General features: G+C 34.7%; 1 protein-coding gene across 1 annotated transcript; it reads left to right on the forward strand.

Annotated features, from left to right (window-relative positions):
- Positions 1–101,318: 101,318 nt before the first annotated feature.
- LOC123661179 (visual system homeobox 2-like) lies at positions 101,319–234,414 on the forward strand. The gene is made up of 9 exons (XM_045596165.1): positions 101,319–101,619; positions 141,122–141,175; positions 155,691–155,711; positions 162,587–162,677; positions 163,994–164,120; positions 211,290–211,464; positions 230,477–230,607; positions 233,247–233,426; positions 234,301–234,414. The coding sequence occupies exons 1-9, from the start codon at positions 101,319–101,321 to the stop codon at positions 234,412–234,414; spliced, it is 1,194 nt and encodes a 397-aa protein (XP_045452121.1).
- Positions 234,415–234,731: the final 317 nt, after the last annotated feature.

The raw sequence follows: 234,731 nt of genomic DNA on the forward strand, positions 1-234,731 counted from the left end.
TTTCGAGCAGAAATTTTCATGCTGTGCCCTACCTCAGTTATGTTGGTTGCTGTTAAAGCTATTTGACATATTAAGATATACAAGAAATAAAAGTTTATATCATCATCATAACAACCTATACAGTCCACTGCTGGACATAGGCCTCCACAAGTTTACGCCAAAAATAACGTGAACTCATGTGTTTTGCCCATAGTCACCACGCTGGGCAGGCGGGTTGGTGACCGCAGTATTGGCTTTGTCGCACCGAAGACGCTGCTGCCCGTCTTCGGCCTGTGTATTTCAAAGCCAGCAGTTTGGATGGTTATCCCGCCATCGGTCGGCTTCTTAAGTTCCAAGATGGTTGTGGAACCTTGTAATCCCTTAGTCGCCTCTTACGACACCCACGGGAAGAGAGGGGGTGGCTAAATTCTTTAGTGCCGTAGCCACACAGCACAAAAAAAGTTTATAACACGTTTCAAAATTCCAATTTATTTATACGGGATATTTCTTTTCACAATAGTGAACTTAAAGTATGTTATAGTCCGTTTGTAGTAGGCGCAGTTTGTAGTAGCACTGTTTTCTGCTCCGCGGGTTGTGGCTTCGATTCCCGCCTGATTTTGGGTGTAATATTTGTCTAATATATAAAATTATTGTGTCGCGGTGTTTGTAGTTAAATTCCTCCAAAACGGCTTGACCGATTCTCATGAAATTTTGTGTGCATATTGGGTAGGTCTGGTCTCAGCAAACGTTCTCTTGCCGCTAAACGCTATTTAAAAATAGGGGTTGATGGTAGAAGGATGAAAATTTAGGATTGTATGTATTTTTCAACGCCAAATCATAATAAAATAAAAAATGAATAATTTATCTAAAAATTAAAAAAAAATTAGGGTGGGCTACCCTTAACATTTAGGGGGATGAAAAATAGATGTTCAATTCTCGAGAATCGGTCAAGCCGTTTCGGAGGAGTTTAACAACAAACGCCACGACACGAGAATTTTATATATGATATTTATTTATATCAGAGTTGTTACTTTATAAATTGAGGTAAAACAACCCTAATGATCTAACACGTGGTTCAATAAGTCCCGAGACTAAGTACTAAAAAAAGGTCTTTTTTATAAAATTAATTTTTATTCATCAACATAGTCTCCTCCAAGAGCGATACAGTCCCTCCAACGCTTTTCTAACTTTTCTATCCCATGTGTGTAGAACGATTTGTCTTTGGCTTCAAAATAAGCCTCCGTTGCTGCGATAACTTCACTATTTGAGTCAAATTTCTTACTCTGAAGCATTTTTTTGAGGTCTGCAAACAGCCAGTAATCGCTGGGGGCCAAGTCTGGCGAATAAGGGGGATGAGGAAGCAATTCGAAGCCCAATTCGTTAATTTTGGCCATCGTTCTCACGGACTTGTGACAAGGCGCGTTGTCCTGGTGAAACACCACTTTCTTTTTGTTCATGTGAGGCCGTTTATCCGCAATTTCGTACTTCAATCGCTCCAATAAGCACATGTAATAGTCACTATTTATATTTTGCCCCTTTTCAAGGTAGTCGATGAAAAGTATTCCATGCGCATCCCAAAATATAGACGCCATAACCTTACCGGCCGATTTCTGAGTCTTTGGACGCTTCGGGCGGCTTTCACCAGCCGCTCTCCACTCCGCTGCCTGCCGATTGGATTCCGGAGTGAAATGGTATATCCAGGTTTCGTCCATTGTTACATACCGACGTAAAAAATCCTTTTTATTATGATTCATCAGCGCCAAACATCGCTCTGAATCATTGTTACGTTGTTCCTTTTGATTAGTTGTAAGCAAACGCGGCACCCACTTAGAAAAAAGCTTTTTCATGGCCAAATTTTTATGTAAAATAGTGAAAACACTACCAGCTGAAATCTTCACTATCTCGGCTATCTCTCGCACTTTTACCTTCCGATCTTCCAATACGATTTTGAGGACTTTGTTAATATTTTGTTGAGTCACTGTTTCATTTGGACGACCTGAGCGTTCCCCATCATTGGTGTCCATGCGACCGCGTTTGAAGTCGGCATACCACCGACAAATGGTTGCTTTAGAGGGAGCTGATCTTGCATAACATTTTATAAGCCATTGCTGTGCTTCAACGGTATTTTTTTCCCATTAAAAAACAATGTTTTATCAACACGCGAAACTCGTTTTTTTCCATTGTATCGAAATTACAACCGTAGCGTCACTTAAATGTTTCAAAATCAATAATTTTATTGTTCCATTTTTAAAAATTTGACACATATTCTTGTATTGATAGCCAGTACTTTTTAAAAATCAAAAGAGTTTTTAATATATGCGCCATTTCCAGGTTAGTCTCGGGACTTATTGAACGATCTAGTATTTTACCTTTTGTGGTTAATCCCTGCCTTATGTCTGGGATATACTTTACTAACCACCCGTGAAACAGACTTCTAATCTCTTAGGATCAATTATGTTGCTGACGTTAGTATTTGTAACTCGTTTCAGTCTGTAATATCCTACTGTTGGGCATAGGCCTCTTTTCCCATGTAAGAGAAGGATCAGAGCTTAATCCACCACGCTTCTTTAATTGCATTTAATTTAATCAATCTGTAGCGTCCTTGATCGACTCTACACACTTTTTCTTGTTAATATGAAATAAACCCGAATCACTATTAATTAAATAAATTAATTTATTGATCCTTGATAATGATCAAATGACCCGGTGTGCGAGCACGCGCGATCGCCTTGATAGATCGAAACGTACTGAATAATTATTATATTGATAACCAATTTATTTAATAAATTCGCTGATTCGCAAATGTACGACTTGGTTCGTACATGCTCCCACACCGAAAAATAGAAAAGTTAGTAGTGATGAGATGATGATACAAGGTGATTTCAATTTGTTCTTAACCTACACTTGTTAGTAAGAAAATAAAAACTAATTATCTAAATAGAATTAAATTTAACACTGTCGTCACCGATTACATAAACCGAGCGGAAGGTCGGTGACGTAAATTTGTTTTTCTTATCTACGTTAGAATGTTTGCACGGAACGCACTTATTACTCGCACCACACACACACTGTTGGTCAATAACCGTTGTGGAGGAGGGCGGCCGCGGGGTGGCCAGCGTCGGCCGCTCCGTGCGCTCCGCCGCCGCCTGCGCCGACCGCCTGCGGAGGATCTTGCGCGATCCCCAAATAGCTATCCCGACGGTAGCCACGGCAACGATGATGTAGGTTACCGTATAATGATGAATGTCGTGGCTGCTAACGCTGTCATACAACGGAAGAGTCTGCTTCATCTCTTCGATCTGCTCCTGCAGCTGAATAAGCCGCTTCGAATGCTCGCTGACGTCGTCTTTGTCGCTTGCGTTAGTAGCGCCGAGGGTCGGAACCGATATATTAAAAAAGTAGTTTATCGGAGATAACTTTGGAGCAATAATATCGGCTTTGAAGTGCAAAGTACTCATTTCTTGTTTATGAGTATACACAGTGAAGTCCTTGAACTTCAGTATACATCCGTCATTTATTGTCAATAAGCCAGAATACAATAACGGTAACGATGAAACTTGATCGTCGCATAGTATTTTTACGTTCTGTTGTTTACAATAAAAATAAAAGTAAGTATTCACTTGATTTAATTCATGCCACTGTGATTGGCACGGTTCCTCATAAATTATGCATCTTCCGGTGGCTGCATCCCTTTCACAAAGACTTTCATCGTCCTTCAGGGTGTACACCGGAGACCCGGTCTTACATAAAAGAGTGCCTGACTCTTGCTGCAGACACGATTTTAACTCACTTTCAGTTATAGGCAACAGAGCCTCTTTCTGTAAATTAATAGCTAGGAAACTAGATACGGGTTTTATATGAATCATGATGTTATTATTTACTAAACGTGGTACGGCGATGATTTTATGAATTTCGTAGGTATCTCGGTGAACTAGAGGTATTTTAGTTTCAAATAATAGGTAGTTTGTTGACATTCTAGCTTTTACCTTTAATAAATTATAAATATTAGGTAAAGTTATGTTCTCAAAAGGTAGTGATAAGTCTTTCGATATTTTAGTTGAAATAGTGTTTAGTTCTTGGCGTAGTTGATCAGGTGTCAGGAGGTGTAAGCTGAGCTGGCCGTTATAAATGTTAGTCATAGTGTCTAATAGGATATTCTGTATGTCCTTGAGATGAGATAATATGTTGTTGGCTATTATTGCGGAGAGAATAAAGTCGTTATTTGTAAAGCTTTCCTTTTTGACGGCGTATAATTGTTGTTCTACTTGATTTAATCGTTGGTTGATGAGCTTGTGTTGCTTGTTCATAACGTTCTCAGTGCGTTTCAATACATTTAACTCGGCTTCGACAATTGAGGTCTGGTTCTTCCAGAGTGCGGCGAGATGCTCTTGATTGTGTTTGATGAGTTGAATGTCTTGCTCATATTTTTCAGCGAAATTACTATCCAAAATTCCGAATAAAGAGTTTGCTAAATTACCTACTCCGTTTATTATTCCTCGTCGCGTGCGCACAGTATGCTTATTCATCATAACATTATTATAATGATTTAATTGTTTATAACCGTGATGTAATTGTAACATGATCGCTGCACATTGTGAATGCTCTTGTTCACTATTACAAATGTTTTGTAAATAATCTAAGTACTTGCTTAATGTGAATGACCCTTCCCAGTAGGGATTCATGTCGTAGTAGACGACTAGGTGCCACTCGTCTTTGATTAGAGACATTTTTGTTATCTTGTCGAAGTACAAACTTTGATTATTTCTAAGCGGCGTAATATTAAACGAGCCTTCTGATCTTGATATAAATGTCATTATAAAAAATAAAATTGTAAGCACCAATTTCGAAAAGCTATAGGTATTCTTTTGGTTGTTTTAACGATGATATGTATTCGTTGTAAGTATCGGCATCTAGTTTTTGGCTTAAAATATGTACTAGTAAAGGGTCCCATGAACTTATGTCTACACCCAGGTTTTTTATCGCATTTAGCAACTCCAGTGACGTATCGTGGATTTTCTTGATATGTCCGAACGACGGTTGTTGCGACACTGAAATATTCATCAAAGTATTGATGTGTGACGTAAAAATAAGCTTTTTATTGTTATATCTATTATTGAGTATCTCCCAGCAGGTAACGTAATTGTCTGAGCTTATTTGTAAATGTTGAACTAACCGCTCGGCTTCTCCTCGGAGCTTACCCTTTAAAAACTGCATCTTTTGTGCGTATGATAGAGATGCGTTTGTGTGGATAGTTTCAGTGAAAAGATCCTTGAACGATGTCCACTGCTGGAAGCTTCCGCTAAAAATAGGCAATTCCATCTGCGGAGTTGATTTCTCCCTATGACACATAGACCTCATTTTTCTATTAATAGCCCTTTTCATGTCTTCGTACAATCTTTCATAATGATAGAAAGCCGCATCGTATTCCTGATTTTTCCCCTCTAGTTCACTATCTATTTCAAGATGTAAAGTATCTATAGCCAACCACCGGGATTGTAACGTTTTTAATAAATCGTCAAACTCCCATTTATCTAACTCCGTATCTAAGTTAATACTAGCTACCTTTCTCTGAAGCGTCCTGAAGTTGCTCGCTTGCTTTCTTAGCAACTCATCTGTCCTGCTATTGACGCCCTGTGCCCTGAAAGTTACCTGATGTGCTTCAGACTCGTGCGCGCTGTCCGTCCTCGCTGCCGTCGACGAGGCGCGAGTGGGCGGCTGCGGCGGCCCGGCGCCAGCCAGTGCAGTCGCTGGCCGCAGCAGCGGAGTGCCCGGTTTGGCGTCACGTGGTTGATAATTCACGATGACGGACCTGACATGCTCGTAGCGCTCCCTAGTTGTGTCCAATTGCTCGGTCACAAAATAATCATGTGACTTGTCACTATAACCACATAATTTAAGGTGGTTGTTTTGAAATTCCTCCCAATACTTATCTAGCGTTTCAAGTCTCTTCCTGATGTAATCACCGGTCTTGCGTTCCGGCCCGTCTTTCTTGAAATTGCTGTAGAGCTGCTCAATAGCTCCAACCAACTGCTGCTGTGTTGATAGAAGATCTTCCATGTTTACTTAAATTGATATACTAAAAATTCTTCGATAAAAAATAGTCTGTAATCTAATGTCCACAGTTCACTTCACGAAATGTCAGTTTTTTCTCGAAGGACCATAAAAGGATTTCGAAGGACCATAAAAGCTCGAAGGACCATAAAAGGATGTAGCGTCCTTGATCGACTCTACACACTTTTTCTTGTTAATATGAAATAAACCCGAATCACTATTAATTAAATAAATTAATTTATTGATCCTTGATAATGATCAAATGACCCGGTGTGCGAGCACGCGCGATCGCCTTGATAGATCGAAACGTACTGAATAATTATTATATTGATAACCAATTTATTTAATAAATTCGCTGATTCGCAAATGTACGACTTGGTTCGTACACAATCATACCTAGTTAAAAGTGAAGTTACCACCGATCCGGAGAGTGGAAGAGAAAGGAGAAATTACTGTGTAATTGTTATTTGTTTTTGTGCGAAGTGTTAGAATATAAATTGCGACGGAATTTAATTTTCAGTGGCTCGAGCTACAGAGAACATGTAATAATTCTCTTATGTCTAATGTATTTAGTTACTTATTTATATGCTTAGTGGGACAACTTATAAAACGTACACTATTATAGATTTTACAATGTTTACAATTAATTGCGACAAAGCCAGTACTGCGGTCACCAACCCGCCTGCCCAGCGTGGTGACTATGGGCAAAACACATGAGTTCACTTTATTTTTGGCGTAAACTTGTGGAGGCCTATGTCCAGCAGTGGACTGTATAGGCTGTATTGATTACAATTAATTGCTGAGTGTAGTTTTATTTACTATTGGCACGGCGTGGTAAAGGACACTTTTATATAGAAACATAGAATTGTATGGTTTCATGAAACGACGATGCAAGTGAAACTTTAGTGAATAAAAACATTTACATTAACACACAGATCAAAACACACAAATAACGCGGAACACTTGCGACGTGCGACATGCGACATGCGATAGATGAAAGAAAAAAACTCAAAGTTTCACTTTGGTAATTAGTTATTACCTATATAAATTATATAAATGTAGATAACAAAATTTGAAAAATTCATAACTAATTCTTGTACATATTACAAAGATTAAAAAAAAATAACAAAATAAAATAACAACAGTTGTTACTCAACGACAGTTCTACATTCTTCAAAAGAAAGATTACATACAATATATACACAGTCACATGTAAAAACTTATAGAACATGATTGATATTGAAGGACACAGTAATACACGTAGTGTTGAGATGGAGGAAAAATAAAGCTTGCGATAAATTTGCTTTTAAATTTTGGAATACTATCTGATTTTTTTTCTCTTATTTGCTATTTCGTCGCTACACTGCTGGCTTATTTATTTATTTAACACCAACAAGATATACACTGACAATAGAAACATATAACCATAAACAAAGTATCTTAAGCGTTATCTTAATTATAGGTGTTACACGCATTCTATTAATTTAAGCACGTATACATAAACATTATTACAACAAACAATATTAATTAAAATACATTAAAAAACAATTCCAACATAGTTCAATAAAGTTCCGATTAACTGACCATACAGTTGAAATGAAAAACAATTTGATATGATTTGATTATAAAATTAAATTAACATTAATGAATAAATCGCTGTTATTTAGCTTAGAAAAAAAAAAGTATCGGTTCATTTCTAAGATATCCAAAATATAACACTAGCCGCGCCTTGCGGTTTCACGCGCATTAATTTGAGGAAGGAAATAGCTTTTGGCTGTCCTCGGTAAGCTGACTATACAATACAAACATAATTTTTCATTTTGAACCAGAAGTTCCTAAGATTAGTGTGCTTAAACTAACAAGCAAACAAACTTTTTAGCTTTATACTTAATTAAGTACAGGTAGATTTATAGGCATTGAAAAAGTTTTAGTAACTGTTAAATGAAATAAAAATATTTATTTAAAAAAAAAGCTGAAAAAAAGCAGAGTCATGGTAGCAAAATTAATTAGCAATTTAAAAATTTCTTCGGGAACAACTGTGAGTTAATATTCTGTAAAAATATTTATTTTTATTGTTTTACCAACAACTGTCACACCAATTCAACATTATCATACACACTACAAACTAACGTACTCGTAATAAACAAGCGCACAAGTCCATCAAGATTTAAAATTACTAAAACTACAACAAATTCGTTGGATTCTAAATATTATTATTGTATTAGAGAGTTAGTCCATTAGCGTAGGTAGATTGCTAATAATGTTATTAAAAAATATGTATTCATATGCTATGAAAAGTAACTTAGAAGTTGAAAAGAAAGCATATAATGCTTCTATAATGCTTTGCTGTAATATCCCACTGATGGCTACAGGCGTCTTTCCCCATGTAGGAGAAGGGTTAAAGCTCAATTCACCACGCTGCTCTAACGCAGGTTGGCGGATAAAAGAAAGCATAAAACAGGTAGAGTTCACGATAAACTGTTATCAATTTAATATATCTATTTCAAACTTATGAAATAATCACACTTAAATTCAATAATGATGTAAACTGTATAGCGTTTAACTCGCTAACTGTCAAATCATATCTACAGAACATACATTATAAAGTTGAATGAACAAACTGACGTCAGAAACAATTGAGTAGCGACAGCTGCTATATATATATGTCTGTTTATATCGGTCACAAAGTAGACTTTTACATTGCGATAGCTTGACAAAGATTTAAGTTGAATCATATTTTTAGTTACGGAACACGTGCTTCGGCTTTTACGTCACTGTTCTGTTTCTTCCATATTGTTTTGACAATTTTGGTGCAAAAGCTGCGGGTTAAACTAAACGCTGATGCACATTAACGGCCAAGGTTTCTATTTCTGCTTGGAGCAGATTTTTGTATGTGTACTATTAATTCTGGCGTGTGGTGTGTCTTCTTGTGGGTGTCAACACCGTGCCTAGGTACAACACAGTATGTGAAGCTGTGCATCTCCTAAAACTTTATATAAGACACAATAAGCGCAGTCAATGTGTATTTAACTTTTTGGTTTATACCATGATTTGCTTAATTTTCAGTCTCATATATTAAAATTTTATTAAAATAGAGTATGTATTTGAAGAATACCTAGGTTCGGAACAACCTCGATAGGATAAGGTACTAATTAGGTCACGTAACAAGGTCCAATCATTTATTCAAAATATGACTCACATATCAGAATACACGGCTCTCTATAAAACAACAAGTTCCTAAGGTAAGTAAACTGAATGCTTGTGTTATATGGTAACAGTCGAATGATATTCGTAAACATACATACTAATAATACATAATAAATAAATATACATTTATTACACCTAGATTTGGAGCGGGACTCGAACCCACTACCCCCGGAGCAGAAAGCAGGACACTACAAACTGGGCCAATGAGCTAATTGCAAAATGCATACTTTCATTGACTATGTGACATTATAGTATTGTAGAGAGGACAGAAATAAGTTGATTGTTAGTAATGTCTCATCATGATGCATTACCTTGCACAGGTATATGCAGTGCTAGTGATCCTATGGAAAAAATCTTATAAACCTCATTAAAACATGGACATTTTGAGAGGCTATGGGCTATATATCAATTTCATAATTCGGTGTGAGATTTTTATCTGCATTTGTCTATTATATTGTTTATGGGATTTATCCGTATATCCGTTACTAAGATATATAAGATCGGTATTTTAGCCATAGAGCCGCCTCTTATAAAATTTTTCTTTATTATTGTATAACTATCGTCATGTAAATCGATATCCATGTATAATAAGGATTATTTCAAATGATTAAGTAATTGATTCTGCCTGTCACATCCTAATCGTGGGTATAGAGTTCTATTTCTCATGTAGGAGAAGCCTCGACGGTACGTTGAGCTGTCGGTCCCGTTCGTTATCATAAATACCTTATAGATTACCATTAGCTACTCACAGTAGTGAAATATCCACCGACCCGCGGTAGAGAAGAGTGGCGGATTAATCTTCCACTCTCCTCCACCATGGAAAAAAGGGTCCTATATGAAATAGATAAAATAAGTAAATAATAAATAATAGTTTTGTCCATTGCCGTTCAGTAGGAAGAAAATATTATTGTTAGTGTTCAAAAACAGGTAAAATAAAAACAATCATAAAAAAAGTATGATACAGTTCAATTTTTTATTTATTTTCATAAACAAAAATAAAGTAAATAACATAATTATTTTAGCTGTCTGTTTCATCTTCTCGTGTTAATTGTTTTATTAGTTTGAACGAAAAAAAAACCACTAATCTGGTCAACATTCGCGTTTGAGCTCTGGTCACCTCACTCACCACAGGAACACAACACTGCTTAAGAGCAGTGTTATTTAGTTGTGATTTTCTTTTAGCTGAGGTAGGGCACAGCAGGAATTTCCTTCTCAAAGTATGGAGCAGCCCGACTGGAGGAGGGCTCGACCTTACAGAAGATCACAGCTAAATAATACTGTTTTCAAGCAAAGCAAGTGTTTCTGTTGGTGAGTAAGGTGACCAGAGCTCCTGGGGGGATTGGGGATTGGGTCGGCAACGCGCTTGCGATGCTTCTGGTGTTGCAGGCGTCTATAAGCTACGGTAATCGCTTACCATCAGGTGAGCCGTACGCTTGTTTGCCGACCTAGTGATATAAAAAAAAGTAAGTTACGGTTGAGGTATTTTTCGAAGGACTGCTCCAGATTTTGAACAGAATATTTCCTACCGTACCCTGCCTCCATTAATATATTTAATTATTTTCTGATACTAGTGAAAAGGAGTATTTTGTCTTGGAATATGAGTTAAGAATTAAACAATAAGCTTATAACTAATCGGTTGTCCGATTTCGTCGTGAGTTTGATCCTTGTTCTTGGTTAGGGTATGCTGGTAGGCAAGAGCAATTACTCTCTTCGTAGGGCAATTGTACACCATCTTTAAAATAAGTTACAGCAGCTTGGTGTATCAGGCTCTTACCCTTCTCCGATAGAAAGGAATATGCATGTGCCCCGCAGAAGGGTATTTACAGATTTCAATTCAATTAAATGTACATGGCCATCTTTAACCTATTGAGACCCCGGATACTTAAGAATAATAGCGCACTGGGCACATTCTGACAATGGACCCCTATGTTTTAAATTTTTTTATACAAAATCGTTTGACTTAGGAAAAAGAACCATACCTCAGCAGTATTAGTTATCGAGTGTTGATCTGGGAAGTGCCTGCTTACATTTTATCTGGTATTATAAGAAAGTAGATGTTTTTTTTTTGATCACGCAAAGGAAAACGATTTTTATAAGCGTACAGTAAAATCATAATGGTATAACTAGTTTATAGTGACCCTGCTTCCTGCTTCGGGGGTTGTGGGTTCGATTCCCACCCCGAGTCTGGGTGTCATACATATATTTATTTATATATTTATATATGTATTATTTATAAGTATGTTTATCGAAAAAAAATATGTAGCTATACCAGTAGGTCGTCTGTTCCTAAATAAAGCATTTTAATGCTTGTGAAAAGTAACTGCAACTAACAGCCGACAAATAAAGGTAAATATTGTTTTTAGATAAAAATACTTAGAAATAATACATATCATCATACATTGATAAAAATGTAACGGATCGACAATCCTTATTGGAACCTTTATCAGCGCAAATAAAACCCAAAAAATTATTGTTAGAATTTTTGTCTGTTTGTCTGTGTGTTTGTGCATGCTAATTTCAGAAACGGCTTATGCGATTTAGATGTAGTTTTTATTGATATATTGTGGCAAGTTTAGCTTAACATTTAATGTTTGTTTCATGTAAATCGGTTCATAAATAAAAAAGTTATGCCAATTTAAAGAATACGTTGAACATGTAAATACCCAAAACGCGGACGAAGTCGCAGGCACAGCTAGTATAAAATAAATATAAATCTTCCACCCAGACTATGGCGCGAATTGAGAACCCACTCCCGGAGCATAAAGTAGGGCCACAAATCGCAACTACGGGTTGGTCTATACTGAAAACTCAAATTCGCATTGTGTATTATGGATACTTTGTTTAAAGACTAAGTCTTAAGTCTCAATCAAATTGAAATGGAACCATACGACAAGTACTAGCTTTGGAATAAAATAATTGTGTTTACAGGGAAACGAAGAAAATCCGACTTCAATTATATCGACAAGTAATACAACGTAGGTAGACGAAAAAATAGTCAAGTAAATACGCATTATCAAAGATTACTCCAAAAGTTGTCATCAGATCTCGATGAAATTAAAATGTGACCACATGATAAACATCGGCTTTCGATTAAATTAAAAATAATCAAAATCGGTACACCCCGTAAAAAGTAATTCGGATTTCGAGAGTTTCCTTCAATTTCTCTAAGATCCCATCATCAGATCCTGATTTCCTTATCATGGTACCAAACTAGGGATATCTTCTTTACAACAAAAAAATAATTATCAAAATCGGTTCATAAACGGCGGAGTTATCCCTGAACATACATAAAAAAATACATATATACGGTTGAGTAACCTCCTCCTTTTTTTGAAGTCGATTAAAAATCATCAAAATCGGTACACACAGTGAAAAGTTTGAAGTACCACACATAAAAAGATACAGACGAAATGAGAATATCTTTCATTTTTGAAGTCGATAAAAGATTAATTAGTAAAGTCAACCGGTTCGGGATCCTGAAATACATTCCCAAATTTTCGTCTTTCTGAAGACTGAATTTCGACGATAAATACTAAAAAAATACTGTTTCTAGATTGATTGATTTGATTGAATGGATGTCATTAGTCATCTCTAGGCTTTACCCCCTTTAGTACAGCACCACTCTTAGCTTTGTTTGGCAGATCGTATGTGTATGTTCAACATATTCAAATTTATATCTATGTTTATATTCAAGAACTGAAGGTTTATATCATAGATGCACTTTAACTATCATCAGTCTTGGAAAGAAAGTATCTGCCAATCGTCAGTGGAGTAGTGTGGTGGATTAATCTCCAGTCCTTCTATATGGAGAGCTGGTCCAGTTCCAGTGGACATTTAATTCGGCGTAGTTGAAGGTTTTACTTAAAATAAACCTTTATTGCAATGAATACATTTCATTTCTTTTTTAATAATATATTATAATGGTATACATCGAATTGCTTGAAAAACGCTGGGGGTTTCCGCAACAGTTGTATTCAGTAGGTTTCTGTCTGCTGTGACTTATAGTATACAGTTTAACAATTACATACAAATACAACTTGCAGGACACTTTCGAGTTTGTGAAATGATATCAAAATATTTAATTAAGTAACACAACAGTAGACGCCGCGTTGGCCCAACGGTTACAGCCATGGATTGTACCTGTTGCGTTCCCGTTTGCGGGTTCGATCCCCGCTCATGACAAACATTTGTATTGGCCATACAGGTGTTTGCCGTGGTCTGGGTGTTTGTGCAGTCCTTGTGGGTCTCCCCACCGTGCCTCGGAGAGCACGTTAAGCCGTCTTTCCCGGTTATTATCCTATACACCTGATAGCGATCGTTACTCCTAGTAGGGAATATATCCGCTAACTCGCATTGGAGCAGCGTGATGGATTGAGATCTGATCCTTCTCGTACATGGAGAAAGAGTCCTATTCCCAGCAGTGGAATATTACAGGCTGAAGCGTATTTAATTAAGTAAAAACAATCTCGAGAGCAGATAAAGCGAATCAACTTGACTTTTTTATGATTTTATACAGTATTACTTGATATCGTTGAGCGGCCGTCATCATAAGTTGTTGTCGACTACTTTTAGCTTATGCTTCGCTTCCTTTAGCTAATCCAGATATTTGCTCTGAGCTTTGTAACTCTGTGCTGTGTCTGATTCCGTACTGTACTTATACGTCAGACCCGTTAAATCCAAGGCGTTTATTGTTATTGGATGTTGTTAATTTATTTACATTTAGTTTTGCGATTGCTTCTTAAGAATCGGCATAAGGGTAGTATAAACAAAATATGGTTAGTGAAATCTCGTGAAACAGTAATGCTGAGACTTGACGTGAATACGAAGTTTTACCGCGCAACGTGTCTTGAAAACAATGATATATTTTAAAAGACCACGGTAATCTAGTTGGGTGTCAGGGTTGACACACATAACTTTTTTATTTCTCTCGACTATTTTTGCCTTTTTCTTAATATTTTAGGTCAAATCTCCAAATTTAATCAATTACTGTTTTAATATTATAAGTCATAGATCAGCGTTTGACCAACCCTGCCTTACACGAAACAAAGATATAACGCTTTTGTTAAAGAGTAAATTCTTGAATAATACATATCACTTTTTCTTTAAGTACAAAACCCTATGGGACAAGAATTACGGAAACTGGAATGGTGTTCCATACCTTAGCGAATAAAATAATTTACTGTCTTTTACTATATCGTGGGAGAATGGCAAAAGAAAAATAATTGTGTTTGCTCGCAAATGAAAAAAAGCCGACTTCAATTACATCGACAAGTAATACAACGTAAGTAGATGAAAAATCAAAGAGTTGTAATCAGATTTCGATGAAATTTAAATGTGACCATATGATAAGCTTTTGATTAAATTAAAAATCATCAAAATCGTACACCTAGTAAAAAGTTATTCGGGTTTAATACAACGCAAGTCGACGAAAATATAGTCACAAAACGCATTATCTATACTAATATTATAAAGCTGAAGAGTTTGTTTGTTTGTTTGAACGCGCTAATCTCAGAAACTACTGGTCCGATTTGAAAAATTATTTTTGTATTCGGTAGTTCATTTATCGATGAAGGTTATAGGCTATATATCATCACGCTAAAACCGAAAGGAGCGAAGCACCAATGAAGAATGTTTCAAAATCGGGGGCTCTGTTTTCCTTTTGAGAGCTTCCACTGCGTGCGCTGTGAAGTTTCGCAAAAATCATGTATGACAGAATTGATCATCTTTAAAAGTTCTAAAAAAAGTCCGCGACAGCATATATCCATCTTTTAAGGTTTGCTCACTATAACCTTTTTTATGCTAACCAAGTTCGTTATAAAATAATGCATTATTTGCGAAGATGTTTTTATAACCATGATATTAATCCTTATCTAAATAAATACGTTATTCATTACAACGATTTAATTTAAAACAAAATAGCCTTTTACATAATTCGATTTCAATGACTATCTCAGGAGATATCGCAGTTTTAAAATAACATCGCAGCAAAATAATGATCAAGTATTGCACGCGCCTCTGTTCCACGCGGACGAAGTCGCGCGAAAAAGCTATATCTAATAAAAAAATTAGACACAGGTGTTTAGAATTACTTAAAGAATACAGGTTTTTACTAGCTCCAGTATACGAACAAATTTCTTTGGGCACGCGTGGTGCTTGTATTTCCTGGTCATTAGATAGTAAATTCAAACTTGAAGTTCTAGCTTTAGATGAAAAATTGTGTGCACCGTCAAACCCTTTGATTTGTCAAGTCACACAGCCAGATATTATCTATTTCGAAATCTCGAGCTGTATTTAGGACCAAATCCTATTTATTGCACATGTCTTGAAATGCACGTTTTGCATGCCACACTGCGACACATTCTCTGACGATCCGTTCTTTTCATTTTCGTAGTTACTATTATTATTATAATCATCATTTCACGTACCGTACCGCAGTCTCTAATTTTTGTCTGTCTGTCTGTCTTTCTGTTGGCTTATCTTCGGAGCGGCTGAACCGATTTTTATGGGATAGTCATTAGAAGACAATAAAGGTTGGGGGGCAAAACATAGGCTCCTTTTTATCCCAAAATTTCCGCTAAATCGGGGTTTTACGCGGGAAAAACCATGTTTACCGTGTCAGAGTACCTAACGCCCCGATAGATATGAAATACCCAAACATTTTTTTTTATTAAATACGACGCTTTTTTGCGATCAAATTCTTTTTGTTTAGATAATTGTGTTGAATTTTTGTGGGACAATCATTAGAAGATATAGAGATATAGTGATGAAGGTTATAGGCAACTACTTTCCTCAAATTAACCCGGGTGAAACCGCGGTGCACAGCTAGTTAGATATAATTCGAAAAGTAGTTGTTAGATCTCAAACAAATTTTAATGCCAGGCCAAAAGACACACACCACCATTCGATTAAATTTTGTTTTGTCGATATCGGTCCACCCAGTCAAAAGTTCTGAAGTATATGTCCCACAAAAAATAAATATAAAAATAAATAAAAAAATACAGTCGAATTGAAAACCTCTTCCTTTTTTTGAAAGTCGGTTAAAAAAGAAAAAACAATTGATAGTAAAATTAAGTGTGAAGTAAATGAAAATAATCTATTAAGAAAAATGCGTTTTTACTTGACTATTTTTTCGTTGACCTACGGTGTATTATACCGCATAACTTTTTCCTGGGTGTACCGATTTTAATGATTTTAGTAGTTTGGTAGTCACATTTAAATTTCTTTGAGATCTGATAACAACATTTTGAGTAATCTTTGATAACGCGTATTTACTTGACTGTTTTTTCGTCTACCTACGTTGTACCCGACTAGAAAAAAGGTCAGGCTCAACCAGATCATGTATGTGGATCGGATCAGAATAGAATAAGGTATGCCTGATCCGGCAAGCTATATCAGGACCAGGTCTGGTCTAGACAAGGATAGTCTGATGTAAAATATAATCAAGTATGGTAAGGCATACTGGATCAGGACCCGGTCCGGTCAAGATAAGGACAGCCTGATGTAAAATATAATCGAGTATGATAAGGCATACTGCATCAGGATCCGGTCCGGTCCAGATCAGGACAGCCTGAAAAAAATTACGCGAACTGAGCCTGAATCGCGCTATTAATGTTTTTAAGTAAATAAGTTAATTAGTAGTTAATTATTAGAAGTTAATAAATAAAATTTAATTAATAATAATAATAATTAATTAATAACATAAAAATAAATAAAAATAATTAATATTTAAAGTAAAAACATAAATAATACATTGGAAAAATTAAACGGAAATAAATATCATAATAATTATGTTAAGTAACATATATATAATATCAATTCGCTTTTTGTTTGTTAAACAATTTTTTCAAGAATATACGTTCGTGTTTTTTAAAAGGACTGGACCGAACCGGCTGATCAGGATGAGATGAGATTTCCTGATCTGGACCCGATCAGGAAATCTAATCTAATCCTGATCAGGTCCAGACCAATCATCTGCGTTACATGCCTTATCTAGTCCTGATCAGGCATGCCTGGTCCGGTCCTTCTAAAGAAGACGAAAAAATTTCTACTCGGGTATTACTTGTCGATGTAATTGAAGTCGGTTTTTTTCGTTTGCGAGCAAATACAATTATTTAAGTTAATTAGATTAGTCTATTGCAGACTGCAATAGTGTCATTTTTATTTTTATTTTTAGGAGAATGTGCTTGTACTGATTTTATATTATATATCAATGTATAATTTGTTATACTGTTGATGTGTCAAATATAAATAAATAAATTATACCAATGCTGGTTTCGAGTTTGGTTCTTCCTTACCTCACTGCCGTATCTCGGAGAGTATATCTATTGGTTGATGATCGTTAATATTAGCAGGACTTTATGCGTCATTCAGAAGTGGAGCAGAATCATCAAATTATGTTGAGTGGAAAGGCCTTTACCCAGCCGTGAGACATTTATAAGCCCTTTCAGTTCAATTCCGTTCAGTTTTACAATTCAAGTTACTACAATAATGAGCTCGGTATAAAGCATTCTGTCGTTGTTAAATTTGGATTTTTACATTTAAAATATTTCGGCGACGAGCTCAATGCGTCGCAATTGCGAAATTGCAGCATTTAAAATGAAAAATATCAAATGACATGTAATGTAAATTATTTCGTACTTACTTTGTGCGATAATTTGTCTCGTCTTATCATTAAAATCCGCATTAAATCTGCGACAGATTATCTCCATACTGAGTGATTGACGACTGAATATTTATGTTGTTGAGGTTTTTATGTAATTTCCTGTAGTTTTTACCGAGTTTGAAATATGAGAAAGTCTATGAAGCGTATTTTGTTTGTAAGTAGGTATATTTTGTCCAACTAACCTCTTCAATAGCTAAAGTAATATGAGGTATTTATGTCAATGGTTTTCAACTATTGTTGATATATAATTTAATTTGTTACGTATAATAGATTGGGACATTTTTGATATGCAAGTTGGTAAAAAACCTTTAAAAATAGATGTAAAAAGTAAACACATCGTTGACTACTTTTGAACATAATTAATATTGAAAGAATGAATAGTATTGGTATGGCAACGATGTACGATTTGTTTTCCATGATTATAAACAAATTATAAAGTTTCAGACTGTCAATTTGATAAGTTATTTTAATGATATTCTTTATTACTAATTAAATATTCTTATCGTTTCTCAAGATATGTTTGTCATATCCTGTGGACAACATTATTTAGTATGATATTGTACCTTGTGTGAATATGATGAAGCGAAAGTACAGATTTACATAAAGTAAACAATTATAAAAATTGAAACATCTATGTGCGAATATGCTAGGCATATATTGATCTTATGAAACTGTAGTCACCGTCTCAATTTGGGCGATGGAAATTTTAATGACAACAAGACAGATAATTGTTTCTGCATAATGTATGGATGCGAGTACTTCGTGCTTGGGCCGCTCGCAAACAATCCGATTAAGCGCCTAACGGCTCTTCATAAAAATAATTACAAGGCGCGTGACGGCAGCGAGCCTTTGACGAGGATTTAATCATTATGTACCGCTAGCTTCATTTGCACTATGTATTGTACTCGAACACCGTCAGCGGCGTTAAATGCGCCCGAGAATAATTCGCGCTTTAGCGGAGCGCGAATATATCCCCAATGATTAAAGCGCGAGTCACTCCGTCCGCACTCCATTATGCGAAACTGTAATCGTGAAACTATCGGCTCGCGACTAAGCGCCCGCACCGCGTCGCGTCGGTTCGCAACGCATCGTATCGCGTGCGTCAGTTTGAACTTCGCTTACATAATTATTTAAGTTAATGATATACTACACCTTTCGTGGTATAAATGACTTCCTCGCAACGCATGAGCGAGACGGCTTATTATAATTCTAGTAAGTGCGAGCGAGAGATCGGAGGGTGGCGCCTCCCTCGGATTATTATATTGTAGGCACCCGCTCTCACTTTGAAATTACTGGACTGTTTTTAATCTTGCTTACTTATGTACTACGGCACCTAGGTCCTCGTATTTAATGTAGTGTTTCCTAAACAGGCGATCGTTTGAGGTTACATTTAATTTATTTTAATTAATTCCGATGTGATTCGTTTTTAATAACTAAGACGAATATTCATATATTTTTTTTTTGAAAATATTGCAAGAAATATTTACATTAATGATAAATAATTATTTAAATTTCGTTGTAAATAAAGGTATATTTTGTTGTTATCATGGAACGATCAGTTAATGGAGATGCTGTTTATTTTATATTACGTGATAAACGCAGTACCAGATGAGACAAATACAAGTACATCGATGATTATTAGAAAAAAGGAAGAGCGTGATAAGGATAGGACATTCAAAGACGACGTACCCCACACTCTTACTCATATTTTTTTTCGATTCACCAGTATTGCTTATCAATAACAACGCGTTCAATGACAAAACAAAATTGAGATGAGTGTTTTCAAAATTATTTTTAAAATTATTCATTCATTTTCTTGTCTGTTTTTGGAAGTGTTTTAAATAAGTGACATTTCATGTTTTAATATATATTTTAATTTTTTAAAATTACTTATTTAGTTTTTAAGTTGTAAATTGTAAATATCAAAATATGTAAATCTAATGCTTAGATTAAATAAATGACTAGAGCTTTATAGACATATTTTATATATGAATACAAATTTATAGCAAAATACATTAAATGAAATATTATACATAAAAATAATAATCATGATATACCTTTTTAAAATCCTTGTATTGTGCCCTTCAATTTGATACCCATATTGTAGTATTCGAAAAAAACATTTTTTTTTCATTAACTACAATGGCTTCGCGCAGCCGCCATGTTTGATTTTTTTTTTAATGTCACCTATTTAAGAACACTTGGGCAGCTAAGACGAACCTAACGATACCTCAATTATGTAAATCCGTTCAGTGGTTCTGGAAATATGAGGTAGTAAAGAATATGGGCAGGGCACATGAGTTCACGTTATTTTTGGCGTAAACTTGTGGAGGCCTATGTCCAGCAGTGGACTGTATAGGCTGTAATGATGAAAGAATATTACATACATACATACAAGATACGTGCGAAAAACATAACCGTTCCTTGGCAGTCGGGTAATTAGACAATTATGTGTTATATAAATATTTGGTTGTATGGGAAGGTAAATTACAGATTAAGTTAATCAAATTCAACTCTTGTTTTCAAATAATTCGACGCATTAATTATTAGTTAAAGGTTTACATTCAATTTAATCATCATCGTTGTCACCAAGTTATCAGATGTCTCTCCCATCGACCTTCAGAACGCCCGGTTCCAGTTTAAAGTTGCTAAGGGTATAATATCACTAGTGCCCAGTAACCACACACCTTGAAATCATTTAAATTGTGCTCGTGAGGCAGCAGTGTGACATCACGTACAATAAAACAATAAGCTCATTTACGATAGACGGTAAAAAGCCCGAGCGTCTCGAACTAGTATGTCATAACTGTACACATAAGCCCAAATATAATTATAACAAATAAGTTTATAACTCCATATGTTTTTGCACATGAACACATGAGTTCACGTTATTTTTGGCGTAAACTTGTGGAGGCCTATGTCCAGCAGTGGACTGTATAGGATGTAATGATGATAATGATGATATGTTTTTGGCAGTTCAAAATATTGATACAGAAAACTCTTCTCTATCACTTATCACACACTACTTGGTACCACATATGTTTATTTGTTGGATAAGCATCAAAATGTACGTTAATAGTAGTTTGATGCAAATGAGCTTACAATGTGTGTTGCCCATAGTCACCGCGCTGGGCAGGCGGGTTGGTGACCGCAGGGCTGGCTTTGTCGCACCGAAGACGCTGCTGCCGGTCTACGGCCTGTGTATTTCAAAGTCAGTAGTCGGATGATGACATGAGTTCACGTTATTTTTGGCGTAAACTTGTGGAGGCCTATGTCCAGCAGTGGACTGTATAGGCTGTAATGATGATGATGATGAGCTTACAATAGGATGTCAATGTTCGTTTGTTACAGGTTATTACAACATGTAATATCACGTCAAGTAACAAAATACGATAGAACATAATATAATAGAAGTTCGACAATTAGTAAACAAATAAGTTTATCAATAGGCAATTACTAATTTGAAATGAATAATATCGTTCATACGTATGAAGTGTGATGTGTTCAGTTTTCATTGTTAAATTAAATTCAACCACAGATTCTGTTATGTAGGACTGAAAGTGAAATATAAGCAAAATCAAAAAATGTTTTTATTCAAATAGGCTTTAAAAGCAAATTAAAATTTTAATTATTTTCAAAAGTAAAGCTACCACCGCTTCAAGCTGGTGATAACTCTGTTTTTAATGTGATTTTTATTTGCAGATACAAGTTAAAATAACTTATTTCGAAAAACAAGTCCAAGAAAAATTCAAGTCTCTAATAGTCGGGGTATAAAAAACAGTGTATAAATATATTACTTATTATTATATACAATGACATTGATGTACACACGTACTTACACACACACACACACACACGCACACACACACACACACACGCACACGCCCAAACGCACACGCACACACACACACACACACACACATACACACACACAAACACACACTCACCATTTGTTTACTTTAATTTTTTTTATTTTATTTTTTTAAATTATAAACTTTAAATGCATTGTTTTTATTTAAACTAACGGAATCGTATTAAGCTAATGGAAGGGACTGGACCCCACGACACAGAGAATCCTAGTGTGGGGACCTGAGACATACTGTTCTTCTTGTGACTAAATATAACTGATGTAATATGTGTTAATATTATGTACTAACGTTTGAAGAAATAAAGATTATTATTATTATATTTATTATTATTATTATTATTATTATTTTTAAGTAAATGATTGTATCAAAAATGATTTCACCGTTTCACCTCGATTTCACCGTTGTAAAGAAATTATATCATTCAAAAACCGTGCCGAAGTTAAATTGTCCAGATATAATCATACGATAAAACACCGTGAATGTATGTAGAATATATTATAACTTATGGAAATGAAACAGAACGCGTAACCGAAATCGTACCTAGCTTAAAATACGATTTGTATGTATATACCAAGTTTTAATTGTTTTCAGAATACAAGTGTGGTGACAAATTGTGGATGCATAAAAAGGTTGTTCAAGTTTAATTAACTTTAGAATTTACTGCGTCGAATCATTTGTTCTGAAAATGAAGAATTGTTTAGTGAGTGATGGAAAATTTCAGAATTATAGATGAGAAATTTCTACATTTTAAGCTAGTAGCGCTAAAAAAATATAGTAGGAAATAAAGTGCATGCGCGTGCAGCGGCTGTAGCTGCAGCTGAAATGAACGTTCTGTTTATATTAATATTCTTCAATTGTTTTTTCTTTAAATATAGTGCACCTGAAAGTACTTAACTGATGAAATATCTAATATATAAAATTCTCGTGTCGCGGTGTTTGTAGTTAAACTCCTCCGAAACGGATTGACCGATTCTCATGAAATTTTGTGTGCATATTGGGTGAGTCTGAGAATCGAACAACATCTATTTTTCATCCCTCTAAATATTAAGGGTAGTCCACCCCAATTTTTTTTTCATTTTTAGATAAATTATTTATTTTTTATTTTATTTCGATTTGGCGTTGAAAAATACATACAACCCTTAATTTTCAACCCATTTACCACCAACCCCTATTTTTAAATAGCGTTTAGAGGCAAGACAACGTTTGCCGAGTCAGCTAGTATTTATAAAAAAACTAAGTTTTCCTTAAGATCGTTTCGAAAATGAGAGATATTTACGATTCAGTTTGTGACATCCCACTGCTGGGCATAGGCCTCTTCTCCATGTAAACGAAAGGTCGGAGCTTAATCCACTACGCTGCTCCACTGCGGTTTGGCGGATGAGAGGCAGTTATTTATGTTTATTGTTCTCACAAAGTTTTATTGTAAAGTATAAAGTATATGTTGAAACAAAAAATGGAGGTACATTACTTCATGATGTTATTTTGAAACTTACCGTTTAAATCTGAAACTGAAGTTAAACCGATAACAGAAGTTCCATCCATTATTTGCTATGTCACATATAATATATATGGAGAACTACATAAAGTTTAGCATAGTTATATGTTGTAAGTCATATTAATGATAAAGATGTGTAGATGTATTGGCGCTGTATTTCATGCGAGGTATTATCAGTTTTACGAATATAATAAATATTTTAAATACTGTTTTTTAAATATTTGTTGTGGAGTGCTGATTATCATCTGCAGAATTTACATTTCGAATTAATAGTAGCGTCACTTAGCTATAATTAATTAAATAAGACAAACAATTTTAATTTGGAATATGACGATTCGATAGTGCTTTTGAAGCTTGTAGTCATTTTTGATTATGTTTTTGACTTTGAGTCATTATTCTTTTAAAAGTCCCTAATTTATTCATTAAATTGAGATAATAATTTATAGAATTTTAAGAATCGTTCTTATGTTTTAGAGACATCCTTGATCATATCCACTCCACTAGGATAAGCACCTGGAACATAGACAAATAATTCAAATAAGACTGTCAACGTTAAGCACGTTAAGCTGTCAACGCTAAGCACGTTAAACTGTCGGCCCTGGATGTTATATTTACCGGCTGTATCGTATCGGTCAACGATTAATAATTTTAAATATATTAATAACTAACTGCCCGGACAGACTTCGTTCTGTCAAAAGTTAATAGATGTAACGTTTTCCGAATAATCATCACTTTGTTTATATCTCATGTTTTTAATTTTTTTACCTTATGGTTTTTTTTATTATTTTTTTTATTAAAACCTTCCGTGGGCTATTAAAGAATACGCAAAAAATAAATTAGCCAAATTGGTCGAGCCACTCTTGAGTAACTTTAACTTTCATGAGTAACTTGAGTTTCTTAGCAACATTCATTTTTATTTATATTGTTTAGACTTCTAGAAGATGTATCAAGATGAAACCTACTCGAGATTTTACGTTAGACTTCTAGCATCAGAGATGTGAGGATCTCATCTCATTTTGGAAGATGTCGGATACACTGATACACAATAGTTTCACTGGTTTTTATTGTCTATTGATTTCGGATTATGCGGATTTTCGAGGGTTTCCCTCGATTTCTCTGGGATACCATCATTAGAGCCTGGTTTCCTTATCATGGTACCACACTTAGGATATCTCCTTTCTAACAAAAAAAGAATGATAAAAATCGGTTTCTAAAAGACGAACTTATCCCCAAACATACATAAATATATACCTATACGGTCGAATTGAGTAACCTCCTCCTTTGTAGAAGTCGGTTAAAAATACCCAATTATTCGTTTTACCTTACAATCTCTCATGTCTACACACGTGTCGGTGGTGTCTGTACATCGGTCGGTAACAATTTTATTATACGTATTTCATCTCGTGATGATGACCTCTACTGAACAAGATTATGTCGCAGTCTTGTGCTGATAAGTGATTGGTACTTTTATGTATGTCCTGGATTTCGATGTGGCATACTGTTAATGTCATTTCGATATCAAATTATGCCGTAACAATAATTTTGGGTATTATTTCAAGTCGTTATTTGTATATCAATTTCATTTGTAATATATCATTGCTGTAGGTTACTGGTACGACTAACTCGCTTACGATAGTAGTTATTAAGTAGCTATTTTAGCCAAGTTTTTTTATGACAGTACGAAGAAAAGTTGTAAGACGGTGATCCTCCTTACAATAAGATTAGTTCACTTAATTACGTTGGTATCCCTGGATTTTTGTTCATAAGCGGCGCCCACATATTAGTAGGTGCCACCGCGTTCTCCTTGACGAGACGACCCCGTGTTAACAAGGACTATGAATGATGTTAATGTTGTTCGTATATGTCAACAATATAATTTTATTTTAAAAATAAATCAATATATAATAGATTAATTATTATAACAAGCACACTGCTTTTTATTACTAATCATAGCTACCTTCCGTTCATTGAGGGTATAGCAGCAAATCGCTTGCTTCAGCTTGTCACTCACTGCTGGGCATAGGCTTTTTCCCCATGTACTGCAGACAGACAGCACAAACATCCAGACCACGGAAAACATCTGTATGGCTAATACAAATGTTTTTCGTGTTTGGGGATCGAATCCGCAACCGCCAGCGCAACAGCCACAAACCAGTTCTGTGGTTGCGTCAACACGGCGTCAAACACATACATTAGAGAATTACCATGAGACATCATTTAATCATTTGAGTTATTTAAAATATTGTTAGTACACACACAGGTGAAGGTAAATAGAGCTTGAAACTTCTTCAGTACAATTAAAAACAGGAGTAAATAAAGCTTAAATTTTGTTCATTCATTATCATAACAAATTATTGTCCCTGTCTCCGAACACAAAACTATCTGCATCACAAGGCAGTATATAATATAACACAAATTCCATTCTTATTCATAACTTTAAACCTTTGAAATCTGCTCTACATAGGCGTTTTAAATACTCGCCTATGTACTTGCAGGGTAAATAAGAGTCGTAACTGATTACATAGCACTGTACAGTCGAAGTAAATATAGGCGGCCGCACTGAGTGGGCGGGCTCTCTTAATGAGATCATTTCATCTTATAATGGCGGTACATCCGCGCCTCTATAGATCATTACGCGTCACTACTGTCGGCCCGCGGCTTTACTTGTTTATTTATTTCGTTGTGACTTATATTTAATTTTCTCTAGACTGTTAGATAAAATATTTGTATCAACTTTATTCTGTTCGATTTGCATAATTATTTAAAATTCAAATATTATTAGAATGTCACAGCAAGATGTATAGCATAATTGCATAATTGCAGTGTTGTGTTTCTGTGCTAAAGTAAGGTGACCGATGCTTCTGGTGTTGCAAGCGTGTGTAGGCTACGGCAATCGCTTACCATCAGATGGGCCACACGTTTGTTTACCGATCTAGTCTAGTATAAAAGTTACCAATATGATAAATTAAATAAATATAATTGATAATTTGAAGCTACTATAGATTTAAATATATATTCCACCGAGTAAAATCAGAAAGAATTCTGCAGTTGATCATTTAAAAAACTGTCAATCATAAAAATATAAGTCAGGTGCAGTGAAATGACGCATATATCAGCAGTGTATTTGCGGAGTGGCGGAGCAACAGGCGTCCGCCAGTGATAGCCTCGTCACGCACCGACGACTGGAGCCGTCACGAGCACTATCTCATAAAAGAGCAAATAGGAAATATTGAATTTTAACTTGAAAATAAACTGTATATATTTTATTATTTTATACATAAACTGGAGCGCGATTTCAGTATTGTGGGCAATCATTACGGTAATCCATTGACATTATCAATTGTTTGAATGGTTTAAGCAATCGTTAGCGTTCTTTTAATTACCTTGTTGTTAGAATGGGTTCGATCCCCGCACATGACAAACATTTGTATCGGCCATACAGATGTTTGCCGTGGTTTGGGTGCTTGTGCAGTTCTTGTGGGTCTCCCACCGTGCCTCGGAGAGCACGTTAAGTCAGTCCCGGTTGTTATCATGTACACCTGATAGCGATTGTTACTCATAGTAGGGAATATACCCGCCAACCCGCATTGGAGCAGCGTGGTGGATTAAGATCTGATCCTTCTCCTACATGGGTAAAGAGGCCTATGATCAGTAGTGGTATATTACAGGCTGAAGCGAAGCGATAGGATGGGCGTACCTACGATGAGGCAAGGTGGCGCATTTGCCCCGGCCTGACTCGAAGCTAATAAATGATATGGATTTTACACACACACATTTCCATATCAAGTTTAAGATTTAATTAAAAAAAAGTTATTAACATGTGACCAAATAAATAAAGGGTTAAATAAAATGTAATAAGTCTAAATTTCTCTGCTGTCGGTACTCGTCGCTGGAGGGGCGAGTCGCTCGCGTCAACTACTCGCTGTACATAAACACGCTATGAGCCTTTATTGCAAACTATCTTACATAAGTGGGGTATATAATACCTTTACGTGCTTCATATTACTGGTTATATTTTCCTAACCTTATTTTTATTGCTGTAAATTTATTGTTATTGTTATATGTTAATACGATTCATTGACGATTTCAGTACGGCGAAATATGTATTTTTATCAAATTTTAACTATATCAGCTTTAGTAGTCTAAGCATGTATTGACCATCCTAGCGATTCTATTGCTAGACAGCTTTAGAACTGCTGGTCTCTGAAGTTAAACTATTAAAAAAACGCACGATGACTCACGTCGATAATAAAACAAATATTTTATGTAGTACAAATGGCGTGGACAACTAAGATCCAGTGGAGGTTGTACATATAATTAAAAAAAATTATTCATGTTGAAATTTAGGAAGTGATCAAGGTTTACTAGCTTTGGTTCTTAAGTTTTAATTATTTACAACAATTATTTTTTCTTGAAAAATATTTCTATAATTGATTAATGAAACAGAATTTTATTTAAATCACTTACTTCAGTTTATCGCAATCCACTGCTGGACATACGCCTCCAAACTCTCCATGGCGTGAGCTCATGTGTGTTGCCCATAGTCACTACGCTGGGCAGGCGAGTTGGTGACCGCAGGACTGGCTTTGTCGCACCGAAAACGCTGCTGTTTGTCTTTGGCTTGTGTATTTCAAAGCCAGCAGTTGGATGGTTATCCCGCCATCGGCGGATTTTTAGGTTCCAAGTTTTTTTTTAAATATATAGACTAGCGCTTGACTCCGATCTTACCTGATGGTAAGCGAAGATGCAGCCTAAGATAGTGCGCGCTTGCCTTGAAGATGTGATGATTCACTCTAGATTTGAAGATACCCAAGTTATAATTATTTGGAAAAACGGAAGCCATTTTCAATTTTTGCGGCATTCCAAATTTTTGGCGTGTGTATTAAGAAAGAGGAAGCAAAACGCTTAGTGCGAGATCGTAGGATTTCAACCACGTAGCGGTGCACGTTCATGCGATGCCTTGCTGTTCGTTGGTAAAATGTTGATGGTGGAACCAAATTGTATTGTAAATAGGTAGTAGTGGACTTGTGTTATCCCTTCGTCGTCTCTTACGACACCCACAGGAAGAGAGGGGGTTGCTATATTCCTTACTGCCGTAACCACAAATCAGAAATCAAAAAAAAAAATATTTAAATACTTTGATGAAATGTGTGAAGAGAAAAAAGTTTTAAATAAAAGAGTATACCTAGAATTTTGATATAAATACTCGTGTACTTCGAAACTTACGTGTTTATATAGTAGTAAACAAGGATTGTTTACTACTATATATTTTATTTAAGTTATATATATTTACGCATATACCTAATAATTATTCTATGTAGCTTCTGAATATCAAACAATCAAAATAACTATTCAAATAGGCTTAAAAATCATTTTCGCCATTTTACAAATTAAAAGAGTGAAGCTACGATCGTCTGGACCCCTGGTAACCCTTAATGCTTTTGTTACAGGTAACAGCCGACTCTTATAGCTACATAATAGGGATTAAGAGAATAATAACTTTGAACAGTAAACAACGTCTGCTACAGAACGTCAGCGGTAATTCGCTGAATCTTTATTCTCTTAAACGTGTTTAGGCTCGTCGTAATTAGAGGAATCACATTAGTTTCACAATTTTATCTCTTCCATCGAATTATCTACGCAATCTCGTCACGCAATATTCGAGATTTACGAGATACAAAAATGTTTTAGCAGCCTAGACAATAATATACCCTAAAATAAGAAATTAAGGTTCAGAATACGTGGAGCTGTGTTTGACAGGGCCGTCAGTATTGAAAATTGCTTCCGATCTTCGTAGTGTCTTATTTCAGGGGTATCACTTAGTGAGGCGTATTTTTAGGAAATGCGTAAAAGAACTAAGAAGAACTTGCTGAGTTAGTTGGGTACGTTTTGAAGATAATTGATAATGAGCGGTGCATGTCCGCCAAAATGCAGTTGAGCAGCGCGTTGGATTAGGATTCGACTCTTCTCCTACGTGGAGAAAAAGGCTTATGTCCAGCAGCGTGACGTTACAGCACAGCGTAACAGGTTGAATCAGTCTTAGTTAGAGGAACTGAAGTGTCTTAATATTGAAGTGGTGATCATGCTTTCGGAACGTAGCGTGAGCCTACTCCCAATATTTTTAAAAACCGACAGATGGTGAGATAACCATCCAACTGCTGGCTTTGAAATACACAGGCCAAAGACGGACAGCAGCGTCTTCGGTGCGACAAAGCCAGCCCCGCGGTCACCAATTCACCTGCCCAGCGTGGTGACTATGGACAAAACACATGAGTTCAAGGCAATTTTGGCGTGAACTTGTGGAGGCCTATGTCCAGCAGTAGACTGTGATAGGCTGAAATGATGATGACGATGATGAAAGTGCTGATATTCGCTTATGGCTTGTGAAAAAAGATCGCAACTTTTGAAAGAAAAAAAGTCCACACCGGAGCTTGAGCGCTCAGTACAAAGTGTGTAATCAAGAATACAGCAATATGCTACTGACAGCTTTTGTTTTTGATACAAGGTCGACAAATAAGCGTACGGCCTATAGACGCCTGACACACCAGAAGCATTGCAAGCGCTTTTCCGACTCTACCCCTAACCTTCCCATACACTAGGTCACTTTGCTCACCACAGGAACACAACACTGTTTGGAAGAAGTATTATTTAGCTGTGACCGAGTAAACTCGAGGTACTTCCCCAGTCCGGTTGCTACATATTTTGAGCAATGTACTTCCTGCTGTGCCCTGCCTCAGTTCAATTTAATACATACATATGTTAGACGTTTCAACTAAGGATAAGTGATAGATACCTTTTATATACGTACTTGTTATCAGCAAAAGACAAATTTATTTTTCCAAAAATATGTAAATGTATGTGCATATTTAAATAAATACAAGATCTCAAAAAAATTTAAACTTGTCTAAGCTTTTAAATTACAAATTTAAAACTAAACATGACTTAATAAGAAAACACTTTGCAAAAGTTAAAATAGCTTACCTAATAAAAATATAACGAAATATTTTAATGTCACAACATGAAACGTTCTGACGTCACGGACAACCCTGCTCCGACCTGCCACTTACAGTATTAGGGCTCCTTGTTCGAGTATAATTCGATAACTACGTCGCCATTTTGCTCCGACCCCACCACGAATTATCCAATCAAGGGCCTGATGAAAATGTGCCCTGCGGCTCGTGGGCGCCGCTGATTCATCTCACCGACCTCGCTTCGAACATTTGACGAAAATATATTGAATTTATTTTGAAATAATACTCAATACTTATATTATAAAGATATCAGTTAGTTATTTAATTTAGCTTGTTAAGTAAAAAGTAATGTCCAGTATAAAAATATACGGAATGAACGAAATTGATAAAGAACATTTTTATTATCTTCATTTCCAACTAGTTTTAAGAAACTCTGTTACTTTTAAAAGCAAATAAGACAGTCACAACATGCACCAAACATTTAGTTAGCGATATATCTATAACAGTATGACAAATGTTCAATTAGATTTTTTTTATATTTCTGTATAAATAAAAAGACAGTTGAGATGCATGTCGATTACAGGCGTGTACCGTGTACCTACATTATTCTCCGATAATTTATATTCTTAAAAAAAAACAAAGCAAAGCGAAATAAGATATTTAACGTTACAGTTCCGTTAATAATCATATCTATTCTATAAAAACGTGTTAGTTAATTTTTTTTTGTCATGTTACATTTGTTATTTTATATTCGTCTCATTCGCCACGTTGGCGCAACGGTTACAGCCATGGATTGTATCTGTTGCGCTGGCGGTTGCGGGTTCGATCCCCGCACATGACAAACATTTGTATTGGCCATACAGGTGTTTGCCGTGGTCTGGGTGTTTGTGCAGTCCTTGTGGGTCTCCCCACCGAGCCTCGGAGAGCACGTTAAGCCGTCGGCCCCGGTTGTTATCATGTACACCTGATAGCGATCGTTACTCATAGTAGGGAATATATCCGCCAACCCGCATTGGAGCGGCGTGGTGGATTAAGCTCTGATCCTTCTCCTACGTGGGGAAAGAGGCCTATGCCCAGTAGTGGGATATTACAGGCTGAGGCGTATTCTTCTCATTCATATTTTTAATAAATCTTAAATTACTTAGGCTAGTAGTAGTCTCACAATAAGACTGATGAGGTCATATTCAATAGTGAATATCCCCAATTAATTTATATTTAATTTTTATCTCTAACTATAAGTCAAGAATTAACAAGATCTGCCTCCTTCATCATTACAAAATGAATTAGTCTAAGATCCGAACTAGACGTGATCTTCGCCCATCTGTTTTTCGCTTCAGCCTGTAATATCCCACTACTGGGCATAGGCCTCTTTCCCCATATAGGAGAAGGATCAGAGCTTAATCCATCTGCTTAATTGATAAAAATAAAATAATTATCTTCTTTGATATGTTAAAGATAAATCGTGAAAGGGTTAACTGATAAATTCTTGGCAAGGCTATATTATATTCAGCAACTGCCATTCAAACCAGACTTTTAGGAGGCATCCCTATGTCATCGTATCCACAATGAAACAGTGTTAATTGTCATGTAAGTTTTTTTTCAATAAAAATACATATAAATAATACATATATAAATAAATATATATATTACACCTAGACTCGGGGTGGGAATCGAACCCACAACCCTTGGAGCAGAAAACAGGGTCCCTACAAACTGCGCCAACGGGCTAGTCAAAAATATATATAATATACCTGTATCCAATAGTTATGCCAGGAAAGTAATTGACAGCCAAATGTTTGTATTTTCTACAGGCTTCATACTGTCGGTAGGTATTAAATTTATTTGCAATTTGAATGAAAAAAAATCCATTTCGAATTAAATATAGGCTAGAAAGTGATTTTTCGTCAACCCTTCCGATACTATTATTCAAATATACTAAAATAAATGTAAAATAATTTTTATCCATTAACCAGTCGGGCGAAGTTCGACTCCTGTTCAGATCTCCTACTAAATATAAAAAGTCATAAATAAGTCTCAGCGAAATTTCTATTTGATTTGTAAATGTCACTTTTCTGCATTTCATTTTCTATTTACGTTCCTTTTGCATAAAGACCACACTTAGCGAGTTGTTCCCTCGCGGCGCCCTCTGGCGGTCGTGAATTGTACGTAATTTCTTTCCCTCCGACCAATTTCATTTTAAACTTATTCAAAGGAGCGTCGTTTACCGAACAATGCTTTATTAGAGGTTTAGCAATTTTTCATATTGGATTATCATTTGTCAAATTTTTTTCTCAGAAGCCGACAGCAAAGGGCTGCAATAAATATGTATTCTATATAAGACTTTATGTAATGCTAAATTTAATTTATAATTACTTTAATACATCATCACATCAGTTTATAGCAGTCCACTGTTGGACGAGGGCCTTCCCAAGTTCCCGCCAAGCTTCCCGGTTCCCCGCTCTCCTCCCGACCTCTCTCGTCATACTCGTATTACAAATTATAAGTATAATTTTAATTATCGTTAAAAGTGAAGGTATCGCCGATTCGGAATACAATTCTGCAGAGAATCGGCAAGAAACTGCAGTTAATCTTTTAAAAAGAGAAACTGTTTCAATATGTGTTTTAACACTAAATTTCGCATCAAACTAGCATTTTTGCAGCGTCACTAAATCCACACATTTTTATCACTAGCTGTACCTACCTGCGACTTCGTCAGCGTTTTGGGTATTTACATGTTCAACGTATTCTTTAAATTGGCATAACTTTTTTATTTATGAACCGATTGACATGAAACAAACACTAAATTTTAAATGAAGCCTACCATAATATATAAGTGAAAACCACATCTAAATCAGATAAGCCGTTTCTGAGATTAGCGTGCACAAACTAACAGACAAACGGACAAAAATTTTAACAATCATTGTTTTGGGTGCTATTTGCGTTGATAAAGGTCCTAATAATATTTTTCTCATATATCTTCCATGTACAGACAGCAATCCGTTATATTTATATTGATATATATGTATTGATGATAATTTATACTTTTACAACATAATCAAATCCTTATAAGTTGTTCCCTATTTCATCCATATAAACCTTTGAAAGGATTTAAATAAATATTAATCTACAACTAAACGTAAGCCCAGACTCAAATTTATAACGTTTAACTGAAAATATTTCAATTTCAAATCGTCTTTGGTCAATCGTTTCTGTTCATAAGTCTGAGTCAGTTACTCAGAACTTATCTTCAAAGTTATTATTTAAGTTAGTTTTAATTCAGTCAAATAGTCAGCAGTAAATATGAATAAAACAGTATTAGAGTACCAACACCCTAGGGCTTGTGGTGTTCATTATCAAGCTTTAGTAAAGCTCTTTCGAAGAGAGAATATAATTTTTTAAATCCAATTTTTAGCTGATCCCTTAGCGAACGTAATATACTTAGTATGTATGTCGTCTGCGGGGTCTGTACGGCAATGATTTATAACTTCGAGAGTCAGTGAAATAGAAATGAACTATTCCAACGACTTCTTCTTAAGATGAGTTACATAATTATAATGACTACGGTCGACATCAAGAATGTGACGATTAAAAAGCAGTAGAGAATCCAACTTAAACAAAAACTTGACTACACTTTATGTATGCGCCAACTCGTAGTCTAACCTTTCACAACTAAGGATAGACATTTGCCCCTTAGTGAGCTGGCCTGATGCTATCATTGAGTTTAGCAACTGTCAGAGAAAATATATTGCTTAGATGTTTTACAGTAACTATTACTTTAAAGTTGTAATTTTTAAATCTATATTCATCAAAATACCTGGAATATTCAAGGTTTTTATAAACTTTACGTGTATAACAAATATATAATGAGTATATAATGAGTCTCAATTTGTCAGTAGTGAGTGTTACATAGACGGCACAGAGGGACAATGTACGAGGAGAGCTGTCGTACATAAGAGTCACATATAATGCGCATACGGTGCCTGATTGCGGCGCTCATTACGAAGATGTGATTACCGGGCGAAGCTCGCTTGAAAATATGTAGTTTTTTTTACTAAATTTCTACTCAAATTGGGTAGGTTTTAATTGAGTTTCATCTCGACTCTTGTTGATGGAACGTGCATTCGGAGCCAGACGTGGTTTAGCTCGATAAACTAATGACCATTTAGATATGCATCCACCATACCATACCACAGTGAAGTGTAGTTTGAGTTTCTGAGTTTCATAAATCTGAGTTATTCGAGCAGTTGGCATCTAATTTTCGCTCCAGGGCATTAGGTAACTTATCTTCCGGCCGAACGTATACTTAAAATATTATTAAACTGGCGATAATTTTTGAATTTTGGATAATTATTCGAGATTTATATAAACTTATTACTAAACGAACGTTTTAAAAACTGGATTATTGCACTTTTTGTTAACGGGAAACAGTATTGATCGGATCAGAATATTCAATTTCAATTGTTAATTTCAGACACATTTTTCAAATTCTAATATTTGTAAAACAATTATAGAAGTTATTAAAAGTATACAATAATAATATTAATTACACAACGCGTTGTATGCACGACATCTGTCGCCATTTTGATTATTTTTTCGCTAGAATAAGATCGCTAAAAGCGGAGGAGACGCTTCCGTTCGGCGCGCAACTCCCCGCATTACTTGATAGTGCATTTTATATATTTTTACATTTGCGCACAAAACGCTCATTACGGAATGCATTTACTAACGAACGAGATGAATCCGCGAGGCGACGCGCCGTAGATAGCGGGGATAGGCAGGGCGGCGGCGTCCCTCGTGTACTTCACTTCATTTCTTTAATTATAATACACACGGTGTGTACATAGACAATTATTTTTGTGGCTTTGCTGTAGGTGTTCATTTGTAGGTATTTTTCAGTATATTTTTAATGTTGAAGTGCTTGCGAAACAAAGCTAATGCTGCTGAAATATTTTGAAACAAAATTATTATGAACTTTCATAACGTAGGTTGCATTTGTAGTTGATACTCTGCCATAATAATGTCTATTACAATTAGTTGAAAAAGAAAATAATTTTTTTATTTAATTTGCTCTCTAGAAAACGTTATTTTTTTTGTTGTTTGTTTGTTGTTTGTGACATTAGGAAATAAAGCATCTCCTATGTACAACTACAAAACACAATTACAGTTCAAATGTGCTATACCTATTTAAGAATACAAATAGAAATTTGCATCCAGCTCCTGAGCTATCCAGCGCAAAAATGGCCAGGCATATGGCTAGAAGCTTTGTCTCTAGGTAACGACGCAGTTCCGCCCAGTAACGATGTCTTCCCGCTAATGACTCCCCGCTCCCCGCCCTCTCCCTAACCCCCGCCCCCCCATCATCATCTCAAAACAATGACATTATAGTGGGAGTAGTTCTCTGCAGCCGGAGGTGCAATATCCTTTATTGCGCGCCTGTGGGTGGTGGCTGCCATTATGTTTATTACGTAGGTGATAGTTCTGCTGACGGCTCGCTTCAAGAACACTGCTGTTATTGTATCATACTTATTGTTTGCGACAGCGCGACGTGTATTATAACTTTATCACGATCTTTCTACGTCTATCAACGTGCCTACGTATTATTTCCTTAGCTCTGTCTTTGATTAAAATAATTTGTATTTCTATTTTGGATCTTTGCATCTTTACTAAGACAGTAATCTAAATCAATAGTATTATTATATCATTTATATAAGAATATACATACATTAAATTACTTTTTTGTGCAGTTAAACACGTGTAGCCTTAGTTATTGTAAGTGTCCATAGTCATTACTTATCATAGTATCCTCTACATTCCCGATAACTATAAATAAATACAACTCATATTTTTATTACATATGTTTTGTATTTCTTCTTCATGTATAATAAATAATACTTAACAATATCACAAAAGTGATAAAAGTGCTCAGCATACGAAGCAAAGGTACTATTTGTATAATAACTTGATATTCAATCCGTGGAAAGTTTCACACGTAACCCCTTTACATATTTAGATTACATCAGACATGCCGGCGACGAGAGTGTAACTCAAATACATGGCGATAGAAAATATTAAACAGAACTTATAAGTGACAATTCCTACGAAAATACCTATCTGCAGATTTGAATAAGGAAATCAGGCGAAGTTATTCCATGTCGCCCTGAAGAGGTCGCGCCTCGTCCACATACATAATAAATTCACAACAAATCGACTCCCGAGCGGAGAGGCCTTCGCTCGATATCATATTATCAGAACTGATTTGAATATGACATACTAGTCTTGTTTTGCGGTTTTAGCTGTTTTTGAAGTAACGAGAGAATATTATAATTGTGTTTGCAGGCAATCGAAGAAAAACCGACTTCAGTTATATCGACAAGTAATACAACGCAGATGGACGAAAAAATAGTCAAGTAAATACTCATTATCAAAGATTACTCCAAAAGTTGTAATCAAATCTCGATGAAATTTACATGTGACCAAATGATAAACATCTGCTTTCGATTAAATTAAAAATCATTAAAATCGGTACACCCAGTAAAAAGGTATGCGGATTTTCGAGAGTTTCCCTCGATTTCTCTGAGATTCCATCATCAGATCCTGGTTTCCTTATCATGGTACCGAACTAGGAGTATCTCCTTTCCAACAAAAAAAGAATTATCAAAATCGGTTCATAAACGACGGAGTTATCCCCGAACATACATAATATATATATATATATACGGTCGAATTGAGCAACCTCCTCCTTTTTTGAAGTCGGTTAAAAAGAAGAATAAATCTAGAAAATATTAATATTAATATGAATAAATCTAATAATCTCTATCTATAATTGAGTTAATTAATAATTAATTCACATTAAACAGCTTTTGTTTGTTACGTTATGTAGTTAACTATTGTTTATGAAAATACTTAAACATTATCGTTTTATGTAGTTATGTTGCTGAAGTAAAACCTCATATTTTTAATATCACAAAAGTGAAAAGTTCTCAGCATAATCCGAAACGTCGGGCATCTAAAAGGCTTAGTGGACCGCGATAGAATACAAAGAGGTTGTTTCATTATAATGAGTGAAATCCGCGTAAACATTAGAAAACAGTAAAACATGTAAATCTGTAGCGCACTGAACGTATCAATACCAACAACGTAGAAAAGACATCAACGCAAACTACAATAAGCAAGTTATCGGGGCTTCATTGTTTACGGCAGTGTATACACCGAATTACTTTATTCTGCACAAACAAATACTATAGTACCTCAAGTAATGGTGAAAAATGGTCCGTAAGAGTAAAAATTAAGCTAACTTGAATAAAGAATTGATACATAACGTAGCAAAAATGAACTTGTAATTCTATATGAACTTATATCATACATTTTAAACAATTGACCAACTGGGGTAGTACCTCGACCTTACAGAAGATCACAGCTAAATAATACTGTTTTCAAGCAGTATTGTGTTCCTGTTGGTGAGTGCTCCAGGGGGGATTGGGGAATGGGTCGGCAACGCACTTGCGATGCTTCTGGTGTTGCAGGTGTCTATAAGCTACGGCAATCGCTTACCACCAGGTGAGCCGTACGCTTGTTTGCCGACCTAGTGACATAAAAAAAACAATTATTTAAAACATATAAGACAACTAGCTATGCCCGTGATTTCGTCCACGTAAAATTTAAAAAAAAAAGTTATTTTTCAGTTCGCAGAGTTATAAAATAAATAAATTACTAAAACAAATGTAGCCTAAGTTACTCCATATTACATCAGCTATCTGCAAGTGAAAGTCCCGTCAAAATTGGTCCAGCCGTATCAGAAATTAGCCGGAACAACCAAATAAAGAGACAGAAACACAAACAAAAATTGTAAAAAATGTATATGTATCGCGTACACAACCATATGCATTTAGAAAAAAGCGGTATTTTAATATTACAAACAGACACTTCAATTTTATTTACTTGTATAGATTGACATTCTTCTCAATAAAATATTTTGAAATATCTGTTTTTCCTTTAATTTTGTAATCTTTAAGACAAAGGCTATTTCTGTAATATCAAAGATCCTCTCGAGTTTTTTAAAAGTATCCGCAGTCGAAGCTCCGGGCGCTGCAAATGAAATACTACCTCCGAACAATAACAAGAACGCAAAAAAAAAATAACCTTACATAAAGAAAACGAAATAAGAAGCAGAAAGTAAATTATACATCAACGTAATGACGCCGGCCTCAAAGAGAAGGTTCTCATTTTCAAAGTTTTTTGTAGGGCTCTTCGTTAGCTGGGCACAAAGAATACGGCTCAAACAAAATAATATGGAAATGCGAAATGAAAACATCACAGAGCGATCCACTCCAATCAGTTGACAATACTTCTATTTCTAAACATCGGAAAAATATATCTTACAGCGTCGGCCGCGGGAAGGGCGCGCCGATTTAAGGTACAATCATTTATTTGGTATGAAAATTTATCGAACGTAACGAGGTAACTTACGAATTTTGTATCGTTAGATATAATTATATTGTATGGGTTTTTTTTAATATGGATAATTGTGGTATAAATCATGTAAAATGGTGCCAAGACTGCATTTCCCCTTTAAAACGCAATGTGGTCAAAAAATGTGACAGCGTTCCTGTCACCAGTAGTCGTGGACAAAATAATTGCACTGTTATTCCCAGGTTCCATTGTTTCGATAACAATTTGTATAAAAATTGATGTAACAATTTGTTCGATTGATTGATGTTCGATTATAAAAATGCCCAAAAAAGAATAATATATAAATCCTTTTTGGTGTATAGTAAACAGTATTATTTTATATATATATATATTTATCTACCCCTGCAACACCAGAAACATCGCAAGCGCGTTGTCGACCATTACCTTCTGTGATGCTAAGGCAACTTCTCCAGGCAGTTTGCTCCAGATTTTGAGCAGAATTTTTCGTGCTGCGCCTTACCTATAAAATGGTATAAGTAAATAATTAATATGTAAATGGCATTTTATTCATAGTGTGCAAGTAACCGTGGTACGCGGTGTACGACGCTCGGGGCGGTCACAAAGGCGGATTGTGCGCGTCCATCAGCGGAGTGGGCCTCAGCGAGGCTGTCTCCAATCAGAAAGATGATCCTTACCCGAATGACTTATAACTATAGGTATGACACTAGATGTCTCACGCAGTTTCACCCGCGCTCACTCAAGATTACAGTTCCGACTTTACATATGATTACAGTTTTGCTACGGCGAGCTGTAGCGTACACATACATACATCCATCGTCACAAACTTTTCGCATTTTTAACATTGGTAGGATCATCATCATCTATTCCAATTTAATTACTAACTTGAATAGTATTTAAAATAAAAGACTTTGTGGGCTGTTTATAAAGATATAATTTTGTATGAATACTAGTGTATGGGCCTAAACACTAACTTTCACAATGTAAACATTTCAAGCGACTGCTGGTTTCCGGCGCTTGTGCCCTGTACGTACGAAGTTTAAGAAGCATTTAAAATTAAATTTAGCAAGAGCAGAGGTAAAGAACGAAGAAAAAAGCTAAGGAAAAAATTAAGAGATCGATAAAATTGATTCGCTGTCACATTCAGTTGCTTCCATTCAGGGGTTTGACAATAGCTTTGTGATATGACGACATTCCGATCATTCACCTTCTTCTCAAGTTGATGCATTATCTAATTGATTGACACGGATTGTTAAATTTCGGTCAAACGGTTAACACGACATACGAGTTAAATTTAATCTATACAAATAAATAAAATTAGAGTGTCTGTTTGTAATATTTAAGTAACCACTTTTTACTAAACGCACATGAATGTATACACGGTACATATACCAAAATAACATTTTGTACAATTTTTGTCTGTCTGTTTGTTTTTTTCCGGCTAATCTCTGAAACGGCTGGACCGATTTTGACGGGACTTCCACTGACAGATAGCTGATGTAGTAAGGAAACTTAGGCTAAACTTAGGCTACATTATTTTAGAAATTTATTCATTTTATGACTCTGCGAACTGAACAATAACTTTTTTTTGTTAAATTTCACGCGAACGAAGTCGCGGACATAGCTAGTAAACAATATACTTGGTAGAAATAAAATTATATTGATAATTAGATATTATATAATTTAATCTTATTTATTTTTTAACAGTCAAATAATATTATAATATTATATAATATTTTAACACTTTAAATATATTCCGGTACGATAGGAATTAGAAAAATATTGACGTTTTACAATATATAATAACTATTATTCTTAATCGCGACCTTTGTTACGAGTTACAATCGATTTTGTAGATTTTCCATCCAATAATTTACAAATTTAATCACAAATAATATATTATTATATGTATTATATTATACCTTTTGTAGGTACACTCGAACGATATTCTTTTTATCAAAAATTAATATCTTTGACATGTTTTCTGACACATGAAATCATCTTAGGTTTTATGTAGTTTAAGCACATCTTTATAATATGAGTATGTAATCATCATCATCATCATCACTTCAGCCTATCGCAGTCAACTGCTGGACATAGGCCTGCAAAGTTCGCGCCGAAAATGGCGTGACTAATGTGTGTTGTAGTATGTAATATCTTGAGACATTTCTATCTACGGATAGCATCGAACAGACGTTTGTTTGAACCACGCCTTCTTGCATGTGCACGTCAAACAAAGGTGTCCTCTTTCAACAACATTGAACAACAACACTCGCGTTTGACAGTTTACTTGTTAACAAATCTCCGACGACTACGACATGACACGGATGTTTTGACAGTTGACGACACATACCGCGCATTGTGCCTTTGTCGAGTTGGATGTAGCAATGAAATATGAACCCATTTTTAAGATTAAATGTATAAGAAATATTTATTTTAGATGTATTGTCAAATGCGTAAACAGAACTTTAGCGTTTAATATGTTTTGGTTTTTTTTCTTTGCCTAAGTTATAATCCTTCATCTCAATGGCATTTTATTTATATAATGCACCCATATAGTCAAAGTCAAATTAAAAGGAATAATACTACATATATACTACACACATGGTCTCTAATCAATGTTTACGCGCCGAAAAATTTTCTAGTTCTTCAGAATAAAAATTTTACACATAGTTTTTTCTTTTAAATAAGATTTTTTATACTCATATATCATGATGAACCTGATGACTTGTATCTCAGATATTTCCATATCTATCGTAGACATCAGACTCATACAAATATTGACTTACCTAAGTTATAAGATGCACACCATTTCTGTGTATATCGTCAAGGCTGTGATGAGTGAATACATATTTATTTATTCCTTTTATTATTTTATTTGACTTATTTGTTTTGTTACAACAAGATTTTTTCGGTGTTTACTTTTCAGAGCGTGTCTGATAAACCGCTGATGTCCTCACCGGTAACAGCGGAAGTGTGGAAACCAATTTAAGCCTCTTGCACGCCATTGTTGTGAAACAAGGCCAACCGCAAGACAATAGAATAAAAACAAAAGGGGAAAGTGTCCAAAACGAGCAGTTTTCCTATTATTTTATTTTAGTTATGAAGTAATAAATTTGAAGCGGAAACAACTGGCTTGGTCTGACGTGTGATTTTGCGAAGAAAACTTTAAAATAACCCGGATAATAGACATACTACAATATGTAAAATTTTATGTAATAATATTCAATACCTACTATAAAAAATTACTGGGTTTATTGATTTTTGTAAATTAAGTTGGAACAATATAAAAAGTTAAAAGACATTATAAGACCCGATAAAGATCTAAAAGTCAACACCAGACACGCAGAGCACTCGTACGAACATCGCCGGCGTCGAGCTGCCGGACCGTAGCTACAATACATCACGTAGCATAGAATTTTTTGTCAAGGTGCCAAAATTCTAAAGACCAATCTGTGCAAAGCCGGCGTTTTAATTGACTTTACACTAGCGTCGAGTGAACGATGAGTGGTAAGGAAAAAGCCGGTTGGAAGGCAATGTGATAATTTGTGAGCGTTTCGCCTCTCGGGGCCTCTCGGTGCCTCTCGGGACGATCGTCTATCCGCAACCTAATGGCTCGCCTCGCTGTCGGCGCACTGGAGCTAAGAATACAGTTGACACGTGTAAAATAAAGACTGATAAAAATTTATTTACAACAAATAATACACGAACTTTGTTATAATTGACTAGCCCGTTGGCGCAGTTTGTAGTGACCCTGCTTTCTGCTCCGGGGGTTGTGGGTTCGATTCCCACCCTGAGTCTGGGTGTAATGTATATATTTATTTATATATGTATTATTTATATGTATGTTTATCAAAAAAAAATATGTAGCTATATCAGTCGGCTGTTACCTATATATAACACGAGCATTAAGTTGCTAACTTTAGGAACAGACGACCGTGTGTGTATTGTGTAGATATTTGTAGGTATTTATAATTCGTGGCAACCGACAGATATCACATGATTCGCTTTACATGAACTAAAATAATCGCAAAGACGATGGGAAAATGCTTAATATGTTTTTTAAAATGTATTTTTATGGTGATCAGATAATTCATAACTTTACCGTCAACATTTGATGACGTAAATTTATATTATACTTAAGCTTAATCTAATAAGCAGTTGTAAATAGAAAAAAAAGTTTTTTAGGTTAGCTAGTTTTTAGTCTAATTTTTATTATTATTTATTTATATATTAATCTATATGTTATAAGTACACTTATGCCTGTCTGTGTTCACTGGTCATAATTTCCTCCGCAACACGGTTGCCTGATAAAGATCCCTTTGAAGCGGTAAGGCCGGCTATTGTACAAAGCTAAGACTAATCTTAATACATTGTATTTTTCTTTGGTGTATAATATAGAATATTTATTATTATTATTAGTTGGTATAATTTGAACAAAACTGCAGTTACGTAAATTCAGATTAAAAATTTGAAACATTAAAGTTTTGATCGCGTTTCAACGTTTCGACGCCCATTGTTTCGTTTTATACTCCATACCTATTACTTTCTCCATAACTAGTAAAATGGTACATGAATGATAAGGATTACTTAAAAATAAAAAGAAGCGTTTTTCTAAAACAAATTTGGCCATGATTCAAGAACTGTGATCCTGTTTAGGTTTTAGATGACTCGTGTCGGTCGATGAAAACTATGCTAAAATAAACTAAAATTGAACAAAAAAGATGTTATATAAAGGTTAGAGCTAAGCCCGCCAAAAGGTTACTGACAGCTAAAATGAGACCTATCAATTGCTTCATATACTAATTTGTTTACTAAATTGCGTGATAATTTATTCCTGTTTTGTACAAGACCTCTATAACATACATATATTCTAACAAATATTATGTATTTTAAGATACATAATAGATTTAAGTAAATAAAACATTTAAAATGTCACAAAAATGTTACCAAATAGTTTCTTAGCTCCGTCAAACGCCAGCGCATCGCACTTGTCGCATCGGACGATTTGCGATTTCCTAAAGAGTGCTCGCGCCCTCGAGGGTCCTCCACGTAACCGTGCGCCCCCCTCCCACGTCACCCCTGAAACCTCTCGAAGAGTGTCGGAAAACGACATGGGTAAGTCTTTGACGCTCACACCGCCCGCAGCTATCGTGGAATTATTTCATTTCATCGCCCAATAGTTGCTTTCGATATTGAGCGGTTTTTTGATGTGTTGCAATTTTCAGATAAAGCAATTGAGACTCGATTTTGAATAAAAGAAACCCACAACAAAACCGGTTTTGTTTCTCTCTGTATTTATTTACAAACTTTAAAAAATTAAAAGAACTGCTAAGCAGTCTTCTAAGGGTACATCTTTTTAGAAGAAATATTTTAGTTTCAGATTTAGATAAACAATCTTTACGTATTGATTTGTTATTTTTCAAAAACTTTTTACTAGAAGCCAAAATATATATTAAGTCGTCTAACCATTCTCGCTTCAGCCTGCAAACACCCAAACCACGGCAAAGATCTGTATGGCCAATATAAATGTTCGTCATGTGCGGGCATCGAACCCGCAACCGCCGGCGCAACAGGTACAATCCATGGCTCTGACCGTTGCGCCAACGCGGCGTCTAACCATTCTCAAGTGTGTAAAAATGTTGACGTAAGAGAAACTGCGCAGCTCGGTGGTAAATATTTGAAAATTAACACGAAGTAAATTTCGTAAAACGATTCATTTGCACAATTTTCATGCGCACATGAACCGACGAGGAAAATGGGGAATACGATAAGCGACAATAGCTTATACACTAATTAGATATGATATATATAGACGTTTGGAATTTCTATCGAAATTGATTCTTGATGAAAACTAAGCACACGTGTCCTTTGCGTCCTTTTACGATTTTATATAGTTTGATATATATTATTTATATGTTATACCTAATACGTGAAACAAAAACTTTGTACCTCTTTTTACGAAAATTACGTGGATGTAGGAATATGAAATTTCGCACACTTATAGTTTATATAGAGAAGGAGTGCAAAATACGACTATTTTTTTAAAATTATGCACAAAAATAGATTAAATCAATAAATAAAAAAATTACACATACTACCATATATTTAATACACACATATATACTCTTTTTTTTATTATAATAGAACTATAGTCTTTGACAACAGAACCTTAAAAGAGTTCTAATTTATAATTTAAATTAATTATGGTCGAATTTCGACTCACGAGCCACTACACACACTAGTAATATTAATTTTTATACACTATATTTCTTATGCAATATAATAAAACGTTACGTACGTTATAATAAAACGTCGGTTAAATTTCAGTAATTTCCGGTTCATTATCACAAATTTTCTTTCATACAAAATCCATCCCGACGATTAGGGATAAATCGAAAGTAAATAAGCCAAATGCAGATGACATTTCAAATATGCGGCAAACGAGTTTTATTTACCGCGATTGCTGTACACGCGTTTTTACTGGAGCTGCCGCGTCAGCAGCGCCGCGAGGAGGGCTTGATATTCAAGAGGCGCTCACGGCTCGCTTCACGTCATCAAACTGTTTAACGTTCGCTTCGTTTTATACGAAAAGCGTATTCCTTTTTTATTTTTAGCTCTTACTATAGGCTGTCTACCTTTTTATCGCTACAGCCTGTAATATCCCACTACTGGGCATAGGCCTCTTTCCCCATGTAGGAGAAGGATACTACTACCTTTTTATAGGTTTCCATAAATATTTAGTTTAATAAGTTCGTGGGACAGTCCTGTAGCGTATTGTGGCGATGTGGTAAACTCATATTAGAAAGGTTTACATCAAAAAGGTCATATGAAAACTATTAATTCTTAGTAGTCTAATCCAATCATTGGCTACTAAGTCATCGTTTTTCCATGGATATAAACCTTGACGCTTGCTATTCGTATTAGTACAGTTAATATTGAAATACTATTATACTTATTAGGTGTATAACTTACATAAACAGTGTGAGAGTGACGCTACAACTCGCTTTTAGCGCAAAACATTTTCACAAAAAATGACTAAAGTAAAGCGTCCACTTATTTGATATTGCTATTAGATTTGATCTTCCCAGTTAATCTAAAGTGGGCGAACTATTTATCAATCTTTTTCACTCTGCAGGGCGGGTCGCTAGGGCAGTTTGGGGCGCAGTAACTCGATCAGCTCCGTTATTGGCAATCAGCAGCCGTCACGCGCCCTTTATCACGTTCGACGCGTCTGTGAGCCGAGTTTGTTGTAATTCCTTTACGTTCACACACTTAACACACGAACAGACGCAATACGCACGCCTCAAGATAATATCAGAATTGAAATTGATTTTGAGACAGACATCTGTTGATACATAACGCACACGCTAGCAATTTAAGGATATAATTTAATACGTCAAAAGAAGTAAGAAGCAAACAAATGATATTTATAAATCAAGTTACTGGAATTTCTTGTAAGAACTGTCATGCCTATAACGGAGGAATGTACGTAAATCTCTATAAAAATATAATGACATAAGTGTAATATGATTAATTGCATAACATGGACATAACAATAATTTGTTACATAATTTTTGACGACATTGCGTAATTTCTACTCAAGTTAGTTGCACCGTAGATCACTCGGAGTAGAGTATCGCTAATTACTTCCAGGTGTGCTTTCAAGTTTCTTACTTTTCTTGGTAATAAATATATATTTCAGACATGATGTTAATAGTAAGCTTTATATATTAATAATACTAAAATAAAGAAAAAATAATGTTTAAAATAATGTTTTAAATTATAGTAAGACCTCGAGATAAAACGATCTTAGATTGGTTTTAAAAGTCCCAAAAAAACCAATTGTGAACCTAATCGTATCTGCAACTGTCTGTATAGTCTAACTTTTTACATAATATAAAATCCCGAACCATAACATTTTGTCAATAGTTCAGCCTCTTATACAGAATATCGAAGCGTTTTATTCCACTAAGTTGTATTATAAAATTATATTTATATGGCACAAAGTATTATGAACATTTGTATAAAGCAGATGCATCGTTTGTCAGTGTTTTGTATTCATCTGATGGCGCCCATTAAACAAACAATCGAATTGAATATTCAACGCATTTTACACTTCAAATCTATTCAAATTACATGTTAAACTTAACTAATAATTTTGACACTGACGTATTGAGACGTCAGCGCAATTTAGATTTTAAGTTTTTACTCCTAAAGTATAATTTAGGATGTCTGACGAGTGTGGAGTATATAATGACAGAATGGCAAAGGGTTGTCGTCTGTCACGTACAGATTTAAAGTAGTTACCTACTTTGACATACTTTTCGTGAAGCCTTTGTGTGAGTTTATTTTGGTTGTATTATTAATACTTTTTTTGTTATTATTAGAAATATTTATGCAGAATTATGCAAAAAAATCTTATTTATTGATTCATAAGTCAACACCGATAAGCAGTACAACAACAAAGATAATATTAACAAGGTCAATATCAGTATTTAGGTAATTGCTTACTTTACACACACTTACAGAAGTTCTTAAATTACATAGAATATGGTCAGCATTAAAATAAACAAAAAAAATATAGTAAGAAAATAAATCAAAATAAGTAAAAAAAAATTAAGTCAAAAACATTTGTGCGTAAGCTTGTATTAATTTTTACCGTATTTTGCTCGTCGATATCAAGCTTGGTCTAAGTCTACTAGATCGTTCAATAAGTCCCGAGACTAACCTGGAAATGGCGCATATATTAAAAACTCTTTTGATTTTTAAAAAGTACTGGCTATCAATACAAGAATATGTGTCAAATTTTTAAAAATGGAACAATAAAATTATTGATTTTGAAACATTTAAGTGACGCTACGGTTGTAATTTCGATACAATGGAAAAAAACGAGTTTCGCGTGTTGATAAAACATTGTTTTTTAATGGGAAAAAATACCGTTGAAGCACAGCAATGGCTTATAAAATATTATGCAGGATCAGCTCCCTCTAAAGCAACCATTTGTCGGTGGTATGCCGACTTCAAACGCAGTCGCATGGACACCAATGATGGGGAACGCTCAGGTCGTCCAAATGAAGCAGTGACTCAACAAAATATTAACCAAGTCCTCAAAATCGTATTGGAAGATCGGAAGGTAAAAGTGCGAGAGATAGCCGAGATAGTGAAGATTTCAGCTGGTAGTGTTTTCACTATTTTACATAAAAATTTGGCCATGAAAAAGCTTTTTTCTAAGTGGGTGCCGCGTTTGCTTACAACTAATCAAAAGGAACAACGTATCAATGATTCAGAGCGATGTTTGGCGCTGATGAATCATAATAAAAAGGATTTTTTACGTCGGTATGTAACAATGGATGAAACCTGGTTATACCATTTCACTCCGGAATCCAATCGGCAGGCAGCGGTGTGAAGAGCGGCTGGTGAAAGCCGCCCGAAGCGTCCAAAGACTCAGAAATCGGCCGGTAAGGTTATGGCGTCTATATTTTGGGATGCGCATGGAATACTTTTCATCGACTACCTTGAAAAGGGGCAAAATATAAATAGTGACTATTACATGTGCTTATTGGAGCGATTGAAGTACGAAATTGCGGATAAACGGCCTCACATGAACAAAAAGAAAGTGGTGTTTCACCAGGACAACGCGCCTTGTCACAAGTCCGTGAGAACGATGGCCAAAATTAACGAATTGGGCTTCGAATTGCTTCCTCATCCCCCTTATTCGCCAGGCTTGGCCCCCAACGATTACTGGCTGTTTGCAGACCTCAAAAAAATGCTTCAGGGTAAGAAATTTGACTCAAATAGTGAAGTTATCGCAGCAACGGAGGCTTATTTTGAAGCCAAAGACTAATCGTTCTACACACATGGGATAGAAAAGTTAGAAAAGCGTTGGAGGGACTGTATCGCTCTTGGAGGAGACTATGTTGATGAATAAAAATTAATTTTATAAAAAAGACCTTTTTTTAGTACTTAGTCTCGGGACTTATTGAACCACGTGTTATATTCCCTTACGTCTTTCGTGTTTATATGTGGTTGGGGCATTTGTGCTAGTGTTGTGCATTTCCAGAGCCCTGATACAGTATTTTATCACACTAAAAGAAGACTGTCTGGTATTATTATTATTATATTATGAAAATCATTGAGAGCAAGTCGTTTTATTTCCGTAACTCTATTACTAAGATTGCGACGTCCTTTTTCTTCTTACATTGAATACACCTTATAGCTATTTTTATTGTCTGTACGACTAACTGACACGACATTAAAATTTCTTTGAAAACTCTTTTAGATATACAATATTATATAATTACTAGCTGACCCCCCATTGTCACTTAGAAGTATAAAAAATATATGTTGGTCGATGGAATCGATCCAGCCGTTTCGGAGAAGTATGTAAACTAACATTGTGACACGAGAATTGTATATATAAGACTAGCTGACTCGGCAAACGTCTTGCCGCTAAACGCTATTTAAAAATAGGGGTTGGTGGTAGAAGGGTGAAAATTTAGGGTTGTATGTATTTTTCAACGCCAGATCATAATAAAATAAAAAATATATGATTTATCTAAAAATTGAAAAATATATTTAGGGGTGGACTACCCTTAACATTTAGGAGGATGAAAAATAGATGTTGTTCGATTCTCAGACCTACCCAATATGCAGACAAAATTTCATGAGAATCGGTCAAGCCGTTTCAGAGGAGTTTAACTGCAAACACCGCGACACGAGAATTTTATATATTAGATTATATATTTTTGATATAATATCGATCTATGAAATAATGTTTTAAACATTGTTCACAGATTGGTATCTTTTTCCCCTTCACAAACGAGCCTTAAATCATACTCAGCGACTTTTTTTATCTGAAATATTTCAAACGTATACATAGTTATATAATAAAAGATAGCAATTGTCTGATTATAATTTTATTATTTGTGTGTAATTTTTTGATTGTCATCTTGTTGCGTGTGTCACACAAATGTGTGTCCACAGCGACGTGGTAAACAATGTTTTTTGTTTTCGTTTCGTGCGAGTAAATTGTCAATCACGTGTTTTATCGGCTCGATCTCTCGCTGACGAGGTGTTCGGTTGCGGGGACGTGCTAACAATGTTACTATAGAGTTTATTTATCACAGATGTGGTACGTCTTGTACATTTGAGTTTAATTTAATCATTGATTCAGCCTGGAACCTCTCACTGGTCGTATATACCTACTTCTTTTCCCAGTAGGAGAAGAAATTGATTTTAATGGATAGATAAAGTTAAATTACGTATATTTCAAAACTATTTTTAAGAGTGTATCTATTATTGTAAATAAAGCAAATGATTCAGTACAAGATTGTAATAATATAAAAATGCGAGGACTTGATAACGTCGGCTTTCGTACAGGTTGTACATGTGACTAGATTTATAATTATTAAATAATCTATTGTCAATATTTACAACAATGTTTTTTAATTTTTTTTTATGGTTCTTCTTACTACAAATATTATAAATATATTCCGAGTCCAGTAAGTTCATATTGGTTATTAAAAGGGTCAAAGTAGATTTAAATAACATGAATAAGAACAGATTTTGTATTACTTAGTACATAAATACATGTTTGAATATTTATTTCAATTCCCATTTTCCACAATAATAATTTGCGTCTACACCTCCTATAGCATTTCTAATAACATTATTCTGAGGTCACTCCCTCGCGGGCCAAATTACAATGTTTAGCTATTTACATAATGGGGTAGTCCCACAATACCCGTCACGACGTGTCACAGTGTATGTGTCGTAAATATGTGCGATGATAAGCAGCTGCGGGCATTGTGTAGCGGGGAAATAGGGAATTTGTTTATTATTAAATTATTTCTATTATTGGTCTCCGTTGTTATATAAAAATATGTCACACCTTTTTGTTAAATTATTATAGGTTTATTATATAAGTTTTATGTGAAATATTTTAGACATTATACGTTTTTTTTTCTGAAACGTCGTAAACACATCATATTTTTGTGACCCTAAATATATGATTTGTGTAAGTTCAATAAACAATACAAGATAATCTTGATATACTCAGCTTAATCAAACAATATTCCTTATATTGTTTTCTAATGTTTACGCGAATTTTATTCATTATAATGAAACAACTTCAGATTCTTTTTAGATTATTTTTCAGATTCTTTTTTTGATTCTTTTCAGATTTTATCTTATTCTTTTTCTAATTTTTATTATTTTACATGAGTTATCCGAAACGTCGGGCATCTAAAAGACACCGCATCTAAACCGACATCTAAATAAACCGCGATGAAATCCGAAAAAGTTGTTTCAATACTCATTACACACTAAATCATACAAAATATTGAAGTAAATGTTATTAAATTTTAGCTCAATGTTTCTTTCATAAATATGGAATATAAGTTCCTAAACTTTCACGGTCACTACAAACTATAACCATTTTTAGTTAGAATACTCTGTATGGTCACTGAAGTTGTTGTTTCATTCTACGTTAAACTCAAGTTATTTTTGTAAGTGCCGTGTACTTAAGACCGTAAAATATTTAGTCTCTATTTGTATTAATATTGTTATTAGAAATTAATTCGCCGAAGTATTTTAATAAAATCAATAAATATTATCGGGAGTTTTCAAAATGTCAATTTCGGTAAGTCACGTTTATGTAAAAGTGTAGTTAATGTATAAATATGTAATGCCTATTATAATTACTCGCTTAATACCCGGTTCTAAGCAGTTATTAATATCAGAAACCCATCTACGCAATAAGACGTCAATATCTGGGAACGAACATAGTGTTCCACGGCACGCTACGGTGTTGCTACGCGCCTACGAGAACTCCGAACTACTAAAATACTAAATTGTCGTAATCAAAGCATACTCTATTGAAAAGACCTTTTGCGTCTTATGTTCTAATGTCCTTCAAGTTAATGAAAGATCACAACTTCGGGATGTAGAATAGAGAAAGTTAACTGTTTACTGTCAGAATATTTTAAAGTTATAATAAATGTTAAATTTGAATTTCTATACGAACACCTCATACTTTATGTTATATATATAAATTAGGAATTGTTTGGCCTACAGACCATATATTTAAATACACAGGGACGCACTTACATACACACGTACATACATTTGAAACGTCTAGATTCAGTAATAGCCTCCATAAGACAATAGACTATTATTAGGCCAAAGTATTAATAAGGTCTACAAAAGAATTACAGCTGTAGTGTTACAATTACCGCTCTCCTACAACCCACTTCAAATATTGTAAATGAAATTCATTACACTTTCAGAGATAATTTTAAAACTGGCTGGAAAAAATAGAGCGCGTTGGTTTTTGGTATTAAATCTAATTTTAACATTTTATTCAGTACATAAAAATTACTAATCTAGTAGTTTAATAGTTTCTGGAACGAAGTTCCTTATGGGGCATTCCGCAGGGGTCCCACTAGCCGGCAAAAAACGTCGATAACGTTAAAAAAAGCGTAAATTTTTTTTTGTGTATACTGTCTAATGAAAGTCCATGATGCAAAGTCCAATGATGACTGTTATTATTATTGCAGTTTGCATTCGATAATTTTTATATATTTTTACAAATCAAAAGGTGTTAAGATAATTTTGTAAAGTATTTTTTTTTTGTGATTTTTATCGATGAAAAAATCATAATAAAAAAATGTATACCCGAATAATTATTTTCTTTATACCTCGAAAAGAACTTGAAATTAATATTTTATAACAAGGAACTTTGTTGCTATCTATTATCACTCGACACCACACGGTTTTATTTTGATAATTGAGTTAGTTGAAACTAAAATAACTTTAAACGAGGAGTCGAAAGCCTTCCTATAATATACTTGAAGTATATTTTAAATTTGAAATTAATCTACGTCATTCACACAGCCCATATTCCGTACATCAAGATCTTTATCTGCGAACGCTTTCTTTTTCAATAAACACAAATCTATAGAAACACGAAAACAAACAAAAACGCGTCGATAAGTGAAGTATTGAACCGCAACCCGACACTCGGCACGGTGGGCATCGATCGCTCGACAGCGGAAAACAACGCGTAACTCGAACTTTTTATTCTTTTTGTTTTTTTTTTGTCATTTTTAATTGAATACAAACTGTTTGCTAACATGTTTGAGATAATGAATGAATGAACGGGTAAGTGAATGAACGTCAATGAGTAATGGGTTGTTTGTATTGATTGTTGTTTCCTGTCGTACAGAGAATGGTAAAGGATGCGTTTTTTTTTGTTATTTTGCACTTAGGATACCTTTGTTGTAGGAATCTATTGATTGATTAATAATCGTATTGAGTATTCACAGTTGAATTGAACCACGATTGAGTTTTATGTGAGTTTGATTGGATTTATTTACATGACTATATTTTAAGTGGTATTATTATATATAGTCGAATATTTTCTATTTCGTCTTAGCGCCTTTATTTAAAAATTTACATTCTTATATTCTTTTAGAAACTTAATTAATATCAGTTTAAAATTACGTAACCATTCACAGAAGTGAAGCAGTCAATTGATTTTTTTTAAAAGCTCTACTCGAAACAAAACAATATCAAAGACTCAAAAACAAAAAAACAAAAAACGAAAAATGAAACAATTTATATGGAAAGATAAGGTCTTAAAAGTAGTTTGGTTAGTAATAAAAATAGAAATGGTGACACAACGATTACATATTAATTGAAAGTAAATAAAAATTATATAATATTTATACGTTTGGAACAGTATTAATATTATAACCATTAATATGTTTTCATTATCGTACACAATTACAAAACATTTCTGAAAAATATCAAAGTTTGGCTATATATTGAGATCCCACTCGTATTTGAGGCATAACGTAAATTATTACAATACAGTAGGTATCATACATTACATAGGTATCAAAATAATAAAAACTAGAATGGAATAGATTAAATGTACGTCGACATCTATATATTATAATACGAGAAGCAAAAATTTTATATCCTTGTTATCGTGGACGGAGGAGTATGAAATTTCGTACACTTATAGTTTATATAGAGAAGGAGTGCTGAATGCTAATATTCTTTTTTTTAATTATGCATAAAAATATATTAAATCAAAAAAAACATTACACACACTACCATGTATTTGACACACACACGCATATTATACTCTTTTGTTGATTGTCAAAGTTTGGAGTCAAATTGATTTTTTTTTAAAAGGTTCTTTATTCTCATACTTTTCTGGTTTTCTTTTATTAAAATCTTTAATTATAGTCAAATTTCAACCTCTGGGCAACCACTAGTTTTAATAAATCGACCAACAAAACCATCGAAATAATTTGATATATGGAAAGTCAAATCAACACCAATTCGAATCAACGCAGATGTCTTCAGGTGTCAATTAATGGACTGACACGAGTGTCGACGATGTCCGACAGCGGTGGTCGGCGGGGACAAAATATCAATTTTAAGGCGACTGTTCACTTAACGATGTTGCTTATACATAACATACCGCGTGTATGACTGGTATTCGGAATCAAGTAAGTAAATCGACTCATGTTTTGCGTCTAAAACCATTGAGTGTTAAAGTGCCGAAATAAATCTTTACGTTTCAGTAAGCAGTATAAGTCAGTTCTGAGCGGTGAATATCACTATTATCAGATAACCTGTAAATTTTGGAAGAAATGTATTGACATTGATTGTTCCGAACTTTTGCATGCTGTTGGTTTACGTGTTCCATATTCTTGTAGACGACCAGCCACACTTTATATACCCGAAGCTAAAACAAATTATAGGCAAAATAACTACCTGATGCGAGCGAGTGGATGTTTCAATGCCATTTCTACGCAGTTCGATGTTGACCTATTCTGTACATCACCTAGACAACTAAAACAAATTGTTACTAACGGGTTTTTTAATGAAGTTTAGTTTTTATATTCTTAGGTTAAATTTAATGTTAATATTTTTTTTTTCTGAAAAAGTCTATTAATATCTTGTTGTCTAATGTGAGTTTCATACTGTTGCAAATATTTTTACCAAATATTATTTACTTTGTGATAATGGATTTTATCGTTGTAGCGCAATATCTTTAAGTTTATACTTTATTTAATTTCTACCTAACTGTGAAAACTTGTAATTGGCCTTTTAGTAGTAATTCTAAAGCTATATAATAATTGTCTAGCTGTAAGTTTTCCTAAAAAATGATAAAATAAAAAAAAAAAAAAAAAATAGGTACATACACGTCAATCTGTAAGCTTAGTGAAATATAGCAGCTAAAGCAATAGTTAAAATAAAATACCTGCATCCCACCGTGCCTCGGAGAGCACGTTAAGCCGTCTGTCTCGGTTGTTATCATGTACATCTGATAGCGATCGTTACTCACAGTGGGAAATATATCCACCAACCCGCATTGGAGCAGCGTGGTGGATTAAACTCTGATCCTTATCCTACATGGGAAAGAGGCCTATGCCCAGCAGTGGGATATTACAGGCTGACGCGTAGGTATCTGAAGACAAAATCGAAGAATAAATTGTTTAAAGTGAATTGTACAGCAATTTATTTTTATCTCCGTTAAAACAATTTAAAAATTTAATTTAGGGTTGTTTTTAGAAACAATCATGTAGTCTTATTTTGAAAAATGTTTCAAATCTGATGAGTGTGTATTTTCCAATAGTTTTTAATTTGCAAGTGAACTTGCAGTTTTAACGCAGCATAATAAAGTTATCAGACACATAATCAGACGACGGATTGTGATGCTTTTTGTACTAAGAAATCGCTGTACTGAATTTCGTATTTCTATACATTTATAGTTAAATGTAAAATGGGTAATTTCTTCTTCTTATTGTTTTTCTTTGAACTATATTAATGAGATATGGTACTGAAGAAAATATTCCAGTCAAAATCTAGTGCAGTCCGACTACACACACTAACACGCTTGTTATTTCATTGCTGTGCATATTAGCTGAAAGTAATAGATTATTGCTTAATGTACAGATGTATTTGGTGTAAATACAGGTGTAATGGCCGTGTGGTATCGGCCGAGTAGAATAGCACCACCCCCTTTCTTCCCGTAGGGGTCGTAAAAGTCAAGGAATAAACCTGGCTCAAAATCATCAGGGTCCTAAAGAAGGAAAACTTCATTTGAAACCCGGAACGGGGTATCCGTCAAGCATTCGTGGCATAGCTCTAAAATGCTAAAGACTCCTGCAGCCGAACTGGCTCCACACGTATCGATTCGTCGTTCCTGTGGGCCTAGGCAGTGAGGTCGAGAGGGTGGCGCAGAGCTTAGGCAACTCTGCGATTTCCTGAAGTGTGTCCTAGGCGACACAGTGTCTGTCTGATACTAAGTCATCTGCGATAGACGGACTAAGGCCAATGATGATGACGACAGATGTAAAATGACTAAAAGATTATAAAACGTCAAAATTGAGGACAGAAAGTGTATTGATAACCAATCTACACTTTCAACCTCCTCCTCCTCATTCCTTTTCCAACTATACACTCTCTTGTACTTCCCGTTTTACAATTTCGATAAGAACGGAAAAGAGTTTTTATATATTCGTGCTTGTTGTAGGTTTATCACTTATGATTTTTTATTTAAAAACATAAAGTAAACAGTCCGGACTGCAGACGGTCGTATAAGTTGTGAACAAGCGAAACGTAAATACAAGTTTTTGTAATTTTTTTACAATTAAAAAATATCAACAATACAAAATATCAATTATTATTTCAAATATTTCTTTTCCAAATTTCTAATAGAGATCTCAATCGATATTTAAACACAATGCTATCAAAAGAACGTCAAATAGTGACCGGGCAGGTGAGCAAAGCCTCTGTCTGCCGAGTCATTGACATCTGTAACAGTTTCATTGTTTGTTATTGACCACAATGGGCGCGGACATGGCCCCTTTGTGGCCCATTGTGGGACACAAGGCGCGTCTCGAGTGGGCGGCGTGTGAACTGCAATAATCTTATTATGACGTTCAAAATGTGTCATTGAAGACCTGATACTTTTTTTTTTACCTTGTAGGTATTGACAAATATTCAAAAAGTTAAACGTTTTGTTTCACTACTCGAATGGTATCAACATTACGTTGAATAACTTTAAATATAGCTATATATTATATATAGATACAGCTATTTCTGAGCAAATAAAAACAACTATCTCGCTTACACCCCTATGTTTTTTGTAATCGTCTTGTGACCATACCGTCGATGCTAGTACAGTTAAATTAATAAAGGAAAAGCTATTTTTAATAAGTAGGGTAGACGCAAAACATTGTTTAACAAAACTTGTCTAAGCTTAGTATATATGTGTTTTTGTAACTATTGTAGTTGTAAATGTTATAGCAATATAATTATATAGGTGTTATATAAAATGTGTGAGAGTGTTACTTGCGGACAAGCCTAAAGGCTTTTGCAAGTAGATGTAACGTAATGCATGCTTTTCTTAATGTTGCAAATAAATTAAAAAAAAAATGTTCTGGAGCTGACCAAGTTTTTATTGTTTCGGAAATGTTTTGGACATAATTATTTTTAAATGATATCAATAATTTTAAACTGAAATACTTCATCTATAGATACGTAATTGTATAATTTTTTTTATAAATTATATGACGGTAATTTTATTTAATTGCCTGTGTGGTTACGGCAGTAAAGAATATAGTCACACCCTATATTTTCGCGGGAGTCGTAAGAGGCGACTAAGGTTCCATTACCACCTACGAACTTAAAAAGCCGACCGATGGCAGGATAACCATCCAACTGCTGGCTTTGAAATACACAGGCCGAAGACGGGCAGCAGCGTCTTCGGTGCGACAAAGCCAGCCCTGCGGTCACCATCCCGCCTGCCCAGTGTGGTGACTATGGGCAAAACACACAACTTGTGGAGGTCTATGTATAGCAGTGGACTGCGATAGGCTGAAGTGGTGAAATGGTCAATTTAATTTAAAAGCCTATGAGATATATACCTATTCAAAATTAAATAGTACAAACAAGATAACTGCTCTATATATGACATAAAATGCTCGACATTAATCATCTTACAATATTATTGCTGGCATATGCAATTCATACTCTCTTATCCTCTCAAATCTCAAATTGTCGTCACCAATATTTGAAAAGGTGTCAAAATATATTGACATCAATATTGAATTATTGAAAAAAGTCTTGTAATAAAGTGTCTTCATATTTAAGTGTGGTCATCGCCGCTGGCGGACAAAAGGACATAATAGGATTATAAGTTCGAATAGTTCGGTGAACACGGTTGCTTTGTAGTCTTTTGAAGGGATTTGTATCAATATAATAGATGTGGATGATAAAGACGCGCAAAAAGTGCAGTATGTCGTCTTTTTGTCTCTTTTGGTTCATAAATTGAGATTTATTATGACACAAAATTTAATTATTATGATTTATTTTGTTCAGATTTGGTCATTTTTTAACCGAAAAACTACGAAGTTCTCAATTATACTGTATTTGGTTATGTTTGTTACTTTTAGATAATTCTTTTTTTAATCTAAAGGTGGTGCTTGTCATGTGGTCTTTTTTGAGTACTTAATCTTAATCTTTTGCTTGTCGATGTAATTGAAGTCGGTTTTTTTCGTTTGCGAGTAAACAAAATTATTGCAGCGTTTATTTGGAGTGTGCAAGCGATTGTTACTGAGTAATTGAAAGACAAAAAAGGTTTTGAAACTGCCGTTTTATGAACTTTGCTAAGATTGTATATATGATAAAGATGTACGCGCTTAATAGTACTTATTAGCGTTCGTGTGGGATGGGATTATTAGAGGGGAGCGACGTATTGACAGCTTTAGAAAGAGTTACTGTTGAGTTTACGGTAGGTTATTTTTAGCGTGATCTGCATTAACAGTTGGCGATAGCTTAACATTTGGTCTGTATATTAATTACTTAAATAATAAGTGAAGCGACGACGTAAAATTTCTTTAAAAGCGTACTTCAACGAAGAAGTTTTGTTGTTATAGTTGGCGTAGTAGGCACAGCTACTGGATGTTATACAAACTGATGTAGTTTCGGTTTCCGATCACGGCAAATTTTGGTACGAGTCGCAGGTGTTTGTCGTTGTCTGGACATGTTTACGTTTGCATGTGAGTATTTTCACACCCTTAATACAAGACACTTGTCTTACTGCGCTAGTGAAAGGTATTTAAATATTTGTGTAGGTATTGAGTATATTTAAGACTTGAAATAATTTGTTTTCATCGTGATTTCATTAAAAGAATTTTCTTTTAAATCTAAAATGTTCTGTTTATTTAGTTCTTCATAACGAAATGAAATATTTTCAAGACAGCTTATTCCTGAAATAGTTCCACACTATTTTGACGATATTCTACTACTTTAAATGTTTTTAAAAATAGGCAAATGCCCTAGATCTCCACCGCAACTTACCCAATAAAAGTCTCTCAAGCAATCCTATCATTTGATTAACCGTGCGTATTTCGACGCCATTTGCAATCGCAATTACGATCATCGCCACCCTCCAGGAGTCCTCTCCTCGAGGCGCGCGTGTGGCCCTTATCCCGTCTAGGGACGGTTCAGATTAGTTCACAATGAGTGCAATCAGCCGCGGGCTGTAGTGAAAACATGCGATGAATTGAACCGCATAATTTTGAGGATCTTTTTCTGGAAAGCAGCTCCGCGATTGGTCCAGGCGGTGTGAGATGGAGATCGCTGATTGGTGGGCGCGGGGAAAAAAATGTTGGCTTTGTGCGGACTCAGGCGATTTATTCACGACTATTAGTTATGGTTGGATGAGCGGGCTAGGGATGGACGGCTCGCGTCGATACCGTGCTGTGAGGATTTATCGTTTTGTGTAGTCGACATAAAAATCTTTTACTTACTAGTTTTTTTTTACTTTTAAAGTGTGTGGTTTTATATCAGTAATTTATTTTTTAATATAGATAAAAAAGTTTGTATGTAAGAGATGATGATATCTAATGAATATCTTATCTACAAATTTTATAAGTATGCTAGCAACTAAGGTAAAATTATAATTATTTTTATTTATCAATAAAATTCATTTAATGGCATAAACAGAAAAAATGTCATCGCATTTATTAGTATCATGTTTCAATTTATTAAATAAAAAAAATTAGAGTCAATTAAAGTAGTTATTAGTATAAAAATACATAAGTAAAAAACACTGTTAATTTGCAGATAATAAATTGTCATCGATATATTTTTATCGACAGACTCAGCTCCGCGGCACATCACTAAACGTGTTTACTATTCTCGAGGTGTATAATGGGACCAGTGGCAGTTGGCAGTTACGTCTCAATCATCCCACCTTTTACTTACTGATAGAGCGAGACAGAATACAACTACTCGTACGTTAGAGCGAGACGGAAGACACGTATTCAGTCGCTCTGGGCCTGTAACTGCACGCACCGATTTAAAAAGTTTAATTGAACTTATACCTTATGGTGAAAGTACTATGGTTGATAGTTGTTTGATCGTGGGTTCGTAGTTTTGCTTGCGCAATATTTAGCATATATGCTTTCTTTAGATATGAATGCAAATAGTAATGGCGCATTTTTATTTGGAATGTTTACATAGAGGGTCTCGCGCCGAGGGCGAAATATGAAAACGGGTAAATATGTCCGCCATTTTGTGCAAGTACCGTCAGCAGAGCACAGGCGGGGGCCAGCGGGGGTCTGGAGACGCGAGGTAAATTGTATTTTAATTTTTTAGAGTCCTTTGTAAATGATTAAAGGTATGTAGCGCTTTGCTGTCCTACGTTACACATGTGAATTAAAAATGTTTATAAGACTCTCGAGTCAAGTGTTCTAGTGCAAGGGTGTGTGTAGGCGGCTTTTGTACCAGCGGTCGAGGTTTCAATTCCCGCTCGGGATCGATATTTGCATTTGTACAAATATTTATTTTCGGTCTGGGTATCTGTCACTGAGTCTCTATCATCCCTCAGGGAGCACGTAAAGCGGTCGGGCCTGGTTGTTATTGTAAATACCTGATATCACCAACCTGGAGTGGAGTAGCGCTGACGTTTCTCCTACGTGGAGAAAGAATCCTAAGCTCAGCATGGAGTGATAAACTTAATCAGTAAATGCGTCTCATGACTCTGTGGATGAAACATCTTGACACAATTGGAAAACTGAGATAGTTGTATTTTTCATATGCCAAATTTGTATGAAAGAGTATTTAAGAAAATTATGGTAAAGATGGTAAAAATAACGATTTTATGATTTGAAAAAAAAAACTGTAAGTGATGTCGTGGATTTAAAACAGACTGCGCTAGTGTCTTCGACAAGATTTTGACTCAGTTTTGTATTATGAAAAACATTGCGAGGGAACTATGACTGTCCACTAATTTAATGAAAATTCTCGCTTTCTACGGTGAAATTACTTTAGACCTAAAAGCTTAAGCAGTATTGTTTAAGAATTCGAATGTTTAAACATCTACTATCTCATTAAATGTTTATCAATACGAGTATAATATAGGTCACAGCAGGAAATATTCCCCCCAAAATTCTGGAGACGTACGTTTGGAGAAGTGCCTCGACCTTACAGAGGATCACAGCTAAATAATACTGCTTTCAAGCAGTGTTGTGTTCCTAGAAAGTTGGGGGTATGGTCGACAACGCGTTTGCGATGCTTCTGGTGTTGCAGACGTCTATAAGCTACGGTAATCGCATACCACCAGGTAAGCCGTACGCTTGTTTGCCAACCAATAAATAAAAACAACAATTATATAAAATATTATATATATTATCCACCAACCCGCATTGGAGCAGCGTGGCGGATTAAGCTCTGATCCTTCTCCTACATGGGGAAAGAGGCCTATGCCTGCTAGTGGGATATTAAAGGCTGAAGCGAGCGAACGTATAAAATATTTGTTTTGTTTTTTTGAACATATAAAGAAATGGACGACTTGGTATCAATTCTCGCAACAATATTAAGCACAGTAAAACCTGAATCCGATAGTTTTCAAAGGGTAAAAAAATTTAAAATGAGTTTCTGCAATATTCTGAAACATACAGTACGGAAAAAAATAATAATAAATAAATTTCCCTTAAAGTGAGTAAATAATTTCATTTGTTTCAACAACTACGTCAGCAGTGACTGATGATATAAGAATTATATCTAGGTATCACTTCAGCCTAAAACAGTCCACTGCCCTACGTAAGCCTCCACAAGTTCGCGCCAAAAATGGCGTGAATTCGTGTGTTTTGCCCATAGTCACCACGCTGGGCAGGCGGGTTGGTGACCGCAGGGCTGGCTTTGTCGCACCGAAGACGCTGCTGCCCGTCTTCGGCCTGTGTATTATATCTATATCAAATATTTATTTGTATATTTGTTTGGAAAACTTTTCATAGAGGTAGGGCATAGTAGCATATAGCATAGTAGGTGGTATTTTGCTTAAATCCGAGTAGTCTGATTGGAAAGGTACTTCAACCTCATAATCACAGCAAAACAATACTTCTCTGAAGTAGTGCTGGATTCCTGTGGCGAGAAAGATGGTCCGAGCTCCGAGGAATGGCTGTCTTTAAAGCGGAGTTAGAGTCCATAATGTACTTATGAAGCTTCTTTAATTGCAGGCTTCTATAGACTGATAGCCGCTTACCATCGGTTGGACCGTACGGTTATTTCCCACCATAGTAGTGAATAAATAATTCAGCGTGTACATAACAATAAAAATTCATTCTTTTCATGGTGGAAATGCGGTAAAAAACAACCTCAATTCTACCATATCACCAAGCACCAAGGAACCCAATGTTTTTGCGTACAGTGGTACAGACATAATCATCTTTAGCCTTGGCGAAGACACTACTAGATCTATGCAGTCATGCCTTCTCCAAAAGTCCTCAAACTCGTCCCCTTAGCGAACCGTAGGTACCTACCTCGATACTACAAAATTTTAATTTATACAATTACAAACTTATCTCTCTTATCTTATCTTAGTAGGTTCATCTTTATACTTGCTTATATCGAAACTGAATTTTTAAATTAAATACATTCAAAAATATAACTATTTAAGCACGTTGAATTCAAAATCACTCTAAATACAGTTTAATTGTAATTGAAAAGAAAGAGGTTTGTTGTCCGCCAATTTACAATGGTAGGTATAAAAGTACAAAATATTCACCAGAACACTCACGTGACGTAGATAATGATAAGATTTGGTTACGGTCGAAATTTTTTAGTTTCTTTGTATTTTCAGTAGGTAGGTATACCGATTGATAACTTTTTTTGATAAATGATAATTTGTATTGGCCATACAGATGTTTGCCGAGGTCTGGATGTTCGTGTAGTCCTTGTGAGTCGCCCCACCGTGCCTCGGATAGCACGTAAAGCTCGTTACTCATAGTAGAGAATACATCCATCAACTCCTTCTCCTACATGGGGTAATAGGCCTATGCCCAGGAGTGGGATATTACAGGCTGAAGCGATTTGTATGTCCTGAAACTATTTATTTCAAATGATCAAACAAATTCGGAAATAATACAACATTAGTGGGACAAATTACAAATAATGTAAGGCAGTCTGACTAATAGCTGATAATATAAACTTGTAGCTGAAACCACAAAACTACACAAGTTTCATTTTCTTGTATAAAAATCAAGATCGTAAACGTATGTAAAATTTATTAATTTCTTAAGAAGATAATATTCTATAAATTAGTTTGCATGTTCCTATCTACTGTAACATTGATAAGAATTACACTTTGGTTATTCTAAGTTGCGATAATTGACACAATTTTGGTGTTATCTTGACTTCATTGCTTCACTGTGATATCACCATGAGATTTAACTGAGGTAGGGCACAGCAGGAATTCCCTGCTCAAAATATGGAGCAGCCCGACCGGGTTAGTACCTCGACCTTACAGAAGATCACAGCTAAATACTGTTTTCAAACAGTATTGTGTTCCTGTTGGCGAGTAAGGTGACCAGAGCTCGCGGGAACGCGCTTGCGGTGCTTCTGGTGTTGCTGGCGTCTATAAGCTACGGTAATCGCTTACCATCAGGTGAGCCGTACGCTTGTTTCAAACTCGACGGATAGACGATCTACGTAAGATCGTGAAGGCTGGATGAGGATTGCGGAAAACCAGGATGTTTGGTGCGAGCATGGGAAGGCCTCTATCTGGCAATGGACTGCGATAGGCTGAAGCAAGCGAAGCGAATTGGTTTTATTGTTCAGGAATCAGACCTAATGACAACCAAGGGATTAGACTGAATGATATTGATGATTAGATGATTAATATGATAGAAACCCAATTAAAGGAAGGCTGTGGCCAAAGGCAGTTTTAAAAATTATTAAACAAATTAAAGTGTGTGAAGTGGCAGAAGTAAAACTTCTGACATTTATATGTTCGTTTCATGACGGTGACGCATTTTCTTTTCATCGAGTTTCAAACCACAATGATTCTAAAAAAGTTTCACTTCAAAAATATTTGTCGTACTTTGTCAAATACGTTTATTTAAATGAACATTTGTTTATGTTTTAAAGTTCCGTGTCATAATTATGTTAATTAAATATAAAACCTATCTACTATCCTATAAGGTTTATTTGAGCGCGTTTCTTTAAGAAAGCACATGGTTCATATCAAGCTTATCATTGTTTGACTGTGTAGGCTATATAACATCACACGACAGCTGTAACTGTGTTTCAGTTAAACCACAAACACAGCTACGGTCACGCGTTTCATCTCACAATAAAAATTTAAAATAACGTCATACAATCGTATCGAATCCGGAGTAACGAGATAAATCGGTAGGAGAGCCAATACCGACCGCCGTGACACCGTGACAGGGCGGTGTGGCCGCGCGTGACGCGCTGCACTCATTAGCGAGTTGTCCAAACTCGTTATAAGTTGACACCGCGCCATCAGATCCTGTCCGACGAATTCCTTGCGATAGGGCTGACAGTTGACGGTAGATTCTATTGCAACATTTTATTTTTGAATTAAAAACTCTTTACGCAAGCTTGACTTGGGAAGTAAGCTGGTGAATGCGTGACGAGAGCGTTACGAAAAGTTTGATCGGGTGAGGCGAACGGAAGTTGAAAGGGAGATGTAAGTTAGTGAAGATAGAAAGAGGGAAAGTTACGTTTCGTAAGATTTACTTCAGTTATGTAGTCTAAAGCACACTTGTTTTTTTTTCATGCGAATATTTACTGGTTTAAAAGTGATTGAAACAGAATTTTCGAAAGCTTTATCCAACAACAATGTACATCAGACATACCACATGCGTATTTAAGGATTGACGAGGTTTCACTACATCATTTTGAAACCCAACTTAAGGGTACACATTATTGACAGTTGTTAAATATGTAGAATGATGAGGAAGTCGCGATTATAGTTATAATCACAGAGAAAACAACTCTCGTCCCTTTTTACCATCTTTAATTTTTGTATTCTCTATTAAATGTATTAAAACTTTAAATGTATTAATGATTTGTTTTTTTTTCGAGTATTAACTAGCGATTGTGCTTACAGAGATTGTATGTCTGCGATTGTGTGGGCCACAGAGTACAGCAGGAAATATCCTGTTTAAAATCTGGTGTTGCCCGTCTGTGGAAGTATCTCGACCTTACAGAAGATCAGCAGCAGTGTTGTGTTCCTGTGGTGAGTAAAGATACTAGAGCTGGGGCGATTGGGGTTAAGGTCGGCTACACGCTTGAGATGCTTCTGGTGTTGCAGGCGTCTATATATGTAAATTACGGTAATCGCTTACCATTAGATGAGCCGGAGGTCAGAGTATAAAAAAATAATAATAAGTGATTTAAGGAATATTATTATGTTTTGAGCTCATAAGCGCGAGACATCAAGAAAATGTGTAGTAAATTATACTAAATGGTTTATGACGACACAAATCAGATCGTTACTAGTGTGTCAGTGTGCAGCCCTGGCGCGTGCGAGCGCCGCGGGCAGCGGTACGTGAGTTCGTGACTTTCGACCGCCGTGCGACGCGCCGCCGACCGGCGTGTATCGACGATCGCCTATACAGGCCGCTCCTGATACCAACTCATGCAGTACCCAATATAATTAATATTATATGTAAAGGAACATCTACGATCAACAGTGTTTTGTCCATCAACAAGAAACATCGACAAGTAATGCAACGTAGGTTGTAGGTAGGTAAAAATAATAATAATCAACTAAATATGCACTATTAAAAAACTATGAGGTAAAACACATGAAAAAAAGAAACAAAAAAGTCAGGCGTCTACGTCTAAAGCTCCTAAGGGGTGAGGGGAGGCAACTAGCCAGCATAGCGTGGACACATCTGTCACCAGGAAGAAAATCGAACAAAAGTCGTTGACGTATTTCGTCATTTTCTTCATCTAAAGCCACTAGTGGACGTGTAGACCGTCGAGACTTGTCGTGTCACATCGTCAAAATTTTTCATTTTTTCAGGTTATCTGATTTCTATGTCGATCTGGTTGATTATTTGCTATCGCTGTACTAATCAATAGACTTCAAACCTATATTTAGAGGTCAGAGATAGGAACCCATTGCAACAACCATAAGCAAATATTGAAAAAAGATGATAACTGGGATCTGTGTGATGTATATGATATAAATTAATGATAAGTAGCGGGAGGAGAAAAAATTGGGACACACTAATGTTGGACTTGGAAAGGTTCGGTCTGGATTGATAAGCCAGTAAAGTAATTGAGTATTAATATATTTTCTTATATAAGATGAGAGAATTTAGTAGACGTAATTTTTTGATTTTATTGGATTTTCATGTCGCTTTACATTGATTTTTAAGAAAATCTTTTGGGCCTTTACTAAATTTATTCTTTAATTTTCTTGAGTAGAGTAATTACCTTTAAATTACTAATAAAAATATACATTTTCTAAATATATATTTAATGTAAGATATCAATTAAGTTTACCATAATTTTGGTCGGTGGACTCACGTCTGCATTAGGGATAGATACTAAGATAGAATAATTAGTTCTCTTAATGTAAGCTGCAGTAGTGTAACAAACAAACGATCAGTAATAAAACTAAAAATCGGAATAACAAAAGCACGGGCACTATAAGCCTGTGGACATAACTTTATATATATATATATATATATTTAAAACGATTTCTATTCTTTGTATAATACCAACGGCAATACGATATTGAGCTATTTCAGCTTAATTCAGATATTCTATAACATCTACAACATCCATGGAAAGTAAATTTTCCAGGAAATAAACAAGAAATAAGGTGAGCCGTGACGGAAACAGCCTGTATCGGAGATTGGCGATATCGGTAGCGATTGTTACGGAATGAGCGCTCATTACGCCGCCCGCCCTCGTCCGCCCTGACGGTAATGAGCATTAGCGACGCAATTATTAAACTTATTTATAACGAGCGATGGAGTTACGTGTCACAACGCGCGGCCCGCGGCACCGCCCGCGGCCACAGAGGTCTGTGAAATATGTAATTGTATTGAAATGACAATTTTAATTACTATTATTTGAATTTTATAAATGTACCTATCGTATTTCATTTGTGATTTTTGTAGAACTTAGTATTTTTCTTCTTAAGCCTTGCAGTGAGTGTATTATGAAAGAATGTCTCCTTCTGGCACATGAGCTTATTGCCCTCAAATGAAGTCAACCTTAGTCAATTGTTTTTTTCAGATTTTTACAAATATTTGCAAATATTTTGGATTTTTTATTGGTAGGTAGACAAAACACGTAAACAAAATTGCAGTATTTCTTAAAATTGTATCAGTCCACATAACTATGTTCAATGCGATTCTCTTGGAAGAATGGATAAAAGACAACACGTGTGTGTGTGTGTGTGTGTGTGTGTGTGTGTGTGTGTGTGTAATCACGAGCAAATGCGCGAGCATATCTTGATAAAAATAACTGTACCAATATTTAGTTTAAAATTATTTTAAGATCTTTGCCAATTGATCAAGAGCATCTGTATCTAGTCGATAGAAGTAGCATAATTGAGTTCGGTGTTTGTTTATTGATAACATTTTTATTTAGAAAATAATTCGTTTTGGTGTAACTATTAATTATAATGAGACAAAAAGATTTAGAGAAGAAAAAGCAACTTTTCACAACGATAGTCTAATTTGGTGAACATTCGTCTTTTTTAGCCAGCAGCTGTGCCCGCGACTTCGTCCGCGTGGAATTTAAAAATAATAATTATTATTCAGTTCGCAGAGTTACAAAATAAATAAATTTCTAAAATAAAAGTAGTCTTTGTTACTCCTTAATAGATCAGCTATCTGCCAGTAAAAGTCCCGTCAAAATCGATCCAGCTGTTTCAGAGTTGAGTTACTTATATCTAATAACAGTTTGCGAGCAATCACAATGATTGATTTTTGTAATAAATTATGTTTTTTATTGTCGCTTTGAAATGTATAACCGGTAATAGCACTGTACTGTATAGCCAGTTAATTTTATTTCACCTTAGCCTATAGTAGTCCACTGCTGGCCATAGGCCTCCACAAGTCCGCGCCACAAATAGCGTGAACTCATGTGTGTTGCCCATAGTCACCATGCTGGCTTTGTCGCACGAAGACGCTGTTCTGTGGTTATCCCGCTATCAGTCGGCTTTTTAAGTTTCAAGATGGTAGTGGAACTGTATTATCCTTTAGTCGCCTCTTACGACACCCATGGGAAGAGAGGGGTGGCTATATTCTTTACTGCCGTATCCATGTAGCAGTAATATTATTTACTCAATAGAAAACACCTATAATATACAAACACATGTATAAATGTACGCCTGTTTACCTTCCATTATGCAAACAATATACAAAACGCGTGTATGCGTATGAGTGTGGCCATATTGATTATAACGTGACCCACATCTCCACATTAATATTTATTGCCTATTCAAACAATAACTATTGAACCGTAAGGCCACTGTTTTATTTACTGAGTCTCGCTCGTTATTTATTACATACTAGACGTAAGTTATCTGATCTTGTACGTCCTGAGGTTAGCTGGTAAGAGTTGAAGAAGTTTTTGTGTTTTAGATTCCTTTGTAACCTAAACCCCCCTCGTTTAAATGTGATTATAATTTAATCATAAATAAATACTTGTGCCTTTAATAAAATGTTCCGAATAACATATTCATACAACAACAGACATAATATAAGATTTTAGATTAACATGGTTACTTCTATTACGAAAATTATTGATCGAATGTCTTGATCACGAGACTGTGATCAAGACATTCGAAGTCAATGTCGAAATATCGAGCTCCGCAAAGCGACAATTATAAACATAGTAAATATCCCGTTTTCGAATAATTTTCGTAACAGACATAATATTTTTCTAACCCTTTTATCAAATCTCTACAGCACATAATTTATTATAAAGTTCATCCTACTCCATGTTGGGTAACAATAATAATGATCAGAAATTTTAATATATAATACAAATTAAAAGTTCTACAGCTCGGTTCCGATGTCTGGAATGTAATTTTATTCCCATTGAGGGAATTTTCTCTATCATCACTCTTCTTTATGTGTGTGTAAGTAAACAAACTAGTATTTGTAAAACGCACACACACGAACAGAGAGCGTCTCATAATCACCCTTATAATGAAGATGAGGAGTCATCAACAAAGGTGTTTTCCCTCAAGCCCTCCGATCGTCTGTGGAGTAATGAGCTCATGAATAAAGCCCTCTCGCTAGAACTACTTGCACCTGAATATTATGCACTATTGTTAGCTGACACCCGCAGTACAATGTCACCTAAACGCACCCCGACTGTATTAACACATATAAACGTCATAAAAAAGTGTATTTTACTTATCTCTACATTTCAGAATTTAAACACAAATAGTAATAATAATTATAGAGATTTAATTATGTATATTACGTGATGGTTCAAAATTATAAAAAGTATAGGTATGGCGAAAAAGCCTAGCCTTTCAGAATTATTGTTATAAAAATGTGTGATCTCTGTATAAAGTCATACTGTTCAAATAGAGGGTACCAACTTGTTCGCGCCACCCAGCACCCAGGTCCACTGGTGAGATAATAAGACTAACAGTTGCTGTTTGAAAATTATTAACAGTATAAATTATACGATAGTTGTGATGTCAATTTATAAAGAAAATACATTTTTTTTGTAATTTGAAATTGAAAACATTGCTCAATCGCATTGAAATAAACCTTGCCAACAAGCTATTACCAATAACTTTTTTTTTTCATACGGTTCAGATGCAGCTCCTATAAATGGTTTCTAAACAGAAATTTATAAAAGTAAAATTAAATATATTTGTTACTCATTCTAGTAATGATTTTAGTAGAGATTTTAGAGTTATCCTATCCGCTCGACAAAGCTATTATTTTAGGTAAACACATTAACAATACAAAATTTAGGTAAATCTTAAGAAACTGTATCTATGTAGAATATTACTTTTTAACTTTAAATTATTTATGCCAAGTTCTATAAGCCAAGTAAGATTTATAGAACCTAGCGATAAAGTAGCTTTAGCTCCTTAGAGCGCCATCTAGCGGTGTTTTATCTGAAGTTAATTTTAAATGATATAATAGGTGTTATTGTACTGAGACAGTTTTTATTCGTAATTAACGGAGCTTAAAATTACATTTCATTACTGCATAAACATAATTACAATCGATCAGTCGTATATTCTGTCTCCGACCTATCCTTGTGTTTTAGTTGATAATAAATGAGAGTGAAAGGACCGACAGAACGGCTTTAGAATAACTTGAAAAATTATTTTGTAGCAACAAATTTCGCAAAAATTTAAGTCGTCGGAAGACGTAATTGAAGTGTTATAAAAAATTAACTGTCTGAATTATTATTTCAATTTTTGAGCCACGTCTAAAACCGCTCAAACATATTCTACTTAAGTTACGTTAAAATTAATTTATAACTTGATTCAAGTTTTCATTATTCAAACATTGTAAACTATTGTTTAAAATATTGGATCAATTCGTAATTTTTTAAATTTATTTGTAAAGATATATTTATTTATAGCTGGATTATTTCATACAACTCATTATGTACGAGTGTGTTCTGTTATATACTATACGTATCAACGTATGTAATTTATTGTTATATGAATCAGTCATTTGTATCAACAAATTACTGTAAATTATTTATATTTTGTTACTTTTATTTTAGCATCTGTTAAAATTATAATATTATACTCAGATGCAATTGATTTTAATTCATTGAAAAAGCTAAATAATTAAATGTTAACACGATGTTTCGTCCTTGGTGCATTTAAAAATTAACCCACAAATAACAAATCGCATTAAATATATCTCTTTCAGACCGTAACTAAATAAAGTTTCATTAGAATGAGTATTCGTTTACCAGGAATAACGTTTACCCTTATTGTGTTAGCCGCTAATGTGTATTTATCGCTACATTCAGTCGCAGGCCGGCGCCGCGGAGTCCGAAGTTCCGCCTCCTAAACTATTGAATCATTATTTTTTTCATTCCATTTAAACTTGTAACAAAACTGTAGATAAATATGTTTTGGTATATTGACGTGACGTCTAATAAATCGATGAACGCCGGCGGCATTCAAGAAAAAGGATGACTCATTACGTTACGCTCCGCATTGTCCCGTTCCGCTCAATGATAGTATATGGAATATAGATAGATGCGGCGCAAGCCTTAAAGCCTCTTATTCCATATACTATCACTCGATTGGCCTATATGTCCGAGGAGATGTTTTGTTATGACGTTGTCACGTTAAACTATCGTCCGTAAGCCAACTTTACAAATGACCAATTTTTTTCTCGTAATAAACATTTCTCCATATTATTTAAGCATATTCGATATTGAAGCCAACGATACTATTTTCTTTACTATTATTTTATATTTTATTTTATGACAATAGCTTACAGCCTATTATAACTATAACTAACACAGAATATAAATAAAAATAGCTAATAACAAGCTACCACATATTGAAACTAAGCAAGACACAACAATGCTGGACATTCGTAGTTACATAGAATAATTTTGTTGTCTGTGTTCGAAAAAAACCGACTTCAATTACATCGACAAGTAAGTAATGCGGTATACATACAAGTAATATTATTTTTATGTATGTTCGGGGATAATTTGGTCATTTATGAACCGGTTTCGATAATATTTTTTTTGTTGGAAATGAGATATCTCAAGTGTAGTACCATGATAAGGAAACCAGGATCTGATGATGGGATCCCAGAGAAATCGAGGGAAACCCTCGAAAATCAGAGTGAAGACTAGTGCGTTTGTTAATTGTTTTTTTTTTTCGTCTACTTACGTTGTATTACTTATCGATGTAATTGAAGTCGTTTTTTTTTCGTTTGCCAACAAACACAATTAGTATTTGAAGTCGGTTAGCAACCGTAACAGGTCTATTTGTTGGTTGTAGATGTTTTGGATTTTATACGGAGTACTATAATCAAAACTGATATTCTTGTCTGTTTGTCTGTGTATAGTTTTGGTTCACTCACACTGAATAGTTTTGAATGAAACTAAGCATGATTTGAGTCCCTATTACTAGTTAGGATACCAGGCACATTTTATCTAGAAGAAAGATTGAAAATTGAATAAAATAATGTACCGTGTAATTTTGTTGCACACATACATTTAGGTACACGGTATTTGAATAAATAAAAATAAATATCGATTTAAATATTCGAAACACTCAAAAAGATCGCATTACGTTTTTACTTTTTACATTTACTTAATTGTACACTTCAAAAGTGTTGCAATTCTCGTTCAGGTCTGAGGTTTTAAGTTTGTTTAGTTCGGCGACCGGTGGCGGGAGTTTCGGGTACAACATAATTAAGATTTCAACTTTGAATTTATAATTTAAGTTGTGAAAGTACGTGATGGAGACGAAGTATTAAAGTTTAGTAAATTAAAATATATGTAAAACGTGCTTGTATAATAAAATAGAATATTTACTGTGCCTTTTTGCTCATTTTGAATTTCTCATATTGCAGCTCTATAGCAGGTGCCGAAACGGGTCTCATAAATCAGGTATTTAAAAAAGTGTTTCTTTTTAAACAGAACAATTTTGAAAAAAGTTGTGCTGAAGCCCGTAGATACAGATTTCAAATAACCACTTACTCATATGCCGATGAAGTCGAAGACGATGATGCCTTGAGCATTATTAAATTTAAAAAAAGCATAAATATTTAAAATTTAATTAGCGATTATTAATTTTAATAATTAATTTAGCATAATTACTCAATTATGCTTTATTACTTTTGTATGATTGTATCTGTGGTAAATATGTCTACCCCTTCATATAGAACTTGTGCCAAAATTATATACTGTACCATAGGAGAGATCGGCTGATCATCTTTAACACAGATTATATCTAAAATCCATATAGGATGATCAGTCTGCACTCAAATTCTTTTTGTGTAATTAACCCTTTGCATAAGTAAATTTTTGTAATTGATACCATTTGTTAAAAATGTTTATTTGAAATAAAGCTATTATTATTATTGTATTTCTATTTACGTACTTATTTTTATATAAATCGTGGGTCTTTCGATTTCTAGTCATTTTCGTACTTCATGTTATGTTATGTTTTAAAACTTATTTCGCGCCTGGTTGGGCAGCAAAAGGAAGATATTTTACCTGTAAGAAATGTAAACCTTCTTCTAAAAAAGCTAATTAAGTAGCAATGTACATCTATGTGGTTGAGATTGAACTGTGTCTTGTAGTCTCTTGAGTAAAAGAAAAGTTTGTTTATTTTTCGGTAAATAGAATCAAAATCAAAATCAAAAAACAGCTTTATTCAAATAGGCTCCAAGAGCACTTTCGAATCGTCATTTTACAAATTAAAACTTTAAAGATAAATTATTATATCGGGAATCGTTCGTAACTATTATATCGGAATCAATCGGAAAGATTCACCAAAAAACCTACGTGACAATTATTAAAATGTATCTAACATTTTGTATTTTTTTTAAATCTATAATAATAAGTGCCTCACACTCAATGACCCTACTATGATTAACTCCTGAGTCGAGGATCCGATAACACATAATACACAAGCACAAACACAAACGCTCAGACCACGGCTAACATCTGTATGACCAATACAAATGTATGCCACGTGTGGAGATCAAACGCGTGACCGTGAGCTCTAGAGCTGTGACTGCTGAGCCAACGCGTCGGCGTAACTTAAGATGTATGTAAAAGTTAGTTAGTTATTTAGATAATTTTTGTAATTTTCCTGTCATATAGGTACAACCCAAACGCGCCTTGTTAGTAACGATCATTATAGCTGAATTTTAGTTATAGACACAAATACTACTTCGGGAAAATAAACTCAGGAGAGTAATGTTACTATTTTGTTAATGTATTGTAGCTGTTACAGCAATATCATAAACGTTTCATAAATGAGAAAAGAAGATGAACTTATCCGCCACCTTGCTTATACCTATGTATTACTGGGACCTATTGTAGCTTGGTAAATAGACAAGTCTCTAGGTGTGATATCTAAATCATCTATACAAATTTACCTTTACTGCCTAGCACGAGATGAAATTTAAATCATGTTCGACACTTAAAGAATTCATTTGAACTTAAAATTGCAACTGATATAATTTTTTTTATACAACTAGGTCGGCAAAGAAGCGTATGGCTCACCTGATTATAGACATCTGCATCCCGACATCCGACCCTGCCTCCAACCTCCCAGGCGCTTTGGTCACCTTACTCACCACAGGAACACAACACTGTTTGAAACCAATATTATTTAGCTGTGATCTTCTGTAAGGTCGAGGAACTACTCCAGTCGGGCTGCTCCAGATTTTGAGCAGGAAATTTCCTGCTGTGTGCAGGGCTCAGTTAAAAATTCCGTCCTCAGGCAATAAATGACATCGACTCACATGTTCTAATAAGTAGAATATTAAGTTGATGTAACGCTAAATGTAAAAATAATTACAATATGTAAAAATAATTACAATTGTCTGGAAGAAATGGCTAATTAGCCATAAGTCCGCCCATTGTACTTCACTGTCTGTAACTATCTTTATGCTTTGTCTGTAATATATTTGTGGTGTACAATAAAGTATAAAATAATAATAATTACAATATACTATTTAATGTTAGTTTAATGTAGTTTTAGTATTATTACTTTAGAAACACAGTGCACTGTTAAACTATTCATTGTTTTTGCTGCACTGTTTATCACATAAACTGTATCTTTTTTTTTCTGTAAATAAATAAATAATAAATAAATAAATAATAATGTAATAATCAATCAATCAATCATTACAGCCTATACAGTCCACTGCTGGACATAGGCCTCCACAAGTTGACGCCAAAAATAACGTGAACTCATGTGTGTTGCCCATAGTCACCACGCTGGGCAGGCGGGTTGGTGACCGCAGTACTGGCTTTGTCGCACCGAAGACGCTGCTGCCCGTCTTCGGCCAGTGTATTTCAAAGCCAGCAGTTGGATGGTTATCCCGCCATCGGTCGGCTTCTTAAGTTCCAAGGTGGTTGTGGAACCTTGTTATCCCTTAGTCGCCTCTTACGACACCCACGGGAAGAGAGGGGGTGGCTAAATTCTTTAGTGCCGTAGCCACACAGCACATAATGTAATATGTGCAATAATGTAATAAAGTCATAAGATTTTTTTGCAGTAGGTATAGCCAATGAACAAAATTTTAAGTACGTATCTCTTGTTTTAAAGACTAAAAAAAGTATTTTGGAAATTATTATTGAATTAAAATTCTATTAGAACATAGGAAATTACATCAATACGAACACGAAGTGTTTAAATTTTTTAATAATTCTTAACATTACAACTCTTAAATTTACTCAAAAATAACACATAACTTTTATTGTAGGATTTAATTCATTCAACAGTTTCATTACTTTTGTTAAAAAGTGTTACAATTATATTTTGATGCTATTACTAGTTCAGAAATTTTCAAGAAAGTTCCTACGATGCTGCAAAGAATTAACAAATTGACAAGTACTCTCAACAACTATTAACTAGTTTATATAAATTTTTATAGGTACTTATCACTAGATTTGCAAAAAGCTTATAGTCCACCTGTTAGTAGGGGGTTACCATATACCAACACCAGATGCTTTGCAGCGCGTTGCCCACTTCCGCCTCTAATAAACCCCTGACATTTAATGATCCCCAGAAGGATTTACCCATGTGTCGCAGATTCAGAAACACACAACTCAAAGTCAAATATCCAGACCTCGACTAACATCTGTATGGACTAGGCAAATGTTTTTCATGAGCGATAATCAAACCTGTGCTATTCTAAAGACCTGCTGTACAAATAGGTAGTCTTTTATTATAGTGTAACATTTTTTCGGATTTTATCCAGGTTTATTAAGTTTTTTACACTCCCGAAGTTTCGGATACTTTACGGCAACCATGGTCGCGGGAGAACGCAATGTCAGGCATGTAAAAAAAAACTAATAAATCGTGATAAAATCTGAAATGTTATTTCATTATATGAGGCATTTGTTTAAAAATGTGTACGAAAACCTACTAAATTAATATCTCCCCAGCAATCACTATTCCGTTTGTTTTTACAGTTTCAGCTGAAGATCTCTTGTGCGATAAGATGATAAAAGTACACGTTTTTCATTACAGTAAAAGGACCCGAGGCGAGCAATGTTAGTGATTTTATTACAGCTAAGACTTTCCCCATGAACGCAAGCTGTGCTTCCATTATAAATCCTTTATCGAGCTTCATACCATCTGGCGCAGAGGACCCGCAAATTTAAGACATAATTGTTACTTCAAAATACGGGCTTCAGGTACGCAGGCTACGAAACTTGTGTTTATAGTTTGAAGCGAAGTAATGTTTGCGCTGGTTAAGCCAACTAAATAGTAAAGATTTAAATATAATATTAATTTTAGTTTCAAAATAGTCGGAAGAATACGCCGTTTCCATGTCGTTTATGTACCTATTCATGTTTTAATGTTTTTTATTAGTGATTGTGTATATTTTGATTTTTTTTAGTGTTGATTGATTTATTATAGCTTATCATTTCTTTAGAGTGCTTTTATGTAATAGCAATTGGTGGAAACTTTGCTGAGTTTTGTACCTACCTATTTATTTATGTTAATATATTTTATTATGTAGGTATATCTGTTTGTTTCCCAAATATAAATTAAATTAAATAACAGGCATTGGGTACTTCTCTGGGACATGATTCAAATCCTAACGATATCTTGGTTTAAAATTCTCGTAGGCTATTTTGAGTTATCAGTTAATATAACAAATAAATATTAACATATTTGAATCATTTTTTTCGCTTAAACCGAAAATAAAAATCATCATATCAAAAATTTCGCTCTAGCGGGTACATCGTTCCATAGCTTAATTGGCTAGAGCGCCGACACGGTCAGTCGGAGACGCGGGTTCGAACCCCGCTGGAGCGGTCAATTTTTGATATGATATAAAAAAATGTTTAGAATTCCTAATGTGTGGTTAACACAAAAATAAAATCGTACATATTTGAATCAACCAACGACGTGAAATATTTCTCCTATTACGAACAGAAGGAAATCTAAGACACAAAATAATAACAACATAGCAGGATTCATGTTACGTTTTGTTTAAATTGCAACTGATAAATAATACCTTTGTTTTTATGCAAATAACAACATGAGTTTATTTGTCTATTTCACACGAAATTATCTCGACTACTACGTAGATTAAAAATTTAGTTTTTAGACAATTTGCCACAAAAGTTTATCAAACAGAAATATTATTTATAAGTTCGAAACAACTCTTTTTAAAATACATGTAATAAATAATAATAACATACTGCCATACATCTGCAGCTCTTTCATCAATCATTAATCAACATCCTGACAATACCGTTAATTAATGATTTAAATCAGCCCGTCTCATTGGTCGCGGCGGCTAATAGAGCGCGGAGCTGATTGGCGGCGGCACCCCGTGACTAATTATTGGTTAAACAAAACAAAAAACGACCACTGCATTCGAACACGGCTAACATGGCTGCGTTTTATTGTTTTTAAAACTATTAACGAATCGAATTTTCGATCAGTTTTAATGGCGACGTGATTGTAGACGCTGGATTTTGTATGTTTAAACAAGTGATTATTGTGAAAACTTGTAACAAGATAAATGTTGCATTATTTTGATTTGAAACGAACTCCATAGTAGTCAATTAAATGAGTTAAATAGTGGTTGTGTGTGAGTGTATATGTTCATGTGTTATTACTATATAATTATTATAGTTACAATATAGGAAGATGACAATGTTTAGGGTGTTGGTAAGTTGAACACTCTTTCATCTACTCTGTGTCTATTCACTGATCGAATTAATGTAGTAAATTATAGACAATATGTATTTTAAATCTTAAAAGTAACTACTTAGGTATTCATTACTTTTTAAAATTAATTTATTGGTTTTAATATTTAGATACTTTTTACTTTTATAGTTTGAGTTTTTGAGGTGGGCGTGATTACTTTATCGATGTTTAAATCTATACAATACATTGTTTTTTCTAAACAGATATACTTCCAATTTTTTGACAACCAACAACCTTGATGCGAACGAAGTAGGAATTTTTCCAAATACGTACTTCAAGATATTTCAACAAGTTCTAATTATAAATGGCCTTTAATTCTTCTATATATTTGTGTCTCCTGTTTTTGTGTAATATGTAAACATGTATCAAGTAAAACTTATTTACGCACGCTTGACTTAGGAAGTAAGCTGGTGAATGCGTGACGAGAGCATTACGAAAAGTGTGATTGGGCAAGGCGAAATGAAGTTGACAGATCGTGTGGTAAAGCACACTCGTTTTATATGTTTTAGATACTATTTACACGACTAATTAATATTTTAAAGTTTAGGTTTAATTGAATTACTAGCGCAGTTGTCAGGGTTTCTACATTCAACTTTGACTATGGCTTACATTAATGTAATCCAGCGGCCTAATCTGTTCAGGCTCTAAGTGTTATATGTATACATTTATGTATTTTTAATCGTAAAATGTGTGTCAATTGTTTGTTAAAATGCAGGCTTAAGGTTATTTTACGTGCAGACAATCGTGTGTGTGCTTACGTGTTTTTGTTAGATGTGGCTGATTCACATTTTATGAATATTTTCAACATAAATAACTTTTTATATACCTACAGCATGAATTGCTATAAAATATGACATATCAATATTGATGGGAACGATATTTAGGAAATATCCGTAATGATGTGATAACTAAAGTATGATAATGTAATAACATATAATAACTTCTTACAAATCTTAAAAAATTAATGTATTACGTATCAATCACTTCTCAAGGTTGAAGTCGATTATTTATTTATGATAAAGAAGAAAAAAATCTCCCGTTTCTTTGCTTAGGTGCCTAAGTTCAATAAACATTCTACAAAAATATACTTTATAAGAATAAAACAGATTAAAAAATGTATTTCGTAAAAAAATATATAACGAACTTAATAAAAACAATATCTAGTTGGAATACACAGCAAATTTATTAAAAAAAAATAGAAAAAAATATTGACAGATATCAATTTAAAATTTTTAAATTACGCAAATACTGCTAGTACGCAACTGAGGTGGGTCAGGATATCCTGCTTAAAATATGGAGCAGTTCGACTGGAGAAGTACCTCGACCTTACAGAAGATTACAGCTAAATATTATTGCTTTTAAGTAATGTTGCGTTCTTGTGGTAAGGCAGCCAGAGCTCCTGGGGTTAGTACGAGTAGAGTCGGCGAGCTTACGATACTTCTGGTGTTGGAGGTCTTTAAGCTCCGGTAATCGCTTACCATCAGGTGAGCCGTACGCTATTGTTGCCGTACGTATATTAAAAAGCAGCATTTGTAGGCACGTGTATTTTTTACTTATTTTAATTTATTTATTGGATTACCAATATAAAATACGTCATATTAATATCAAAAAAATCAAAAATTTCTATTTATATTTTAACAGCAAATCGTCTTTATGAGCTAACATGACAAATATTTGAAACTTGTTTAGTAATCAAACATATCGTATTATATCAAGATGGATGTATACTAACTAGAAGGTACTACTACTACTACTACTACTACTAACTTACCAAAGTAATGACGTTATCCTGCTACCTCAAAGAAAATGGAAAACTGGGTTAAATAGGCCTAAGTCTACGTAGAGTTAGAAAACCAGCAAGGTTTTTTTTCGCTTTCACTTTTTTACTGGGCGAAATAGTTGTTATGTTTTATTTAGTTACATAAATGATATTATCAACTTATCGTGAAACTGATAAAATATTAACACGGAAAATAAAAATTGTGATCTTTAAAGAACAAAAAAATTCCTTAAAACACTACACAGGAATAGAAGTGAAACTAATAAATATAATTTTTTAAATAAAGAATCTTCTAGATAGAGTCCAAACGCAAATTGTAAACTCTACAATACACAAGTAAGTTTTCCGTTAATGGATATGTTCTCCCTTCTAACAACATTGCTTGTCGCTATCAATCACTTAGCTCCCTGATAAATCGTCTCCCCTCTAATCCGCTAGTATGAAGTCACCTCGGCTCTCCAGTAGAGCAGTCTCTTCGTTGCACGCCAGCCCTCGCACACGCTAATTGATTTGTCTTACACTTGCCACTGTTGAGTGAGAGCTTATTCGATCAATTGCACTTACACAGTTTCAATGAGTGTTGAGTATTCTTACATGTTGTCATTTTAAGCTTAAATAATCTTACTGAATTTTGCTTACAGTACTGGTACCAGTATAATTTGTAAATAAATATCCCATATACCTAAAAATTACAAGTTGTTTTAACAGTTTTTATATAATTGTGTGTATATATAGGTAGAGTTTGTAACTGTTTATATTTGAGTAAAGTTCCTGCCTATTTGATATATTATTAAGTATATAATTTGTTGTTTCAAATTACTTTTGTATTACCTAGTAACTACGTCATTATAGTCTGTGGTAACATTAACAGTTTACCAGTGACACTGATACGTTTACGCTCAAAGTCGTGGTAATGTATAAATAAATAAATGATCAAACATACAGTGCGATAATCGCTTGTGTGATCGATTTAGATATATTTTTTCTAGAAACAAACGCTTTTAACTTTTTAAAATAAAGACATTTGAGAATAAAAGAGAAATATTAAGTTTCTTGGCGAGTTGGTATACCAATCTATATACTTACAAAGAAATAACTAACGGTAATAATATTCAATTAAATGTATACCGTTTAGTTGAGTCGAAATAATACAAATTATTTTACCAGTGTCACATACTGTCAATTATTTGGTAATTATTTTTACTAACATAGCTTACCATAAGCTTAAATTAAAACAAAGAAATAACTAACGGTAATAATATTCAATTAAATGTATACCGTTTAGTTGAGTCGAAATAATACAAATTATTTTACCAGTGTCACATACTGTCAATTATTTGGTAATTATTTTTACTAACATAGCTTACCATAAGCTTAAATTTTTAACACAAGAATAACTACAATACAAATTACTAAACATACTCATCAGAGACTCAGTGTAAGTAAAGTTTAGTTTAACATATATCTAAGGAGTTGTGTAAAGTATTTTCATTAAAGTAGCTGAAGTTGGATGACGAAATTCAAATTTCAAATAATACAATGCTTAGATTGAGTCTAAAATAAGAAAAAAAAACCAAACATATTATTGGCTGATTTAAAATGACCAAATCACAAAACAAATAAAAAAATACTCTATTACATTTATAACAAATAGTAGTATTAAATTATTAACTACCATAAATATGATAAATAATTTCAATCACAAACAACAAACAATCGAACACAACAACGACTCTACATCGTATTGTAGAGTCGTCGTAGAGTCACATCGAAACGAACAGGCGAGAGTTATTAATTATAGAAATATAAAAAAAGTAAGTCATCAACGCGAGATGTCTATCTATCGCATTAATTACATCGATACTGTACGAATGTATGCATAATAGGTGGGCAACCCTCGGGCACCGCCCACAAGGAACTTAGGTTTTTTAATCAACGCCGCGGTAGTGTGCGGCGCGGTGTCGTGGAGCACGCACACAGCGCCGCCTGCTAGTAATGCTCTCACTGACTCTACAATACACTAGCATCTCGTATTAGCGTTTGTGGGGGATTTCTTTCTGTAATGTCGTGTTCTAATTTTATTTAAACATATTTTATTCTAAATTTAAATTATAGAAATATTAAAGATAAATAATAATTTCTGTACAAATTATTGTCAGATTTAATTTTACGTTAGTTACGATGTTACTAAATTACGTAAATAAAATGAAAAAAATAAGTTGGAGTAGGTTGTAACGTTGTAATGTAACATCATTATTTACAACTTGTGTGGCTATTTTTCTACTAATTATTTTCATTATTAATAAAATTTACTAAAAGTAATAGTGCAACACTTTATTTTCGACTTTTTTATTTTATTTATTTTTCTACAGATGTTGACCGTTGTATATAAATGTAAATATAATTTCTTATGGAATAGAATCAAGTTATACAATACTAGTTAATTTCATAAATCAAAATATGTTTCAAAATTTCACACTTAATATAAATTGTATAATTTTTTTTAAATTTAACTTAAGCTAAGTATGTAGATTTAATAATAACAGCACCTTTTCGTTGAAAGGACTATTATTAAAATACAACTTGCTAAAATTATTTATTCTTACATCAAAAAATGTTTATTTTCAGTTCCAAATTAAAAATGTATCTTTTCTCTTATAATGAGTACTTAATGGTAACTTAAATAGAATAATACATATTAATTCTGACTGATTATTTGTAATAGATACGACTGCAATAGTATTTACTAAATAAATTAACATAATGTAATAAATTTTATACTTCAGCATAGAATGAATATAACCGAAGCTTAGCAATTACACAGCCGTCTACCATACATTGTATACATACTAAAGAATATACGAACCACTTAGAAATATACTGTGGCAATCAAAACATACTTACACACACTTAAATTTTGTAATACTTTTAGTGATTCTAGATCAATTTGTTGATATAATACAAAGGTAATCACTAAATAACTACAATTAGGACACATTATTGGAAACTAGGAATAATTTTTTAAAGGCTATCGTTTTCATTACAGTATGTTGTTTCTTAGATGTAATTATTGTTTCATCGCGTACTCCCGTCTGTACATATTCTGCTAATTCAGCTGCATTACAATAAAAACACAAAAGTAATAAGAACACTAACAAACTTTAAGAAGGGTAGTGAGGTAAGATAGGTGAGTGACATATTCCGGTAACTCTAATTTGGTTAAATAATTTAAATAATAATTTATTACAATTCTTTGATACCTAATATCCTTTTTATGTCAGTACTGGATACCAATATTATCGAAGCTGAAAGAGTTATTTTTTTACACAATTTTTTAAAAAATAGACGGTACACACCCTTACGAGGTGACTTTTTTACCACATTTCAACCTATCGCGCCAAACATCCCGGTTTTCCGCAATTCCCATCCAGCCACCACCAGCCATCTTACGCAGGTCGTGGGTCCAGCGTGCCGGAGTATTAATTAATAAATAAAGTTTTTAATTATTTGTTAAATATGGTAAAATCGCACCCGATCAATAGTGACATTAGAATAACACGAAGGAAACACGAAACTCATTTCAAAAACCTTATTTCTATTTATTTTCAACATTGCATGAACGCGTCGTATTCTTGCAGTTCGAAAGATATAGCTCCAAACTAAGTTAAATGATGCATGCCGGAGTAATTTGCCTATAGTGGATAAACGAGAAACGCTCGCTTTTCAAAACCAAATTAAAATTAAAAATTCACCTTATTCAGGTTTCTCTTAGTCCTCCGTACTCTTCTTAAATATTATGTAGCATAGAATATTTTTTAATTTACTGTGCGACAAAATAATAATACAATTTTAAAACTGATTATCTGATAAACTATACTTACAGATTCCTATTTTAATATTTCGTTAAAAATTCTGCTGTTAATCGAATTGTTTTCTCGTTCCTATGTTGAGAATAGACGATTTATCATATTTTTTTTGTTTTTCACTTAACTATGTTGCGTGGTGTCGTAAGAGGCGACTAAGAGATAACAAGGTTCCACAACCACCTTGGAACTTAGGAGCCGATTGATGGCGGGATAACCATCCAACTGCTGGCTTTGAAATACACAGGCCGGAGACGGGCAGCAGCGTCTTCGGTGCGACAAAGCCAGTACTGCGGTCACCAACCCGCCTGCCCAGCGTGGTGACTATGGGCAAAACACATGAGTTCACGTTGTTTTTGGCGTAAACTTGTGGAGGCCTATGTCCAGCAGTGGACTGTATAGGCTGTAATGATGATGATGATGATATGTTGCGGCTACCGATTTGCAATTAATGTGAATCTTAGCCACATTTTAAACATGGTATGTTAATAATAACGAAGATACTAATAAAATCAGCTTATGGTTAAGCAGATTTGTTTATTATACACTTATAAGAAATACAGGAGTTGAATTAGATAATTGCCTATGTTTACGAGACCCCAGAAATTTATTTTCTTGTATATGACTGTTACTTCATTATTTAACTATCAAATAGTTGGAGAAACAATTCTTGCCTCTAGTTACTATAAGCCGTAACTAACTCGTTTTCACATTTAGCGCTGATTCTGATTTTTACTTCAGAGTTGTTGATTATAGATGTAATTTTAATATTAGGTATTATTTACAAATATAGAAAATAAGTATGGGTGTCTGCGTCACTCGACTGTTACCTAACACACAGGCAAACAAAGCAAGATAACTTAGACAAAGACAACGGTGTGTGTGTAAAGCATTATACAAATATATTTAAGCTTAATTATATTTACACATGTAGATCTTTTCGATCATGGATATATATATAGATAGATTTTAGATCATCCACTAATGTTAAGTTACAACGCCATCTATACATCAATACAGGATTTTTTAAGTAATCTCTTGTACTTACCTAAAGGTCAACGAAAAGACAAACATCCTGATATTAACCTATTTTCAGACTAACTTTTTCAAATCAAACGTAAATTTTTTTTCAATTTAAAAGTTTTTAAGAATTTCAATATGTCTCATGTAGGAAATAAATGAACCGGCGAAATGCTTACATAACGCATCAGTTCTGAACGACTGCATCAAATTGGATAATTCATTTTGCCTTCCCTATTGTCAGGACTAGTTTTATATAAAACAAAATTTAAAAAAAAAAATCACCCCTTACTTTGTGATCGTTAATAACTGCTATTACGATTCTTTATCGAATTTTTTAAATGTTTGATAAGTTTTCACAATAAATTGTATTTGGGCGTATATTTTCTTTCTATGAAATGTGTGTAGCAGTTATCATTGCGACAACATGTAGGCTTTATGACTTTTGTATAGAAACATTTACTTTTTCTCGATTTCATTAGTGTGTGTCTTGTTGGTGCTAACCATTACATAGTATAAAACAAAGTCCCTTCCCGCTGTATGTATGCTTAGATCTTTAAAATTACGCAACGAATTTTGATGCGGTTTTTTTTGATAATAGAAAGATTCCAGAAGAAGGTTTATATGTATAATACATGCATAATATAGTAGAGGAACACTGATAGTTTCTGCAACCGTGCGGCTTCGCACGGCGGGTCACTAATATCAAATAAAATAATAATCTTAATTTTAGAAGTTTGGTTATAAACGAAGCTTAATCGAACATTCGTTTCATTTAAATAGCCCGAGCGATATGAATATAAATTTTGACTTATGTTAAATTTCCCTTTATTAGCACTGTGTTACGCTTTATTTGACAGTGATCGTTATTTTATTTCTAATCGAATTTTACTAGAGATTAAATTAACTTTCGCGTTTATTACAGTACAAGTAAATTATTAATTGCCTTTATAGTTCAACAAAATTATAACTGCCGATTGGAAAAACAAATTGATTTACATTATTAAGAGTAAAATAATAGAAAAAAAGGTAACAATATATTAAATGACGTCTAATTAAGGAACAATTATAAAAATTACGTCACTACTTACTTTCGGACCACTGACCGAGACGCCATTTACATGACACATATTATTAGGAAAACCAACGAATTGTCTGGTACTATTCACGTTCTTCTATCTGCTATAGTTATTTATATATTTTTTTATTTTTGTTATTTATATATTCATAATATTTTTTTGCAAAATGATATGACTCTGGCAAAAAGTCTGTGAAAATAGATATTTGTCAAGTCGTACCACTTTGTCAGTAACGAATCACTGGAAGTATTCAAACACTATTTTTCGTGCTCTGTGATATACGTGCAATTGCATTGAATTTCAATATTAATTTTCCAGTAATTTTTCGTTAATGCTGATTAATCTAGATTTATACCCTTTTGGACCTAAATTTGGTAAAATTCGAGCAAATTATGCGAATAGGAGAGTAATAATAATAAAAAATTAAGTCTTAAGGATTTTTTTCTTTATCTTGTTTTGGGGGACGTTCCGTTAGGATCGTTATTCTAGAGTTTACTTAAAGACAAGTTATACGGCCCACGGAAGGTTTTGATACTTAAAATTTTTTTTTTTTTTAATTTTTACTATTAAGTTTTGACAAAACAGAGTCTGTGCTGGCAACTAATTTTTAATAGAAATAACATTAGATCACTGACAATAGTTGTTTAAAATGTCATACTTAAAGGTTTCTAACCGACGGTAAAAGTATTATTATTGGTACTACGGTAATGTAATGTGAACATTGTTTTATTATTATGTATTGTAATGTAAACAGTATAATTAGTAATATCTCTTTGTGTTGAAAATAGTCAACATAATTTAAAATTCTAACTAAATCTTACAAGTAATCTTTTAACTGAGGTAGGGCGCAGCAGGAATTTCCTGCTCAAAATATGGAGCGGCCCGACTGGGGTAGTACCTCGACCTTACAGAAGATCACAGCTAAATAATACTGTTTTCAAGCAGTATTGTGTTCCTGTTGGTGAGTAAGGTGACCAGAGCTCCTGGGGGGATTGGGGATTGGGTCGGCAACGCGCTTGCGATGCTTCTGGTATTGCAGGCGTCTATAAGCTACGGTAATCGCTTACCATCAGGTGAACCGTACGCTTGTTTGCCGACCTAGTGACATAAAAAAAAACAAGCAATTCTAATTTAAAATAAATAAGTTAATTTTTTTATTTAAACGCAAATTAATCTTTTCAATTAAATTACATTAAGTAACAAGTTTTTTAAATAATAGTTTATTTTTTTCTTGTCGCGATATGAAAACTATTTTTTGCTAGTTACAACACTTAAAGCAAAACAAGAAATTTATTTAAACAATTATATTTTGTCTAAAAAAACGCATGCTCAACCATAGATTACAATTTACTTTTCATTACAAAATGTGTTCGTTTCAAAGAGTTACTACAGCCATCGACAATCCATCTTTGAGTTACTAGTCTTTTGAAAAAAACTAGCCAGCGCGCCGCTCGGAGGCAAAAGGCAAAATGCCTAGACCGGGGACCGCAATTATGCACCCTCGGGGGAGGGGCCTCGCCGTGGCCATGACTGTAGGGCTGCGACACGGGCGCAGGAACGTGCAGCGGGCCTCTGTGAGTGAATTTAATATATTTTTACTTCTAGTTGGAAATATTTTTAATAAATATAATTGTGTAAAAATTACGCTAATAAATCATAAACATGTTTTCATAATAATATTTTTAAAAATAATAGATAAATAAGAAAATTTATCATTTGTAATTTATATTGACAGCTATTGATAATGTCTGCCATTTTAATTTCGTTTCGTAATGCAACGTTAGTAAGAAAAATTTATGATTAAATTTTTTCATTTATATTAGCTGTGCCTGCGACTTCGTCCGCGTCGCATTATTGTTCAGTTCACAGAGTTATAAAATAAATAATCATAATAATTTGTAAAATAAAAGTAGTTTATGTTACTCATTATATCAGCTATCTGCCAGTGAAAGTGCCGTTAAAATCGGTCCAACCGTGTCAGAGTTTAGCTGGAGCAAACAGATAGACAGACAGACAAAAATTGTAAAAAATGTTATTTTGGTATATTTATCGTGTATACATATATACGTATTTAGTAAAAAGCGGTTATTTTAATATTACAAACAGACAATTTTATTTATTTGTATAGATTATTATTTTTTGTTTGATTATTATTAATTTTAAAATTTCGGTTCTCAATATTTATTTAATTGGTATTATATTAAATGAACGCATCTATATTTATATTTGACTATTCAGTTGGGTACCTATATAAAACTTTAATAATATTTGAATTATAATTTCAAATCTTATTTATACTTATTAATATAAAACGGTTTAAAAATCAGTTTTTTTTTATTTGTCTAAATGCGTTTTATGTTATTATTCAAGTATGTTAAAAATAAAATTGTTTTGAAAGTGCGTTTATCCATTAAGGTTGTAGGATGATTCTAAAGAAAATTCATTTCAAAGAAATTCAAAAAGTATAATGTTACAAATCCAACATGAATAAATCGAGAAAGCATTTCAATACAGTATAAAAACCTCAGTAGGTACATTCAGTGTACTTTCATACAATAGTAAGAGTCATTTAATGTAACGAGCTACGAAATTCCCCGACAACAAGTCTATCTCAATGGCAGCCATCACGAGATTCGTACACACTCATACATCGGTACGTCTTACGAGACCGCTAAGAGGATTGCTCGGCCGGTCAGAAGATCGGAACGTAAGACATACCGTAGACTGTAGACTTCCTGCTTAGATTTGTTTACTATAACAACGCAACGCTATGATAGAGAAAAGTAAAACCCCTGGTATAGTGGTGCGTGTAGGCATCTAAGTACTAACGGTTTGCGGCTTCGGTTCTGATTCGGAATGGATATTTGTACTCGTACAATATTACTATTTAGTTTGGATGTTTGTCCTTGTTGGTCTCTCCATTATGCCTCGGAGTACACGTTAAGCTTTTTACTCACAGCAGGGAATATATCCGCCAATCCGCAGTGGAACAGCGTAGTGGATTAAGCTCCAATCCTTGTCCTACATTTAGTAAGAGGTCTATTGCCCAGTAATGGGATGTTATAAGCTGTATCGTGAGAAAGGTCCGGTTAACAGTCGCGAGTCTGATCCTCGTAAATTCACTTAACATTGTCGTATTATTAAAAATCCGGATAAAGATGCTCAAATACGTGCAGGTAGTGTAATCATCATCATCACTTCAGCCTATCGCAGTCCACTGCTGGACACAGGCCTCCACAAGTTCGAGCTAAACATGGCGAGAACTCATGTGTGTTGCTCATAGTCACCACGCTGGGCAGGAGGGTTGGTGACCGAGTGTGTGTAATATTAATCAATAATAACTATTACAGTAAAACCAAACATTCTAAGCAACAGCATTTGAAATAAAATCTCAGATGTGTATATTCTTCAAGACGCTGTGTTGTAGCGAGGGAGATGAGACCTATCCTTCTTTTTCATACAAACAATAATAAATTATAAACAAACGCGATTCTAGCAAGTAGCAATCTTTGTAGATGACTAAATTAGGCCTACTTTTAACAAGTAAAGAAGGATGTACAAATTGTCTAATCGCTAGAAGAACTATCTCTTCCAGACTTCCAACTTTTGAGTACAGGAAATGGAGAAGATTTTAATTAATTATTTTTACAGAACTAACGCTTAGGAAAACTCGATATTTACTCAGTCTTTACTTTTCAAACTCACGAAAGTAGAGAAAACAAAAACTAATGTGCTTTAGACCACACACCTGAAGTAATTCTTTAGCTCCACCTAACTTATATCTTCCTCTCAACTTCCATTCGCCTCGCCTGATCACACTTTTTGTAACGCTCCCGTCACGTATTCACCAGCTTGCTCTCCAAGTCAGGCATGCGCAAAGAAGTCTTACTTCATTAAGTCTGCAGTCTGCGGGGAGTCTAAATAAATCTAAGTATCCTTAGCTAATGGGATATTATCGGATACACGCTATTTGATTGAGCGACATTTACTTAACTACACAATTAAAGAGGCGAATGTTATTACATTTATTTTTCTGTCAATTTATTATTTTTATTGAGTCTTATCCTTAGTTTTTAGTAGACGATTCTTGTTCTGCAAAATGTCACGCGTCTGTTTATCTTCCCGTAGTAATCCTCTAACGTGGACTTACTTTTATTAAAATTATTAAATTGATAGTTGCTTGTAACATCTACGTTCAATAACATTTACTTTGAAACTAAATTGATTGAATTTCGAAAATATATAAAATGCATATGGTATAGACATACATATAACCTGCATATTTTTAAGCGTGTTTCAATACCTACTTGCACTATTTAAATTCAATTTAATGTCAAATTATTAAATATTAATGACTATTAGATTTATACACCATTACGAGCAATGATTTAAGGTGTTGATTACGCCTACTTGTAAAATTGTAATCCATTTTATGAATATTTTGTTAATATTATTAAGTTTTTATTATAATTTTTTATTCGTTATCTGTCGTTGTTCCTGCTGAGTTATAGTTGACAAAATAAAATTGATTAAGACTTACTTGAAGAAAGAAATTATTGTTTTAAATATTGTTATTCAAAATATTTCTGATGTAAACATTTAAGATCTATACATATAGGTTATTGAGGTTCCTATTTGTTACAAATACTGAATATAGAAACAAACTTTTATCGTGATAAACTTACGCGTCAGCCTGTAATAAGTATCCCACTGCAGGGCATAGGCCTCTTTCCCATGTAGGGGAAGGATCAGAGCTTAATCCACCACGCTGCTCGGATATATCCCCTACCATGAGTAACGATCGCTATCAGGTGTACATGATAACAACGACGGTCGTCTTAACGTGCTGTCACGGTGGGGAGACCCACAAGGACTATACAAACACCCAGACCACGGCAAAGATCTGTATGGCCAATACAAATGTTTGTCTTATGCGGGGATTGAACCTGCAAGCGCCAGCGCAATAGCCACAAACCAGTGCTGTGACCGTTGCGCCAACGTGTCGTCGACAAACAAGCAGAGAGGAAAAGTAAATTTAAAATGTCACGACTCTGAGTCTATTAGCACCGTTGAGTCGTAAAAGAAAGAAAAATTTAAAAAAAAATATTTTTTTAGAAAGCAGAAATATTTAATTAGCATGAGCAGTATGCTTGTTTGCCGACCTCGTAATATAAAATAAAAGAATAAAATTTCGGAGTAGTTTTCTATCTACAGTAAGTACAAATTATTCTATAGTATAACTCCGTCTGTAAATAGATAAATGGTAGACAGATGTCCGCGTGTGAACAGATAGCTCACATACCTATAATCTAGAAGCCTATGCGATGTATAAATAATAATAATAATAATAAAGCTTTTTATTTTCGAGAACAAAAAAAATAGTAACTTATTACATGTGTTTATAAATTATCCCTTATCTCGGTGTGCCTGGCATAGGCCTCCGCCAGTGATTTCCATTGAGGTCTGTCCAGCGCAGCTCTGGTCCACAGATATCCAGCTGTCATTCTGATATCGTCGTTCGACGTATAATTGTGTGCAAATTGTCGAACTAAAAAAGGAATGCTGCTCTGTATACAACTGTAATATTTGATCCGTACTAACTACATGCTGTTCGGGAGGTATACCTTTAACTTTCAAATACTTAAAAAGTATATATCATACTAGCTTTTATCTACGGCTTCGCACGAATTTTTTTTAAACAAAAAGTATCGTATGTTACTTCTAATACTTCGAATAATATGTGTACAAAGTTTCGCGATGATCGGTTAAGTAGTTTTCGCGTGAAAGCGTAACAAACAAACTTACACTCACATTTATAATATTAGTAGGGATTAGGGATGCTTCATTTCCAAATATAGTTCTTTATTATTTTATTACAGCGACTATAATGATACAATTCTGCAATTCACGTATGAACAGACGGACAGCGGGTTTAAGTAAATAGGGTTCAGACAGCTGTGGAGTATGGGTCATAAACAATTAATAAGAAACTTGTATTCATGTATCTACCTTTATTGAGATAATCTTGATAAGTAGCCATAATATCAACAGTCGTTTATTTAACTACACTTAAAGCTTTAATTTTTAACGCAATACTTAATGTCTTCGTTCAGTTTGAATTTAACTCAGTTTTGTTTTGTAACTTGGTGAGATTCGCTTTGTAACTGTTATTTGTAAATTATTTTAGTGTTGTACCATAGCAATAAGATATAGAATTCCACAATGTAGATTTATAGACTTACTAATAAGATAAGAGTATTTAATTAATGTATTTCATTGCATAACAGCGAGTTCAATAATTTCTTATTCCATGCAGTATAAGAAAACTTGTCTAAAAAATAAATAATAACTGTGATTACTTGCAAATGATGAAACTCGACTTCAATTACATCGACAAGTAATACAGCGTAGGTAGACGAAAAAATAGTCAAGTAAATACGCGTTATTAGATATAACTAAAAAAGTAATTGTCAGATTTCGGTTAACTTACAATCTGACCACATGAGACGCACCGCGCAGATAAAAAAAAATCATTGAAATTGGTCCACCTAGTTAAAAGATCTGAGTTCGAGGTTGACATAAAAAAAAATCGAATTGAGAAGCATTACCTTTTTTGGAAGTCAGTTAAAAAATAAAAATAAAATAACAAATATTAAATACAACAAAATTCTCTTTCTTCGTTTAATAAAAAGCTTAATTTTAGACGCAAACCCACGACGACTTTCCACCAAATCACTCGTTAACATTCTCTCCGCGCGGAGGGAACTCGATCGCCAACCGAACAAAGGCTAAAATTATCAATTCTTCTCCACTTTAATAGTTGATTACAACGTCAAAAAATTACTAATAACGCAGATGTCTATTGTATTCGATTCGATCCCATTGTTCGCGTGGGAAATGATTAATTTGACGGCGTCTGTCAAAGACTGGACGTCACAATAGTCTTCACCGTATCCACAAACAACTAAACAGGCGAGGTGTTTGTTAATTGTTAGCTTATAGTCGTTTGAGAGTCACTAGATAACTGTGTGTTTCACTCACATCATTAGAAAATGTGTTATCTGAAAGACGTGGAACATTCATTCAATTATTCATATGAAACTTATTTTTTTTTTTAAATAATTAATTGATTATTTTCAGCCTACAATAAAAACCGTTGTATACCGTTTTATACCATTACTTAACCTAATATATAAAATTCTCATGTCGCGGTGTTTGTAGTTAAACTCTTCCGAAATGGCTCGACCGATTCTCATGAAATTTTGTGTGCATATTGGGTAGGTCTGAGAATCGAACAACATCTATTTTTCATACCCCTGTGTTATAAGGGGGGTGGGAGGGTTAAGGGGCTTTATAAGATATATGGCAAAACAACGTTTGCTGGGGTCAGCTAGTTAAAATATAAGATTTCATTATTACCCCACTATGTGTAGCTACAGAAGGTACACAATATTTATCTAACAATAGTTTCAACTTTTTAGGATAATAATTAAACAGCTTAATTTGACGTTTTAGTATTTGTTTAATATTTTGTATTTATTTATTAATAATAGTTTTCAGATAAAAAAGGGACAGAACTATATAAAGGGTAACATTAAAACAGCAATATAGACCATTAGTTTTCTGAACTTTAAAAACTTTTGTACCTACAAACATGAATCATGAAAAGTAACGTAATTTTATCAATATCAACAAGTTTTTAATAAAATAATATAAATTAAAACACCTACTTGAATCTTTGTAACTAAGTCAACTTGACTCTTTATTTATTTTTTCAATGCCCGAGGCATTCAAAACGAATGTGTAATACTGTTTCGTACCGACGCCAATTTCCTTTCTTTTCTTCTACTGGGATGGTGAAATTCTGTCAAACAGACATTAGCGCTAGAACTGGCAGCTTCAGTATTAAGGATAATTGAAATTTTATTTTCATTACAGCCTATACAGTCCACTGCTGGACATAGGCCTCCACAAGTTTACGCCAAAAATAACGTGAACTTATGTGTTTTGCCCATAGTCACCACGCTGGGCAGGCGGGTTGGTGACCGCAGTACTGTCGTACCGAAGACGCTGCTGCCCGTTTTCGGCCTGTGTATTTCAAAGCCAGTAGTTGGATGGTTATCCCGCCACCGGTCGGCTTTTTAAGTTCCAAGGTGATAGTGAAACTGTGATATCCCTTAGTCGCCTCTTACGACACCCACGGGAAGAGAGGGGGTGGCTAAATTCTTTAGTACCGTAGCCACACAGTACAAAATTTTATTTTGTAAGATGATAATTCGAAGGTGCTTTTGAAGCCTATGAAGAAAGTTCTTTTTGATTTTAATTTTGAAATGTTGAGTGTCAGAGCGACGCGTAGACTTCCTTAGTTCAGCGGGAGCCAAATACGCTTCCAGTGCGACGATATCTTAGGATTACTTAACTACATATATTTAGCGATTTTTTTGTTATTATTTTTAAATTATTTATTAAAATGAACATAAATATACTACAGTATGTATCAGTCCGACGCCGCGTTGGAGCAACGGTCACAGCCATGGATTGTACCTGTTGCGCTGGCGGTTGCGGGTTCGATCCCCGCGCATGGCAAACATTTGTATTGGTCATACAGATCTTTGCCGTGGTCTGGGTGTTTGTGCAGTCCTTGTGGGTCTCCCCACCGTGCCTCGGAGAGCACGTTACGCCGTTGGTCCCGGTTGTTATCATGTACACCTGATAGCGATCGTTACTCATAGTAGGGAAGATATCCGCCAACCCGCATTGGTGCAGCGTGGTGGATTAAGCTCTGATCCTTCTCCTACACGGGAAAAGAGGCCTATGCCCAGCAGTTGGATATTATTGGATATTACAGGCTGAAGCGTATGTATCAATATCGAACTGAAACTAAAATAAGGGTAATGAGACAACACTGATGTGTGATGTGATATATGGCAGGCATAAAGATACGTAGAATTAAGGCTTTAGAATATTTTTCATTATTCTCATATACCTGTTGTTGATAATTTAAATATATCATAAACAACTCCTTATAATCCTCCTCTAGACTTGCAACCTACTAGGTATATAGGTATATATAATATTACTTCTTACTGTGATGCAGATATCTTTTACTTTACACCTTAATATTTATTTATTTTTTAAAATACACACACGACCGTCTGATCTTATGGCAGGCAACTTAATGAATGTTTTTTAGGTAACGGCCGATTAACGTAGCTTTTTTTTTAAATAAAAAACATTTAATTTACTTAAAAAACGTTTACACAACATTATTATGTGTTTTTATGTAATTATTATAACCGAGAACGTCTGTACAGTAATCGACACGCGCTCACCTTACAGTAAATAATTATATAAGCACAGCCTCCGTGTGTAACGGATTCTAATAAAACTTCACATAATGTGTTCTTTGTTGTAATATAAAGATAATTACAGCTTAACAGCGTAGTACTTTCATGCTGAAAAGAGGTTTGTAAAAAGAAGGTTGTTTGTATATCGCTTCATACTTTATTTGTTCATAAAAGTGGAAAAATTGATAGTTGCTTTTTAAATCTTAAGCGCTATATTTTTATGTTAAATCCAGACAAATTTTAAGAAACGTAAAATGACTTAAAAACATTCTTGTGTTATGTAAATTATTTCTCAAAAGCTTTTGATTTATCTTGATAGTATGGCTTCTGCCTCATTTTTCGTTTTCTTTAAAAAAAAATTGAACAGAACAGTACACGTTTTGACACAAACTAAAATATTGCCCAGATTTTGATATGAAAAAATCAGTTTAAATCAAGTTAAATACTTATTTAGGTCACTAGAAATCTTATTTTTAAAAAGTCAAATTGATTATCACATTTGTCAAACTGTAATATAAGCAAAACTTGGGTACTTGCTAATGTCAAACATTTATCTTGGTATGTCTTGAACTTGGGATTAATAGTTACATATTGCGTGTCACAACTATAAAACTGTGTTCACAGCAAAGTGGCCCTCAGCGAGAGACAACAAGCGACACTAAAAGAGCTCTCGTAGATAACTCTCCACATTTTGTTGTTTCTCGTCTTGGGCTGCCGCGGAGTGCGGTGCGCGCCGCTTACTGCTGAGTCTTTCATTACTTCTACGTAAAGAATCATGTGTTTCTAAAGTGTCTGTCATCTTTTAACGTAGGCTTAGTTATATAGTTATTTATTATATGTAGATTCGATTCCCGTTCGGAGTGGATATTTGTGTTTATAAAAATATTTATTTCCGGTCTAGTTGTTAGTTCTTGTGGGTCTCCCCTCCGTGCGTCGGAGAGCACGTTAAGCTGTCGGTCCTGGTTGTTATCATGTACATCTGATAGTGATCGTTACCCATAGTAGGGAATATATCCGCCAACCCGCATTGGAGCATCGTGATGGATTAAGCTCTGATCCTTCTCCTACATGAAGATAGAGGTCTATGCTCAGCAGTGGGATATAAAAAAAAATAGGTGTAAAGGACAAATATTGTTTGTCTGACTGTCGTAACTTTTATTTACTTTGTCATCGAAATTGATTTAAAACTCAAAGTTAACTTATTTATATAGAAATACTAGCTGTTGTCTTGCAATATATATTGCCCCTATGCATATTAACCCCCTTTATAACTTATGTGTATGAAAAATAGGTGTTGGCCGATTTTCAGACCTACCCGATTTGCACACAAAATTTCTTAAAAATTGGTCCAGCCGTTTCGGAGGAGTATGATAACTAACATTGTGTCACGAGAATTTTATATATAAGATTATTATAATGGATTTAAGTAATAACTTAATACCAATGTTTATATTTATATTAAGTTGTTTTATAACGATAAAATGACCTTTACGAACACTTCTTTAAAATAAAATTCTCCGCTAAGATTATCTCAAACTAAGACAAAAGCACGCTAGCTCGCGGTAAAAAACGCGCCAAATAAAAATGTTACATAGATACAAAAATTATTTAATTGTCGTGTCGTATCTGTTCGCTTTTATTCGTATCGTGTCGCATGCTATCGCACTTATCACTTTTTAGAAAAAAAAATATAATATCATATATCATATATATTAATTCCTTCATATATAGTCAACTTAACATTTCTAAAATATCAATGAGAATCCCCTATCCCTCTGTTAAAATATATCCACTAAATACAACTTAACATCTCTACAATGCTCGGTTTTTCAACTAAATCAACTAAATCTAGTTAAATAGTCCTCGATAAAAACTATAAGATATCGTATGGCGATCACAATATTGACGGTGAGCTGGCGGCTCGGGTTACCGCCACAATGGCGGCTCTACAATACTGACTGAATGTAGAGGTAGAGTTCGCACGATGCTTTTTTTGATCTCGACGGTACCTGTCTGTGTTTATATAAATATAATTACAGGTACGTATAGAGCTGGAGACCTGCGTTGAATGCTAAAATTGTGTTACTACCTAAGTAAATATAAAAATAAGCGCTCGATATATACGCGCATAGTTTTCGAACTACTGCACTTCTTACCCACGCTTGACTTGGAGAGTAATGGTGAATGCGTGACGAGAGCGTTACAAAAAGTGTGATCGGGCGAGGCGAACGGAAGTTGAGAGGCAGATAGAAGTTAGTGAAGATATAAAGAGAGGAAGTTACGTTTCGTAAGTTTTACTTCAGTCGTGTGGTCTAAAGCACACTCGTTATTTTTTTGGCGTTTGTTATTGAAATAAAAATATTTGTTCATGATGTAATGTGCTGGAGCGAAGTTTGCCAGGTCAACACATGTTCTGTCTAGCCCGTTGGTGCAATTTGCAGTCACCCTACCTTCAGTTCCGTGGGATGTGGGTTTGATTCTTGCCGCTGAGTTTACCTTAAGAACAGACAACTGCGTGTGTTTATTAATATTAATAGTAATTGTTTAAATATTTTTATTTCATTTACTAAATATCTACATAAAAATATGTTAGAGTTATTTAATACAAATGGCAAAGTTAAACTGCAGCTGAATATTTTTTTGAAATCGCTATGAAAAACTTAAGTGAAATTGCAGATATAATACTAATCTTTTTATCAATCTTTAGTTAATTCTTTTACTACTTTGTACCAAAAACTTATTTTCAAATAAAACGAAATCTTTTTTTCAATATCACATACCTACGTCAAATGATTCTAAAACACAATAAAAATGAATTACTATTAATCTTATATGCAATAAACTGACCTCGATAAGAATTGACTTTATTTTTTTATCCTCGTTAATGATTTCTGCCACTACATAATCAAACAGTCACCGATGTCGCCTCGTATCATTATATAAGTATGTACCGCTCGAGAGCTTCAAGAGCACGACACCTATACATTTACATAATCCGATCTTATGTTCGTTAGAGCGGCGAGAGGGAGAGGCCCTCCGGATTGATTGGCGTCTCGTCGTTACGATCAAAGGTGTCTGCGGGCGCCTCTACTAATTAATTTTTAACTATCTGCCCGCCCTACCGTCCTGCCGTCCGTCTGTCAATCGTAATACGTTTGTTTCGACTTATTTGTATCGATTGAGCTTCGTAACAAAACTAATTTGTATGTATTTTTTGATGTTGTATGATGGTGGATAATGTTGTTGACATTTTAATAATTATGATTATACTTATTGTTTTTTTTCGTTCTAGATTTGAAATAGTGAAAAAAAATGTGGCTATAAACGTTTTTCAAAAATAATTAAGTTATTAGTTTTGTAAAAAAAATGTAATGTTACAGGTAAATCTATTTATACCACTTTCGTTTCATTTCATATATTAATTTTAAAAAAATATATTTAAAAAATATGTACATTTGTTAGAAGAATAAAAACAGCTTAGACATTTTACTGGATGAAATTCATTTTGAGGTCACAGCAGGAAATATCCTGCTCAAAATCTGGAGCGGCCCGACTGGGGAAGTACCTCGACCTTATTCAACTAGAAAAAAGATCACAACTTAATAATGTGTTGTGTTTCTGTCGTGAGTAATGTGACCAGAACCCGTGGAGAGATTGTGGGTTCGGTCAGAAACGCGCTTGCGATGCTTCTGGTGTTGCAGGCGTCTATAAGCTACGGTAATCGCTTACCATCAAGTGAGCCGTACGCTTATTTACCAACGTAGTTACATAGAAACAAACAAAACAAGAAATTTTAACAACCCTGTTTTAAGTTACAATTTCATGTAAATACTAATTGGATAGTTATTAAATTTCTATAAGATTTTAAATATTATAGTTGTATATTAAATATTATTTAAAAGTATCACCAGTGTGTATCCCGCCGGGACTTTTTTTTTTGTTATAACGCATTGTTTTCCACACAAATCTTTTAACAGTTAAATACCTACACAGTTGTTTTAAATAAATACAAGTTTTGTTACTTATTAACTGAATGTGCTTGAGTCTGTTCCTGTCTCTATTTTCAATTTTTTATTGTATTCCTTACATTGCATTGATATTGCTTCTAAATAAAAAATAACACTTCTAGGTAAGTGTTAATAAAAAGAAAATCGACTTGTACCATTTAAATCAGTATTTTACAAGTATTCTGATACATTTATACACATCTATGCCAGAGGTGCTAGAATTAGTTATTTTAAATCCAATTTTTATTGTTTTTTTTTTGTTTTAGTTGGAATAGAAATCAAAACAAAAAGGAACTATCATGTTTTTTTTTTGTAAAATAAATTATGATAACCCTAACTAATATTAACGAAGTAATTAATTTCTAGAAGTTACAATTAAAGTAAAATTGTATTTTATTTATTTTAGTTTTTTTTTTCAACAATTAAGACAAAAGGTTTTGTTTTGTTACGTGACTTTAGGAAGATAAAATTAGTTTCCAACATTTTCGACCATGCTTCCACTTCTACCACATCGTGTTTTAATCAGGAGTATCTGTATAGTTTTAGTCTCACGTGTCTAGGACCCGTAAAATTAAATGTTTGCCGTGTGAAGGCGACGTAAAAAACAATCTGTGAAATATGTTATCCATTGTTATAAATGCTATGAACTATGTTTGAGGTCTCTCTCAAAGATAAGGTTAGAAATACCTATCTGCTATCCGAGAGAAAACGAAAGTAACCAAAATAGTCCACAGAATTGGCAAGTAGCAGTGGGCTGATCACCTGTGTCGCAGGACCGATGGCCATTAGAGCAGACGTGTCCTGGAGTGGAGGTTGTTAGTGTGGGACGTCCTCCAGCCCGCTGGAACGAAGATCTTCATAAAATCACAGCTGTAGGCTAGATGAGGATTGCAGAAAACTGGAATGTCGGGTGCGCATTTGGGAAGGCCTATGTTTGAACTGAGTGACTGTTATACACATTGAATGTTTTCAGAATTAAGACCAATTAAAAAAAATAGTAGATACCGTTTTGTTACAACATTTGCTTTTTATAATTAAACGCAGGGTGGATGAAAAAAAATTATAACAAAATCCTACTGCCTTTTACCTACTTTAATTTTTTTTTAAATATCTTTGCCATTTTTATTTGTGACCCAATATGCGTTTTAATCAAAAGTAAAATTACAATATGGGCATGTTGTTTTGACCATAATTTCGTTCAGTCATCCGATTTGGCCGTCTCGTTCCCTAGCATTCGGTGTACAACAAGAGCAAGCCCTCACACAACCCCGGCCTGGCCTCGTCAAAGGCCGGGACAGGTTCGCTACAGGCGAGCACATACTCATTGTCAGTCATACATGGCGGCAGGTAGGCAATGATCGATAATGGGACATTATACCCTCGTGTGAAACGACGGACGAACGTAAATTAATACTCCCTCTGGGCCATTGAGACTAACTAAATAAGGCGGAGGACACACGGCTGGGAAATTACGCGCCTATCCACCTGCCGCGGATAATACGCGCGACGGCCGGGCGCCCCCGCCCGCCCCCGCCCGCGCCTGTTCATTTCTACAATTAATCAAAATTAAATCAAACCACTCGCCCAATTTTGATACTGAAGCTTATCTCTGGGGTCTAGAGCTCAGATTCGGGTGGCAAATCGTCGAGTAGGCGTGTCCTCCGCGAAGAAATCTGGCCAATAGAGTGCGGTAACAAAATATCCGTATTGGCTATTAGTAGGCTCCGCCCGCCCGCGCTGGGGGGTTACGGCGTCAGCACCGAAACGGCGTATGGTTCCCGCTCGTCGCGAGGCGTTGTGCCGTTTTTGACACTGCACTGCGGTTCGCGTCTCAGTTCCAAAAGGTTGTGCGTCGTATCGCGAGGGTTGTGAATTAAGATTTTTCGATAGCGAGCGGTCGCAGCCGGCGTTTCGAGGGGGGTTTTCTCGTTTTTACAAAGCGCCGGGCGGCGCCGTGGGCAGAAGCGCTCCGGACGCCGCGGCGAGCGCTCGTGTCGTGCTTCGTGCAAAACACGCGAACTATATCTAGATCATTTTCGCGATTTTCCACCGTTTCGGAAAATTTTCATTTTTTCAACTTTCAAACAACGAAGATAAAATTTCGAAAGCGTAAACTTTTAAAACGACTAAAGTAGACTTGACCGACTAGTGTACCTAGTTTAGAACTTTTAAACAAAGTGTGCTTAGAAGAAAAATAAATTAGAAAATTCCCAACCAAATTTAAATTGTGATAAGCTATCAACAAATATTGAATACGAAGAGAATTCAACATGAGACGAAGCAGACGATGAGTTCCTGAGCTGAGAGTACACGCGCTACGATGCAAGCGATGAGCGCAAACGCAAGCGCGCCGAGAGCGCCGCAACGGTCGCCCTTCGCGATACAAGAACTGCTGGGCCTCTCCGACAACCGGGACAGCCGCGACCGGTATTTCGAGAGCCGCGACGGCGATAGAGTTCTGAACTTATCGGAGAGCAGGGAGCCCCGGTCGGCGTACACGCCTCAGTTCCCGCTGCCGGCCTCTGTGGCGAGTAGAGTCGCGTACGCGGCCGCGTTCAACGCACAGGCGGCCGTTGCCGCTGCCTTCCTGCCCGGACCTCCGCTCTTACACCCACCGCCTGGTGAGTACCCACTGGTTACATCTCGTCTTCTACGCCTGAGACGACCATTGAAACTTCTTTATGATCAAAGTAACGTTAATTTGCCTATTTTATGTGATAGTAAATGTCCCTGTGGCTGGTGGGCCGTACAGCGTACAGAGGCCGTGACTCGCGTCAGCTAACTCATATCCTAATGGATATGTTTGCAGTTCTGTTCATTCTGTTCATTCATATGTGTGGTGATACAAACAGATTACGTGTTTCATTTATTTTGTTATCGAAACTACTTAATCTTCTTGATACGATCACTTAAAACATAATAAGCTGAGCTTTAAATGAAGTAGGAAACATCTCGATAGAAGCTTTCAAACGATAGATGTGTACAATTATCAACTGTAGCGTAGTAAAGTTGAACTCGATCTCGACGCGAAGCTAAAACTTTTCAATCACAAAGTGCGGTATTAAATCGCACGCACGATTTTATTTCGTGTTCAAACAAAAGCGGCGCCGAATCGTTCGGCGGCTGGCGTGTTTAATTAGCGTTTTTTCTTTATTATAATTAGCTCTTTAGTTCGAGACAATGCGCTTTGTGCGCGGCTCGGGTTACGCGCGGGAGTGCCGCTAGTGAGGAGCCCGCTTAACTTATTGATTACTTATAGCTACAATGACGCTGAACACTTTTAAATGATATATTGTCGATTAGAAATTTTAACAAATCCATGAATCTGTTTCTAAGCTCTTAGTTTAAATTTGTTGAAAGCTGAGTTGAAGTTTAGATTTTATAGATTAGAGTTATTGTTTGGGTGTGATTTGAAAGTAATAGATATCAAATATGGAGGTGGATCGCGAGTTTTACTATACTAAGCAGTATTTTTTTTTAAATATGTCCATAAATACACATCAATCAGATAAAGATTTGTGTTAAGTAAAAATATAGCATGTGTTATATAAAAATAATTAAATGATTTAAAATAAAATATTAAAAAATTAGGTAAATTATAGTATGAAAATTATTTTTTTTTGTAAGCGAACGTTATCGAAACTCGGATAATTAAGAATTGATTTAGTTTTAAGAATGAAAGAGTTTTAAGATTGAAAGATTTACAATATAAATTAAAATTACTACACAACTTTGTATATTATTTTTCTTATCAATTACAAAAATGACAAGAAAAATACTTTACAATGATACTTACCTAGAAGGTAAGTAACGCGTTCACATTGATTTTTTAAAAATTGTAATAAAAAATTATTAATAAAACTGTTATCAAGATTGATAATTGAAATTTGAATATGATTTTGTAAAAAGCAAGGCTTGATTTTAAAATGCAGTAATCGCCCAGCCCCGACGGCTCTTACCCGGCGTATGCACGGTATCTATTATTCTTATTAATAAGTAAAAGCATAGTAAACTTAATAAATATCCCTCGACTTATAATTTTTTAAGTTATTTATAAATTTTTCTATTTATAACACAGTTCAACATAAACTAAAATGTTAATTTAACATAGAATAAGAAAATGTTATCGATAAAAGAATGCCATTTTGAATTGATACCTAACAGACATTCAATAATGTTAATTTATATTAAAATAATATATTATAATGATAAATACAGTAGATACCTATATCTTATATATAAAATTCTCATGTCACAATCTAGTTAAAATACTTCTCCGAAACGCCTGGACCGATTTTTATGAAATGTTTTTGTGCAGATCGGGTAGGTCTGAGAATCGACCAACATCTATTTTTCATACCCCTAAGCTATAAGGGGATTTTGGGGGTTGATAACATATATGGCAAAACAACGTTTGCGGGGTCAACTAGTAATAATATAATTATGAAAAATATTTATAATAAAGAACATTTAATAGATGGAGAAAATAAAACTTTTTACATTAATTGTAATATTATTTTACATAAATATGTATGTACTGAAAACATACAAGAAACATTTTTGAAAAAACTATGAGTCACTGTTATCTATACAAATAAATAAAATTTGAGTGTCTGTTTGTAATATTAAAATAATCTCGTTTTACTAAATTCATATTCACGCGGTACATATACCAAAATAACGTTTTTTATAATTTTTGTCCGTCTGTCTGTTTGTTCCGGCTAATATCTGAAACGGCTGAACCGTTTTACGGGACTTTTACTGCCAAATAGCTGATGTAATAAAGAGTAACTTAGGCTACTTTTATTTTAATTTTTTATTTATTTTATAACTCTGCGAACTGAAGTAATTAATTAATTAACAACTATTTTGTTAAATTCCACGCGGACGAAGTCGCGGGCACAGCTAGTCTATACTAATATCATAAAGCTGAAAAGTTTGTATGTTTGTTAAAACGTGCTAGTTTCAGGAATTACTGGTTCGATATAAAAATAGTTGATAGTAGCGTGATTTATAAAAATGATATTAAAACGTGATTATAATAATATATTTATAAAAATGATATTAAAACGTGATTATAAAAAATAAAAGGCAGGAGTATAAGTACTTCAATGGATATCACAAAACTTCGTTTCTGCAAATATGGTCAAATAATAACCTGTCTGACGGTTGTACGATTTGTAAATTCACATATATCTGCCTACGTTCATATTCTTAAAAACATAATTGTTATAATCGCGTTGTAAAATGAAATAAATATAGTTACGTTAGTGTAATATAACTTATTTTTAGCTTTATATACAAAACATTGTTGAAACAATCACATTACAATAATTAAACTATTATTACCGTACTATTAGTTATGGATTTAGAGTTATTAGTTATAAGATAATATTTATAAGTAAAAATTTAGCACGAAATCGTGTTCAGCCAATCAATACACGAAAGAGCTTTGTTCAGCGACGGCTAGCGGGCAGCGGGTAGCGGGTAGCGGGATCCTAAATCACAAAGAACCCTCACAATGCGCGTACGCACCGTCTGCCTCGCAAACTTCATTATATAACCACTGACGCTTAATTAAATCAAACTTTGTATTGATTAATTCTGTACATCATTTTAAAGGTATTATTTTAAACTATTAAATAAACCGGGTTGATAAGAATTCCTACTACAATATAATTATATTTGTGTGTTTAATTTGTCATTATTACAAGTTGTTAGATGAAAAATATCTCTACTTATATGATTTCACAAAATAGACATTGCAAATACTGATGATACAATGATAGCGAGCAAAGTCGGTCTAAATGCTATACCTTTTCTCGCATACATATATATAGTTATATATTAGCGTCAAGTTTATAATAAAAGATGGATATAATACATAATATTTGCTGATTAATTTGCAGACGTCAGTATATTCATGTTATCAGAATCAAGCAATAAGATATTTTTTTTTTATTATTGATAGTCAATACTTACATAATTATTACTTAATTCGGGTGGTAACGCTAATTGAAACTTAACATCAGATAAATAAAAAGTGAATAAGCTGACTGATCTGTTGGCACGGTTAGTAATTACTCTGCTTGCCCCTTAAAGAGATTGTAGGTTTGATACCCAGCCTGAGTCTAGCTGTAATATTCATATTTGTCTGTTTATTATGTTCCTATGTCTAAATACGTTTACCAAGACCATAATGTATGTCAGTCAGCTGTTATGTAATGATTTTTTTTTTAATTTATTCAACCATGCGTGCCACTATAAGCAGACACATTGCCTGTACATTCTTAACGCAAATATTACATTTATCATATCACATATTCCTGTACTATCCTGTACTATCCCACTGCTGGGCATAGGCCTCTTTCTCCATATAAGAGAAGGATCGGAATTTAATATCTACTACATTCATCAACAACAGATTTACTATCTACTATCCTCGATATATTAATCTAGTATACTCAAATTATTTTTATTGAATATAAGATTCTTATCCAAAGCTGTAAATAACAAACGCTTCACACTCAAAAACTGCATCGAAAAAAAAAATTTTTTTTTCCTAGATCATAAAAAAAATCGCGTAAAGCACAAAAGTCGAGACCCTTCCAACGCTGGCAGCGTACACTTCCAGCTAGCCAAACAACGACCTAACAACATCCATCAATGGAGAACATAAAGGAACAGATCGCGACGCTCAGCTCACAAAGCGTCTAAACCGTGACCACTAATCTATTGAGGCGTGTAAGTAGGATATCAACTGACCCATTATCTGACGAATCTGCTCGAGCTTTATACCAGTTCCATTGTGGGGCACAATGAGTGTCGTCAGAGGTGTGAGCCCTCAATGTCTTGTCTTTGTGCTCGTTCAAAGGGAGTTTTTGCTCCGGTTCGAAGGTGACGCTGTATTGTGACGCGAACGAACGCGCTGCGCACTCGATGCTTTATTAATAGATTCATCCTGAACGGGTTATAGGATATTCGGATTGTGACCATATTGTAGTTTGGCAGGGGATTGTTTCGACGAATTGTTGTGTTGTTCCTGACAGCGAATAGTTGTCTGGACGCAAATTGAAATGTAAACATCACATTTGATCCAGCCTATAACATCCCGCTGGTGAGCAGAAAGTCTCTTTACCCGTGTAGGAGAATCAAGGGATTCAATCACAAATCAAAATATTTAATAGGAGTGTAGGCTTTGAGGCTACTGTACTTTACTATACTGTTCTGTGCTGTACTGTACACGTACTTATACTGTATTACACTCATTTAAACTAAATTTAATTAAATTCAACTTCACACAAGTAAGCTTTTAATCGCTGCTTTCTAACCTTTGAATCAGATTTATAAAAAATAATGCCATTAAAGAAAAAAAGAATTTAAGTAGGTACATTTGTCAAAATAAGTGGCAAGAAAGTATATTGTCCTAAAAGAACGATTTTCAGAATCCTCCGGCATATAAGTTAGTTTAACTTATCAAATATTTGATTCGCGTTACTAGTCTTACATGGATTTAATTTTATTTATCAAAGAAGGTTTCTATTTAAACTTTGACTCCCATCATAAACAATTGGGAGTTGAGTTTATGAAAAAAATGACATTGTTTTTTTTTTTATATCACTAGGTCGGCAAACAAGCGTACGGCTCACCTGATGGTAAGCGATTACCGTAGCTTATAGACGCCTGCAACACCAGAAGCATCGCAAGCGCGTTGCCGACCAAATCCCCAATCCCCCCAGGAGTTCTGGTCACCTTACTCACCAACAGGAACACAATACTGTTCGTGATAAACGAAAAAGTGAAACAGTATTATTTAGCTGTGATCTTCTGTAAGGTCGAGGTATTACCCCAGTCGGGCTGCTCCATATTTTGAGCAGGGAATTCCTGCTGTGCCCTACCTCAGATAAACCGATGTCTTTGAAAACATGGATCAAGATCTATTTATCCTTGCGTTAAGCCTACAATATTTGTCAATTCAAACAATCATTGTTTTTTTGTTAACGCAATAAAAATTGATGTAAGTAAAACAGAAACAGTTTATTTGTCGCAATATAATAAACTAGCTTTTACCCACGGCTTTGCTCGCATTGAAATTTTTTTTGATAAGAAGTATTCTATGTTACTTATAATAACTCCAAGAATATATGTACAAAGTTTCATGATGATCGGTCAAGTAGTTTTTGCGTGAAAGCGTAACAAACAAACTTTCATTCACATTTATAATTTTAGTAGGCAAGTAGGGATAACATAAGCACTATTAGTGCTGCACTTTTTTTATCAAACCCTAAGGACTAAGGAAAAGAAACTATGGAAATAATTAAATACCTTTATCCTGGCGTAACACTTAGCAGTGGTCAGTTGACAAACTTTTCTAACCGCGAACACAGCGCGGTAGTCTCCTACTAAAGTGCGACAAATGTATTGACGAATTACTTAAAAGTGTTGTAAAATCACTACTTTTGTAAGCTAACGCAAAGGTTCTCGTAGCACTTGAAACAATCTTTTTCTACTTCCGAATTAAGTCGATTCGGAATGTAGATTCCGCAGAGAAGAATCGGGAAGAAACTCCGCAGTTAGTCTGTTAAAAAAATAAACTGTGATTTAGCCCAAAAGTGGTATTATCTTATTTCCCACACATTTTTGTGTATTTCTGTACTGAATAGTAAGTTTTATCTATTCATTTATCAGACAGGAGACGTTTACTTTGCGCATTGGGAAACTTAAATCAAGCCCCAAGCACCTGTTTTATCTCTCCCTAATAAACCTATCAGTAGCCTATCTACGAGATAAACTTTATCGATAACTAGTGAAACAAGCAGTAAAAAGTTACAGTCAATTATTCGGTGTTTTGTATGTATTTGAGCTTAAATATTTATACTATTTATTAAGTTCTTTATAACTATTCAGTATTCTGTCTGTCTTTTGATATATGTGAGCGTCATGACTATGCGATCCGACACGATACGACACGATGATATAATGATCAAAACGACGCGTGCACGTTGGAGCAGTGATTAGAGCATATTAATGATAACCTGACGATAGTGGGTTCGGTTCTCGTACTTGACAAATATTTACATAGGCAATAAAGATGTTTATTGTAGTCGGGGTGTTGACACTGGATTCAGTTCCAAGTTTTGTCTGTTGGGTGAGCAGGGTTAATTTATATATATTATGTTCCTATGTTGTTTGCTCTGTTTAATGCCATGTGACTTAGTTTTTTGTGAGTGGGGATAGTGACATGTTAGGCGAAGCGATGCGAAAATATCACACCTATTATGCTATGTTTGCACCAGCATACGTCACTTCCAATGACTATCAAAATGGAATCGCTTCAATGAAATTTAAATATTTTTTTTTATTTTAAGATCCTTAAATTTAAAAATAAATAAAATAACCCACAGGTTTAGTTAATTTAATGAAATAACCTAAAACGTTAAGTTATCCTGTCTTTAGTTTCTTAATTTTTTTTTGCAAAAAAAAGTACAATACAATAGTCATAACGATATTCATTCACCCATACTGATATTTAAAAGTATTTATTTAAAAAACCTTTTATTCCTTTGATAAGTTCATATTATTTTTTAAAATTTATATACAAAATCGATTTTAAAAAGACCCCATGTTTTACATATGGTATGGTCGTTTGATCCTAAAGTAGACAGCGCTTAACTTAGCGCTTGTGTTTTATGAGTATGTCTCAAGCAACTAATACACGTATAATTTATTTTTCACGTGTAAAAAACTCAGGCTCAGAACGGTAATTAAAACATTTTTGCGTTAAAGTATGACAAAGCGAAAAATATCCTGCTCAAAATCTGGAATAGTCCGACTGGGGCTATACCTCAAGCCTACAATACTGACCCTATACTACTGGCTATCAAGTAGTGTTGTGTATCTGTGACGAGTAAGGTGACTAGAGCTAATTAGAAGCATCGGGGTCGGCAGCGCACATGTTGCAGGCGTCTACAGAAACCCCTTACCGTCAGGTGTACCGTATGCTTGTTTACCACAAACGTCTATATATTTCACTCACTCGTACAGAGGCTAAGGATTCGATTTCCAAAATATGAAATGTTTGTATAGGCCACGGAGGTTTTTGTGGTCTGGCCGAATATATTTATTTTATGGATGTTTTCAGATTTGCCTAGGAATTCTATCCTACTAGAGGTCATTGAAGGCAAAGGATTTATTTATTATTAATCAAGGATTACTTTATGACCTGAAATGCTGAGAAAACATACATCAAATATTTGAAATGTAAGCTGAACTGAATCTGTCGTTAAGCCCACTGCTGAACAAAAGCCCATTCTCTATCTAGGAAATATTTGAAGTTTAGCGTATTACCCTACTATGAAAAACGATTCCTATCAAGTGTCTGTGAAAACAACCTGCATCGACATCTTTGTGTGCTTTCTGAGTCACAATACACAAACATACCCTACACGCAGACACGCACGACTTCGCGACAGAAAGGGTTAAAAAAAATAATCACACAACTACAACTAAAAATCTATATATAATATATCGATATATATAATATATCGATATATGTATAATATATAAGTAAATCACGTAAGATATATATAATATATAAGTTGCTTACTTTAGGAACAGACAACCGTGTGTGTATTGTGTAGATATTTATTTATTTAAAAAAATAAATAAAAAAAGAAAAAAACGTAAAGTATATCTACGCTTCTAACTTCTGAACGACTGTATCAAACTGGATAATTATTTTCTTTATATTTGTTGTTGTCAAGGCAAGATTGGTACAAAAAGAAATGGCGGTACCTACTAAGTCTGCCGCATCTAGTCGTGGATAAATTACAAATAATGTTTCATAAACTTGTTAATTTAAGCTGTAGCAAGTGAGCGCCGAATTTCGGGTTCAGTATCGATCGACTCGGAACAAATTAGACAAACACATTAGCACATCATTAACACACGAACCCACGCACACACGCGGCACACACACACCGACATCGACGATTAGTTTCAGTTAGATCTGTTAATTGCGTTTGTTTGTGATTTATGTAGCTTTACTTTTATATGTAAATTTATATTACTCGAATATGTTATATATTACAAATTAATTAAAATTATATAAATAACCCAACAGCTTAAAATTAATGTCGACGTAGAGTCAATTAAGTCTTCATGAAAAATAATTAAGATTTGACTCAACTGAACTGTAGAGTCATTTTAACTGAGGTACGGTTCAGCAGGAAATATTCTGCTCAAAATGTGGAGCAGGCCGATTGGAGTACTTCGACCTTACAGAAGATCACAGCTAAATATTACTCTTTTCAAGCAGTGTTGTGTTCCTGTTGGAGAGTAAGGTGACCAGTGCTTCTGGGAGAAATAGGGGACAGGGTCGGCAACGCGCTTGTGATAGGTCTGGTGTTGTAGACGTCTATAAGCTACGGTAATCGCTTACCACCAGGTGAGCCGTACGCTTGTTTGCCGACCTAGTTATTTTTAAAAAAAGTCAATTTTTATTTTAAAAATTAATTTATGTATTTAGTTGTTTAGTTTCAAAAGTTATGTTTCAAGTAAATAAGCGTACTTATATATAAATTGTAAACTTGCAACAAATAAATTGTAGGTGGTTCTAGAACAAATTAGTAAGTAACAAAAAATATATTTTTAAATTATTTGTCTCAGAAGGTGTTTGGAGTATGGCGACTGCTGTTACAACAGATACTAAAGACTTGTACATCACATTTATACGTATTTTAAATAAACCATCTATCTCTCATCATATAATCATCTCTTTTCTAATGTTTACGCGTATTTCACTCATTATAATGTAACAACAGGACAGGCCTCCCGTGACCATGGTTGCTGTAAAGTATCCGAAACGTTGGGCACCTTAAAAACAATACAACCGCAACCAAACTGCGATAAAATCCGAAAAAGTTGTCTCATTGTAATAAACCATCTACGTCACACTGAGATATGCAAATGATGGATTATCTCTTATCAAAATAAAGGTTCTACACCTGGAAATCCAAGGACACATATTGAAAGTGAATCTTTGAAATCACATGTCTTATCTTGGAGACAAAGATGATATATCAAGAACACCAATCCTGACTTGAGTAGTTACAGTTACAGTAAATCTGTTGTTTTTGAAGTTGTACGATTAAACACATATTAAATCTATGCAGAGAATCAAAAGAGGAGAGTATTTAAACAAAATACGGAAAACAACGAAACTAAAGACAAAAAAATGCTTATTCATTGAAGCGTAGAGATCAGAGGAATCCCACACTGTAGTCATCGGTAATTACAAATATTAGAATAGCGCGCAAACATCTTGAGCCCCGGCGTCACTCGTGGGGTCGCACACACATACACACACATACACGCACACAACACGTGTGCGCGTGTAACTCGTGCAGTCAACCCTTCGTTGTGGAACCAGTTTGCTCGGTCGTGGTGCGATTTGTAAGCGATTTGACTATTTAACTGTATTAAAAATAAAGTTTTTGTTAATTTATTTTATGTGTTGGGTATATAGATATTTGAAGTTGTAGATATAATAAATAATTTGTTAGTAATATTTATTTCTTATAGACTTTTCAGTATCACCAATTTATATCATCAATAGTGTAATTGAAATTTTTTTTTAGTGTTCATGCTGATAATTTATATCTGTCACCCTTTATTAGAATTAAAAAAGATTTCTATAAAAAATATTCTTAAAAGTATCTAAAACTATTTTTAAGATACTTTTTTTAATTTACAAGAAATATAAAAGAAAACACTATCGATTACCTACAATAGATAAGTCAATCATAGGATCAAACTGTTTTCGAATTAAAATTATAAAATTAGATTAAAATAATAAACCCGCGTCCGCTCGTGGCGCGCGCCCGCGGACGAGAGATCCGCGCGGAGGTGTGAAACGAGAGCTATTCGCGGATATTAGCCGCGCCCGCACCCGGTAGCGACAGCACGCACGCTCGTACACCGCTGCACTTAATGTTACGATACATATTAGCTATTATAAGGTTTCATTGCCACGCAAACATTTCTAAGTTTAAACATGGATTTTTGATTGTGATTTGAAACTCGATGAAACGAAAATCCGTCACAATAAAGAAACAAACGTGTAAATGTATAGGAGAGAATGAGACACGATGAACATCATGATCACGATGACACAGCCTTTCAATCTTAATCTTAAACAGAGTCGTGTCGTGTTGCTGTAACGGGTAAGATAGCCCCACCAGCCCCTACTCTTGAGGATGCGCTGTGTAGACAGTTCATAGTCGATAAAGTGCTTGTGATGCACCTAATGTTACTGGTATCCACAGACTAAGGTAACCGCTTACCATCAGTTAAACTATTGTACTGACTCTTATTTGCCACACAAATAGTAGGGTTTCCTAGCAACAAATAGAACAATAATTGTGCCTGCTAGCAAACGAAAAAAAAAAACCAATTCATTTAGAACATAAATAGAAGAAAAATTAGTCAAGTAAACACATCTTGTCAGAGATTTCTCAAAAAGTATATCGGATCTCGATCAAATTTAAATGGAACTGCAAAACATCAGCTTTTGATTAAAATAAGTATCATCAAAATCAGTATGTCCAGTGAAAAGCAATTTGGTACAATACAACGTAGGTCAACGAAAAAATAGTCAAACAAATATTCATTATTAAATATAGCTCGAAAAGCATAACACGTACAACCTTTCGATTAAAAAGGAATCATCACAATCGGTCCACCCAGTAAAAAGTTTTAAAAGGTAACAAACACAAAAGAAATACAATCAAATTAAAAATGGCGTCCATTTTTTGGAAGTCGACTAAAAAGTAGAAATCAAGTAAATTTTTTTTAATCATCATCATTACAGCCTATACAGTCCACTGCTGGACATAGGCCTCCACAAGTTTACGCCAAAAATAACGTGAACTCATGTGTTTTGCCCATAGTCACCACGCTGGGCAGGCGGGTTGGTGACCGCAATACTGGCTTTGTCGCACCGAAGACGCTGCTGCCCGTCTTCGGCCTGTGTATTTCAAAGCCAGCAGTTTGATGGTTATCCCGCCATCGGTCGGCTTCTTAAGTTCCAAGGTGGTTGTGGAACCTTGTTATCCCTTAGTCGCCTCTTACGACACCCACGAGAAGAAAGGGGGTGGGGCACACAGCACATTTTTTTGTATAGATCTGAAAATAACACTGTAACTTATATAATAACATAAACTAAAATATATAACCATTATATTGTTATAAAAGTTTCATTACTTTTTCTTGTTTCTTTTTGAGGTTGAACTGCTTTTTATATACAACAAGATCGGTAAACAAGGGTACGGCTCCTCTGATGGTAAGCGATTACCGTGGACACCTGCAATACCAGAAGCATCATTAGCGCGTTGTTGATCTTGTCCCCAATTCTCCCCAGGAGCTCTGGTCCCTTTACTCAACAACAGGAACACAACACTGCTTGAAAGCAGCATTATTTGGCTGCGATCTTCTGTAAGGTCGAGGTACTTTCGTGCCTTGCCCTAAAACAGAAAATATTGATTTATATTTTGTACATAACTAGATATGAACATCTTACTAATTATATTATTTTATCACTCACTCACTACAGCCTATCGCGGTCCACTGCTGGATATAGGCCTTACAAGTTCGCACAAAAAATGGCGTAAACTCATGCGTTTTGCCCATAGCCACAACGCTGGGTGGTGGCCACAAGGTGGGTTGGTGACCGCAGGGCTGGCTTTGTTGCACCGAAGACGCTGCTTGTCTTATCACCCGTCTTCGACCTGTGTCTTTGGAAGCCAGCAGTTGGATGGCTATCCCGCCATCGACCGGCTATTTAAGTTCCAGGGTGGTAGTGGAACTGTGCTATCCCTTAGTCGCCTCTTACAACACTCACGGAAAGAGAGGGGGTGGCTATATTCTTAAATGCTGTAACCACGCAGCAGATTTATTATTTAATCATAAAATATAATAATTATGTTTGCTCGCAAACGAAAAAAAAAACTGGCTTCTATTACATCGACAAGTAAGTAATACAACGTAGGTTGACGAGAAAATAGTCAAGTAAATACGCGTTATCAAAGATTACTCAAAAAAGTTGTAATCAAGTCTCGATGAAATTTAAATGTGACTATGCGATAAACATCAGCTTTTGATTAAATTAAAAATCATCAAAATTGGTACAGCCAGTAAAAAGTTATGCGGTATAATACAACGTAGGTCGACGAAAAAATCAGATGTTAGATCTCAAATAAAATGGGAGCAAACGACACGCACCACCTTTCGATTAAAATATTTTTTATCAAAATCGGTCCATCTAGTCAAAAGTTCTGAATACATAAAAAAATACAGTCGAATTGAGCACCTCCTCTATTTTTGGAAGTCGGCTAAAAAGAGTTTGTAAGGTTATCAAATTAAATTATAAAAAACATAATATTTTTAACATTCTTATTAAATTTCATTTCATTATTAATAACGAAATCAACAATTAAATATATTTCTAGTTGTTTTCGCCGTGTTTCCGCTGACGCTACAGCGAGGCAAGGAGGCATCTCTCGCTACCAGCCGAAGTTTTTCTAGGCGTATGAATATACAGTTTAGGCATTGTCGGACCGGCTCCGGGGCCCATCGCTAAAAGCGTGAAACTTATTAAGCCATATGTGCCCTCGTAACTCATAATTATGCAAATCGCTGTATGTGACACTTTCTAATCACCGTTCCCTTTAGTGTAGGCACCGACGATTGTAATGTCAAGTAAGCGGCCGCGCACTTGTCGACACCTCGGAAGTTTGTTGACAATGTAGGAACTATGACTTGGTAATTTTTTTCAATATAAAATTTTTGAAGATTTTTTGTTTGTACTGTGAAACATATCAGATTTGAAACATTTTTGAATATCATATCAAAAATTGACCGCTCCAGCGGGATTCGAACCCGCGTCTTCGACATACCGTGTCGACGCTCTAGCCAATTAAGCTATGGAACGATATACTCGCTAGAGCGAAACTTTTGATATGATGATTTTTACTTTCGGTTTAAGCGAACCGTGGCGCCTTTTTGATATGATATTCAAAAATGTTTAGAATTCCTAATTGTGGGTAACACAAAAATAAAAATCGTACATATCAGATTTGATTAAGATTTGAATTTACTTGAAAAACGTCTGGATTTGTATCTGAAATCCTGTCGTCTAACCACTAGGCTATTTCATCTTACCAATACGAAATGTTAATTATTCGTTACAATTATAATTTATGTAAATGAAAAAATATATTTCATTTCATTGACTTAGTAATTATTTAAGTAGTTCATATGGGGCAAATTAAAATTCACTATTTAATTGACAGTCAACTTAAAAAAATTTAAGTGAAAATGGAAAAAAACGATTTTAATTTACTTAATAAAATATATAAATTAAATACTATCAGCATATTCAAAATACTTTCACCTAATACATAATTTTATGTTATTTTAATGAATCAATACGATTAATACAATTTTTTCATAGCCTTCCCAAATACATTCCTTAATTCCCTAACACACATGTATGATGTATGTAACAATATTGTAGGCAAGCATAAGCAAAACTCGAACTCCGTACGTGATCACGAGTCTGTCTTGAATATTAAGCATCTCGAACACCGAAGGCTGTGGATTGCTTTATATTTAACCGTTTTTATGCTAAGCCACTGCACTCCTTATAAAGCTACGTCGCCTAGCTCGGCTGAGTACTTATGCAACGAACGACTTGATTTGCCAATTAGTTCAATACAGTTATTTAACTTTTTTCATTTATATTTTGAGTTCTCTTTGTTTATAAAAAAAGTTTTTATATTTATCGATAATCATTTCCAATAAATATCGCTACTAAGATACCTAAATATCCGAAAAAATTTAAACTATGTAATTTTAAATACATGTCACTTGTATAAAATATATAAAAAATCATTTCGGGCAAATATACACAATTATTTCATGATAAAAGGAATAAAAACAATAAACTTTCAATCCAAAAATCACACACGGTATACGCATATTTATATCATAGTAATTTTGGGTGCAAACGTTAATATTTGTTCTGCGATTTCTCGGTTGCTCATGCGATACGCGCGAGAACTGAGCGCTGAGGCAGGCGGTAGGTGGTGGTAGGTGGTAGGAGTAATAATACGAGGGCCCGAGCGCGCCTCGACACCTCTGCACAAAGCCGCCGCCCGCTAATAGCTAGTTTCACACTACTAGCGCGACGCCCGGCACCGGCTGGAACACTTTTCCTTTGATTAAAATATTCCTAGATTTTTTTCTTATGGTCTTGCGATCTTTAAACATTCGCGTCGTAAAGCTTTCACATTATGTTTTATTAATCTTACGTTTTTTCATTGAAAGTATGTATTTACTTTTTAATCATAAAATGGCGTCAGACAAAGTTTAATATTTCTCATAGTTGTGTTAGTCTGATGATAAAGTAATGTTACAATGCTATAATATACAACAAAAGCTTCAACACTACATTATGTAATACTGTCGCGTAGATATAACGCGTTCGATTTGTCTTCAAAGAAACATTCTGCCTTTACTTTTGTTCAGTGATAAAATTTTATATTAAAAAATTAAAAGATCATTAGTTCGTCTGGGACTTTTATTAATATAGTTGTCACTTGAATTTAATTAATAAAAACAGGAAGACAAACAAACTAATCAGACTATTTTAAACATCAACAACTGATACTTCACGGCATATTGTTTTAAATTGAGTTTTAACCTCACAGCATAAGGTCGACATTTATTTACAGAAACGGAATACCTCCCTCGCCTCTAATTAGCCTGAAAACGAAACTATCTCGCTGACACTTAAAATACCACTCTATTCTATTGGCGTTTAGATTTAGTTTCGAATGTTTTGACTCTAACAATAATAGAGGACACTCGACCTCTCAGCGTCGCGAGATTTCCCGCGAAATTTTACTTTTTTTCCCCGAAGTGCCGAGATCTGTTTGTATACTTACGAATACTTAAAAGGCGTCCAAACTATGCTTGCTCCAGTCGAGTGTCTAACACTTAGATTTAAGCATCGGAACCGGTATCCAAAACCAGCCGGATTTTGTATTTTTGTCACTCTTTTAGCTAATTATACAAAATTTTACGTGGCCGTGAGATAGGCGTTAATTTGACCTGCGTTTGTTTTTGTTATTAAATTTCGTTTTAAATGTTTTTTTAATGCGGAGCTTCTTGCCGATTCTTCTCTGCAGAATCTACATTCCGAATCGGTGGTAGCTTTACTTTTACAAAAATAATAATTTATTTTTAAAGTTTTAATTTGTAAAATGACGATTCGAAAGTGCTCTTGGAGCCTATTTGAATAAAGCTGTTTTTGATTTTAATTTTGAATTGCTTTTTAATACATAAATGAAAAGATTGTATTACAAACTATTTGAGTATGATTGAAATTATAAATAAAAAGTACTTAAGCAGATATTTTTTCTATCTCTTAAATCTTCAATTAATAAGGAGGACTTACTTCATATTTTGTTTTATACCTCTACGCTGCTTATTATATTATTCTAACCAAAAATACTCAGTGGTATGACTGACAGACTGATTTTTTTTTAATGTTTGCAATATTTTAAACGTCACTTAGAAAAATAAAACATATATTTACTACAGATGTATTTGTCTATTTAAATTGTGAGTACTCAAATTGACTTCCTTGTGATGCGGTAGATATAGAACAAGTTCAAATCTGAGTGAGCACTTTAAACTGTCAAGATTCTTAATTGTCTGTTGGCTTATGAATTGATTTATTGTACTTTTCAAGGTTAACAATATTTTTTACCAAATATCCAACCCGTATTAGTGTTTTCACAGCGGGTTAGAGTCTAGGGCTCTAGGTCCTGTGACAGAAATCTGTACATACATGTTCATGTATGTATATAGAAGTACGGCATAAATTGGCTTTTGTGTGCCAAAAAAAATGTATCCAAGAAACAATATCGATTTTATATTTCTGAATCATAGCAGCCTTATTATATAAGAGGGTTCCAATGAAACTCAACTTTTGGCAAGCATTTTGAAGAGTCAGCATACAAAGGTGCGCCGTCCTTATCTAGCGTGTGTATTTTTCGCATTTCCCGTCCCGCTCGGTCTCGGAAAAGTCGGAAGAGACGATTATGATAATACTCCCCCGGGCTGAATATAAATTGGGCTCTTATTTACAATGAGTTATTTAATTCGAGCGCCGTATGATCTTATTATGGAAATTTTATTAACGTTTATGGATTATTATGTAGTTATTTCAGCGTTTCGCGATCGTTTGAGCACTTAATGACTCGCTCGCGACGAAATTGTGACTTTATGACTTTTGACGGGACTCGGGAGTTTGTGGATTGGTTGACTTTTTTATTAAATTATTTCTTGATTACTTATTCAATATGTATGTATTAAAAAAACCTCTTTTACTCTCTTAACATGATTTTATTGTTTTTTTTCTTAGTTTTCTTTCGTAAATTAATAATTTAAACAGTTGTTATAACGTTTTGTGAGCAATGTAAACGAACCGCAGATGACACGCCAACATCCCGTTGCCCTGTCTGTTTGTCGCAGCGGCCGGTATCAGAGCACTTCCCCCGAAAAATCTATACGCCACCCACGGGGAGGCTCCCGTCCCTCCGTTTTGGACTTTTTAAGCCAAGATGGCTTAATTTTCTTCAGCCGGCGTTATTTCTTAAAAAGTCCATTAATATCGCGTCCGGGTCGCCGGGGCCGGTTTACGCGGATTAGCGTTCCAGATACCCGATTTCTATACGAGATTTTTTTTTATTTTTCACGAGGGGACTTCCTTTAGAGGTTTGTTTAGAGTGCCTGTTACAAGTACTTAATTACGTGCCAAATTTGAAGTTCTTAATTGCTTCCATGTTTCATTGCGATTTTAATTTCTAACGAGTCGCCTAAAATGCTTGCGAATTCAGTGTCTGGATTAATTACTAGGTTGTGTTGAAGTCGTTTTGTTTTTCTATTTCTGTCGGGGTACGCGTCTGTCTAATGTCACTTCAGAAGAGTTTTGTCAACGGTAAGTAAAAATTTGTCACAATCTAATTAAACTTTTTGTCTTCCTAAAAACATTTCTACCCTCTCTTCGAACAAAATCCATTGTAATTTCCGTAACTATCTCAAACTAAATTAATCCATAATTTTCCTTGTGAAATGGATAAAAGTCAGCATTTTAAAAATGTTGGAATATTTAAGGTTTAGTGTAGAACTTCAATTGGGTTAGTTCGTGGCGCGGAACGGCCGTGGGCGACGTCATTGTCAATTAACCTGCCTCCGACTGCGCTGACAATCCCAAATTAAATATACTAGGGACCGCTTCACAAAACGTACATTTTAATAGTAAGTGCCATTTTGTTTTCAGATACTATTTTCTGTTACATACCGTAACGTATAGTCAGTTATATTATAATGAATATTTATTTACTAACAAATAATTGCAGACATAAAAATTAAAAGTTAGAATCATTACAAATATACTTGTAATTGTATATATTATATATTTAACAATAATATACTAAAAATTAAAAAAAATTTAATATCAGCTTAGGGAGTTCGAATTTCAAAAAGAGAAGCAAAAGATTTTTACTTAATAGTAATATTTATTTTAGAAATATTTATATTTATATACTTATATATAAAAGTTTCCAGTTGCGTAACATAGAGAATCGTGTGTGTCATGTCATCGCATTTATGGGGCTTTTTATAATAACTTTTAACGTACGCAAAAATAGAGCAAATTCTCTTCCGGAGCTGAACCGATTTTTGTGACACATTGTTGTGTGTAAGATGTATATTGATGAATGTTACGTCACAAATTATGATCAACAATGGGGCTGACATATCGCTAACCAACCAAAGCCTCTTCTACAAATAAAGACAAAAAAACGAATTATGTTCACGATATAGGTTTTCTGAGACTTTATCTCGAACACTTTGCTGGCTTTCCTATCACTGAATACTAATTGTTTTATTACTTAGCTAATGAGACGAAGCGCTTTTTCCATGAAACATGTTAAATTCTGATATGTTCAAAGTATTTTAAATACTTGCTGAATTGAACTCTACATAAGGCACTTTTTAAAACCAAATTAAAAATGTAGAAATAGGGTCTCATCCAAGTTTTCTGTGAAAAGACATTTTGTAACTTCTGTTCAAATTGTAATGCATAATGTGCAAAAATGACGAAACAAAAGATATATCTTCAAACACAGAGCAAGAAGGTATCTAAATATAGGTACATAATTTATATGTAACATACTTGTCTATATTAAGTAGTTAACTATTATTTACATCGTAATTTATTCGACAAAATATCGTACATTTTTTTTCCTAATTTACAGTTGTTTTTCTTAGGTAGAGACAAGAATAATCATAAATTTTTACAAAACTCTTTTCAACTCTACATTGTTAGATGATTGTTGAATACTTAGAGTTGTACTTAGATATTATCGTCATTCTACATCTTGTTAGATGCTACAGTGATATTCACAACAATTATTTTATGACTATGTTTTCAATAGAAACTAAATGTAATACTACAATTCTTTAAGTTATATATGTCTGCCATATTAGTCTCCAGTTGTGCCCCGAGCCTAGATAGTCACCCGCATCGTACCATCTCCGTATGAAGTCGCTATTTTCTTATTAAGCGCGAAACTGAGGCAATCACAGACTTAATGAGCGCTTCCCAGATACAAAGCTGCTGAGCCCCGTTCATCCACTGATAGAATTATTCGCTACTGGAGAACTATCGCGTGGTTAATGTATTGTGATCGAGTTTAGCGTGTCAGTGCCATCTAGCGGTATGTGACCGGAAACTGGATATGCCTTCTGGGTCTTTGTATTATAGGCTCTGTAATTTAGTGCTAATCAATAACTTTAAAGTAATCATCTCATTCAGTGTTGTATAGTGCAACATTGTATCAAAACTGTTTGGTGGTGAACGCCATCTAGTGACATTTAGAGACAATTAAATAGATTAGTATGTTTTTTTTTTATTATTTAAATGCGATATGCATTTGCGAATTAGTTTAATGGAATGTTTAAGTTCTAAAATTTAGTTAACACTTGTATCTGTTCAATTAAAGAAAATTTTAATTACAACACCAGATACCTACTTAGGCACCATAACCTGTCAAATATATTGTATATACGTTCACGTCCGTCCTAATATATAATATTGATGTTTTTTACAGCTATTTGTTTTAATAATTATTATTACACTTAATTAATTAATGTGAGTTTATATACTTACAGGTATATAACATAGAAATGCCGTAACATTTCTATGCTATTTATAGCGCCGTCATCGCGATACCACTGCAACATGAACCTAAACTTTTTGTGCTGTGTTTAGAGCTCAGACACAGCTCTCAGTAATTAAGCGCTAATGCATTAGCTCAGACCCGGTCAAGGTCTCAGAACTTATTGAGAACTAGGAACCCTAGGATGATTGAAGTTTTCGTTCTTTTTGACTTCCTTTTATTATAATTTAATTTAATTACATACCTTCGGAATTTGTTCATGTTTTTTTTTTCAGTAAATAGTAATAGTCGTTTAATTACAAAAATATTTTAACCCAGAGCTGATTATAATTAATTTTTTATTTTTTACAAAATTTTGCCTAAAAACAACGATTACATATAATCTTTATTTTATTACTTACACAAAAAACGTATACAGATTTATTTTCTCTATATATTTTTGTAAGTATTCTAATTTCCACAGCGGTGAAACCCAATTAGAGTAAATGTTAATAATTATTTACCACAAATTGGCTATTAGGCAGAGTTAAAGTCACCGGTTATAATACCTAAAGGTTTAGGTCGTAGATGTAAGTCACGCTTTTAATAGTAGATACATAACATACAACTAGGTCGGCAAACAAGCGTACAGCTTTCCTGATAGTAAGCAATTACCGTAGCCTATAGATGTCTGCAGCACCAGAGCATTGCAAGTGCTTTTTCGACCCTACCCCAAATCCCCCAGAAACTCTGGTCACTTTACTCACCACAGGAACACAATACTTCTTGAAGGCAGTATTATTAAACTGTGATCTTCTGTAAGGTCGAGGTGCCCCAGTCGGGCTGCTCCAGATTTTGAGCAAGGTATGTCCTGCTGTACCCTACCTCAATTAACTTGTAACATAGCACAGAGTTTTAAATTCTTAACATTTTTTTTTTTGTATAAAAGAGTATACTACCGTTCTTGAATCTCAAGGGTCACATAATTATCCTAAAGATTATACCTTGAAATCTGATGGAGATCATCTAATATGGCGATGTTTTATTCGTTAACCACAGCTCATGATACAGAGCTGTGAGAATACATATTTGTTAGGACACTATCTGGCTGATGAACATTTCAGTAATGGGAGTGAGTCTGTACACAATATATTTGGTTTAATCACTTCACTCACTTCACTTTGATTTAATAAATTATTTTAAATAATTTGATAATAATTTTTACCTAGAATGAAAAAATATACAATTAGTTTGTCTATAAATATTATGTGTAGTTTAGTATTAATATGAGTTAATTTATGAATCCCATCATTCAGAATACTCTCGCCACGAGACATACACATTTGTATATCTTTGTATTATCAATCACAAATACATCCTGTAGTTTGTTCAGTACATGTTAAATAATACGGTAGGTATTAACCGATACTTCGAGATGTACAACAAAAGAATTCCGCCTTCAAAGTAATTCGTTCAAATCGCTCGCTTGTTTGCGGACGCCGTCGACAGCTAAATCATAGAGCGTGGAAAGTCTATGGGGTCTGTTAACGAACTTATTTACGCACTTAAACCAATTTTCCGCATCAGAAACAATAGTGGAAATTCAAATATTGATTGCTGAAGAACTCGGCGCTCCCGCTCTGGCGTGCTCTGTGTCAAGCAGTACAAAGCAAAGACATGTTAATTGTTTATCTTTTGTACTTACAGACGGACGAATATTAACTGTATACACGATGAAATAGAGTCGATTCTCGTGTGTGTGTTCGTGGGCGGTGGATCGCGGTGTCGAGGCACATCAAAGGCGGAATGCCAATCGGTTGTTTTTATCGTTTCTCGAGACTCTCCGCGCCCTTCATCACGTGTAATGAACAAACCGTACTTGCTTATGTTTGATTATTTTTTAATAGACTTTATGGATTTTAGGCTACCGATAACTTCGACTTGAAAAAAGTTTCATTTGCACAAACAACTGTCACGTTTGTATGTGTGGCATTTGTTTTTGTGTTTACTCGTGATTTATATGTTATTAAAGGCTTTGTCCTTTATTGTTAAAGTTCGTTTGATGCGTTTTTCAAACTTAGTACTTTTCTTTAATCTGAGAACAAGCCCGCAGTTAAAGAAAGACTAAGATCTATTTATTCAATGTGTCTGAATCTCAGCGACAAGTAAAACTGAGTGACGTGAGCTATAAAAATTGATACTCAAACAAATATCTTACAGAAAAGTTAATGAGGCGAGACTTGTGTAATAAATAAACTGTACTAAACACTCGCATCAAATTAAAGATTTGTAAAGATAAACTCTACTTATTGTTGCTTTCCTATTCGAACAGATCGCGTCAACGAATAACGTAAAAACCAAGAAGAATTGGTCTGACAATACACTCTGCCAGCGCCGCTCCCGGCTGCCGCGCAGCCTTACCGCACCTATGCAATAACTGTACGGAAATCACCGCAAGATTCTACTATAACCGCAAAAATTTTAACCGAATTTAGCTATTATTTCATAAAAGACAGAGACCATATTCGCGAACACGAATTTTCAAAATGTGGCGTCTTACACGTTCACCGGGGCAGGAAACGTGGTAGGTCGCGATAAACAGGTTTCATACTTTATCAATCCATAATATCTTGACCCCTCGCTGTGACAACGTTTTCCCTTACGGGTTCCGGGTTTCCAGGCGCCGGGAGGAGGTGCGCGCGTCAAGTTCCGCCGGTCAGGAGCACAGGGCTCGTATCCCCAGTGCTCACTTCACACGTTCGACAAAGGGCCCTAACTGCCTGCTATTAACACTGCTCAGCCCCCTGTGTTGGTTAGTGATGTAAACACCTAGCGAATATACACCGGTCCGTCTGTATTTCCGAAATCAATATCATATTTGACCTTCATTAAAAACCACGGTACTCATTTGTAGGTACAATAATATGAAATTTTAATATGACAGCTAATGAATGAATGGAAACACACATTACGTTCTCAACTGTCCAATCATTCATTCAATTATTCGACAACTGCTACGATATTGCTTAATTTTCATCATTAGTATAGTATGTCGAACGCCTTGAGAAGCATTAAAATCTAATGTGGAATTTTTGAACATAATCATTTCATATGAAAACCAAAATGGCCCAATTTTAATTAAGCGATTATGTCCATATCGTTAAATGAAGTACTCATAAAAGTGTCAAATTTGCTCAAAAAGTGGATATAAGTTGTCTGTGCTTTAGTGTAACGAATGCAGAGAATTAAAAAAAAACCAAAAAATATAAATATTTTAATAATTACGTCTCTCCATCACTAGGCGCCCGCAGCCTGCGGCCCTTTAACCACGCTAATTATTCGAATTAAAACCCAAAAACGTTCGTGATAAGATTTAAAATTGCTCAAGACTTATGTTTACTATTCTGTTCTATCGTGGACAGGAATGTAATCCTAATTATGACAGTGATAAGACGTAATATCGTTTGCAGCGTTCGTGACAATGATTTCGATAGAAGCGAGCCGTGAACAGCTCAAAGCAGTCGCAATACGACGATATAATACGCCAGTCGACAGTTTGTTTGTTCGGAGGCATCAGATAGAGTAATCAGATATTATTAACAATATAACGGTTGCACACAGCGGAAGGAAATGTCTGCCTATGTAACTAAACGTCTCTCAGTTCCGCGCATTTACATAAATAATATAACAACAGACTTAATACTATGATTTAGACCTAATTTGACTACGGGTTTGCAGATCCTGTTTGTTTCTGGATGTATATAACTTGCTTGCGATCAAATAATTAATCAAAATTAGTATCAATAACAATTAAAGACAAAGGATAAATCCTCAAATCAACAAACCTCCTGCTACATCAGATCAGACCCCGAGTAGAAATTTTTTCGTCTTCCTTAGAAGGACCGGACCAGGCATGCCTGATCAGGACTAGATAAGGCATGTAACGCAGATGATTGGTCTGGACCTGATCAGGATGAGATGAGATTTCCTGATCGGGTCCAGATCAGAAAATCTCATCTCGTCCTGATCAGCCGGTTCGGTCCGGTCCTTTTAAAAAACACAAATGTAATTCTTGAAAAAATTGTTTAACAAAAAAAAAAAATAAAGCGAATTAATATTATAAATTAATATGTTACTTAACATAATTATTATGATATTTATTTCCGTTTATTTTTTCCAATGTATTATTTATTTATGTTTTTACTTTAAATATTAATTATTTTTATTTATTTTCGTTATTAATTAATTATTATTATTAATTAAATTTTATTTATTAACTTCTAATTTTTAATTCTTTTTTTATGATAAAACTGCTAAACTAATGACTATGTTGGATTGCTAACGGTTTTCATACAAGACATATTACTAAGGGTTTGTTGCACCAGTTGTAGATAACGCTATTTGACGGATGACGATACAAACAGACTTTGACAGCGGGAGGTAGAATGAGCCAGTAGGACCTGTTTCTCATCAATTCATAAACTTTAAACTTTAACATTACGCATATGCAAATGAAAATATTTCTTAAATATAGTGGAATTTGATGGTAAAAAGAATAATTAATCAAAAACCTTTTACTGTCGGATACCGACATCCGTCAAATAGCATTATCTACAACTGGTGTAACACACGCTTATTGTATTAACAATTTATAAGCAAATCTCCTCTCAGTCTCCTCTCAATCTCTCTCCTTCCGTACCGCTCATTCTCAGCAGAAACTATATTATTAATTTGTGTTAGCTTGTGTGTGGTAGTATGTGGTTCAAAAGTGTTTTCGAAGCCTATTTATAGCAAGTAAACTGAACTACGATTACGTCTTTATGTGTGTGATTACTGTGTTATTTAGGTTTAGGATTTATAATCACGTTTCGACTCACATTTATTTTATTTTTGTTATATTTATGTATCAATTTAAAAAATTAATACCAAGTTATTTATTTGACATGATTCCACCAGTGTTGGTGTTTTATATACTACTTACTATAATGAGTATTAATTTGAGTAAAAGCTTAAAAATGGTAATTAATTAATTCTTATAATTAAAAAGTTTTTGTGCTGAATTCAAGTACGAGTAAATAAGTCAAGATTGTTTGTCTTCCATAAAATATTTGCCACAATGAAGTCCTAGAAATTGCGTCATAAGAATTCTCCAAGCCACAAAAAAAATCCTTTTTGAGTATCATGAAATTTCTCCCAGAAATCTTAAAATCTTTGACAACTCTAAAAAATTACAATGTCAATTCCTCGTCTGTAGAATCATCATTTCATTATAGATGTAGTTAATTAATAAAAAAAAGTATTGTATGATTTGTAAAATGCTGATTCCAAAATACTTTTTCTTTATTTATGTTCATACACACTTAGATTAGTGCCTGCCTACCTTCTGTCATCAATTAAGTAGTGCTTTACTTATTAGAAATAAAACTTAAACTTAATACGCTATTTAATAAGAATGTAGGTTATAGGTTCATTTGTAAAACTAATATAAATAATATCACAGTTATGTGACATTTCTGTATTACATTCAACCAGCTCTACCATCAAAGATAATCTTACTTTGGTGGCTATAGCGCCATCTGTCGCTAACAGATTAAAATAATGAACAAGGTAAGAAAAATTAAATGTTATTCGTTTATTTTGATATTTGTGTTATTGAATTAATATACTTGACAGGAACATAATTTATACCATAATCATTTATATGGTATACATGAATTGTTTTTCGATTGCATTTAAATATAATGTGTAGATGGTAGATGGACCAACATCTGTTCAAAGACAAGGAAAAAGACAAAGAAAAAATCGTAGAATATCATTATTATAACTAGTTATTATGTCGTTTTAGTGCATTTTAGGTTACAAAGATTGTTTCGTATAATTTTTTAGGCAAGAAATATAAGGAAAGGTTACAAGATATTCTTCCTTGATACATTTGATATACCTACTACAACTATTTTATTAATATACTAGCTGACCCTACAAATGTTTTTTGCCATATATGTTATTAACCACTTTAATCCTCACCCCCCTTATAACTTAGGGGAATGAAAAATAGATGTTGGCCAATTCTCAGACCTACCCGATATGCACACAAAATTACATAAAAATCGGTCCAGCCGTTTCTGAGGAGTATTTTACTAAATAAATTAATTTTAGTAATGAAACAATTACTGAATTTACATGAACTCCATACATTTGAAAGCAAAGCGCGTCCTCTTTTTTTAAATAAACTTATTTTCAATGTTTGTTAAACTGTTTATTTCTAAGCATTTACATATGATAAATTTTAAGATCAAAATACTTTGAGCTGAATAAGCTTTTTCTCCTTTGAAAGATGTGTATTTTGTACTTCGCCGCTTCATAGCAGGTCAGTGGATATACACGCCTCAAAATTTATTATTGTTACTACAGAGAATCAGATAAAAAACACAGTACTCTGAGTAGAAATGTGAACGCAGTCTAACAATTTAAAACTATAAGTTGACACAAAAGCTATCGTCGATACTCAGGTTCAATACGCGATCTTGAATCGTTATGATGTGGGTTAACTCTTGTTAACACAACAGCTTCAAATCATTAGAAATAAGAGAGTAAACAGAGAATACCTTCTTAAATATAATCGCGCTTCTAACGTTTCCTTGCAATATAAAGTTGACACGGGGGGTTTCGTCACAACAATGATGTTAACAGCGTGACAGTTTCAACTAAAATTTACAGTCCTTTTTTTAGTTAGAATAGTTGTTTTATTTATATTTAAATAATGTACAAATTTTAAGCAGTAAATGCGTACTTTCATGCCAGTTCTTCCTAATATTCTCACGAACCACTAGTAGCTTCCTGTCAACTGTTTTTTATTAAGATTAACTTAATTTTGTTAAAATTGCTGCCACATACGATAGTTTACAATATCTATACATATAGATAATAAAATGGTAAGAAAGTCAAAACTGTACATTGAATATTTTTTTAAAAGAATGCTTAGGGTGTGATCTAAAATCGATACCGAAGCCAAAAATATAGTTTTTAGAATTTTTGTCTGTTTGTCTGTTTGTCTGTATGTACCTATGTCCAGAATAAACTCAAAAAGTACTGCATGGATTTACTTCAAATTTGGCACGAATATTATTAAGAAGTCGGATCAACATATAGGCTACATATTATCATGCTATCACCTACGGGGAACGAGCAGTGAACCTTTATTTCCTCAACGCATTCTGTAACAACGTGTAATCTAAAGACGCATATTTGAATGTTGTTGTTATTATGTTAATAACCATGCTACAAGCTAGCTTCACATTATAAAAATCACGAAATTATAGATATGAAACGTAAAGAAGAAACGGGTAAATGAATGTTATTTTAAAAGGTATAATCGTAGGCATTTTTGGTGCTGTATAGCGTTCACGCAGACGACGTCGCGGGCAGCAGCTAGTATGTATTATAAGACGGTAAACTTATATTAAGATTTTTTTTTTTTTTTTAAATTCCAGCTAAAGATTATTTCATGTATGTTTTACAACAATCAGAGACAGTTCGAAATTATGCTGTTTAACATTTGTTACAAGGTACAGCTGATTATAACAGTAGGTACACAACAATCACGACACCTCTCATAGAATTCTTTAATAACATGTTAACAAATAGACCTCAAGGGAAGGAGGCGGTGCGAGTGATTACTGTTAACCCTTGCGCTGCCATTGTACTAGTTCAATTTGTTAATTTTATTCGTAAATATTTTGACAGGCGCCGCGGTCGCCATTGTGCTGTAATCCGGTGTTAGGGAAAGTGTTACTACCTCGCGGCACAAAGGACCGACTAGCTCGGCTCGAGTGTTAACAATTGTGGCTTTTGTTACACATTTTATTCGTTGAATGGATCCGATCGCTCGATCGTGCAGACGAGACGTTTACGTGACATTTTGAATTATTCATTCCGATTTGTGGCCTTTCTTGAATCCTTGTTTAATAGAATTGTTTGAAGACTACGATATAATAATAAATAGACAATTGTTAGTTATTACTTCTGTGATTTTTAATGTTTTTAACAAATTCTAGAACAATCTTGCATAGGTAAAACTTGTAACTGACATTTAACGTTTCTTATCACCGTTTTGCTGCACATATTTTTGACAGTTAATCCCAAAATAACACCTTAAAATGTGTAAATAATAACTTTTATTGACTAGCTACATCGATATCACCTTATAGTTTAATTATTACCAATAAAAAAAGAAGAAAAGAAGGCATCATTACAACAAATATCTAATTTTTCAATTCCCTTTCTGGCAATGTGTTTGATGTTATAAATGTCGACACGCAGTAGTTTTGTTAGGATCATAATTACGGGCTACTGTGCGATGCGCGGAGCGGCGCCATCCATTATTTCGACAGTTTTTGTAACAGTTTCGCGGTAAAATTAATTTTGTTTGTTTAGGCCACTGGCGTTACGTCGCAAGTGTGAATGTTTTACAGAATTTCTCGACGTTTCACACAATTATGTTCGTATTGTTATTGTTACAACGCTAAATTTGCGTATCATTGTTTTTTTTTTTACGGTTACCTTTTCAACAACTACCGACTTCAGTTTTATTTATTTTTACTTTTTAAAGTTTCGGTAGATTGTGGCCCAATCTTAACGGTTTAGTAATTGATAGATTCAGTTTTTGAGAGACCTCCCACACAACGGCGAATCGCTCGCAAGGAACGCTATTCGTAGTATAGAATACACATTTCATATAAACGCGTTCATTAAAGTCAATTACAGCTTCTTATGAAAACGTAATTAAATCTTTTCATAAATTTCTTAATTAATAATATACTGTCAACTTCACGTTAAATGGAAGTAGAAGTAATTTCACTTTGAATTATGAGTTATTTTACAAAACATTTTGTTTAACTATAAGTACTTACTCGTGCTCTAGCCAAAGTCGTTAATTAACACATTTACCACATAATAATCTAAACTCTCTCAACAATGGTTTGCGGTGTTAGTTCAGTTGGTAAATTAATTTATTTTATCTTACCTAGATAGAACATCTGTTACTCTTCATCATCGGATCGGTTCACTGGTACTCTTATGGGTTTTATGAATTAAAATATGTACGATTTTTATTTTTGTGTTTACCCACACATTAGGGATTCTAAACATTTTTTTGAATATCATATAAAAAAAAATGTTTAGAATCCCTAATGTGTGGGTAAACACAAAAATAAAAATCGTACATATTAAGAATAGCATGCTGTCGTCTCCTGTCAAAAGATTTTCATTGTAATATGAAACTTTGAGTAGTTACGAGTCTCTGTAAAAGAACTTACTATAGACGGCGCCACGGTTCGCTTAAACCGAAAATAAAAATCATCATATCAAGAATTTCGCTCTGGCGGGTACATCGTTCCATAGTTTAATTGGCTAGAGCGCCGACACGGTCAGTCGGAGACGCGGGTTCGAATCCCGCTGGAGCGGTCAATTTTTGATATGATATTCAAAAAAAATGAATTAAAATAGGTAGATAGTTAATTGTACACACTAGTAATAGTGATTCTCATGTATGGAGATCAGGCTTTTGCCCAGAAGTGGGACGTCTACTGGTTGATTTTGTTTTGTTAAGTTTATACCCACATACTAGGTTTAGGTATATACAAAGATTGAAATTCAAGATTCTTTTTTTATATTTTTTGTGGTAGCTACTTAAAATTAGTTAGTGAATTGAAATGGACCAATGCAATATTTTATTTTTCACTAAACTCAAAATAAACATAGTATAATTATTTTATCCCATCACTTTAGCCGATATTAGAAACAACACCGGAACTTTGTAAATATTTAAAAATCAGCATGAGAGCACGGATTGCCAGGTCAAGGTGACAGTCTATTAGAAATGGAACAAGCGTCGCCTGCGGAATCTGCCAGAGCATCCCAATCGTCAGCAATAAAATTTCAATTACCTCCGACCGCCGACTTAGCGTGCATCTCGAATTATGAGAGCCTTTTGTTCGCGGATTAGCCGACGAGCCGCGGTAATTGAAATAGCTGCGAGCATTAGACGAGCCAGCCGCCCTGACCCCCAGCCTTCCCCCGGCCGCCTCCGGCCCGCCACTACAAGGGTTAATTGGCAAGTTTGCCAGAGGTCACCCCGCTCTGGACGAGTGCCACCATTGTAACGCATTCTTGTAGGATTACAAGTTTAGTGTGACAGAGCCGTTTTCAATTAACCAACCCTAAATGCGATTAGATATTAATTTATTGCTTTCGGATAAAGCGCGCGGCGGTCGAGGGTTACCATTTGAAATATTACTTTGCGATTTAGTTATTAAGTCATTTATTTATTCTCACGTCATTAAGTACCTACATATTATCATAAAAGTCACAAATATGTCTGTTAATAAAATATTTGTAGTATTTCTACTTAAGTAGTATTTAAAAGTTGCACAATTTATTAAATAAATATCTGACCGAATTTTTATAATAAATTCAATGTAAAAAACTTTTTAAAAAACAAGCTATTATTTAAAGAGGTAAAAAGAATAAATGACTTTTTCATTTAAAACTTTTACTGTCAACATGTGAAGTCATTCACAATAAATTTAGCCTAAAAAAGCCAATAGTTAAGTAAAAAAACAGCATAACATCACGAAGCCCTTAAAACAACTAAGCAAAGTTTTAAAAAAACATGTAAAAACAAGTGTTTACCGCGCAATCATTTCGCACGCCTCGTGCGCGCGAGCGGCACTACGTGAGTTGAATGCCAATGTGCTCGCAAGATGGCGGCCGAGGTCCTGCCCGCGGTTCAAGCGAGTGCCATTACCTTTGATGGCCACCCAGCGCCCTCTGCGCTTAAGCGACCAATTTGAATAATTACAATGTTGTGCAAATTTGATAAGTAGGCAGATGATTACACGATAAATACATATAATTGCCATGTACGTCATGCGCTTACTTAACCTGTGAACCGTTTTTTTAATTGCCTTTTTAAGATTTAAAACGACATCTGTCACGGGTTAATGACCATTTCAGTAAAAACTTTTTACCGTCGTATCCCTAAAACTCATCCGCAAATACGTATTACCTATACGTTAAAGCATTCTACACATTTTTACAGTATAATAAAACCGCTTCATAGTGACACAACGGTACTCAAACTTCCCCTAAATGTACCCATCTATTAATTAAAATTAATCAGTCGAGAACGTTACTTTTTCATAGCTGTCAATTAGTGAATATTTGAATAGTTTTAAGCCTATAACAATTTGAATATAATCAATACGGGGTTATAGAAATGATTGACAAACGACGCATCGCATTCATTAGCACTGACCCTCTCTCAAGTCGGTTAAGGAGGGTGCCATTAATTCGGTGGGGAATTGTAAAGTTGCTCCTACACTTGCCGCTCAACACCTAAATTACTTGTGGGAAGGAAACATTTCGAATAAATCAACATTACGCTTTAAAACACATTTGAATGCGTAATTGTTTTTGTTTCAATATTACGTAATTGTTTTTGTTTCAATATTACGGGTGGTCAGGAGATTGAAATCCGATTTACAGCAATGGATGTCAATAATGCTATAGCCTCTATGTCCCGTGGCAGGTCTCCTGGCCATGACGGTCTGAGTATTGAACATCTAAGATATGCGGGTCCTCATCTGCCCGGAGTGCTTGCCATGTTTTATAACTTGTGCATGGCACACTCGTACTTGCCTTCAGCGCTGATGAGAACTGTGGTGGTGCCAATTGTGAAGAACAGAACGGGGGATGTGTCTGATAAATCCAATTACAGGCCTATCTCACTAGCCACGGTTGTTGCGAAGGTTCTTGACAGTTTGCTTAGCGTCCACCTTGATAAATATATAAGCTTACATGATAATCAGTTTGGTTTCAGGCCAGGTTTATCAACTGAGTCGGCCATACTATGTCTGAAGCAGACTGTTAAGTACTATTCGGTTAGACGTACATCTGTATATGCCTGTTTTCTCGACCTTAGTAAGGCTTTTGACCTGGTAAGTTACGATATCCTATGGCAGAAATTGAAAAATACTGGACTGCCTGAAGAAGCAACCAGAATCTTCAAATATTGGTACCGTAACCAGGTCAATGTTGTGCGATGGTCCGAATCTTATTCGCAGCCATATAGGTTGGAGTGCGGAGTTAGACAGGGAGGCCTAACCTCCCCTAAGCTCTTCAACTTATATGTATGTCAATGCCCTCATAGAGGAGCTCAGTGGCACACATGTCGGTTGTCACATTGACGGAGTATGTCTTAGCAACATCAGTTACGCTGACGACATGGTGTTGCTGAGTGCTTCTGTTTGTGGCTTAGCGAAACTGTTGAGCATATGTGAAAACTATGCTCACAGTCACGGCCTTATTTATAATGTGAAAAAAAGCGAATGTATGGTCTTTCAGGCCAAAGGAAAAGCATTACCATCAATTGTACCACCCATTAAATTATATGGTACGCCGTTAAAGAGGGTGTCGCAATTTAAATATCTTGGTCATGTGGTAACCTTTGACTTGAAAGACGATGCTGATATCGAGAGAGAGCGCAGAGCATTGTCGGTTAGGGCGAACATGATAGCTCGCAGGTTTGTTCGTTGTTCCACCCCGGTTAAAGTAACGCTCTTTAGAGCTTACTGTACTTCATTTTACACAAGCAGCCTGTGGATCGATTTTACGCAGAAACAGTACAATGCTCTGCGCGTTCAGTACAATAATGCTTTCAGGATGCTGATGGGACTGCCTCGATGCTGCAGTGCGTCGGGTGTGTTCGCTGATGCGCATGTTGATTGTTTTCACTCGACCATGCGCAAGCGGTGCACATCCCTGGTGCGCAGGGTTAGGGATAGTCCCAGTGGCATCCTGAGGGCATTTGCTGACAGACTGGATTGTCAGTACCTGAACCACTGCCGTATGGTTCACGTGCTGACAAATCAGGGCTGTATTAGATATAAGATATAGATTAAGGTAGTTTTAAGTTTACTAACATTAGACTAGTGTTTTTCTTATATATGTTACTAACAAATATGATCTTTAAGGTCGAAATAAATGATTTTTATTTTATTTTATTTTATTTATTTTATTACTGTAAAATTCGAATGATACATTCACGTATTTGTTACAAGAACGTTTATAAACAAAGTAAATGGGATAGATCTTAAGAAAATTTTAAACTAAGAAATACAGTAAAAAATATTTTCGAAGTGTTGTTTTTTCGAGCAATAGTGAAAATTATAGAACCTAATTACCCAATAATAAATCACGTATCTAGTTAAATTCACTTCACACTGAAAAGTGATTTATTTAAGTATTTTTAACAACCCAAAAACTAATAATTGATTAATATGAACGCAGCGTCAGATACGCCATACAAACACCCCAATTTTAAAGAACACAGTTGCCTAAATAAGAGTACAGCGAACACGACTCCATTGTACGGTGGTTCTGTTAATTAAAGAATGTTTGACAGGGGCCGAGTCCCATCGCTGATTGGATGTAGGTCTTTATTACCAGTTTATCATCTAAATGATCATTAATCTATCGAGTTGAGGTCACTTCATAGTTCAATAGTCTGTTTAAATAGTAGATTGTAGATTGGCAAGAAGGTCCCAATGTTTATGTTTAAGGCATCTGTAAGTGACGCTGAACATTTAAAATCAACTTTACCAGTATTTGCTGAATCGTTTATTATTTTCCTTCTTTTTTTATATCACTAGGTCGGCAAACAAGCGTACGGCTCACCTGATGGTAACAGATTACCGTAGCTTATAGACGCCTGCAACACCAGAAGCATCGCAAGCGCGTTGCCGACCCAATCCCCAATCCCCCCAGGAGCTCTGGTCACCTTACTCCCCAACAGGAATACAACATTGCTTGAAAGCAGTATTATTTAGCTGTGATCTTCTATAAGGTCGAGCCCTACCCCAGTCGAGCTGCTCCAGATTTTAAGCAGGAAATTCCTGCTGTGCCCTACCTCAGTTAAATATATGGAGATAAAAAGTTCTTATAACCTAACTTTTTCGATTGATTGTTTTTTTACTCTTTACTTTTTTTTTCACTGATTATATTGAAACAACTTTTACGGATTTTACCGCGGTTTTTTAACTTTTTTTAGATACCCGACGTTTCGAATACTTTACTGTAACTATGGTCACGGGAGGACTTTGTTTGTTTAGACGTTCTAAACGCTTGACACGATGAGTGTAATGTAAAGAAACTAGACTAAAAACGGAAATTTGCACAATTTACTATATCTGGTTTTGGAAAATGTTAATAGAATGTTGCAGTTCTTTTGATATTTATGATGGGGTCACAGTATTTGATAAAAACAATTGGAGGAAAGGCTTACAAAGATCTGCACAACTAAAAATATAAGATAATATATTCCAAACGCAATCATTACATTTCAATTGTTCTTTGGACGGCCATAAGTTTTGTCAAATTATTTCGCCAACGTCATGCATGATGAAAAAGTTTTTCAGTTTTATTTTATTCATATATTTTTTCTGTCTACCTCAATCTCGTAAATTTCATAAAAAAGCAATTGATTCTTTGAGATCCTAGACATTTGATACGTCCCTTTGTACATAACAAAAGAGATTCTCAATGTAGTCAAGAACCTATTCTAATATTAAGTGTTTTGATGACAATGATAACTTTGTACCACGTGTTCTAAGAGTTATCTGCGCTTCTTTTTTATAATCTTGATAATTAATAAGTAATAAAACTCACTCATGTGGGGTACTATAAAATATGCATTTTTTTATCGTCTAGTTGCCAATCAAATTTAGTGTTTATTCAACATGATTTATTACCTGTTTCGTTTTTGACTTTTCGCGCTTAAATCAGTCTTACACAAGGTGTTGAAATTTTCTATAGATATATTTACATTTGTCTTTCAGTATGTCTTTTAATAAGATGACATGGTCTTAATGGTTGGGTCCCCACCGTAATGTGCTAGTAAAATCCAGCATCTTTCTTTATATATTATTATGAAAATATTTCGAGCAGAGACAATTATATTATTATTATAATTATTACAGATGATATATTTTAACAACAATAATCTAAGCGACAAAATACTATGACCATAATAACAATCAAAACAAGTCTATTGTTGTCACCTATGAAGAAAATATATCCAAACGGATATTATAACAGCACCTAAATATTGTTTTCTGATGTTTACGGGAATTTCACTCACTATAATGAAACAACTTTTTCGGGTTTTATCGCATCCTACCATGGACCATGGTTGCTGTCAAGTATCCAAAACGTCAGGCATTTAAAAACTTAATAAATCGCGATAACATCCGAAAAATTTGTTTCATTATGTTTAAATATCAATTATGTATGTCCAATAAATAACCTTATATTTTAGTGTATATGTGTGAATATGAAAGAGCATAACAAATAAAACAAATGTAATTTTTGTTTGTTTGAACACGCTTATCGAAATATTCTAGAATTGTTTTAAAAAAAGTATTTATATAAAAATCTTTATCACTAAAAAGGTTACAAAGACCATAGTAAATACAGCTCGAAAAAAAAAACAGTAAATGCGCGCTTGATTTTCCGATACGAAATACACTCGCCAAACTGAAACTAATCACTTCTTTCAAACAGATACTTTCTCTCCTATCAATATTTCTAACTGTAATAGGAGATGCAATTATTGTAACTTTAAAATAAGTTACAGCTTCCGCTCATTGTATCACAGGAATCAATCTAAACTACACTTGTAATGGCATAAAAATTTACTCACTAACAAGTATTCGTGTTCGGTCAACACCAGTTTCCGGCCACAATAATTACGGAAGTTACCCCCCTTCCCCTCCACTTTAAACATAAAAAGATAGCTGTGGTATCTAAAGACTACGTTACTCCACATTGTGAGGTTTTTTGTTGAGTGTTTGGAATACGATAGTTGTTCAAAAGAATTGGGCCCCTTTGTCAGGAGAGCTAGATATGAGCAGATTTTTTATTAAGGTCTTTTTGCATTCTTTTAGATTATTCTTACTAGTTCAATTATTATTGAATTCTACAAATCCTACTAATATCATAAATTTGTGAGGATGTAGGTAGGTATGTACCTATGTTTATTACTCTTTTACGCAAAAAATACTGGACCGATTTTAATGAAATTTGTTACGTAGACAGCTGAGGATCTAGAATAACACATAGGCTACATTTATGCCAGTATTCTCACGGGAGCGGAAATTAAAAATGCGAAGGTATATGACGGATGGATGGACGTTTATGTAACTGTTTCACTTAACCACTATGAAACTGATTGTAATAAAACTTGAAACATAAATAGCTGGAGATCCATATAACATACAGGCGGTTGAAAACGCGAGATCTAGCTAGTGGGTATATATAGTATCACGCAATTAGTTTAATAATCATATTCATTAATTTACAATGAGTATTAAGCTTTTCTTGCTCGATGATCACTTAATGTTACGCTCAACTAATGTCGAGTTAAGTTAAAGATCTTTATCTTTACTAATGTTATAAATAGGAAGTGTTGGATTTGTTCTTTGCTTTAAATGGACAAATTTAAAACTTACTGCAACGACGTTACTACTGAGAGAGAAAACGAAACAGTCAAAATCGTGTAACCAACACACACACACTTACACTTACGGAGTACACTTTCGGAGAAAAAATTTTTACACCGAAAGAAAAAAAATACAGACATGTACAAGACGGTCGTCGCTAAAAGTGCGATCTCTTCCAGACAACCTCTATAATATTATAAGAATAGCTTAATTTTCTCATACTCTTCTACATGGAGGAAGAGGCCTATGCCCAGCAGTGGGATGTTACAGACTTACTTGTGATCGCATCGTGACTTACTTAAGAAACTATTAAACTTATGGACTAAATAATAAAAATGAAATTATTCGAGAGTTAATTAAAATTTCGTCGACTCTTCTTTGTAAATATTATAAAACTAGCTTTTACCCGCGGCTTCGCTCATAGATTTTTTATATAAAAGGTGTCCTATGCTACTTCTAATACCTCAAAAAATATGTGTACAAAGTTTTATGATGATCGGTTAAGTAGTTTTTGGGCGAAAGCGTCACAAACAAACTTACATTCACATTTATAATATTAGTAGGGATTATTCTCATACTACGTGAACGAAATCAAAAATTAACTTTATTTAAGCAGGTTTCAACAGCACCTTTAAATCTACAATTTCCTGTCCTTTCCCATTAAGTTAATATTCATATTTTTGAGTTATCAGTATTCTTTTCCTCGGCTATTCCATTTTGTTGATTGTAAGATCCATTTTTCGTCTCTTGCGGTTCGTCTGTCCGTTTCGGTATGATTTGAGATCTTTTGTTAATTTGCGTTGTTGTTATACTTAGATTTTACTTGATACTGGACTATTTTTAATTGTTTTAAAAAAAAAATGTTCAATTGAAAATTGCACAATCAAGATTATAAGAAAATTTAATCCGACTTGATAGTATGAGACGTATAGAATCTGCAGCCGTTGCCTATTACGAGTATTCACCTGGACGAACTACTGGGTTATCAGTTATAAACAGGTATCTCGATGCCAGTTATGTTCTACATTTTATACGTTTCATACTATCAAGTCAGATTAAAATGTTCTTATTATTTTGATGTTACAATTTCCAATTTAAAAAAAAATTTAAATGATTAAGGTCCAGGATGTTTAGACAACCCATTTTTAATAGATAAATAAAATGATAAAATAATATAATGATACGAAAGATAACAATCGTATATACTAAATTTATTATAAAGTATGTTTCATTCTATTATCAGCTTGGTGAAGATCGACTCAGGTTCTGGCTCTTAGACCAGTAGACAGCCTCAGATATATCTGTATATCACACCTCAGATATATCGTAAAAGGCAACTATAGTCGCCTTTTACGACACCCACGGAAAGAGAGGGGGTGGCTATATTCTTTACTACCTAGGCTGTTCTTATTTGATCTAGACCTGGTCCTGATGCAGTATGCCTTACTATACTTGGTTATATTTTACGTCAGGCTACCCTTGTCTGGACCGGACTTGGTCCTGATCCAGTATGCCTTACCATACTTGATTATATTTTATATCAGGCTATCCTTGTCTGGACCGAACCTGGTCCTGATAGAGCTGCCGGACCAGGCTTGCCTTATTCTATCCTGATCCGGTCCAGATACATGATCTGGTTGAGCCTGACCTTTTTTCTACTCGGGTACAGAAACAACACTTCATCAAATATAATAGAGATTCTTACGACTCTTTTGATAAACTATTTTGTATAGTTTTTTATGATAAAAATATTTTTTAATTTATTTAAATAAGTATAACATTACAGTGCCTGATATATTCAATTAAAATATGATTATTTAAAGCGCTTTACGTATTAATATTAAAAAATAATAAGTAGCTTGTCAAACAATGTTGTCAAATTTGGAAGTTTATTTATAAGCGTTATAATTTTTTAAATTATTTACATAATTAATTAAAAACTAGCAATGCCCGTGCGAATAATTCGCACCAAATAAGTAAAACATTACCGACCGTCAATCATGTTGATGTTGTTTCAAAATCAAAGCCGGTAGAGCAAGCAATTATATAATACATATCAGATTGATTTTTACAGAGTATCATAAGGTACAAAGGGCGGCATTATCGCTGAAAAGCGATCTCTTCCAGGCAACCTAGGGGCAAAGGAGATGGTATTGTGTCAGTGTAGGTGTACACATTGTGACATAAACTTTTGAATATATTAACCTAAACACATATACATATAGGTACATACATGCATACATACATACATACACACATACATACATACACACATAGATACATACAATATGATTGAAGAACTGTATATTTTTATTTTCTTATGTTGTATGGCTTCGCTCGTATTGATTTTTTTTTAAAGAAACCTATATTACTTCTGATACTTCCCACAATATGTTTACAAAGTTTCATGATGATTAGTTAAGTGGTTTTCGCGTAAAGCGTAACAAACAAACTTACATTCACATTTATAATATATATTAATATTCTTTGGTAAAATTAGGTATTCCTTTCTTAAGTTTCGTTTTATTTTTATGCATAAACGTTGACTATTTATGAAACAAGATTATTAAAATATTACGATGTGAACGGCGGCCAACAGACAAACTTATCTTTTTTTGGCAACTTACCGCTATTTCTAACAAATAAATAACAGTCAAAACTTTATTACACTTTCTGATGTAAATCCGTTTCTTACACTTAAAAATGTCTGACAAATATAAAGAGGATAGGCCTAAGTTTAATAGTAATAACAACAATGCAAGTAATATGAACAAGATTAGTTTGTGAACACAAATACAACGTCCTGTCCTATCATTATCAATATGGTAATCGTAGAACAGAACCAAAAGTAGTCGAAAACTACCTTCGTTAATATGGTCACCGCTACTGAGTCATAACTCGTTGTTTTTGAGTCGTTCGTTGTTTTGTAACTTATCTATAAATACATAATAATGCTTAATAAACAGAATTACTAACTGTAAAATTAATTTATCAAATGAGACCAGCAGCCCCATAGATTTTCACGTTGAAATAACTTCTACTTTACGACATTGCCATGGATTACCCCAAGCACTGAAACGGTTCGGCTAAGTCCATCGTCCTAATGTCTGCGTCACCCTCGACGAACAATTCGTTTAATCTGCAGTAAAGTCTCCGAAACGACCTAGCGACGCCCCCCCGGGCTCAGGTAAATCACGGCAAGGAGTTTTTAATTGAAATTCCTGTAGGAAGTGCAGTTAATTGTTTTGTAGCTTAATTAATGTATCTCTTGTTCGCAGGTTTCCCGCAAATAAAGTCGCCCTACAGTCCCTCCGCGCAGCCTCACCTCACAGGTAGGTCTCCCGGGATTATTCATTACACCGGGCTTTATATTATAGCACACGTGCTTGTTAGTTAAAACGAATTATTATTAGTTGTAATTAGATAAGTTATTTGATAACTAGTGGAAATTTAGGCAAATAAGTGACACGGTTGTTTTCTTTGTAATTATACTATAGAATAGATTTTTCAATCAACGATAATCAAGAAACTAAAGTTACTAATTGCTAAAGTTGGTAATACAAAAGATATAAGAATAAAACTTAATAATAAAGCAGATTTAACTCTTCAAGTTCGGTCTTAAGTCTAAGTAAACATAAAAATAAAGTATTCTTTTGAGAAAATATGAAACATTCGTAATTATAAGTGGGTACAATGGGTAAAAGCCTAAGAAATTAGTAATATCTTTATAATTAAAAGTGATAGACAAAAAATGAAACACAAAATTTTCTTAAAAGCTTTTCAAGTTTCTTTGCTCGCGGCTCCGGCAGTTTCACGGCTGTAATTTCAATATCTTAAAACTAATGCTAAACAATACACGCCGCTGATTTAGGAAAGTGGCTGGAGGTGGTTACGCGGGCTGCACGCGGGGCGTTGGGGGGTGTCCCTCGTGTGCCCCCCCACCCCTTGCCACGGCGCCCTCCAGCCCTCCGCACCCTCGCCCCCGCCTTTGTCTCAGTAATGAATCCGCCAAACGTCAAATATCACCGCGCAGGCTCCATCTACCCAATATCATAAATCATATGCCAATCTATGCCCCAAAGGAAAATCAACTTTGAACTTTCCGCATTAGAGCACTTTTGGCGACAACTCGTACGATACATGTAACGTTTTTTGTGCATTTCTAAAAAATGATTTGCTTAGGTACGACGTGAGTTAGAAAACGTCGTGGTAAATGCAAATTAGAGACGTCGAGGAAGAGATAGGACTGTGGCGCTCGATGACTCAATTACGCGTGTTTGGTTTTTCGAGGTGACGTCACCTCGTCCGCGACTCTCGACGCCAGAGCCGCGCCGGGACTCCATTTGCCGACTTAATTCGTCGTGTGTATTTTGGTTGCGAGCCCTGCAACCCTAGTAGACTCTGAAAAGCGCCTAACAGAAAACAAACCACCTGCCCGGCGGGGGCCCGGCAGCCATTTGTAAAAATTGCCTTCGCCGCCATTTCTGCGCGGGAATTTCATATTTGGAACGCCGCAGGGTGGAATTCACGAGTAGATTTGACATTTTTACCATCATGGCCGCGCTTTTTTTATTGTTTTTAAAACAATGAACCCGATGGTCGTTTCGCGTGCCATTGTTTAGGAAGCCGCCATTTTTAATATGAAAATTAGGGGCAAGGGTCGTTGTTCTATGTACACAAGACAATGGGTACATAGGTCGTTAAAGTCAAGACCGTGAACTCGCCTCGGACTCGAGAAAGTAAACTGTGCTATTTTATATAATGATTTGAGCGAACAATATAACAAGGTATGAAACTTTATAAGCAGAAAGAAATATGAACACAAATGGCAACAATAACCAAGCACAAATACATATTGATCAACCAAATTTCTGTTTAAAAATTATAATTTCAAAAACCCAAACTATTTTGTATCTAAAACTAAAAAGATTTCAGATGGTATCACCCACCTCGCAAGTGAAAGTATCTCAAGATAAATCAAGTGACGAGATTCACAATGGAAGCGGTGGATACAGACACGCTCCAGACCGTTACATATTCATCGCCACATCCGACTGCACTTCGGTGGCAAGTTCGCGTCACACGTCGATATAGTCAGTTACATCGCAAATGAATATGTATTGACGATAATCGTGTTTTGATAATCCCTAATTCATCTCGTCTGTCGTGATCTTACTTGATGTACCTAAAAGTTAGCCTAAATTGATAAATATAATATTCCAATTCATTAAACCATTCGAATTTTCACAACTATCTTCCTATAAATTCATTTGTGAATACTTATATATGTATTATTAACTTTACCACTATGTGTAACATATCTATATTATATGTTAAAATATTTACGTATTCAACAAAAACAATTGAAAACAAATCCCGGACATTAATAAGCCATATAGTGCGATAAAAAACCCTATTTTACCAATATTAAATACACTGAAAATTAACAGACAGTTGTTCATTCAGATTCAATCAATTATTTTGTAAATACATAAGTGTAAATATGTGTCTATATATTAGCTCCTGAGCTGAAACACGACAAGGTTATCTTTTTCACAAAATTCGTAAGGAAATGAACTTTTTTCTGTCACAGCGCGACATGTACCGAATGTTACAAAATACTTCGAAGAAAACACATTTTACATCTTCAGCTGGAGATAACAAGGTGGTTATTAGCTTGGAAGATGTTTGGTTCGGAGGCGGTGTCAGGTGTCAGAGAAGCCGCTGTTTGCCTTCACTAAGTGGCGACAAGTTACAAAAACAAGCAATGTATTAGTGTTTGCGGCTCGACACTTCGAAGTATCGGATTCTGTTCCATTTGTTTTTATACCGCCGTTTGATTAACTCCGCTCTCTCTGTTTGAATGTGTTCATACATGTTTAACTTCTTCTGATCTTTAAGAAAATAATGGAAATGTTATGTGTGAGTTGAAAAATGAAATTAGAAATTAATTATTACATTATGAAACTAACTTTTATAATTGTTTTTATTTATAATAACTGGTTACACAAGAAAACAAGATTCCTAAAAATACTCCCAATCACAACAAAAATGACACCATTATTGATAAATTGTCAGAAAATCTGAAGAGAGCAACTTATCCAGAAGGATCCATCACTCAGAGACTCAAACACGCAGAGATTGGGTACTCGAGGCCACTTGAAAAATTTAATATATTCTTGAATGCTAATCAGAATACCATAATAACTAATTCAACATCAGCACATTTCGCGGAGCAGATCTGAACAGCCCTCGTCGCGGCGGAATCTGAGTGATTCCTGAGAGGTCGGAGCCAATACTCAAAAAGTTAGTAATAAGCAAAACACTGTTTAAACACTAGCTCCCCCGCTGGAACCACGCAAACACCGAGAGACAATCGCTCGTGTATTCCATTACAATCGCAGATGTTGTCAAACAGTTTATTTCGCATCGCAATTCGTAAGTGGCACTCGTTGCTCACCGCGCCGGCCTTTGACACTGGCGCAGTCGACTCGAAACAAACAAACGAATATCTAAGTGCCGATTAAACTACCCCGAAAATCTTAGTCATCAACTAGCATGAACCCAACACTTTCCAGAACCGCGGAGCTACGTTAAACAGGTGGGACATCCATCCTTATCGTCAAGTCGCTGAGTTAATCACGAATCCTTGTTAAAAATATATATTTGAAGAGTATTTTATTATCTATCGCTTAGAAGAAGATCCATTTCTCGTTTAAGTAATTGCTAAGAACTTAACGTTTACTAAACATACCTTACAATATAAATACAATTTTATCGCAAAATTACAAAATAATTTTTATCTGTTGTAAGTCCAAATCGCGGTCTATATTCGTATGTGTTGGTCTCAATGAATGCATTATGCAAATCAGAATGCTGGAATTAATCAGATGAAAAAATATTTAAAGACTGTGTGCAGATTTCATCTGTAATCAATGTAATCTCCAAATAATTTTAATCTGTAAGTCTCGAACACGTAATGACTTTATCAAAATCTTATGTCTATAGAAATCCCACAAAAGCTAAGCCTACTTACTAGTCATGGCCAAAAATACTAACGTTTTTATAACATAAGTGCAAGTAGGTATTAAGAATAGCAAGACATGGTTTTATGCTTAATAAAGTTAAACATAAATTTCGAAACATCTTCCGAATAGAGGGCTAACCAAAACACAAAAAATTTGAAGTGAAAACATTCCTCAGTAATACACGATAGTTACATAGCATCAGTTACGTTAATCCTTATATTTATATATGTTGCAGTCAAAACTCTTAACCAGTCAAAAGCACTATTGACTAGCAAAATCAGTCAAAAGTACTTTTGACCGTTTGCTTTAGTCAATAATACTTTTGACTAAAATAACAGTTAAAAGTACTTTTGCCCAATGGAGCTGGTTAAAAGTACTTTTGACTAAATTATTCCGTCAAAAGTGGTTTTGACTGGTTGTATCAGTCAAAACTCTTAAAAAGTTAAGGTGGTCCATAAAAATAACGACAAACACACATATAAACTTTTATATTACTCATTATTAGTGGAGAACGTGCTGATATTAGAACAAAAATGAGTGACTACGAAAAGAAAGAAGGCTTTTTACAAAGAATTTTAGCGATGGAAGATAATTATGAAAGATAGTCATTTCAATGTGATGACAAAAGAAAAATTTAAAAAGTTTGCAATTGATGTGGAAGACGCGAAATTTAATGAAAAGGAAACACCATTACAGTACAGTAGACTACAACGCTTTAACACATTTAAGTTTGTGGTATAAAAAAATTAGTTACAAACACAGAACCTGTCAAATATTTTTGCCGGCTGAGGAAATCTACGACATTATTGATGCTGCTCATATTTCTATAGGGCATGGTGGTCGCGATAGACTTAAGAATGAAACGGCAAAAAAATACGCCAATGTTACAAAAGAAATGATTAATATATATTTATCAATGTGCGAAGTATGACAAAGGAAGAAAAGCAAGAAAAGGATGGGTCAGGTTTAGAAAACGATCCTGCACACTGAAATGAACAGCCGCTGCCAAGTCGATCTGATTGACATGCAGTCGCAAGAAGATCGCGGGCATAAATTTATTATGGTTTATCAGGATCATTTGACTAAATTTATTCACATCTAACGAGGTAATAGTGCTTTTGACTGACGCTTTTTTGCAGTTAAAAATACTTTTGACGGAGAGCGTCAGTCAAAAGTATTTTTAACCGCGAATTTGCAGTCAAAAGTACTAATAACCAATAATTTTCAGTCAAAACCACTTTTGACCAACTTGTGCAGTCAAAAGTACTTTTGACTGATTTCGCTAGTCAATAGTACTTTTGACTGGTTAAGAGTTCTGACTGTAACATATATAAATATTTTCGCACTAAAGTTCCTCATCATCAGCTTGAGTCTCGTAACGAGCTCTTAAAGTAATAACTCAATTCAGTAATCCACTGAGTTCTTCGGGGAATTCTGATTGGATTCTCACCAAAGACCTAAGTGCTACACCTCCGCGTACCTAATTTGTCAAATCAGAATCTATTTGAGCCGATTTAATATCGAGTTCACTAAATATTTAATAATGTTCCGAACTATTTGCGTCATTTATTTGGACAATTCAAGGAGATGTAACTGTAGGCGATAATCAAATGACTAATTACTTAGAAGTGGAGTGCAAATATCGTTCGACCACTCGGCGGGCGCGGCTTGTGTTACAAAATTCAATTAGCGACTACTCTCGCTGCTAGCCCGATGTGTGCACATATTACAGCCTTATGTGTGAAGCTATAGCGACCGAAATGGCTTGCGGATGATCCATCTAATAGGTTTTCATCGCTAACATGCTGAAACCGAGTTCCCTTCCTACTTTTGTTATTATGTAATAAGTAGTGTTACACAATTTATGTTATGTATTTACATAATTTACTTAGGATATCAGTTCAGTTCTTTCAATAAAAGATTTCAATGAAATTAGTATCTATATGTTACACATCTTTGTCTCGTAGAAGTTTCCATTTAAAATAAATTAATTCAACGTTCAAATCTTCGTCGTTCCAAATGAAAATTGAAGCTAAATAATTAGTTCTAATACTTTTCATTATAAATCTATTAAGCACTTGTTTTTCACATAATTTACATCATCAAGAACAATTAAATTAAATTCAGAACAATACTTAAACGCGCAAATAAATTCGGCACCTCGATAACGAGCCAACAATAATATTTTACGATTAACACCCCCTATTTATCCCCCCTCCGCCCCACTCTAGGCCACTGATCGAATAATGAATTAAGTGCCGATAAACCAAGGCAATTCACGGCTGTGCCATGGGATAATAAGCCTTAGCGCGTCGGTATATGACTGTGCGTGAGTGCGGATGGATTGTCAAAGGCTTTCTCCAAGTAGGCGATGCCATTAGCATTGATAATAGCTTGTGTCCCATCCCTAAGTGCCAGCTCATTACTAACGCCTCCGTCAAATCGTTGCTCTACTGTAACTACATCTATATCTTAAAGAACTTTACTTCAAAGATTTCTTAGAGGTGTGATTGTTTTGATGGCGTTGTCTTTGTCTTGATCGGCTTAGGTAATTATCTGTTCTTTTCTAACTTAACTAGCTTATTATGAGTCTGACAAAGACAGGAGATATCGAGGTTAATTTATTATTGATTGTTTTCTATTTGATACTTGCTATTTTGTTGGAATTTCTTATCACTGTATATCATGCCACACTTAAGTAGTTTTATCTGTCTTACTTGTTTTATATCAAATTTTTACTCATTTTCTTATAACATTGGTTACAGCACATTATTGTTCTATGTTAAGGTGACGTTTAAACTAAAAACACTAACGTCTTTGAACTGGTAATTGGTATTATTTCTCGTAAAACGTTAAAGATAATAAAAGATAAATACATCAATTTAGCTCAAGAAAAATGTAACTTACTGAAATGAAGTAGAAACATTCTAGACTCCACTGTATTGACCTAGAAGCGTAAGACCTAAGTCCAAGGCGCCCCGCCCACCTCCTACTCCCTCCCTGCTCCCCCGAACACCCCTCGAAGAAAGCTATAATGTTATTATCCAGCCATTATATTTTTCCAGTTCGATGCCTGCCAACAATGCTCAGTTATGTACCCTCGCTTTTTGTGCGCACGACGCTAACTTAACGTCGGATTGTCTTAAAATGATTTACTTTTGAAGTAAATGTTATAGAAATATTAAGTTAAGGGAAGCGTACACTTAAACCCGGCCTGTATCCTGTCGTTATCTTCAATGAGTTTTGAAATATCTTTGAGTGAGATTACGAAATTGGAAAAATAATTTTTTATTTTTTCGTCTTCAGTAATTGGTTACACATTTGTGTTATTTGGTAGAGTAACTAATCATATTTAGTTTTATTGATATTGTTATTTTAATTTAAAGAAAACAGTGTGTAATAAAAAATTCAAAAGATTACACTATCGCTAATAGTTGCCAAAATTAACTTGCTATTAGGCACATATTATGGCAGAGTGTTAAAAGTTTTGTATGGTAGATATTTTATATTTTAAACAATTTTATAGTAACGTGAATGAATATAAATATATAATATATCCTATTATTTTTTATAAAATTAAACTCTACACCTACACCGTCAATATATCGTCTCCTTTGCCCTAATGTTGCCTGGAAGAAATTGCTCTTGAGCAATAAGGCCGCCTTTTGTACATTTTTTTTTCTACAAATTATTGCCAATGTTGCTTGCTTATTTTATTTGTTTGGTGTACAATAAAATGTTAAATAAATAATAAATAAATAAATCTATTGATAAAAATTTTATTTGCACTTATTCTTGTTCATTTTCGTTTTACTCAGAACTAAATTATCTAGTTATGGGCTACATTTGATGCAGTTTTTACATATAAAAAATTTAAATGTAAAATTTTTATACTAAATAATCTAATGGACAATTTCCGTAATTGAATTCCAGTTTATAGAAATCCACCAAAAAATTAGGGTCGAGAAAATTCCAATATTTCTATGTTATCCAGTGGAATGTGTTGTTCTTTTTAAATTATTCTCGACGAGCGACTGAGGTAATTGTATCGAGTCCGCCGGGGGGAGCTAGTGCGGCCAGGGCTGGATTCATCGTTGAGGCGATGTAGGAATTGCCGAGAACTTCACTATTTAGAGACCTGTGATAAAAGTAAATCTAAAGTTGTAGTAAGTAGTGATATAATAATTATATTCTTTATTTACACCATTTAAAGATACAAATAAAAGTAGTATAATGAGGAAGATGTACACAGCGGTCTTCTCTCTAAAAGAGCGATTTCTTCCAGACAACCTTTGGGTATAGTAAGTAGATTAATGCATTCTTTAAAGTTTAAGAGTTTAATTAAATCTCTGATTCTAGAAACATTGATATTATGCAAGCGCCATGGTCATGGATATTCTAGTACTGGTGACCGCGAACGTCAAAATTTTATATAAAAAAAAACTTAACTACGTGACTTTATCTCATGATATATTCCTTCACCTATAAACATGACACGAATATTAATGATAAACGTTATTTATTGGTTAAATACTGAGCACAAGCACAGATTTCATGCCTCAATCTTTATTTGACATTAAATTATTTTATTCGTTAGGCAAATTTAGCTTTACCAATAATAATAAAAAATACACGTAACTTATTTTTTTCTCAATTAAGATAATTGATAACTTTGTAAGCTATGGGGGACTTTACAATTTCATTGCTCAGGGGCCTTTTATAACGGAATCCGTCCCTGCCTGTAGGTCACGCGAGGGACACGAGGCCCTTCAATTAGTAATAGCTGCCAAAACTCACGTGAACTCAAGAGCGCAATGTTTAATTGGCGTCTTAGCTTTTTTATTGGAATCATTTATTTTTAGTTACTTTAATTTGTTACTAAAGTATAAAGTTATAGTTGTTAGTTTTATATTCAATAATAAATTTCAATATATAAAAATATAATATAATAATAATAATACTTAGTTGGTATATTTTATCTATTCTGTGTACTTTTAATTACAGCCTCATAGGAATTGTTACTTTTTTGTCTCATTGAATAAAAGTCAATTTGCAATTGAATTTGACAGGTAAAGTCAGTCTACGATACAAGAAGAGCAAATTCAACATATTATTCATATAATATAAATGAGTCTTAACAGAGGCTTATCAAGGATTCTTCTTCTATATTAGTATGTTAATAACTTTGTACCCCTTTTTACGAAAATTACGCGGACGGAGGAGAATTAAATTTCGTACACTTATAGTTTATATAGGGAAGGAGTGCAAAATAGTAATGATATATAATTGAGGTAGGGCACAGTAGGAATTTCCTGCTCAAAATATGGAGCAGCCTGACTGGGGTAGTACCTCGACCTTACAGAAGATCACAGCTAAATAATACTGCTTTCAAGCAGTGTTTTGTTCCTGTGGTGGGTAAGGTGGCTCTTGGTAGGGATTGAGGGTCGGCAACGCGCTTGCGTTTCTTCTGGTATTGCAGACGTCTATAAGCTACGGTAATCGCTTACCACCAGGTGAGCCGTATACTTGTTTGCCGAACAAGTTGGATAGAAAAAAAATGAACTCTATCATTGTAAGTATATAGTATCAGCATTACCCACAGCAAGAGTTGTTATAAAGTATTGTATAACAGCCAGTAACTGACATATTATGGATAGGTATGACCTTCTTTGAAGGGGGTAGTTTATGTTAGAGGAAATCCATGATACGTTTTTGCTAACTCACGGTGACAGCGCGGCAAATTAATATCCAAAATCCAAACTCTCCTATTTTTCATTATGATATATCATAATCTATTAATAATTCTCATCTAGACCTAAGATACTAATTTTGATTAGTGATCACTCACTCACTCACTCACTCACTTCAGCCTATCGCAGTCCACTGCTGGTCATAGGCCTCCACAAGTTTGCGTCAAAAATGGCGTGAACTCATGTGTGTTGATTTGTGATACCAAATGTAAATACAGTGGAGAGTTTACCTGAAACACGAGCTCTTTTGATTGGTTGGTACTGCTAAGTAGATATGTTTATAAACAAAGCAGGCGGGTTATTCAGAATTGATTACATCACAACGATTTTTTGAATTTGATTAATTGATTAACCCGCCAACCCGCTGTGGAGCAGTTCTCCTACATGGAGAAAGACGCCAATGGCCAGCAGTGAGATGTTACATGGTGAATCATGATTGATTAATTCAGTATTACATCACACTATCGGATATAGGTAAACCTCCTATTCCATGGAGGAGAAGAGTCGGGCTTAATCAACCACGCTACTCTACTCCGGGCTGGCGAGTATATTTCGTATTCTGAGCAACGATTACTCTCAGGTGTATATTATAACAACCGGAACCAATAGCTTAGCGACAGAATTGAAATATTTATACTAATTAATACAAATATCCATTTTGAGCGGAAATCAAATCGTAACAGCCGGTGCTTAGCCTACACAATACGGTTAACTTATTGTTATTAGCGGTTAACTCAATAAATGATACCATACATAAACAGTACCACAATTTAACGAACAAAGTCACCAAAATTCGGAGTTTTTGAGGTCCTCAAAGAGCGCATCTCGAAATATCATTAAAACTAGAGCGACAAGTTTTTACATCATTACGTGTTCAACCGTATCGCTTTCAAGTCGCCCTCGTAACGACCGGAGCGGACCCTCCCGCGCTTGGTGTTACCGTAATCTCTTAATAGATCGTATAATGTACCTAAGTGTATTTAGTTATTTGGTATTACATGTATTAGAGTTATTTACTAAGTTTTTACTACTTCAAAAGTATATTTTCTAGCTATCTGTTTGACTGACTGAACCAAATAGTACTTATAATAATACTATGAGAAAACGTGTATGAAAATATTGTTTTAAGTTATTTTTTGATCGATGCTGAAGACAAAGGTGTGTTTTTGAGCAATAGGGGTTGAAATTCAAATGTAACAGCTATACATCGTCAACAGAGTCACGATCAGTCACTTATTTTGCGCCCATATCCCCAATAACAATCAATTCTAGTCCTCTGCCCAAAGGTTGCCTGGAAGAAATCGCTGCTTTAGCGATAAGGCCGCCTGTTGCAACTAATGCAAATTTATTATTATTATTTTTTTTACCTAATTAAACTTATTTTACTTTTGTGTTGGTGTGCAAAAGTGTATATAAATAAATAAATAAATAAATCAGTTAGTCAGACAAGAAGGGCCAACTCAGACTGTATTTACATATATTATAAAGAGAAAATATTTGATTGTTTGTTTGTTTGCATTAAATAGGCCCCGAAACTACTGAACCGATTTGAAAAATTCTTTCACTCTTGGTAAGCTACACTATCCGCGTGTGACATAGGCTATATTATATTTTCAAAAAAATTAGGGGAAATTTTTGAAAATTACTCGTATTTCAATACTCGTGCAAAGCCGAGGCGGGATGCCAGTAAATAATATTTTAAAAAGAACAAGGTAGCTTTTCAACAATTTGAATAACATGACCTTTATTGAAGTCAAACTTATTTACGCACGTTTGACTAGGGGAGTAAACTGGTGAATGCGTAACGAGAGCGTTACGAAAAGTGTGATCAGGTGAGGCGAATGGTCGAGAGGGAGATATAAGTTAATGAAGATAGAAACACAGAGAGTTACGTTTTTTACTGTAGGACACAATCGTTTTTTTTTTTTTCTTATTAAACAAACCATTTAGGTAAAAGTTTATATTTGACATCGCGTAAATCATTACCATCATTACAGCCTCTACAGTCCACTGATGGACATAGGCCTCCACAAGTTTACGCCAAAAATAACGTGAACTCATGTGTTTTGCCCATAGTCACCACGCTGGGCAGGCGGGTTGGTGACCGCAGTACTGGCTTTGTCGCACTGAAGACGCTGCTGCCCATCTTCGGCCTGTGTATTTCAAAGCCAGCAGTTAGATGGTTATCCCGCCACCGGTTGGCTTTTTAAGTTCCAAGGTGGTAGCGGAACTGTGTTATCCCTTAGTCGCCTCTTACGGCACCCACGGGAAGAGAGTGGGTGACTATATTCTTTAGTACCGTAGCCACACAGTATAGTGACATCGCGTAAAGTTTAAAAAAATATATAATATATACCCAGTTAAATGTAATTTAAAAATTAATTACAGTATAATACTGAGTCGACTTTCTAGTAACGTTAGTCTCGAACAATCAAGTCAAGTATTACTCAATGAATTTTCTCTTCCCACGTACAATCTGGTCTCAGCCATTTAGACTTATGTTAAATACCAACTTATCTGTGTAAAGAATAACATAATTATGTTAAAAAATTGTGGTTTAAACTAAACAATAAATAATTTATAATGTTATTTAATCGTTTCCTTGTAAAAAGTTACAAAAACACTTTTCCATTCCAAGATAAACATTTCTTTCTACTTTTACTAAACAGAAGACGGTTAATGAAATACTTACTAGCATGGCACGGTTATATAAACACATATATATGTGTAGATATATATATGTATTTAATTAAGAAAACGTGTTATACCAGTATAGTAAATAGTAATTAAATCACCATTGAAATATAACTTATTATTCAATATATTAATAATAACAATATTACAATAGCCTCAATTGAGTCGATCGGTTGCGCAAGCGCACTTATAACATACACACACACAAACACATCCTCGTCTTAATTGAGGTGTATTGTCTTATTAACACTTAAACAATTGCTTTTGTAAATAAAGGACATCGTCATTACAGACAATAACTAATTGATTACGCCAGGTTGTAATTGTACTCGTATGTATTATAATTGAGTTATTTGTTAAAAATACGTCAGTTTACAGTTATTTTAAAACAATTCGCTAAGAATTATCATATTGTTAATCAATAGCAGTTTTATTTACCTATAAATAAGGGTTAATTCATATGCGGCAGGTTTTAACAGATTAAAAATAGTCTTAGATTAATAATTTTATCGTGACTTGACAACTTGATGTGACAACTGATTTATACGAGTATTTTAATGACATATGTATTTTTATATAAAACAAATACAGGATATTTAAAAACACATATCCAGTTCAGTCCAGTTCAGCCTATTGCAGTCCACTACAGGACATAGGCCTCCCCAAGTTCGCGCCAGACATCCCGGTTTTCCGCAATTCTCATCCAGCCTCCAACGACGATCACAAAGAAAAAATAAACACATATCAATTTTTTTTTCAATTAGATATTATATTTTGTATTACAATACCAACATAAATTGTAATGTCTAACTGTAACAGTGTCAAAGGTTTCCCCCATTCTACCCATCGAGTTTCGATGGTAATAAGCCATAACAGCCAAACAGCCATATTTACGAACATTACAATGGCTTTAGTAATACCTTATTAGACCTTATTACGACCCTAGAATGGACTACTTTAAAGCACAGAGAAACCTATGCATTAAATATAAGAAGAAATAAACCAAGAAATAGAAAATTTTCTCAATAACTTCATTAAAAGTAAAGTAACTGTCATCTCAACGAAAATCTGAAGGATATTTAAAACGCGTTTACGCTGTCGGGATCACAGTACTAGTGAGACTTTCAATAATACTGTTTTGTTGGCGGTTTTGGTCTGTTTTCCTCACACCCCGCGCATGCGCAGCTCGCCGTGTGAACTGTGGACGAAACGCGATCCGACGCATCATTCACTGCTGGATCTTTTTATTATATTGTAATTCAATTTAGACTATTAATATGAGTTTTGCTTAGAAGTGAGTATAATGTTGTGTGTGTTTCGGAGGCTTTTGAGTTGATTTCGGTTTTTTTTTTCTTCTTTTTTTTTGTGTAATGTGGATTAAAACGTTGTTTTTTTTTTTGTTTAACATACACTGATACATCCTAGATGTATGTAGATAGGTAGTTATGGCGTACCCACATATATATAAACTTTTTTATATTAGGATGATATCAAACCTCATTTTTTTTTTTATTTTTTTATAACTTTTTTTTTTGATACATAGTTGTCAACAATTTATATTTTACATTTACCTATTCATTGTAATTTATATTTTACTATGATATCTATATAAATTTTGATTGTAAAATTATCCCCTAGTAAAAAGTTGGCAAATATTTTATGTATATTTCATTATATATCCACTAAGTAGGTAGTTAAAACTATTTTTAATTTTGTAAAAAAAAAATATGTCTAGACGGATCATAATAGTACTTACAATAATAAACATTTGTGCTTAACACAAAAACTGACAAAAAATACCGCTTTACATATTTATTGTATTTAATGCAAATTAGCATAAATCTTAAGAGTTGGTTTGTTTGCTCGAACGCGCTAATCTCAGGAACTACTGGTCCGATTTGAAAAATTCTTTCAGTGTTGATAGCCCATTTATCGAGGAAGGCTGTAGACTATATAGTTACAGCCTATACAGTCCACTGCTGGACATAGGCCTCCACAAGTTTACGCCAAAAATAACGTGAACTCATGTGCTTTGCCCATAGTCACCACGCTGGGCAGGTGGTTTGGTGACCGCTATATACCATCACGCAAAAACCAATAGGAGCGAAGCACCAGTGAAGAATGTTTCAAAACCAGATTGATTTTTTCTTTTTGAGAGATTCCGCAACGTGCGCTGCGTAAACTGTTAAAGTTTCGTAAAAATCGTGTATGACAAAATTGTTCCCCTTTAAAAGTTCCGCGCGGACGAAGTCGCGGGCAAAAGCTATGTAGTAATGTTATAAATGTTTATACAGTTAACACTTATATATTATTATAGTTTATGTTTATATTGATTTTAATTCAATTTATTTTTTGTTTGTTTCATGTAATGGTAGCTGTTCGACAATTTTATTCAGGTAACGATGAAAATGTGCTTCAAATGTGTTTTTATAATTTAGGTGTGTAAAAGAAATGTCATTCATTCATTTCATTGTTTAAAATAACGGAGTTGTTTGGTATTTTTTAATCATAATTTTGCAATAATATTTAAATTAAAGTTAAAACTTTTTTTATTATCATAATAATTTAGGAAGTATGAAGAAATGATTTCTTCCTTCAAATATATCTTATTCTTTTTAAAATTGAAATAAATGTCCAAGTTTATAGTGAACATGTCCTGTCCTGTATAACAAGTTGTCTGTTAGAACTGCTTAATTACTCCTTAATATAAATTATGTTATTTTTATATTTCGTGTGTATAAAAAACTACATTACCTCTTTTCCTTTTTTCTTTCTTTTCTTGTAATCGAAATTTCAATATATTGTCAAAAAAGTCAACCGATGTTTATAAAAATTAAAGACAACATTTGGTAGTTCTTACTCACTATTGTAATTGATTTATCAAAATTTAATCCGATTACAAGACAATCCCGGTTGTATCAGCCGTTTTAACTTTTATGGGTGTTTCTTACCCCTCATAAGTCTATGTAATAGCGTTTTTAGCGACTCACAGTCACAAGACCCTCAGCGGAATAAATCCTGTGTGTTTCCGGTCCGGAAGCGCAAGCACAAACACAAACGCCCAGTACACGATAAACATCTGTACGTGTGTGTCATTAGTGGGAATCGAACTGACTTAGTTAATACGGCTACTGTGCCAAGCAGTCCTTGTAATCTTCCAATATAAATAGGATTATTTACATTAAATACTTTTCATCAGTCAACAACTTATCATAATATTACAGTTAAGCTAATTAACAAACAGATTTTTTTTAATTTTATTTCATTTAAAAGAATTTAACAAAGTAAACAATGTATTGAATCTTCCAAAGTGAGTTTTTCGGGGGTTCACTTTTTGTTCCGTCTTCATTCTTTCAAATATGCCTATCCCTATTTTGTAATGTATATAAGAAATTGGGTTGAGGCTTGGGGTTTAAATTTTTTGGCGTAAAACAGCTAAACTAAATGTGCACTTGTGTCCACACCAAGATATGCCCGTTTTACATTGTTTTACCCGCCATGGTCCAAAGATAAAACAAATATATAGACAGCGGAGTTTCACACTGTACGGCGCCCTGAAAACAACGGACAACTTATACATTTATTCTATACTTGTGTACGTTAAAATGTATGTCAAGTGGCAGTCTCAGGCGTCACAAATGAAATATCCTCTCTAGTGAAATTGGCTCGTTGGGAGAAATCGTCGCGAATGTAACGTCGACGCTAATTGCGCGCCCCGCGGCTCTGCGCGCTTAAGATTGATTTTAAATCACGCTGTTTACCTGTCGTCGTACACGCTCCATAGATTGGAATCGTAAAAATATCGTAGACACGCCGTGAGGGGCCTTTGAGATTAGTTGCAGAAAAGTAATCTGTCAAAATTAGTTAGCGTATCGAAGAGTTTTAGTTAGTCTAAAAATTTAGACGCGGTTAAGTTTATGGAAATAGTTGTATAAAAAAGTCTCAGAATTTAACTTTTTTATCTTGATGTAGGGAGGTAGTCAAGCGAGATACTGGTACTAAAGCAATCCCAAACCACATTTGTGCTTATGTAGACTGTAATCCACTAGTGTTCAAAACGACATTATATCAGAACATTTTGCAGTGTAGGTACATTACTATTATATTTATTCAAAAAAAAAACATATATAATCTGTCAATTAAATGATGTGGGCAATAAATATAAATACTAAAAATATTATTAGAAATTATTACTTTAAAGTCAGAAGATGCCTTTTGTGTAGTTTGCGGTACTGGGCACTTATTAAATAAATATCGTAGCCATGTCTGCACGTAGCCAATTTTTCCAGCGCGTCAGTAGCGAGTGAATCCGGTGAAGTGGTCGCGATTTTCGCCGGGGCGTGTAAATGCAATCTCGCGCTGATCTCACGAAAATTGGCAATTGCCGGCGCTGGCGGCTGCGAATTGGCTCAATATATGAGATAAGCGAAGCCTCGGTGCGCCTATCCGATATATTTATTATATTTGTCACTCACTACACGCCGCTTGTGTGGCAATTTTCGGCTTTTATATACGACGTCGCTGGCGACATGATCGCCGATTTAATTTGAGACTAACAATTTGGATAGCGTGCTTTCTTCGACACAGTTCCCTACCAAATCTATTTCAATCAGATTATGTTCATTGCAATGGTTGCCTGACTAAATAGTAAGTAATGTTAGGTAGTTTTCCAAACTTTCATTATACGTTGACCCGATAAAAAAGAGCGTAGTTTATAAATAAAAAAGGCGAATACAATTACGATGTAATCTCAGGCTCTCCATTAGCGACACTCGTACGATTTCAAACTCGACTCGCTTCGAAAAACTCAAAAAACAACCAAAGTGACACTCGAGCTTACCCTTTCATTGTGGAATCATAGAAGTTGATCTCAGAATTAGGCGTACAATGGCTGGAGTCTCGTTAGTCGTAAGCCATGTTTGTTATTATGTGTTGTAACAATGTCGGTAAAGTGGCAGTGTGCTCTCCAGCACGAGTAGCTTTCCTTCACCGAGAGTCATATTTTCTCTCGGGCTGAGGGAGGGTCCTTGTATTTAAATAATCAGCGGCGGATTTCGAACCTTAAGCCCGGATGATACTGCACATTTCAGGGTGGGCTGAAGGTCCGTGGCGACGCATACATTACCCATCAGTTTCGTCCTACGTTTTGCGTAATGGTCCGCTGTTCCACAATCATCTCTTAAACGCTACATGGTCACAGAGCCACCATCCGAACGCTTCAACTAATGCATTAGTCTTCAACCGCCGGTTCGACTAAAATGTCCAACTACGAGTTTAGCGAAAAGTTTTTCAAGCACTCGGTGTGAGCGCTCCGATCCTTTTGTTGGATTGTAAATATTTTACGTTTTCCGTACAAGTTTTGTCATTTTAATTTTTTTATAGTTTAATATGTATTTAAACGAGTTTGAAGCAAAGCATTCATTTAATATTATAATAATAATTGTTTATGCATTTACTTATTAGAGCTACGAGGACGGTTGAATTTTTAATACTCCAATTTATTATTGTGAGACAAGAAATCTTAATGAATCTTTCATCATTTTTACTTAGAAAAATTACGTAAATATCATATGACGGGTGCATTCAATATTAAGTTTATTGTATCGGGTTCATTGACCTCTTATCTTTTAAAAAGCCATTCAATAACATTAGTTTTTTTTTGTTCATTTATTTATACCGTCACAAATAGTCACGGTACAAGGCACACGTCACCGCCCCTGCGCCGCTCGGTCCCCGAGGGCGCGTTTATTGCAGTCCTGCTAAGAAATTGCTTCTTACATGTTTGATATTAAATTAATACTGAGTTAATATATATTGAAATACAAATGAACTACTAATGTAGTTTATTTTACTAGAATGTATTGCCTCTCGAAAGGAATTCAGTTTTAAATCAACAATTTATTATAGGTAGGTAGATACTTTAGTTGACGTAAAAGGCGAATAATCACTCGAATTTCTAGAAGGCACAAAATAAATTGTTATTGCTTATGACATTGATTTTATTATTAACTTATTGTTTCACAGAAATCTTAAGACCTTGATATTTCTGGCAGTTTTACGTTACTTCATCAAGAGCGCTGTCAACCCCTAATCCCATTTTCGCTTTTAACGGTATATTAACTACTATTTCCAAGCCTATAAAAGAAATTAAAGGTCGTGTTATCATTGTTCCGAATAAAAAGACACTTTTGTATGTAGATATCTGTTCTGTAGGTTTTTTTTTTTTTTTTGCTTTTCAGTCACACAAGTATGGGATTGAATGATTTCGATATAAGTACAGTAATCACTCAGCTACATCGAAACGAAAATTTGACAACATTTGAACAGCAACAATCGGTCAAGGTATTGCAGCGTGCCCCAGCGCAGTGTACCGTGGCGAATCGATTGCCCGCGTGAATTGTTTGCAGTGACCGGCTTCTATTGTACCCTCACCGGCTAGCGATGCTGGCTATGAGTGTAGCTAAAACATTTTGAACTTACATGTAAAACTGTGTTTATATTTATTTTTTGAAGTAAAAACGTCTTTACGCGCGCTTGACTTGAGGAATAGGCTGGTGAATGTGTTACGAAAAGTGTGGTCTGACGAGGAGTGTTGTCTTGAGTGATATTGTTATTTATGTTCCGCTTTAAATGTGACGAAATGAGTGACCCCAAAAAAGTATAAGATTTCTGTCATTACCAAATCTATAAACCTTAATCCCTCTTCTTTTCAGTATTGAATGATGTTACCTATTCAATAAAGAAATAAATAAAAATTACACTGGCTAAAACCATAGCGTAAATAAACATTTCTCTCCACTTTACACAGAGAAACCTACAAAACCCTATCTTTATTGGTCTGCCCAAACCAAGCGGACAGACCGAATCTTGGAAATTTTTTAAATATTTAAAAGGTATAATTGAAACGAAATGTCCGTAGGCGAAAGCGTAAATCCCTCTCGTAAAATTAGAATACACAAAAGCAGCGTGGTCAAGACGCGGGCGGGCGGCCAATCGATTGGCTCGGCTGCCTTGATTGGCGCTCCGCCCCGCCCGAGCCGCGCCGGCTAATCACGAGCGGAATTACGGGCTATTGATTATTGGAAGTGATATCGCGTGATGGAAGTTTTGTATTAAGTGACGGTGAGCTGCGGAATTTTTTTAGGGATAGATATATATGGTAATCCATTATGATAATCCATTTTCGCCATGACGCCTATGCATATGATGTAATTTTAATATTTTCGTTGAAGTTAATTCATAGACTTTCATATAGAGATTCTCCTTAAATCTACATATAAATATTATTATTATTATTATATCTAATAAATATTTTAGCCTTTTATAAAGAATTTAAAAATTTTAATCCAGCAAACATTTAGTTTACCAATGACATCGTGAACAATATCCTTTAATTGTTTTGGTAAACATGCCATCAATCGTGGAGATTAAATATTTAGATGATGGAGTAAAACATTTTAATATATTTAAATACATCTACGTATGACGCAACCCGAACTATCCGAACCGGACAAATTTGCAAATACCGACATCATATTTGTCACGTAACGCGTTGCTACAATGAAATAAAATCAAAAATCCGTCACATCGACGATAACAAACAGCTCCCATTACCCGATAATCTCCCTCAATGAAACAAATAACACCGCGTGACTTGACCCGAAACTAACCAGTTAACACACACACCCTGCAACACATTCGCGATTCGACACACAACCGGCCCGACAACCACACGATACACGATAATCCCACATACATTACTCGTTGGGAACTACAGTGTTACAAACAGCCTTAGATATGGAGCAGTGTATTGCGTGCGATGGTTTTCGAACGTTCAGTTCGTCGGTAAAGCGACCGCTCTAAATTTAATAATTCATTGTCGTATTCATTGGCGCCAAATTCAATTACCCCGGGTCCCGGAGGGAGCTTCGCCCCTTCTCCGATCTATTCAGCTCCTGCCCGACTGTTTACTAATTCATTTGGCAATCACATTCGGTAATTATGTGACAATCCCCGCTCCGCGATGAACTACCGAAGTAACGGGTGACGATATAATCCGCTTGTGTTTATCGATAATAATTGCCGTTTACTTTCGAGTGTATGGTTTTATCATTGGTTAGTCGATGGATACTTTAATTGTTACCTACAAGGTAATTTTATGCGTTCTTTAACTACCTATATCTGTAAGTTTATCTGAAGATATTTTCGAGTTTACGTTGTGAGAGGTAGGTATAATCGACATAGACCTATAGATAAGTATTATAACTCATCTTTTGTCATTGACTTTATAATTGTGATTGTTACTTTTTGTTTTCTATTCGACCAACCCCCTTCATTAACGGTAAAAGAAGATTTTATGCAGACGAGTGATGAATGTGTATTGACACATATGGATAACAGTACAAAACAAAAATATAAAACTGAGTGAGAATTTATTTCTTTGTCTGATCTAGTTATCCAGTGACAATCAAAATATATATTTTCTCTCAGATAGCTTAGGCCTTAGATACTCTTATTGGGATAGTATTAAATTCAAATAATGCTATACCTACATATAGTTTATTTTCCTACTGGAGTAATACATTTCAATACATTTATTTATACGCTTCAGCCTGTAATATCCCAGTGCTGGGCATAAGCCTCTTTCCCCATGTAGGAGAAGGATCAGAGCTTAATCCACCACGCTGCTTCAATGTGGGTTGGCGGATGTTTTCTACTCACTTCAGCCTATCGCAGTCCACTGCTAGACATAGGCCTCCACAAGTTCGCGCCAAAAATGGCGTGAGCTCATGTGTGTTGCCCATAGTCACCACGCTGGGCAGGCGAGTTGGTGACCGCAGGGCTGGCTTTGTCGAACCGAAGACGGGTGTTTTCTACTATCTACTTCTAAATATCTCACTATATCTCACAATACTGTTAAATATCTCATATGGTATTCAAATTTCAGGTCGTTGTCTAGTCTCTGATTCAGGAATAGGTATATATAATGATTGAAAGCAGATTTTTTTGACATACCTACTTTAAATATAATGTAAATTACCGATTGGATAAAAATGTTGTTAGTGTTATTTCTAATTTGTAACCTTACCATTTTTTTTTCATTTTTTTTTTATGACTTAATGATTGGGTACGTTGCTTGTCCCTGATATAGACTAATTACTTAATTATCACATTAATTAGTTCTTTGTACATTTGTCACATTGTAGAATATACCTACTAAGTATTTAAACATTTTATTATTATGTGCACTTATTTATTCTCTTGCCTACAGGAGTGTCGTCACTAGAAGCAGCGAAGGACTTCACCGTCGACGGCCTCACCGGGTACAACGGCAAGAAAAAGAAGAAAAAACGTAGACATAGGTAACTATTTGAAATAAAACTTGTTTACGCATACATGGGGAGAATGATGGTGAATGCGTTGCGGAAAGTGTGATCGGGGGATCGAAAGGAAGTTGAGAGGGAGATATAAGTTAGTGAAGTTAGAAAGAGAGAGTTACGTTTCGTAAGTTTTCCTTCAGTTGTGTGGTCTAAAGCACACCCTTTTTTTTGCTATAGGTATAAACAAACACCAGTATATAAAACTAAATAATGTACTGTGTGGCTACGGTACTAAAAGAATATAGCCATCCCCTCTCTTCCTGTGGGTGTCGTAAGAGGCGACTAAGGGATAACACAGTTCCACTACTACCTTGGAACTTAAAAAGCCGACCGATGGCGGGATAACCATCCAACTGCTGGCTTTGAAATACACAGGCCGAAGACGGGCAGCAGCGTCTTCGGTGCGACAAAGCCAGTACTGCGGTCACCAACCCGACTGCCCAGCGTGGTGACTATGGGCAAAACACATGAGTTCACGTTATTTTTAGCGTAAACTTGTGGAGGCCTATGTCCAGCTGTGGACTGTATAGGCTGTAATGATGAGTATATAAAAATCAAATCATACGAGATTAAGGCAAGTTCTATTAAACACATAATTCATTATGAACTTAAAGTATAAAATAGTAATAATTTTTCGATTGTCATGCACTCGTAATGATTTTTATCACAAATAATAATAGCCCCGGTGAAAATTAATTACTAAAACTATAGCAAAACTAAGCTTAGTGGTACCTTAGTTTAGCTAGTAGTCTAAACTCTCCCCTACGTACAGAACAATAGTGACTACATCATTAAAATATTTCTTTCAAGTTTCTTTGAAATTGTCAGAAAACATTTTACTCCTAATTGTATATTCTTCTAAAAGTACATTTAGCTAATTGGGTCTTGTTTTAAATTTACTGTCTTGTAGTGTACTAAGGTTAGAAAACAATATTTACTGTCTAGATGTAGTTTGGATGAAGATCTAAAAGAAAAACATAATTATGTTTCCAATCTCTCCTGAATTTGTTAAAAATGAGCTATCTTAAAAATGAGCTACCTATGCCTAGCAGTGCCCAGCAGTGAGATGTTACAGGCTAAATTAATCTTATCCAAGAAAAACAACAAATAATTTACTGATGAATTTCTTGGTGACTTTTTTTTACTGCAGAATACATGGTAAAAATATAGTATCTTGATGCCTACCCAAGATTACTGAAATACTTATAAACTGTAATCAGCTACCAATGCTCAAGTCCAAACAAACCCTACCCGCTAATTGTTATGCAAGTTTACCCATCTGCCTTCGGTTTCTGCAGCCGGACCATCTTCACCTCCTACCAGCTGGATGAGCTGGAGAAAGCCTTCAAGGACGCCCACTATCCAGATGTGTACGCCAGGGAGATGCTCTCGCTGAAAACTGATCTTCCCGAAGACAGGATACAGGTAAGTGAATTAATCACAGAGCATTATCAGATATTGTTCATAGTATTTAAAATACTTTTTCTACGTAATAAAATTTGCTGGCGATTAGTTAAATAATGCTATTAATGCATTCTTTGCTTTGAACCATCGTAACCTTAATAGAAAACTAATCTTGTACTAAGCTTCTTAGACAACATTTGATGGAAAGATATTCATGAAATAGCTGAAAGCTAACTTTAATTCTCAAATGCACTGTACATTCTATCGAAATTGAAAATATTAATAAACAATATGGTCCTATATAGTCATACTATAAGACTAAAGCATGGTAAACTTACAAAATATTTCAGATATTAAGTACTTTTAAACTTTTTACAACTATCGACGGAAAAATATGAATTCGTAAGATGGTCGGAAGTTAACTGTTACACATGCATAATAGATTGTCTTAAATCTTTTTTAAGTCGGCTGGAACCACAACAAACCGTTTTATTAGTAGATTAAAGACCAAAATACGGTCATTTTGATGATAAACTTTCAAAATATTTTAGTTAATCAGTGCATCCAATTCTTTATGAGTCTAAAGTTTGATATAAATTATTACACTCCAACAATGATATTTCATTTTCAGTAATTCATCTCCGTCAGTTATCATTGACTTGTGTTAGATTCTTCTTCACTTCGCTTTGCTACCAATTGCCTGTGGAGACTCTGCAATAATTTAAATTATATCTCGTTGTAACAGCTACTCGTAATGTAGCAAGGTTTCAATGTTGGCTTTAGTTGATGTTATATGATAGCAAGTAGGTACTACATAACCTCAATTGAATTGACGATTTAAAAGTCATAGTATATTACGTATGTTGGTAATTTGTAATAATTTCGTAAACACATTTGACAATTAGGTACCCTACTGTTTCCATCTTTCCTTATTTTAATATTTTTAACTAAGATTTTGTCATAATTAAAGATATACCTAATATTGGCTTTTCCAACTCGAATATTGACACTACATCTGATAGACTAATTTTAATAGATGTTCAAATTATTTCGCTAAATAAAAAACGAGTGTGCTTTAGATCACACGACTGATGTAAAACTTCTTAAATCTCCCTCTTAATTTCCGTTCGCCTCACCCGATCATACTTTTCGTGACGCTCTCGTCACGCATTCACCAACTTACCTACTCCCCAAGTGGTGTGCATAAAAAAGTTTTACTTCTTAATCACCATCATCATTACAACCTATACAGTCCACTGCTGGACATAGGCCTCCACAAGTTAACGCCAAAAATAACGTTAACTCATGTGTTCTGCCCATAGTCACCACGCTGGGCAGGCGGGTTGGTGACCGCAGTACTGGCTTTGTCGCACCGAAGACGCTGCCGCCCGTCTTCGGCCTGTGTATTTCAAAGCCAGCAGTTGGATGGTTATCCCGCCACCGGTCGGCTTTTTAAATTCCAAGGTGGTAGCGGAACTGTGTTATCCCTTAGTCGCCTCTTACGACACCCACGGGAATAGAGGGGGTGGCTATATTCTTTACTTCTTAATAAGCTCTAATAAAAATCTCAAACCGATAACTACGAAGAACATATACATGCAACCAGCTTCCAAATTCCAACAAAGTCGGACTATCGTTTCGCTCAATTAACCGACATCGTAACAGAAGAGTTCCATTCATCGCGAACACAATTAACATCGACAACAAATCGTATAATTCGATTAAGATGAAAAAAACGTCTCGTCTCAAATTCGGTCCCAACAAAAACGCCCATTATCCCATTACTCCGTCAATTGCCATCGATTGAGGGTATTGCCGTAACACGAGACTCGATATTTCGTGAGCCAGCGGCGATGGGGAGACTATGGTGTGTGATTATATATTGGGACGAATATTTTTAACATATTACTATTATTAAAATTATTTAAAACGGGATATTTGCCATGTTTTTTAATTTTTATTTTGGCGGAGCTCCATATTTCGACATTATCTACGAATGTCTTGTTCGATTTCTGCTGCCAATTTGTCTTGTCTGTTTCGACGAGATTGCGGGTAGATGTTGACGGCATTAGAAGTGTCCATACCGGACTACCTACCTCATTTCTTGTACGTTTGCTGCGTAAACATTGCAAATATCCCGCTTTAAATAATTTTAGTACCACGTCATTTTAATAAAATAAATACTATTGATCAATCCATACTGATATTTTTAGATTATTCTGTTAGACATTACCTATGTAGGTACTTTATAATCAAAATCCTTATTAAAATATAAGTATGAAAATTTTATTGCTATTTATAAATAAATATTTGATTCTATTCAAATAAAGTAAATTACACACACACACACACTGTAAAATAAGGTTCAGATTATTTCAATTATAAGTTTTTAAGTTTAATACTCTTTATTTCAAAAAGCCAAAATTTTAGACGCGTCGATATCACCTAACAAGGCTGAGTAAGTTATTGAATAATACTCGTAAATAGCAGATGAATATGTTGACAAAAGTTGAAAAACGAAATGCCGTAACAATATTTATTATTTGGTCACTTAATGATTATAAAGCTGATAATTAATATCAACTTATTACAGGGCATTGACTCAATTATAGAAGAAGAAAAATCTGCTCGGCTTTATGTATGATGGCAGCTAAACAATTAGGCGAGCCATATGAAGAATCATGGCTTACACTCTAGTCACTGATCAGTTACTTAATGTTATTGGAGATCAATAAGGGGGGAGGGAGGATGGTTACAGCAAATGGCGACATATACCTATTTTCCTAACATTCAGAAGTCATACATTTAATATGTTATAAGATTGATGAATAATATACATCACAATATTTAAACTGTATTTATCATTTGGTAATCATTTTAACTACCGATATTTTGATACTGTTACAAGCGTGTCATAATTCGGAGCTATTTTGACATTGTTACAAGTATGATTACGCCATTTAATATCCCCACTTTATCTTGTCTTATACATAAAATTCTCGTCTCACAATGCTAGTTACCATACTCCTCCGAAACGGCTGTTCTGATTTTTATGAAATTTTGCGTGCATATTAGGTAGGTCTGAAAATCGGCCAACATCTATTTTTCATACCCCTAAGTTATGGGGGGGGGGATTAAGGGAATTAATAACATATATGGCAAAACATCCTTTGCAGGGTCAGCTAATCTCTACGCAATATTGATAACGATTAAATATTTAAAAATATCTCTAAATCCTTATCCACAATAAGACAACGTTGTCGTACTATTATCGCAACCGTGTTGAGGCGAATTCGATACCCGATTTCGGCAACACGATACTTTACGCGAAGAATTGCGAGAATTCGCGGAAGGAAGACATTTCTATAGCGATTGTTCACAACACAACGATCCCGGATAAAGCGTACGATTTTTTTTATAATTAATGAAATAGAATAATGTCTCGATTGATCGTGATTGACGTTAAATCAAACGGTCCGTTTAATTCAAATGACTACCGTTTTAATTGTTGAACGCGTCGAAATTATGGTAGACGATGTGATTATATAAAATGATTTTATGTTTTGTAATGTTTGTGTGTTCATTGTGACGTTTAAATATTGCGTTGAGATAGAAAAACTTAATTATATGGATACAGTTATGATCGTTCGAGGCATGGCTGGAGTTGATAGACCACAAAGAATGTGGTCCATTGTGAGTACCTAGATATCACTTTACCTCGGGATTAAATTTTGTAGGAATTTTTAAAGTATGTTTTACTCAATGATTGTAACTAAAATTTAAATATAATATTCTAAGTTACATTCAAGTATTTTTATACTAATATTATAAAGAGGAAAGATTTGATTGTTTGTTTGTTTGCATTGAATAGGTTCCGAAACTACTGAACTGATTTTAAAAATTCTTTCACTGTTGGGAAGCTACAGTATCCGCGGGTGACATAGGCTAAATTATATATTTTTTAATTAGGTGAAAAAAATGTTTTGAAATTTTGTTCAATACCCGTGCGAATCCGGGCGGAATGCTAGTCTTAAATAAAATACTATCTACTTATACTCTGTTCTCTTCAATATTATAAAAGTCTAAACTTTGTAAATTTAAACAACTGTGCAATTAAGTATCTACTTAAATATCTATTTAATACAATGTAAATATCATCATAATTCATTTCAATATATCATCTCCTTTGCCCTGAGGTTGCCTGGAAGAGATTGCTTTTAAGCAATAAGGCCGCCTTTTGTATATTTTTAATTTGTTGCTTGTTTATTTTATTTCTTGCTTGTTGAACAATAAAGATAAATATTTATGTATCAAATGGTATTTAATATGTGTGTTAACATAATCTTACTCCATCGATCTTCTGCGGAGTTCATTGTGTTCAGTTGTAACTTATTGATTATTGAAAATGTTACCTAAGTACGGCCTCGAGTAACAAGCGAATAAACGAGGAGAACTAGATTCTATAAACGGTAACGATTAAACTTTCCAGAGTATTAGTTCCACGGAGGGAAATTATTTCGAGAAGCTGTTAAGGCTACATTAACAAATAAAGGAGCTTTATCCGTCCGTATTTATGTTTTTAACGTTCAGGAAGGTACATACGTTATAATTACTCGGCACTAGAGGCGTAATTATTATTAATAATTTTTCCGTTTGCCGGTTACACACAACAGCATCTCAAGTATCGGCCGCCTACCCTCGGAAACTGCGGGGAAATACAAATAGTACCCTCTCTCCCTCGCGGGCCTCACCCCGGAGCCACGTTTATGAAAATTTCATTTCCAAACTCCAGCCGGCCGATGTAATTTCGGCTGTAATGGCACGGTTCACGGTTCAGAGTCGGTCGTCGCTCGTATGGGGAAGCTCGTCCGATAACATTGCAAAATGAAATCTATAGCTGACGTTTTAAAGTGCGTCGGATGTTATGGCAGGCGGTTATGAGTGATGCTCGGGAAATTTCGGTATAATGGCTCGGTGGATATTACGTTTCCCCAATACGGGGCGCAGTTTGAGACGTTGCAATAAATGAATTATCGCGCAATCAAACTGTAGGTACGAGGCTGGATTAGACGCTCTTACCATCTTGAGGATCGTGGTCGGGATTGTTTTGTGGCATGAAGTCGTTTCGAATAGTAATTAAGTTGGTAACGTGGAACAAACCACACGAGGGATTAATTAGATTGTTCTGGTGACTTTAATTAATTTAGGTATGATTCATAAACAAATCATTATTAAAAAATATACTGTAGAACAACACTCAACACAACTCATCCTTTTCTTACGTTGGTTAGACAGTTATAAATTGGACATTTAATTTTATAAACATATTTGATACAAGAAAAATACCCGAGTCAATATCTCGACGTAACCAAACAACTACCAGTGCCGCCATCTAGCGGCCGACCGCAGACACACTACGTAGCTATGGCAACCGAGCGCTGATTGGCCACTTCGACACTAACTCTTCATTCCAAAACAACGTAACCAACTTAAAAGACTATTCGATTTTAAGTCTTTTGCCGTCTGCATAAAGTTCTTTTTTCTTAATAGTTATTAATTAGTTGTAGAGTTTTTGTTTAACTAGTTCGCGTGATTAGCTCCGCCCTTCTTAGTGGCATGGCGGACGCGTTTTGTCTTAGACTGGCGTGTCTTTTTGCTTCGCTTTTATTTGTACTGTATTTATGACATGTACGCAGTGCTTAAATGCAGTCAAGTCGGATTTGAGGTTTTAATGAATGGGGCTTTAGTGATATATGAGCTACCTTATTATTACAAGATTTACAAGCTTACTTTATAGATACTTTTTGATATTTGACTAAAACTCATAAACAAACAATAATAGTACTCAATTGCCACGTTAGTAAATACCTATACATATAAGTATACTGTCGCTTCTATTAGTATCTACTTTTTTTAACATATATTCAATTAAAAAGCTCCTAACTAAACCAACCTAATCTAAAAAATATAGTCGTCTAACTCAACCACATTCTGTATATAGGTACCTACTACTATCATAGTTGTAAGGTAACTTTCTCTGTAACTAACAAGTGGGCTATATCTTAAATAAATAAATATTATTATTAAGTATATTATAATACTATGTACAGTATATTATATCAATAATTGATTTAATATGAAATTTTATGAAAGCAATTAGTCGATGCGATCGCGTTACGCTCCAATTACACGGCGGAAGCGTCCGCCGATACGCTTATTACTATATTACCGATGTCCCCGACCTCACCGACCAACCGCCAAGTCCGTACTATAAGTCTATGCTATCTGCTGCCAATTTGTCATTATATTTTTTTTAAATTTCAAATAAAGAACACACATTTGTTTTAAAAATAATTATAACTGAAGTGTTAGAAACGTTTAGAAATTAAAATAATGACTTCATTAAATAAAAATTATAAAATAATTCATAATTATGAAAATAGAATATTAAATATTAGTACCTGAGTATAGAACACTATTTTAATTTTAAACTTAAATACTAACATCACACAGGAGGTGTTGTTTTTTTTTGTTTTTTTTAAAAATAGAATACAATTTGAATTGAAATAAGCTAGATAGGTAACTATATTTTTTTTAATTTTCAAATAACTTTCTGTGATCAAAATCTTCAAGAGATTCTTGTTTTAGTGATATTACCGCTTGTTTAGTAACATAGCTCTTATTTTCAGTGAAAGCCCTTATATAGTCCTTTACATAAGAATATACTTTGTGTTTACAGGGATATTAAAAAAAATTGTTAGGTATAATATTCACTCAGTTGTATGAAAACTTTCAATAGAGCCAAGATAACACAGGTAATTTCGTCTTCAAGTCGTCGTAGAATCGGGAAGATATAAAAGAAATTGATTTATTTGTTACATTAAATCAAGTAAATACAACATTTTTTAAAAATTGGTAAATATGTATTACTAATGGAGACTACTAAAATTTCAGTTTTATGGTGAAAAAAAAACAAAATGATAATTGGAGCATACCTCACGTTACCACTAGGAACCCCCACTGAGCCGAGAGGTGATCGAATTTCCCAATTACGATGCAGCCTCCGACACCCGACACACACACCGGCGTACCAGGGTATTATGAGGGTACATGTATTTTGTAATCAATATACTGAAAGAAATATCAATAAATCTTCCATCACTAGAAAAACATAACAAGAGGGAAACGTAAATAGTTTTTATTATTCAATAAGCTTTGAAATTTCTTTGAAATCATCATCATTGTACAGAAATTTATTACTAATATTGTGGAGGCGCCAACTAGATTCTGTTAAGAAGTACAAATATGAAACTCAACAAACGGTCAAATCCTTTGTAATCCTCCATGACACCGGACCAGAGGTTGGATCCAGTTTCACGGAAGCGCTGGAGTACTCTCTGAACTGTAGAAAGAGTCGCACCAACATTCCTCACTGTATTTCGCTGACTGTTCCCATCTTCAACTATTTTCAGAACCCTGATACATTCTTCAGGGGTTGACGACATGACGACTTCACAATAATAAAATTTATAAGTCAGGGACTCCACATTTATAACATTTTTTATTACAAAACTAAAACAAATGCAAAACAATTGGTTTGAATTTTTTGGTACCAAATTCAATTACATTTAAGTACATATTAGCCTACATTTTCAGTTTCAATTAAAAAGGTTTTATATATTATTTTAAATGGCATTCAATATTCTTACTTTCAATATTAGTACTTTTAATATATAAATAAATATCTACACAACATACACATGGTCGTCTGTTCCTAAAGTAAGCAACTTAATGCTTGTGTTATAGGTAACAGCCGACTGGTATATAGCTACATTTTTTTTTCGATAAACATACCTTTAAATACTACATATTTTAATATGTAAGTAAATATTTATATTACACCCAGACTCAGGGTGGGAATCGAACTCACAACCCTCGGAGCAGAAAGCAGGGTCACCACAGACTGCGCCAACGGGCTAGTCAAATATTCTGAAGATATTGAATATTTTCTAACCGACCCTTTTTCTTTCCGGTTCAGTTTATACAGAACGCGTCGATCCGCCAGATACCAGATAGTCACCGATTTAAATTCGGACTGATACCATTTAAATTTAACTGACATATTTCACTAGGAAACCAGAAACTTTCAGAAGACTTCTAAGACATAAATAAACCAACCCCCTTCACTCACAGTAAAAGAAGGTTTTATCCAGACGAGTGATGAATGTATGTTGACACATATGGATAACAAGTACAAAACAAAAATATAAAACTGAATAAGAATTTGTTTCTTTGTCTGATCTAGTTATCCAGTGACAATTAAAATATATATTTTCCCTCAGATAGCTTAGGCCTTAGATACTCTTATTGGGATAGTATTAAATTGAAATTATGCTATATAGTTTATTTTCCTACTGGAGTAATACATTTAAATACATTTATTTATACGCCAGATTTTTTCATTCATTTTCAGACTGTAACACAGACTGAAGCGTATAAATAAACCTAAGCCCAGACTCAGGGTGGGAATCGAACCGACAACCCTCGGAGCAGAAAGCAAGGTCACTACAAACTGCGCCAACGGGCTAGTAACAATTGAGTGATTGGTGGAAAACAGTATGCATTCTAAAAAGGTCATATAATAATTAGATGCCTATTATCTATCGGTCTTACGATTTAATTAGTGAACGGTGACAATAAGGCGAACGTTCTAGGGGGTGGTGGGGGGTGTCGGGGTATCGGGGGTGTCGGGAGAGGGGCGAATTTAGCAATTAGCGTGCATGGATTCCTCCTGCACAGCACCACCGCCTGGCTCCGCGAAGTATTTACAACTTTGTCTCTTAAACAGCGATTTGATTACGTTTTATATTCAGTGATTGGTTTATTATTGAAATGACAGCTATTTTTGTTTTTAGTATTTTTAAAATGTTAGATGAATACTCCCCCTTTTCCAAAACGAACTGATACGTCAGACCGCCATAACCAAAGTACATTCATTAATGCCACCTCTACTTTTTTCCCATAAACACAAAATAACTGAAAAACTGAACAATTTAGGAATATTTATATTCTTAGGTACATCTTTATCTCACTGCTTCTTAATGATAAAAGATGAAGATTTATCTTCTTATATTGTATCTTTACGTATGTTCTTGGCACATAACCAATGCTCTATTATATATTATGATCTGTGGAAAAGTATCAGTAATGCGCTTCCGTTTGTCTATGGGGCACTCTGTTGTTCCGGCATCAACAAGGGCAAAGCCATCAACATCTCATCACATCACATACATTCAAAGTAATAATTACTAAGCTATCTCAATCTTAATCTATCCTTTAAGCTTTTTGAATTCAAAGCTCTCCTTAAACGTTTTTTTTTTCTAAATATCTCCTTTAATAATGTAGTTCTCTTTGTCTGAATTGCTCTTAAATTATTTAAAGTATAAATACATTTTATAATATAGCATAATGAAATGAAAGAAATTTACATTTTCAACAATACACTAACTAATTAATTATTATTTCAGAATTGTTCCCAAGGGTTTGCCTTAATATTCACATATCTTTCATATTCATATATATATATATATATCTCCTGGGGGGATTGGGGATTGGGTCGGCAACGCGCTTGCGATGCTTCTGGTGTTGCAGGCGTCTATAAGCTACGGTAATCGCTTACCATCAGGTGAGCCGTACGCTTGTTTGCCGACCCAGTGACATAAAAAAAAAAAAAAAAATTCAAATGTGTATTCTTGACGACTGCGTTGGTGCAGCGGTCACAGCACTGGCTGTTGCGTTAGCGGTTGCGTCCCCGCACACGGCAACCATTTGTATTCACCATACATATGTCTGTCAAGGTCAGCCATTTGTGTAGTGTATTGTGTGGGTTTCCGGGCCCCGATACATGATAAAATTAGAAGCTTAAAAGTATTATACTATTTTCAAATTATTTGTAACTGATAATTTTAAACTGTCAATTAAATTTTAATTAAAATTCACTTCAGTAAAACTACATAGGCCATAAAAAATCATACTGTATCTCTTAGAATACTGTTTCACAATGACCCTAAAAACCGCACGGATCTCATCGCTTACAAAAAAAAATCCTAAGCCAGATGTCCCCATTTATTCACAAGATATGATACAATGAACTTAAGAGGCATTATTATAATCTCCACAAACGAATACTTTTAAAGCGGCTAGCATAGCCAATACAAATGGCTTAGCCGTAATCCCAGCCCCGCGATCTCAAGAGGCGACTTAATTAAAATGCCGTATGGTGCTTCCTCGGCTCCAGTGTTCGCTTTTGTTAATTTAAAACTTTTTGTTTTGTCCTCTGAGAAGCTTGTTGACCAAATGTTTATTGGGCACTAAATACCGTATTAGGCTATTAGCCTATAGGCTATTATGTGAGTGCGTGTTTAGAAATATTTAGGATATTTGGAAGGTATAACTTATTATTTCTGAGAATATTTTACATGCATGAAATAATTATGTTATTTAATGACCTGGCAAACTTCATAAGGCCATTTTTTATAACAATATTTAACAGTCATTGCGAAGTTTTTCACGTCGATACCTAAATAAATTTCGGCGAATCATTTTAATTTATTATATTTAGATTCCCTAAGATTAAGTTGAATAAACGCTTTGTCTTATGAGTAATTTTAATTTATTTTTAATGTTTAGTGATATACCGAAATATACATTCTATGAAAATTTCTAAATTGTGTTTGCTCGCAAACGAAAAAACCGACTTCAATTACATCGATAAGTAATACAACGTAAGTAGATGAAAAAAAAATAATTAAAAAATGCACTAGTCGTCACTTCGATTTTCGAGGGTAGTCGGTTAAAAATTAAGTCCCGTTATAGAAATACTCGTAAAGTAAGTAAGTGCAGTCAAACAAATACACTGACATATTGACAAATAAGCACAAGCAAAGATACAACCATACACATACATAAAACATACACACTGCCAAAGCACCACACAATCACCATCGATTACACAAAACAAACACCGCGAGATCGTTATACTATGAAGATATATGACGTCACAACCGGGACATTACACCGAATTTACAAAAACAATTTAATAACACCGCAGCGCGTGTCGGCGATGTCGACGAGTCTGCGTGTCGTGTCGGCCTCGTGTCGGCCTCTAATCCGATTTCGAGTGATTTATCCATCAGTCCATGTGTAATAATCAATTTATGAGATAAAGTACAAAACGCGCGAGCCTCCACCCTTATTACAAGGGAGTTAGGTTAATAATGAGGGTCGCGGGTAAGAGGGGATGTTCTAAAGCTTTGTAACTTCAACTAGCTCATTAACTGGTTCTTTTGGTCGTAAAGTTGTTGTTTAGTTGACAATGGTCAAGGATATGACGTCATTTTTTTAATTTTTTATATATTATTTGTGTCACTGTATTGTTTTGTTTAAGGTAATGAAGATTGTTTGTAATCGCACTTTGCTTATGATAAGACTTGAAGGTTTCCATTGGGATAAGAATCGTTTGTCGGGGATTTGGTCTAAAATCCACATTATAGGTATAACCTACACAGAACGGAGATCGAACCTGCATTAGCTAGCGTACCACTGCTAGTGCAGTTCCGATCACTGCGTCAATCTACATCAAGTTTTTTTTTCAATATTTTTAACGAAACATACGAATTTTCATCATCAATAATTGTGTCGTGGGTTCGATCCTCGCTCACGACAGACATTTGTGTTGGCCATATGTTTATCGTGGTCTGGAAGTTTGTGTTTGTGTATTGTGTGTGTTTCCGAACCCTGTTACAGGAGAAAATCCTACTGGGAGCCGAGTGTGAATCGTTTATTTATTCACATCGACGAGTAATACAATTAGAACATCATCGACGTAGGTAGTCGAATAGTCAATTGACTACGCATAATACAGGAAACCTCAAAAACTACTCGTTAAATTTTCGCTCAAATTGAGAACCTCTTTTTTTGAAGTCGATTAAAAATCAAGGACGTACAAATATAAAAGATACATTATCGTACGGGAAACAGTTTGTCACAAACAAGGCTCACCCTCGCGCCACCCTCACTTGCTCGCCATCGTTTATAAGCACTCAACAATAAATATAATTATATTATCCGCCATAATGCGAGATGATACACGGCCTCTATTAATTATTCACGTGTGAAGCGAACTGTGGGTACTTCGCATTTTGTTAGTTTTATACTTGCTTTGACACTTTTAAGATTTATAATCTGTATAAGTTACAATTTTAAGCTAAGGGTCGATTCAACTGGTTGTGGACGTTATAGATTCACATTTGCGAAAAAAAATCCCATAAAAATATTGGAACTTCGATGGTATAAACGAATAATATATACATCAAAAACTATCATCTCTTGGATACCGTTATCCATCAAATAACGGTATCCATAACTGGTGAAACTGGCCCTAGATGTGTTGCTTATTATTAGCGCTCACCTCGAGAACGACTGGATCAATTCACTTATTATTATATCATAAAGTATTCTTATTAACGTAAATACTATTGATAGGCTTTATAACTAGAAGTAAGACTAGTCGTTTAGGTTTGATTGCCCGCTTCACTTCAAGAATAATCGCCTTAACTCCGACGGTCACGGGTTCGAAATACAAGGGGTAAATATTAGTAATTCATCAGATATTTCTCGTGCTCGCTCTACCCTACTGTTCCTGCGAGAGCACGTAAAGTCAATACCAGTTGTTATCATACAGTTATCCAACACGTGATAGCGATCGTTATTGGTAAGGAAACCCATCAACCCCCTACTGAATTATATTTTCTACTTATTAGATACGTTCACTATCAATTTATTTAATGGCTTTATATTTATATCCAACTAGCTGACCCCGCTAACGTGTTTTTACCAAATATGTTATTAAATCCCGAACCCCCCCCCCCCCGCTTATAACTTAGGGGTATGAAAAACAGATGTTGGCCGATTTTCAGACCTACCCGATGTGCACACAAAATTTTATTAAAACCGGTCGAGCCGTTTCGGAGGAGTTCAATGTTTAACACCACGACACGAGAATTTTATATATTAGAAAAATTACATTTTAATTTTAAAATTTAAATATATACCTACCACCATTTTTTTACCATATTAAATAATACCTTTTTATCATCAAAACTAATAAAAAACAATTATTCACACCACATTAATAACCATAAACATCCCCTCACACAGCCTTTGTCCACACATTGACACTACAAACATTAAATAATTCAAGCAATTATATACCCTATTTTTATAGTCATATGGTATAAATTCGTTTCAAATTATATGATTAATAGTTTTGTGTACAAATTGAGTTTAAATTTTGAAGAATAAATCAGATTTAAAAAATATAAACACTGATGTATGAAACATAATTTAAAGTAACTATAATAAGATTTTGAGATGCCATTTGTACATTTTTTTATCTAATTTTATTTTCGTACATTACTAGCGGTTGGTACCCACTTTCTGTATACGCGACTTTCATTATTATTTAAATCAAATCAGAATACTACAGATGCACTTTTGAATCAACATTTTACGAATTAAAATTATATTTATATTGATTGAGTATTTATAGTTAAAAATGCAGCCACCGCTAACTCGGAATGTAGGTAAATTCTAGATCTATTATAAATTATTAAATTATACAAATAAAAAAAATTGGAGTGTCTGTTTGTAATATTAAAATAACCGATTTTCAATAAATGCATATGGATATGGTGAATGATGAAGATATACACGGTACACATACCAAAACAATTTTTATTTACAATTTTTGTCTGTCTGTCTGTTTATACCGGTTAATGTCTGAAACGTAAACGTAGCTGATGTAATAAGGAGTAAATTACACTACTTTTACTTTAGAAATTTATTTATTTAGTTACAATGGGAACTGATTTTTTTCTAATTCCACGCGGACGAAGTCGCGGGTACAACTAGTCTATAATAATCTATACCGAATAAATACGCTTTAGCTATCAAATTCTTTTTAATGTAGCCTTTAAATTTATTTTCTTGTATTGTCATTTGTCATCTCTTTCTCAAAACCTAAAAGATAAAGTCAGTACCAGGTCAACAAATGCTGCACGTTTGAAGGTATGTCGTTTCAAGTTATTTAGCCGTAATGATGTGATGATTTGAGTTTTAAATAGGCAATGAACTGAATTTTTTTAATTATTAATTCGTTCGTTTTTTTCACAAAATGGAGATTTTTGTAAAAAAAAAAAAACAAACAATGAAATCAAAAAGTCTTTGATGAACACAATAAAATTTTAAAGACTAGCCTGTTGGCGCTGTTTGTAGTTTCCCTGCTTTCTGTTCCGCGGGTTGCGGGTTCGATTCCCACCTGAGTCTGGGTGTAATATTTGTTTTTATATATTTATATAAGTAATATTTCTATGTATATTTAAAAAAATAGTTATAACAGTTGGCTGTTACCCTTAACACAAGCATAAAGCTACTTACCATAGAACAGACGACCGTTTGTGTATGTTATATGATATTTATTTATTTAAATGCTTTAACAAGTATAAATAGGACTTGCACATAAACTGTAACACAATATTTTTTCGATTGAAAAAAAAATAAAAAAATTCCAATAAAACATCTGAAACAATTACAATAACACCCTCTGTCAAGGGCTGATTATTTTAAAATACAACAATAACAGCAGTAACTCGTGTTTAGCTGTAATTACTGGGAGATCGTTAGCGGCGGATTATGCGCCCGCGCACCCGCGGCGAGGCGACTGCCCACCACGCGACCACGCGCACCGACCGTTTAATGACCGTCGTTTGTGTGAGCTGTGATTTTTTAACAGTTCTAATAAGTTTTCTTTTCTTTTTTTTTTTGAATTGAAACTTCCTTGGAATCGTTGTGATTTCAAACTCGATGAAACGAAAATGCGTCACAATACAGAAACAAAGATATAAATGAGTGAAATAGAATACATTACTACTCAACACGAATTTCACTACGAACTTTTGCACGAGACCGGGGTCATCGTTGATAGAACCGTAATTTCCATAAGTTCCACTTCTGCCGTGAGTGACACACTTTTTTGTGTTTTGTTTTGAGACACGATTTGTTCTTAATGTAGTTCTTAACATAATGCCTAAATCTGGAGCAGCGTGTCTGGGGAAGTACCTCGACATTACAAAAAATCACAGCTAAATAATTCTGCTTTCAAGTAGTGTCGTGTTCCTGTGGTGAATAAAGGAGCTCCTGGGGATAATAAGGGAGCTCCTGGGGAGGGTCAGGGGTAGGGTCGTCAACGTGCATGCGATGCTTCTGGTATTGCAGGCGTCTGCAAGCTACGGTGACCGCTTACCATCACATTTGCTGCACGCTTCTTTGTCGACTTCGTATAAAAAATATGTCTTAGATAGCAGCTAACTAATATAGCTACATGTCTTTTTGAAGTGAAACTTCTTCACGCACGCTTAACTTGGGAAGTAAGCTGGTGAATTCGTGATGAAAGCGTTACGAAAAGTGTGATCGGGTGTGGCGAAGGGAAGTTGAGAGGGAGACATAAGTTACTGAAGATAGAAGGTTTTACTTCAGTCGTGTGGTCTAAAGCACATTCGTTTTTTTGATAAATATGGATATAAATAATAATGTACTTAACACATATAACGTCCAGAATTGTGAAGCGTACCCACAACCCCTGTTGCTGAAAGCAGAATGACTGCCACATGCGTCAACGACCAGTCATATTGCATTTACACAAAAAGAAGTTTCGCTTGAATTCAATTAATATTTAAATTAAATAATTAAATAAATTAGACGTAAAATAATAATTTTGTGTCGTTATAATTTTTCCTTTTTTGTTCGTACATTTGTTACTGAAGGAAATACATTTCGCACATTATCAAAAAGTCATACAAATCATTGAAGCCTACATTAAAAAAATGATAAATCCTACAACAAAGTGATATTAAGAGCTAATAACGCCTGAAGCAAGAAGTAAGCTCTGTACTTATCGCCCACGAGGGCCGCACGCGCCAGTAACGAGCGTCGTTCCCGGCCCCCGCTGGGCGGCTCGTTATTGTGTTATTATTGTAACTATGATACAGTATTATTACAGCCTATAGATAAATGTAATAAAATTATAATTATGATTGTATTGTGAATAATTTGTATTTGTTTTCTAACAAACAAAATTACATCTACAAGTAATGATATGAGAACTTCCTCACCGCTATCGATGTCGAATTCATAAGTATTAGGTATTGATTATAAATCAAGATCTACTCAGCAAAATCGCTTAATTGAATGAGATCAAAAGATGGCACCAGCTTTCGATGAAAAAAGTATCATCAAAATCGGTACACTCTACAATAAGTTATGAGTAAAAATACAGTTAAATTGAGAAGTTCCTCCTTTTTGAAGTCGGTTAAAATAATTAAAACCTATGTAATTTTGATTTCAAAGTACACAATTATTTTATATAAATATATGCGTACAAAATATATAAATATTATACTCAACCTGGAGCGAAAACCGAACCCACAACTCGAAATCAGAGACACTGGCAACTACGCCAACGATCCCTATTATAAATACATTAACAAATAATCTTGGTCGAGACGAATACAATCGTATAAATCTTGTGACGCACCACGCCCCGTCTTAAGCATCGACAATTCCACAATTGTTCGCTAATGTGATGGGGAATACCATTCAACATTATTCCGAATTTTCCACAAACGGTCAAAAGAATTTATAGCTATCGCTGACCGCTGACCGCCCACCGCATTACCGCTGATTGACCGAATCACTTAAATTAATAAGAATCTAGCCATCATCGACTTAATACTATTATATTTTACGAAGATTAAATTGCTTCGTAGCGGTATCGTTCAATGGATCAGATCAGATGTGATCAGATTAAACAATATTGTGACCGATCTTGCTCGAACTGGTACCATCGTTATTGTTACATTTTTTTGTACAACTAGGTCAACAAACAAGCGTACTACTTACCTGATGGTAAGAGATTACTGTAGCCTATTAGACGACTGTAACACCAGTAACACCAGAAGAATCGCAAGCGCGTTACCGACCTAAAGAATTCTGGGCACCTTACTTACAACAGTAAAACAACTTTGCTTGAAAGTAGTAGTATTTGGCTGTGGTCTTCTTTAAGGTACCTTCGCCCCAGTCTAGGTTTTTCCAGATTTTGAGCAGGTTATTTCCTGCTGTGTCACATATCTCAGTTTTTTCTTGGTTTTCAATATTTTTAATACTATTGTGAAGATTTAGGTTTTTTTTTTTAATTTTAGGATAAATGAGGGTATTCTGATAATAAATATAAATTTCTTACATTCGGTATACAAGAGAACAATAAATTTAAATTAAGAACGATATTTTTCAAACACGAAATTTAAAATATCCTTCATTTTTAAAATCTGTTAAATGCCTCGACGATATAAGAGTGTGTATTAGTTTAACACAGACTAGTAAACATATGCCTATGTAAACTATTTATTTATTTATTTAACACTTTACAAAGCACTACAGAGAAACATACACAGAAAACAACATACAACGTACATTACACAGAAACAAACAATTTTACAGTTATAGCAAATCACAGGCTTACATTTTGATTGCAGATTCTTTATTCATTTACGTTAATAATTAAAGTAATTTTAGATACGTTCAATAAAATAATTTTAATACGTTCGTCAAAAATAGCTATCGTTTACCCAAAATCGAACCTAGTCAATGTTGATTCGAGTCTGATACCTACGCTAGATACAAAATACCTGTATTACAAGTCACAAAAAAACTATTTTAATACAAACATACAAATATAATAATGTAAAAGTCAAATTTTCAAAGAAGCAATTTTTATTAAAATAAGTTATATTATTATCTCGAAATGAGTTTACATACATTTTATAAACACAATAAAAATAAATCACCGCGAACCATGCGGTCGACGACAAAACATTTCACTCGATATACCGATCTCACGAATGTATTGTGAAATGTCAATTTAAAGAATCCAAGAGCCCGGGCTGTGTTCGAGTGGTCGTGGAACTTTTAACAGGCTTGCTTTGCATCTATTTCCGTTTACTTGGACAAATCGGTCGTTTTATAAAGTTTGCCAGTTTCCAGAAACTATTTGTATAGGACGAAAAACGATTTTAAAGGAATAGCTCATTTATATATTATTATTATTATTATCATTGATTCTTAAGTTTGTAAATGTAATGAAGTTTTCCTTTTAAAATCGTTTAATTGTTTTAACGATGTTGAAAAAATTGTATACCAAATGAATAGTAAAAAAAAATATTGAATAATATATGTTGACAAGCATTAATTCCGCCGATAAGCTGTCAGGTAGTTTGGTGGACATTGGCGGATTATGGAATTGTTAAGAATTTGGTCCAATAATGAATTTATCATTATTATTATTATTTATTAAATATATAATTATATACATTCTAATATTTATGGCAAAATAAATTATTACATATCGCGTTGGCGCAACGGTTACAGCCATGGATTGTACCTGTTGCGTCGGCGGTTGCGGGTTCGACATCATGACAAACATTTGTATTAGCCATACAGGTGTTTGCCGTGGTCTGGGTGTTTGTGCAGTCCTTGTGGGTCTCCCCACCGTGCCTCGGAGAGCACGTTAAGCCGTCGGTCCCGGTTGTTATTATGTACACCTGATAGCGATCGTTACTCATAGTAGGGAATATATCCGCCAACCCGCATTGGAGCAGCGTGGTGGATTAAGCTCTGATCCTTCTCCTACATGGGGAAAGAGGCCTATGCCCAACAGTGGGATATTACAGGCTGAAGCGTAAATTATTACATATTCAATTGTCTTGATAAGTGTTACTTTACACAAATGAATACTTAATTCGTAAATTCGTTTTGATTCGTATTAAACTTTGTTATTAATAATTATAAGTTCGTTTGTTATTGTGTAGTAATGAATATCGTGATTTAGCGGAAGTATCCTTCCTCATTTCATCATTCTTCCTCATCACTCATCATCATCACTTCGGCCTATAACAGTTCACTGCTGGACATAGGCCTCCACAAGTTCGCGCCAAAAATGGCGTGAACTCATGTGTTTTGCCCATTGTCATCACGCTGGGCATTCTTCCTCATAAGACTCAGTTAATATTAGTAGTTAAGTAACGTTAACTAGACGTTAAGTAGACGTTATCTAGACATTAGCGTGTTGTGTTGTGAGTAGGAGCAAGAGAGAGACAGAAAATTCTAAATTGCTTTTTCGTCACAAACAAAATAAAATGACCCTTCTTCCTACGAAGGTTCAAGCTCTATGTTAAGCTTGCTTTTCCTTTTTGTTTGATATCGCAGGGTAACCCATTTACGGGTGATATCCAGGGTAGGCATTCCTAGACCGTATGTCGGCTTCAGCACTTGGGGGTTTACTACCGACCAAAATCGCTGCGGTAGCCTTCAGCCGCTTTAATTGGAGGGTCCCGGATCTGCAGGCAACAGGATCCCTCCAGCGACAGGCTGGCCTCGGCAAAAAGACCAGACTTCTCCTCCATGGGGACTGTCCGGCTCACCTCTGAACAATCCCGACGACGCCATGTCTAGCAGGACCGAGTTCCCATCCCGGCCCGACATGGGCACAGGGGCGTTACTGGAAACGCATTAAGTAGCGCCTCCGACGCACCCCCGTTCGACGCCTGCGGACGGAGGCCTCGTCGGTGGCCCCCTCTCTCATCCGCTCGTCGTTCTCCTTCTGGGACATTACTGTCTCGCAGAAGGAGACCATCGCCTTCCAGGACTTGTCGTCACCGAGCATCGCGGTGATGACGCTCGGCAGTGACAAGTCCCCTCCGAGGACTGTCGTCAGATCGCGACGTAGCGCCGCCCATCTCGGGCACACTCCGGAATATAGCTGCCTGCAGGTGGCGCTGGGTCCTCCGAGGTTCGGGAGGAGTCTGCCCAGTGCACTCGCCACCTTCACGACCTTCGGTCCCATCACAGCGAAGTGTGGGCCGAAGGTCCACCCTCCGTCAAGGATGAGCCCCAAATATTTGATTTGGGAGCTCATCCTGACCCTCCCCTCTCCGATCTGCAGGGTAGCCCCCAGCGGGAGTCCCTTGCGTCCGGTACCGCGGAAGAGGAGGACTTCGGTCTTGTCAATTCTGGCACGAAGCCTCAAACTCTTTATGCGGCTGATCACGAGGTCGAGTCCGACGTCGGCCAGCCGCGTCGCCTCCAGGTGCTGAACGAGCCGGGAGGCCACTATTCTCTCCGAGGCCTTCCCAGCTTCGTTCAGCAACACCACCGGTCGCACCGATGAAGCCGTGTCCGGGGTTCGACCTGCCTTAGGAAGTAGGCAGAGCCGGCCCTCTTTCCAGGCCCCCGGGAACTGGCCAGACCGCAGACAGCGGTCAAAAAAAGCTTGCTTTTCCCTACCAAGGGTAAAGATAAACCAACATAGCTATGTCAGATACTTATGACACAAACCGGAACCGGCTTTACAGATTCTACAAGACACGACGGTGCCCTAAACACAAACACCCAAATACAAATATTTAAAGAAAAACAAAAATCCGATGCAACCAATAATCGAAAGCACAGCCAAAATGTCATCAGTGCATTCTATAATAATAATTGTGTTTTTTTGCAAACGAAAAAAAACCGATTTCAATTACATGGACCAGTAATACAATGTAGGTAGACGAAAAAATAGTCAAAATAAGCTCTAGATAGATCTCACTCAAATTCAAAAGGGACACGTGATAAGTACCAACTTTCAACTAAAAAAGAATTATCGAAATAGGTCTACCCAGCCAATAACGTACATAAGAAAAATCTTTTTTGTAAGTCGGTAAAAAAATAATTTATATCTATAGATAATTTATTATTATATTTTAACTATGTGGGTAATTAATTATATTTAATTAAAATAGTAATTATGATTTTGAATAGGAAATATTAAAACGTACGACTTAATGCCATCCGTTTTTAAGTATATTGTAATAATCAATATAAAGGTTGGTTTGTATTGCAAGCGGTATTATATATCTATTAATTGTTTACGTTCAATAACTTATTCTTCGAAAATTCATGGCCAAGAAATATAATGCTGAGTTACCCACACGAGAGTCACTTAGAGCTATCTTTATCTATTTATTGTTGAGACAGCTTAATGCGAAAAAATTCAATTATAGATGTTATAGTTGTGTTTGGTTGCAAATAAAAAAAAATCAACTTCAATTATATCGACAAGCAATACAACGTAAGTAGACGAAAAAATATTCAAGTAAATACGCGTTATCAAAGATTAATCAAAAAGTAGTCATCGGGTCTTGAGCAAATTTAAATGGGCCACGTGACACGCACCTTTACCATTAAAACGAAATTATCGAAATCCATCTATCCAATTAAAAGTTCTAGGTTCTAACATACATAAAAAAATACAATCAAATTGAGAACCTCCTACTTTTTTTGGAAGTCAGCTAAAAGGACACGTTGCAATTAAGAATTTGTGGATGATTTATATATAACAAAAAGGTGTAACGTGATCTATTTGTAAATTGAATGCTAGTGTTGTTTAAGATAATGAATTTGAATGTTATTATTTCTTCAACTTTCCAAGTTTGTAATCTCGATCGCACCTATCAATATTTTTATCGTTCTCTACTGTCGTAACTTAGTAGTGACTGTTAGTATTTTATTTATATTACATAATTAGAATGGACACTAAAAACAATAAAAGCAAGTGAAAAGACGCGGGTAGTACAGTGCTATAATGATAAATTAGTGTCAGTGACGGGCCACCGTCCATCGCCGCCGCGCGCCTACCTCGACGGATCGATTTGTAATTAATTTGTTAATGCTTCCATTGTTCGATGTTACTAATTTAATATACTCATTACAGGGTCGACGTTCGCCGTGATTTATTATTCTAATGCGTGTGTTTTATATTTTAATTTTCATTATTTGGTGACAATGTTATCTAGAATACATAATTGTGTTTGCTCGCAAACGAAAAAAAAACCGACTTCAATTTCATCGACGAGTAGTACAACGTATAGTAGATCGACGAAAAAATAGTCAAGTAACTGCGCGTTATCAAAGATTACTCAAAAAGTAGTTATCAGATCTCAATAAAATTTATATGTGACCACATGACAAACATCAGCTTTCGATTAAATTAAAAATTATTAAAATCTGTACACCCAGTAAAAAGTTATTGCGGATTTTCAAGAAGTTCCCTCGATTTCTCTGGGATCCCATCATCAGATCCTGGTTTTCTTATCATGGTACCAAATTAGAGATATTCCCTTTCCAACAAAAAAAGAATTATCAAAATCGGTACACCCAGTAAAAAGTTATTGCGGATTTTCAAGAATTTCCATCAATTTCTCCAGGATCCCATCATCAGATCCTGGTTTCCTTATCATGGTACTAAACTTGGGATATCTCCTTTCCAACAAAAAAAGAATTATTAAAATCGGTACATCCAGTAGAAAGTTATGTGGTATAATACAACGTAAGTCGACGAAAAAAGCGTCAAGTAAAAACGCATTATTAGATATAGCTCGAAAAGTAGTTGTTAGATCTCAAATAAATTTAAATGGGACCAATTGGCACACACCACCTTTCGATTAAAAGAAAATTTGTCGAAATCGCTCCACCCAGTCAAAAGTTCTGATGTAACATACATAAAAAAAAAAAAGTCGAATTGAGAACCTCCTCCTTTTTTGGAAGTCGGTTAAAACTAGTAATACTCAGTTCGTAGAGACGCCATAACCCACTCCGTTTAGGAACAACAGCAGGAAGCCTGTTATAAATGATAGCTAAAAACTGTTTATTTAAAATGACTACCCAACGTATAACTCGCCTGATATACGATCAGCAAATAACGTGACTGAAAAAGATTGAAAATAATTAATTGTATACACCTAATATAGGTAACCTAATAATAATATATAATAGGGGTTTGTGCAGTCCTTGTGGGTCTCCCCACTGTACCTCGGAGAGCACGTTAAGCCGTCGCGTACCCCTGATAGCGATCGTTACTCATAGTAGGGAATATATCCGCCAACCCGCATTGGAGAAGCGTGGTGGATTAAGCTCTGATCCTTCTACATGGGGAAAGAGGCCTATGCCCAGTAGTGTGATATTACAGGCTGAAGCGTAATTGTATAAACCAGTACTCGTTGTTCAATTTTGCTCGTAGCATTATTTTCTATAGCTTGTAATTTCTAACGTGAAAATAATGTAATCAGAAAATCGAGATTAACGTGTACACAAAGGAAAAATCAAACTTTTTTTGATATATTTAATAAATACTTATTCCTACCTAATTATAATAAGAAATCTCCTTGTTAATGTTATCTATCAAAAGTAAAGCTTCTAGTAATGATAATGACAAACACATAAACCAAACTCGACTGGCCTTTTTACACTTACACAAAATTAAACCATTACAGTTGTTTACAATATCGATCGCAACGGAGACTGTCACGAATTGATTCGTCACGATACCCTCCACTCGTCGCTAGTTCGTCGCAGTTCGCCATTGTCGCGCCATTGTCGCTAATCGCTCGGAATTAATGACCTGCACTATCACTCTTGTTTATGGATTAAATGATCCGCGAATTTATTGAAAAGTGGATTTGGACACCATTTTTCTTCTTTAAAACACTTAAGTTATTAGATACTAGACCCAATATGTATTTGCTTAAAAACTATAAACTCAATTTCTTCTACGATAGTGATTATTTTATTTAAAAGTGAATTAAAAAAAATTAAAAGTGAAAAAAGAAACATGGTGTCCAAATCAGGACACTATGTTTTTTCTTGAAAATACTTAAGTTATTATATTAAACACGAGATCCTTTCATTAGATACGATAACATTGAAATAGATATAAATAAATATAAAATAACTCTTAATTTGTCAACATTGTTTATTTATTAGACAATTCAACAACTATTCTTCTCCTTCTAAATCGGAATATTCTTGGCAGAAGTTCGCCCTCATCTTGTATTGTAACTTGAATCAAAAACCAACCACTACTTCTCTCTAATTGCTATTTCCTGGTATATTCGTAGACGTAATCATTCATAGCAACATAGGTATTCTTGATTTGACTGGCGAATTGGGGATTCTCTCTTCTTCTCTCTATAAAATAACTATATTCCACATCACAAGACATAGCTAAACTAAGGGCTATTACATTTCTAAATTATGTTATTGAAACACGAAATTATAATTTAATAAATTTTTAGTTTTTGGTTAATTGTCAAATAGGTCATGAACTTCAGACAGATCTACCATTTGTGACATTTACTGTAGCCTGATTTGAACCAATATAATCATCTAACCGCTGGCTTTGAAACACACAGGCCGAAGACGGGCAGCAGCGTCTTAGGTGCGACAAAGCCAGCCCTGCGGTCACCAACACGCCTGCCCCGCGGGGTGACTATGGGCAACACACATGAGTTCATGCATTTTGGGCGCGAACTTGTGGAGGCCTATGTCCAGCAGTGGACTGCAATAGGCTGAATATGATGATGATGATTTGAACCAATGAAACTTTTGTGATGATCCACGTTTTATACACTAGTGACTAGGCCGTTTCGTTCCTAGTTCAAATCAAATCCAAACATTGGCCACACAACATTTGATAACAAACAACTGTATCCACAAACCTTAAGCGAAGTTAATTCCATTCTCGCCTTCCAAAACATAATTGTCACATTGTCCGATAGCAAATAGGAACCCAGACAAACAAACACACGCGCAGACAATGTCTTCCAAAGCAGTGTAATTAATGCGACGCCTCACCTGTGCTAACAGAAGAACGATATTAATTAATTATTATTATGAAATATTGTTTAAGTGGAATCGACTGATTAAGGCCTACTGTATCGAATGAAAATATGAGTGTAAATTTTTACTACACACCGTCACAATAAACCGGCATCCTGAAATTAACTAGTCAACGAAGAAGAAGTTAGCAACATGTAGTTAGCTAGGTAATGAAGTATAACTTCTTACGTGCGTACATAAGTACACCCATACTTTTTTTTATATATCTAAAAATAAAAATAAAAATAAAATAATAATACCTAATATGAAAATCACGTGCACTTGAGCAGTTCAGATTATTTTCCATTTTTAAATATCATGTATATCAACTAATCCCTTAAATATTTTTGTATCTTCAAAAACTCCCCAACCCTTGAGCGGTCATAATGAAAACATAATTAAAATAACAAGTAATTTGCCTTGGGTACCACTGCTTTGTAACTTCATGAATAATTATAATAAATGTCTTATTATAAAATTCATATTTATTTTCGTTGTTCTTTATTAATATTTATTTAACACATATTAACGCAAAAACACTTAAATTTAAAGAGTAAAATTTTTGTTGACAACTTTACATCCGCCAAATGCTTGTGATAGGCTGAAGTGAGTAGAAAACATCCGCCAACCCACATTTGAGAAGCGTGGTGGATTAAGCTCTTATGCTTCTTCTACATGGGGAAAGAGGCCTATGCCCAGTAGTGGGATATAACAGACTGAAGCGTAACATTACAACAACAACATCTTCATTCTTCGACATATGTACCTACACATTGTATGATAAAAACAAACACAGTCTGACAGGATAAGATTGTCTAAATTGTCTAAATGCGCGACTAATTCGAAATTGTAAAGTAATGTTGTATTAAAACAATTTTATGATTATTAAATTTTTATGATAAAAAAAAACAACATATTCTTCATCAACAATAAAACAACCAATTTGATGAAATATTTAGAACTAGAATGCTATTTGCAACTCGTTTACATGGCAAACAACCCGCCACCGTGATAGGTTATTCAGTCCCAAGAAATACAGCCACGGTCAGACCCTTAATCGAATTGGCGGAAATCGGCACTCAATAAATATCCGGGATAATAACGCTCAAATAGACCGTGCAAATATCGACTCAGCCGCAAACAAGCGCTCAGGCTCCGATGCTCAGCGCTCGGCCGGTAAATAACGACTCGCTAACCGAGTTAGTTTCCGTAATCTCCCGCTGGGAGATTTGTATCTCCCGCTTTGTTTATTCCGTGTAACTGGCGTCTAATGTCTGAATTTTCTTGAAAACAACTTACTTTCGAACTGAAGACATTCGTTTTAAGTGAATTCTACGATGAAATTGTTAGCGTCTGCGGTCGCGTCTAATTTCATATTTATGGTGGCTTTCGGGGAATTTGTGGCGATAGTTTGTACTGACTTTGTATGTAATGTTTCTTACATATGTATGCTGCTTACATCTTTGTATACACATATGTAGATAATATATTATTTTTGTTTGTCATGGTGGTCATTGTATCGCTGGCCTGTTTTTGTAGCAAGTATGAAAGCACTGATCTTAAATTTTCGAAACCTTTCATTCAACGTTAAATTTAACTGAGGTGACTTTAAGAGACATTAAAGTGATATACTAAACAATTAAAAGTGTTAAAACAAAAACTATGATATTACACACTATACCACATGCTAGGTAGTGTTTGACAGATCTGCAGTTACCTTTTTTTTTTGAAATAAAGTTGATTTCGAATCTATCTTTTATTCAACAAAGATAAATATAGATTTAGTTACAAACTTACCATTTGGTGCGTTATTTTGATTATTAAATAATAGTTTAAAATTGCTTTTTACTTAACATTTCTTCTTCAGTGCGGCAAAGCCAGCCCTGCGGTCACCAACCCACCTCCCCAGCGTGGTGACTGTGGGCAACACACAAGAGTTCACGCCATTTTTGGCGCGAACTTGTGAAGGCCTTTGTCCAGCAGTAGACTGCGATAGGCTGAAGTGAACCCACCATAGTATTAAAATTTAGCGCAATCAAATCTTTTCAATAAGTTTTAATCATAAACCCACGCGAAGCCAGGTAAGAAACATATTTCTTATCATAAAAATTTAAATAAAATCGAATATAAAGCAGTCGATGTGTGAAGTATACCTACGTGTTTATTTAGGCTCGTCTCCTGGTTCTGTTCGGCCAATTACGCTTGTTCACATCAAAAATGTTTACTTTAGCTTTTGTTCGTGCTCTCCACGTGCCACTTGAAATTGAAAATTAATAAAATTATAGATCCCACTGAACAACATTAACACGAGTACAATTTTATCACGACTACACAAAATAGCATGGTTATGGAATGCACCCACAATTTGATATTAAGACAAATGTAATTTTATCAAGACTTTAGAAGCAAGATTATACTGTGATGAAATTTTTATTGTCTGTAGAAAAACGTAAAGAGCGATAAGTCTTAATCGACTTCCAAAAAAGGAGGAGGTTTTCAAAAAACTTCAGAACTTTTTACTCCGTGGACCGATTTCGATATTTTTTTTTAATCGAAGGCTGGTGTTTATTATGTGGTTACGTTTAAATTTCATCGACATCTGTTTACAACTTTTTGAGTAATCTTTGATAACGCGTATTTTTTACTTGACAATTTTTTCCTCCACCTACATTGTATTACTTGTCGATGTAATTGAATTCGTTTTTATTTTACGCTTGCAAGCGAACGTAATTATTTAGTTTAAATTATTTAATTAAAATTTTTTATTTTCCTGGTTTTTTGGTTCAAAGCTCACTAACAGCCAGTTTCAATATTCTATCTACCTCTGAATTTGCTTACAACTTACAAGAGATAATTTTAACGTAAGCTCCATACGTATTGTGTCCAAAACTTATCGATAGCAGGCAAAACAATTGATGAATAGATTATTTAAAACGGCCGTAAGTTCAATTTTAATTTAAATACTTACCCTTCATACAACCAAACATAACCAATATTATGGTTCTTTGCCTTGTATTACATATCTATATTAAAAAATATAGAAATTTCAAAATATTGTAGCTACATATACCATCTTATCTATTTCGTTCATTTCATTAATGTTGTAAAATTGTTTCTTGGCCTATCGTTATAAAATGGAATCGTAAATTGTTCGATAACGAGTTTGTATTCATTTATAAAACAATTTAAAGTCTGTTTCGGACTTTTCAATACAAAGTTACACTAACAATTATGTAATTTTTATCGTTTTTATTTTTTACTAACTTTTATGAATCTTTTGTTATCCGTATTAAAAATAATAAAGAATATCAATAAACGCAACATCAGAACCCGTACTAAATTACGCTTCAGTGTAAATATTTTGGCTACGAATAAACAAAGCAGACAGCTCAAATAACTCATGGAGCCCCGAGGGCGCCGGCTAGTCTAGCTTCAGACGTTGTTTCCAATCCACATCACAGGAACAACTGCTTGCGTATTATTAAGTGCTTTACAGTAAAATTGTCTTCCAACGAATCTTTTACATTTCTCATAGAACAATAAACTTTACTTTTTAGACTGTAAACTGGGAATAACGTTGTTGGTACGCTTTTTAGTTGAACTCCAGCTACTGTGATTCATAACATACTTTATTACTCTCTGTTAATATAACTTATCAATGATTCATTAATATTGATTTAATATTGTGCAAGATTATTAAAAACAAATTTTCAACAAATGAATTTATCCTTGTATTTTATAACCGACTTCAAAAAAGAAGGAGGTTACTCAATTCGACCGTATAATAAGTATGTTCGGGGATAACTCCATCGTTTATGAACCGATTTTGATAATTCTTTTTTTTGTTGGAAAGAAGATATTCTAAGTGTGACACCATGATAGGGAAACCAGGCTCTGGTGATGGAAACCCAGCAAAATCAAGGGAAGCCCTCGAAAATCGCGGTGAAGACTAGTGCGTTTGTCAATTTTTTTCATTCACTTACGTTGTATTACTTGTCAATGTAATTGAAGTCTGTTTTTTTTTTTGTTCGTTTACGAGCAAACACAATTATATGAGGTAAGTTTAAAGTCAAATAAATTTAAATAAAAAAATACTTCATTTATGTCTAGAATTATCATATTTTGTATGCTATTATGAAATATTTTCATTGCTATATTTACGTCTAGCCGTCTATCAGATTATAATGTCTATGTGAATATTACAAGAAGCACGAGTACGTTCAGGTCCCGGTTGCTATCATGACACCTGATAGCGATCTTTACTCCTCATAGTAGTGAATATACCCGCCAACCAGCATTGGAGCAGCGTGGTGGATTAAGCTCTGATCTTTTTCCTACATGGGGAAAGAGGCCTGTGGCCCAGCCGTGGGATATTACAGGCTGAAGCGTAGCGTGAAGCGTATTACAAGGATATAAACTGACTCTCTTTTCCTTATTATTACACTTCGAAAAATCTCATTTAGATATATGTACTTCGGTAATTCTTTCATAATTTAAAATTATGTTTAGTGTGTAAAGGTTTTTCGATCACTTAATGATATATTATACACCTAATAGATAAGGAACGCAAATCTGTAAGAGTCTGTAGTAACGGCAAAGAAAAAAACATTCTTTTCTTTTACGTTTCAATCGTTGATATTATATGTAAACTAAAGCGATCAGTGGAGTTGTTATATCATAATTGTGTTTGCTCGCAAACGAAAAAAAACCGACTTAGATTACATCGACGAGTAATACAACGTAGATCGACGAAAAAATGGTCAAGTAACTACGCGTTATCTAAGATTACTCAAAAAGTAGTTATCAGATCTCTTTAAAATTTATATGTGACCACATGACAAACATCAGCTTTCGATTAAATTAAAAATTATTAAAATCGGTACACCCAGTAAAAAGTTATTGCGAATTTTCGAGAGTTTCCCTCGATTTCTCTGGGATTCCATCATCAGATCCTGGTTTCCTTATCATGGTAGCAAACTAGGGATATTACCTTTCCAACAAAAAAGCAAAGAAATATCAAAATCGGTACATCCAGTAGAAAGTTATGCGGTATAATACAACGTAGGTCGACGAAAAAAGCGTCAAGTAAAAACGCATTATTAAGTATAACTCGAAAAGTAGTTGTTAGATCTCAAATAAATTTAAATGGGACCAATTGACACTCACCACCTTTCGATTAAAAAAAAAATTGTCGAAATCGATCCACCCGGTCAAAAGTTCTGATGTAACATACATTTAAAAAAAATACAGTCGAATTGAGAACCTCCTCCTTTTTTGGAAGTCGGTTAAAAAGAATTCAAAATAATACCAAATACAACAATTAAAATAAAAACTAACAGTCGCAGATTCTTAAAAAAAAAAAAACTCACGTCACTTTTAAACGCATCTTTACATTTCGTAACGACAGCTTTCCACATTATTATATTCCCAACAAAACACGACACAAAGAACATTATTATCGCCTTATTATTTTAATATTGTTGCAACACTCCAACAATAAGCGACCCCATATTATTTATAAGACACTAATGAGCGTGTAGGCACCTTATACAACAACACGAATCGGTTTACACTTCCGAAAATTCCGCCGATGGGATACTGAACCTTATTTGGTCCGGGATAGGGATGTTTGATTTGGTCAAGGGCCGGGTTTTAAATTTGTCGAGTGTACAAAGGATTGACACGGGATGCATCTCGGGCTGTCAAGGGGGTTTGGAGAGAAAATAAATGCGTAATTATCAGTGCCGAGAGGTTCGGCGAAGAGCACGGGAGGGCTTGTTTTATTAGGCTCTCATTGATGTTCGATAATATCGCCGGAGACAGCTAGAGGTGTTACGCTGTTTGGATAGATGACTCTATACCTACTCGTATCCCTGTTTCTGTATTTATAACGCTTTTGAGGTAATTCCGTCGGTATGTACATATTTGTTGAATGATATGTTAAGATCTTGTTACTTTGTTTATTTATTGATTTTTTCTTTTCGTAGTATGTTATCGCCTTTTTAAAATGAATTGGATTTGAAATTTGATCCCCAGGCAAAGCGTTACATCTGTCGGTTATCGATCTACTATACTTTGTAAATGTTGAGATCGATAAGGTGTATAGTTTTATCACATAACAAATTAACATCTACATCATCACCCAATTATAATCTAAATATCTTACGTACACGTACACGTTACGTACACGTTTAAGTTAATAAAAAAAGCAGATGTTAGACAATTTAGTCCACAATTTACACTAGATAATAACATCTACTATACAAACGTACGGCAAACATGCCATATTATTTTAATAACAGAACTCAAATAAAAATAACAAGTAAAACACGTTAATAACGCCGTTTCCGTTGCATTTGACCGTTGACATGTGTGACAGCAAAATGGCGGCCACAATAAGATGGCGGACACGACTCGCATAATGATTCGCTGCACACACTAATCGCCGTGACTCGACAATCTCAACTCTTTATCCTGTAATGCATTTAATATTGAACTAAATGCTTCATGGAATAAAAATATCCTCTTAGTATAACATCATTCCATAAATTCCTATGTAAGTCAAGTCTTGCTTTAGTCTTTACATAGATAAATATATTGAGGAAACTGAGAACATCGCTAATAAATATCAATGCTTAAAATAATTCAGGCATTCCTTAACTCTTATTTTAATTCTTAATAAAAAAATACTAACATAAACTTAAATACAGCTCCAACACCATTAATATATTGCAAAAATAGTGGTATAGAAATACCTATTTTAGTAATCTTTTGGGTGGTCTTAAATAGACTCCTAAATTAAATACATAATTATCCAAATTTGTAATATCACAAAATAACAAAATCTACAAAACGTAATTCTATCAAATGAGTGTGAAACAGTTAAGCAAATAACAAACAGAGTGGAATTGGTCTAATATGGACAATAACTTAGTTGATTGTGTTGACGCAAGTGTTCCACATTCCGTCCTTATGTTGACAAATTATACGTGTTTGTTTATCGTTATTTTTTTTTCGTCGTTCTCGTTATCATTCCGTATCATTTGGAATATTTTTATGTTACCAAAATTTCCAAGTTGTCTAGTTGGAGCACCTGAAATTTATCACAAAAACATTCGTCAACTTTCGAGTACCGCTATGTCAACCCATGTTTCATTTCTATCACCTCGTTCTCGGCACCATGTTACACCATTTTATGATAAATTCCGAAACATTCACAATAACCGCAATTAATTAAGCTTTTACTTATAAAGAGGTTCTTACGTTACTTCCTTTTCTCTTAAAGTATGTTAGAGGAAGTCCCTCAAGTAAGGTAAAACCTTTTTTTATGCAACTACCCCTAATCCCTCCCCCCCAGGAGCTCTGGTCACCTCACTCGCCACAGGAACACAACAGTGCTATAAAGTAGTATTATTTAGCTATGATCTTCTGTAAGGTCGAGGTACTTCTCCAGTCGGGTTGCTCCAGAATTTGAGGAAGGTATTTCCTGCTGTGCCCTCCCGCAGTTTGAACCTTAACTTTATAAGATCACGACCAAATAATAGTCTCAAAAAGTGCTTTTTCAAGTTGTAAATAAAATGAACACCTACAGCTACTCCTGAGGATGCGCAATGTTGTCTGCGAGGTAAGGTAGGCAACGCGCTTGTTGCTGCTTGTTATTGGCATACCCTTGTTGCAGGCATTATTAATACTTCAAAATAAATAATCTAATAAAAAGTCATCACTAAAAACTTAAAAGATAACGACATTTAAACAGAAATTAAAAACATTTTTAAGCAATATTAATCCAAACACACCAAAGCTCTATTAAATAAAATTTTAATCAGACAATAAAGTTAACAGCGACGATAATTTAACACGATTTTTAATTAAACACACAATTACCATCAACCCTTACCGTAACACAAAATGACTTAATAAAATCGTTAAAACTCAATTAACACTTTATTAATTAAACTCGGAATTACCGTCCGCATTATTATAATGACAAAACGGTTCCGGCGACTTGCGTAATAACTTTCCTCTCGATATTTAAAATGGGAAAAATGGATTTTCAATTTTCCCAAATACCAAAGCAAACGATATAATCTGTAAAAGCGGTATTAAATCAAAACGCAGGAGTATGATCGGGCATGCCGATGTGTGTGCGAGGTTCTAATCTGTTTTCAATTAAAAATATCGTCCTGTCAAGTATCCGTCCCTCGCCGGTGTAAGCGGATTTGTTTGTTAATGCTTTATTGCATACGTCATTAAATTGCGTAATATGATTGAATTATAAAGATTTTAAGTACGCGAATGCGGTCTTATTGTGAGTACCTAATCTCTTAAGAACGAGCTTAGGTTGAGACTTTTACGATAGAACATGATAGAACGTGAAATAAAACTGTATATTTTACAATTTAGCATAAAAATGTTAACAGGGTGAACTGTGGTAATTCAGGTTGTCGTCGTGTACAGATGGAATATATTGACAGCGTGAAAAGAATCCTTTGATATTGAACCCTTGAAATGTGCGTCAATTCTATAAATCTTTTATTAATCATCTTTGATTTTGACTAAGATATTAATTATAAATACTATAAATAAAGAATAACTTTGTTTAAATTTTTTGAAGATCACAGCTAAATAATACTGTTTTCAAGCAGTATTGTGTTCCTGTTGGTGAGTAAGGTGACCAGAGCTCCTGGGGGGATTGGGGATTTGGTCGGCAACGCGCTTGCGATGCTTCTGGTGTTGCAGGCGTCTATAAGCTACGGTAATCTCTTAACATCAGGTGAGCCGTACGCTTGTTTGCCGACCTAGTGATATAAAAAAGAAAAAAAAGAAATAAATGGCTGTTGGCTACTTAATAAAGCCTGAACGATCCCGCATGTCTAGAGACATTTGGCACAGAACAATCTAGAACAGCACAAAGCTAGCAAGTCTTTATACTGAAAAAAATGTATGGTTTATATTGAATATACTTTGACGTGAACAAACATACGGGCGACTAGTTCGTCAATTTACTAAAAACCAATAAATGGTATACCACATAATGATACTAACTCGAAGAAGTGACGCGACCATTTCAATTTAAAATTGTAACAAGCCCAATAGCACGCTCTCGTTTTGATTTGTCAAACATACGTTGATTAGACGTCAGCAGGACGTCGATCGGACGTCGGTGGCAAATTATCGATATTATTACGATATTGTAGCAATTACGGGGCGATCGAGCAAACTGGACAGAGCGATTGCCCGAAATCGCTTATTCACGGCCGCTAGTTGCCTAGTTAGCGCAGCTGCTCTACGGGTGTGGGGCACAAGAGGTAGCGATTTCACTGTTTTATTTGTGGTTAATTCTTTTTTGTTCATTGATTGCCATAATAATGATGAGATAAAAAATTTTTTTAAATAATTTACTATAGTGACGACCTGAGTACTTTAATTGAAACTATTTAATGACACTTAAAAATGTTTAAGTGGATGGATGCATTTGAACTTAATTTGTTGTTTTAACTTCTCACATTATAATTTAAGCTAATAATAGTTCACAAATAATAATTATTGTATGACACATCTGAACGTCAAGCCTGCCGTAAGGAACTTCGTTCCAATAAGACTCCCAGCTCATTCTCTACCCGTCCCCACTCCCGCTCCACGCTAGCACCTCGTTCCACTCACCACAAGCATATAATTTGCCAGCGACATGCCCCGTCTTGTTTATTTTACGGCGCTGTCGGAAGTCGGCTCCGTTCTCGTTAACTCTATATTTTCATTACTCGACACCATTGTTAACGTGTGACTTGCGCAATCGATGACACAAAATTGGAGCCTTTTTATATTTCCTGTCGTTCGTGTAATTATTGGGTATCTGTTATTGTTGAGGAGTTTATCTTATCTGTCCGTTTCGTTTGTACGCCTCAGTAAGTCAACGGTTATTATTTTCAAAATTGCCGATTCTTCTCTGCAGACTCTACATTCCGAATCAGTGGTAGCTTTACTTTTAAAAATAATAATCACTTTAAAATTTTAATTATGTAAAATGACGATTCGAAACTGGTTTTGAAGCCTCTTTGAATTAAGTTATTTTTGATTTTGATTTTTTGATTTTGTTTCTTAAATGAGACTACACAGAGCTATCTATCTATATGAACCAGTTCACTTGGTTCAGTTTTGCAGTTGTCGGACGTAAACTGGCACACTACGAATGAGCAAATTTAAAGATGGGGAAAATATAGTACCCAATATAATTACGATATTACGTGTGTTAAAAAAAAAGGTCAGAATTCTATAATAAATTTAAGTTGATCTTGGTGTAGTCAGAATTTAAGCATGTACAAGTATTTCTTTTTGTTCAATTTGTAGCAAATTTCAATTAAATTACGATATTGTCGTAACAGTAGACATACCTGTAACTTTTTCACAATCTAATATCCCCCACCACGTATGATAAAAGGTACATGTCAGGCTCTCGTTACGTTAGTCTGGGTTTTACATCTGTAAAGTAATTTTAGAGCTTTGCCTCACATATAAAACTGCTTAAAAATATGTTTCCTTTAACTCTCATCACACAAAATTGAATTAAATCAATAGTTCAATCTACCTACGTCGCCAGCGAGTGCACCGAATAAGCGGTTAGATTAACAGCACACCTCCCAATTACAGCTCAAAGCGAACCGGATAAACTGTCACAGTTAACCGCGTATTAACTTATTGACTAATCAAAATGTGTCCGACGCACCCCAAATTAAATAATAACCTGTTAAGGCGAGGCGAGAGCGGGACGCCGGGAACCATCCGCAGAGTATTGTGCCGCAAATTGCCGCCAAATTGCGAACAGACTCGATTTAGCCCGCGCCTGCACCTGATTGGTCGACACGCCCCGCGTTTGGAAACTCCATTCAAAGCCGAAGAAATAAAATTATGCACTCCGTAAATAAGAACTGCTTTGTAGAGTCACTCGCCTTATTTGAGCTGTCACCGTCCTCGGCGGTTCCTTGGCGTAATGAAATTGCTGACTGGCCGCCGGTGACGGCTGACGGCGTCATTGCTCCGTGATAAATTAAGGCAGCCCGGCGCTCGTTTCATTTGTAACGGGTTAATCTATTAATTGTTTTAACTCGTATTTGCTTTATTCCTTTGTAAATTTGCTCGACTTTCGTCTGTGGAAACTTTTCTCACAATATTATCAACGTTATATTGTTTTAAATTTCCATGGTTAACATTATTTGAATTCGATTTATCGGGATTTATACCATGTACCTTTTTATCTTTGAGCCTCCGATATTTCGGCGCAGTTGCATGCGCCATGGTCACGGATTCTTCCGTCAACATTTAAACTCTGAAACTGAAATTTTCAAATTATCAACGTTGTTACTTTATTACCATCTATGCCGGTTATTACGTACTACGTTTGAGTGCATTAATCTATAATATTTAGTGAACTTATTTAAATCAGAAATTCAGTCTTAATCAGAAAGTAATCAGAAAGTAAGTCTTATAAATTTTTAAATCACTGCCTTGATAAATGAATATAGTCTGTAATATTTTTAAATTATCATGGATTGGGTTGAGATACAGTTTTACATACCATTGTCCGCAACACAAAGATATCTAACAGTTGTAATGCTCCATCGATTACGAAATGGCCAAATTTTAATTCAAAAACATTTCAAATTTAACTAATTATTTAGTGAAGAAAACGACAACACATATAGGTATTCCGTCGTCTCGTCTTGTAGTTAATAATCTATAACATAATATTATAAAGCTAAAGAGTTTGTTTGTTTGTTTGTTTGAACGCGCTAATCTCAGGAACTACTGGTCCAATTTGAAAAACTATTTCAGTGTTAGATAGCCTATTTATTGAGGAAGGCTATAGGCTATATATCATCACGCTAAGACTAATAGGAGCGGAGTACCAATGAAAAATATTTCAAAATGGGTTTTTTTCCTTTTGAGTGCTTCCCCAGTTAGCCCAAAGAAATTATTTCACGTGGACGAAGTCGCGGGAAGAAGTTAGTTGATGATATAGGTTTTTTTTATATCACTAGGTCGGCAAACTAGCGTACGGCTCACCTGATGGTAAGAGATTACCGTAGCTTATAGACGCCTGCAACACCAGAAGCATCGAAAACGCGTTGCCGACCCAATCCCTAATCCCCCCAGGAGCTCTGGTCACCTTACTCACCAACAGAAACACAATACTGCTTGAAAACAGTATTGTTTAGCTGTGATCTTCTGTAAGGTCGAGCCCACCGGGCCCCCAGTCGGGCTGCTCCATATTTTGAGCAGGAAATTCCTGCTGTACCCTAGGTATAATAATTATAGTGCAGCATGTAGCCTATTCAACAAAATACTAAATTTATAAACATAACGTTAGATTATAATAATGCAAACAGATTAACAAGAGGCAACTGAAAGAAGTAAACACAGAATTCATATTCCTACAACCCTTAAATATCCACTAAACACTTTCATCTCTTCAATAAGTAAAACAATCGAACGAAGTGGTAACTCTTAACAATTACTAATAATAGTGTAGCTGGTTCGGTCTCGGGGGAACCTGCCCTGAGGGACACTTCGCACCTGATTGTACGCTTATCCCTTTTGTGTCGCAGATTAAGAGGAGAGTGCTGCGCTCCTCCTGTTTGCTGACTGCGAATCACTCTCAATACCATTAGTTTGACTTAGGGAGACCATATTGTCATGCATTATTGTCGTTTAAAACATTAACTATTTTATTTATCTTGAAGATCAAAATAACAATTAAGTAATTGTTTTAAACATGTTTATTGTATTGTTATTTTATACTCTAGAATTGAGTTCTCATTTTTATGATTATCTAGAGATTTTTTGAAAGTAAAACGTAACTCTTTCTATCCTCATTAACTAACATCTCCCTCTCAACTTTCGTTCGCCTCGCCCTATTACACTTTTTGTAACGCTCTCGTCACGCATTCACCAGCTTACTCCTCAAGTCAAGCGTACGTAAAGAAGTTTTATAAGCATAAAACAAAGTTAAAATTTCGTTTATAATGTGCACAGCATTCCTCTTCACCCGATAACCATTAAGTACCTACATAAGTATAGACTTGAATTAAAACTAAATAATAAACATTAATATCGAACTAGCTTTATTCAAATAGGCCTTTTGCGAATCGTCATTTTACAAATTAAAATTTTAAAGTCATAATTTATAAAAGTGAAGCTACCACCGATGCGGAAATAGGTGTAAATTCTGCAGAGAAGAATCGGCAATGTAGTCCGCAGTCACTATTTTAAAAATAATATATAAACTGTGTTTCAATACTAATCGGTAACATCTTGCATGAAACACAAAGTCACCGGCACCGAATAATAAACTCAAGCTATTAATTTCTGTTTAATACAAACTTTAAATTTATGTTGAGATAGTTTCTAAAATCGTTTTTGAGATTTTATTATACATGCGAATTATATAACTCAGAAACTTAGTAAGAAAACCGACAGTTTTCAGGTTACTATAATTATGGAATAAAGAACGTGGTCTAACAGACTCCTGACCATTCTGTCAAAATGAACTTGTTTAATTTGGTACACAAAAAAAAAAATTGGTATGTACTCTCTTATAATAATAAAAACATATAATATATATAAAAATTTGTGAATCTTTTCGAAAATCGTTAAAAATAGTCCCATATATGTATATCGAATCAACAATATCAACCCTCTATAGACCTCTGGAATCCTATTAATTGTTTAAAACCCCGTAACTCGCACACATATTACGTTTCACAATAAATATTCAGAGCGAGCAACTATCATTACGAACTTAGCGATATTAACGCAGCTTGTTGGTTCAACTTCAAAATTACCCTCAGTTATCTGAGTTAGCTTTCTAACTTCAAATCCAACGCGGCACCCAACAAATTGTTTCGCGAGCATTAAAAATACTGCCCTAAAACTAATGTGTCCACCGACAAAGGCCTGAGTTTAAATAACGTTTGGGCTTAGCCGGGGTTCGTGCGTGTCTGGGCTCTGTCACACACAAGTAATAAATTGTCGGGTTGGAGTAATTCCCTCGCACGGCGCTACGCATCATTAACGTCCCGAATGTGCTGCCAAATTAACAATTACACGAACCTTTGTGCCTCTATGTTAATTAGGAAATTCAGAGCGAGCCGTGTATATCGTGTATATACAAGCGCCAATTACACGCTTTTGTACCAACAATGTCTATCTATGTCTACGGTTATTTGTGTGCCAGTATGTTACAGTTGTATGTTGTCATTGTGTTCGTATTAATAAAAAACGATACTCAAATTAGAAGCTTAGTTTGTTTGTTCAATCACAAGGTTGTTAATAGCCAATATTTCACCATAATCATCCTATCGTCTTTCACTTCTGGACATGATTCTCCTACATACAATTTCAACTAAAGAAGCTTTTAGCAACTACCCGCGTCTTTTCTAATGTCGTCGTAAAAAAAAACCTTATATGATTGAACGAGGCGATTATTACGCCTTCATAACGTCCATCATAAAACTGATACTGCTACTAAAATAACGACGAAGTACTAACAACAAAATAACAAAAGACAAGGTACAAAAATGCACGATGAAAAGTTTACAAAGAAATGATCTGGTATGACTCTCAGCACGTCTGCAATATTCACACAATAGGAGCGACCCGCCTAATCGCTTTTCCGATGTAATCGTACGTGTTATCACTCTCCGTGATCCGCTACCGGTTACCGGCGCGGCACAATTAGATTGTCATCGGCTTACAGATCACTCCTCATTGGATTTACTTGTTTCAATACATACTGAGGCTTACTAACTTTATGTAAAAGTAAGTATATCAACAAGACATTAATTGTTTTATAATGTTTTTACTGTTTTGCGTATTATGAAAGAATTATCCAAAATTGAAGTAAAAATATAGATAACTAGCTGTGCCCGCGGCTTCGCCCGCGTTGAAATTAGTGTGTCACAAAGTTTTGCCGGCAAACTTCTAGTGAAACTCTCATCAAAATCGGGTTAGCCATTCCGTAAACCTTCCTCTTGCCAATGGTGGATCCCTCTCTGCAATGGTGAAACCGCATGAAAATCCGTTCACACTAACTGTTGCCCGCGATTACGTCCTCATGGTTATGAAGATATATATTACTATTAAGATGTTTAACGCAAATTATTTTTTATTTCAGTCACTTGAAATGCTTATCAAACTGAGTAACTTTTTAAAAGGCACAATTTATTATAATTTAATAGCTATTTTTATAAAACCTGTCTATACATCACATTTTTGGTTTTATTTTCTGGCTGTATATGTTTCATACAAACTATCCACCCCAATTAAACCCCCTTAGCGATGGAATATCGTAAAATCCGTTCTTAGCGGACGTCTGCTAACTATAATCTACATCCCTGCCAAACTTTATCTTTGTCCAACCTGGATGGATAGACCATCCAGCGGTTTTTGAGTTCTCATGATGAGTGAGTCAGTGACCTTTCTCTTTTTTATATATAGAGAACGATGCATTATTTGGACACCTCCTTACCATCTATAGAGCATATATTTTAAATTTCAAGTCTCTTACTTCAAAAACATAAGACTTTCATACAAACTTCCGACCCCCGTTTTATCCCCTTAGGGGTCGATTTTCGTAAAATCAGTTCTTATCGGATGTTTACGCTCCATAAGGAACCTACCTGCCAAATTTCAAGTTTATAGCTGTTATAGTTTCGGAGGTTTCGTGATGAGTGCGTCGACCTACCATCCCCCGTTTTAACTCCAAAAGAGAGTTGATTTCTAAAGATACATTATTTGGTCACCTTTCTACCATCTATAGAGCATACATTTTAAATTTCAAGTCTCTTACTTCAAAAACATAGGACTTTCATACAAACTTCCAACCCCCGTTTTATCCCTTTAAGGGTCGAGTTTCATAAAACCAGCTCTTAGCGGATGTTTACGTCCTATAAGGAACCTACTTGCCAAATTTCAAGTTTGTAGCTGTTATAGTTTCGGAGATTTCGTATTGAAGGAGTCAACCTACCTTCCCTCGTTTTAACCCCAAAAAGGAGTTGATTTCGAAAGATACATTATTTGGACACCTTCTCACTATCTAAAGAGCGTAAATTTTAAATTTCAAGTCTCTTACTTCAAAAACATAGGACTTTCATATAAACTTCTAACCCCCGTTTTACCCCCTTAGGGGTTGAATTTCGTAAAATTCATTGTTAGCGAATGCGTACGCCCTAAAAGGAGCCTATCTGCCAAATTTCAAGTTTGTAAGTGTTATAGTTTCGGAGATTTCTAGATGAGTGAGTAAACCTACCATCCCCCGTTTTAACCCCAAAAAAGAGTTGATTTCTAAAGACACATTATTTGGACACCTTCTCATCATCTATAAGGCATACATTTTAAATTTTAAGTCTCTTACTTCAAAAACATGGGACTTTCACACAAACTTTCAACCCCCATTTTACCCCTTTAAGGGTCGAATTTTGTAAAATCCGTTCTTAGCGGATGTCTACGCTCTATAAGCAGCCTTCTTGCCAAATTTCAAGTTCGTAGCTATTATAGTTTCGGAGATTTCGCGATGAGTGAGCCAGCGTACCATCCCCCGTTTTAACCCCAAAAGGGAGTTGATTTCTAAAGATACATTATTTGAACACCTTCTCACCATCTATAGAGCATACATTTTAAATTTCAAGTCTCTTACTTCAAAAATATAGGACTTTCATACAAAATTCCAACCCTCGTTTTACCCCTTTAGGGGTCGAGTTTCGTAAAATCCGTTCTTACCGGATGTTTATATCTTATAAAGAGCCTACTTGCCAAATTTCAAGTTTGTAGCTATTATAGTTTCGGAGATTTTGCGATAAGTGAGTCAGCCTACCATCCCCCGTTTTAACCCCAAAAGGGAGTTAATTTCTAAAGATACATTATTTGGACACCTTTTCACCATCTATAGAGCTTACATTTTAAATTTCAAGTCTCTTACTTCAAAAACATAGGACTTTCATACAAACTTCCAACCCCCGTTTTACCCCCTTAGGGGTCGAGTTTCGTAAAATCCGTTCTTAGCGGATGCCTACGTCTTATAAGGAACCTACCTGCCAAATTTCAAGTTTATAGGTGTTATAGTTTCGGAGATTTCGTGATGAGTGAGTGACCTTTCGCTTTTATATATATTATATTATTATAGATAAATTTGATTCTAGTTCTTCACATAAGTACATAAGTTTCTATTTAATCCTATTATTTGTCCCTATAATGTGACCTTATCTATAATTCTAAGGCCGTTAGATTTAAAAAACTAATTTAAGATTAAAACTTTTGTTAAAGAAACAGGTAAAACCATAGCTCAAGCTGGGTAAAAGAACATTGATTTCTTTTAAATGGTCGTTAAATATTAATCAATCATAGACTAAGAAATCGAAGTAGATAAAAAAAAACAATAAAAGAATATCCTAATAGTCCTCCCGTGACCATGGTTGCTGTAAAGTATCCGAAACGTCGGGAATCAAAAGTTAACAATAAACCGCGATAAAATCCGAAAAAAGTGTTTTATTAAATAAAAAACAATAAAAGAAATTAAATTAAGAAAGAAAATGATAATCTTCTTCAATTTCTGGCTGTCAAAAGGGAAATGAGATTGAGTTTTCAATGTTACGAGAAAATTAATTTCCCGAACTCAAAACGCACGAAGCAAGACTCGGTGAACAATTAGATCTTGATCTCACCAAAATAAGAAAGTCACAAGACATCACGATTTAATCAATATTATTATCAACAGACTGGTTCAAGTTAAATGTGATGACAGTGGACAATAAACGTGCCCGGTAACTTTACAATCACAGGTTCAAGTATATTTTTTTATTCTATAAAGGGGGACAGAGCGTATGAGCCGGCTGATGGTTAGCGGATACCGTAGCCTATGAACAGCTGCAATACCTGTAGCGTTGCAAGACCGTTGCCACCTCTATCACTGATCTTTTCCAGGAGCTTTGGCTTACTCAGGAACAGAACGCTACTTGAGAGCTCTGTCGTTTACTTGTTCCTATGTTGATCTCATATATGTTTTTATTTTTCATTTTTTTTTAATTTTTATTGCCCCCGCATATAATTCGAGTCTGTATTTGCTAATTACTCTTTCATACCAGTTCTCGCTTTCATGCCTCTCGTACTTAAATGCTGCATGCTTATTCTTTCTTTCACTGATTGCCTTTCTAACACAGGGTGGCTTCTCTCTATTTTAGGGCCTAGTTTTACAGTTTTGCCCTCAATCTCCTATATGTTTATGGTACCCAGTCGTACTTCTCGAAATTTTTAGCATTATGCTGTGCCCGCAACAAATTATATTCAAATGCAGAACTAAAAAAAGCAAGAAATTCTGACAGCGAATCAGCTTGTCCGTCTGCTACTTCTACCTTCCTGCTTTATAAGCTTATTGGGTAGTGAGTTTTAGGCAAGCAGCCGAAAACATTAATTAAGTAGTTCACATTATATTAAGTCTATCTGTTTAACGGTGGAAGTTTTAACTAATTAGGTAAATAAACTAGTGATCGCCCAGAGGTCAAAATTCGACCATAATTAAAAAAAATTAATTCAAGAAAACCAAAATATTATGAAAATAAAGAACCTTTTTTAATTTTTTTAATCTGACTACAAACTTTGACAATCAACAAAAGAGTATAATAAGCGTGTGTGATTACACCCAGACTTAGGCGGGAATCGAATCCGCAAACCGTGGAACAGAAAGCACTACAAATTGCGCCAGCGGCTAGTCAATTGCCGTACCAGAGATAAGTATGACGGAACAAGTAATCCATGGCGCCCGCAGCTAGAGCGCTAGTGTAAGTCGCCTAAACCCGCCACAATTAGACTGTCACCGGCCATCCTGTCCCAATCAATATCGGCCGCCCGCCGGCGCTTCGACGCACACACAAACACTCATTCGCATACTGCGTGTGTGCGTTTGTTACTTCTGTTGTTTAGAATTGGTTATTGCTATATTATGTTAGATTTTATCATAGAGGGCAATATGTGTAGGCAAGGTAAATTACAGTTTTAAATTGACTCATAGACAAATTGTTAGTATTATAAAAAATTGGAGGAAGAGATGGTATGTTTAGACGTTAATTATTAACAAAATTATTCTTGCACTTTTAAGTCTGATTATCTGATACTCTTTAGAATAAATATAATGTAGTACGGTAGCCACCTCATCGGACTATCCATTTTTGAACTTACTGCAATTGAAAAAGTGTGTAACTTTATGTGCCGCCGTCCGTACATTAATAAATTAATTTTATTTCTGTTTGTCCAAACATCTGCACTCTTTGTTTCTATGATAATTGAGCAGGTTTTTAAAAAAGAAAAACGACTTCAAATACACATTATAAGGGATAATTCCGAAAACTATATACTTGTCAAATCTCACCCAAATTTAAACGGTACCACATTTTAGGCACCAACTTTCGAATACAATAAGAATCATTATAAACCGGTAACATAGTAAAAAAGTAACACATTAAAAATTCACAGCCGAATTAAAAACCTTTTACTTTTTTAAATTCTATTAAAAATAAATTCTTTGTAACCATTAGACGAAAGTTTTGCAGGATATCATAATAATAGTCACATAAAACCTTAACGCAACTCAATCAAGTACATTAATGAAATATTTTTGTCCAAACGATATTAATATTATCCGATAAGAAGAAACGATTACCTCAAGCTAGGCTTAGTTACTGATGCTGTACTTTTTTTTGACCACAGTCTTTATTTAGTAGGAAAATACATTTCTAACATATTATTCTTATTTAATAGCGAAATATCACGTCTAAAAATCCAGTTAAAGCGACCGTAATTTAAAATCATAGTTATGGGTAATGGTAATGGGTAGTGGGTGGCTCGACGACGTGTTGGTAGAATGTTCACAATAGCTAGTTTACCATTGTCGTTGTCTGGGCGATTATGATTGAGTTGTGTGTGTTTTCAGACTCACTTCTACTGGGGGTATGGGGTCATTGAAGGTAAAGTGTTTATTTATTATTTATAGTATCAATACATACTAGTAGTCGCCCAGAGGTCGAAATTTGACCATTATTAAAAATTCAAATGAAAAAATAAAAAACTTTATTAAAATTTTTAATTTGACTAAAGACTGGCAATAAAAAATAGTATAATATGCGTGTGTGTGTCAAATACATGGCAGTGTGCGTAATGTTTTTTTATTGCTTTCAGCATTCAGCACTCCTTTTCTATATAAACTATAAGTGTATGAAATTTCATATTCCTCCGTCCGCGCAATTTTCGAAAAAAAAGGTTTACAAAGTTTTTGCTTCACGTAAAAAGTTTTTGCTTTAAAGTTTACTCAAAACAGTAAATTCCATCAATCAATAGGTATTTTTAAACGAGCAATCAATACATATAAACGTGTTTTAAACATGTTCTTATTCTGAAGCTCTTAATTGCGTCAAATAAATTGAAAACACGCTCATTTCATGAAATGAAGTACTACTAAATGTCTCAAAACCACACGGCATTCAGATTAAGACAGCATTCTATAATCACTTACGTAACAGGTAGAGCGGGTATAGGTAGTGCCGTAGTGGGTAGTAGGTAGCGGGTAGTGGGTAGTCTGAACATAATCGAGTAGAGTATTAATTTGCGCAGAGAACGTGGATCGAGTTTAATTAACAAATTTAATTAGAAATTAACTGTTTCGCAGAGACGGGAGCTCGAGGCTAGGGGTGTGGCACTCTTCGAAATGAATTCGTATTATTGCATGAAATTAAATTTAAATTATGTACCTATTAGAGCTTCACATTAGAGCTTTTACCTAATATGTTCCGTAATTAACAATACACACTTTCAAAGAAGCTTCAATTACTTGTGATTAAAAAAGATATAAGTAGGAAAGACTTTTATTTATTTATTTTTCAAAATAAATCTAGGAACATCTACCCTATATTGGTCTATTATTAAAAGACTAACAATACCCGTGCGAATAATTCGCACTAAATAAGTAAAAAAATTACCGACCGTCAATCAAATCAAGTGCAAATCTCTTCTCCTTAATACAGATAGCTCAGCTACCTAGCTAGGAGAAGTAGAGATCAAAATAGTAACTGCTTTCAAATTAAACCAAAACTGATTGTTCCTTTTTTGTCACTTGTTACTTGAATATGTTGTGTAAATACGGAAATAAATAAAAAAAAATAAATCATGTTGACGTTGTTTCAAAATTAAAGCCGTAATATAAATTTTAATAATTCATTAATATACAAAAGCAATAATAATTTTTTTTTAATTGTTGATGTCGGTAAAGCAAGCAATTATCTATAAAATGATATATAATTTATGTGTAGTAATTGTGAGGATTTATTCTAAAAAAGGAGGCAAACATCTTTAACTTAGCGTATTAATATAATATGATATGATGATATTTATTGTAGTTGAATTTAAAGAATTGTTTAATAAAATAAGCGTGTATGATTAAAAAACATAAATTTTCATTAATAAATAAACCATTAAAGATTTCATTGTAAAACATTTTTAAAAAAATATGATTTCAATTTAAGCACCCTGAGTGCCAGCCCTAAGTAAGCACACAGTGCGCTCCTATATTTGAAAATTTAATCTTGCCCGCCTGTGTGCCGCTAATTGGTTTGTTTTATATGCTTAGTTACTGCGGACCGAGCACCGCTGCAGGCTCGCTTTCAATTACGACCAATCACAATCACTGCGTTTTCAAAATGTTATTCTGTCGATGAAATAAATTAAAATTGCGTACTTAGAACAGACTGTTGAAAAGACCATTAGTCATCTTACCTCTTTTGAGGGTTTATAGTTTATTTATATATTACGTGAACTAGATGGCGTTACTAACGTACTATGCCATATGAGGCCTTATAACATTATAACAATTAAATATTTAAAGTCGAATACAAGTAGTACTGGAAGCCGCTGGATTCAGAGCGAGCAAGACCTGACGGAGTGGCGAACATTAGGGGAGGCCTATGTCCAGCAGTGGACTATTAAAGGTTGATAGGTGGATGAAGCTCGTTACAAATACAAGCTATTTGACTCTCTAGAAAAGGGTTCTGTAGTGTATTTGTTCGCAAGTAACTGATACGAACGAGCCTTTACAGGGCATCAGTTGTTTTTTTTACTCAGCTGCACCTAAATCGTTACTGAAAATCTTTTCGTATTTCTTAAACTATACGTCTTAACAAAATACTGTTTAAGCAAAGGCTATCTTCATCATTATTCTTGGAGAAATAAGGTGTGACAGGTTTTATTTAAAGAGATGTACTCGAACAAAGATTAAACCGTCATCCCTTCCAGGTGTGGTTTCAAAACCGGCGAGCCAAGTGGCGCAAGACGGAGAAGTGCTGGGGCCGGTCCACCATCATGGCGGAGTATGGCCTCTACGGCGCCATGGTGCGGCACTCCCTCCCTCTACCAGAGACTATCCTCAAGAGCGCCAAGGAGAATGACAACGTCGCGCCCTGGTTACTCGGTAAGAGAACTTGGAATCTGGCTTTAGCGCTTTTAGCTTGATTTTGAAGGCGAAATATTAGTTTATTTTCGTAGAAATTCTTGCTAAATATTTGTGTTGTGGGACTAATGCAGGAGGTCGTTGTCGAAAATAGTTGTATCAACTTTCCCGTAATGCCATCTTTGCGATATTTGAATTACGTATTATTACGTATATTCGTATGTAACGTATTTTGTGTACGTTTAACTAGACTTGGTTTGGAAGGATTCTGTTCTAATGTTCAGTAAAATCATCTGGTAAATTTTATACGAAGTTTAAATTTACAAAAGACCACTATTTGAAAGTACCCCCCGAATTGATGTTTCTTTTATTTTGATAATAACTAGTTAATGAGCTGAGCCTTTTAACATTAATGTGAGATTGAATAAACTTGCGCTTAGTAATAATTCGTAAAGGATTTTCTTGCTAAGTTTCCCTGCAGTTATTTACTATTTTGATGTGTATCATTGTTACAGTAACGATAATTTATTTTGTTACCATATAAATATACTGCTATTAAAACTAAATTATCTACTTACAAAGGTCGCATATTCAAATGATTGGGATACATACTTAAGATATTTATTACAAATATTTAAATAATAAAGTTGTAAGACACCGGGGAAAAATTAATTAATTTTAAAATTATCCTTCAACTCGCTTATTGTTTTCTATCTCATCACCGACTTATTTGCTTGGCTGGCTATCGTTTGGTTTATAGCTTGATTAACATAGTAACGACTCTACCCTAATGAAAACTTCATCAACTAAAACATATTACAGATAAAAATAATTTATACGAAAAATAATTTTTCATCTATAAATATCTAGCTTCGCACGGTTTCAAAAACTATCAATGTTCCTACTATATTATGCATTTATTATACATATAAACCTTCCTCTATAATCACTCTATTTACTAAACCGCATCAAAATCCGTTGCGTAGTTTTAAAGATCTAAGCATACAGACAGCGGGAAGCGACTTTGTTTTATACTATGTAGTGATATGTAAACTTATATCAATAAAACGGAGTGTAAAAAAACCACTAAATTCCAGGATATAAACTACACTACTATATGAATCTAATAGGGCATCAGCTACTCTGACATACAGTTTTGATTAAGTCAAGTATTTGTCAGAACCCCACAGCTTAATTAAAACCTGTACAGTAATATCTACGTGACAAGCGCACAAACAACTTATATGCAAAATTAGATGAAGCTTTTGTTTATGGTAAAAATATATTAATTTGTTTATCCACACTTACAATCTTATTGTTATTTTTGATTCATTAATTTACTATGTTTTAATGATTATTTTCCCAATACTTTGCTTTTTAACTTGCTTCGCTTTAGAAACTTGATTGATATTATTATCATCGAGTTGGTTATGGTGTTAGTGCTATGTTGTTTCTAAATATACCGTAGAAACTGTTTGTCACTCAACAAATATAAAATTAATCAAAAAATACTAATGAATGTCAATTCGTTAACAAACATTATCACATTAACTATTATACAGTTAATTTATCAAACATTAATATAATGACACTTTACAAAATGACGATTTACAAGTGACTTTAAAGTCTACTTTGATATATTATAATATATTTTTTTTTACTATGACCTTTTACCTTCGGTGCGACAAAGCCAATTCTGCGGTCGCCAACCCGCCTGCCCAGCGTGGTGATTATGGGCAAAGCACATGAGTTCACGTTATTTTTGGCGTAAACTTGTGGAGGCCTATGTCCAGCAGTGGAATTTATAGGCTGTAATGATGATGATGATGATGATGACATTTTATACTTTTTCTTTTATGTCACTAGGTCGGCAAACAAGCGTATGGCTCACCTGATGGTAAGCGATTACCGTAGCTTATAGACACCTGCAACACCAGAAGCATCGCAAGCGCGTTGCCGACCCAATCCCCAATCCCCCCAGGAGCTCTGGTCACCTTACTCACCAACAGGAACACAATACTGCTTGAAAACAGTATAATTTTGCTGTGATCTTCTGTAAGGTCGAGGTACTACCCCAGTCGGGCTGCTCCATATTTTGAGCAGGAAATTCCTGCTGTGCCCTACCTCAGTTAAAATTACTATTTTGATGTAGACAATATACTTTATCTGATCACTCATCATTTCAATAGTAGACATTTAATATTGCATAAGAATCGGTTCTTTGGAGTCAAAAACACACACTGCTTATAAAATGTATTTGTAAATGTATTGAGCTTTATCCGGTTAATGATGATATAGTCCTTACTATGAGTAACGATCGCTATCAGATATTAATGGTAACAACCGGAACCGACAGCTTAACGTGCTCTCCGAGGTACGGTGGGGAGACCCACAAGGACAGACGTCCAAACCGGAAATAACTCAACTAACAAAATAAGCATGTTATGTAAATGAAACTATCGCAATAATTTGTAGTTTAAATGTGATTAAAATCAAAGAAATGAAAGTTAGCAGAATCATATGAAATCAGAAGCGCTTTCTTACACTTCAATACGTACTTATGGGTCATCTATAAATTACATCATACGATTTTCACAATTTTCTGACCTTCCCCCGTGCTCGTCTGAGATAACCACACTTATGAGAGCCTAGTGTGACTTTACATGCCTACTTTGCAATTTTATTCATAAATTATTATCATTATATAGTATAAAACAAAGTCCCTTCCCGCTGTCTGTATGCTTAGATCTTTAAAACTACGCAACGGGTTTTGAAGAAAACCGTTCTTTAATAAATAGAGTGATTCTAGGGGAAGGTGTATATGTATAATGTATGCATAATATAGTAAAGGAACAATGATAGTTTTTGCAACCGTACGAAACCGGGTCGGGTTGCTAGTTTATTATAAATTAAAACATTAGATTCAAGCAATTTTTATTTTCTTTTAAATTATCTTTCAATAAAATCATCATTAATTCAACATAAGTATGAAAAATAAAATTGTATATCATATTTTTAAATGTGATATCACAAGATTTAGGAACCCCCAGTGTGACATTGTATGACTCTATGTCATACTCAAGTCAATGTCACACTTCGTTGACCGCCTCCCCCCTTTTAAGGTGTGGCGTAATTTATGGTAGATCCCTTATCTATATTATAAGTTGCAATGCATGTTTGTTTGCTTGTTTTAATAGAATACATTTGTTGTTGTTTCGTATGTCTGTTCTAGAAAGCTTTAGTATTGATGTTTGTATAACAGTCAAATAAAATATTAATATTAGTAAAGCTTCATTAAATTACATTCAATACAAAAAATTCAATAATCAATACTAATATTATAAAGCTGAATAGTTTTTTGTTTGTTTGTGTGTTTAGGCGCGCTAATCGCAGGCACTAGAGCCTCTAGATAATCCATTACCGGATATCCATTTACGGAGGAAGTTATAGGCTATATTTTATTTAATTAACGCTTGTAAGCCACGGGACACAGCTAGTACAATAGGTGCACACGCAATAGGTGACGTTTTTAACCGACTTCAAAAAAAAGAGGAGGTTACTCAATGCGACCGTATATATATATTTTTTTTTTTTTTTTTTTGGAAAGTATGTTCGGAGATAACTTCGTCGTTTATGAACCGATTTTTATAATTCTTTTTTTTGTTGGAAAACATATATCCCTGGTGCGGTACCATGATAAGGAAACCAGGATCTGATGATGGGATCCCAGAGAAATAGAGGAAAACTCTAAAATCCGCATAACTTTTTACTGGTTGTACCGATTTTGATAATTTTTAAATTAATCTAATGCCGATGTTGATCATGTAGTCACATTTGAATTTCATCGAGATGTGATAAAAACTATTGGAGTAATCTTTGATAATGCGTATTTACTTGACTAATTTTCCGTCTACCTACGTTGTATTATTGGCGATATAATTGAAGTCGGTTTTTTCGTTTACCAGCAAACACTGGTAACAACAATTGTAGCTTCAACGCTCGCGATATTTAACCTTTCCGCGTTAAACATTAAATTAGAAGGCTTTCCGTGCCGTAATAACGTCCACAGACATTGTAGGTTAGTCTGTCTGTTGGCAATCGTGTTTCCCGTATTAAAAGTGTCGATTTTGTTCAAGAGTCGAGTGGGAGATCTGCTACGCGCCCGTAGCGCCGGCCCGGACCGCCGTCGACCGGTGAGTCCTACATACTAATACACTCGACTATGCTCTAATTAGCTTGAACAAAATCAACACTCTAATTAACAAATAGTATATTTTAACTAATTATCTTTACAAAAATTAAGTTCTATAATGTTGCTATGTTGTCTGTGGACGTGGAGAGAAGTAGGTGAAGTGTTTGAGTATCTGTTTCACTTTGTGGTGGAAATATTATGAAATAATAATAATGAAACGGCTCGAAACGCAAAACTATAGATTACATTCAACTTAGCTCTGAAAATACTGTGTTAATACAAACAACGTGACAACCTATTACCGATTAAGAATGCAGATTCTGCTAAATAGAAACGGTGGGATACTTTTCTTTGGGGAAAAGGTTTGTATTTGCAAAACAATAAAATCAGTGTAGTATTAGAATTCAGTGCCTTAATTTTATGATGACTTTCAAGTATAGAGAGGTATGTAATGTATTAACACTGGCCGTTAAGTTTAGCATTTTTATCGAGAACTAATCATACACAACACAACAGAAGCATATATACCCTAGTACAATTACATTATATATATATTTTGTATATTTTTTGATATATGTAAGGATGTAAAATGTACGCATGGATTCACCTGTATTTTGGAGAAACTAATGTGAGGAGTTTTACTTGATAAAATAGTTGCGTGATTGTGTTTGTTTGTCTCATAATATAACCCATATTAAACCAAAAAATATTTTTTTTTAACTCACAATTAAAACTAAATTTGTAGTTAGTATAAATAATGTACTCATCTTAACAAATATTTTTCGTGAAATATCTTTTATTTTACTAAGTAGGTATATTGAGCAATTTATCATAAAGATCTTTTTATGTAGGATTAATAACACACACTTCAGCCTATCGCAGTCCACTGCTGGACATAGGCCTCCCCAAGTTCGCGCCACACATCCCGGTCTTCCGCAATCCTCATCCAGCATACACCGGCAATCTTACGTAGATCGTCGGTCCAACGGGCCGGAGGACGTCGGATCGGTCCTGCGACACAGATGACCAGCCCACTGCCACTTCAACTTGCTAATTCTGTGGGCTATGTCGGTTACTTTCGTTCTCTCGCGGATAGTCTCATTTCTAATCCTGTCTTTGAGAGAGACCCCAAGCATAGCCCGTTCCATTGCACGTTGAGTGACTTTAAACTTGTGGACCAGTCCCTTCGTCAGTGTCCACGTCTCGGCTCCGTATGTTAACACAGGCAGGACGCATTGCTCGAAAACTTTTGTCTTCAAGCATTGCGGAATCTTCGAAGTGAAGACTCGACGGAGACGGATTAATAACTCCGTGATCATAAAAAAAAGAAACATTTATATTTCAATTTAAGTTTTGAGTATTCATTATTATCATCATCATTACAGCCTATACAGTCCACTGCTGGACATAGGCCTCCACAAGTTTACGCCAAAAATGGCGTGAACTCGTGTGTTTTACCCATAGTCACCACGCTGGGCATAGGTTGGTGACCGCAGGGCTGGCATCGTCGCGCCGAAGACGCTGCTGCCCGTCTTCGGCCTGTGTATTTCAAAGCCAGCAGTTCGATGGTTATCCCGCCACCGGTCGACTTTTTCAGTTCCAAGGTGGTAGCGGACCTGTGTTATCCCTTAGTCGCCTCTTACGACACCCACGGGAAGAGAGAGGGTGGCTATATTCTTTAGTACCGTAGTCACTCATTATTATAAAGTGTAGTTAATTTTATATATATGTTAAACGCATTTTTACCCCAATAAAGAACATGGTTAATAATAATTAATTTCTCTGTAATGAACTAGGCTTCCTATCTGGTTTCATTGGCGTTCAATTCGGTTACTTGTATGAAATATGTAACATGTCATTTGTGAATAATTGAGCTTTTTCTTAGAGAAATAAAAGTTAAAACATTTTCAAAATAACATAGAATTTTGAGACTACTAAAATTAGGACTCTATAAATTATTCCCTTTTTATTTAATTTAATAATTAATTATATGCTTATGCCTCAGCCGTCTGACATATTTATATATTTTTTGATAAATATAAATAAATATTACACTCATACTCGGGACGGAAATCGAATCCAAAAGCTCTGCCAACTTTTCCGACGTGTTAGAAAAGGTTCTAATTAACTTTTCTGATACCTAAATTAACAAAACTAATTTACATAAATTACATATCTTTGAAAAATAACAAAGAAACTACTTATTTACTAAAATATCGTTCATATATTTACGTGAACAGTTCTCCTAACACACGCACAAAAAGAAAATTATCTGTAAAGAGATTGCTTAAACACTGCTACACAATGTGTATGTTTTAATCTCGGCGACGAGAGATGCTCATTTTTCACAGCTTTATCCACGATATCCATAGCTATGTCAGGGGAAAATGAATCTTATATCATGGTGATAAAGGTGGTGTTGTGGCTGTTTTTCTTTCGATTTCTGTAAGAATTCGTAAAGGGCGCTTGAGTGCCGTTGTATTCTAGTACGTGTGGTTTAGTTACGTATGGGTTTAATATGGAAACTAGTTGTTAGTGTTTTGTAATATATTTTTAAATATTATATTTCATTTATTTTATTATCTATTCATGGCTTAAACATGTAGTTATTGTTATTACTTTTGATGAGAAATGATATTTTTTTTTTGCTTGAAACTTGTTGCTAGGTAATAAATAATGTAGGAATTTATTGAAAAAATGTTTTGAAAGAAAGGAATGTATTTTTTTCTAGATATGGTGTTAAATTTAGATACACAAAAATTTGTAATACATTTCAATAATTTTATTTCTACTTATGACCTATCGAATACTAGTATTTTCTACCAACTTCCAAAAAAGGTGGAGGTTCTCAATTCGATTGTATTTTTTTATGTATGTGACCTCAGAACTTTTTACTGGATGGGCCGATTTCGATAATTCTTTTTTAATCGAAGGTTGGTGCTTGTCACAAGTACTTTTTAAGTTGTATCTAATAATGCGTTTTTACTTGACTATTTCTAGTGGACCTACGTTTTATTATAAACTAGCTTCTGCTCGCGATTTCGTCCGCGTGGAACAGTTTCTTTGGGCTAACTGGGGAAGCTCTCAAGAGAAAAAAACCCGATTTTAAGACATTATTCATTAGAGATCCACTCCTATTGCTCTTAGCGTGATGATATATATATAGCCTTCCTAAAAAAAATGAGCTATCTAACACTGAAACAGCAGCAGTTCCTAAGATTAGCGCGTTCAAACAAATAAACAAACAAACTCTTCAGCTTTATAACATTACTAATGTGATTGATTATAACTTTGATTGGTTGTACCGATATTGATGATTCTTGGTTTAATCGAAAGCTGATGCTTGTTTTGTGATCCCATTTAAATAAGATCGAGGTCTTTGATAACCTACGTTGTATTACTTGTGGAATTATTAATCGAAGTCAGTTTTTTTTTTTCATTTGCGAGTAAACACAATTATTGATAATTAATATCATAGTTTTATTATTACAAAATAAATTAATAATATTATTATAATTAAAATAATTAATTTTTAAGCCGTGTAAAATGAACTTTATGATGTAATAAAAACGTATATTTTAAGAATTTTAATTGGTAACACAAATAAATCATTTGTTGCACAATACATTTTCTTTAAAACATTTTAATATACACATAAAAAAAAAAAAACAATATATAACATACACGTAAATAAAAATAAAAGCCAATTCAAACAGCATAATTAAAGAGTACGAAAATAAAATCGCCTTCATAAAAAAACCTCCGATGTTCTCGACTACATAAACGAATCTAGCAAATCAGAACGCAACCGTATCATGGCTGCATACAGCCTTCGCGGCGGGGTGAGGGGATGCTATGGTGAGGGACGCGAGGGGTCGCGAGGGGCCCGGGGCGGGGCAAGATGGCCGTCGTTTTGTCTAAGCCCTGATTACGGGGGCCGGTGGCTGCCTCGCTTACATATTATGTACTTACAGTTCTCGTTTTCATAAGTGTACGCTAAGCTGTTTATTTTGATTACGGCTCGGTATTTTTATGTAATGTCCTTATGTGTTTCGACAGCTTGTGAACGTTTAAATAATGTTAAGACGGACCGCTTGGTGTTTTGTGAACTCTGTGACCTACGAGAGGATTTAATATTGTAGCATTTACTCTGTTATATATCCAAAATACTACGAACGTATTTACGTTACTGCAAAACACGGCAAAAATATAATTCTTTGTTTGTATTGATTCGGTGATGGATCAGTTCTCGGTGTTTGGGTAGTCAATATTTTCGTATTACCAGCGGATATTTTAAGTACAGTGCATAGTAATATTACGTGCTTACAATGAGCTGCAAGTATATTTAAATATGTATATTAAAAATAATAAATTATCAAGAACCACGAAGGTGTACATTTTACGTAAAATGAAATACTTAAAACGAATATTGTGTGGTGATCTTGTCTTCGGAAATACTGAATCGAGTGGATCCATTAATCCGAAGTAAAAAAGCGTGGAGGGTCACACTCAAATCCTGAAGAGAAATAAAAGTTTTAGCCCAGTTGTGAAACAAATTGTTATATCAATATTTTTAAACAACACAACCAGATATGCCTGCCACGCCTGGACCTGTATGTTCTATAAAAACATTTCTAACTTATGGCCAGCACATCAACCAGTTGACGTGACTCAGCTTCGACGAGTCGTCAAAAAACTGATACCAAATTAATTCTAACACGAACGGTTATGTTTTAAAAGTTGATCTCATGAAGTGACGAAATACGTTGGGAAACTTGTGCATCTTGGAAGCAACTCGATAGCGTTTAAGAATATCCACTAGAGACCTATTGGAGCAACGTGGTGTATTTAGGTTTTCAATTTTTTTTTCTTTATACATAAGAATAAGAGATCTTTAACAATTGTGAGACAATTTACATGTTAATTATATAGCTTATAATCTTCCAAGACTCACAGACCCACTTCAGAACAATTTAAAGTAGTTATTTAATTATTATTATTTTTTTATAAACGAATCAGTCCACATTACACAACTGAGGTAGGGCACAGCAGAAAGTTTCCTACTCAAAATATGGACCAGCCCGACTGGGGTAGTACCTCGACCTTACAGAAGACCACAGCTAAATAATACTGCTTTCAAGCAGTGTTGTGTTCCTGTTGGCGAATAAGGTTACCAGAGCTCCTGGCGGAATTGGGATTGGCTAAGCGCTTGCGATACTTCTGGTGTTGGTCTACAAGCTACGGTAATCGCCTACCCTCAGATGAGCGATTACTGTATGATTATTTTTTATCTATTATACACTTTTTTAGACTTACGAATAGATTATGGGAATATTGCAGGAAACACAGGCCAAAGTAGTATAACTTTGATCTTATTACACTTAATTTAAGTATCTGTATATAATCCTATATATGGACTATTTATATATGGACAACGTTGTCTATTGTATTTCTCAATGATGTGTTTTTGTTTTTCTGTAGTATGTATCATAAAGCTTTCCTTTATCATATTATTTATATGTAAACCCTTGCTTAGCGTTGGAATGTGTTATAATGTCCTTTGCCAAGTCGCTTGCCTGGAACTTGGAAGAGATCGCTCTGTTAGCGACTTTAAAGTCATTTGAAAAATTTAATCATTAACGTACGAATTTCAGTTAAATAATAATGACGCCGCGTTGGCGCAACGATTACAGCCATGGATTGTACCTGTTGCGTTGGCGGTTGCGGGTTCGATCCCCGCACATTTGTATTGGCCATGCAGGTGTTTGCCGTGATTTGGGTGTTTGTGCAGTCCTTATGGATCTCTTCACCGTGCCTCGGAGGGCACGTTAAGCCGTCGGTCCCGGTTGTTATCATATACACCTGATAGCGATCGTTACTCGTAATAGGGAATATATCCGCCAACCCGCATTGGAGCAGCGTGGTGGATTAAGCTCTGATCCTTCTCCTACATGGGGAAAGAGGCCTATGCCCAGTAGTGGGATATTATAGGCTGAAGCGAGTAATAATAAGTATTTTGATATGACGACTTAAGATAACATTTACGACTATAATAGCGAGGTGGGATACAGCAGGAAATATCCCGCTCAAAATATGGAGCAGCCCGACTGGGGATGCACCTCGAGCTTACAGAAGATCACAGCAATTACGGCATTGTTAGCAATTTAGGTTATGATCTGCATTCGAAAGCCACTTGATAGACAAAGATGAGTCTCTTGTGTAGATGATATTTGGAAATTCTATTAACACAGGGTACTTGGAACTGAATATGCTATTTCTGATGTTGTGATGAATAATAATGCTTAAAATTCGATCTTATTTCAGTAGTGTTAGCACTTTCACATATTTGGCAACCGATTGCGTATTATCTTAATCGTTATTAGTTATTCATAGCACTAATCAAGGTACGCCAAATCTCCGAAATTTCTAACTCCACTACTCTCGGTCAGACTGAACGTGTATGGGTATATGCAACACTGTTAAAATGAACGAGTTTTAGCACTAGAAGTGGGGTGTGACAGTGAAACTATGAAATCCACGACGATTACGGCAAAAGCTTAAGTGATTCCACTTACATACAGAATATAATTGTATTAAGTATAATAACAATTTTTTTAACTGATCAAGATTGTGTGTTAAAACGTCCAATACGAATAACAATATCAAGTCGCTATAAAAATAAAGGCAATGTAAAACTTTCAAATTTTATACTTACCTTTTAATTTTTACCAAGCAATCAATTGCAGCAATTTAAAAAGTGATAATTTATAATAAATGTTGAGTATTGAAATAATATTAACTTGTGGGAAACGTGCTTTATATTAGTAATTACATTAGTAATATACTTACTTGTATATTACATAAATAAACGTAAAGCTATTTATTATATTATATATTAGAAAAAATTATATATTAGAAAAAAAAAAAACAAAATAAACAATATTTTACGAAACGAAACCTTGTAATATTACTATCGAAAATGCTTAACAGTGTCGAAATATCTTCTCTTAAAAATATAAAGTTTTATATCATAATGATAGTGATGTTAGAATGAGAGTCATTAGTAATGGCATTGAACCACCAAAAGTAACAAATAGGCAATCATAAACTACTAAAAATATTATGAATATTCAAATATCGTGAAATAAACATGAATAATTTCCACTTTAAAAAAATAACAAAAAAATTAAAGGAGAAATTTTTGGATACAAATATGTGACAATAATAAAAATAAAAAAACGTTATCAATGGAGTAGCATTGCAAACGAAAATTTAAACATCAAACTTTAAATAATTTCAATTGAACAAAAAAAATATTTTACTATAGATTTATATAAAATATGAAAAAACCGCTCCACCCTCAAAGCCGCGGCGTCACCGGCGCTCCTCGATGGCGTCCACTGGCGAACAATGAAACAGAAAGTGAAATTAAAATATATATCAGAAAACAATACAGATGATATCGTATCATCCAATTCACTTAGTGACTTAGCACAAGAGCGGCTGTTCGCGCAGACATCAAAGTGCTGGAGCCGGCAAATGGGTTGTAATGCACGTGAAGGACGCCTTACTGAATTATCTGCCTATTATACACTTGCTTTGTGCATCACTCTTTTATCTTACAAAATGACACCACCACTCTTAGGCCACCGGCACACGAGGCGAGCTAGCGCGAATAGAAGGCTCGACGACGATTGTTCGCGAATTTGATTTTAAATTCTAAATTATGTATTTTGTTTTAGAAACGAAAGTGGCTATTAAGCTAATTTGGGTGATAATAAATTTGATTATGAATTTTTAGACGTGAAGAAGCTACTTCTTTGTATCATTTTTATGCAAACATATTAAAACAGCACGCTAAATAACAATATAATATTTCTACTAATGAACTTCGTTTAAATATTGGTTATAAAAAATCGATAAGAGCATCCAATCATTACAATAAAATCAATAAACAATCGATATTCCCGAAAAAGTTCATTATTAAAAAAAATATATCAATAAAAGAGCAATAAATAAACATTCGCCGAGTCGCCGGTGTGACCGTATCATAACCATTACTGGAATGAAAAGTTCTATGGAGGGCTCTCAGAGGAAACTCAATCGAATCGTGTCCTCAAGATTTCTCCAAACACCACTCTCTCTAAAAGGATACACGTTTGACGGTACCGCATAAAATTACTGTCTTGCTTTCAAATCGAGTAGACAAATTGTCTTAGTGTTATAGTGCTTTAGTTTCGCCAAGTGACAGATCTGTTGGGGGCTGCCAGCACAGAAAATTGAATTAAAATCAGTGGTGCCACTACAACGTGCATTTACTTATTCATACTTTTTAAATTGCAGTTTTAAACCTATTCCTTTTATTTGCTTGATAAAAACCTAATTGTTTTTATTTGCGTTATTAATAACCTTTTTTTTTTTAATTACAACAAAATTTTTAATCACACAAATATAAAATCGATAATTTCCTTGTTTTTCTGTCATTTGTTCTCAATGAACAGGTGTAATTCTTTTAATTTGGTTTTATAGGTAAGCTATAAGTTGGGATAATTTAAGCTAAAACATGTGTTTATTTAAACAGACAGACATATATTCCCATGACAGATATATATTCCCATAAAATAAATAGAAACATTTGTCAATTATTAAATTTTTAAAAATTAAGCGCGTACAATGACACATTTTTCATATGTAGGTAATATCTGCTTTTAAACTTATAATATTTGTGACAAAAAAGAATTTTGCGTACAATAAATAACGCCTTTTTGCACTGAATTCTGTGTACACATCATAAATTATATTTTTTATCAATAATAAAAACACAAAATTTTCGGTACTTTTTTCATACTGAAACGTGCTACGAGAATTGCTACGTACGTAGCTCGTGAAGTATTAGGCAATAGACTCCTGTAATTAATCTATCCTACGACACTGTTCTGTTTTTATATACCTGCATTTTCAACTTGAATACAACAAAAAATATGACGTTTTATTGTTTTTAATCTCTAGTCGAAATATTTTACTAAATATTTTTTATATATTTCAATGAGTCTAGTAAAATTTTAAGAGTTATGGTCCACACTAACAAACAAATACATTTGTGACATTATCTTCTATCATTCGACATACGCCTAATTTAATTTAATTTAATGCAAATAAAAGTATTTTAATATTAATATATAATTTCGAATTACGAACTGTTTTTAATGAAAAAAGTATAAATTAATAATTTGGTTACGTGGCAAATTTTAATATATATTGGATAAACAGCGATTGTTCGTATTTATTTATTTTGACTGCTTTAAGAAGTTTCAATTTTACAACATAACACACTAACCACTAAAGAGTAAATAATAAAGAGTTTTCTAGACACAGCTCACACACATTACAAATTAACATTTTTTTTATTTAAGAAACTTTTCGAACAAAATGGAAATGAGCAAGAAATGAAAATAAATGAAAATAGTTAAGCATACGTTATCAAATTGAACTCGCTCTTGTCGAGCGCCGACCGACTCTAAATCAAGGAGATTAATAGGCACGTAATGGTAAAAGTTTGCGCGTAATGTTCACCTCCAGCGATTAGGATCCCGATGACCACGAGTAAACTATGCGAGAGGTTCTCAGAGGTTAATATCTCTGAGAGGCTGGATCGTTTGCGATTTGTCATCAACTAGCTGTGTGCCGCGACCTTAACATAATATCATAAATCAAATCAAATCAAAAATTAGATTAAATTTAAAGTATTATTATTGAGCAAACGTAGAAAAACCGACTTCAATTATGTCGACAAGTAATACAACGTAGGTAGACGAAAAAATAGTCAAGAATATACGCATTATCAAAGATTACTCCAAAAGTTATAGTCAGATCTCGATGAAATTTAAATGTGACCAAATGATAAACATCGGGTTTCGATTAAGTTAAAAATCATTAAAATCGGTAGACACAGTAAAAAGTTATGCGGATTTTCGAGAGTTTCCCTCGATTTATCTGGGATCCCGTCATCAGATCCTTTCCAACGAAAAAAGAATTATCAAAATCGGTTCATAAACAACGGAGTTATCCCCGAACATACATAAAAAAATATATAGGGTCGAATTGTGTAACCTCCTCTTTTTTTTGAAGTCGGTTAAAAATAGTCTTCAAAGGTAATCGTCATTTTATAAATTAAATTTATTGTTATTGATAAATTAACTGTAGTAAAAATGAAAACTACCAACGATTCGAAATGTAGTTTCTGCAGAGAAGAATCGGCAAGATACTCGTCAGTTACTGTTCAAGAATAATTATTATTTTTTTGTCATGTCTTTGATTGAAACATGGCGCCACTTAATTCACATATTAGTTTCAACATTAATAGTATGTCATGTATGTTTAAATTTAAGGATAAAAAGTAAGCACTAAAGCCATCAATCAGTCTATTTTTATTTGTAATGGTAACACCCAGCCAGCTGCTATTGAGATTGTTCATATCAAATTAAAATATAATTATACTTCTTTTAATATAAAGTAATTATAATAATTATCGAACGACAAGTTAAATGATGTTGATAGGTAAGAATTTACTTGATTAAAATAAGACCGCTTAAAACTAGTAGTGGTTCATATCATATTGATGTACTAAATTAAAATAAAACCGGTTAAAAACAGTAGTGGTTCATATCATCTATACATACATATAATAAAATGGTGGGAAAGTCAAAACCGTACATTGAATATTTTTTTAAAAGAATACTTGGGGTGTGATCTACAATCGATACCGAAGCCAAAAATATAGTTTTTAGAATCTTTGTCTGTTTATCTGTTTGTCTGTTTGTCTGTATGTATGTCCGGGATAAACTCAAAAAGTACCGCATGGATTTACTTCAAATTTGGCACGAATATTATTAAAAAGTCGGGTCAACATATAGGCTACATATTATCATGCTATCACCTACGGGGAACGAGCAGTGAACCTTTATTTCTTCAACGCATTCTGTAACAACGTGTAATCTAACGACGCATATTTGAATGTTGTTGTTATTAAGTTAATAACCATGCTATAAGCTAGCTTCACACTATAAATAAAGACATTCTGTAGTATATTTAGTATCAGAATTACACCCGTGCGAAGCCGGGGCGGGTCGCTAGTATTAATTTAAAATACTTATAACTGAAAAGATGATTTGAATCTGTGCAAAAGATAAGAATTATAATAACTGGATAAGACGTATTTGTGTCGGATAGCTAACTAAAATATTTCAATAAAATTGAACCATTTTCTTTGAACACGCTAATCTTTTATAAGCCGATTTCGAAAATTGTTTTAGTATTAGACGAGCTATTTATTGGAGATTATAAAAGTTTATAGAATTTCACGTTTTATTACTAAGAAAATATATAATATTTTAATTAAATTTTGTTTATAGATTTTTGCTTAGTATTTAACACATCAAACTTTTAATCTGAAAAAAAAACTTTCCACGTGTTTCTACAGACTAGCAGTACAGAGCAGATGTAGTGTATAGACACCCTAAAATAGAGAACGTTTAACATCTTTTTACTTACCTTTAAAGAAACCTGTATCAAGAGAACTAGAATACCTTGAAAAAGATTTTTCTCGTATTTTTTGAATGATATCGATGATAGCCAGATAAGATGGTACAAATTATTAAAGTCCCTTAATACTTTTTTCAGCACACATCTCAAAAGCTTTGGCAACTTAGAATAGGCTATACATAGGATGTTTGTTTAAATACCATTACGGCGCTGATAACTTAGAAAATATAATTATAGCTTGTTTTTCTAAATACCATCATATCTACACGACAATAATTTAATAAAGCAAAACACATAATCCTTTATGCAGAGCAGCAGCGGCGCCGTCTCCTCCCCGCCCGCCATTTCTGCTGATCAGGCATTCAGCGAGCAGCGCGACATCGCTGTAAAAATGTCGTAAAATCCCGACGATATCATCACGAGCGCTGATAAAACTTTATATTTCTGCGCTTTGAGGCAGGCATTTTATAGTGCTTGTTGGACTTTTAGCTATACAGTATTGTTATGTAGCTGGAGAGCTACGTGCAAGAATTTGCACAAGACCACACATATATTGCTTAAAAGATTATGTTATAACTGTAGTATCAAAATAGTATTGAAGGTCTGCAGAAAATTGAACTGCCAGTTTTTCAATCTACTATAAAGCTTTCCTAAGAAGGCGTTCTCAGTACTAGAGTGGAACAGTCCCAGACTTTAACAATCAGATACATCACAAATTTCCCTAAATTGATACATTTCAACTATTTTTCGTATTATGCGTGAAATGTAGATATGTCACTTTGCTTTGTAATATTGACGAGCGTATAATTTTAGCTTTCTCTTTCTTAGGAGAAGACGTCTTCGCTACTTCGGTAAAGTACAGCATAAAGTATATTATATTTTCATGATTTATAATTATGTTAAATCTTTTTGCATTAATACTGTATTAATAAATTATTAGTAAGGAGTTATTCTATTTCAATTATTAAATATTTTATATAGTTGACAGTTACAGGGAAAGACTCCAAAGCTAAAACGATCGCGCAAATACTTACTTAACCGCTAAGCTTTAACTTTGTCTACGTGGCGACAGCATTGAAATACCTACTCGCGTGCAGGTTTTAGTCATGTACGAAAATTTTCTTTCCATTTCCGCTACAATTAATTCATACAATACCACCATAGTTAATGTTATAAAGTTTTAATAGCATATAAGTATATAAAAATAAAATATATAAATAAAATAAATGGATCAATATTATTACTATGCTCTGATATATTTTAGTTACCTTTAAGATATTTATATCCCTTTCGTATAGTTGTACTTTTATGGATGTTTAATCCACTTATTTATCAAAATGTATCCTGCATGCGCCTAGTTTCGTGGTAACCTGTAGCTATTATAGCGGCCCAAGATACAAGCGTAGCGTAGTTTGGGTCCCACTAGGCAATACTGTATATTCTATGCAAATGTAGTTAACTTGAAGAAATAAATAATTAAATAAATAATTATATCTCTTCTGTAATTTTTTGCGCCTAATAATAAAAAGTATAACAAGGGTCCATAATCTAATATATAAAATTCTCGTGTCGCGGTGTTTGTAGTTAAACTCCTCAGAAACGGCTTGACCGATTTTCGTGAAATTTTGTCTGCATATTGGGTAGGTCTGCGAATCGAACAACATCTATTTTTCATCCCTCTAAATGTTAGTCTACCCCTATTCTTTTAGGTAAATTATTTATTTTTTATTTTATTATAATTTGGCGTTGAAAAATACATACAACCTTAAATTTTCACCCTTCTACAACCTTAAATTTTCACCCTTCTACCACCAACCCCTATTTTGAAATAGCTTTTAGCGGCAATACAACGTTTGCCGAGTCAGCTAGTATTTGTATATTTATTGCAACTATGATGTATATACGTATGTGTGATACGTATTTTCGTAAATTATAAAAGATTATAGTTGTCTAAAAATTTCATACAAAATTGCAATAATTACAAGAAATATATCTTAAATTGTTCGTTTACATTGCTGTCCCTTTACTAGCCTTGTATTTAAGTAAGTAAAAAAAATGAAACAATTTCGATATAAATTATTTGAAAAATTTAATATATTTGATCATATTTACTTACTTTAACAACCGCTTTAGTTGTAGAGATGCGTGTGCCGTGTCGCCGCTTACACGTTTTGTGGGTTCAATCCCGCTTGGGATGGATATTTGTATTTACAAATATTTCTTTCTGAAGATATCTGTCCTTGTCAGTCTTGGGGACTTGTCGGAGAGCGTGTTAAGCTGTCAGCCTCGGTTATTATCATGAACACGTGATATCGATTGTGACTTGTAGTAGGTAATAATCTGCTAACCTGCAGAGGAAAAGCGTGGTGGATTAAGCTCCAATTCTTCTCCTGTATGGAGAAAGAGGCCTACACCCAGCAGTGGGCTGAATCATTACTTACTTGAAATAAAATAATTACATTCGTAATTATTAACTCAAAAGAATCCTCAATATAAATGTGTTTATATCTTTACGTTTTTGCCTCCATCTATTCTCATTACCGACACAATGGCGTTCCGTTCGCTTGTTCAATTCATTAAACGACTGTTACTTGTTTGTTTTTATGAACTCTATTTGCGATCTAATTCTGAGAAGGAATATTCGTTTTGTGGTTTAAATTGTATTAATAATCATACACTAAATGAGTTTTACGGTTTTACCTACCTGAGTAATTTTGATCCCGTTTTTTTTATACAACTACGTTGGCAAACAAGCGTAAGGCTCACCTGATGGTAAGCAATTGCCGTAGCTTACAGACGCCTGCAACACCAGAAGCATCGCCAGCGTGTTACCAACCCTATCCCCAGTTCCTCCCATGAACTCTGGTCACCTTACTCACCAACAGGAACACAACACTGCTTGAAAACAGTATTATTTAGTTATGGTCTTCTGTAAGGTCGAGGAACTACCCCAGTCGGGCTGTTCCAGATTTTGAGCAGGAAATTTCCTACTGTACCCTACCTCAGTTCCGTGGGCATATCGGGATTAAAAGAGGCCTGTGTGGTACTCTGGGTCCTCAGCTGTTTACATTTCAAGTCTCATTGCGCTGCTATTTTGTAATTTTTGCGTGATTTTCTGAATATTCTAATCCATAGCATTCGTGGGATAATATTAATGAATCATATACCCTACACCTACCTCTCTTATTCACGTAATATATAACAGTTATAACATTTAGTTCATGCTCATTTTCTAATGTATCTAACTTGAATCAATAACTTCAAAATGTGTATGATAATGAGGTGTGACGTCTGTTCCAGGTATGCACCGCAAGTCGCTGGAGGCGGCGCAGCACCTCAAGGAGTCGGGGTCGGAGCGCGAGGGTTCCGAGGCGGAGGCGGAGCGCGCGCCCTCCGCCTCGCCACACCGACACGACAACCATGACACCCAGGTCAGTACTTACTAGCTACTTAGCTTAAAGAGTATGACTTCACTGAAGAACTTCTATATTCTAACCTTTTTAGGAACAAGTGTTTTAGATTGAAGTCGCTAATTATTCTGTTACTTTACGTGTAATAAATAAAAATAAAAGTTATATTCTTTTTTTCTTTATTACTAAAAGTGTTCTTAAACACCCCTCAATTAGACGAAAGCTTCGTCTTCTCTTAAAGAGAATGGTCCAATATGTAGGGTGTATCTTTAAATATAGTGATTTTATATCGATTAGAACATAACATCTGATCTTTATTTAAGATAATGGTCAGAGCTTTCTTGCTCCAATAGGATTTAGATACGTTTCAGAATTTCTTCCAAAACATGGATTTTTCCTTCTTCATTGAGCTCATAATCAATTTTTAAGACAAATTTAGGTACCACTCGAAAAGGGTATGAGAACGAATTTGAATCCATGGTGTTCTGATATTAATTAACATACATACATTAAGTTAGTACAGGTCTATAACATTACTCTAAATACAACAATCTAACAAAAAGCTTTTCAACCTAATATAACTTCAAAAGAAAACAAATAGATATTTTCTAGAATCTAGACAAATTTCTCTGATGGTCAACTAGAATGGTGTCCAAAAGAACTGTACACATGTAACTGTGTACCTTGTTTAGTTACCTGAATGTGTTAGGGATTCTTATTTGATTATGGTAACTTTAACGCCGCTTTTTACTTAATATCATATAAAGAAAATATATTTAAATCTAATACAAGTTTTACACAATTATCTGCAAATTGAAATAAATGACTCAACTTAATATTAAAACGATTCCGCTCCCGCAGTTAATGACAACACTCGTACAGTAATTTGATATAGACCCTACAAGAAAGTCGACGCGTGTCCCTGCATACACTCCGCATGCCTGCATTAATATGCTATGATAAATTCGTTGAATGCAATAGATTACAGTCACTCGTTAGTGGTTATAATATTATGAATTTATTTATTAGTTTTATTATAATTTTAGTTAAGATTAAACATTCTTCGGGTATTAATTGTTTTATATATTATAAATCATAGTCCTTGACTAACGTGTGGTTCAATAAGTCCCGAGACTAAGTACTAAAAAAAGGTCTTTTTTATAAAATTAATTTTTATTCATCAACATAGTCTCCTCCAAGAGCGATACAGTCCCTCCAACGCTTTTCTAACTTTTCTATCCCATGTGTGTAGAACGATTTGTCTTTGGCTTCAAAATAAGCCTCCGTTGCTGCGATAACTTCACTATTTGAGTCAAATTTCTTACCCTGAAGCATTTTTTTGAGGTCTGCAAACAGCCAGTAATCGCTGGGGGCCAAGTCTGGCGAATAAGGGGGATGAGGAAGCAATTCGAAGCCCAATTCGTTAATTTTGGCCATCGTTCTCACGGACTTGTGACAAGGCGCGTTGTCCTGGTGAAACACCACTTTCTTTTTGTTCGTGTGAGGCCGTTTATCCGCAATTTCGTACTTCAATCGCTCCAATAAGCACATGTAATAGTCACTATTTATATTTTGCCCCTTTTCAAGGTAGTCGATGAAAAGTATTCCATGCGCATCCCAAAATATAGACGCCATAACCTTACCGGCCGATTTCTGAGTCTTTGGACGCTTCGGGCGACCTTCACCAGCCGCTCTCCACTCCGCTGCCTGCCGATTGGATTCCGGAGTGAAATGGTATATCCAGGTTTCATCCATTGTTACATACCGACGTAAAAAATCCTTTTTATTATGATTTATCAGCGCCAAACATCGCTCTGAATCATTGATACGTTGTTCCTTTTGATTAGTTGTAAGCAAACGCGGCACCCACTTAGAAAAAAGCTTTTTCATGGACAAATTTTTATGTAAAATAGTGAAAACACTACCAGCTGAAATCTTCACTATCTCGGCTATCTCTCGCACTTTTACCTTCCGATCTTCCAATACGATTTTGAGGACTTGGTTAATATTTTGTTGAGTCACTGCTTCATTTGGACGACCTGAGCGTTCCCCATCATTGGTGTCTATGCGACCGCGTTTGAAGTCGGCATACCACCGACAAATGGTTGCTTTAGAGGGAGCTGATCCTGCATAACATTTTATAAGCCATTGCTGTGCTTCAACGGTATTTTTTCCCATTAAAAAACAATGTTTTATCAACACGCGAAACTCGTTTTTTTCCATTGTGTCGAAATTACAACCGTAGCGTCACTTAGATGTTTCAAAATCAATAATTTTATTGTTCCATTTTTAAAAATTTGACACATATTCTTGTATTGATAGCCAGTACTTTTTAAAAATCAAAAGGGTTTTTAATATATGCGCCATTTCCAGGTTAGTCTCGGGACTTATTGAACGATCTAGTAAGATTGATTTACTGTAGGCGCTAGTGAGATAGATTCTTTCAATATTACAGTTTAAGAGAATATAATTTGGATTTTATTGTTACGTTATGTTTCTTATATCGCGTATTTAAATTTTTTAAGGTATTATATTTCGATGAAATTTTAAAATAAAATTACACAGCCTTATAACATTTACTCAATTTTAAAAATCTTAAAAATTACGTAACATAGAAATACTTTTAATAAAATTTTCTTTATAATCAGTCTTTCTTCCAGGCGCAGAGTTCCCCAGGAAGCAGCACGACGGCGTCGTCATCGGCCAAGGGCAGAACATCGCCAGACGGTCGCGAGTTGTACGAGGACCCTGAGGCCTTCCGTAACAATAGCATCGCCTGCCTCCGGGCGAAGGCTCAGGAGCATCAGGCGAGGCTGCTCTCGAACAATCTACTCCTTCAGGTAATTGCCTAGTGCGGTACTGTAACTCTCTGAACATACCTATCAACTCACACAGAGAACATAGTGACAAAATAACAAAAAATTCTCAAATTGTGTAAAAAAGCGTGTAATTAAATTTATGTGACAATGTAAAATGTATGTGACGGTCCATCTATATTTAAGAATATTACACAAATTTTGCAGTAAATTTTAATATTACAAAGAAAATTACCAAATTTTCAATGATCCCCATTGTAATTTCCATTCGGTACAACTTTGTTTTGTGATTTTTACAAAAATTTCTAGTAAGCCAAAGTACAAACAACGTTTGTAAATCTCAAAGTTTTTAATGAATTTCGACGAACAGCTCCCTAAAATTATAATACAATCAATCAATCATCAATCATTACAGCCTATACAGTCCACTGTTGGACGTAGGCCTCCACAAGTTTACGCCAAAAATAACGTGAACTCATGTGTTTTGCCCATAGTCACCACGCTGGGCAGGCGCGTTGGTGACCGCAGTACTGGCTTTGGGCTTTGTCGCACCGAAGAAAGACGCTGCTGCCCGTCTTCGGCCTGTGTATTTCAAAGCCAGCAGTTGGATTATAATACAATTGCATGAAAATCTCAAAATAACAACATGTCCTACTGGATCCAGTGGGATGTGTTGTAATTGACGATTAATAAAAACTTAGTAAAGTTTCCTGACATCTTTTGAAAAATTACTAGAATTGTTTCATAATTTCGCAGTGGTAACCATCGATTTCAAATTTTGCCAACCTTTGTGTTGTCACGCCTCGACATTGTCCATCAAAACATTGAAAGTGTCATATTTGGAAGGTTCCCAAATATTTCCGCAGGACAATTGAAACACCTGTAAATAAATTTGCAGGTGCGCGGTCTCCAGCGAGCGAGCGGCGCGCCGAGCGCGGCGGAGGACGACGGCCCCGCCGACATCGACGTGGGCACCGAGCCGTCCCCGCTGGACGCGGCGCGCCTCTACTGACCGCTGTCGCCCGCCCGCTTCGGGCAGGCCTTGCGGGATATTCCCAACACTGACGACCAACACTTCGCCTAGAATCCTATCTTAACCTACCGAAGCTACCATTCTCTGTGATGTACCAATTTTGGATTTGGTAATATTAGAATGTCCGATCTTTCTCCTAAACGGAGTAAGAGGCCTGTGCCCAGCAGTAGTTACGGGCTGAATCGTGTACTAATTTTGATGGTCTTCAGTGCAAAGTTCTAGAAGAATTCTCAGTCGTTCGTCAGGCGTGGTCGGTGGTTGTGTAGAACTGTTCGTACTAAACGTACTTAAGTGTA

Source organism: Melitaea cinxia, chromosome 16 (assembly GCF_905220565.1).
Source record: "Melitaea cinxia chromosome 16, ilMelCinx1.1, whole genome shotgun sequence".
In the NCBI taxonomy this organism is placed as follows: Eukaryota; Metazoa; Arthropoda; class Insecta; order Lepidoptera; family Nymphalidae; genus Melitaea; species Melitaea cinxia.

What these genes read in the sequence shown, in the direction of transcription:
- LOC123661179 (XM_045596165.1), top strand. Translation starts at nt 101,319, where the DNA reads ATGCAAGCGATGAGCGCAAACGCAAGCGCGCCGAGAGCGCCGCAACGG. An exon ending in TGTTCGACAATTTTATTCAG is followed by an intron (nt 155,712 to 162,586) that starts GTAACGATGAAA and finishes TCTTGCCTACAG; the next exon opens with GAGTGTCGTCACTAGAAGCA. An exon ending in CGTCGCGCCCTGGTTACTCG is followed by an intron (nt 211,465 to 230,476) that starts GTAAGAGAACTT and finishes CGTCTGTTCCAG; the next exon opens with GTATGCACCGCAAGTCGCTG.